Raw genomic sequence first — 208,338 nt, 5'->3', positions numbered from 1 at the left:
ACAGGGTACATTCAAGTACTCAATGAGTACAATCCAAACCAACAAAAAAAAGTTAGATTTTTCAAACTTCGATGCCAACTTCACATAGCTCAATTGGGGATACTTGGGAAATTCATACTGTCCATAATAATAAATAAAAAAAATTAAATGTATGATGGGGAATATTTTTTTTTTTTCAAGATTAATTTATTAATTTCCATAAATTTAATACTTTGGACTTATTACCGATTTCATTTGATAATTCTGCAACTGGCGAAGACACTTAGAGATATCGTAAAGTCTGATCATTACAGTTGCTTTGGCCATGCTATTTCACTCCTACGACTCGACTATTCTCTCTTTTCGTATCATCCACCGTTACCCCCTTTCTCCCTTAACTCTCTATCTTATTTGCATTTTATTGCTGTTTTATGCGCTTAACGTTGAATCGTTATGCTATAGCGGCAACTCGTAACTAGCCGGATGGTTCCTAGAATGCGGATTAATGTCCTCAACAAATGGGATGAAACGGCGAGTACATGAGGTGGTGATACGAAAATTCATATTTTATGCTGTAGATCAATTATTTTTTCTCGTTCAGACTTGAAAGCATTTACCTGAAAAATGGTACGTTGTCGAGTTTTCGAGATGCACGAATAATATTCCATCGGCGAGTGGAAAATTTATTGAAAATTGTTGAGTTTCGTAATTTTATGGGGTGATATTGAAATCCGTGAAAAGTTGGGGAGGAAATAGGAAATCTTTGGATAATCACATATATTGAATATTTTGCTATCATTTTCATGCATTTTTTCTACAGTTTTGTCATTCTTTTTGAAAATTTAGAAAAAACGCAGCAAAATGTTCGCACCACCTTGAAACTTTGGGAGTCATTAAACAATAACAACAACATAAATAATATAATAAGATATAATTGATGGAAATGTTTATTATGCTCATGAATATTTTCAAACGCGTAATTTAAGGTTTAGAGTATTGTATGTACTGACAAAAGTACGGAGCGTAATTGATGGTTACGAAAAGCTTGCGAAAAGTATAAAAACAAAACGAGCGTCGATGGATGGAGCTTTTCTATTTGAAAAAATCTGATGTACAATTTTCATCGATGACAAAGCATTCGCAATTATCGTGTCTGCTGCAACCTATCGCTTTGTAGTTTGTATTTCATTCCATCAGCGGCCATTAAAACAAACGGATGACAAAGTTTGCTTGGAGTTGGATCTATGTGCATAAATGTAAAGCATATATTTTTTTTCACCGTCAATTTTATTCTGAGAATTTGTTCCCGTCAGAGCGCTATTTTCTCTCGAACTTCAATCGTATGGGTCACTATCGCGCATGTTGTTTCGTTGATTTTTTATCTGTCCCGTTGATTTCTTTGTTTCACCTTTTGAGGGTATCGTCCAGAGAACAAATGTTTTCATCGCGTTCAATGTTTTAACGAGCAACGATCAGTTATCGATTGTTTGGGTCTGATGGCATGTGTTATGAATGGTTGACCTGGTGCAATGGTATTTGTCGGTTGGATTGATGCAAATGTATGGACTTTGACGTGGATAAATTTCTTCAAATCCACCGGGAGAAGTCTCAGCACGGGGCTGTTTTATCGTTTTTTTTTTCTTCAATTGTTTGTTAACGTCGTGTGCGTTCTTAGATATTTTTTGCTTGAATTTCTCTTCCACTTTGTGGATATTTTCATTATTGATTGCTGCACTGCCAGAAAAAGATACGGAGAGTAAAAAAAGCAAAAGAAATTTCTGCAGTAGAGACGAATGTCTTAAGCTTATACGTCACAAAAAATAATGCAAAAACGATGAGAAAATGTACGCGTTTGAAATGGAAATATTGCTAGTCATGTATACGTGTGCAAGTCAATTTATTTGGTAGAAGTACGGGGATTTGGGACAAGTGATTTTTTGGAAAAAATGGAAATCTGATGGAATTTTAGATGTATCGGTATCACGGCATCTTAATTTATGTTTGGGATTTATAAATATTTTCATTCGTTTGAGAGAAGGTACGCCATATCCAGATAATCGTGTCAAATTGAAAAGTCTCGATTTTCTACGATTTCGATTACATATGACAACGTTTAGAATGAATTATCTGTAATTATCAATAATTGTTACTTGAATTAGTAACGAATATTTGTAATTTTTCCAAACTGCTGAATACTCGCCACTATTTCTGGTTTAATTTCTGATAATAACAATGATTCATGAAACTTTATTCTTAAAAACAGGATAATTAACAAAATTCACTTGGTAAAATAAATCTGCTCTCAGTTGATCTCCTGGAGTCATCCGCATGGGAATATGAAGTTGAGTTAAAATTGAAGATCAAAGGATGCCTTTAATTACTTTACAACTCCTGTAGATGATAAAATTAGCCCGCCTGTAGGCTATGATGTGAAAATGGGGTACAAAAGGAGGAGAAATGTCAGTAAATAATACATAACTGTTAACTCGTATTACTCGCGCAGTAACTGAAAATAAAAAAAATTATCGTGTCCGTATTTTCCCACAAGTACTCAAATAAATGCATCAATTTTCCTCTCGATTGTCATCAGCCAATGGCTATAACTACATGGGAAATAATTTCTGCCAGACGAATGCGTGGACCCACTCAGTCACTCCTATAAATCACATTTTCTCCCCCACTTGGACATCCCACGGTGAATATTAAATTAATTGCGATTTCGACTCGCGATTGCCCCTGCGGAATTTATATCCACCGCGTGCCCAATGAGTTTTCTCTTACTCGTTTTTACAACCCTCTCCTCTTTCATGATAATATCGATGATTAACGAAAGCGTGAACAAAACTTGCTGACTTTAATATGGGGGCATTTACAGCAGGGCCAAGTAATTACTGCCACCCGAGGAAACAAGATGGGATGAATTGCCCTTTTTATTTCTGCGGGGAAATCATTTTGTTAATGGGTTTTAATTTATTTCCCCAATTTATAAAAAAATAGGTATTTATTCCGTTCAGATGTATGCATATATAAATCCATAATAAAGTATTATACATTATTAAAAATATCTTGAAATTTCGGTCATAAAATCATCTGAATGTTTAATTGAATGAGTTTAAATACGAGTTTAAATGAGCGAGTTTTAATTAAAAAAGGTCTCTCAATTTCACATTACAATTTTAAAGATTTAAACATTCAAGGAATTTGGTTTTTTTTTGTATTAATTTATAATTAAATTTCAAATAGATTATGAGAATCACCAGAATATTTCAGAAATTAACGGATTTATTAATCAACAATTCTATAGAAATTTCAAGTATCATTTTTCATTATTATATAATACAGATACATTGGCACACTGTTGGATTGAGGTTCTGTAAAAAAAGACATACATTTTACACTTTACAATTTATTCTTCTCTGAACAAAAGCATCGATTTATTTCGAAAGTCCAACGTAATATCTTTTTCATGGCGGAATAATTTTCAATGTTTAACATGTTTGAGGAATGAGTAGTTAAATAATCGATTGTGGGGGCGGATAGCTATCTAATAGAATAAAAATTCGAGTTTCATGAAAAAGTCGAGACGATTGGGTTAAAAATAGTCATTATTTACCACATGAACTGTTTTCTGTAAAAAACATTTTGCGGAATAGCGATTTAAATTGCTATGGGATAATTATTTAATTTGAGAACTGACCGAAGAAAGAAAGCAAATTCCTTCAATTGAGGGGTACCATTGCATTGGATTCTCAGTCTTGTTGATTGTAATTAAATTGAATACCGAAGAGTTCATGAAACTTCTCATCGGTGTTGAAAGTTCAACGAAATTATACCAATTTGTGGAAGTATATCCCTTTCGTATCTACTCTGTTCTATGATATTTCGACTAGTAACTTCGCTATTAATCAATTTTCATACATTTGGCGAATAACATAGTATCGTAGGTTGGATGGTTCTAGGCCATTTGCTAAATTGGATGCTGTGTTGAATAGACAGGAACAATACTGCTCCGCTGGTATCAGTTTTTCAATTGGTGAAACGCTGAATTTGGCTTTTATTTTTGTTTCGAATTTCCGTGTCAATATGGAGGGTAAAATAGTAAACAACAGTGGAGAGTGCTCGAAACTGAAAAATGGTTGAAATGCGCACATTTATTTCAATATCTGTGACGAGAGAAATATGTATTTCTATAGAAGAGTTATTTTCATGCTCATGGATTTATTACAATCAACGGCAAAAAAAAAATCATGCAAATGCAGTCGATAGGATCAAGTCTGCTGACAAGTTCGATTAGCTCGATTGCATGGAGAGAATTTATGGTCGGAATTTTTCGTCGGAGGCTTTCCACTAGGAAGCAATGATGCGCCGGGACGTGGTCGTTAAATAATCTTTATGAACTGCTGAAGGCGTACGATAATACCAACATACCGCGCATGATTTCAAAATACGCTATTTATCAATCAGAACTCGAGGACTAAGTAACGAAAATTTACTGAAATGCGGAATTTATATTTTTCATTGAGGGTTCACTATTGGAAAATTTCACTTGATATTAAAAAAAAAAACATTTCAATAACGAAAAAGCGGGAGAAAATATCGAGATTTTTGAATTTCCCAATCATTCAATTTTTGGAGGATTCCAGTGATTCTCACTGAAAACCTCTCAACATATTGACAAATCAGACAATAATTTTCAATTTTTCAATTTAACTTTCATGGTGAGTGAAGCAATTCAAGTTCCTATTGCAAAATGCATAATTGTTCAACATGAGAAGAAAATTTATTTCTAATCGTGAATTTCTAAGCGAAAGAGAAATTTAGTAAAGCTCTTTAATTAAAGCTTTCTTCAAATTTAGATGATGGAAAATTAAAATTCAAAATGATAGTGACTGACATTTCACGAAATTTCCAACAAGGTATTTTTTCAATATCGCCGTTGAAATGAAGAAGCTTTCCGGTGATTAATATACTTCCCTTCAGGCTATTCTTTACGTGGTTGAGGATTATTTTAAGAAAGTACTCTACAGTCATGGCATAAGATCCCTCATTACACTCTATTCTTAACGTTAATCTGACAATTAACGCACTGTAAAAAAAAATCACGACAACGGGCAATGGCACATCTATTTTAACACCAACAGGGTCTCTTTCCGGTGGCAGTAGAAAATGTCGTGAGTGGTGAGACCGTTCGTTATGTGAGGGAGGCTTTGTTATTAGCTCGTTGGTTTCGTTTCTTGTCATCTCGACGGTTGAAAGGAATAAAACGGGTAACTGGTATCGACAGCTCTTGTTACCCCGGAGTTTCACCCGAACGTAATATTCTGAAAATACTGTAATATTCTCAGCGTGTTATGTCATCGATACTAGTGTGAAAAGTACCTCTCCTTCACTTGCGTGCGAGTACATAGTTGACTCGAATATACGTTATACTTCAAATTAGTATATTCGATTTTCAATGCCGTAGATGACTTTAATGATTCAATAGTTTTTAGAATTTGGTTTTTCAATTTCAGTATTTCCTTCAATAACCCCTCGATTTGCTTATCTGTAAATTAATTATTTCACAGAATGCATTAATTAATTAGGATCCTTTTGGGCCTCAATTTTGGGTCTTATTCATAGCAGATGGAGTCGTAACCCGGGTGAAAGAAAAATTGTAGTCGGAATATTTTTTCCAAATTTTTAAAAAATATCTGGAGAACTTTTCAGAAATTTTTTTTTATGAAACAAAAAAAAAATCGGAAAACAAAACAATTTTCATTTGAGAAAGCTTTTGAAATATTTTTCAAAACATTTCCCAAAATTACAATTGTTTTGTGTCGCGATTTTTTTTCGTTTGAAAAAACAAAATTTCTGAAAAGTTTTCCAGAAATTTATTCAAAATTTGAAAACAAATATTCCGATTACAATTTTTTTTTTACCCGACAAGAAGATCAATTTCTTATCGATATTGCATTGAAAATTGAATATTGGGAACAACCAAAAAATATCAACAGATAGTCTATCATCAGTCTATATGTATTATTATTTTTCGTTAATTCAATTCAATTTTTGATTGGCGCATATTTTTTTTTTGTCTGCATTTTATGATATTGCGGCTGTTGGAGATGTCTAGTTAGGTTTTTATTTTTAATCGTGGAAATGTCATATTTTGTGTATGTTGCTGGTGCCTCGGAAGTGGTCAACGGATCGTCGGATCAATCTGGATTAATTGAGTTACGGTTGGGGGGTTTATGGTCAGCCGCAGAGATGTGTACCGTTTCCGTGAGCCAGTGTTATACTTTGTCCACCGATTTTCCGTTATCCAACCCAGTTCGCCATTATCGTTAGTGTGGTGCCAATGGTGCAACCCGTCAACGGTATGGTGCTTCATCGTTACCTATATGCATGTACGATTCATTATATTTTACGAATACATATATACCTGGTGAGTTGCGCTGAGGCAGCAATTAGCGTTATTGACGAGCGTTTATTTGAGGGATAGCTTTTGGAATTGTGATGATTGATGGAACCAATTCTCTAAGTCTTCGTCAAGGGAGCCAATGTCGTTGCGCCATGATTGTTGATATCACGTGGTATCAACAAAACGGTAGTTAGGCTTTCAATTGCCATTTAATTGACAATTTTTAAATCATAATACTACTGAATCTAGGATTTCATTTCGATTCATTTTCTGATCTTCTTTAGGGTCTTTCTTCGGGGTATGAATAAAAATATTCGGATGATTCAATTTCTTATTCAATGGGAGGAAGTTGTTGTAATTGTAATTATGATCATAACGTTTGGGATAATTTTCTTTTTTTGTCCGTGAATCCTCTGTAAAAAAAAAATATTTTTTTGGATATTTGTTTTATATTTAAAGTTTATTCAAGCTTGATGACTGATTTCTGAAACGTAATTGACAACTTTGTGGTCTTGTCGAAATTCAAAGTTAATATTACTCTTTTCTATTGTCCTCTGGACTCTTTTCCAGTCCATTCTCCCTGAGAATCCCACCCATTATGCCAAAGAAATCTCTACTCTACCAGAAAAGTATAGGGTAATAATTCTTCTACAGTTGAATAGCGATTTTTTTTTCTCACCACTCGCTGAGAATTTCTATAAAAACGCCCAAACATAATGTTAAGCTCTAATATAAACTTGAAAAGTCCTGACGCACTGTATTTTCCTCTTAACGAGCATCTCGAGTTTTTCATTAGACCAGAATACTTTTACCCTGACTCTTCAGAATCATGAGATTATTTGCACAAAGAGTAATACAAAAGTTGAAGTGAATGTGCTTTTAATTATATTGCCATTTAGCACAGCCACATCGAGCAGTTGAACTAAATATTAAGAGTACCGAGCACTTACCCCTGGAGTTTCCACCAACTATACATTAATTAATTTCTTCAATTAAATCCAAACGAGGGATCGTTGGATATTACGAGGTGGAGAAATGTAGTAGCATAGTAAACGCGCAATCTCCGGGTTACTTTCAATGTATACAACCCAGTGGCAATGTCACCAGTATAACAACGTCGTTGACGGAGCCCGACGTTCCCCAGTGGCACGTGCTGCTCTTCCTGTGGTCTTCCTCGCTCCACCAATTCTCATCCACACCCCCAGATCCTACCGGGACTCATGAGAATTCAAGCCTATCTCGCAATCATATATCCACAACGAGACTATTCTCGTCCAGAGACCGTATACATATCATTTCCGTGCGGTAATATTTAATTCTCGTGCACCTGTGCGTCGGGCAGTTATAATTACCAGACCGAATCCGCCATGTAATTATAACGGTACGATTTCCATTTCTCTCACTCAAGAATTTGCCAGAAATAATGAAAAAATTCTACTTCGGTTATTGGTTGCAGTTTGGAAAAATCCGATTACATTTTCAGTGGATTGAAAATTCAGGGAAATTATCGTCTGAATTTTCAATATTTTGAGAAATTGACAATTGAGAATTACCGGAATATTCGGGAATTTAACTGATTCGTCAGTGAGGAATTCGCGGTTGAAAATTTTCATTTTTAAAATTTACTTTTAGATCTTGAAAATTTTTAATAGAGCAAAATGATCGGGCAGTAGTAAAAGTCAACGGCTTCTCGGTGGCATATTGGGTACAACTTCAATATTCAATTATATGAGTTTGAATTCAATTTCAATGAAAAAAAAGCATCATTAAATTCTTGAAAATTCAATCTTGAATCGGATCAGAAAATTCCAAATAATTGGGTTCAAGTTCAAATTCTCCCTGAAACTTCAAAATGGAATCCACTTACATTTTTAATAGCCTGAAAAACCAGATAAATCGTGCCCTGAATTTTCAACATTTCCACATTTTTTCATATATGAGCTATACGAGTCTGAACACAGAGAATTACCAGAATTATGTCAAAAGGGTAACCGTTCCGTCAATGAAAAATTCTACAGAACTTTCACGTGACTGTGGCAGTTAAAAATTTCAAGCTTTTTATTGACTTTTCCAAGTTTGAAATATTTCAACAGCGTAAGATGGTAAAGCAGTAGTAAAAGTCAACGATTTCTCGGTGACATGTTGGGTATAAAGCTGAAGACGAAAGGTTTGCCCGGAGGGAATGAGAAATAGGAGGTTTTAAAGGTGGAGTAGAAGGAGGTGGCCAAGCCAGAAATAGGGAGGTTGTATGTAGTGGAAGTAGATCCATGTGGTAGGGGTGCTTTGTCGTAGATTAACTTGAGTTGCTCATGCCCCCTCTGACTGGTTCCTTGCCTCGGTTCTTCCTGCATCCGCAGTAGCCCAACATCCGGTACTACGGTCTGTGTCCCTTTGATTTCTCTGTGCGTGTACACTCCTTTTGTCTCGTATTCCAACCTCCTGGGGGGGTTCAACTCTTTGGCACTGGGTTCATACCTCGGTGACGGGTCCCGTCCTCTTTCATACATACGAATGTCTGAGCGGGGTCTTTGCCGGGTGAACGACTTGAGTCTGACTGACACAACTGTATGTATACTTTATGCTTGTTGAAGCGTCGACTGGGGGAAACTGTATGGATGTAGTCGGGGCTCGTCTTATTTCAATGTCTGGCAGACTGATTTTACTGCGGCCCCTATCAAAGGGTCGAGCCACATCATAGTCGCGATAGTCCACCCACTGATAAGCACAACATTCGCCAAGCTTGTCAGCTCCAATATCCACACTCACTAAAATTTTCAATAAAAATTACACTCTCAGGAATATTTCGTGGGTAAAAAAAATCAAATGGCGGTATTGTAATTTCGAAAAAATTCCGTTATAATTCTGGAAAATTTACCTCAATCCTATTTCACTCCGAAATTATGAAAAATACGCGTGAGGTTTATTCAACTCTTTTTCTTGTCCACACATTTTCATTTTCTGAACTTTTTGGAAAACATTATGAGAACTATGAAATATTGGTATTTCTCTAATAATGTATTTCGAGTGAATTTGGCGTTGCAGTCAAATTGAAAAAGGATCTGTTTCAAGTGAAAAGAAACATCTGTTATTGCAAAACTCAAAATGTTGAATGTTCAAGCAATAATTTCTCTGAATTTGTCATCCATCAAAAATTCAAACGCATATAACTTCCTTAATTTGAATGAAAAAATATTTTTCATTCCTATAAAAACTCTCAACATAAACTTATCTATTTGATTTATATAACCGATGTACTCTGGCGTATGAGTTATGAATTATTACTTCAGTTTAAATTATTCTCCCTCAAATGAGCCCATTCCAATCCAATCTCATTGTATTAATTTAATTTAATTTCCAAACTAGAATTCCGCGTGACCGTAATAGTTTTCTCTCTACATGGTAAATTCTCCATGAGAACTCTAGCTGAAAATTTCAAACAGTCAAGGTTTCATATAGAATCGGTAACTAGGATACATCATTTAATGTTCGATATGATTTCATGTTCCTTTCTGAAAGAGATAATCCATTCGAAACTACTGTCAAACCCGCTGGAACGTTCTACTGTTCGAAAGCTGCTTCAAAGTTCAGCTGAGCCAATTAGTGAGTTTGAAAGCACGAGTTGGGAATGTAAAATTCAACGAAAGGTTCTTCAGTCAACGTAAGGAATCGAGTTCGTAAGTTCCTCGTCGGTTCATCAAAGATGTTGTTTTTGTTGATGAAATTAGGGATACACCTCTTCGTCTCTTTCGCTAATCACCGATCTATCGATCCCGAATAAAAGGCAATCTTCTTCATTGACGCTTTTGTGAGAAGCTTATGACTTTTCTAATAATACAAAAAGAAAATACCTTTTTTGAAAATTCCATTATTATTATTTCTTCAAGGACTCAATCTTTAGGAGATCCCATTAGGGTTTCTTCAGAATTCTTAAAAGTTCTCGTAAGATTTGATTCAGGTTTTCACTCTATTAGGTAGATCGCACGAAGAATTGGATAGTTTTATATTCTTCAAATTGACAGCGTAAAAATTCCGAAGAATTTTCATTCTATTTGCGGAATTCAGAGGAATTTTCTCGAGAAGTCCTGAATTTCTCTGTTAAATTTTGACATTGCGTGGGAAATCGTCTGTTGGTACAGAGTCTTGGAGTGTTTTGAGAGAAATAATGCGAGCATTTAGTACGAGTATCGATCTTTAGTGATACCTCAAAGGAATATTCACCGTACCGTGAAGAAACTCGAGGTATTCACTCAAACTCGAGTGTCCTTGATCCAAGTCCATTTTAGTTGCTTCAACTGAGCCCTAATCGTATCGATGTAATTTGCCGACGATTTGGTGACGTTTTGAGATAAGCGGAGGAATTGGAAGTACTTCAGACCACCTGCAGCCATATTAGATGGAACGTTTGACAAGATTGACGGATGGACGAGCAGGAAGGGCTTTGAGTTGCGGATGTCCTTGCGATGAGGTATATCGTGAAAATTCGGAGAGCTCAGCTCATAAACTCCTGTGTAAGTAAAGTGCCATTACTTGCTGGGTTGTTGGATAAAAATTGATACGTCGTGGATCGTCACAAAAAAACAATATACTTCAGCTTTTTCAAGTATAAAATATACTTGATTGAAAGACTTCCTTTCCTTGCTGTCGGACTTTTGTTTCCAATCCCAAGAAAACGTCCAGAATTGAGAAAGCAGTTTTCTTGAATCTCGTTTTTGCACCTGGGAATCCTAGAAATGTTGAATAGTTGGTCAAGACACCGGGACAGAGCAAGCTTTGAGATGTTCTCTCTGAATATTCATTCCAAGAATTTATTGCCAAACTGAGATAGCCTTGTACCACGTTGAACATCCCCACCATCTGGGTTCTGGATCGTAATTCAACTGGACAAAGGGAAAGCTGGCCATTGACGTTAAATTCTATCCATCTCCAATGGGCCAAACAAGCGAACTTGCGTACCACCGTTGCAATGTACATGGTTTACCGTTAAATTTTCCACCCCCAAAGTCATGAACTTGGCTGTACAATGGATCTATTCTGTTCATAAACATGTATCGAAGATACTGGAGGCGTTCTAATTAGGGGATTAATCGCTCTTCACCGCCGATATACCGGGCTGTCTGTTCGCCTCCGGCTACTTCACTGATACCAGTGGTTGATTTTCATCAATTTATCTTCTCGATATTCAGCCATCATCGTCGGCACATTGTGACGGTCCAAGGAGCGGTTATGAAAGCGGAGTGGAATGACATGAGAATGAAAGGGGGGTGGGTAGGGAAAACAAGTTAATGGCATGCAAATAGCGGAGATATTACGTACCGAGCAGTGGATTTTCTTATTGGCCGGCACATTCTATGGTGCATTTAGCCGGTGCTACAGTGCAATCACCTTTTTCAATGTGCTCGGACACCTTCGTTTTACTCGTTCTCAATGGTATTCCACCAATGCCCGATTCTACTCGTGTAATATCCATGTTTATTGCCATGTACATACTGATTTCCCCCAGGGTAAAGGGCCATTCAGTTCAGCATTCAGCTCGCAAGTACATGACTCTGTGTTTTCAAATCTTCATTGGATTACCTATTTTCAAGATCAATATCTGTGGATTGCATCGACAAATCCGGAGGAACAGTTTTGCCTTCGCTGATGCGTCCAGATGAATCAGATTTTGGCTTCGCATCGATCATTTCAAATTTAGACCTTTGGAAATTGAGTTTAGACTTGTTGATCTGAGTTTTGGTATTGCGACAGCGAAAAACCTTTCGTCTTTGAGGATTTTATTATCGTATAAACCGGGGAAATTCAATTTTGGAAAAAAACCACTTTCTTTGTCGAAAAATCCTAGATGCGGCCCGGGGGCCGCAGTGACAACAACATTTTTTTTAAATACTTCTTTCCGGTTTTGAAAATCATGCTATCGTCTAAAAGATGAAAATAGGTAGAATGAAGTAAATGTGATTAAGAAATTATATATGAATCAAATCTCACATGAATTGCATATGTGAGGGAATAATCATGAACAAAATTAGCGGAAAAATCGAATTGAGTTCAATTATTTCATGTCAATTGACGGTTTTTCAACCAATAAACTTGAATATTCAGTGAACTCGAAAATATCATGAATTAATTTTCTGCTCCTGCAAATTTATTTCTGAATATTCATGTTGCGCGGAAAATTCCCTCGAAATTTTCAAATTTCCATATCACTTCCACCAAAAACTCATAAATTGCCTGGAATCCTACATAAAGCTTGGATTTTCGCAATGATTGTTCGAAATCGAATTCGCTGTTATTTCCATCGGTATTACTGACGGGATTATTTTTCGATAGTATTTGAAGAGATTTCTACCAGTGCTTCAAGATATTTTTCTTCTACTAGAAATAGTTGTGAATGAAAAAAAAAATGAAGGGTGATGCCTTGTAATCTATAAATTCATCAAATAGAAATTTTTACCGATTTTTCATTGACGAATCATTTAATTTCTTGAATATTCTGGTAATTCTCAATTCTCAGTCAGTTTCAAATTCAGGTCAATAAAAACGTACAAATATTGAAAATTCGAGCATCGAGATTCGATTAAAGCATCAATAATTATTTATTCAATAATTATTCGGCATATATCTATTATACAACTGGGACTTAGTTTTGGTAAAAAATGCAGTGTATCTGGAAAAGCCTTCGGTTGTTGTCAATTGGATTTTAAAAGTGAGTTCTCATTAATCTAAAAATTCTCAATCGTTTTAATGTCACCTGATTTCTCCCCTCTATTCGCGAACGGTCGAACCACTTCATGGGACTTTGCTGGAAGACAAACTGTTATGCATTTCCTTCGTCAGTAATTTACTTCTAGCGGATGGGAGCGAAAATAAAAGATCGTACCCGGTAAACTAATGATTACAGCACGAATTACGACGCTTGGGCTTTCTATCTCAGTCGGCAGGTGTCGTATGTCCTTTTCCCTTAACTGTACGAATTCAACGTCACGCAGCACAAGAGGAACGACATCGATTGCTCGTCCTCCATTCCATGGGATAAAGTCCATTAGAAAATTCAGATTCTATCAACTTTGATTCAACTTTCTATCCGATTATTCATTCACGTAATAATAAATCATGGGTTTTCATAATTGTCTATCGAGGCAGAATCGTCGTGAAATTGTTGGTTTTCCCCTTTATCTTAACATTTTATGCTCATTTTTTACTCCGTAAATGTCAACATTTTTAAATAGTTAATGGGTGGAGTATCCGAGAAACTTTCAGGTCTCCTGGGATCATATAAGATCACCAAACTAAAATTTATTATGAAAATTTAGAAGAATGTCTTTATCAATGACCAATTTATTTCAAATTTGAGAAATTACAGTATTTTATGAAAATCCACATATTTCAAGATAAAATTTTTTATGCATTTATTTATACCGAGAGAACTTCCTCAGCGGAAGTTTTTAATCAATTAAATAATTGATTGACTTAGTAGAATTTTTTCTCCCGGTATCTCGAAATTCCGTCTATTGACCGAAAAATTCAATGAAAATTACGAGAAGAAGGACGTAATAATAAAAATGAATAAATGCATAATTATATCAACAAAATTTCAATTTTAATTTCCCAAAAGCATACCTAAAGATTCAAAATATCTCACTATATTGAAAATATTAAAATAAAAAGGGAATGGATATCCCAGATATCCATCGAGCTTTAGTCCCTTTCGTATTACCTCCAAAAATGATGGAATATACCTTATCGCCTCTATTTATCCCTCGGTTTTCGAGTGTAGTTTCCATACTGGGAAAACTCGCCTTCTCTGCACTGAATTCCACTCCCCTGCGCCCATTATATCCAAGTGTAATTTTAGTAATGAAAGCCCCAGCGTGGCGAATACAACGAGTTACCGAAATTCTTTTATTATTTTTTTTTTCCCCAACACCGGAAAACGCAGTGGTGGAACCGCTGTTGCGCGATTATTGCAATCGTCTCGGTGTATACAGTGCCATCCATCCATTCGCCCACAGCGAGGTAAAAGGATTTTATTTTTGTAATTCAACACTGCGCATTACTGTTGATATGGATTTTTTTTTATTCCATGGGCATTGTCATTCCAAGGGGATTCGTTTCATGATTTTATTTTGTGAGGGATGGAATTTGGATTAATTCACGAGGTAGTCGTGTATTTTGCTGAGAATCGGATGAATGTATTTTTTTTTCATCTTATTGAAGGAGACTCCTCTTTTTGTTACAGGGAATTGAAGTATCAACTAGCTCTGGAGGAATTCATCGCCGATATTCTCGAATGAAGCGTAACAAAGCCTTCCTTGTTACTTTCTACACGGCTGAGCGATGTTCATAAAATGGGTACAAATGATGCGCCCCAGATACTGAGATCCATCGACCATCTTCATAGTTCATTTGTGAGATTCATCAATACAACCGCTCATGATGTTGAGGTACTCTGGATTGATTATGAGGGACTTGCTGTGCGGTATGGCATATTAAATCCTGGGGATCGACTCGATATCAACACTTTTGCTAGTCATCCCTGGATTTTTGTCGAGAAAGACACCAGAGACAGGTGAATTTTTTATCTCAATTGTAGATAACTTTGCAGAAAAGTAAATTCGCATATTCATGAATACTCGTCTAATCTATGGACGTAATTTTTTTATTGAATTTCAATCCTGAAGTGCAGGGATAATCACTGGAATTATTTTTTTATCTCCTGATCGGTAGAGAATGAGAATGGATCAATAGATTTTTTTTTCTGAAATTACAATTTTGAGAATGGAAATACTACATAAATGCAATTAAATTATCATATTGTATAAGATTTACAACGATTTCGTCTGCTTGAATATAAATTTCTCAAATTAGAAAATCCGGAGTAGCAAGTACTTGTGGATTAAAAATTCATATTCTTCCAGTGATAAAATTATAACAGTCGAAAATAATAATTAATTATTTACATTTCACATTTTATCATTCTTATAATATTCAAATATTAAATCATCTTTTCCTCCAATTCTGACTTGAAAATTCCATATTTTACATTTTATTAATATTTTAAGAATATTTTCCAATAAGCTCCCAAAGCTGTTACACCCAATTTTTGAAAAGGTGATGAAATAAGCCAAATAACTTCTGTAACTAGTTATTCGTTAGTATCAATAATGTAACTGTAATTAGGACATTCGATTATGTCAAAGGCCAAAGTGCACTGAACGTTTATTCCATTATGGAGCTATATACATTTTTCTCTTACATTTCGGCACTTTCTGCCCCCCTTTTTGGCTAATTGGCCCTATCCCACTCTATGCATGCGGCTGTAGATCCTACACTGCACCGTATTCACTCTCCTATAGAACATAGTAGTGACATGGGAAACCACAGGCAAAACCATGTCGGTACAGGCGGTTGCTCTATTAGCAACTTCCCCCACTTCCTCGCGTTCATCGGTGTCTGTTTAAAAATTCGATTCAATGGGATATCGAACCTACGACTTTCAGACCACTAGGCTTGCACCTAGCCACTGAGCTACCAAAGTCGGCCATTATGGAGATAAAATATTAATAATACAATCTATTCATTGCAGGTTCGTGGTGGATGGGAAAAACGTATTTCTCCCGCAGCCTTGGTTCGCTCGATATCTTGACATGCCCCGTCATGAACTACCACAAAGAATCGAGCGGATCGAAGTGAATATCACTCTGCCAATCTACACTCTGCGGGATCTCTCTTTACGTGTTATAAAGCGTCGTTTGCGGCACGACTATCACGCTTTTCTTCTCGAAATACCACAGAGTCTTCAATACGAATTGGCCTCGATGCTACCGCGAAAGGGCGATTTTGCCGAACCCTGACAACGAGTTTCTGTCTCCTGAATCTACTGAAAAGAGAATCAACGTATTCGGGGACACGATTTACCATAATAATACGAGGTAAGTCATTGACTTATTCATTCTTGAGTGTTTTATGTCCAAGGAATGGTAATGAGTCTCATTAGAATGGAGACATCATCATTGAATTTGCAGACAAGTCCCCATAAATCTACTATTACATCCATTCGCGGTTTAACGCTCTCGGATAAATACCTATTTCCTTGCAATAATTGCATCTTAATGATTGCATGGGGTGAAATTCACCACAAATATTTTTGGCCAATTTATGGTACGTTTCAAACGATGAATCGGTGGTTTTTGGGGTAATATTAAAGTTACTTCATCAAAGGATTCAAAGATTTTATGTCTCTCATCGAAGTTAGATCATAATCCTTGAAAGACAAAGGGAAGTTGGTAAAGTTAAAGATATTCCTCCCTTCAGTCTCAAAGCGATTGAGAATCAGCAATGGTATAGTCTGTTAATCACTGAAAGCGTTCCTTTGCTTAAACGCTCTATTCATTCACTAAAACAGTCTCTGATTCATTGAAGCTTTTGGTATTTCCAGTGATTTTCTCGGTTTCTGACATGAAATAATCTATTTCTTCCAGTAAAAAAATTTCCATGTTGATATTAATTGATCATTGATCATGATCATCTGCCTCGAGTGACTCAATAGGAATGGCGGGAATAATTTCTTTTCGCAGTATATAAAATCTTCTTTCGCAATTAGTAAAGGATAATTGGAACGTAACGAGGAGTTGCCTCATATTGCATAAACACTGTCTAGAATAAAAAAAGGGTCTGGACAAATTGAATGAATTCATAACACTCAGGCATTTAGACTGTTTGGAATTCAAACTCGTGTATCAACCCCCTGAGCCCCTTGTCCCTCAATTTACTTATGCTTGTTCTCTTCAACAAGTCACATTGAATATTTAAAACCTCCCGAGACGTTGCGTCACACCTCTGGAAGTCTCTACAATATCCACAATTGAACACCGAAATTGCGCAATTTTCATTTTCACATTTCTCACTGAGTCATGCGGCATTAAAATTTTCCCTCAACCCATGATAAATATCACAGGAATTTCTCCTTGAATGCGAAGAGCAGATCGTAGGACAGGTTTCAGGGGTAGCAACGAAAATTTTTATTTTATTTATTTTTCCGTTTCTCACACATCATCCAGAACATAAATGTCTGCAAATCAACCGGTGATTAACGGACAATTTCGATTTTATATTGACTCTTCAACAAAATGTAGTTCTCAGTGCGGACCTTTAAATTTTTCCCCATTCTTCCTGGGCCGATCATCAGAAAACTATATCACGGCAATATCTATTGATCGCAATGTGCCGACAGCTCCAAATGAACACCCCGAGACACCAAACCCATGTACTACCCCCCAATGATCGTATTTTCCGTGCTAAATTCGTTACTCCTACTAGCTTCATAAATTTTTCCCAGCTGTTTGTGTGGATTCAGTAGAACAAAAAGAAAAACACAAAAAAAAAAATCAAAAAGAAATTGAAAGACGAATGAGACAGAGACAAGTAAGTCCTCGCTTGTGGAAGCCGGTCACGTGGATTCGATCGTTCGCCGGGGAGAGTTCGAGGTGCCGGGATAGAATCGAATGAAATTCCCTTACTTTTCGTGTGCCACGACATTTTTTCCTCCTCCCCTTCTCTTTTCAACGGTGTACCCCGTTTCGGCTTTTTTTATTCTATTTTTTTTTTTCGGCTCTTCTCCTCTTTCTTTCATGTACCAGCGATTCAGCTTGCTGTCCAGTCACGGACGATCGGCATCGCGACGCGAATGAAAAGTTTTTCACCGGTGCAAACATAAAAAAATAAATAAGAGCGGTGAGATGGTTGGGGTGGCGAGGGGGGGGGGTGACTAGGGGGCGGTGGGATGGCATAGGAATGGAGGGAAAACTATACAACACTGGCAAATTTCATTCGAAACACGCGTGCGTTCCACGGCTATAGTGTCTATCTCTGCGAGTCACGTAGCAGCACCCAAAGCGCGAGAAACGCTTCTCGTCTTTTACGTTGGTTGTGTAAATACCTATGTATTTTGTATGTGTGCCGGTACGGCGAATTGCCCGGTTGAAATCAAGATACCACACGTATCCGAATTCTTGGGACGTTATATCAAACGGAATTATATTCATTTATCCGATATATTGAGGATTTTCGTGGAGTTTCGTCGCTTTTATTTATTCCGAATGGAAGTATTGTAATCATTGAAACTTGATCAATGAAAAAATATTAATATTATATATTAATTGAAATTCTATTTATTTATTGATTTTCTCGATTTTTACGTTTTTTTAAATCTTTTTTTTATGATAAGTGAAAAAAAAGTTGTGTGGAATACTTGAAGGGTGGTTTTAATCATTTGTTTTTTTAACAAGTTCGAAGATGGAAATAATAATAATTACCGGTGTAATTGAAATCTCTCGCAGGACGTTCTACTTTAATTGATTTTGATTAGAGTTTAACATGAGAGCATCGATGCTATATATTGCTGAAATATTTCACATGATTTTGGTTAATTGCCGGTTTTGAAGATGACAAACGACCATTCGGAAGTAATTGCTCATTTATTTTTGTTCGCGGGAATGTAGTTTCGGGAATTTTTTCAATTTCCACCACCTATTGCATTTGGATTTTCAATGTCGTAGGGTACTGGTACATTGAACCGAAATTTCCGGAATATCGGTACACAAAACCGGAATTTCACGATTCAATTGAGGATATTACATCCAACCAGTTATTGGGAGCTTATATAGGAGTTATATCGGAATTATATCGGCATCAATCGGAAGTATATTGATTGATCTGCTGCATATGGAGGATTTTTGAGGGGTTTTGTCGCTCTTCCAGATTTCTTCAATCTTCAGCAACCGTTGCAACTCAATTCTCAATATTGCATGTTCACTGTAAAAATTTATTGCATCGCGGTAAATCTTGTTGACATTTTTATCTAGGATTTTTCATCATAAAAAAATGAACGGATTCCATAATGAGTTGTAAAATTTTTTCATAGAGTTTCGACAGATTATCGCCAAAATTGCCTGAGGGAAAAATTCGGATAACGAATTTATCTCGGTGTTTTTTATCCCAAAGAGTCATAAAAACGTGACGAAAGTGTCTTAATTGACGGTATCATTGTGTCTTAATTGGAGACAGTGCTTCTCTAGGTGTTTTGCTCTGGAAACGACAATTTCCCTCGTATTTCAAAATATCATCCTCCAACATCAAACAAAGTCAAGTACCCGGATGGTGGAACTCGGTATAATTCTCAAGAAAATTACGGGATCATAAAGTCAATTCCTTGCGTAGGCAAATGGTGATCCATGGGAAGTTGTGCCCTCTGAAACTACCATTCAGATGGTAAAGTTTCGTAGGGTCTCCCCAATCCTCGATGTTCGTGGAGGCGTGAGAAGTGGCCTAGGTACTCCAGAGCGCGGCGATAGAATCCTGGATGCGTTTACAAGGACATTCCAGGGCTTTGTGCCGCGGGATGGCGTAACATAGGGAATCACAGAAATTGGGACCACCCGTGGTACCTCTCATATTAACGCCCTCGCGTTTCATATGGTTTGACGCGCGTGCGACAAGCCAATTGCCTCAATCAACCGTTCAACCACATCACCCTGGAAAAAAGGGAAAATCATTTTAACGAATGACTTTCAATCGTTGAAATTCAATTATTGAATTGTATGAAGCATCCTCAATCACCATTTGGGTATTTCAATGTCGTTAATGTACGATCCAAGATTCAATTACGTCTACATAATAAAAAAATTGCCAAATTTCACTTTACGAATCATCTGAATTTTCGTGTCCATGAGTTTCAACTCAATTTCAATGAAAAACGCTCGCTGAACTCGTTAATGGTTTTGAAAGTTTTATAAAATTACTTTTTTTCAATAATCAATGTTCAATGTTCAATAATCATTGATGATTGATAATTCATTTGTGAATAAAAGTATACGTTTTCATGCTCATCGTGAATATTCTACATCGAATACGATAAATTTTCCAATAGATTGAAAATTCAGGGAAATTAATTAATTGGTTAAATTTTTCATCACGTTTGTGAATTTTCAGTTCAATGTGTTTAATTTCAGAAATTAAATCATTTATCAATGAAGAACTCTTGAAAATCGCAATTTTTTTACTCGAAATTTCAAGTGTAATTTTCCACTCGTTTTAAATATAAAACTGGTTTTTCAACAATAATTGTGAGTTATCAAAATTCAGGTGAATAGTTTGGTAACATTAATAAAAATTAGTCAATCTCCAATTTCAACAAAAGAAATATTGGAAAATATTTAAAGAGATATTTCAATTTTTCGGTCGAAATGATTTTTTTTATGGGAGAGTTTTTCAGTTGATTCGAGTGGAGATTCTCTTTGAATCAAGTTGATGCTTCTGCTTGAATAAACCAGGGCTTTACGGGAATCAAGTCGATAATTCAGTTTGAAATCTACGAGAAATACTCGGACTTAAATCCACAGTTAACCCACATTTATTGAATTTTCTGGAAAAAGACCTTTAATTTGATCAGGAGCTTCAACGTTTTTTGAAGTTGATAAGAGAATATTTTTTATGGTATTGAGTAAATCGTTGGAATTTTTGAATTTCAAAATTTTTGAATTTCAAAAATTTTATTCACAATTTTCCCCCGAATTCCGGAAATTCATATCCCATTTAATATCTCCGTCATTAAAACATCTTGTCATTGAAAAATCAAATGATCCGTAATTTTTCTGTTCAAACTTGAAAAATCACAAAAAATCCTGAAAATTCGAAAAAAAAATGTAAAACTGCAATATCTCTCTAGAATACGTACGTTCTCTAGAAAATTCAATCAAGTCGCAAAATTTTCATCTGACTTCCCGTGAAACTCATAAATATCCTCGAATTCTACCCAAAACATAAATTTTCATAACCATTTTTCCCATAAATCCGACTCAGTGTCGCTCTCATGAGACATACTCTGGTATTTTCCGTACAAAAAAATCTACCAACTATAATCTATACCCGTGGAAGATGCGAGAAGAATGAATTGATCGTTTGAGGATCAAAGGCTCAATCTTCAGCCTGGCTGCCCAATAGATCATGCATGCACAATCGCGGGATAACTGTTGCGACATCGTCAAGTCCAATTTGACGTATATGTATTGGTTGATATCTAGACCTTCTTGTCTCATGTACAGAACGATCTGTTCAATGTATATGTACTGGATGCAGTGCCTGCACCTGACCGACCTGGACTATCTCGACACATCACAGACCACCGAGGGAATACTTTATCGTGCATGAATAATGTATTCTGCGGTACGATAGCCGTGGTGCTGGCGTTTAGTTGAGCCCACGAATAAATGTTATTGAGAGCAACATTGCTCTGTAACCTTCCCACCGATTTTACGACTCTGATCGTCCTCCGATCCATTGTTATGGCATTGCTACTCCACCTCAAGTGCCCACATCCAAAATATATATACTTCAATCTTCTGGAGTTTATGCTTGCAATAAATATGCTTATATCACTATGGTTATTATAACCGTATATATACATTGAGAAAAGAATTTTTCGATCAACTATTTACGCGACTGATCGTCATTCCATATTTTTTCATTGATTCGAATTCAAAATGCAAGTGCCATAACAACTGTATTCAATTCGTGATTTTGGAAATGATTCTGTTTATATTATTATACCCTCCCCTATACTTGATTCAAGTACGTTCCATTTCGCGAAAGAACTCAGAACCAAAAAAAGAACCAGAAATTCAAATTCAAATTCAGGACTCGAACTCGAATTCGACTTGAGTTCAGGATCAGTTCAGTTCGTTTAGTTGTAGATTGAAAATCATTTTTTTCTTATTCGTGGTTTTTTTTTTCGGTGGAGTAAACAAAATTAATCAGGGGCTGATAAGTGTAGTGATAGCATTGGAGTTCAAGTTCTAGAAATTATTGAAGAATCGTCAAAACTTGGGCAGTCGATTCGGCATCATGTTGCGCAGTAAATTAGTTTCTTATTGACATTTTTAGAGTCTTCTAGTACCTGACTATCTTTGCACATAAACTTGCACATAAATTTTTAACAACCCCAGCGTCACAAGAAATTCATCTCCGTTTTCAGTGAAATATCAAGTAGCGTTTTCGAATATTCACTAAAACTTGACTTTTCCAACCGATAAGTTATCGAAAATGAATAAAAATCGTGAAAATTCACTATTTTACCAAATATCTAGACTATTTAAAATTAAATCGAATTCAATGTTCAATTTTCCCAATCAGATTTAAAATTCAAGCTGCCCTTGGACAACCAATGCCCATAAAAATTCCGTGTTTTATTGAATTTTCCAGACGAGCGGAAGCTTCATACGTTTCACCCATTTGATCTCAAATTAAATGAAACTCCCCCACATGGAGAATTCAATTGCAATATTTATTGAGAATTAAACAAATTTCTGGGTGCAGATGCTCCCGATAAATTCTCTCTGGGTCAGTTCATACTGAATGCTTGAAAATTCCACGAGGAATTCCGTTTCGTAGAAGATAAACGGAGCTGAGCCTCTCTAACTAAAAATTTAGAGCCGAGAGAAGATCGTTTCTCACATAAACCCTCACGTCCATTCTCTATCTCACTTTTAATTACTAATTATCGATTGGAACGATAGTCGGAGAATACTCTAACACAGCCACTCTGCCACACCACTATCAAGACGCTTCGTATCCGCTAATTAGATTTTCCACCTCTACTCCTTGAAACTCTTCTGAAAGTCAGCAGTGTGCTTGGGTTTATACTCTCTCGTTCATTTGGACTCGACTTGACACAAGACGCTGGGCTCCGTTTAATCTTCACGCTTGTTGAGTTTTAAAAAAATTCTCGAGTAACATTTTTCATCTCGATGGAAAATAAAAACGAAAATTCGTTTCTCCTGCGCATCCGGGAAATTACTCATGAAATTTCAAGTAAAGAAACTTCAATTTTTTAATAACTACAGATTTACATTGCCTTCATTGCTCTTAATATTATTCAGAAAATCCATCAAGTGCTTGAATATTCAATTGCAGGGGATGTTGGAGTCAAATGGACACTCATTACAATCTCACACAATGGGCTATTCTCAATTTTTAATGTTTTTATGTTTAAACAAAGTTATCTTCGTTTATCTGAATCGACAAATCCAATATTTATCAATTAGTCGATTGATAAGCTGTGCTTCAACCGTTTTTTTTTCTATACTGAACTGACACATTTAAAATAAAATAAAACCTAGTCCATCACTTTTCATTAAAAACTGCGCCCTGATTACTCGAAATCCGTAAAACTCAATTAAATTGAACGTTGAATTTTTTCGTTCCTGCGTTCTAGTTTTTATATCGTGGAAAAGAATATTTCAATATTTTTATCGCAAAGATATATTCGATAGTCGAGACTTGGTGAATGTCTTTGGAATAAACGGGAAAAATAAATACGGGTCTCCGGATTTTCTACAAATGGGAATAAATTTGAAGGAAAATCATGCCTGGAAAAACAATGCCTGAACTCCGCGGAATTTCACCTCTGGTGGAGTTTCTGCACGCATTCCCATTGGAATATTGTTTTTTTTCTACTTTAAAACTCCCTGCGGCATCTCTCGAGTATCCCAGCAATATTTCCGCGAGTCTGGCCACCGCATATTTTCGCCCTTTCAATGCCCCCAGTACACCCACATGGATATAACTCGGGAAAAACTAAATCGGGAATACATTCCGGAAGTGAACATCTATTTTCCCCTCGATTGGCTGTACCACCTCGATACCGACTCTCCATTTTACACATTCCAATGCCCCCCATTTTTTATTTATATCATTCTATTTTCCGATTAATAATAATAATTTCATCGTCTCCATTATTTTTCTATATCGAATCTTTAATCGCTACTGGTGATAAATTTGCAAATATTTTAATAACACTTTTTAATTAATTACAAAACTTGTAGATAGGTTTACGTTCATCAACGCGATTGCTAATTTTTTTATTATTACTCATATCATTTTATTGTTCAAATCTGTTTACAGACGCTTTTTTCTCTCCTCGAAGAACTTTTCCCTGCAGAATCTGTGGAAAAGTTCGAATATTATTCACATTCCCCTTTTTTCAAAAGAAGATTATATATAGTTCATGCATTATTTTTCTACATGATTTTCTCCCTTAATTAATAGAGTTTTCAGGGGTTTTTTGGGAAAACTATGAATTTTTCAGTGTCGAAATGGACAGAAATAGAAAAATAAAATGTCAGGTTTCCCTGATAAATTTGTGGAGAATTCCCTAATTTAATCAATTTTCAAATAAAATTTGGAATGTCATAAATTTTCCTTCCAAAATCGCATGCAAAATTTTGGAACTCATTAATGGAAATTTTCTTCTTCTGGACAAAACCTGAAAAATACATGGAGAAATTACCGTTCAATTATAAAAAAATGTTTAATATTCAGGAAATTTTGGAAAGAAATAATGAACAGTGTATATTAGAAATGAATAATTTCTTCAGACTAGAACATCTTCAATCTAAAGTATCGCGTTAAAACCCCCGACGGCCTGGAACAAAAACTCTAGACTTGATAATTACCAGCTAAAAATATTCTCCCTCTGGGTGTTCTCGCTTCCTTTTCACCATTGAGTTTGCGCGGAAAGTGTGCATTTAAGAGGTCTCATGGAAGATAGTCCCTGTAACGTGTCATATCACGAGCAAATCTCATTACTCCCATCCGCGCTTTTCAACGGTTAATGGAAGCGACATACACGTTACACTATGTGCAAATAAATCTCTCCGAACTCAACAGAAGTGAAAAAGTTGAGGACAGTTTTCTAAGGATGGCAAACATCCATACACAGCCACCAGTAACTCCTCGACTTTCTTCATTTTCAGTCTGACCTTTGAAGAGAAATGAGAGAAGAAAATAGGAAGAAATAAGTTACGTCCTCCTGAGCCAATGCTATAAATTCAATTTATCGTTGAATCCCCGACACTTTGACTTCTGGGACAAACTCTGAGAACTCTTCGCTTGTCCTCACGGATCGTTTCTTTATGGACTTTCACATTTCATCCGCTTATCCTCGCGGATATGTCTGTAATAATTTTTTACATTATTGGAATCGACTACAGACATCGTTGTTTCCATCGTCACGATTTAATCAATCGCCACTTTTACTCCAACATCCGTTACGTAACGAACATTGATTTAGGTAGTTAAAAAAATGGTACACTGATGGAATCATTCATTCACTCTAATCGAAATTCGTTAAATAGTTATTCAACTGGCGAAGCGTAGAGTCTAGGTAAATAATTGTTGATTATTAACGAATGGTTGACTTGAAAGGTGAAAGTCGCGTCAGGCATGCATTGTTAACTCCTCGGTAATTAACATTTATGGGACCAAATAGGTTTCGCTTTATACTCATAAACATTTCTTGCAATTTCAGTTATAAAGTCGTTTGATTCATAATTGAGAGGCCAAATGATTGTCATCTGTCTTACGTGAATTCACCATAAATTAAATAAAAGTATATATTTAGTTTTAATTCCGGATTTTTTTACTCCAATGGAATCTTCACGGATTTAATTTTGCCATTGAAATGTCCGTTTAGTTTATCTCGAAGAAATTTCGTTGGCACAGAAGTATTTTTCGTGGAGTGCGCATAACTTTTTATTTTAAATGCTTGGCGAATATCTATTATCTCATCGTTTTGCGTCGGTTAATTCTGGGTTTCTAAAGTACGATAAGGATCGGGCATTGTGTGGCAAAAGGAGCGGATGTGGAACTTTGAATGCCTTCCACTCATCGGGCCTTCAAATTACCTCCGGATACTAGAAGAGTTTTGGGGAAAGTGAACTTGCGAGGTATTAGGGTGCTTTGCACTTCTAAAAAATTGAATTTCATCGCTTTACTTCTACTAATAGCGAAAAAATCCGGGAATGCCATATTTCGTGGGAAATTCAAGAGATTTTTTTCCGATTAAATCAAAAATCGATTGAATCTAAAGTCGTCATGTAAAAGACTCTCAAATTTCACGTGAAATCCCTACTAAACATTTAATATGATTTTAGCAATGAAACCTGGAAGAAGGAAAATTCTTAATTGAATTTAAAAATCAATGATTTTCTTCATTTTTTAATGAGTCAAACAGAAAAATTGGGGAATATTTGATTTTTCAATGACGAGATATCTAGTAGTGGAGTTCATTGAGATGTTAGTCGAGTTATTCTCTGAGAAAAATGGAAGAAAAGGAAATTCTCAAGTCTTTTTGAGATATTCTTCGATGATTATTCAAAAGATTGCAGAAGGAGCGGGAATGGGATCCGTAGAACCGAGTGAGAAGTAATCAGATGAAATTTCACTTTTCCAGGCCCGGTGTACATGCTTTATTTCTTTATGTCTCTCATGCTCGCAATTTATCAAAACTTTTTTCATTTTTATTTCTCCGCCACTCGTGCTCCAGTAATCAGCGCTTGGACTGGTGCCAGTCAATTCCCATTTTTTGTTGCGTCCGACTCGAGACACTTTCCCCTCTGCGATAATTCAAAAAAGTATTTAGACAACAACTGCCGAGAAAGAGTTGCCGAATTGGGAATTGCTTTGGGGGATCGTAAAAAAAAACTAAACATCAGTTGTGCAAACGAAACTGAAATTCGTTAATCCAGATTCATAATTCATTATACAAAACTGTTAATAATCTCCGACAGTAGAAAATTCGAGGCTTTTCCCAATTAACAATTCGAATTTCAACGAGGAAATGATTAAAAACTGAATTTCAATTCCGAATATCTCTGAAGGTTGATTAATAAAAATGAAAATAATGACTTATTAATATTGAATGATCGATGGGGCTTTCTTGAAATATTTTTTTCCTCCAACAGGATCAATTTCGTTTTAAAATGTAGGGAATGTTACCAATTCCCTGGGAATAAACTAATTACTCTAATTTGAGAAAGTTATTGATTCCCATGCGATCCCTCACATGCGGTTTCACTCATATCAGAAGGAATGTCATCATTAAATTCAAAATGAAACTGTGAATTCCCGTGTAATTATTCTGTTCAAATGTCTACAAACCACAAACATTCATGTAATACATCCCTGAATATTCAATTGATTCAAGACTCATGAAACAAACTTGCGAAAATTTAGAATTGTAGAATTCCCGAAATTCCATACATTTTCAGTTTCAACTAAAAAAAATCAGGATTTGATTGAATTTCGTATGGAATATCAATACTCACCACCTAGATTACATAAACAAAAATATTCCCGATTTTTTGGTAATTCCACAGAATAATTGAATTGAATAATCCACCATTTTACGAAAAGTCAGAGAATTTGAACAAATAAATAATTAAATGTTTGGTTCTGGAAATTAAGTCTAGAATCTTGAACACTTTTTACTCATTTCTATGGGGAAAATAAGCTTTGAGATAAACTCCGTGGAATGAGTCGATACTTGGAGCGTTCTCGACGGTGAAAATGACAGTCGACAAATAATTGTAACCGACTGGTAAAAATCCCTTCATGAAACGAGTAATGCCCTGTAATGAGGCTCTTTATACCAGGTTTCTGTGGTTGGTCGAGAGATTAAAGGCAAACTTGCGGATACCCGACTGATTACTTTCCGACGTTTCTTCCGTTTGGTTCCCAACATTCCTGGGTACTGCCCGTCAACGAGAGCCTTTCCAAAGTGGTAAAGGCTAACGGAAAATCCCCGGGCTTTTGCGAAAAAAAAAAGCAAAATGGAAAATGAAAAATATAAAGCACGATAAAGGGCCCTCTACTGGATGTTTGAAAAAGACGTACCAGCCGAAGTGTGTACACGACGTTTTCTCATTAACCTGAATTAGTTTACCTCCTTATTCGTGAGCGTGTGTTTTTACCTCGGTTTCGAGGGAAAGAGGGCTTTGAAGGTTTAATGGAAAACCCTGATGGTTTTCCCTCGATTAATTTGTCTATTGATTGTTAGTGCCCGGGTTTGAAATGAAACTCCTCAACTGCCGTGTCAAATTTTACGTAAAATTTCATTATGCCGCGGAGAGTTCAGGTACCGGAATAGGGGGAAAAGAGTTGAGGAAAAATTACTTAAAATACTTTGAAATTACCAATTGCATTAATGTGTTTTTGCGACATTAAGAAGATTATCATTTCAAACATATTCTTTTTCATGGGAGATTCAATCTTCATCTCAATTTTTATGCCAAACTGAATAGTCATTAAATTGAAGTTCTTGTATGCAAATAATGGAACTGAATATTGCCTTAAATTTTTCATTGATTAGAAATTCAGAGTAATTTGTAGAATTTCAGTTTGATCACTATATGAAAATTTATACAAGTGCGAAAAATTCGAGGAAATCCTTTTTTGACTTTCCAAATCATTAATTTAATGTAATTAAATGTAATTCAGTGGTGAATTCGCTATCTACTATGGGCTCATACTTCACGTAAGTTCTGAAAATTTTTGATTTACTGACAGCCTAAGAGTTGGAAATTTAATTGAAGTTCCAGCGGAACTTAACAATTAGCATGAGTTCATGCTTATGATGTACCCCTAACTTGAATCTAGTCAGAGCCCCTTGAAAATTAGCAATCCGCGGTCAATTCCTAACGGTTCCGATTCAGTTGTATTTTATTCTCGAGTGCATTTAATTTTTCATTCCGTGAATAAGCAAAACTCAGTTACCGAATTAGGTAATTGTCGGTCGATGTTCTGTGCCGATTCTCACTCGCGCCTGAAATTGAGGTTGCGGTCACTACTCGTGTCTGATGGTTTACCATGAAGAACACCTTCATCTACTTGTTTCTCGTAAAAGGAAAGTTACCCATTTGGTAATGAACAACTAGAGGCCCCCCATTACTCTGCAACAACTGCAGATTAAACTCTGTATTCCATTTGCGTCACGAAATTTCAATGAAGACCAATTCGTCCGACAGCGTTTTCCTCTCAAGAAAAATACACTTCCATTCAATGAAGTTTGAATCTTAATTATGTGCCCCTTAAAGAAAAGAGAATTGTCATTTAAATCAATTGAATTCTCCTCATCAGTCAATTATCGTGATATCCTAGTATATTGAAAGAAAAGCAATAAAGAATGACATCTCAGTATTTTGACATCTACAATAAGAGAAATACGAGAAATCCTTTCTTTGAAACTAGTTTGTAATATTTTTTGCCACTTGTTTTGCAAACCTGGCTTAACTAATCGTTCAGCAATCGTTATTTAATTGTATAAGATAATAACGAAGTGGACTGACTGCAGTTTATCTCTTCCCTCCTAAATGAATTTTAAATTTTCACACGGTATGGGCAGAAAACATTGCCCATAAAATGTAGGATTTAAAATGTAATTAACGAGGTTTCCGGTGTTGTAAATTACCATTTTGGAAACGTAAATGACGGGTTGAAGAAAAAAAAGGTATCTCACGATGTTGATTTGCAAATAAGTAATTAATTGACAGGATGCCATCCCTTCGGTTTTAATTATCGGCGAATCCTAGACTGAAGTGAATCCTGACAATGGCATATCTTTTTGCTCTGTGTTCATCAGCCTTTGTGACAATTACTATTGATAATCCGCGAGTGGAGCTCGAATTATCTTCTAAGCGGCTTACGAAGTCCATCAAAACTTGCGGAATCATTGGAATGCGAGGGATGAATCCGGGTAAATTTTCGTTGGAGAGCCGTCACCAGGTTGATCCCTGGGTGACCTCATGCCCCATTTATAAAATGAATATTTCCCAGTGTGTTGACCACTAATCACCCGGCTATTGACAGCTGTGTCCATCCAGCAATGCTGTATGCTTCCCCGTACTTGACATGACAGTATTCCAACTACAGTGTATTCACCCCATGCTGTATCGCCCCATTGCTGGGGTGCCAACATTGCGGTCAATCTCATTAGTACGTCCGTTTGGACTTCTCTGTAATGCATTTTCCGGAAAAAGATTGGATTTCAACCAGTGAAATACCGCGGATAAAAAATTTAACTGCTGTGAAAATACCAGGGGAAAAATATTCATTCATATCACATTTAGGTAAATAATTTTCCGGAAATTTAATGAAATTTAATTTAATTTGTTTACTTGTTTAAACATAAAAGTTTCTTTAATTCAATTAATCCTTTATCAAAAAAGAGATTGACAATGAATAATTATTTTCATTGCCAATGTTTTTAATTACATGGTAAATTATCAATTTCTTTTTTTTAGAGTGATTTCTGTATAAACGTAATGACAATTCAGAAATTTTTGATAAAAGGAAGAAACTCCGGAAATTCGTTGATAAACAAAAAATTATTTCTGCCACGTATATTCATGTACATTAAATAATAGGAAAAATTACTTGCACAAATATTTTTGACGGGAATCATTTTTTTCTCATAGCAACATTTCAAACTAATTTCCCTCGTTTTAGGGATTTAAATCCGATTTCAATGCGCTTTTTCTGTAATGGCAATTTTCTTCCTTCGTTTCGCGTTAGAATCAGAGAAATGCCAAATCCCGACTTTAACTGTTGGTGGAATAATTTTTATAATATAAAATATGAGCTGGGGGAGGAGTGCAAACTCTTACTCGAAATATCTATTCAGTTGAGTAAAAACGCAGAGTGATGGACGGCGGTTGTCAGTATTATAGACGGTATTGTATATATCACGTAGTACCCTTTATCAATCCATCAATTCAGACTTTGACTAATTTTCAAATATTCCTCGGTCAGAGACCGCCATCGTATTCGACTCTTTTTTTCATTTCATGCGTCACAATATTATTTTTTTAGAATGATCACCTCAAAGTCTTGCCGGTTTATTCAATCGAGCCCTTACTACTCTAGCCCTTCTCTCATTCTTGGAAACAATGGTAATTTTAAGGAGACCATCATGAAATTTCAAAGTTTGCACCAACTCACCTGAATTTTTAATTAAATAGATTCGTTTAGTGAATATTGAGTACCTAATTAAACAACATTTTTTATTAATCGATCGTTCAGAGATTTACCCTCATCTTCCATGTTTATAAAAACTTTCAGAATAATTGATCTCAAGTATTAATTTTATAAATTCTACAAGTTTTCCCTTACGAGATAATAAGATTGTTCTAAAAATTCATGAAAAGCTCACGCTTAAAAATTTTCAGGATCTCAATAGATCACCAACAAATCAATAAAAATCATGAAAAATTAGATATACCCAATTAGAAATCCGCGAAAAAATTCAATTCCCTCAAAATTAAATTAGCAATTTGATAAATTTCACGTGAAACTTCCGATTCTTTATTATTATCAATTACCAATCGACATACTCGCATAATATCCCCGTCAATGCAAAACCGCTCTATAAAATTACATCCCGTCCACTTATCCTGCATTAGTCACGGCCTTGAGATTTGCCAATTGCGACTAGTTGTACTTTCCAGTAGTTCACCGGAAAATTACTGGACCGACCTTTAAGTCCGAATGTTCGCCACTATCGGCCCGTTGGCTTTACATTGACATGCTCATTATGTATATTACATATATTATATATTATATGCACGAATTATCGATCTGGTGTTGGTGTTGACTGGGAATCTCTGGGAATAATCGAATCGAGCTCAACTCCAGAGGCTGCATCTGATTACAGCTGGGAATACCACTGCCGGCGGTGTATCTCTGGTTGCTCTGAGGTATCCAATGTGTACCAATCTATTTGGCCAGACCCCCTGGGGACCTCAAAGAATACCGTAAATCGCCGTTTTCCATTAGACAGCCACATCCTCCTCAAAGCAGTAGTTACTCGTATTTATTTGTATCTCCATAACTACTCGTGTTCGAAGATATATATATATATAGTTTTTTAATTTCCTTTCAATTGCATACCCTTTCGGGGTATAGGGGATATAGGATAGATATATATCGTTATGCGCGTCCCTCTTATCTTTTTTTTTCCATTAACTGGAAATTTAAGAATAGATATGTACATTAAATTGCAAATTGACAAGTGGAATGAATTGAGTTTTCCAGTTAAAAAATAAATTAAGGGGAATTATTTATAATTATTATAAGTCTCAAAAGTTTCAAGTTTTTACGCGAATTTTTATTTTCTCAGTGCATCGTAATTTACCCGTGATTGAGATCAATATAACAGGAGTGATGGGGTGAAGTTGATAAAAAAATCATGGAAAATGAATCAACAGTTCAAAGCGCTGTCACGATGCGCAGAAAAACTCATTTAGTCAAGGAATGAAGATGGCCCCTTTCGATGAATTGCACAGCAAGCGTCCGTCGTATTTCTCCTGTCACGACATCTGCATTAAAATTCCTCTTTTCTCTATCGAACGGCAGTACAATTACCGCAGTTATCACGCAACAAAAAAAAAAAAGAAAAAAGCAATATCGATGGTAATACCGGGAATATAAAAAATCCATGAGGCATAATAGCTATTTGTCCCTGTTGGAGTGAAAAAAATGGGGCAGATAGGGGCTGTGGTGTGATGAAACATTGTACAGTCAGCCATGTTAATTCGTCCAAGCCGGTCAAACTTTTCACCCTCTCATCCCGAGAGGGGGTGGTCAGGGGGTTGAATACTCGTTCGTTCGGGGGTTTCAACGGTAAATCGCAGCGATCCATCGCGGGGTAACGGACGTCCCGTTCATCACGGAAGGAAAACGCTCGGTGTTTCATGTGTGTATAACAGAAACAACAGTTGAGCAACAACGAGGAAGTACAGAGAGAGATGTGCATCCCGGTGGTTTGAAGCCAACTGAAATAAACAGTACCACTGGGTGCAGAGACTGATGGATTGTTCGGAGTGGATGGCCGCGGAATAAGAGAAAACCTAGTATCGTACGACGAGTCGTTTTAGGCACGCGAACTCGGTATTAACCCAGTCACTCGTTACAAATTTTTTTCAACAGTTCCCGCTCGACTTTATCTGTTTTTCTTCCTGTCGCGCGGGCTTACGCGATTTTCCTCGCGAGCTCAAAATTTCACCGAGTGATTTCAGGGAGAAAAATTTGTTGGAAATACAACCAAAAGAAAAAAAAAAGAGTTCCACTGTTCCAAAAATGCGAAGTGCTACAAGGTGCATTATTTTAGTCGATTTGATCCAATTTACTCGATTATAAAGAAATTGGCATCCGTGAGTCGATCTTTCCGGGTAAAAAAAAATTGTAATCGGAATATTTTTTCGAAATTTTCAAAAAATCTCTGGAAAACAATTTTTTTTTACTCGGGTTACTCAATTTAGTCAATTCAGTTATGAGTAACTCTCGAAACATCAATTATCATTCTCATAAAACATTCGCAAATGCATTTGAAAACGGTAACTTCATTAACGTCAGCGCTAGTTGGACAACTAGTGCAGGTCGGAATTTTTTCACGAGTCTCACACGATCCTGTTTATACATTTATCTACCTTCACACACGTTCACAAGTGTTGAAATTAAAACATTATAATTTGACCGTGGCAGTGTATCTGGCCCCACAACCACACATGTTGACACCCTTAGAAATATTTACCCAATAATTCTACCCCTACGTGCTATCATTATTATTATTCATTAAAAACATTCTACTTTTTATTTTTTACTTTGAAATTTCAAGTGGAATTTTGCAATAGTGAAAATTCGATGGAATTACTGGAGTTTATCTCTGTGATGATCAATACGAGGAAGTAGAGCAAGAATTGTGGGTAAGACATTGAGAGAGCAACTGGGATGAAGTATTGTTTGCCGTTGCGTTCTTCACATGTAGAACCCTGAGCGATAGAAAAAAGGTCGATGAGAGATGGTTTATACACACAAAACGACAGCTGAAAACTGGTGTTGTACATGTACACCTACGTCATAAGTAAAAAAGAGAGTGCTGGGTACTTCATTTCCGGAAAAAGCATGAGCGATCCATCCGCGGGGACAGCGCGCGGTCGGGCGTTAATCACGGAAGGAAAAGGGAAACGCGTCTCTCGCTACGAAATACCTCCCTTTTTACTACGACGCAGGGATGAAGGGTAAGGGGATATATTTTTTTTTTCCTCCAGTGTTATCCCGAGACAGAGATGGTTGTGCGAGTTGATGGCGGTGGAAAATTCCCCGAGCTTTATCCTGGCAGTCCTGCACAGTGTACAATGCACAACGCTCGCTTATTAAGCCCCTCTTTTAATTCTCTATTTTTGGTACTAGTCACTGTAGTTTTTTTTTCTCGTCATTCTAATTGCTCTTTTCTTGGGTAGTTCTCCACTACTCTCAGACTGACTTCCGAGCTGACTTCATCTTCTTTGTGCACTTTCTTGAATTTTCATTATAACGCTGCCAAGGATTTCTCCTTTTACCTCCGACTAATTTCTAACAATCAAAAATGAATAAACGATTTTAACGCACACGGAATTAGCGCGAGTTGAAATGCTGGTTGATTTTAATTCATTCAATTTGTCGAAATTGAAAATTGTTGACAATTCAATTGTCATTTTATTGTGAAAAATCGAGTTTTCTCATCTCGTAAGATTTTTTGATTGCTCAACGAGGTCTTATCATCAATTCATGTTGCTTACCTTTTATCCAGAACTGAATGTATTGTGAGAATTTATATTTTTCTAATCTGATTAGTCATTGTCTTCGACTGAGGAATTATTGTTTTAATTCCTTGTCCTAATTCCACGGTAAAACCCATTGTTGTCACTTCAATAAGTTCAAAGGAAAATTTTTGGTTGCTTACGAAAACTTTTCATAGGTCGAATTTTTATACAAAATTTATCTCCATTGTGTACTCTCGGTAAACAACTCCGTTAATTATCTTATATTTTCTCTTTGCCCTTCATTTTTTTTATCCACTCGCGCTTTGTACGTGAATTTTCAACCTAAATAACTTGACTCCTTCGTTTTTGCACAACCAACCTATCAAATAATGCCCGACAATTTTGAAGCTCTTGTAGTATTATATACGAGAATTATCACAGAGTAAAATTTTTCTGAAAATTTTCTCCCCCTTGTGTATTCCCAGAAAACATCTCTTGTAATTATCTTATATTCCCTCTTCGCGCTTCCCTTTCGTTCGTCCACTCGTGATTCTCAATTTTTTTCAATTAAAAAACCCAACTCCTCCATCTGTTTACAACCAGAGAGAAATATTCAATAAATATTCAAAAACTATGAAAGCCAGATTCCAATTAAAATTCCTGAGAATTCCTTATAAATCCCCGATAAGATAGATAATTTCTAACTATTGAATGCAAACAGCCGATGATTAAAAAATTCCTGCAGATTGAAAAATGAACTATAAAAATAAAAATAAAATAAAATATAATCGAAATATTAAATTCAGAAAGTCTTACGAAAAAATCAATGAAAAAATTGCATAAAGTTGTGTAAATGTAATTTCATTTAGTAATTTAATTTCACATCAATTTAGCGTCTGGAGAATTTTTAAAATAAATTATTCAGGGTGTATATTACATACGAGAATTATAACTAGCGAAGAATTTCCATGAGAAATCTCCGTCGTCCGTGTATGCCTACGAAAACAACTCTTTTAATTATCTTATATTTCCTCTTTGCCGTTTACTTTTGTCGGTCCACCCCGGATTACACGAGAATTTTTCATATCTTTTTGAGTACATCCGAGATGATTGTGCATGGTGATGCACAAAGACAAGGGACCAAGAGGGAGTGAAATAGTGAAGCTTAGTACTCCGGGTTGTGGGTGCCACAGGGGAAAGGCATGACGCTACGGCTAATCCTGTGTCAGCTTCATCACCCCACCCTCATCACCACCTCACCTCATTTTCCTCCCAGCCACCACCCTGTATTTCTCCCTTTATTCATTGTTTATGAGTTCAACGAGCTTTTATCTTTGCAAGCACGCGCCAAAACTTGGCCTCGAACCCTTACCCCCTGGATTTCACGTCGACGGTGCATCGTAAACGACCAACCCTCCGAGAGGGTGCTACGAGGGGAGGGGGTAAATGTTTGAGAACGCCAGGAGCAAGTGGGTAAAAAGTGAACGCTATAGAGATCCGGAAGTAGTGGTATCAAGAGAGCGATGTGTGTACTATAGACTTATCGGTGTAAAAAAAAGCGATAAAACTTTTCGCTTCAACTAAGTTTCAAACGCATGCCGCTGGTTCATCCTTTATTTTCTCAGGTATTTTTTTTTATTCAACTTCTTCTTGAGTCGCGGATATTACCCCTGCCAAGCCTCAGGCGCTTTTTAATTCGCGAATTTTCGTGATTCCCTCGGATTATTTTTCTATTGGTGGAATAATTAATCTCTTTTGTTTTGGGTTTTTGCAGCGATGGGGTTGGAAAAAATATGTGGGGATTATTCTTTGGGGAAATTTCGGAGTTCACGCGGAAAATGGGGACCTAATTGCTAGATGGAGGTAATTCATGTGTTACTCTGGAAATTTTGGAACACCGGAACTTTGGTCGTTGATGAAGGAATTTGGCGTTTCACGTCTTTCGGGCGTTAAAGGGGATGATTGGATGGGATTTTGGTGATAGAGAGCATTATTCTTAATTGAAGAACGAGAAATTGCGTTTTTATATAAATCCTCAGAGTTTTTACGGTAGCCAGCAGTCGATTTTTTTTTTACTGAAAATCCTCGCGGAGATATATGGGATGGGGATAATTCATGAATTTTATTTCACTCTATGAACCCATAATTCAATCGATAAATTTATTTTTCGGGGATTAGATATTTTTTTTTAATAGAAAAAAAAAGTTTTACGTCTTTGCAATCCCCTGCAAAAATTTCCTACTTAAAAAATGAAAATTTAAAAACACATGAAAAGCGACTAGAGGGTCACATTGAAAAAAAAATTTTGAAGTTGCGTACATCTTCGATACCAATAAACGTACTCGTTGTATAGCCGAACATTTATTGACATGAAGCACGGTATTTATTAACTATTATTAATTACTGAACAATTTTTTAACTGTCGGAGATTTTTTTCGGCGCGTTGCGTAATTTTTGTGTGAATTTGCAGCGAAAAATAGGCTGAGAAGAATAAATAATGAAAAATAGGAAATACTGATAGTTTGGGTAGCGGAGTAGCAGAGTGAATTTACTTAAAAAATATCTGGCATGCAGTGAGCGTGCAGACTCATTGCTTTAGTCTCTGCTATCAATTTTATTATCTGTATAAAACGTGATGCACACCCTCTGTCGAGTTGATCCAAGAGGGAAAAAAGGCAAGACCAACGAGAGGGATTCCATCAGCGAAAACGCGACGATAATCAAGTTTCTAATGCAAGAGGTGCCAATTTATATTTCTTTGATCGAAACTTCAATCGAGAATTCCGATGAATATTTATGGTCATGTGGATCCAGATACAACTGTGAGAAATTCCAATTCGCTGAGAAAAATTGTCCTCCAGTCGTAATGCGACGTAAAGTGACTGGAGTGAAGGAGAGTGATGAGAGTTGAAAACGGGTGAAATAAATTGTCTCGGCCAGTCTCTCCTTTTCTCCCGAGAATGGACCATTGATAGAACCCGTATAGAGAAGTAAAAGAGGGAAAAATAGGAGAAGAGTCTTGGGAGAGAGGGGGAACCGCCAGAAAACTCATTTTCCTCTTTTTTTCCATTTCGTTTCACACAACCTCGAATCAATTTCAAAAACGTCCTCTCGACGCACCCCGAGGTAATGTCCCATAGGATCTATACATACTCTCTGAATTTTATTACACCAGACTCGACGAGAAATGATATACGACTTGTTTCATACTTATTTAAATTTCATATTCCTACGCATTTCGGCTTCCAAACATTTTCATCCTCGTTTTATTTTTTATTTTTTATTTTTTATCTTTTATTTTTGCATTTTCATTACTTTTTTAATTATTTTTTTATCGAACATTTCAAAATTGGTCATTTGGTTATGAATTTTTTTTTTTCGTGTCAATTTCTATTTCTACCGAAACAGAAATGCCTGAAGAATAGACATCACAATTTTACAGTAAATACCACGCTATTTGTGGGAAAACTTCTGTCTCTTTCGATAATGCTCGCAGAGAATTTACAACACTCTATTCTATTTGCGCTCGCATCATATGCAAATACATTTCCACATGGAAGAGTGAGATCTGATTAGGAAAATTTCGTATGTAAACGCAACATTCTCTTAGATATTCTAGCAAACTTTCCAAGTTTTGCGCGGTCTTACCGAGTTTCTGCAAGAGAAGTCCTATTTACTCATCTCCTGCCCATAAATTCTGAATTTCAGATAAAAATGCTCAAAGATTCCAGGGATTTGTCTATCTTTCCAACGAAACAATACAGGAGTTACAGAGATGGAATGGAATATTTTTCAGGCTTCCTCTGTCACAGTCATTTTTTATGAAATAAACGTTCTTCATTTTTGCATACCGCTATGGGCAGAGAACTCCACAAAAAATTGCACCAAATCGCATGAATTATTGTGGCTATTTGGAATTCTATTGTAAATTGTTAATGCAATTGCCGTATATCCATTGACATTATTAATAATATATGACTCGTATTTTCGCTGCTTGTTTGGAAATGGTTGATATCGCTGGTCCAGCAAAATTTCGAAACACTTCGGTCATTAAAAATTCACAATCGGGCATGCACGTTAATAGGAATCTAGTGAAGACTAGGACTCCTCTCTTCGAAAAATATATCGAAATATAAAACAAAATATATGTTGTGGGTTAATGTCATTTTTTTTATTTCCATGAAATCTGAAGTCCCAATATTTCTGAATAATAATAATTCTTCAAAAATTTCTTGGATTATCGACTACTAATTTTCAGGATAATAATTGAAATTTGAGACAACACTGAAAAAAAAATTCAGAGAAAAATAAAATTTGGGCAACATAAAAACGAGAATTTTTCAACGAATTTATAATTACAATATATAATAATTGTTTAACACAGAATCGTACTGAATTTTCCAAAAACAAAAAATTCTCAAACATTTACCGGAATTTTCAATATTTTTATTAATTTTTATGAAATAATGCAGCTATATTTATATTTACAAGTCTCATTGAATTTCTAACAAGTCCAAAACCGTCAATAAAAGAATTCCGCAGGACTCCCCAACTTTAAAAACCCTAGAAATTTCCAGATGCTTTCCCCGACCTATCCCGTTACGAATTTCCTCAAGGTCAGAGCCTTGAAATTTCCCGACAATCTGGAGCAGATGTCGGGATTCCGTGAGACTCATCGGGAAGAGTGACACAATGATTCCCTGACTGATTATCCATCCAATCCGAATAATTCCCCCAATTTCATTATCCCTTTAAAAGGCGTTTCGAGCCCTGCAAATACATCGTTTTGACATTTTATCATTATTTAATGACTCCCAAAATGTCATAATTGCCCATTAATTTTCCTGCATCAGCCAAACATATCTCCTAATTAGCCTTGAATTGTCAAAAAATGTTCCCATAGTAAAAAAGAATTCCATCCATGGTTTTCATCCAGTCTTTTAATTTCTCTCCAAATGTTCTAAAAAATCTGAAATGCATTATTGCAAATAGACTAATATAATTTATATACAATGAAACATCTGCAAATTGCCCTTTAATTGTTAAAAAATGCTTGAATTCCCAAAAAAAAAGCCTGCGAGTTTTCCAAAAATTTTTAAAGAAAGATGAAAAAGGAAATGATGTGAACTCCCCAAATGCAATGAGCGTTGTAACCTGGCGAATTGAATAAATTCCTTCAATTGGGCTTTCAGTTGCAGTGTAAAGTCGAGTGTTGGATGAGCGTTAAAAGGACGTAACCAGGAGGAAACAGAAAGTGGCGACTGCGCGGGGTAAAAGCGGTCATCGCACGCATCTCGTGTAGTTGTGCAGCATCCGACTTGGATGCGCAACAACACACAGTAGGTGACGCCGACGTACCAAGGAATTGTGCGCCGAGCCAAAACTCTTAGTCTGCCGCGGCACTTCGTGGCGAGTGGTCATCCTCCCATTATTTCCCCTCCCACACCGATCAGCTGTCAAACTCCATCACGTGCACCCAAACAAGTTATTAGTTTCAAGTGACTGTGACTAATTCGAACAATTATCTTGGAATTCCACCACTCCTCCAGTGTCCAGCTCCGGTGAGTGCACGAAATTCAAAAATGTTTTTTTAATCATTCATAATTAGCCGGATTTAAATTAACAATATAATGGTAGCCTTTGCGATGGGCTGAATTTGTTCTACGCAATTCATCGCTGAATTATTTGTTCCACGGTTTTGCGGATGGACCATTGAAATTTTGTGGGAGAAGTGAATGCGATGTGGAATAAGTTGCGATTACAATGGGGCATTGCGGATGGGTGAATGTGGTCAATTTATTTGTGCAGTGGTATTTTGGAATTTTCGGGGGATATGGGTTTGGTTGGCAGAGGATTATGTTAGGAGTTTTTTTTTTTTCGGAGTGTAATATACGCCGGCATCGCGCCTCCAGTGGGTGCGTTGCGGTCTCTCTGGTTACGTCATCGTGGAGAAACGTGGTCGGCACTCACGTTTACAAGTTTCTTGAAATTTTGGGAACATGACTTCTCAGTTTTTTATTTTATTTATTACGATTAGGGTTTAGCACGGAGTATCATTGATTTAATTACTCATTTTACGGGTCTATTTTAAGTATTAAATATAATCCGGAAAGTTTTGCACTAAAAATGTCTTGATTCTACTATAAATTTAATATATTCCAGCACGTTTTTTATCTGTCAATTAAAAACGTTGCTGAAATTATTCAGTTACTTGAATACGAGAATTCAAGATGAACTCAGTGAAGTAGTCACTGAAACCTTTAATTTTCCAACTCATGAAAAGTGAACACGAACTCCAAATCAATCTTCAAAATATTGAAAATTGATGAGCTATTGTATTCTCTGAGTTTCCAACGTTTTTTTCTTTGCAAGTGTGAATTTAAAAATTGAGAACTATTTGCTCTCAGGTCATTAATTAATTCGTTGATGAAGAATTCAATATATATTTAAAGTTCATCAATTTTCCAGCACATGTGAAATTTTGAAAGGATACAGTCGAAAATCCCTGCCCTGAGCGAATCGCGATTCGAAGTGCGCGGGGAATTAATCGAACCGGTAGCCTATCGATTTATTCTATTAATACGTTATTAGAGACTAGAGGAAGAGACAGGGATGATGTTATCTGAGACACAAGTTCTGATAATTGAGATGACACGATGAGTGTTGGTTTATGGTGTAACGCAGGCCACGTGACATCGGGCTTTTCAGGACGTTGAACTGTCAGTTTATCGGGCATCGGACTCTGTCCTAATTAGGGAAATTGATTCTTCCCATTTATTTGATTTTAGTGGTTTTTATTAGACTAGGAAGCGGGGGCATCATCTGCTCGCGAGCATTTCTGAACGACGGGTTTTTTAATTATTCTCCGATTGATTGTTCCGGCAGGATGAGGTTCGGTTTACTCGCCCGTGTAATTTGCATCCTCCCTCATTTTTCTTCGTTCATCGGGATGTCCTTTTTTTAGTCTCGAGGATCGGGGGGTGACTTGATTTTTTTTTTTTTGTGATAAAAACACGTGGCGCACCGCGACCTCGATGTTGTCCAGGTCGGGAGTCGATGATCTCTTGACACTCGGGTGGGACGAGATCACTATTTTCTGGGGCATCGTTTCAACGTGACTCTGAGGTTTTACAGAGAGAAATACACTGGTGGAGAATTACATTTGCAATTTTAAAGAAAAAATTTAACATTTTTTATTGACGATTATTCTTTATTTTCGAATTGATTCGGGACTGGAAAATCGTCGGGATTTTTTAAACAAGCAATGTTTTCTCTGAATTTTATATTTCTTAGGAGATAAATTATTATTCAACGGAAAAACATAATTTTCTGGAATTTTTACAACAAATTAAAAATTAAAAGCATTTTTATTAATTAAGAGTTAACTGAATTTCATTGAAGGGAGTTCAATTAAAAAGATGTCAAGATTTTCGGAAATATTTACGATCGACTCGTCAGAAATAAATTTATCTAAACATTCACATTTAGTTTTTCTCGGAATTAATAACTTTCCTCATCAAAATAAATTGTTAATGCAAATCGCATCTAGTATGATCAAGTAAAATCCAACGTAAAGATAAAAAAGTAAAATTGTAGAATGTAAAATCAAGTAGCAGTTGAGTCTCTCCATACATCCTCGGGACTCGGAATCTTCCCCTGGGGCCGAATCCATTCAGCATAAATATTGACAACTTTAGCTCAAAGTTGCTCAACGCGTTATATTATGAATCGTCTCAACAGATAATAACGATAATCGGAGGGGGCGGAGGAGCTTGGGGATGATAGTGAAGAGGGGGGGTTATTTAAAATCCTCGGAGAATGCAGTGCACTCCTAAACAATGGTGTACCCTACATTTAACATTGCAAGGAAGACGTCTCGAGTGGATGAAAGTATAGTACACCACAATAGTTGGGTATACTTCCTAGGAGCCACCGAGAAATTTGTCGCTGGGGGAATTCCGGAATCTGCAGCATTTGCGCGTCTGTCTCCGCCATACGGTGTTCCCGCCCGAATAGCTACGAGAATTGTTTTCTCCAGGGGTGATAATACATGCGCGCATGTCACCCAAAATTGTAGAAACTGAAAAGGGAAGTGGCAACGAGGTGAGATGAGGGTGAATTTAGGAGAGAAATATTTGGAAAGGTTTGGAGTGTACCACATCAGGATGAATTCTCGTGACCAAAACCTAAAGTTACACTTTTTTACACTTCATCCCTTTCTCTTCAAGGTGATTGCCATACTCACCCTAAATCTCGTTATTACACATTCCCTCGTTGTCTAGTGAAACATTTTTTGGGGGGAGACAAAATGTGGGGTATTTCCCGAGATTTTTACGCGAAGAGAAAAATCACTTTTGAACTGTAATCGGTAAGCGAAGTGAGGTCCAATTAAAAATTGGAGCAGAATTTTTATGGGTCGTCACGTGAATTCTACGAGCAAAACGTAAATATCAGTCATCAATTTGTGCGCACAACAACTGGGTCTGTCTGACTGTCTTTTCGCCAGTCATTGAGATATTTTTCTGGTAATATTTCAATTCAATTTTTGAATTAGAATTTTTCCGAAGAATTTATAACGAAAAAAAAGTAATTTTTACTATATAATATTTGTGTAAAAATTCCTTTAAAGCTCATACGTCATAAGGATTAGAATTTACAATAAAATTAACTGTAATGCGTAGTAATCATGTAGCGCAATGGCTCAGAATATTTTTTATCCTGACATAGCTTCGAATATTTTATTATCCATGGAGAAGAACTTTCTGAATGTTGGGGAACTATTTTATTGATTCGGGAAAACTCATCCTTGATTCTAGCAACTTTTTTTCTATGTGGCTTATGGGTTGGAAAATTGAAATTCCTTCGAATATTAACATATCCTTCATTCTGAACCGTGAGAAACCATTTGAAAATTCCAAAAAAGCGGGAGTTTATTTCCATGAGAATCGCCATAAAAAAACGTAATAAACAACTGGGGAGTTGTTATTTAATTACATAATATAATATAATGATTGCCAATAAATTAACAATGCACTTCTGGATGTTTCCATGCGGAATCGAAGAACCGCAATTACTAAAAATTACGACAATATTTCGAAAATCGTGCCGAAATTTAGGATGTCCCCAGGAATAAACAAGAATCATTAACGAATACAAGTCTCCAAAATCTGAACTATTTAAATAATTAAAACCAAATGAACACCGAACAATAATGACATCTCAGACTAAATCTTTAAGTAATGGATCTTCCCCACCCTTCAATCACCAAACAATCTCCCCCAACTCCTAAATTATTGACGACATAATTCGGAAAAGTTCGTGACACCTGCTAAAAAAATCTCCCCCACACCCCCCACGTAAAAAACTATCAAAAAAAATTCACAATTGTTACGCGCAATCCCCGAAATTCTTTTTAGATCTGAATTTTTGTTTCACTGAAATATTGTCCAGTTTTTCCATCGTAAAGGGATGAATATTTTTTTTTAGCCCTCGCGTTTCCGGTGAATATTCTATTCATACCACAAGTGCACCGCGGTCATTCGTTTGAAACGCAATACCACAGAGAGAGGATCACGGGTGTACAAATGAATATTCGACTGAGCTTTGGATAGATCGTAAAGTCGAGAGGGAGACTCGTCATAGAGATGGAGCTGTGGTAAATCGGGAGGATCTGGGGGAATGAGCCAAAACTGGTCATTCCTGTTGGGGTCCGTGGATGAGAGAGGAAATTTTGCGTTGTGAGATTATCTTTGACGTGTAACATTGAAAGCTCATGCGAATAAGCGCGCAAATTCAATCCGCACATTCGAATTCGACAAGTATCGCGTTGGTTCTATGTATTGTATGGTTTCACGTGCATTTTCCCATTAAGAGGGAATGATCTGTCTCTTGGGTGGTGAGTGGGTGGGAGGAATTGTTGGAAGGGGTGAAAGTGATGGAAGGGGTGGAAGTGATGGAAGGGGTGGAAGTGGTGGAAGGGGTGGAAGTGGTGGAAGGGGTGGGAGGGCTGGAAGGGGTGGAATGGGTAGAATTGGTGGAAAGGGTGGAAGAGGTGGAAGAGGTGGAAGAGTTGGGGGGAGATGAGAGGGATGGAAAGGTTTGAGGGTTCGGATGAGGCGTTAGTTCGCGGCCCGGCTTTCGTTGTTGCGACGACGAGCTTTTGTGGCTATATATTTAGGTTTGTATATGCTCTCCGCAGCCATTTATCACACTTGCGGCCACAGCTGTGCCCCCACACCGTGTCGAGCCATTAGAGGGGACCCCAACCTCGGCTTCCGAGCACTGTCCATCCTACGGATAACCCATACTAGGTACTTTCCTCTCGCATATTTCTCACACTCTTTATTTTTCACCCACTATTATACTCTCCGGTCATTGACCACTTTTTTATTAGGTTTCGAATATCTTTTAAGCGGAATTTATGAGGGGCTCATGCGAAAATTCCACATTTTTTTCACGGTTTTGGATAATTGGTGGAATAATTTTTACGCCAATCCGGCCGTGAAAATTTGGGATATTTGGGGTGCATGTCTTGTGTGGTCATATTTAATTATGATGTGATGGAATTTAAAGGAATTCGTTCGCTAATAAAAGATAAAGTACGCGGCGACATTTTTTTTTATTGGCGAATGACCGGAAACAATGATAAATATATATATATATATAATATATATATCATTATAATATACAATGATATATATATATATTCGGGAATTCTCGGTCAATTAAGAATCTTGAATTTATATGGGATATTTTATGGTTGGATGGTTTTAACTGACTGTTAAAATAGATATAATCAGTAATCAAGTTGACATTCCGGTTTTTTCTAATTTTTCCGTAAAATTTCAATTTTTCAAATGTTCTCTGCCTTAAAGAACTGAGAATTCTGTCGTACTGCAATGATAATTATACTCATAACAGTAAGTAAACAAAAAAGCTGAAAGCTGAAATCTGATTATCTGTGACGAAAAGTAGCATTACGTACGTCTTGAACATAGACCAACAATATTCAACTGGTCAGATCGTGTGAAAGCCCCGATTTCCATAAATAGATCAGTCAACGCATTCATGCCCCACCGGAATTACTTCCCCACTACATAATCAAACAAGTCTCATTCATACCCGAGTTGATCCCATTTCCCAGGGCTGGATAATTTCCCAATGCGAATATCATTGCATATCACAAAGGTATAAACCTATAAAGTTCTTTGAGCAGGGAAAATTCGTAATCCCACCTGCGAACGAATGAATGATTGACGGGACTGGGCGATATTTTGCCACGGTCGAGTTGACGGATTCAATGGAAATCTATAGGGAGTACAAGTGCATTGGAAATCCCCTGAGACCGACGCCGGACAAATTTTCCCAACGAAATTACTCTGAAAACTTCCTCTACTCCCACGAGTGGATTTTTACCCTGAAAAAAAAAACGGGAAAGCGCCGCTGAGTGACTGATAAGCAATTTCCTTCTTCTCCGGAATGAAAATACGCTCATTGGCTATGCAAAATACATCCGTATGTTTGTGCATTCATGCATATGTACACTGTTAGAATAAAATTGAAATTTTATGGACAGCCGACTATTAATGCTCAGGGGAATGGCAGGGAATTAAATTTTGAGGGAAAACATTCAGCGCGGTGAAAAAAAGTGTTGCAAAAATGATGGAATAACTCACGCGATCGAGAGGCGAAATTCTAGTTTTGATAATTTTTATGGAAATTCGCGGAATACTATGTGCCGGAAGATAAATATTACTCTTTAATTCCGTGAATTTAGATAGACACAATTAATTCTGGTATGAATTGGAGAACTATGACGAGTGCATTCCGTCTATGAATAATTGTCGGTGGATATTTCCTGGATGGAGGCAGAGAGATAAATATTTTTTTTGTGAAGCCATAAGTGGACTGAAAAAAAAATGAAAGAAATTTGTCACTTTGTCGTTAGTAAAAATTTCAGATATTTTCAATTAAAATATCACGTGAAAATTTTCAGCGGTGTATTAACTGGCGAATTCCGGGTTGTTCTGTATTTATTGAAAACGAATAAGTGTGGCAGAAACCGGGACAATAGTAGGAACTGGGATATAGGCGGTACCATATGGATTTAGGGATTGCGCATTATTTTCATGTCGGAATAATCCCCGGACTCTTTTGTCGAAGTAAAATGGATGTAACTGGGGGATCACGCGACTTCAGCAGAAATAAACCTAAATATATTAGTAGAAAAAAAATGTATTAACCCATCTGGAAATACAACAGTGAACCAAAGAAGCTTCACCGAAGGCGATTTCCCCGAAGGCACTTGACATGTTCAACAACTTGACAGTATGAGCTTCACTCGGGCATTCTCCCTTCGGCCAGTGTATTATACCGAATACGGCTGAATTGCTTCCATCTCAAACTAGCTTTCGGCTTTCCAAGCCCATAATAACAGTAATAATAATAACAACCGGCCCAGAGGGCCGGAGGAAAATCCTCACATGGTCGAAGATTTAACAGGAAAAAATAAAACGCACAGACATTTTATTGGAATGACAATATAATATAATCATTATATCGGGTAAAAAAAATTGTAATCGGGATATTTTTTCCAAATTCTCAAAAAATTTCTAGCAAATTATAAAAAAAAATTTCCGAAACAAATTTCTAAAAAATTTTTCAAAACATTTCCAAAAAATACAAGTGTTTCGTTTCCCGATTTTTTTTGTCAAAAAAAAATTTATGAAAAGTTTTCCAGAAATTTTTTGAAAATTTGGAAAAATCATTCCGATTCAAATTTTTTTTACCCGGGATTACCTAATCCATGACAAAGCACTTATCTCGCAATTAATATTTGAAAATCATAAATTGTTCGTCAGGTTTTTATCATTAAAATTAAATTCCTGTTGAATTTTTTACTTTGAAATTTAGTGAGCAACATGACAAGTCTTTGAAATATTTGCGGTAATAATTACATTACATTAAATTTTAAGGGAAAAAATAATTTGGTATTTCCGCAGCAACTCAAGCAATTACTCTCTCAGAAAATTAATTTAACAGCAGGAGAGCATAACTGCAAAAAGATTTAATCAATCGCGAAGAAATCTCCAAATCTCTGTTAAAGCTGAGGACTTATTGCGCGAATAAAAATAGAGAAAAATCTTCACTACAATGGAATCAACAAAAAAAAATCTTCCATTTTCACCCCTGGATCATCCAAGTGCCTCAATTCCCATCCAATCGCCGCCCATAAAAACAATAATAATAACACCAACCGGCCGATAGGGTGGGAGTAAAACCCTCACATGGCAGAGGACTTAACAGAAAAAAATGAGACGCGTAGACCTTCCATGGCAACGAGAATATAATACCCATTACCCATGAAATAGGCCGTTTCATCGTTTGAAATTCGGTGTATAAGTGCGAAAGAGTCGAGGACATTTAGTCCAACGATAAAAAATAATCTCTTTGTTGTGGATGATGATGGCCATTTGGGAGAAAACACCCAACGCGCCAGCCATTTTCCTCTCTAACTTTTCCAGATGTGTACGAGAAAGAGAGTCATGATGGGTGGGGAAGGGGGATGTAAATTATTCTGATTGCACGGTAGTATAAATGCGATGAGAATTAAAGCAAGGAGTGAATGAGCGAAAGAGAATAAACAAGCTGAAAGCATGTTGCAGGGCAGAATGATGTTTAAAAAATGTTGTCGCTTTGAGTAATAAGAGCACTTACGTGTTACAGTACTCTCCATATGCATGTACGGATAGTTATGGACTTTATTCCACTTGAAATTTTCAACAGTTCGTTGGCCAAGGGGTTGGGGTAATCGTTGGTTCCTGCATACATATCCCCATAACTCCAGCAATTTGTACCTTCTCGCTCTGGATTTTCCCTTTCTCTTGTGCATTTTTTTTGCTACTCTTTCGGTGTCCGTGGGGCCTTCTGTCAGACTGATGCAAATGAGGGGGCATTGTGCACCAGAGAAATATATCGAAATCACGCGTGTCTCTTTACAATGGAGTGGAGAGGTGCGATAAAGTTTTTTTTTTTCGTCTTGGAAACGAGGGACGTGCGGGAAAAATAAAATACGTATAATCCTCTGCAGTGTGTGCTACTCTGTTTTATTGTGACATCCACTTTAGCAGCGATATAATTAACTTGAATTAAATGAGTGGGAATATTCATGAAATTTGCTCTGGTCGAATGAGTTCATTATATTTGAGATCAATCCATTTTTTTCGGTGTACATAGTAAAGGAATTATTGAGAAATATAATTATATTATACAATTACTCCGTCATGTGCATTTAAAAATTGCACTTGAGAATTCAAGGAAATAGGGCTTTTCAGATTGAAACCTAATTAATTTTTTAATGAAAGCTCGAATTTTTATGCTCATCGTGAACCTTTTACATGAAATACTATTTACATTATTAAAATAATTTCCAACATTTTTAAAGTTTTTCAGTATTTTTGATGTTGAAGAAGTTAAAGCACTCGTCAATGACGACTTATTAAAGAATTATGTTGAATTCTTTTACTTGAAAATGTCAAGTGTATTTTTAAACAGTGTAGCACAATTAAATATACTTAAGCCCTTTGCATATTTACCCCGAGGATAAATTCTCCCCTGGAGTTTATTTTATTTGAATAACAGTGCGGGAACAGGACTCATCAGATTTGACGATTTAGAAAATTGTTTTCTTTTACTGAGTAAATCTTCTTTGTCGAGATTAGTTTTTTTCCTCAGGATGATGTATGGGGATATTTAGAGGTAACTTCATTCCCCTTAGATCTTCACAGCTTGCCCTTTTTAGGCTTCTCGATCCTCGTACCTCGGCTTCCTAGGGCTTCTGCGACGAGGGTGCCGACATTTCGGTGCAGCCTTCGAAAATCAAGCGAGTTTTTTTTTTTTTCATGATTAAGGGCGGGCGTTTCCACCCCGTGTTCAAGGGTGCATAGTCGATGGACCATCATTGGGGGTGCATTTTTATTTTTGAAGGGAGACAAGTTTCGATTCAGATTATTGGCCTTTATGGGGGTTCCACAAATGTACGGAGCGAAACGAAAGGTTTCAACTCGGAGAAAAGAGAATCGATGTTTCCGGAAAAAAAATCACTTGTTTCTCGTTTTCGTCTCGACTTCAGAATGTAACGACCAGAAATTCTCGCAACAAGTGGCTTTTTCACTTATTTTCCTCATTTTTTTTTTTAACAAGGGAAAAGCTCTCGTTGCTAGTGATTTTCACAGTAGAATTTCAATTATTTTGAGGAACATCTGCTGTTGCTAGATATTGAACCAGGAAATCATGGATATGCTCCATTTTTCTCTAATATCAATTTCTAAATTACTAATAAAAACCCGAAAATTTTCAAAAACGAAAATATACTCCAATAATAATAAAACGATAAAAATTTAAAACAGCCTTGTCATGAAAAAAAAACTAGTTTTAGTGACGTCTTAGGGAACTGCTGATTGAATCATTAAGGCGGCGTGAAGTTGAGCACTTTAACCCTTCATGCATAAAAGTCCAAGTGCATTAGAGTCTATCCAGCACCTCAATGATCCTAATCAAAGAGAATTAGACAAGGGAAATCAGACAACTAAGTGTTAAATGGGTGGGGGGGAGGTATTCGAGAGTATTTGAGACAAGCTTCTACTTTTGCTTCGATAAAATCCTTTCCTCGTTCAATCGTGTTAATCCGATTATCGTTTACCCCTTTTCGTTGGCCATACGCTCATCTTTTATGGCACACATACGAATTTTCAGGGGCTCACATGTACGCGTTGTGCTAAGCCAACTATAATTTTCCCTCTGGCGTTAAATGGTTGAGAGGCTCTTGTGCACTTTGAATTTTTTTTTTTTTTTCGATTATGCCCCGAAGCGTATGTAAAGCCTCGTCGATTGAGCTTTTATTTTCGTTATCCATTGAAGGTCTTGGCGCACCATCGGGATCTAGTGCGTTCATGGTCATTGATGGATCATGTCGGTCTGAATTACAATACGCTGTACTGAAAATTGCACCGGAAGTTTCAACCGGAGAAACTTGAAATTGTCATGAATGAAGAGATAGACCATTCAGCGGAATGTTGGAGTAATATTTCAGTTGTTCTTTATTTAGACGTTGAATTTTTTATTTTTTTATTTTTTATTAAAATTTGAATTGCATTTTGGGTTCAATTTCCATGATGAGTCTTGACATTTTTTCAATTAAAATTCTTGGTCACTTATTAATACTGGAGTATTTCAGTCTGAACTGCAATATCTTGTACTGAAAACTGCATTTGAAATTTTTAATTGAAAAAGTAGGGGAAAAATAAGAAAAATTCCAGGAAATGTATTTTGAAATATTTTTAAAGTATCATTTTTAATCATTTAATTAAATCATAAAAAATGCCCTTTATTTTCGTATTGAATCTGCAGGTAATTCAATATTGACGTAACCTGTGGTATTCTATCTCGTTTCCACTGGAAACCATTTGAATTCTATCCAATTCTCTTTGTTACAATGATCAGATGAGTGGCTCTTTGAATAACTAAATGCTGCCCTTTCACTTTCCACTTCATCACACATACCAATCAATTGAAGTACTAGTTGCAAGTGACTTTTCAATATTTTCAAATTAATTTTAATTGACAAAAAATCATGAAATACCATTTGCCCTGAACAGTTGAAAATTATCTAGTAGAAATATTAAAACAATTTTTCCATAACTACAATTTTCAATATTTTTCATAATTCAGTCAAAAATTAATCATCTAACTCAACGAACATAAACCAAAATATCAATCTCATTGTTTGTTAAATATTTTATTAATAATTAAATACTGATGTAGCTTATGAACTTTAGGATTTAAATTATTTAACGGTTAACCGTAAAATAATTTAAATCCCCCGAAATATTACTATAAAATTCGATTGAATGACTTTTAAATAATGAATAACCGTCTGGGCTTTAAAAATAAAAAATCACAACTCCGATTGAACTTTTAATATTATCAACGTCAATTAATGGTACGAAAAATGTAAAAATATTTTTTCAACACCGATTTCAGTTAATAATAATGACTTTCAAAAATTTTATTTTTATCGCTACTCAACAATTCATGCACATGAACATAAGGGAATAAAACGGAATATAATTAGGTACCACTTGACGTAATTAAAATTCCCTCAAATTGGGTTTATTCCGACGATCGATAGATTGACAGACTCTCCAAATAATTAAATACCCCGACAACCACACGCATTACTCTACGTATCACTCAACATGAATAATGTTAGAATTATCGTATGTATTAATTGAATGACCAACGGCTTCACCCAATAGCACGACAACTCCATAGAACTCGATTTCGATATCGATATCTCCACCAGTCCCTAAAAATCTCCCTCTATTACCATATAATATCACTTTAGCAGATGAGCCGTGATAAAATGAGTGGGCGAAACGAACGATTCAATAATCGCCTCGCTGGTAATATAGAATTCCAATTCAAAACGAATGTAGCGAGTATAGAGGTTGATTATCCAGCGTAGAAATTTCGTTGAACTCAAACGATTAAATTACCGGTAAGCCAGCATTAAAAATGCACGTCGACAATCCTCGAATAAACAAATCGTGTCGTAAAAGAGTTGGAAAAAAAAATGAGACTGAAAGAGAGGTAGGTAGCGGAAAAGAGAAAAAAAAAATGGAGTGAATTTTCAGTGGTTTTGTCCCACACGGAGTTCTAGGGTCGGGAAAATTAACCTCCACCAGTTCGTTCGGGAATGTATTAGTTAAATGCACGTGAGTACAAATACCCTCGGTGGAAAAAACCAGTCAGGGAATGTGTGCTGTTGGAAAACCCGAGTGGTTGTGAGGACAAAGGGGGTGAGTTGGTGGGTACGTTTAACTACAACCACAACGTTTTGTATAATAAATAGATGCATTCTGAGTGCAAGGTGAGTACACACCGGCTGTGTAGATGTTGTGTGGAGGGATAAAATGAAAGACTCCGCCCTCCAGCATCCACAGAAGTCGGTACAAGCTAAATTGACAAGTGAATTATTGAGGGAACAGTACTGTGCACTTGATTCTCACTTGAAAATCTCGCCTGGAGGTCGCGTCGCGTGATAGATACCACTGGGTGAGGGGTATCCCGAGATATTTCCACCGAAGAGCCAAATAAAGCTGCCAACCGGGGTCGCGGCGTCCACTCGAAATAGGAGACAGTGTGAAAAGGAGAAACTGAAGGGGAAAAAATAAGAATGAAAGGGGATGAGGGGGTGAAAGGGTGGAATAAAAAAAAGTGGAGAGTGAGAAAGAGACACGCGTGTAGCGTTTCTGCGATCCCCACGAGCCACACGTCCGTACCTCGTAAATCTTCCAACACCCTCCACCCTCTAAGTATATTCTCATTCCATTGTCCAACCCTCTGCTCAACGGCAATCGCAACATCCAAGGGTTTGCTAACGAGAATTGCTCCTTGTCTCCGGTACGTCCGCCAAATCTTTGTTACTCGTCCGTTATTTCTTCATTTACACAATGGAGAAATTAAACGGTAATTACGCAGAAGATATCGGATTTTAGTTTTTTTTTTTTTTTCAAGACTGTAATAATCTGATGATTATTTGTTAATCGAACGTGGCTTGTTTAATTAATTCTTTGGTTAGGATTAAATCCGGTGAAAATCCATTTTTCTCATCGACTTTTACTTTTCGATTGTCGTGGGAATTTTTTTCATTCGGAGGGATTTTTTTTGGAGGGACTTTGGTCATTTGTTGAATCAATCGTTATTTTGAGACAGGATTCTGAAATGTTGTCATGTAATTATTCAATAAATAATTGCATTAAAAAAATCCTTTAAATTGCGATGCTCTGTGCTGACCGAAAAATTATACTCGCCAATAAATTTTAAAGGGACGATACAAATTTCTTTACTATACACCAACTGACAGATGAATTTTATTCACAGACTTGAAGAATTTAGTCATCTCAACTACATTTACTTGTTAGATTTTTTTCTTCCCCATACTCCCGTATGAGTAGATCTGCAAAGTGCAAAAATAAAATTTTCCTCCACTGCATTTAGATCTTCAACAGTCTCTTTATTTATGCATGACCTCCACCAGTTGAAATGGTCATACTCATGAATGAACTACCCCCTCCATTGAAATAAATTATGACGCAGATATTATGTCAGTGTTTCTGGAACTGCGGTAAATTTTATGAAAAACACTCGAAAGTTATTTGTCACACGTCCAGGGCATTCGCGCACGGTAGTTTAATGCTGGGAAAAGTAAGATAAATTGCATGTGAAACAAACCAGTTGGAGTTTATTTTTCAGTAACAGAAAATAGCGAGGGGGAAGGGGATACTGTCCGAATGGGCATCAATCAATTTCTTCGTATGAATCCATAAAACAATTTAATCCAAAAGAACAGAGGTACAGAATGAAACCAACAGCCGTCTCCCATCCCCATCCCCTTTTGCCTCTCCACCCACATTCACTATTCATTGAAGTAGAGAGGGGGGGGGGAAAAAAAATTGAATTTCGCCGTCAATTTGATGGTTACCCGAATGACACTGCACCGAGGGCCTGTCATGGTGCATTAATATCATCCCTGATAGGCCCTCTTGTTTGTTGAATCTTGTATACACGTTTCTGTCATCCCGGCCCATCGATAATGACGTTATTCCAGTCCTTCCCCCTCTGCATTCTCCATGATCCAAGACAACCTGCATAAATTCAACATCAAAGACAGACACATCACAATGGAGCCGCCAAATGACGCGGGCTCGGACCAAACTTGATGAAATTGCTCATTGGTCACGCTAGTTCAGAGAAATAAATAGAACAATTCTCCACTAAAGGGATAGAAGCTGATTCAGCTAATGACCCAATCTAGAAGAGATATAAATTTATGAGGAAAATATTTAGCAACTCCGTCGCGAAGTCATCTGAATTTTTAATTACATGATTTGAGTTGATGACATGAAAAAATCAAAAACGACCACTAAAAATATTATTTTTCTTAAAAATTCAAAAAATTAGGTTTGCTATGTTAATTAATCATTAATTTTTCAATGAATGTTTAAATTTCGATGGCTGTCGTGAGAATTCAACATCAAATACAATTGAATTTTCAATAAATTAAAAAATCAGGGAAATTGGTAGATTCGAGAAATAAAATGACACGCCAACGAAGAATTGTTGAAAGTGTCAAGTTTTTATACTCGAAATTTCAAGTGTAATTACCCAAGAGTGCAGATGATTCGACTTCGATTCGACTCGTCAATTCTTTTATCAAATGTGAAATTCATTATTCGTTAATGAATTACTGTGTTGAACGAATGGAGTTGAACGACTATGGGTCGTGTATCAACAGCTGTTTGAATTGGATACCAATGGTCTCATCATTTTCCTGGATATAGCGATCCCATTGACCCTTTCCACATGATCACGTACCACTCATACTTCACCTCTATCAACATCCTCTCTTTCAAGTGGTCAGTCGGGTGCCATATTTTAATCGAATTTATTCAAGCACTCGGTGCTTGATCCACACAGACACACCTTCACTGTGGACGCCATTACTCGTTGCTCTCCGAAAATATGGTGTTTGTTCGATATATAGGCCTTTTGTTGGATGTGAGGGTATGATTGAGAGGTGGAGTGGCGAAACACACGTGCAACGCGAACCGCACGCTCGCCATATAACAAAAGTTTACCGATACAATGCGAGTAGGGAAGGTGGTTTTAGCCAGACTCGTCTCTCCCTTTTTTTTTACTTCTATCAAATTTTTTTTTTCTCTTACTGTTCTCGGATATTTTTTTAACTCCTTTGGGTGGTCTTTTTCATTGGTTTCCTTCGTACCGACTGAGTGTGGCGGGAGTACCGGTGGATTTATGATTTTCTGAACGACCCGAGTGGGATTGTGTGCCGAGCGAATTGCGGGAATGAGTTTTGGTTCTTGTTTTTATGGGGTTTATAGTGTTTGACGTGCGCCCTAAATTCATTCTATTGCTGTTTTTCTGATGTTCCGGCGAAAAAAATTGAAATTCCGGATGGCACGGCAGGAACATCCCGAGTAAAAAAAAATTGTAATCCGAATATTTTGTCCTAATTTTCAAAAAATTTCTGGAAAACTTCAGAACTTTTTTTTTTGAAACAAAAAAAAAATCGGGATTCAAAGCAGTTGTATTTTTGGGAAATGCTTTGAAAAGTTTTTCAAAAATTTGTTTCGGAAATTTTTTTTTATAATTATACTGTTGTTTTCTTACTTTTTTGATTTTTCTGGAAATTTTTCCAGAAATTTTTTGATAATTTGGAAAAAATATTCCAATTACCAAAGGGAAAAGATTCAGTCATTGTAACTTTTTACACAAACGAGGGCAAGTCCTAAGGATACTGGAGACCAAATATTCTTAGAGTTGAAGAATTCTCGGTGAAGATAACGAATCTCCCTTTCTTTATGCAGAGACGAAAATTCTCTAGAACATTTATTCTTTATTCGGTGCTGAAACTCACAAATTTTCCTGTTTTTCTACGAAAATTTTATCCAAACGCGACTACAATTGGCTTCCCACCATTGCAAATTGCCCCCGTTCGTCTCTCTTAGTTTTATTTGGGTGAAAAAAACTCGTGTGTTGACCAATGAATTTTTCCGCTGCTGAAATTATTCTTTTTCCTATTTCAATTTTCAAGAATTTTTCCCTAGGGTCTAATAATGCTCGAGAAAGTGAATTTGTAATTTGTCTGATAGTTTAACATTTGAAAAGTCATAACAGTTTATTTACCCTTTAAATTCAAGGTGATATTTTCAATTGAGAATTATTTCTTGTGCAAAGAAAAATGCATTGAAAATGGCGCGATTATTTAGGAGCGAATGAATCGTTAAAGAGAATAGTAATAATAGTTTAATTGAGTGTATGGATTAAACTATCGCCAAAGTAACAGGCCAACTCAATTCGAGTTCATACAATTATAACAACGGTCGACTTCTCCTGTCCGGGCATTATTTCCCATCTCTCTTTTGTCCCCCTCGCCCTCATAAAGTGTCCCGCCGAGGCGGATGTAATTTTAACGAGCTTGCCAGCAACGCCCGGGATTAGAGAGGACAACTCTTCATTTTTCTTTTCTCAACCCGAGAGAGATAGATCGACGGTGAGAATTTTCGAGTAGAATTGTTGAGATGAAAAACAACAGTCGGAGATGATGAAAATACACGATGAACTTTTCTACTGGTGATTTCGCGGATACCACTGGAAAAAAAGAAAAATATACATAAATCATAAAAATGGCGACATGACTCCGACATTAAATGTTTGTCCGGCATGATTCAATTCGACATGACTCAGATCCATTCTCAATGTGATTGAACTGGATTTTTTTTTTCGAGTGTCTCTGGTGCTCCCATCCTCCCCTTTCAGCTCAAATTATTCCCCCAAAGAAGAAATTGAAGGAAAAATCGTTGAATACGGTAATAGTCTCTTGTCTCCAAGGAAAATCGTTCCCCCGGGTATTGCAAATCGCGTTCCACATGATAAATTAATTCAATCACAACTCTCACGTATCTCCACTTTGCCTCATTCAATTTTCCTTTTCGATTTGCGAGCCATCCATATGTGCAGTCAACAGGTACCTCCTGAAGACATAAATGAGTTTCGTTAGCGAGGCGAAAAAATAAGTCGAATTCCTGATAACGCCCCCCTCCCTCTACAAAGAAAAAAAAATATTTTATCGTCGAGGAACACTGGAATGGATGAAAATATAGAGCGTATAAAACTGTAAATTCATAAATTCGAAGGAATGAAAATTCAATCGTCAAGTAACAGAATAAAAATACCGAGTTTTAGTGCAGTAAAATTGTTTGAATGCCAATTAACTCTCAACGTCGGATGAATATTTACGATTGTAGAAAAAGAAAAAGTTGATGAAATACTGGATGCCATAAAGCTACGACTATGCGGCAGAAGGTAGCTGTGTACATCATCCAGCATCATAAGAAATGCACACCCCGACAGGAGCTAGTGCATAACCTATCGGTGGCGATGCCGCATAATCCAGAGAGAGGATAGGACAAAATCTTTTATACCGGACTATAAAAATTCAAAATATAACTGAAATGAAAGTGGCCAGTGGTTCAATGTATGAAGACACTCGGTGGGTAGCTATCTCAACCGTCATAAAATTAAGAGTTGCCCAGTGCAAACAGGTCGACGCTGGAGGGCCATAAAGATGGGGATCGATCTTGAGCTTCCGGGGAAATTCGCGTGTGTGTTGGTACTCTTGTCTGTATATGTACAGAAATACTGTCAGAGTGACGTCAACTGTCCTGAAAGATTTTCTGGGCTTGACGCGTCAAGGGCTCACTCCCACCGGAACATGATCTAGTTGAAACTTTAATCCACTGGGACATTCCGAGATTTTATTTCATCGCAGGGCAGTCTTTTTTTGTCTTTTTTTTTTGCCATTCTCGGTGGGGGTTAAATATCAGTGTGACTTTTTACATTTTTATTCATTTATTTATTTATTTTTTTTTTATGAAAATAGAATTAATATCTGTAGTTGAGTGGCAGGTGAATTTTAAGAGCTTTCTCGGAGATATCTCCGATACTAACAGAGATAGCGGATTTTATGTCGGTACAATTTTTGGAGAACTAATTGAGAAATATGGAAACGGTTTTTTCTAGGATTTGATAACTGAAGGGTGGATGCAGGTGTAGGGGGTGGAAACGGTTGTAGTTGGGGTTAAAATAAAGACCAGTACTGCTTAAACTTCTCTAACTAATATATTCCCCGTGGGATCACGCCTTGAATTAATTAATAATCTTTGGTTTAAAACAATGCAATGATGTATGGTATAATAATTATACTATAATTGGATCCTGAGTTTCTCGCGATTTGCTGATCGGAGCTAGAGCTAAAAGGTTAAAAAACCGACGCGGACATTTTTGAATGATTTCGTTTAAATTGAAGATGAGTGAGCTCGTATGACTTCTTAATCTGGGTTCTATTCAGATTGATATCTGAATAAATGTTATTTTTGGTTGAGTCTCTTTTTCGGATTTTCCAGTTGGTCGTTGACCCGTGGTGTCACGAATATTGTCGGAATGATCTGAATATCGACCGTGAAATCGTTAAAACGTCGCTGCGTTTCAAACAATAGGTTCTTATGGACATTTTGGGTATCTTTGTCAATTTCAGAAATATTTACGGAAAGTCACCGAAGAGTGGATTTACCTTATTTTATTACTTCACGCAGATGATTGATTATTGACTATAATGAATTCATTGGGAAATTGCGAAATGAGTAACTTTTCAGGAATGCCTCTAAAATGAAATTTCTTTCGTTATTCATCGAATCTTTCTTGAATTATTCAATTTCAACCGCCAAATTAGCGATTCCGAGTTTTCCGGTCCCTGAATAACTGTGGAAATTTATCCAGACTTTGAGCGCCATTTCGCTGTGTTCACGAAAAAAAAACTTGAATCAATTATCCATTATTAATTCAAAATAATATTAATCAATCAATGGAACTTCACTGTCCATGCACGATTGCATCCAATTAAAAAACAAACGTTCGGGTCGCCTTCGGGTTTTTGAATTTGCAAAATTTTCAGCAATGGTTCTTAGTCCGGAAAGCTTGAGGAAAATATCCAATTAATTCTGAAGGACTAGTGAATATTTCTGAATACTTCTCAGCGTGTAATGGAAGAGCTACTTTAGAGGCTGATGATTTTTCCAGGAATATCAGCCGCCGTGAATTCTCTCCCGTATGCCCCAGCTTCATCATGATCCGTCAATCCACCGAAGTAATTCTCTTCTGTTTCTGAGGGGAGCATTACCGTAACTCTAACCGACCAAGATTAATCCAAGTGCATGTGATTCTGATAATAGGACATTTTCACCCCAACAACTTAGTCTAGAATTGAGAGGGTAAAATTGGCAGGGGCTTACACCATTCCCTCGGCTTTTCTCGGGTTTTACTCAATTTCGAAAATTGCATTCACCCCGACGCTTTGTACCTGTCTCACCGTGACGCAGTTACTTGGCTTGGTAAATTTTCACGCTGCACCGGTGCACTGGGTTTCATTTGTGGGATTCATTCGTATTCTTGACGATACCACGACTTTACGATAATTCGATGTCCTCTTCACTGCCAAAAGCCTGGGGTCGGTTTGCACAGAGGGAGGGATCGAGCGGTCTGGCCCTGGGATACGTGACTTCCGGTGTACTCACCAGAATTTCTGTCTTTATCCTCAGGCTCTCGCCAGACTGTCACCTCTGTCCAAGTGCGAAATCGTGATAGATCTACCAGAGTATCGGGTAAAATGGACAGACTGGCAAAATGGACCAGTCGAAAGGGCTCATTTCACTGGAAAAATGCCTGTAGTCATCGTAATTGCCTCTGGGAAATGTAAAACAAGTTTCAAATAACGGAGGAAGAGAATATCGTAACGAGAATTCACTCCATTCGATGTGATAATTATATTTCAATTTCAGGAAAATAATCATCTCGATTCTCATTTATTTTCTGATAAAATGAAACATCAAATATTTGAAAATCAATAAATAATTATTTGTAAATTCCATTCCACGGAAATTTTATGAATCAAAAATCTTTTGGGTTCTTTTGAATTTTATCTAAAACGTGAATTTTTATAATCATTTCCCTGTAAATGATATGGGAACTGTGGGATTTTCCATGGATTCAATTATTCCCCGGAAATTGGTGGAAACCAGGAAAAACTCCACTAAACTGATTGTATTCCCTAGCAATGAGACCTGCCGAGTAATTTGGTACTGAATATTAATGTTTTTACGTATTTAAATAAATTGGCGAACGTGCAATAAAATTTGGATCATTTTTAATAAAATCAAAAAATTCAACAAAAATCCATTTTTTTTGTCGTTTATTAATTGAAATTTTAGTGAAAAAAATAAATATTCAGTGGCAAATTACGCAGCAACTCTTACTAATTGGGAACTCGAGTATTGATATACTGGAGTTTCCCTGGTTTCCACCAATTTCCGGGAAATAATTGAAGTCACATCCGGAGTTTCCACAATCGCATTCCCTCTAACGATAAAAAATAATAGAATAATAGTAATAGTACCACATGCCTGTAGAGAATTAGGTCTCAATAAATTTATAATTATCGTAAATCTTGCAGTCGACCGGTCGATTATCGGAAAAATTACTGGGTTGAAGAGGTGTGCGGAATGACGAATATTTTCCGATTTTTCCATGGATATCTCAAATTCCTTCATAGATTAATGGAGACTTAATATCTGGCCCTAAGAGCCAAGTTATAGATGCATTTCTTTTATGATGCCCTCAACGATCGACTCAGCAAATTTTGAGATGTTATAATTTAACCGATACTCCGGGCTATTCTGCAACGTTATCAATCAAATGTAATGAATAATGCCTCGCCCTCTCTCCCGACGTCACGTCATTATTCGCATGAATGATTTATGAGCTGTTCGATGGTTTTGCCGGTGCTTTCTCAAGACCTGTTATTCTCACATGTAAAGATCCGACGAAATGAGTCTCGGCGAATCCTAGGGTCCATTCTAACGCATTTCAATTTCACTCAAGACTAGTCCAGAATGTCAAGTGGAATATCCAAGAATTCGGTGTTACGATCGTTCTCCTCCAATCGCCAAACGCTTGCCAAGATCCTGAAGGGCGTGAAAGGCAGAGTCTTGGAGGGATTGGAAAAAAAAAAGCTGAAGGAGAAAATGTAGAGAAAAAAAAAATGTAGAAAGGGAGGTAGAAAAGAGCTAAACGCCCGGATATCTTGCCACTCACTGGTTTTGAGTGGTAAAACCGAGGAAGATTGCGGAAATCTTCTTTTCTCGTCTTTCCCGGAATCCTTCGTACTGAGAGCGTCTAAGGATGATGAAGAAGATGAGGAAAAAGTGCTTGCGAGAAAAAGCCCAGGTACTACGGGTTGTATTATTCAAATTTCACGAGGCCAATGATATCTGCAGCTGGCGATATGAATTTTTTATCGTATCATTCGCTGAGACAGTGTCAAGTGACGTGTGAGGATAAATTTGTCGTTCACTGGTGAAAATTTTTGACATTTCTGGCATCACTCTTGGATATTTTTACTAATCGTCAGACATTTTCTAATTTTCAGAAAAATTTAAACAAATTTGAGGAGAAAATTCAAATCTATTCATTCATTTATCCATTTTCGTTTATTAATTTCGGTTGGAATGAAACATGAGTAATTGGCACGAAATTACTTTAACAAAAATTATTTTAACAACAAAATTGAAATGCCTAAATATATTTATAGTGTTTGTAATAATTTTTTGGCTTCTGTAATTGTGCCATCTGCCCCAGTGCAATCAGCAACAATTAGATAAGAGGGAAAATAAAAAGTTGATAAAATGAAACGAGAAAGCATCGAAGTATTTTTACCGGGGCAATCTCTAATCTGCGGTTAAGGATTTCCAAGGCGAATTGTTTTGGAGCATGCGGTATTGTCCGTTACCCGCGGGAATGAGAGAAGAAATGAAAAAGAGTGGAGTGGACGAAAGTAATACGAGTCGTGTGCCAGAGTACCTCTCTTTTCAGCCAGTTACGAGTTGGATAATATCCACATTTCTCCATGGGGTATCCGCTAACTGAACACTGCAGATTTTCTCTCACTGTTGCACCAATGCAACTGAGAATCCCTTGATGCCATCTTCTTTCATCACGTTTCCACACCCAGTTTGACATTGGTTGCATCCTGGTGACTTCCTCTCTTCCTCGGATATTTTGGCTTTCACTGGGTTCTCTATATAAACGCACTTCCTGTCTCCCGCTGGTTCTGGAAACTGATTCAATTTCTGCGGAACTTGTGCCAAAATATATTCCACGGTCTGAGTACCGAGAATGGGCTGTGCAAAAAAATATCTTGAGCTTTGCCAAAAAATTAAATGGAAAGGTGACGGTTTCTCACACTCGTTGCGATAGAAACTTTTGCGAATGTAAGCGAGATAATTATTCAGGTTTTTTTACAAGGGGTTTTCATTTTCTGGGTTGCACTGTTGAAAATTTCAAAATCTTTTTTTCATATCATTGTTCTATTTAAAGATATTTAGAAATATTCAGAAATATTCAGAGATATTCAGAGATATTCAGGGATATTCAGCGCTGAAGTTTCGTGAAAATTTTCTTGAAAATTGAAAATTTTTGCAGTATTCTGCAGCGGATTTTTTTTTTGCACCAGTAGTCATAAAAATAAAAGGTAAACCGCCCGGAAAACTAATTTTAATTCCAACTGAATGCGCGAGTGAAATACGCGCTGTCGATCTCATCGTAATTAAACAAGACAGCCAAAGCAATCAAAATACGGCTGGTTTCAGGGAAAAACTGTGACAATATTTTTTCACAGTTTTTGTCGTTTTTTCCAGTTTTGTCTCTTCATGGGATTTTTCGACAGAGTGTTTTCGTTGGAATTATTTTAATGGGGTTTCTTAGACGTCCTCCTCAGAAAATTTTCATTTCAGTCCTGAAAATATGAAATTTAAAATAAAAAAAACAAGTGTTTAAACGATACTTGTGACTTTTGAAGATCTCAATTGCCAAACGTGGATCCTACACCTTAGAATGAATTTTATTTTCCGATCATAAAATTAGAATCCTCTCAAAAAGGAATATTCCAATGACACGACATTTTTATCTGAAAAATATGTAAATTACCGACAGCTGAAGCTCCGGTTTTCTCACACTTCCCCTGATTTTCAAAACTCAGTGCAAAAGCCAACGAATACATATGCAAAACCGGCTATTTTCTTTCACAAGCAGAAACATCAGACAGATTTAATGAAGCGAATCCTGCGCCCTTTCAGATGGTTCGACATTTTCTATTCCTTCTTGCATCCCTATCGTCTTACCTATTCTTTTCTCCTCGGGTGTCTCCTCCAGATCCTTGTTTCCCCATTTTCCTTTTTTTCCGTCGATCGGGGTCTCTGAACAAAGTCATTTTACGCACCGACGGTTCCCAGAATTCACCAGTGGTGGACAGTTGAAAGTTCCAAGCGAATAGGAAAAAGTCACAACCCCGAGGGACAGAGTACACAAGGGATTGGAATTATTTAGCAATGCCTCCATTTCGAATATTATATCTTCCCCATGCATTTGCTTTTCTCCCAAGAAACATCCAATTATGCAGACCCTTTTTTTAAGAAAAATAGAAAATTTTAAAATTGTATTTTTGCAGAAACAACGACAGCTGAATTTCGTTTAAAAACTTTTTATTTTAATACGACAAGACTGTATAGTAAATTGAACGTTTCGCCTGAGGAGTAAGACTCCTGGAGGAATACATTTCGCCACTCCTCTCTCTTTTCTTGCTCTATTTTTTTCTCTCCTTTTTTTTTTCTTTACCTTTACCATCCCCTTCTGCCTTTCCTCCAATGTGTACCGAGACAAAGTTCCTGCGGGTCGAGCAGAATCGTATCGGATCTGCTGCCGAAGGAGGTAGTGCTCAGACAGGAAGAGAGTTTGAGTTGGAACACCATATAACCACCACCCTGTATACACAAGAAGAATAGAACAAGGATGCGATCTTGTCTCTGAGTGTTGGCAATGCTACGGCGAGGAAAAACAACGGTGTGTACGTGTGCATGGATAAAAATGAAAATGCAAGAAGGGCTGGGTCATAAAAAAAATTGAAGGTGGAAAAAAAAAAATAATGGCATTCGTGACCGGAGAAAATACAAGATACTCTTAACTGGCTGGAAAAAAATGTCTCGAGGTCGGTTGGAATCTTTTCAACTGCACCCCAAAAAGGGAAAATTTCCTTTGAGAGTTTAGTGGACTCACTGGAGATTTTTGGCAATACGAATTTCAGGATTTCATATGAAAGATCAAGATCTCCACTTGGAGGAATTAAAGTCCGACTTTAAACGAGAGTTTTCCTGAGTGAATATTTTTTAAGGCAACTCGAGATTGTTCTTTGATATGTTCAGGGAAGAAGTCCCAAATTGGGACTTTAAAATAAAATATAATAGAGACTTGAATATATCAATTTGAGTATTTTGGTGCTCAATTTGAAATTTTTGAATTTTTAGCCAAGCCTTTTGAAAGTTGATTCCCTTGAGACTTTTTTTAAATTTATTTTTTATTTTTTCGAAGAACTCTAGGCGACACGTTCGATGGAAAAATAAGATTATTTAAAAATTCAAAAATTCAAAATTTTTAGGACTCAGGCTCAGAATTTTCTTTCTCAACAATACGAAAATTTCAGAAGTCTAGATTCGCGATGATGCCTCCCAAAATATAGTCCCACATTTTCACGAGTGCATTTAAAAAATAACCGGATAACATGTGGGTCGTTAGGCAAAGTCAATAATGTTCCATCAAAAGAGAAAGATTGCGAAAAAAAGGTGATAAAAATTCAAATAAAAAGCAATCGAAAATGCTGAATATAGTGCACTCGCAAGGGAAATCAATTCGAAATTATTGAACCACATTCGGCTCGATTTATCCCTTTTATTTATTCAATATTTCATTCACGCACATCACCAGCCATATTTTTATTACTCATGAAAAAAACCCATCCCATCGGTTTTACACTGCACACGAACCCGGTAGCTCATACCACCAGCAATATAAAGCACTGACATCCCAATGGAATACATTTCATCCTACTTTACGTTAAACCACAAGATTTTATACTTGAACATTTATTTGGAAAATTCTCGTAAAGTGTTGAATTTTAGTAGGCAGTGCAGCCGAGTCTTCCGCAAGATTGGGAAATGTGTTGAGGATGCGGTAACGAGTCTACGGTGTACAACAAAAATATCACCCTCTGGCTTTTGTACAACTCTTGTTATCCACCATTTTTTATCTCACAACAAGTCTACACCTGTATTCAATCCTAGAATCACTGGGCCATACCATCACATTGTTATTCGGTCAAGCGTGATAATTCGCATGGGAGACCCTGAAGAGACAAATTCTACAAAAGGTTCAGTACTCCTGTGTCACTTCGAGATTTTTCCGATGTCAACTTCGTCTCGGCAAATTTTTTTCTTACCAGTTCTGGAATGCATATGAACTTTTATTCAGTTCAAGGCATTCCAGTCGGTTATTACGGTTTACGGAGACTGTTATGATTCATAGACGCGAGAATTGAAAACAATGTCGTTCAGATAGTATGAAGGCAGTAATATTCAGTGTTCAGGGCGTATTTTCTTTAATATCAAGTAGTGGAAAAAACATATGTCAGCCAGTTCTCAGGAAATATATATATATTAGCTATAATGACCGATGGTAGTGGCCGTGCGGTTACCATAAACTGCTACTCGTATTTGTGGGGCTCCATTAATGCAGTAACACATAAAAATTGAAATGCGAAAATATATCAACTCGTATGAGACTCTAATACCAGTTTAGTTTTTCTTATTAAAATTTATAAACACCCTAGTATTAATTAAAGCTTGTACTCGAGTGTCTGACACTCCATAGTTAGAAAAAAAAACTGAGAGGTAAAACATACTTTTGTAGGACTAGTTTTTAAGTATGATTAAATGGATATAAGGTTGTAGAAGCAATAAAAAATATGCTGGAAAAAAAAGTGCTTGACTCGTGTGCCAATGATCGAGGTTAGATTCCAGGCGCCGGTGGTAAAAATTTTCTAGTCTCGTCAAAAGGACGGCTGCACTATTGTAGGTTTTTTCCCTCGAATGAGGTTTTTTCCCTCGAATGAGGTTTTTCCCTCCCTTTCGGTGAATGTGGTACAGGGGGTTGGGGAGTGCCACGCAAAATCGTAAAACCCTGAGACAAGAGAAAATATACGAGATGAAAAAAATATATTTATTATTTATCAGCTGTAATGTATTTTCAGCCTATGAAAAAATTGATTGAGCGTATAGTTTTTAGACTATCCTCTTATTTAACAATTTCAATTATTCTTTCAATATGCTGTTATTAATATAAATATTTTTGCGTGAAAGAGTATTGGAAATTTTATTAAATTTTATAGCGCGTGGATTTTTTTCATATTTCCGCCCAACATTTTTCAATAGCTGGTAGATTTATAATTCTGTGCTGGCCTTCATCTGATCAATGCTATTTCTCTGGTATATTTGGACAATGGGAAAATATTCCTTTTGCATTAAAAATTTTCGGGAGAAGTTCGTTGAAAACCGTCTAAAAGTGACGCTATGAAATGTAAAACGGGAGATTGATGGCAATTATTGTAAAAGCTGTTGTATTTCTGTACGAATTCTTGGGGAGTAGATTATTCCCCGTGTCGGAATATCGACCAAGAGAAACGACCCATTTGATTTAATCTAGGGAAAATCGATGGGTATTATGTCCGATATTTTTTGGATATCCCTCTTGTAGTTGCAAAATAACAAAATCCTTTGGTAAATAATTAAAATGGCCCGATGAAACGTCACACCTATCAAACGTCACACCTATCAAATTTTGATAACGTGAATGAACCAAATGTGAAAAATGAATCGATTTGGAGAGAATTCCTTACGAACTATTAATCAACAAATCGGCAAGAATGTTCCTCGAAATATTAAATAAATTGAGGTCTTCCCTAATTAGATCAGATGCGCCGATTGGTCGAAATTCTGACGGTGAAATAATCCGACAAATACCCGTCGAAATTAATCGGATATTTCCCTCAAGCTTCCGTGTAAACTTCCCTGCAAACAAACGATTGCAGGTAAATGTCTTGCGCAAGCGCTCGGGATTTTTACCCCTGCTAAACTTAGCACCCTCATTTATTTACAACGAATTACTACGAAAAATTCTTTTTTCCGAGACAGAAGTAAAACGCAATTATTCTTTTCTTGTTTCACGCTGACATGAGGCGAACGGTAATGAAAATATTCAGGAATGGCTCACGTAATATTCCAACAGCAGTATATTCCAAAATAAATTCTGTCACTCATTTCCGCTAGAAAAAAATCAAGGAGAACATTTATTTTACGTTGAAATATTCCTCGAACCTGAACTCAACAAATTGTCATTTAACCAATAATAATTATAATCATTTGAAAGAAATTTTAATTCAAATTAATGAAAAAACGATTTCTGCCAAGTTTTCAAAATTTCTTTGAATCACGAAAACGTAAAATGTTGGCATTAAAAATATCTAGATTATTTTAGAGTCAGTAAATTCCCTTGACCGAAGTAATTTTTCAGCACAGTGCAAAAACGAGTGTGATTTTTAATCGAGAAATCAGTAGGGGCGATTACAAAAATCATGTCCCATAATTCAAATGTGGAACATTATCAGAGCATTATCCCCCCGAAAATCTATGCCATATAACCCCCCCCCCCCCAGCGATATAAATTCTCCGAAACAAGGCAACCCCTCCATCAAATCCCAGACTCCATGAATCTCGGAAGAGATCCGCGGATTGTCACCGGGTAGGATAAAATGTAGATCATGTTTTTCCAAGCATCCTAGTAATCCACGCATCATCGATGATAAATTTCATGGTCGTTCGGTGAATTCCCCATATATCCATCTCCCATTCTTGTCCCGGGAGAACTTCGCACCAGGTCACCGGGTGCGAATGATAGAAATGCGCCACGCTCCCAGGATGCTCGTCTGTCCTTCTCTGATGAATGATAGCGCGAATATCGTCTGCCATCGGAGGGCACTAAAAATACATAGGGCATGAGGCTAACGTATATACCGTTGAATTGGAAAAAGGGAATGGGAATTGAGTAGAAAAGATGAGACACAAGTGGAAATGGATGACGACCAGGTTCATACATTTTTCCGGGGTTTCCTATCTCACAAAAAAAAAAAACGTTCTGAATCAAGTCGAAAAATCGATGTAAATCATGTCAGACTGAATCATCTTGGGAATCGACTTACTTCAGCTCAAATCAACAGCAGAAGTTTGACGTTGAGAGTTGCAACTCAACACTTCAGTGATATAATCATTTTTCAGGTTGATTCAGGTCAATTTTTCGACTCAATTCAATTTGATAATAAAAAAACATGATGATAGAATATTCTTGAGCACAAGAGGCATTCTGTTCTTATAAAACATCCGCTCATTTCAATTTCGATCGAAAAATTGATTTGGGGTCAGTGGAAAATTATGTTGAATCAAGTAATTATCTTGTAACTAGAGCTGGTAGACATTTGATGTGGATTATTGCATTTTTGTTTTGATGGATCCCGATGTTGTGGCTCAATTCAAATTGACTTTACGGCTTGCTTCAAGTTTTAATAGCTGTGATAGTGAATTCTGCGATATACTGGCCATTCTGTTCAATTACTTCCTCAATCTGCCTCAAAGCGATTCGAATTAAGTCCATCTATTGCTTGAAATGGTGCAGTGTGAGACAATGTAATTCAGATAATTTTTTCGATTCAATTCAAGTTAATTTCAAAACACAAAGGCCTCAAAATCCTCAAATCACACGGAAAAATAAATTCAAGTCAAATCACTATCGATTCCTTGATTCAGACGAATGGACCCTTTTTCCCACCTCACCCAAAATTCAGATTAACAAATTGCCACTGCAATTCCCATTTCCACTTAATTAAATACGCAAAAAGTCTAGAATGATGAATCTTTTGAAATGTAAAGCACGAAAATGGTCGATTGTCAGGATGAAATAACCATTTAGCAACAATGACAAACACTTGGCATCTCACTGTGAATTAATCACTCTCGTCCATTCACCGTCTCCCATTGAATGAGCCTAACAGATAATGAAGGACTCTTGTTGCAACAGGATTATCTCATTAACTCCATAAGTCATTTTCAAAGGGTATTACATCGAGATAATGAAATACTCGACTGAGTCTCATTCATTGCCGGTTGAAAGTAGGAAAGCCATCTCGTGTAAAATATAAGGATTTAGTTTTCTTTGAGGCTGAAGCACTCGGGTTGACGTTGAAATGAAAGGAGAGGGGTCTCGTAATGTTCAGTTATTCGGATTCGACGGTACGAAGCGTCGAATCAAACGCCAGAGGAGTCCGCTAATTGGACGCTCGAACGATCTATAGTATGTATAAAGCTGCATATACAATGACGAGGTGGATGTGAACGACTGACGGGGAAACACATAGCAAATGAACAAAAGGGGCTTTCAAAAACTTGTTCCTTTTGCCACCCTCTCCGCACCTCTCCCTCTCACTCCCCCTATTCATTCGGGGCATTAATGCTACGTTCTATATATCGGGTATATTTCGTCATGTGCTACCAACCTATACACTTCTACCATCCCTGCCTATTGCTGCAGGAAATTGAAATGTACCTCACCGCCACAAGAAAACACCCAAAACATCCCTCCTCTTTCCCCTCATGCCACCTCCTCCCTTCCCCATAACTGACATTGAACGTTCGTTAGCCAGTAATCTGTTTTAGTTTTTTGATCCGTTTTTCGGTGTTATTCTCATGGTTATGGAATATGGAATATTTCACGGTGCCCGAGGGAAAGGCGAGGGGCCAATCTGCTGGCAGTAGTACGGATCAGTTTTCTGTCAGACTAGAATTTTTCAGGTTTTAGTTTCAATTTTTTTTTTTTTTTCTTTTTTCAACAATGTTCGGTATTTTGCAGGATTTTCAACGCAAGTTTTTTTTTTTTGGCCGCATTGCGGTTGCACATCTCGGGAATTTTGAATTGACGCGAAAAGGGAAATGCTGGTTATTCTGAAAAAATATATTTTTTTTGCTGCTTTCTGATTGGAGTTTAGAGAATATGATAGTTCTAGTAAAATTATGAGATTATTTCAATATTATCTGAATTTTTAAATAAATTTTAACGAAATCAACACCTAATTCAATTTAATTCCTATAATAAAATTTTAACCTTAACATTAGTATTGTTCATTCATAAAATGTAAAAATGGTAAAATTCGGAAATACCTGAAAATCACAAGTTCCCTCTCTCCTCTTGAGTGAAAGCATCCATTTAATTGACCCTACAATAAAATCCCTTGTCGATCCGCTATTGTGTTCCTCTAAATTGCTCATCAGTAATTTATTATTTTCGGTTGAGGCCTGCCACGACCACGGGAATCCATTAGAATTTATAAAAATGGCGAAAATTGGAGTGAAAGATAGGCAGTTCGACAAGTCGCTTCTATAAATTTCACGTTTAACGAACTCTGGCACATCAGATTCACCCTCCAATTTCCACGTACCTTTCTTCATTTCTCCTTCTCTATTGGACGTCGACCCTTTTCTTCTAGCACCCATCATTCCAGGGGATCCCTGCTGATCAGGCCCCTTGTTTCTCCTCCCCAATGTCTCTCATCCCTTTCTAGATAAGCCATTACCGATTCAGCGTTTTGCTTGCTCGAGAAAATCGTCGCGTGTGTATACACGCCTCATACAAATGTATGAATCTATATTGCCTTACTCGCTCCTCTCGCATTTGCACATTAGCCCTTTTACCTATGTATCTATCAAAATGATGAATATGTACTCGTCAGACCCTCAATTCTCCTCACTAACTATTACGAGTCGCCGTTGTCTGTCGGACTTTTTCCCCCCTTTTTTTTTCATTCAACTCCATTTTCTCAACTTTTTCCTCGTGAATTACTGGCGCTCAACCGAACATTTCCAATAATCGCGTGGTTCGTTACTGATCTTCAAACCTCTCGACGCTCACTGCAATCAAAACTCTCGAAAAATCGTTAACTCAGCGACAACGAACTTGCGGGGAGTTTCTTTTTAATTATCAATTTAGCATTTGTCACTATTTTCAGGTTTGAACAAATCGAAGATTGCGGGGAAATTATTTTTGGTGATTGAAATAGACTTGTACATTGCGCAACGTTTTTCAGAAAATCTGGATAGGAAAGTGACGGTTATTTTAAAAAGGTATATTTACTAATAACCATAATCATAATAATGAAATTATATATATAATATATTGAATTTTTTTGCGAAATATATGTGCGGGTAATTAAATATATATTTCCCAGGTCAATCATTCCCTGTACGATTTATTCGCCAAGGAACTCATTTACGCAGAAGCTTTTTAAGCCAAATGAATTCTCCTAGATTACTCCGGAAATCTCTTTGTAAGTCAAACACCTTCAACGCTAAGAGGTTATCAATTTATGAGAGGTGAGGAAATATTAAACCTAATACTCGGTCGCTTGATGCAACTCGAATGAATTGATGTAAGATGCTAAGAATTAGAGAAAAATTTCAGTGGAATATCTTGAAATTTATTTTCCATTCATTACCTGTCACACTCCTAATAAAATATGGAGAGATTGTGGCTTCAAGATCCAGTTGTCTTTCGGTTAATAATAGAGTCTTCGAAAATTATTGAAATTTTGCGCGTGATTCTCGCGTTAATCGGAAATTCCGCTTAATTTATTATGACGAAGATAAAATTGTTTATTTCGAGAATTGGAGAAACGCTCGATGTTTAAGAAGTTTGTAGGAAAAGTGCAGTTGAAGAATAAATTTCCTCTGTTATTATCAATAAATTTTTATGGGCATCCTTCCGTAATTTTTCTATCGACTTTCATTCTTTTTTATGCGAGAAATCATGCACTCCTTCCACGTTTTATGGCGTCATTCTTACATTATTTCTGGGGTACTTCTTATGAACAATCTTCTCTTTATATGAATCGATCCGAATCTGTTTAATTACCCAGACAAAAGTGTCAACGAATATCGAACGCTCGAGGACGTCGAACCGCAGAGATATCCATGAAATAAATAATTCTTTTTTTCCACTTCATTCCATTTCCGTCTCCGTTTTAAAAATTATTTGTATCATTCGAAATAATCTTTTTGTGCTGTGCATGTGACAGTTGTTTATTGTTATACCGCAGAAAACCGAACATTTGCCCCTGGCAAACATACCCCTCATGTACACGGGAGAAAATAATAAAAATTACGTATCTTTTCAGTAATTCCGGAGCGAAAAGTCATTGAGGAAAATTTTACGGAACTATTAAAGAATCTGAGAGGAATTTGTAATTTTTACTGAATATTCCTCTCCCTGTACTCTTCTTCAAATGTCAATATATGGAACTTACTCGCAAATTTTTGTACCGTTGTACTTTCACCGAAATGATTGTATTTTTTTTCTCCAAAAAAATAATTCAGTAATTCAATCTTTGAATTTTTATCGTAAAAATGTCGAGAGTGCTTGAACAATTGCGATTTAGCGAGAACTCGTAATAATAATTATCATATAATTATAATTATCATTATCACCACGAATTATTAATAACTGACTTGAATGAAGACTCGTAACTTAACAATCGAGATTGTATTTTCTTTTTTTTTCAAAAAATCGGGTTCAGTACTCTCGTATATATTTTTTTTTTTGCAAAAGAGTATAAACTACCTGAGCAATTATGGTTTAGTGTGAACTTGTTGTTGATAAAAATTACCCCGAAAAGCTGCTGAAGCATGGGCGAAGGTGCATGATCCCCGTAGTTACATCCGTATATGCACACATAACTCCGTGGAAGTAACAATTTTCACGACAGGCGAGGTTACGTAATACCCGTAATATACCTGACAATTTTCCTGGTTTTATCGTCCGTGCGAAATCTACATTTGCACAGGTTGGCTTTCCACTGTTCCTTTGGCCCCACACCAGGTTCTACCACCCCAACTGCCTTTCTACTGGCTCTCAACTCGTAGACTTTGACTGTGAGTATATGTCCCTCTCTGCTTTAGCATGAAATTCCATTACAACATCGTGAAATTGTCGTCGTCACGTTTCCCATATTCTCACTGCTTATAGCAGGCATACGCGCATATTCATAAAAATATACCCAACATTCCAGAGCTTTAGATACACACCTGTATATTCCAACACTTCTCCTAACCCCTGCTCATTTCCAGAAAAAAACCGCCCAACACAAATCGATTAATCGACGAGCGAATTCGATTTTTTAAATTTTTTCCACCCATTTCTGCATTTTCCGCTCTTGGTATTGCTAAAATAATATATAATATTAATAAACAAGTAGTGATAATTGTACCGATAAATGAAGATGTTGATTGATAGAATATAGATTAGAACGATTACATTTCAATAACATGTGGTATTTTTAACGAATTATTTATAAAGTTCTGAGGATTCCGCGTGAGAGCCATAATTTACGGATCTTTGACTTTTTATTTTAATCCATTCAAGTGAAATAAATAATTCTTTAATTGCAGTCGGCGATACCAGAGATATTTGATAATTTTTTCGTGTGTATTTTATTCCACAATTACGTTTTATGAAGTAAAATTTTCTTCGGATTTTTCAGATAATTTTTATCAAACTTTTCTCCGTGTTTTCGTCGTCGTCAAAAAAACGCAATCCGCCCTTCCAATATCTGCGGCACATTCGAATTCGGTCGACGTGATGAAAGAATGATGGCTGACGCCGTCGTCGCTATAGAAGAAACAGGAATATAAGAAGAAAATACAGATAGGTATATATATATCTATATAGATCTGTGAAAAGTTGGAAACGGCCGAAAATAGAGAAAGCCCCGCGCGAGAGCTTCGACAAAAGTTTTTGCCGTCACGGCCCTTCCGGCTGCCGAATTCGGGACGCGATAAGCGAGTTTTTGCCTAGATACAGCAAAAACACACAAAAAAAGACAATGGCAAAAGAAGAAATGAGAAAATGAGAGTGAATGGTGGGAAGAAAAGTAGTTCAGAGTATCGGAAAGTTTGACGGCATGAAGAATCGCTGGGATTCGAGGATGTATTGAAGACGCTCCATTCTTGTGGACAATTGCCCCATAATTTGTAACTTTTTCATTGAAAACTTTTAACTTACCTATCGGCTTCTCCACCACAGTTGACAAATCAGCCCGAAAATATCGCTTTTCAACGGTTACACGTCATTTAATCCTGGAAAATTTATCCCAAACTTTTTACCAGGAATGAATGAACAATTTTTTTAAATAATCTCATCAGGAACGGAATAAACTGGCCGAGCAAAATTAATTCAATTTCACCAATAAATATTAGTTTTTGAAATTCAATTTCAGCTGATACCTTATCGGTTGCATCATTCAAAACCTTTCCAACTACAAGATTAGAAATCGTTTCAATACTTGGTTGGAAATATGACAGTAATTGATTATGAGGATGACATTAAATCGACCATTCACCGGAAGGCCAACTTAATTAAATTACCTGGGAGTTCCTCAATTCGCGGAATAAAAGTCATGATAAAAATTCGTGCTTGGGGTGAATTTGTGAAAACTGTGAAATTGAGAAGAAAATTGAGTGGCACTCAATAACCGAATTGAATTCTAGAATATAAATGATGAAAATCATATACCTTCATAAGGAAAGGGGAGCGGAATGTGCTGTACATCTAGCCAAGAATAAATAATTGCCTATTCCATGTCTTGAAGGGATGAATTAATTAAATATCAGATATTGAAAGAGAAAAAAAAATTGTTATGGGCCTAACTTTTGAGGAAATACTGCTATTTTCTAATGACTCGATTTCCATTAGAATGATCATCAGAATGAGTGAATGGGAACTCGGTAAAATACAAAAGGCGAAAGGAGAATATCCAAAGCAGTAGATTGAATTCAGCTGAACTTTGGAACGAATCCGATCGGGTTTTCTCCTCTGGCTTTTGCCTCTAGTCGCTGACGTTCAATTAAAATTCCCGAAGGAAGGAGTATAAGCCCGGGCAATCCTGAGATAGGTTTGCTGCCACCCATTCAGGGAGACTTTTCGAACACTCGTCTGTGAAATTTTTTCACCCATTTTTTTTTTGTTCGCCGTCTTTTGCTGAAGCTTTACTGGAGTAGATGTTAGACTCGGAGGGAAAAGGAGTGAAAATATAAGAGAGAATCTCAGCAAGTTTGGGGAAAAGAGGGAGGAAAGGATTAAAAAGTTGCGGATCCAGGGACAGACGACTGAGTACATCAAGGATCACCGGAAGCCATTCTCCGCCCTTCGTCAGACTTGGGCCGTTTATCACTCGTGTCTTATTTGAATATGCAAGAGCGCCTCTCCACATTTCATCTCATGAAGTATTTCACTTTGTTGAGTTTTGAGAACATTCGAGGATATCTCACCGAGTACCACTACCGAGTTTAAGAGAGTATTATTTCGGTTTTAAATAGCTCGGGGCACTCAAAACAGTTCGGATACCGGAATTTCCGCAATTATTATAGTATGATCACGCTAACTTTCCTCGTGAATCCGTGCTGAATTGCATGGATAGAAATTTTAACGAGTAATTTATACGAATATGAGGAAAATTGTCGATTCGCTGTATTTGGACAGCAATTGTCCGTATGTTTTGCTCTATAACAACTTCGTTATTTTGCGTCGCGCTATTGACAACGCTCGCTATATTTCCTCTGTTAAAATTGAAGCGGAAAGTTCCTTTGTTTTATAAATAGAATGAGAACTGCATTTCAACTCTTCATATTGCCAATTTTATTTCAATTTGAAAACTGAGAAGCATTATTAAATTACGGAACAGTTCGGTAACCATCGTTTTTAGCATTTTTTACAAAATACTTTTTTTTGTCATTTTACTAGACTCGTGGAAAATTACACTCGAAAGTGCAGATGAAAAAATCTCAAATATTTAGCTACGACAAAGGGATATGGAATTTCTGGGGAATCTTCATTCACGAAACAGTTTATTTTTTGCTCCGGTAATTCTCTATTTTTGAATTTAAGCAATAATTTCCCTTAACTTCTCATCTCTTGAATATTTTAAGGGAAATTTGACTGCATCTTCATAAATGGGATATTTAAATAATTATTCACATCTCATTGCTTTACTTTATATTACACATTTGCATTAATTCAGTGGGTATTTTAAATTGAAATGAAGATTCAAACTCAAATAAATGGGAATTGAGATGACTCTGTCATTGAAATTTTAATAAATTTCCTTATTTTGAGTCTACCTTCACCACGAAGGAAAAATAGCTTCTGACAATTCCACTGATTGCTGCCAATTAAATTGCCAATTAAATTGACGTGCCTGAAGGAATTTCCATCCGTGCTAAAAAATTTCGTTTCACTATCTCGAAACTTCAAGATCTATCTTTTTTCCTCGTGTAATATTTACCTCATGATTGCCCACATGTCATGAATAATTTGCGAATCCCATAGCTCGTAAAAATTAAACGTCAAGTCGGATTTTTCGCCGGGCAAAGTTATGCACCCGATGTCATTTCCTCGACAACATTCACCCCCTGACGGCTACTTGGCTCCACCAGAGGTACATCCCCCAGCAAAACAAATGTACAGCGACGAGACACATTCACCTCAATATGTTTCTGACAATGTGTATGCTTAAGCAGTCAGAAGTTTTCGCGGTTAGTTATCGAACAGTTTGCGCCATGTGACTGTTTGCGACACATTGATCATACGATCTCAAGTGAAGTTTGACTGACGCTTGAAAAGCCGAGATTGAAAAACTTATTCGTAAAAAAAAAAAAAAAATGAAGAATACTGAAAGTTCAGTAGAGAAAAGTTCTCCATCTGATATATCAAATTGTGGATTGCTTACTCTGGAGAAGCAAGGAGAGCATATCTGCGTAGAACAACAAGCCAAAGAGAGTCAATCGAGGAGAAGGTAAACTTGCATGAAAGTCACGCCCAACGATGCTTTATCCCCCTCAATCTACCCCCCTCCCTCCCCCTTTTCTCTAATGCTGGAAGCATATGTACTTAGTTTATGTATGGAGCTTGTCCTGCGCCGGATTTGGATCGAGACAGCTGTCTCGCAGATCGAACCACCGTCACATCAGAAGTCTCCTCCAGGGCTTACGCGCCAGACTCCTCCAACTTTTATCCCGTGATTTTCTGTCTCGTTATTCCTCTATTTTTCCTTTTTACTATATTTTTTTTTCTTTTTATCTTTTTTTTTAGAGTACCCACTGGCGATCACTCTGTCGATCGCATCGAAAATGCCCCAGGGATGGCTCTCATTGCTCCATTAGAAGCTGTACACTAATGCATTCCGATGAACATCTTCTCCTATCGCTTGCTCTGTTATTCTCTTTATTTTTATCTCATACTTCAGGAACTTGCGTGCATTATTGAAGAGGCTGGCTCTCACATCGACCCATTTCCAATTTCGATGCTCCTGAATTTTTCAACGAATAATAATTTAGGAGAGATAGCCAACCAGGTTGTCAAGTTCTCAGGAGTTTGGAGGCTTCGGATATTTGGATAATCATAAGTTTTTTTTTTTTATTTTTAACGTTTGGGGGAGTGGAGTTTTCCATTTCCGGTGATGTCGTTTAAACAGTTGCATGCAGATAAAATGTACGTGCAGGCTGATCTGTTATTTTCGGCGTTTCATTCGGGCTTTATATGTATCTGCTGGGACTTTCTGCCAGCCCTTTGAAACACAACACAAGCTCGGAGATAAGGCGTGGAATTGGCAGGTGACACGACTTTCCAACGGCCTCTCGACGTGAATAGATAAACAGTAACTGCGAATTCCCCTTAGATATGCTGGCATTGCTACGTTTCATGTGCAAATGTTGGAGGGAGAGAACTGCGAAATTCAACAACACCCAGGCAAAAAATTCGCTACGTTTGCATGATGGTACTTAGTTCTCCAGGATCTTTTTTCAAATCGTCAGAAAGAAATTAAATGATTGACGGTAATTTAAGTCATCTCAATTTGCAGTAATGTGGGTTTAAATTCAGTTTCAATTTAAACTTTTCACCTCATGCTTCATTTGCCCGGAAAATTCAGGAGAATTCGGTTTTAAATGACAGCTTGAAGTCTTCGACTTATCGCGAAAATTGAATATCAAATTTAATTTGATTTTCAAGAAATTTCCGGCTGATCGACTGTTCATTCTTGAGTCATTTCCAATATTCCAATATTTCCAATATTTCAAATCAGTAAAAGCAGCAATTTCGTGAGTATGATCTGAGTATGAATTGAATTTTAACTAAAAACACTCGCCAAAATTTTCATTTACCCTGAAAATTCCAAAAAATTGTGTTATCATGTTGAATAATAAGTGATTTTCAAATGAGCTTGAAATTTCATCTTGATCGTTCAGCCAACATCAAATAAAACATAATCTTCCATAAATTGGAAATTAATAGAAATTATTACTTAACCATTGTTCCCATTTTTCGGCGCCGCATCGACCTGAAAATATTGAATTACCCCAATATTGAGGAGATTGAATGATTCGTCATTGAACTTCAGGCTTCTCAGTAAAAATTGTCAAATATAATTTTCCACCGAAATATTTTCAACAAAAATAGTTCAATAACTTTTTAATAATAATAGGATGAAGGAATAGATGCACAGAGTATCCTGAAAGCTTCGAGAGCAAGTGTAATCCTTTGATCCATTGACACTTGAAGCATTTCTCTCCGGACTGTGGACCATCAGAAGACAGTAAAGTTGAGGGGTTAATTGGGTTAGTTGACTCTGGGTCCATCCTCTCGGCGACCTCGTTTCACGTGCATTAACGCTAGTACGGTAATACGTACGGCGATCCTCTTCTTATCCCTCCGGTTAGCCATTCTCCATTCCAACCCCCTCCAATCCACTTTGATATACGGTAACCCAAGAAGAGCACATCTCCCCTCAGTTTATATCGCCGTGGCGAGGTCTCATCCAGGTATACGGAGGTCACGTTCGACGAAACTGCAGCCAAGTAACATTTACTATGCACTATGATGCTAGGATATGTATGTGAAGAAGGGAACCAAGATGGCACACACGACGGATAAGCATCCACCTATCCACAAGGTTTGTGTGTGCATGTTACACATTGCCCTCCTCTCCAACCAACTTCACCAACCTTTAGCGATCATAGGAATTTCCAGATTTTCCAACCCCTCCTGCTCTCACAAAATTAATTACATTTACCCAACTCACAAAGTCTTGACTCTGATTTTCATTTCCTCACTCCCATTAACCACTTTCTCCCTCCATCCACCAATTATCAAATAATCTCTTGTTCTCACTCTCTCATGAATACTCCAGTCTCACTTAAGGATACACTTGAGTTTATTTCAGTCTTGAATATATCTTGTATTAATTCCCCAACTGGGCACCAAACGCTACCCACCCATTCAAAGATATCAATCCCAGAAGGATTAACTTGTTTCTGTATCCTGTAATTTAATACGAGAAAACTTTTCTCGTTTACGAAAATCCTCATACTATATCCCCGGCTCAACTCCATGGTCCCTGATTCGCCGCGTCTTAATTACAAAATTCGACTTATCTCAGTGACGGAGTCGAGAGTTGGAGGTACTTTCGCAAATTTAAGTTTAAGAATTGATAACAAATTTGATTTGTTGGGTCAATTAATGAGATTATTGCGGTATTACTTGGGTCCGGAGGGAGATTGGAGGTGGCAGTCATTTCCGGGAATCACTGCCAATCTTTGATGATAATGGAAATTAGAATTTATGGTGGCAATTAGGTGAATGGACGGTCGCCATTCCAAGAGGTGAAGCAGGACTCCATCGTGTTTGGTTAATTATTAATCTGGTCTGGCGGCAGATTCACCATCGAGTCGAATATTTATACTCCAGGGTATGTAATGCGCAACGAAGAAGACTGATCTCTCTTCTTCGTGAGATATTCATCGGTTAAATACTTCAGAAGAAGCTGCATTCACGTAAGTGAAAGAATAATTGGTGTCGAGTAGTTTTCATTTGATGCATGATAGGATAGATTATAAATTTTTTGTCGCAACTCCATTTAGATGTCTTTCCTTCCTCGACAGGTCGCTCATGCAGATTAAATGTGTGTCAGAAAGTTTGAGTCATGCTAACTTGGAGAGCATTGACTTGACTTAAACATTATTCTACGTGATTCCAGGAGTTTATACAAACTGATGACTTGATGTAAAATCACTTGATCATCTTGATGTAAAATCACACAGAGAGCAAAAGTTTCTGTCCATTACAACAAAACATATCGCTAATAGAAAAAAAGTTTCAAGCTCCAGATATAAGTTTTGTAAACTGAAAAAAGTTCTCTTGAAAGATCCCACTACCTTTTTCTGCCGTCCGATTCAATTCAAGTGGCGAAAAGCTTTCACGATTGTACCCAACTGCTGGGCCTCGAGTTTCAAGATAAGCATAATGAAAAAAAAGTGGTAATATTTAACCAGAAGCTAATCCAACCTAAAACCATAATCCAGTTGGAAATTTACATTCAATACGACGACTGAATGTAATTTGCACATCAAAGTACAGCCCTGGGAGAGGTAAACTCCGTAACAAAGTGTCAACTGGTCCATCAACGTGAACTCAGTGTCAATTAATCCGCCGATTGATTCGGGGGCGTATCCCCAACTACAGTTCAACCACCGGCTCCAACATGCTTGTACTGTATAGTCTGCAAACTTGGTTAGATATCCCTCCTCTTACAACACACGAGTTGAGTGATTTTAGTTTATACTCAGGGAGCTGGGCTGGCCCAATGTCGGTTAAGGAATCATTAAGCCAACCATACACACCTCTACGTATAATGTGGTACACAGTGGTTGGGATTTGCCAGTAAAGTTTGATTCCACTTATAGCAAAACCCCCACCTCTCACCCCCTCCTTCACCAATTTCCGCAATTCTCATTTCGCTCATCTCTCAATCGACATTTGTGGGATCGATCATCCTAAAGTTTTAACCGCATACCGACGAGATTTACCCAACTCCTTGCCGCATGCATAAGTCCCTTTGTGGCTTTCTCATTCCATGTTAACCGTTTCAACACACCTATATAAACTATGCACCTTCGTCGTTTGCATTTTCTTCGATTTGGTGGAGTGAATCGATGATCGAACTAATGCAGAAGCGCATCTCGTTGCGAATAGTACGAGCGTTTGTTCTCGGGTCGGGGTAATATATCAACGAAATGCCATGACCTGACAGGTTATTTTAATCTTGGAAAATGTCAGGAGATGACATCTCGAGTGGGTCGCTAATTCTGGTGGGAATCATTTATCTCATGTCTAATTGTATCTGATGGTAGTCAGGGAGTTTTATCTCAGATCTCCGGTATTTAAGTATTGCGTTAATTTTTTATTTGATTTTTTACTTGATATGATTTCTACTCGCCAATCCTAGTTGTTTAAATTCAAGTTTCGCCATTTTCTAGTTGATGAACGATTTCAATCAATCCCAGAATTTCCGTCATTTAGAAATTTGTCCTTCAGTGTAATTTCCCGGCATATGGGAACATTCTTATCATCATTTACAAATTCCCAAAATTTCGTGATTGTGCAATAATTTTCCTCCATTGTTTGTAATCTTTTCAAAAAATCATAAAAATTTAGAACGAACATAAAAATAATTGCACACTGAAAAAACTTGATGCTTCATGAAATGATGACAAAATTTAGTGAGAAAACTAAAAAATGATAAATTTTTGATAAAAGGAGGTAGAACATGCTCAATCCACAGCGGGCATTTTTTCATAATTCATCACGGTTTCCATCAAAAGTTACGATGAAGTATAAATCACACGAAGTATGATTCCCCCAGAAAAGCATCCTTCAGAAGTCCTCATGTTCTTCAAGTTTCTACTATTCCACCCTGAACTGTGGCGGTTATTATGGTCATGTCTGGGGCGTTCACCACGGAGTACCTCACCACGCGATTTGGCATAATGTATCGCTCCTTAAAACCGTAAAATACATTATTCATTGGTGCCGTCCGCTTTTTCCCGTTGCGGCTACGTCGTTTTCGACGTTAACTCTGTATGCGCTTCTCCTCCATCTCCAGTTACTTTCAACCAGAGACTGTCGTAACCCACTAGCAGTTACTCTACATTTATGCATTACCACGAGACCCTTAACATTCTCCCCGACGTTTTCACCGTCATTACCAAAATGCACGGAAGCTGAAGAGTAAAGAGAGAGAGAGAGAGAGAGAAAGAGAGAAAGAGTGAGAGGAGAGAAAAAAAGGTAAGGAGAACGGACGGGCAAATTAAAGTCCCTTTTAGTTTCATCCACTGTAAGCCGAATCGATTGGATCTTTAACCATCTGCTACGGTTTAATACCCCTCTACCTTCTAGTTTTATCTGGAATTTATGGAGGCAAGATGCCAAAAGCCACTGGAGGAACTCGATTCGCATTGGCGCGCACACCTAGAATTGTCGACTAGAAAAATGGGAAGAATGGGGAAAACTGGAACAACCATCGTTTTTCGTTCACTTTCCCGCACTGGGATAAAGATGTTATCGTCAGAAACTACTACCGCGAAGCTAAACGGCCTTCGATATCGTGACCCCTACTTGCGCCCGATTAAATCGATAGCCATTGCTTTTTTTTTTATCCTTTTTACAGCCTTTCCGTTGTAGCAGTCCGGCCCCCTCACTTTTCTCCTATTTCCGGATGTGCAGTGTACCACTTCGATTGCTCACGACGTTCTCTCATTTTATTTATTTATTTATTTTTTTTTTTACTTTCTTCTCTGTGCTCTGAGGACTCTCCAGGGGCTCCTCCAAGATTAGATTACAGATCAACTTGTGAGTTGTTACTCGTACCATTTTATCGAGTGGATCGACTTTTATTTGGGACTTCAGGCCGAAAAGAACAATCATATTGTCGGGGGTATTCAGGTGTACCTGAAAAAAAATGAATACTCGAAGGAAAGATATTTTGAATTAATAGCTGGTAGAATGAATATGAAATAAATATTTTTAGTTGACTTAAAACGGTGGTAACGATAATTTAAAGTTGAAAAAACGAGTTGTAAGATTTCTCAGCTAGCCACTAGATATTATATTCCTAGAAATATTATTATGATGAAAAATTTTCAACGAAGCTTAAACTCACGTCTACTATCAGGGAACAATTTTTCAATGTTTTTATTTATTTGGATATGTGCTCTCCTTCTCGTCATTCCGATTACGCATTTGGTTTCTTACAAGCGTTGAAGAATAGAGGTTAAATAAATAAAGATGTGGAATAATTTTTGGTAGCATTAAAACAACAATATGCAATGTTTTGCATTGCAATGATATTTCGATATGAAATTGAATAAATACATTGGGAGTGAATACACAGTGGACTTCATTGTATCAGCATGCAATCCAATTTCCAAAGTTATTTTTTATCGAATGGGGTCGGTGATAATTACAGTTCAATAGGCAAAAGTCAAATATTCATTCGGTCCCCTATACCAAATGGGAATATCGGGTGGAACGCGCGCGCAAATCCAGAACTAAAAGATATGTATGTATATATATATGTATATATATGTATATATATATCCGTGTCGCATGCGATATCGCAATTATGAAGCTGGTGAATAAATTATCTTGCATCACGTATACCCTCGTGTTTCACTCTCCCAGTTATTCTGTATCTTTCCACTGTTGTCCCCCTCAACCCCCCAGGACCTACATGCGGGTGAAAATCCACCCTCTAACCGCGGAATATTAGTTCATAGAGATATACCCACGTGACTCCATTTTCCAAGTCCATTATTTTTTTTTTCTATTCTCTAATTGAAAAAAATCCATTGGGGATGCCTTTGTGATCCTGCACACACGAGTTTCATCAGTTTACAATCATAGTCCCCTGGAGGATAACTGAATTAGCCATTTCGGTTTATATTAACGAAACTGTTCGCTTCGGAAATTTACGACTTCAAAAGTTCTGATAATTATATTGCCAATGGATTTTAATGGAAAATTACTGGAATACACGATATTTGGGGCTTGGTTGGAGAATTTTCGATTTTAATTTAATTTAATGGGAAAACGGATCGTTCAACATTTTTTCGGTCATTTAAAAATTTTTCGATGAATTTTCAGCCTTTGAGTAAATGATTCATTAATTCAGCCGAACAAGGATTAACACAACGTGTTAATTATGTATTAATTAGTGATTCTGTAGAAAATGTTATTGAATTTTCGGTGAGGGAAAAATCATGAAATTTCAGTTTTTTTCATCCAAAGGAAAAGCTACTTTTCACCAATTCACATGATTTGGATAAAAATCCCGGAGGGATGAGCGAATATTAATTTATCTTATGAATATTCATTACTGAGTAATTAAAAATTCAAGGACATAAAAAATGTTCATACCATACGGAAAATATGATTTCACAGACTCTGACGTTATCATTTATTCATTCAATTGGTGAGTAATTTTAAAGTTCTTATTCATTATTTTTTTTAACTAATTGAAATTATTTTTTTAACTTTCTCTTTTATGCCCCTAGTTAAGTATTCGCCAGACAATCGAAAACCCCAATTACCATTAATTTAATAAACCGGATGTATAAAGCTTCCAGTAAATTACGCCGCTAATGAAGCAATGAGACAAATAAAATAACAATCAATAATCCAAAGATAAAACATTTCCCGGGAAAGCACTTTTCATTAATTATTCTCCATTTTTCCGCTTAAATTTCTATAAAAATTGGAGAACACAAAAAATTTCCAAAAATGTAAAATTTAATTTTGGAAGAAAATTAAACAAAAATTGGAGATTCCACGAAATATCGTTGACGGTTCCATGAAAAATTCTCGGTTTCATCGAATTTTCCAGTTGAATGACAACTTTTAGAAACGGTGTGACCTAAAATTGAATGAAACCCCAGAGCATTGTGAATTGAATAGCAATTGTTGGTGAAATTTGGCGAGATTTCTAACAATGTCCATTGTCAAAAAGTAAAATTCTGGTACTTGAGTATTTGAATGTTTCCATTTAGTGGGAGAGAAAGAGGGAGTAGATTGACACGGGTTATCGCGCAGCGCTTCCATCCGGAAACGTACGATAAATCGTGGATGGTGGATGGTACGGAGCGAGGGAGGTAGACAAGAAAAATATCTGGACAATACCCAGGGAAAGTTGGATTTTCCAGAAGGGGATGGAAAATTGGAGTTACCATTTCGTTAACATGCCATTCCCTCGGTGGAAAATGCCGTGAAAAAGAGAAGCACTTGGACAATTTCTACGGCAGCAAATACCCGATGATTTGTTCGTCGTCTCGTGTTTACACTCCACCGGGATGATTCGATCGAATGGTTTTAAACGCCCTGTGAGCATAACTCACCGGCTGAATTGCAATCCACTATCGTTACACTGGACCCCAGTGGTGTGTTCGACAAATTGATGCGTACCGAGGGCGTTAACACTCATAAAGACGAGCTTCCATTTGTTTATCACATCGAGAACAAGGCATCGCCTAATTTCCACACTCCCACTGCCACAAAAATTCAATAAATATTACGTTAATTACAAAAATTACGTAAAAATTCATTTTCCTACTGAAAACCCCGAATACTGGGGAGTTCAATTAAACAATTGGAATTGCAACAGAAATTATGCGAATCGTCATCCATTGATCACAGAATTTCACTGGTTTTTCAAGAACAATGCAATCAACAATCAACAATCCGATTTTATACGCAGACACAGAAAGCACGTTTTCTTTAATTTTTACTATTTCAATCCTCTAACAATTACTATTGTCCTGTCTGTATAATCCTTCACGCGTTTTAACAATGCTGGAGTAACACAGAATAACGCTAAAATTTCGAGGGATTACGCCGTCGAAAGTTAAGGATGAATAAATACCGGTTGTATTGTTTTTGAAAAATTAATAGAAAGCAAATTGTATATTGCACCTAACCACGGCTAATGTAACCCAGATGGTGCCGACAAAGTCGGAATGAGAAATGAGATGTTTGATTTGTGTTGTGGTATTATTTTGTTTGTTTTGCTATCGTCGGGTAGGGAAGGGAAAACGCGAAATCCCATATGCACGTGAAAATAAATATATACACAGAAAGCAAATAAATTCCCATAAATACATTTCAGAATTTCCATTTTTCTATAATTTTTTTCCATTTTCTTTAAATATTGTAATATTGTATAATAATAAAAAATTGAAACTTTTCATTTAATTTCCAGTCGAATCTTAAATTTCACGTTTATTTTCGCTTCAAAGTTATTCTTCACACTGTTGGAAATTTCTTGAAATTTGAGACACCAAGGCATCAAAATTTTCAATCGATGAAAAATTCCGGGAAATTATTACTCGAAAATAGAGAATTACCAGAATTTTATAAATTTTTGTCATTCAGTCAATTATTATTTTTTTTTCAGAAGAGCGGATTGTTCTAAACCTGTTAAACAGTGAAAGCAATCAACAATAAAAAAACTGCATGAAAATTCGGCAGCAGTTCCATTTGTATCATTTAATCCGTGGATTTTCAGCGATAAACATAAAGAATTAATGAGACTCGCAGACAACGGCATATTGACCGAGTTGAAAAAACAGCTCTGGTTGGTGCTGACAAGTGACATTATGAATACTTCAAAAGAGAAAACGACTGGTCACAAAAACGTGGAAATTATAGAGACATTATTAAATAGTCATGACTGTTTATAGAGGAGTGGATTGCCAACGCAATTTAGCGAGAGTATTAAGCCGAAATGCACCCCTAAAACAGTCAGATAACGAATTCATAATGTTCGTCTGTGTATGAATTCCAAATTGCCATTGCATATTGCAAATTTTTGGGTGATAATGAAGAGGTGGAGTGTGAGAGGCGGTTAAATGAGGATTACATTGTTGTATTCAATGACACGTGACAATGTATGATGAGGATGTGGGATTAATCACCCCGTCCCATTATAACGTAATGTCTCGAAAAATAACAATTTAATCCGATTACCATCGGAATGATGATGTGAGCTTGAAATATGGGAAATTTGCAATATTTCCTCCATCATAAATGAATGAATTTTATTCGTTCTATCCGTCTGGTCTGATCCAATTAATGGTCTCCTCGTATTATCCTCGTATTATGTTGGAGGGATTATTATATTTTAATATTTTCGTTCTTAACATTCAATAATAGATTTATCGATGAAGTTTTATCACATATGCTGTAACGATTGGAAGAGTCGAGTGAATCTCTTTGGAGATTTAACCTAACGGGTGATAATAATTCAACAATTTCTTCTAAACTCTGCGTTATTTTCTTATATAATTTCTTTCTTTCTGTCATATCTTCAAATTAAATAATATTAAATAACAGAATACGAAACAGTCGAGTAATAATATTCAACGAAAAATTATTGACTATTTCAATATAACATAAATAATTAAAACGTGAAATGTAAATGATTTCTTATGATTTAGATATAAAATACGGTTCTGGTGTTCACGCTCACTAAAATCGGGGAATTCCCTTATTATCCTGAAAAACCAGGACTGTCCATGAGTTCTCAGGTTAAGTGGTAGTATTTTCACGAATTTTTGGAAAGAGGGATAATTTTCTGGTATCAATGAAGGGGGAATATGAAGGGAACTGTAAAATATTTGATTTCTAACCACACGAGGCGCGATAAATATTGTTGTGAAGCCCTGTAGGAAGGCGTCAGTGGTGTTCTGAACTGGGAAACATGACAGCAATAGAAACTATAGACTCCAGAATCATCTCCCAGGGGTCGAGGGGTATGGGATGTAGCTAAATTTGAATGGGATACACGGGAGCGCGTCCGAAACGGAACCGGACACGCGACGCTGGTGCATTCTCCCTGGGGCCACCCCCTTGCCACAAGTACAAAGGAGTACACACGCCATTGAATTGTATTTCGCATAGCTGGACCACCCACTTCAACTTGCTTTTGATGTATGAACACATGTGATACTCGTGTTGGTGAATGTTAGCACCAGGCAGAGGCCCAGACCACACTCTAGCCTTGTGGCAAACTTCGCCCAGGAGTTTCCCCTTGTGCAACGCCTAACAGACCATTGTTCCGATTATTATTCTCCGTTTGAGCTTCGACAATTGGCTTTCGTCATGGTGTTCACTTTGCTCACTGCTCGTTATCATTTTCCACTGAATATCAACACTAAACGTTTATATTACCAGGTCTTAACTTGGAAGGAATCGTCAGGACTTAATTGAAAGCAGTGAGCAGGAGCACTTGGTCCCCATAAATCATTTTTTTTGTAGCGGAGATACCTTTGTGTTTATATTTATTTTGATATCGGTTCATTTTGTACCAACTCAATACATTGTTTTTATTTCGATTTAGCAACAGAATTCCATACCGATGACGTATATCGCACTGTCCTTGTCGCGGGACATCTTCAAAATAATCCGCGATAATTCGGACACCTTCGACTCAATGAATATTATTACCCGTGCCGCGGGAGCTGCGCTCAGCTGCTATGAATATATCTATCTCATTTCTATACGCTAAGTCGAGTGATCTAATATTATTAATTTCTCTCAGCGTACACCGAATTCCAAAAAAAAATAAATATTTATGCGAGTAATTATAGGTGACATATATGTGACGTTAAAATTCAAAATGGACATTGATAAATAAAAATAGTTAATTACGAGATTCAAACTCGTAAAATATGGGATTGAAAATGCGAATGAATTTTTATGCAAATTTGAATAGAAATATTCATTAAAAAAAAAATGTAGAATAAATAAAAAAATGCTCGAAATGTAGAAAATATTTGCCGGAAGTTTCTCTCAAACATTTTTAGAGGCAATGGATTGAACGCGCGAGATATAAAAATCAGTTATTAAATTCCATGAAATCCATTTCGCAAAACCTGTAGTAGAAGGCCATTATTATACCGGTGCATGCGGTTATTTAAACAAAGATATCCAAAAAAAAACAGGCGAGTGTATTCTCAAACAATAGTCCGGGAGGCTTCAAATTCCTCTGATTGGGATATTTCCAGCATTCATTAAATTTCATCTCGCACTCATCAGTTTTCCCAATATATTCCGCTCGTACGTTCATCCCGCATCGCTAAATATTTCTCCAGTTACATCCAATTTGCAAAACGCCAGATAAAACAACGGTATACAAAAAAACTCTTTTTTTCTCCGATAAAAATCACCCGTACACGCTCTCAAAAAAATTCTAAACGAGCACTTCCGCCCCTTTTATTTCATTACCCAATAGTGCATGACACGTGAGAATTACACTTGATAGAAAAATATCACGGATTTTAAATTTTCAGTTGACTAAATTATATTTTGTGTTTAGGTTGCCGAATAATTTTTTCTCACCGCAGAAAAATGCTTGCAGCTAAAACAGAATTCCTCGAGAATTATTCAAATTTTCCTGAATCCGATGTAGAAATCCGAAACAATTATTCTCTCTTCCTTGACACCGAGCACAATTGTGTCTGCCAATTAAATTCACTAGTGCCCAACCAACTGCTTGAGACAAGAATTTAAACGTGAATTTCATCCCGAGATTTCCCTTAATTAGTTATGTCTCAAGAATATTAATTCGCCACAAATAATTGTTCCCCGTATCCCAGAAAAAAATCCCCAAAACAAGTAAAAACCGGAGAAATCCTCTTACCCGCGACCATTAGATTCTCGAACCACGGAGTTTCCACAAAAAAACAGATTTTCCCTTGAACCGGGTATTCTTTATTCTCTGCATAGCCCCCCACCCCCCTCCCCCCACCAGATCCGTGGACCCTACCAGGCCAATAATCCCTCATCACCTGGAGAATAGCAGCGGTGAATTATTTCGACTCATTAGAAATTTTAATGAAAGTGCAGAAAAAAAAAAAATAAAGAAATAACAGGTTTCGATTAAATTTTTTTTCAGTCTTAACTTTTTTGCCTCATACCGAGCAACATTGCTGGTACAATAGCAGTGAAAAAAGCAAAGGGAAACCGGGAAGAGTGAGGGGGTGAGAAAGAGAGGAACAGGAAAAAAGGGAAAAGAGGATGGAGAGGTGGGGAGAAAAGGAGGGATGAGGAGAGGTTGGGGGGAGAAAAGCCGGAAAGTAAAAAAGAGGGTCCGGAAGCTCTTGGAAGCGGCGCTAATTAAGCGCCACCTTAAAGAATAGGTGCCTCACTGGCACAAGCATGCAGGAGGATAGAGGGAGAAAAGGCGAGCTCGTGCCAACGCGATTAACCATTCTTAGTACAGGGGAATGAGTTAAAAGGGGCTACCGTGGCTCCCTATGGAGAATCTAGGGGGGCTGAGGGTGTTGGGGCTTAGAGGAGTGCGTTGGAGGACCCTGGTGAACACTGTGAAGGGATGATGAGAGGGGTTAACCCCCGGTTCACCCCTCACCACCCGTCCACCTATTTATGCTCGGCATACATCCCGCATCTACTTGCTGCACAGAGTTATGTACCTAGTCCTCTTTAGCCTTGCTGAACATGGAGTTGGGGGGGGGGCTTAAATGCTCCCGGCGCGTTCTTTGACGATCATCTTGCTGAACACGCTCGTTTTTTGGCCGCGATAGCACAGATTACGGCTCTGGGGATACCGCCGGCATTCCACCGGTTGAGGTTTATAAGAATGGATTCTTTCGGGCTTGGGAACGTCAATATGCGGGGGATTTTAGGGGATGTCTTGCGGAGCTTTTCATTGCGGGATTCTCCGCTTTTCTCAATATTGAAAGGTGTCAGGAAATTTTCCGCCGAGAGTGATGGGCATTTTTTTGGCTTTTCCTTTTTAAATGAATCATGATGTGACTCGGCTTCGTACGTACCGCTAATCGGGACAACCGTCAATATATCTTTCAATGCACACATGCAATCAGTCCGTAATTTCGACGAAATTCTACTTTCTGCCCTTGTAGTATAATATACTATTGATGAATATATTACAATATACATGGAAAATATCTTAGAAAATTGGGAAAACAATTTTAATCCGAAAAAGTTATATATATATGTATAACACTGAGATATATATATATATATGAATATTGATATTTATTTTGAATTTGTTTAAACATTGATTAATGTTTAAAAATGAGAATGGGATTTTTAATAGGTGTCCGTTTTACCCCAGCATCTTCTACGAACTTGAGCAACATGAAAAAATTTCATTATTTAGTATTGCGGAATTGAATTTTGCAAATATTAATATTTTTGGATGTAATAGCAGAGATTACAGCTCTTGGATACTGGCGGCATTCTATCGGTTGAGGTTTTTAAGAAGAGATCATTCTTTCGGGCTTGGGAACGGCAATATGCGGCGGATTTTAGGGGATGTCTTGGAAAGCTTTTCATTGTGGGATTCCGCGGTTTTCTGGATATTGAAAGGTGCCATGGAATTTTCCCCGGTGAGTAATGGAAACTTTCAACGGGCGATAGGGTCTCTGGTATCTCAGAGGTTTCTAATTAAATATCTTTTTTTTTTATTCATTATTTTATGAAATTGAGACCTGAAGAAATTGAAGACATGAGAAAGATTCTCTTACCCTCCGGTCGGACTACCTTACCCTTGACTCGTTGGATTATTCCGAGAAGAAAAATTACTTTTGCCAAGTTAATTCACTAACTACAAGTAAATCCCCACATTTCAAATGTAAATATTTGTATACATGTAGTTGGAGCAAGTAGAGCAATTCCGTTGGAAAAATTATTTTTCTCCGTGTGAAAATTCCATGAGAAAAAATTATAAAAACATCATATTCATTCGGAATTATTTTAATTGAATTATGCATAATATTGACATTATTTCAAATATTTATTCCATACAACTAAACCCAGCCTATATAAGATATCTAAATCTATAAAATATTTAGTCCCAATTTAAGTACTTGTTCTATAACAAACCAAAACGATAATTGAATGGCAGAAAATAAAAAACTCTATATGGGATTAATTTTCCTGAATTATTCTCTAGCTTAAATGACACCGAATAATCTACTCTTGCAAAGTAAGCCCCTCCATTATTCCCCGTGATCCCAATTTTTCCAGAGTCACACGAAAATTTCTAATCACCTACAGAAATTATGTCCAACTTTCATAACTCCGCTCCCAAGCAAAACTAATCCCCAACTTTTTCCCAACTCCTGTTGCCAGATCGAACAAAGGGGTTCTGTACTCGAAGGTATAATTAATCCCGGATCTCTCCATATGCGAAACTCAGAGATACAACTAAAGAGGCTCAACCATAGTCCAAGCGAGAGCCAATCAACCAAAACATTCATACATCCAAAAGTCCGTAATTACTCAGGTCACCAAGGGTCATCGTACCATTTCCATTATCCCAAGAACTTTAGTCCCACCTAAAAACTTTCTCCCCAAATGCAAGGGTAGTTTTCCCGCAGCGAGGAAGTGGCCATTTTTTACCTACGTTTAACCCTAACCTTAACTCTAAAAAGCTTCCTCATTCCACCGAGAGACTGGTGTTAGGTCGACACTTCTGGAAACTCGATTACAGGAATTTTTCCTTAATTTGCAACGAACCACGAGCCATGGAGGTGGGAGGGTGAGAGGGTACCTAGCCTCCGTACGTTTTCCGCTAAAAGAAACGGCTTACAAAGTTTAAGTCTTCCTCGTTGGTTAAAGAATGGTGAAGGGAATGGGGAGACATGGGGTGGACTCCAGGGGATGAGGTACAGCCTCACTATCGTCCAAAACCTTTTCATCCCTTCTACCAGCTATATATACGTCTTCCAGGAAGTTTTCCCTGGGAGGGAACGAGGGTTTGGGAAATGCCGAGGTATTTCCTATCCGCTTTCACCCGTTTCATGTACTCCAGTGCACACACTCTGTACAAGTACACAGCGATGGTGTCTTGAATGTTGTAAAACTTTTTGGCGGGGATGCATGGGACTGTAATACGTGGAGATCACGGGGCATCGTCCAGGAAATGTTAAATGCCTCGTAAATGTGTGGGTCATATCCTCCGATTGGTAATTGGAGAAGTACGAGACGTTGTAACTGCCAATGATCTGTTCGACATCATTTTATCCGTTTTTCTTTTACTGCCAACTCACGGAAATCGTCAGCGCGGAACAATGACAACAATTTTCGATTTGATTTTTGTATTCTTACAATGGAGTTCTCCCATTGAAAAATTTATACAAAACCGCGATATTTTGTAATTGGATTATTATTATTATTTGTTTTATCATTTTTCGTTACATAAATTTTGGTGCGCGAAAAGGGATAAAAATTTTTAAATTATTAAAATTAAACATGAACAAAATTCCGTTGCCCGACTACAATTAGTCTCTAGCCATTGTTTCGAGGATCTTCTCCCTATCTGTCCTCGGAATTTTCCGCAAAAATTTTCATCCCCGCACTCGAGAAAATTTGATGAAAAAGAAAAATTATAATAATGAGTCATCAGCGGAGTTATCCGCACAAAAGTTAAACGATATCATGAAAATGTGATAGGAGTGTTGGCCTAATGTAGGGTCTATCCGCCGTTTTCTACTTTTTTAATTAAACTTGGTATGCAGTTTGTTTAAATAACTCTGTCATCTCGTCTAATTGCAGATTTCAATAACAGAGTAAATCCGAGTAGCTGGTGGCAGTGTGTTGTCCAAGGAGGACACAATGCCGTCGTTTGCGGGAATGTTGGTGCTGTTTACGACAGGACTCGGGGTCCTTATGCCAGTCGTTAGTGGTGAGCTCTACACAGCTCTAGCTGACATGGAAGAGCTACTTGAGACCGAGTCGGTCCTCATTGACACACTTCATGGTTACATTAAAGCCCAGAACCAGAGATTGGAAACATTAAGGAGGTAATTACTGTTTTACCTTCATTTCACTATCTTCTTAATCCCCGAGTGAATCAATTGAACAAAAAATAGTCAACGCCTCGAACAAATTAATCTCACCATCAGACTCCATTCATTACATCAATGGTAATCATCAATAAATGGAACCAATCAATCATAACGTTGTAAATCATGTTAATGAATGAAAATCCACCGAACCGGCCGCTCACCTCGAAATACAGAAAAGAATAATCACCAATATTTGAATAAATCCCGTTTCTACCGTACGCTGAAACAAATTCCAACGTTTGACGCAACATCCAATCGGACAGTACATTTCAATACTCCCAGGGGATCCCCCGGCTCGTGAAAACATCGGTAAATAATGGATTGCTCTCCAATATTTTTGATAGCCTCGGGATATTGATATGTCATTAATATATCCAATTTTGCAGTGTTTCTAAATATCTCACTCTTTGAATAACGTCTTATCAATCACTCTACACGGTTATAAATTTCTTCATATTTCAGTCGCGAATTCGCAAATTCATCTGATTTATTGCGCCATTGTGCGAGTTTGCATGGACTTTTAATTCAAAATGGCCACTGGATTTATCGTTTATCCTGAAAATATGGGAAATTGATTTTTTCGTGTTAAATGTTTAATTGTTAAATTACTGGAATATTCAAAAAATTCATCGATTCGTCAATAAAAAATTCTGCAGGCATTTCATGTCACTTGCTCTTTGTTCAATTTCCATTTTTTTTATTTGGAATTTCGAGTGTATTTTTCCAACAGTGTAGAACATGGGGAGAATTGAATAATAAAAATTACATGAGCATAGGACAGTATACTATGGCATTTTTACCTTTACTTCTATTATATACTATCGATTTTTCAATGAAAGCTTGAACTTGTCAGACTCATCGCGAGAACTGAACATCAAATCCTATTAATTAATGAATATCAATTATTCTTCATTTTCAACAGATTAAAAATTTTAGAAATTAACCAATTCTTAATGAATAGTTCCAGAATATCACTCCAGTATATTTAACTGTAAAAAATTCAAGTCCTTCCACTTGAGTGTTTGAAAATATCATAAATCGGCTTCAGCTCCAATATATTCGCTGAAAACCATCAAAGAAAATCGGCTTATCCCATTTTCCGCCTTCCTCAAGCGGAATTAATTACCGAACACGAACAAATGAAAATAAAAAAAAGCGATAATAAAGCGACAGTGCCAGCCCCGAGCGTCATTTTGACTGCAAAGTATTGAAAAAGATTGAATGAAAGGGCCTGAATGGAGGGTAAAAGTTTGGTTGGTGCATTGATTCGATCGTTAGAGGATATTCTCATAGCTATCGGAAAGAGAGTATGGTTTGGAAGGACATGGTGGAGCTGTGTAAGCTGAGAAGAGTTTGGGTGAAAGTCTGAAATAGACGGCCATTGAAAGTTACCGAATAGGCGATCGGATGGGGTTCGGATAGGGTTCGGTGGCAAAACCTCCTGGAGGTTGTGTGTGCACTTGGTGCAAAGCTGTATTGCCTGGAATTCAACTTGGAACTTCCGGCAAAGGGTTTGGGCGACACCCCCGTGCTACGACATTTAATGCATAATAGGGGAAGTCCTTTCGATTGCTTGGTATGCTGCGATGAAATTCGTGTAGTCCCGGTTTGCTTCCTCCATCCACAGAATATACCCACCGTTTTCCTTCTGCAAAGGGTGAAGGGACCGATTATATTGCCAGTGGCGAAACCATGTAGAAAACGAGGCACGTAGTTTCCACTGGAACGTAATAATCGAGAGGCCCAACTTATCCCTTTCCGCGGTATAGCTCTGTATGATGCGTCTATTCATCGCCAGGAGCTGAGATAATTGCGGCCATTTGATTGTACTATTTTGCATCGCGATATGGCCATCGGGGGTTTTCGACGATCCCGAGGGCTCCAGCTTTCTATCCACGCTGAAAATATACCATCAAGATTTAACGCCAATGGGACAGACCAATTTGCTGTTACGGAATTCATACTGAAATTTCAAGTTAACTCATACAGGATAAAGATCGGAGGGGATTTTAGGGTAATGACTAACCACTCATTATTATATTCTTGAAACTCAATTTAATTCGTTTAATTTAATCTTTTTAAAATTCCTACCATTAAAAATCTCATCCGAAAATACCGCAAAATTTGTCCCACTAAACCCTAATAACGACGATAAAAGAACTGGAGTTAAAAAAAGATCAGAACGTAACCCCCAACAGCCCGACAATGATGGCGTAAAATAATTTTCCGACTGAATGCAAATTTTTAATTAAAAAATATAACGACACGGAGAATTTGCTCATTATCCCACTAGTCATTACGGATCTCTCCGCTTTAACTCATCGAAGCACCAGCAATTATAACTTCGGCCTCTCCAAGTAAAAAAAAAAATGAATTAGTGGAAACTTTACTGACTGCAATGCTCGCAGAATTCTCCGGCCATTTATCCTCATGAGCCCCCCATAAAATCACCAAACAATGCATAAATATCCATCTTCTAATTCCACCGAGCACTTTCACCAAAGCCGTATAAGTAATAGACCCCTAGTTCCTCGATTGCCGGAAAAATATGTTTTCCATGTAATGTAGATGTGGTGGGATTTCTCCGACATGCAGTGAATTTTTTTATCTCCCCAAGTGCAATTGAATGCGCTCACCAGATTTATCGACGAATTCCTAAACTATTGAAAATCCACCCCTATAAAAATGGAATTTTTAACTCCCCTTCGGTTTCCTCTGCGGTGTAATTGTAAAACTCGGCAGGAAGTCCTCCCATTGATTTATCGTGTTCACCCGTAGTTTCGTTGCAAACCAAGAAAAAAGGATTGAATAATTTTGTAAGTCTAGAAAAATCTGAATGCGTGAAGTTAAATCGCACTGGAATATATTGTAGCTTTGAATTCCATTTCTCTGAGAATCCCCGTCTCCTCTCACTCCTCTTCTGTACACCTGGTAGTTCTAGTATATACGTGTGTTTAGAACCGTAAGAGATGTAAAGTACATTTGCATTCTGAATGTATGCGGTCTCAAGAGCTCATTTTTTAAAAAAACAGCTCCTTCAACATCTCATCCTTTGCATTTTCAGGAGTAAAAATAATGTCGTATCTGCATTGCATTAGAGTATCCGCGTTCTATATATTCATTTTCTGTTTTAAGTATATGAGACTACCTTTTTACTTTCTTGTATCAACCGTACTTCACAGTCTCAAAGTTTGAGCTATTAAATTTCAGCAATTAGAAGCAAAGAGAGGTCAATCGAGTTTTACAGTTTTGTTCAATATTAATCGATCTGAAAAACTATTTATTTTAAGTGCAAAAAAATGATGGCATCTTTTATAGTAAATGGAATCGATAATGAATCGATAATCAATACAATCTTTTTATTTATCACGTTTAAACCCTCGAAAACATTTTCCTATCCCATACGTCCTTCTGTTACTAATCAATGATCCCCCAGTTGTTCCCTCAACTCTCAATATTCCATGCTTCCAGCCCTGAAAACCCACGAGTTCAGCAAAAACCCATAGCACCCCCCGAACACCGAAAAATAAAAGTACCATTGAAAATTCATCGAGCTCGTTTTTTCCCACTGGAGTGAAAAAAAAGCCCGAAGAGCCATTACTTTCGAATAAAAATTCGATAATTGTTCAGTGTACGGAAAGCCATAGAGACCTCGGTGCAACGAGAAAAAAAAACCCCAATGTTACGTACGAGAGTAAAAAAAAAAAGTACTGTGCGATGGGGTTATAATGAAGGATAATGACTCGATGAACGAGCTGTACAACCCATTGAAGCGTCAATTACTGGATACGTGTGTCTCTGACAATGTGGCCGAAAGCGCGTGACTAATTAGGAGACGTGCTCATATATTGCTCCTCCCCTAGTTCCCCATGCAATTTTCGAAATATGGAGGGGGAAGAGGTAGTTGAATTTGTAATTTATCGGCGGTCCATGTACCAGAGGACAAAACGAGAGAAAAGGCGGTGGGTTGTTACGGGGTGAGAGGGGAATCCCGATAGTCGTCACGTATTTGTGTTTACCCAGGTGCAGTCCGGCGTATCTTTGTGGACGCAGGCAGCGTCAGCTAGGTACCACACACATGAAACCTCGCTGGTGTACCACTTGCCCAGGGTAACAACCCAGGGGGTGGAGGGAGGGTGATCCTATTGGATACCAGATCGTGGCATCAGCTTATCTGCTGGTGACGTAGGCTCTACCACCTCTATCTATCATTCACCATGTATATCCCCTGCACGCTTCACGTTGATACAATTAAACCCGTTGGGTTTGCATCATTGGGAATCAGGGGATTTTATGATTTAATCGGGCTCAGTCCTACTGGATCATTGTTTGAAAGATAGCCAATCGAATCCTCGGAATGGCTTCATTCGGGTTTTATGGTGCGCAAGTGAAAAAAAAGCCATGGTACTTCAGAGGGATTCTTTGATTTTCCCTTCTCGGGGGAGTGCTGGACTCGAGGGGTGAGAAATCATTCCCGAAGGTTTGAGTAAAACGAAAAATTTTCTTGGACTCTCGGGAAGTTTGAACATTAGTTACTGAATTACTGTTATTTTTAATTGAACGATAATTCAGGAATTTTACTAGTTGGTCTATGACACTGATTTAGGATTTATGGAGGAAGCGAAAGTTTTCTCCACATCGGATTTTTTCATCAACCAACGATTGATTATCGTAATAAAACTGCCAGAGAAGTAGAATATAAAAATGAAGGATTGTTTTTTTTTACGAGAGCACCAGAGACCTGATCTTTGCAAGGGCCAAAATATTTTTTATGATACAAGCGCTAAAAAGAGCACTTTCTTGCGCGGAGAATTCTTTTTTCACGGGTATTATGAAATTTTGTACGATAAATGTTTCAAGAAAGTATGCAACTACCCCCACCTCGCGCTTGCTGTGACCGTAAATTAAATTTTTTCATAGCAAATTCCAAAACGAGAGAAATGATTTAGTTTTCAGTTTATTTTGCGCGGAATTCAATCCCTATCCAACGATACAATGGATTCTTTACATCTTGGAGCCCGGAGGTAGTAGAATGGGGCAACCGAAAGATACGCGAAAAGAGATATTAAGGAAAGGTGCGCTTATAACGTCATTCAACTGTATCATAGTGTATTTCTTTCCTCTATTTTGCATTGATCAACCATTCAAAGAAACGGGCACTCAAAATCTAAATTGGATATTCCGCGTAATTTGATATTGAACATGCCAGTTTTCATTGGGAATTGAATTCAAATCTAAAAATGTGACAATTCATTGGACTTTTACTATCATTCAAAATTTCTCAAGTCTCTTCACTCCCCCTCCCCCCAAACCCTAACTTTCCCCTTAAAATGAGAAAAAATTCCCTAGAACATCAACACGCGCTCTATCCCGAAAATACTTGACCAATTTTCTCGAGGTGTCCGGTGTAATTTTCCTTGTCTAAAAACTCGAGGAAAACTATAAAAAAAGGACGCCCCGAAGCGTTTCCACTCTCTATCCTTCGCCACGAGTGCAAACACGAAGCGTTATTGGAAGCTCGACAGAAAAAAAAATCACGAGTGGAAAGGCAAACGAGTCGGGTCTGGCCGGTAAACCACACGTTGCTTACCACTCTATCCCGCATATTGAACACCCACCAGGCATTGTTGTTTTTATCCGAAAACCCTCCCTGTATCCTGCCCTTCTTTTTTTTAACATTTCATTCGCCTGCAAATTCACCGGAGCGATTCGTTACGCCGACGAGGGATGGGTGGATGAAAAAAATTGACCAAAAACCCAGGTGCTAATGTTTCAGACATATAGATATTTCATCGAATAGATGTGACATTTACATTACTCCATTCTCTCATACATCCTAATCAACTACACATTTTTTTCTCATTTTTTCATATTTTTCTCTTCAGTACATATATAAAAATTACACCGACTTGTGTCAAGTCGATTTTGTATCCTCGAGATGTCAGGGATGGGGAAAAAACACCAGAGAACTGAGTAAATTAATTTCCCACTGGGATCCCCCACAATCCTGCTCACAATATACTCTGCAACACAATTATTCATAAAACCCCGGAAGCAACACAATCTTGATCACAAAACTATTCAATAGGTGTATTTGTTCAGAAATTCTTCCAACATTAATTCAGTATCAAAAAGATAAAGAGTAGTAAGTCGACATGTCTCCTAGTTGAATTCTCGTGTTATATCTCTGAACCCAAGCGAAAAATTGGAATTGTTCTCAGGGCCTTCCTTGCAGTTCGCAAAGAGAGCTGTTAAACTGATAGTACGAAAATTTCTGTATTTCTTTTAGATTCAAAAATACTTCCAAAAAAACTCACGAAGACTATTTAGCCGAATGGAAATGTTACTGTTTATTCCCTCGATACTGAATTCATCCCCTCGAAATAACTCAGTAAAATGATAAACTGCTCAGTCAGCTCGTTGCGCCTGTCTGGGTACAAACTCCCTGGCCAGTGGATTCAGTGGCATTCCAAGTGGCATCGGCGGTGCCATACTACGTGTCACGTGTTGTGTCAAAAGCTGGTGGGGTATTCCCCTTACCGTGGCCGTTTGAAAATACTTTCCCCACAACGACCGACACGATCCAGTTGTCAGAAGTGCCACTGGATCACCAACAACAGCCACAAGTGCTTTAGCACGTGTTATAGCTGTATTCAGGAGTCTTGGATTTGTCAGAAATCCGTAATCACTTACACTACTCTCAGCTGAATATCTGCAGCAATTTCGCGTTCTCACTGTACTGATAAATACCGCTGTGAATTGTTTTCCCTGAACGTTCAATACACGTTCCACTGATATTGAGAATAACTTTCGTTTACGCAGCTCATTGCGAATGCGTGCCACTTGCTCGGAGTAATGAGCCAATACGCCAATTGAGTCTTCACCGAATGGGCCCCACTCATCTACTGGCCAACAGGACTTCAGGGAAGCTATTCTTTTAGCCAGCTCAACTGCTTCCTCGTCATTGTAAAAGCCTGTAGAGAATTGGCCCTGGAAAATAAAAGAAAACAATACGTTACATTCAAAATATTGAGTTCTCCTAGCCTTCTTCTTCAAAACAACTCTAGTCTAATCTCCATCCCCTCTCCTACATTTGTGTTTAAAATTTGAATCTAACTTCATAAAGGTTCGAACGCGACTTGGACATCCATGAGCAAATTTTATTTGAGAATAAACAAGATAATTAATAAAAAAGTATAATGCATTTCTCACCTGTACTTCAATCCCCTGCACAGCATAAAACAACAAAGGCTTCAAATTAGGATGATTAGGCAGTAACGGGCCGCTGGGTTCAATTTCATTGCCGTAAAAAAGATTCGACGTTAGTCTGACGATATCAGCATGTGATCGATAATTCTGGCAGAGGCTAACTCTGCACGGATGATTTGGCGAGTACAAATTGTGAAGTCTTTCGAGTAAACTCGTACCAAGACCCCGCTCTTTAGCCAAATCGCTGTAAACTTCCGGTGCAAGTTGCATCTGATCACCAGAGAGAATAATTCGAGTTCTCTGACCGACCAGGGCCAAGGGTGTTAGTGCTTCGCACTCGAGGGCCTGAGCTGCTTCATCGATGACAATATGAGTGGGTTGAACGTCTAGAGCTGTTAAGCAACCAGAAGTTGCTAAAGTTGTAACAATTAATCCACAGGAGTCGAGATCCTCCTTTGTGGGATCACGAAAGTAGCCATTGGGATCAACTAGGCAGTATTTACGAACAGTGGAATGAACCTGCAATGAAAGTAAGTGGAGATTAGATCGTATGAATTGTCCTGGTTGATGGATCATGAGTGTTGCTTACTGTTGTTCTCAATCGTCTCTTGTAGTATATTCTCATTGGCTTCAGCCTTTCCTCCTTTGTGGTCGTGTACCACTCGTCAAAAAACTCTTTGACGTAAAGATCAGCTGCACTATTGCTCTGGGTGCAGAGCAATACTTTATTCATGGGATTCTGGAGGAGAAGTATCAACAGTGCTTGGGCAATGGTGAATGTTTTGCCTGTTCCGTATGGACCGAGCAATAATATCGGTGGTAAATATATTTCAATCGGTGCTATCATCAATTTAACGGCCTCTCTCTGTCTATCGTTCAATCTATTATCCAGCAGTTCACACCATTTAGCCCCATTTTTGTTAGACTCAAGGACGGATGGTAAACACATTGGTAATTCATAATGTGATTCTGGAAAAACAAGTCTCGTGTCTGGCAGACAATCGACAGCTCTGTGCCACTCGCAGAATGGCAGTCTGTTAAGAACAAACTGCACATACATCTTCACAGTTGTGTCGGGTTTTAAATTTAAACGTTCGACACACGATTTCGAGAGTCTAGCGTATATCATGTAATTACATTTGTCCTCAACATGGGCCTCATGGACATACGTTGCTTCTGGATTTATCGGATTATCCGGTGAATTGAATAGCTTCATAAGAATAGTATTGCATCCACGCAACAGTAGACGACCACTCTTCATATCCTCCGAGACCCCACGACCTAAAGGCAACTACTCCATCCCAAAAAAAAAAAGCAAAACCTGAGGTACAATCGTTGATTACGCAGCATGAATTTTCCAATTCCTCAGGAATTGGCTAATTCGCAATTTTTAAAGTTGCAACAACGGTATATATCCCCCCCTCTCCCCCCAATCCAAGTATAGATTGTGAGAAAAAAATACTTTCCAAAAATGTTTACTTGACATGAGAAAATATTCTCTAATATCACGTTGTTTGCATTAAAACCAGAATTCTCTCCTTAGAACTTTGATTACGTAACATCTCGCACAAAGACCACAATAATCAATTGAAATGTAGACGTAACGTAAACTATACGAATTTATGGAAAGACTTTAACAAGGAAAAATGCTCTTGGGTCCGGACGTAACACCAGAGATGGTAAAATTTTTGTAATAACTTTTTTATAGTTGTCAATTATCTCTAGAAAAAAAGTCATGACAACTTGTTTTTACTCTCTCGCTCAGATTGAATTTTCTTGATGAAAATAAATGAGTACCAGTGAATGAAGAGAAAAAAAAGTATATAAACAATGTGAATGCAGACCTGGGCGAAAAGTTCTCCAAGTGGTGCGTATTTTGCGGTAGTCGATCCATCAGTATCAGACGACAAAATATAACAGGAGGACAGCTGTATCTGCACAATAGTATTATACCTAGCGACTTGCTCATGCCTTGCTAATTCCTCAACGGATATCAACTCGTGCATTCTACCCCGATAATTAGTACGCGTCAAAGAGTCCTCAGTGAGGGTGGCATGTGAGAGTATAAAGACATCCTCCCCAGGATATGGATACGCCTTAGCGAGATTCTTCTCCCATGGATCAGGTGCGGGTACAAAAGGTGAATCAAACCGATGATAATCGTTGTTTCTGGACGACCACACGTGAGCAGTTTGATTGATAAAATACTTGGTAGCATCTGTCAAACGCGGTAGATCACCAACCGGCACGATATCAGCGCATATTTTTCGCCGAACAACAGGATAACCATCGAAACCAAAAAGCACATTTTGACGATAAGTTCCATGTCCATTCGCGGCAAATGCCACTTCGACGGTGTAACATGTGATTCGATCGATTTGAATTGAGTGATCGGGCACAGGATCATGCCATTCTTGGCTGTGAGTATAACCGGCTCTTATACCCTCGCGAAGTACATATCTGATGCCAAAGCATTCGCGATGTGCGTCCAATGACAGAACAATATTTTTCAATGGACGTCCTATACAACGTACCTCGAAGATCCATGTCCATGTACAGTGGCTTCTCTGGGCACCAATACGTAGATTCAAATCTGTGTTTACATCGATGGTTACGTTGGTTGGGACCATGTCGGTTATTACCGATTGGGGATCCCGCGAACGCATCCAATCCCGTACAACTCGTCGGAGATAATCACCCGGGTGAAATACCGATATTTGATTTTCCTCGCAGGCCTCCTCTGGGTGCTCTGGCTCAGCGTCGGTGTTAACCAGACGTACGTCGGCCATTGCGACAATCGCAAAAGCGTTCACGCCTATTCGAATGCCGACTAGCACTTCACTGACACTCGATTATTTCCCGATGTATGCGATACCTCAGGCACCACTATACCGGCTTTAAACGTTTCTTCATTATGCTGATTTGAGGTTAGGAGTTTAATAAACACGCAACTTGCTGGCTGGTGACACTTTTCCGGGTAGTATTTTTCCGACGCGAGGAATGGCCTCTGGAGGAGATGGAAGTGGATCCGTTTGCCCCACGCCACACTAGCCATTCCTCGGGCTCGGCATCTCGGGCGTCGGCGCACCTCACCATCGCCTCTGCGCAAGCGCCCACATCTACAGCTGCTGGCATCTGACAGCCATCGCATCTCTCCCTCATTTCTTTTTTATCGCCCGGTGGCAAATCCTTTTTTCACAAGCTACACTAGCTACAACGTACCTTCCGAGGGCTGCCCTTTGCCCGGGATTCCCCAACAAAAAACGGGCAACACCAACTCGCAGAAACTTCTGTAATTTACGTGAGAGTAAGGGTGCGGAAAAATGGAGCCAAAAAATTGCGAGGTTTTTGTGGGGAGAGAAAAATTCAGCGACAATTATGCGCAGAGAAATATTCAATAATTATGGAATTTGAGTTCAGATATGATTAAGAAAGTTTAAGTCGTGATATCGCGATTTTTCGAATCGGAAATTTTGCTGTTTACGTTTCGGAATGTTCACGTAATTTCGTACATTCCCCAGTTTTCAAAAATATTTAAGGAAATTCAATGGTTTTGTAAAAAAAAATTGAAGATAATTTCCCAATTTACTCGATTTTCCAATTGTTCAACCTCCGTCAATTTTTATTACGTAAAATTTTCAATTTTCGTATTGATCCTTATGAATTCTCGCAAAAATCAGATGAAAAATAAAAAATTAATGAGACAAGATGGAAATTGGAAAAAAATCCCGGAATTATTCACTGAAGAATTACAATGACGAAATTGGTTGAGTCATTAACATGAAAATTTGGGTTGACAGTAATGAAGTAACAGAATTAATTGAATGCAGAGAAGGTACATGTCAGAGGAATGGTGAAGACCTCTGACAGTTTGTGAGTCCTGCCAGAACATATTTTCCCCTCGGTATTTCAGAGAACAAAAACGAGAAACGAGGAGAGATAATCGTAGAGTGGTTCTATCTCGACGAATAACGTGCATTTCGGTAGGAAATCGGATATTGCTAGCACTGGGGAATAGAGAACAATGAGAACGGAGCAGTGGTGTTGAGTATCCTCTCATTTATGGTGGGCCATAGCCACCAGCATCCCCTTCACCGATAAGACTCCTGGGGACGTTAAGAAAAGGCATTTGATAAGACCGCCACCCCTGAAAAATCGAATAATCAACGGATTTTTCACCCAGTCATGTACTTTAAGTAATTGAATTATTGAACTTGTTCAATCTGATCCATTGAAACGATGAACGTTTCGAGGGTTCACTAGGTGGGGGGTACTATCTTAATTAGAACCACTGCATTCTCTATTGAACTTGGGTTATTATCTATCTTCATTCCACTCTGTCGACCACCAAATCTCGTCTCACAATCCGTAGGTATCCCCCTCGTTTATTTTTCTCAACATTTTTTTCTTCCCGTAAATCCTTTCAGGAAGGGATTCACTCCGTTTTTTGTATGAAATCCTTGGGAGAATCGGAGCTAAATGTACACAAACCGTTTCCAAGGGAATCCCAACCATTCTGCGGGATATATTTCTTTTTATTTCTCATGTTATTCGACGTATCCAATATATTTCAACGATGCGTTTTCCGGAGTGGATGGAAGAGTCTTCATTTATTAAATTCAATTTCTCATTGTATTTGTTTATTTTATGATGGAAAGGGCAAGAAAGAGGATGCAGTGGAATTTTATTCTGACAATCGAGGTAATTGATTAGAATTTAATGAACGTCTGCCAGTTCCGGCGAGTGCTTCGTTCATTTTTTATTCAAGTTGAATTTCGAATGGGGAAGGGTCAAGTGTATTGCCTCATCATAACGCTAGATTCATTATTAAAATTATGATTTTTATAAAAGAACCACGGGAACACGGAAATCACCCCAAGCCCCCCCCGTCAAAACACCCCCCTTCCACCCAAAGCCCCCCGCCATCATATTCACTGCAATTGGAAATCTCCAAATTTTATCAAATTTTCAAAATGATAACACTAACAATTATTACTCATTACAATAGTTACTAGCAATTGGAAAAACCAATGCGAAGTGATATATACGACTGAAATTGGAAAAATGAGTCTTGAAGGATTGCAGTATCCACCACCCGGATGATTGCACGGAATTAATCGGTTTAAATTAATGAGAACTGTTTATTCCTCAGAAATGTCGAAGATTATGCTCGAGAGCACGAGGAGGCCTCTCGCAACATCCAGCAGTACTTGTCTAACCCAATAAATGCATATTTGCTGGTGAAACGATTAACCACTGACTGGAAACGGGTGGAAGAACTGATCACTGAGGATGTTGGCAAAGCATTTGTGTCAAACATCACCAGTTCGCGGAATAATCTCAAATTTCCTACTGATGAAGATCTCAACGGAGCTGCTGTAGCACTCATGAGACTCCAGGATACCTACAAACTTGATACATCCCATGTAGCCCGGGGAGTACTCAATGGAGTGCAGTATAGCACAGGTTTGAGTGGTCAGTACACACTTATTAAACATTTTCGATACCCTTTTAGCCGAAATTCACCTCTTTTCATCTTTCTGGTTAATTATCAATGGGATTGACATAACAAAAGGTTTTCGCGTTCTATCATTATTTAATGATTGATGACACGATATACTTTTTCACGTCAACCCCATCGTAAGTTTTCTGGAAAATCTATAGAAAATCCGTAACTAATTTTTGCTGATATTTTACTGTAAAAAAATTAGTGCAATATTTTTGAGCAATAATAATTGATATTATATTATAACCAGTAAATAAATTAATAAATATTATTGAATTAATTATATAATACATATCAAATAACCACAATTTCATCATCCCCCTCAATCATCATCATCATCTAGAATAAATTCGCGAAAAATACCCCGAAGAGCCAAGTGTACTCATCTTCCTCCACAGCTTCACAACTCAACTAAAAATAAAACAAATTCACAGATTCAAATCCCTTCTCGCAGCTCTGCTGACATAAAATTCCGTTTTTATTCACCAAAACAATATTTACATATATCGCGGTTGAAAATACTCAGAGCATGATGTATCATTTTTTTCCCCCAAGGCAGTATCCACCCTATATATAAAATCCTCTGCTATCCAAAATCCCGTCGAGATTCAACACATAGTGCTACACTATATTAGCACCCACGCATATTCTCCCCATAAAGCAAAGTAAAAATGAAAAAAAAAGCTAGAAAAAATGCACAGAAGAGGATAAAAAATCGCGCTACAAGAGTATTTTTTTTTCTAGCCCCTTTTTTTCTATTCCATATTTTTTTAGACTTTGTCTTTTTTTCCTGGGGGATAATAAAAGGGTGAGCTGACGGGTATACCGTCCAGGGGAATGGAGAACGCAAAGTTAATTAACGAACAAAACCGACTTTCTCATTCGTAGGAAGGGATTCTGGTCGCACGGGGATGCAGGGAGATGATTTATGGTAGTTTATTTCAGAATAAATGCGGGGAATATCTGTTTTGTGTTACGTCAGTCGTTTTCTCGTGTTGATGGCCTCAGGATATTTGTTTTATACTGCTCAATCCGCTTATGACTGTCAAACGCGAGACGCGCGAATGCACCGTTTATCTTCTTCACCTGTCGCTGTGAATATTTAATTCATGGTGCATACTGAAATCAAAGAGAAATCATATATCCTCTAATCACTTCAGGCGATCATTAAATTCATCCCGTTAAAACTGCTGCTTCATTTTATCTCTTATCATTGGTTTAGTAAAATTTCAAATGAAATTTATTCATATTGCAAAATTCATAACTGTCAACTTTCCATTTTTTATTCCCAAGTGTTTTTATTCATTATTTATGGATTATTAATTTGTGAACTAAATTTAGAACTTGGAATCGTAATTAATTATTTTATAATCAGAATACCACGAGGAATCGATTTCATGTGAAAGAAATTATGATTTATTTAATGAGGGCTTAACAAATTGAATTTGTCTGGCATTAATTCCTGATACCCCTTAATACTGGTTTCAATTTTAATTACTCAATCATCAGAAGATTAAATTCGTTGGTTCATTCTATGGTTACTTGAATATTCAATTCTGTTGACAAATTTAATCCATAATACGCATCCCGTTCTCAATGAATATCTGTAAATCCCCGGAAAGTATCGCAATTTCGATAATAAATTTTTTTGAAGAGCTAATTCAGTTTTATAAAAACGGTAATTGTACAAATTGTGCAATCTGCCTGAAATGTCAAGAAATTCACTGAAAACTAGCTAATAATTTGAAAAGCTATTGAAAACGGTGAAGCACCTAATTCTAATATCTCTGAGCTTAAAAAGGGCTAGGGTAATTCAGATAACGAAATTTCACAGATATTAATTAAAAACTCATTAATATGAAGATAAACGTGAACGATTCAATTGCTTGTCAAATAACCAACGAATTGATGGAATTTTCTTCAGCTGGAGACTGCTTCGAGCTCGGTCGCCAGTCCTACAACAACGGCGACTACTACCACACAGTGCTGTGGATGCAGGAAGCCATGAATCGTCTCCAAGACGAGCAGAATAGAACCACCACAAGCAAACCTGATGTTCTCGAGTACCTGGCATATTCCACTTACATGCAAGGTTCGTAAAAAAAACTTTCGCTTACACTTTTTTTCCCTTATTTTTGAGGGATTTTAATCTCAGGATATTCCCCGGATTTTCGATCTGCGTCTCGACTGGGGAGGGATTTGCCGGCTCACACCGGATCCCATGAAATCCTCCTGGGAGATAGAAAAGAGGAGAGTCTTTTCTTTGGTTGAGAAAATACCTTGTAAACTCTCCTAGAAGTGCGCTCTCACTTCAACCACTTCTTCGAGATACATTATAAATTGTTGCTTCCATTTTTCAATAGTTCAGTCTTAGAGTTTTCCTCCCTCGACGTTTTTCTGCACACGAAATATTTATTGACTCCATACACAATGGGAAAGTTTATTCTTGTTTTGGTTTTCCCTTAGCCTGGGGCAACTTGTCGGGAACTTTAACTTCGTAATTCAATTTGTTTGTTTATTCAGCCACATGGGGGTCTAGAAGCTGTCCAACAGTGGGTTTGCTTATCATTCGGTAAATAGTGGGTACTTGTGATTTCAGGTAACGTTGCACGTGCCTTGAGCATGACGAATGAGCTTCTTGAGTTGGTGCCGAGTCATCAGAGGGCCTTGGGCAATCGGGCGTATTATCAGGAAGAAATACTCAAGAGCCAGGGTCAGAGGAAACTCGGCGAGGACGGCAAGAACGATATGCCGGTCACTAGCCAGGTAATTGCCTCTCGGTTTCATTAGGGGTTCACGTTATAACGAGTGCTCATGGGGTCCTACCGGGTTCATTGAATTTATTGATTATTAACAAATCTCATGATTCTGAGGCTGCTTAGATCGTTCCGCAGAATAGCCTTCCAGGCTAGCTGAATTTTACAATAAAAATTCCTTTTCTCGTTTTATTTTATTCATCTTGAAAAATTAACGTAAGAAAATATTTTTAGAGAAAAGAAATTGCCTTTCCCGATTTCATTCTTCAGGAGTAATTTTGTTAGTAATTTTTACGAGATGATTATTTTTTAACGAAATTTTTATGTTTATTCTTCATTTTGAATAGTTGAAAAATATTTTTGAGCACTGGCGCGAAACCGTGAACTGTCTGAGTGTGGGGGAAAATTCGTAGAACAATTAACAAAGTGGGTAATAAAAAACGGTTTTTGTAAAAAGCAGCACACATTCATTATTGATAATTGAATTTGTACAGTTTACTATTGTGGAAAAGAAAATGAAAGCCCTGGAGGATATGACAGAGCGTGAGAGGTACGAGATGTTGTGCCGAGAGGAGGTACCTCTTTCCCCCCAGATACAAAAACAATTAAAGTGTCGATATACCGATCGTGGAATTCCATTCCTGAAGATTGCACCATTCAAAGAGGAAGAGGCCTACCTCGATCCTCGTATCGTCATCTACCACGACGTTATTTACGACGATGAGATCGAAACCATCAAGCGAATGGCTCAACCAAGAGTGGGTACACTATAATTATTAAACAAATAAACTGACAATATTACGATTTCTTAGTCATCGCCATTTTACATATATTTTCCATACATTTCCTCCCCCAGAATTATTTCAAAAACTGATTGCGCAATTTTTTCACTTTTCATTTTCATTTTGTCGATTTGTACAAAAGAACTAATTTTTCTGTCAAAAGCTACAAATCCATTTCATGCGAATTTTTCACTGGCAAAAATCTCACGTTCTTTCACCTAAAAATGGAAAAGTCAAAAAATAATTAGTAACTGTGTATAGGAAAAATTGACCGATAGCAAGTTATTTTCTTTTGTGTACCAACCCGGCCGAAATAGGAATAAAACGAAATTTATTTTATATACAATCAGAATACATGCCATGTGTTTTCACTGGCGAAGGTCCAGGGGATATAGCTCCCTGAGGGTAGAATCAAATGTGAAAAAACTTTATGTGACAGAATAAACCAATTTTCAATGAATCAATATTGAAAGTAATATAAAAAATTTCAATAATTGAAAAGAACTAGTGGAGTTCATCTCCTCATCAAGATAAATCGTGGTGTCAAAGAAATCGTTATTTTATCACGCAAAATGATAATTAGTGGTTGAAGACTAATTAAACCCGTGAAATTGATATTATCCTAGTTCAAACGTGCTACAGTGCAGAATTACAAGACCGGCGAACTGGAAATAGCCAACTATCGAATAAGTAAAAGTGCTTGGCTGCAGGAGTACGAACACAAGCACGTGCAAGCAGTGAGTAGAAGGGTGGAGCATATGACCAGTATGACTGTGGACACAGCCGAGGACCTTCAGGTGGTCAATTATGGCATCGGAGGTCATTACGAGCCCCACTTTGACTTTGCCAGGGTGAGCAATTTCTTGAATTATCGATTGCCACCTACCAATCATGGCTTCATCAAATTACTTATTTCATTCCCTGTTTTTTCTTCACGTTTTCTTCACAGAGGGAGGAGACTAATGCATTTAAGAGCCTAGGCACTGGTAATCGTATTGCCACGGTTCTCTATTACGTGAGTATCAATTTTGATATTAAACCGTTAAATTGTTATTCTGCTCTAGGAAATTCTCGAGTTATTCTTCATTAAGGCTTGGTTTTATAATCTTTCCAACGTTCGCCCAATTTTTTTTCCATTTTTTTTTTATTCAATTCATATTTAAAATTTAAAATTATGACTTTAAAGCGAATAAAGGGAAGGACAATGGACAGATTGAAGAGGTGAATGTATAGTAATAATTCACATGGAACTAATTATCTCGCAGACTTTTCGCTGACAAAACAATCTTAACGACTCGGCTGTTAATGTTCAGATTATGCAATTATTCATTGTAGTTACAGAAAAATAACAGAGCTGTTTATATTTTGAGCAATTCAGTGTATATGTGCGTAATATTTTAATATTCACTTTTTAATTCCAGATGAGTGACGTCGAGCAAGGGGGTGGAACAGTTTTCACATCAATAAACATATCACTATGGCCGAAAAAGGGAGCTGCTGCGTTCTGGTATAATTTGAAACCCAATGGCGAGGGTGATTACAGGAGCAGACATGCAGCATGTCCAGTACTCACTGGATCCAAATGGGGTAAACAGATGTCCTCAATTATTCCCATATCATAGTCTAAAAAAATTTAATAGTTGATGACGCAATAAACTGCTCTTTCTCTTCTCAGACATATTAATCCATCGATTTGAATGGATGGAGTGGATTATAAAACGGGAAAAAGAAATTGTGATGAATAAAATACAGTAGACTCCCGTTATAGTCACGTGCATGGAACTGTAGAGCAATCGAAATCGGAGAATTCGATTGCAACTAGCCCTATCATGCGCTCGGTTCGATCGTAAACTTAATTTTTTTCATAGCAAATTCGATTCGGAGAGAAATTTATTTTTCGGCTTTATTTTCCTCGGAATTCGATTCCTCGCCGGACGAAACAATGGATTGTTTACATCTTGGAGCCCGGAGGTAGTATTGTGGTGATAAAACGAGAGCGACTGTAACGGGATTCTACTATATCGATAATTCTCATGATAAGAGAAAAGTGGAAATTCTTTGAGCATGTGCTGTGTAAAAAAATCCCGTGTGATTTCTTCTGTTATTAAGAATGGAATTATGATTTCAGTGGCGAACAAGTGGCTGCATGAGCGTGGACAAGAATTCTTAAGGCCTTGCACCCTAGAAAATCAACCCCCCGACGTCGACCTCGGTAGATACTGAGATATCGAATCAATCGCATTGCCAGTTCTCAGAAGATGTGCGATTATCGAGGATTACCAATACAGGGCTGAAAAAAGTAACGAACTGGAGTGAATCATTAAAACAAAGTCATTGAAGGTTTATAACTTCTTTTACCACTGAGGAATGCGTGCTCCTGGCTCATATTGTAATAGTATATCGTCGAAATATCGACCTCGTTCATGTCACATTTTCCAAGTTAATTCACCAGTTAAATATGACTCTATTTGAAGAGGTGAATTCGTGACAGGAGTTTTGACTCAACTCAATGAGGGAAAATATCATTTTGTACTATAAAATATTATTGTAATGATTCTTATTAGAAATTTTCGACGACGAGTGATGGGCTTCGATAATTGTTAAGATTTGAATGAATAAATCATCATATTGTGATCAATATAAACGTAATACGAAGTGAGAGATGGAAAACCACGAATAGATCAAGTACTTCATATAGCTAGAAATAAAACAATTAAATACTGAATTTCGTAGCAATTAATGTACCGATTCATAGGCGAAAGCTTATTTTTATCAATGATTTTAATCACTTTCATTCCTTTTTTTAATCAAGATAATTCTCTGAGTATTAAAAAAATCTGATTTCCATGTGACCCGTTTTGCAATTCTCTCAGAAGGGTGATCAAAGATTTTGGGTTAAAGGGAATTGGATATCACTCGAACTCTCCGCCGTGGAAATATTTCACTCCACTTTCCCTTTTATGGTTGGATAAATAACATTAACTGAACTTAATTACACGAGAATTGTCTATAGCTTCCCAAAGATGTACTAAGTGACTACAGAATCTTTTTACAATTTTATTTGTGAAAATTAAATGATCTTGAAATAATTTTTTGTTGTTTTTAATTTAATTGAGCTTGTCCAATTTATTTGATTGAATTCTTCATGAATGAGTCTTTCTAATCGTGGAGATCGACGGATGGATTCGTTTGTTCAAAATTCGCCGGAAATTTGTAAAATGTCAATTCAATTATTTTATTAAAATTAGTAAACATTAGGCAAATGCAGGTGAATATATTCTCAAATTTGAAAATTCATTCATTCATTTATTTAAAAATTATGGTAATTTTCTATCGAACATTTAAGTTTGGCATTCAAAGTTCTTTCGACTTTCGAATGCAATTTCGAAATTATACTTTTGTGTTCCCGTCAAGTACAATTTATAATAACTAATGAGTAAAGATTTCCAATAAGTGACAGGTCCACAGGAATGGTCAGGCATTTCATAACTGAAAATAAACAATTCAACGATAAATTCAATGAAAACTGCATTTCAATTTCTGTACTCCATGAAAGTGAATAAAAATCGTGAAAATTTTAACAATCTCGAAATAGTAATCTAGTGATAACTATATAGAATTCATCTCGTCTCGTCTCCCTGTTGCTCAAACATCCGTAATTTGTGTTCTGTAGAATTTGCAATGAGACGTGAGTGCGGATGCAATGAAAAAATCTTGACGGATCTTCTTTATGACAGATGAAATTTCCACCTAGAATGCGCAGTGTTTGAGATTAATTGATATTTAGCAATATTTTGCGTATTTTGCGTTATTGAGCCTTTAGAAGAATTTTCCAGGTAGAATCGAATATCAAAAATAAACAATTATGTATAGAAGTTCATTTAGATATCACTGAATATTCATAAACTTTTCCATTTTTTATCATACACAATGTGATTATTCAATTTAATCATTTTTCACAATATTGTGTACTATACGATAAAATTGGAGCTATCGGGTTTTACCACTTCAATATTGAGTTAATTCTCGAGTACAACATGACTAAGAACAGTTGCTAAACTGCAGTACATCAGTCTCATGTGTTGCCATTGATCCACATTGACCGAACATGCATTACGTTTGTAGCTAATACATGACCACACCTGCTTGGAAGCCTCTCTGCTGAAGACCACCTTCCATTGATCGTTCCTTTACGAATATTCGGGTACCGATCCTTCCTGGTAGCATACGATGGCGAGCACTAATGCTTACATGAAAGCGACTGCATAATGAGGAGCGGTCAAAGGTATATGGTGTGCATGGTTTCTCCCCTACCTTACAATTTCAATGCATAATATTCCACATATGACTGAAAAAATTACCTGTTATGGTATCCACTGGAGAATGATTTTTCGAGTTGAAAGATTTTTCGAGGTGAACAATATTGCAATCTCAAACGTCCATGGCAACCAGCTGAAGCTTGAATCTCCAAGATTTATCGAATCAGTTCATTAGGAAGAACTGAAAGCATTCAGTTATGTTTCCTCTTGTTTGTTAAAAAAATAAAACACGGAATCAGCGCTTTTCCTAATTATCTAATGCAAGCAAAGGAAAATCGTTGAAGAATCGCCTGGCTGCTGGGGCTTACGTGCAGCTACGAAAAACTCGACTAAAAGGTGACGGACTCGGTTATAGGTCAAGCCTGTACTGGGTACCTTGAGAGTGTTATTGAGCGATGTCGACGAATACTCTGACAACCTATCTTTCAGGGTGACTCCACCCTCGAGTCGCCTCCCACTCACGCCGTAAAATCTTGTTTTATACAGAGATTATCGAGAGCCTGGGGTGAAGATACGATGAAATGTCAGGAAAAAGCGGATCTTCATCAGATCATAATCTCTTGGTTAGACTTATGGACTTAAGCTTTTAGAACGTTATTTGTATCTCGCAAGCACAGGCACCGACGGAAAAAAGGAACTTGTAAATTTTTTAGTTTTTTTTTATTTTCAGAATATTCACACCAAAAGCTATTGAGTAATATGTATTTTTTTTAATATTTCATTTATACATTTTTTTTATTATATTTTTTTTAATATTCCATTTTATGCATTTTTTTTTCATTATTTTTGCCGAGTAAATCGATTTAGGATGAGTAATTGTTTTCTCAGTCTATTCTTTACAGGTAGCAAAACACAGAATATTAGTAAATTATTTTTTAGAATAAATTATCCTGGGATAATTATGCAAGTCCAAAAATTTAATGCTGATCTTCATATAATTCCATCAGAATTATTGACCCAAGAAACTCATATGCAGCAACTCCACGGGAATTCACCAGCGAAACTATGAAACCTCATAAAGTTGGTTTTAAAGTTTTTGTAAAATATTGATTCATCTAAAAAATGTATATATATATTTTACGAGGAAACATGAAACGAACTTTTTCGTCGGCACTTCGATGGACTACAAAAAAGTCCCTGATCATTTCCGCTTTAAATTGGGAATTTTCGATCTAAATTGATAAAAAAAAACAAGAACAATCTAAATGCCATAAATTTTCAACTACAAATACTGTCCAGAGGCAACGAGATGAACTCCCATCGCGAATATATTCACAAACAAGCCCCAACCCAAGCGCAAAACAATGGCTCGCCCCAATTCCCAATCAGCAAGCAACAGGCTGGTCACCAGAAACGTTCGCAGGTTATCGCTGAATTTCGGAATGGATCTCCTACACTTGCCATTAACCCTTCCTACCCTATTCTATCGATTTCAACTCCCATCCACCCCCCAATCCAACCCCGCCCCCTCCTCCCCGCAAAATCAATATCCCACTGGCAAAAAAATACAATTAAATCAGTTGAATGCACCCGCGTTATTAATAGCGCACTTGAAAAATTGGCACAGAAGGATAAAATCTTCACACACTTCACATCATATTTTTATTTTTTTATTTAAACACATTCATTGTTCAATGTTGGATACATGTGGTTGGGGGTGTTGGAAGATGCAGAGGGATACGTTAGATCGCGCCAATTATATTGCACATGAATAATTTAACTCGAGCGAGATTATCTGAACCAAGAGTTACGTGGGTGAAACACAGGATAATTATCCCCTGAATTTTTTTAATGGTCTATTTATTTCGGGAATTTATCGCTCCTCGAGCCCCCGAGAAAGGCGAATATTACCCCAAAAGCCATTCATTCCACGAGAAAATATCCTGGAGACGAATGACATTTTCATATTACGAAAAATATAATTTTCAACACCAGATCATCAGATTTGGAGAACACCCCTTCCTCAGTCCACTCAATTCCTCTAAATGGTTTATATGAGATAAGCTTCAACATCTAATCACGGAATATGCCACAGATCCAAGCTACCCTCACCCAGTTCGTTAAATATATGCATTGTACATTGTTTATTTATTTTTTTATCATTTTCATCCTGACGTTTTCCTACAAAAATACATTTATAGAGACAGGAGGCATATTACACTTCAGGATCGTCATTCAATGAAGAGAATTCCCCGGACAAAAGTCGCATTGAGTAATTAAACTCAGTAAGAAATGAGTTGAGTGGATTGGATTAATTTTTTTTTTACTTGAAAGTTCATTTGTGATATGAGCTGAATCCCATGGGAAATTAATTGAATTCATCGAGCTGTAATAATGCGCTTGAGGATTTTTATTCTGTCTCCTTTATTCTCGGGTATTCATGAAATTCTCTTCACACAGGGATATGTTATATTCACTATTCAATGAGAGTTGAAGCATTTCCATGGAAATACCCTTTTGGACGATTCAATCTCGAGGTAAAATCGACACTGGCAATCTGACTTCAGCTATCCCGACTTAAATTGTTTCATTTCCTTGGGATATGGGTTTATATCAGGAAGACCAGTGCAATTGACAGTTTGCTATCATCAATGTTCCAGTTAATGTCTCTGGTTTTGTCACTCGAGTATTTTAAAATAAATATTGACACTAAATTCGCCAAATACTCAGAACTGTTCGTAATTTCGTAGATTGTATATTTTTTAAATTATCATTTTGTAATTATAAAAAATGCTGCAAATTAATCACTTGGTAATTGACTCAATGCACTTTCTGGGTTCTCAGAAAAAATGCGAAACATTACAGAAATAATTGCAACATTGACGATAGCATTACACTTAGAAAAATTTGTTACATAAATTTGTTTGATTTTCATTCATTTCCCAATGTAAATAAATAAAAAAAAACAGTGCTATTAAAAGTTCTAGAGCAATGATATTTATCAATGAAACTGAAAAAACGTGCAACCCTGAAAAATCAATTATTTAGAGCATCACGAGAGTAACGATAATAATTAATATGATGAAAATTGAACGACTAAATACTTCTCCCAAGTAGGTACAGCAGAATCCCATTATAGTCGCATCGGTCACGAATTTAATTCCGAGCAGAATACAGTCGAAAAATAAATCATTTATATCGTATTCGAATTTATTATGCAAAAGTTCATTTTACGATTAAAGCGAGTCACCACGTGATAGGGGTACACTGAAAATAGTACATTTCGTAACGAGTGCGAAAAGAAAATTTTTCTCTCAGTGCAATTCATTTCCCCACAGCCATGGACGCGACTATAACAGGAATCTATTGTATATGAAAGGGACAATTTTTTTCAGTGTTAGTGATCATGGGAACGCGTGCCAAAATAGCCGAGGAAAATGATAAAATGGGTGAATCCAAAGGGAAATGTTTTTTTCATTTCTTTTAAAGCCAGCATTTTCTTTTATTGGCGCTTTTACCGCTTGGCATCACTTCCTGGGGGTAGACAATTGTCTTTGTTTGTGTACATATCATCCGTGTACATGTAAATGTCTCCATTCAGGTGGGATGTGCATGGAACCCCTCAACCGGCGAGGAGTTTCTATCGACAAAGTTTCACAGTGGGAAAAGAGGTATTACCAGGTGGCCCCGAATGGAATACGACAATAGGATGCGTTTCAATACGACGTATATGGGGGGAGATATATTGAATATTTTCATGGGGTAAGTAGGCTGTCTCCGGACACCCAGGAGACCAGGTCATACCTAAGAAATCCGCTCGTTATTTCGAGTTGGAAGAATCTCTTTAATTGGGAGTCAAATCCCCCTCAAGAGTCTACACTATTAAACAATTTCTTTTAGAATTCCAATGGAACAACCCTCGATATTCAAATTGGAATTTTTCTTACTCATAATTTTATTAAAAAATGAGAAATTATGAAATTATGTCCGAGTCTGTCTGACGGAAGGAAGAGAAAATCGTAAAGAATTCTGGTGATTATTATTTTTTATTCCCAAGTTATTGGAAGTCAGATCGAATTTAATGTTCGATTTTCATGACGATAATTAAAACTCAGGTTTTACTCGGAATATTAATTAATTAAATTAATTAATAAAGGTGATTCTCTAGGATTCGAAAATATTGACAACCGAATGGAAATGGAAAGAACGTGATATTTTTCAAACAATTCCACAAAAAATTCTAAAAGCCACTCCGGACGATTGAATACTAAAAATTGCAAGAGCAGAACTCAACCGGAAAGATTAAAACCGATCACCAATGGTTATCATTGACAAACGAAAAGAAAGGATCTCAAAACCAAAAAGGGTAGGTCCCCGGGTTTTTAAAAGATTCACTAGCGAATGGAAACAGAACGAAACCACCGGATGAATATTGAAAAAGCTGAGAGGCCGTAGCCATTGGGATTGGATTATAGCCTCAGGACATTTTCTCCTCCTTCGAGTCAACCATCTCGAAGAGACGGTATTTTCCTCAACCGAGGAGAAAAAAAAATAATGGGGCCACATGCACGATAACAAGACACCCCTGGAAAAATATTCAATGTAGCCCTCCATGCGCTCTTCCTAGAGATTACGCCTGCTTCACTCGATTTACAGATAAATATCGTGATATATTCATATAACTTTCTTTAAACTTTTTAATAATACAACGAGTACACACCGTCCTACTAACTCTGTTAAACCCCAGCTTAAACATCACGTTAATCTCCTTAATTCGACATCCAAGAAAGTGATTATGTATTTTTCCATCTTCTCGGGGTAATGCATCAATGAAATGAATTTCCTCATATATCGAATTGCTTCTATCCCGTCACGAGCGGTCATTTACGTGGGCTTTGAATTTTTCGAGGAAAATAGAGGGGACCAACTCGCCTGATTGTGAATCAAACCGTCAAATGCGTCTTTTAGATCTCGTAGTTGCGAAATTTGTTGACAACCTCGCTGGACGCCTGCGAATCCCAATTGACATCACGACGTGCACCATAATGGATGTTGGCACCACCTTCTGAGGCACGTCGGTGTGCATTCGCCGATGGCTGTCCTCTCACGTGACCTGGAGATCCACCTGGACCACTTGCATCTGGTAGCATCCTGTCCTTGGTCTTTGGGGTGCTCCAGTGCATCGACTGTTAACAAATTATCATTTTTTTCTCAACTCAGTGCAATTCGCGGAGAGTCAAGTCAAGTAAGTATTTTTAGTTACTCGGCGAAAGTAATTTTTTCATTTCTCAGATTTCGATCGATTCTGGCGAATCGATCCCTTCATTTTTTATAATCACTCCTTTCGATCTTTTTGCAACGAAGTATGGACTTTTTACATTTTTTTTTCTAAAGCTATGTGAATTTTCAAGAAAAAAAATAATGGGAAAATGGTGGGAAATTTCAATAGAAGGCACACTTCGATAGTAATGCCCTGCTTATTGATATGTATTGATATGTATTGATATGTATTGAATAGTAACCTGATGTACATGCTCATTCATGCTGACCCACTGCTTGTAACTTATAGCAACCCCACTGCGTCGCCATTTATCGTAGTTACTCCTCTTCTCCGGGTCACAGAGTATCTCCTTAGCGTTCTGTGATTAAAATAAACCCAGTCATAAAGATCAATTCCCTGAAATTAACGACTATCCCCGAGCCTCGTCATTACATAAAAACTCATTACCTTGAGCTGCTGAAATTTGGCCTCTGCCTCCTTGTTACCCTCGTTCTTGTCCGGATGGTACTGGAGCGCCAACGTTTTGTACTCAGCCGTTATTTGCTCAACCTTGAGGACAATCCAATCGCATTAATAGCAATTAACGCTCGTTACTTGAAATCCGCAAAGGCACTGTTTGAAAATTACTCTTTCACTTTGAAAATTTCAAAATTTTCAGTGACAAACATTTCAATTTTTAACAACGATCCATTTACAATATTCATCTCCGAGTTCCGCCCAAAAAGCTGGTGATGTCTTGGATTTTCAAAGACCTTTGCATTTACCGAGACATGAACGAAAATTATTAAAAATCGGCACAATGTCATTATTTTTCGTAATCCTTGATTTTCGAATTTTTTCGAAATTCAATAAAATTTTGATGTATCAATTATCAGTGTCCATGAAGAACGCAATTTTCGATTTCATCTTAAATTGAATTTATTAGAGAAAAAAGGATTTAGAACGAATAGAAAATAAAATCCTGAGATATTTCTCAAAACTTTACTCATTAACTAAATTAATTTATAACTCCATGCTTCCTCGCTGTTGACTAATAGTTACGAGGTAAAGAATTCAAATGTAACCGCCTTTCTCAAAACGACCCGTATCCATAAAATTCCTTTTCAATTATAATTACCACTGAATGAAAAATAGAAACAATGACAATTAAATTATTGGAACAAATAATCATAAAATTTGAGAAACGTTAGAATACGATCAGCAGATCCTTGCCCCGAATTCCCTTGAAAATTCAAGAGATGGAAAACCACTGACATACCCATGCAATAATTCGTGTAAATTACAAAAGTACCCAACAGCGAGGCCTTGGGACTTGTGTTGACGTCAAAAATCGTCATATCAAAACGAAATAAAAAAACGAAATAAAAAAACGAAAAAAAACAGCTACTCACACTGGAGGACTCGTCGCACCCCAGGAGGGCATAAAAGTCCTCATCGCCGCTCCGCTTATAGTTAATAGCATCCTCAACACTCATTTTAGTTGTAAACCTCGAGATAAAAAAATATCAAGAGCAGTAATTTGTAAATTGAACTGCAATTGAGTACTGGTATTTTTGTATTGACCACTTGTTGGCTCCTCCAAGTTGAAAATTGTCAAAATTATTTCAGTTAATTACGTTGATAATCACGATTGTTTTTCACCTGTTGCCGGAGCGCACGTATAAGTCGGTAGTGTTGACGGGAATGATGACAAAAAGCCGCTCCGAGGCCCGGAAAGTCCCTATTCCCCGGGAAATCCGTGGTCCCGCGCTCGCGCACTCCTGGTCAGTCGTTAAATCCTGTAGTTGCGCAGTACCAAGTCTTCATACACATTCACTACGTCATGAGAGTAATGAAGGGGAGGCTGCGATGGTTTTTTTCCACTATTGTCTTGGAGATTTTCACCGAATATTTTACTTCTGGTATGTGGAGATTACTGATGACACGTGACTTTCACTTGCGGTCGTGGAGACCTTGGGACCTGGAGAACTCGGTCACTTGTTATCGTCGGGATACTTTTTAGAAATAATAAAACATACTGTAGATGGGAGAGTGGAGCGGGAGGACCTGGTGGGGGAGAATTGTGGAATCGACGGGCAATTGGCCGTGGAAGGTCGATGCAACCGACGGTCGCAGGCTATTGAAACGGTAATTGGAATGCTCTCGTGTTCCATTCGGTGGGGCAATTTTCCGGGGATTCTTCGGGTATCTAAGGTCAGGAGGGTCAGGGGATCAGGAGCCGCAGGGCTTTTTCCAAAGTAGGGCTCAATGGTTTCGGGTAATTTTTAAATACCGCGGGTCCTGATGCGACATCTCCCGGTGATGGCCATCACTGTAGCATTTGGCGGGGAGTCGATAAATTATCGATTTTTTTTTTGATAATCCAGGGTGGGGTGATTTTATTGGTCAGTCCAATGTAGAAGGGCTGGGGAGGTTCTTGAAGGATAGAATTGAAGGAATTTTTTTATGGAAAATTGTGAAGAACACGTTTTTTTATTTTCAGGGAAAGTCAATTAATTTTCTTCGTTTTTTTTTAGTGATTATTGCCAGTAATATTACCGGTAATTATAATAAAAGAAGGTAATATTTCATGTTTTGAGAATATTTGGATTTTCGAAACTCAAAAAATGTTTTATTTGAATTTTTTTCATTCATTTAAAAAATCTTGTTGAATACAATGATTAAAAAATAAATAAAAAATAAAAACAGTTATTCATGTTTTTTCAAAAATAATATTTTACGCGTATTAAATAAATAATTCACCGAAATCAAACAGAAAAATTTCTTATTTTAATTTTAAATAATTCTAAATGGATGAATTTTTATTGAGTTGGAGGAAAAACGTGATTCCATTTGGTTTCATTAATTTGTATTTGTATTGTATTGATGAGATGATTAGGGTTGTCCTTGAGCGGATTAATTGTTGGCTGGGACTGCGGGTTAATTAGCATTCAATAGTATTGAGGACAGGGACTTCTCCCTTTTGTATTGGGGTGGACGGTTTCACGATCGATTCAATCCCTTTTTGCCCCAGGGAAGAATAGAATCAATTAATTCAATGATTTCACTGAGAAATGAGATCGCTCCAGAAAATCTCTACTCCGAAACCTCTCGATTTAACGACCTATTTCATTAAAATAATTGAGCTGTCACTAAATTCAAGCAAAAAATCCTTAAAAAAATCAAGCGAGTCATATTAATAGTTTAATTCATAACAAAACGAATTTATTTCAAGAAGGTAAGATTGTTAGTACAATCGAGGGACTCTGTCTCATGGAATTCAGGATTAAATTTTAAAAAATTACTTAATGCGCGACTCTTGAAGAAATTTTTTCAATTTTTTCCTAGGGGAGAAAAAATCATGTTATTTTTTAGTTTCATTGATCTTTCAATTTTTAAATTTTTTTCACAAGGAATGTATTTTCATATGATATTTTTCTTTGTGGATTTTTGAAAAATCAGCAGAAAATGACATTCCTGATGGGATGCAGTTTTGGTGGGCGCCAAGGCGAAGGTTTGTTGTGCGGCTCGCCCTCATTGCAAACACATGTCTGAGACACGTGTTTGACAGACACCAGGGGACAATGCATTTGGGTCCGACTGCTCCTCAGAAATCTTCAACCGATGAGCATGTGATCCTCAGCTCTGGTCATCCTCAAACTTTGTTGATTCTGGAAATTCCTTCAGTGAACAATTCTGCTAATGTTTGCGGAGTTCACTGCGAGTCTACATAAATTCCTGTGAATTCCAAACTAGATCTATTTCAAAGTGATTCGACAGTGTCAACTGCTACTACATTAATTTAAATAAAAATATACATCAATTATATTCTAATATAATTCAGATATAACAATATTCGGCTATATCTCGATTGAAAATTTAAGTCAGATAAAAATATAGTAATAATACTAATATAGAATTTCGTCGAAACGTGATATTTCATTTATAATTTTTGGATTATGTATATTGGGATGTGATAAAATTCGTGATTAGTGCGTAGTTTTGCTAGTAGAGTCAGTGAATTTGGGTAGATGGTTAGATGGTTAGATGGGAATGGCGTGGGTGAATGGGTGGGCACACGGTGAGGGGCTACGGCGTGAGTTTATTCTGAGTTCCCCTCTCTCCTCAGCTCGTTAGCTCAACCAAGAGGGAGAGCCAAGAAGAAGAACAAGTAGAGGTACCAAAAGAAAGACCTAAACAGGAGGAAAAGAGAAACACGCTCACATGCTGGGGCTCTCTCCCTTTCGGCTTCCTTTCCTTCTTCCGTCTGTCAGTTTACTCAGTGTTGTTCAGTGTGCGCCGACGTGTGTGCCGCTACTGCACTGTGCAAATAAATTACATACTAACTAAATAAAATTGTCCCATCTCTAGTCGTATTGTCACTGCACAGCTCATAGTTACGAGTTATTTCGTGTCGAGAATGTGTTCTGCGCACTAGTTCCTTAGGAATATCACCAAGGAAATGCCAGGGGTCACAACGGGGTGTGCAAACGACAGGTGAGTTTCTGTTTTATAAGGGCTTTTTGTGAAATTGGACTATTTTACAACCGCCCTCGTCATTTTTGCGATAAGTCCCAATGAATCTTCCAGGACCTCACGGATTTTTCTGCCGAGTACTCACGAAAATTACACGGGAATTACATGGGGAAAACTACATAGCCATTTTTTCAGGTGAATTTTTAGGGGTTTATTATCGGAGGGTGTTTGGACTCTGGTTTCGGGGTTTTAGAGAAGACAGAGAAAATTCAGGAAAATTTTTTTCATAGTGCGCACGCTGTTTCAGTCCAATTCACCCGCCAAATTTACCATTTTTGGTCTAGGGAATCATTTGAAATGAGAATTTTTCATTTAAAACATGGAATGCGTATTTAAATGGATTTTTTACAAATTATATTCAGTTATAATTGCCCTTGAATTCCCAGTATTTGGGAGCTAATTGAAAATAAAATTACATCGTTCATGGAACTTATAATTCATATCGAAAATTCAATAAAATTCATGGTTTTCGTGGTGAATGGTTATTGACACCTCAATGCTGACTATAATTATGAATTATTCGTTTTGAAAAATTACAGATTTCTTTGAATTTCCATCAGCATGAGAATCGTAGAAACGAGAATTCTATAAAATCTTGTAAAAATGGGAAAATGGATGGCATAGGTAAATAGATGTAAAAAATGGGAAATTTAATGAGCGTTTTTAATTGAAATTAAAATTAAATCCTCATAATTAGAAATCCAGATAAGCGTGACGGGCAATCTCAATAAATTTCTGGGAGTGAAAAATTTTTTCATGGGATTTTATTCGATAGATTTATCATTCCAATGCATGACTGCCTTTTACAGATATATTTTTTCACGAGGATATTATAGCGCACGCATACACGGGAAAAAATACTTGAACCAAGTATATACGGTATTCTTAAAATAAATATTATATACTTGATCCTAGTATACTCAATTTTTGATGAATATCGATGACACATTGAGGTAATATTCAATATTAAAATAAAAATTATGAATAAACTCGGATTAAGTATAAAATATACTTGATCGCAAGTACAATTTTTTTTTGCTCGCGTGTACATCTATAGACTTGAAATAAGAAAAAAACCTATATGAAAGAAAATGAATAATTATAATGAGGGATTTTATTAGAATAAAATTGATTAGTGTTGAAACTCGGACTTTAATGTGAATTTGTATTGGAGGAACGTGAGAGCGCAAGGCCTCTCGCACTCTGAGTATTAATAGCCCAAAACTGACAGCCGAACGTAACCAGACGCTTTACCAATGCAAGAGGGTTCTGGCAAGAAAATGGGAGAAAAAAAAAAATGTTAAACACAAAATGTGAGTTTTGAATAAACATTGGGAATGAGCTGTGAGACTTTATCTCGTGTTTGCTGGGGAGCGAGTGGAGACAATAGTGACAACTGGGGGGAAATTTTCAATTGTTATCGCATTTGTCGGTGCCAGGAGGAGCCAAGGCTTCTTCTCTTCGTTTAATGGATCAACTCGTTGTACTCATATCTAATCGTTTGGATTATTGCGCAAGAGGAATCCGGCAGTTGAAGGAAAAATTCTGGGGAATTTGACGAGATTCGCGTGGGGCCATCAGGAGCAGGTCTTATGTGTCAATTGATCATTGAATTGGATAACTCAATTGGGTAAAATGAGTTAGGGGATTACACAATTTTCAACTGCTTCGGTTAATTACGTCAACTTCGGGGGAGGAGGCGACACGATTTGTTAGACTCGCACTTGCCATATTTTTATTTCAAACATTTTCCAAGTTTCAATTTTTTATTTCAATCTCTTTTGGTCGTGATAATTACCTTTTTATGATAACTTTTTAGTGTATTGTTTACTCATAATAATTTCTCCAACTTTTACTATTACTGTAATTACTGTAACAGGGTGTACTTTAAGTGACGTTTTTTTCGTGGCCAGTTATTCGCAAATATCTCACAACTAAAGCAAGATAATTATATTTTCATGAATACCTTTTGATAGCGCTCATCTTTCTTTATACAAAATATATTTACAAATATATCATTATCTTCTCCCGATTTCGAGATATCATCTACAGACTGATCTCGGAAGAGACCTCTCCTTGTGAAGAATAATTCTAATGAGCCTGCACTATTAAAAATTCCTTGAAATTTCACTTTAAAGTCCCCAGTACTATCGATTATACAAGTTTGAATTTAATTACAATTCAAAATATTCATTAAATCATTTCACGTTTAATTTGTAAAATTTGATATTCATAAAAATGATTTATTTTGAAATTCATACTGAAATTTTTATGTCATTGTAAAAATTCAACGTTCATAATTAAATATTTAGGACATTGATTAGTAATGACATTAATTTATCAGTGACCATGAAGGATTAATTAAGATGCCATGATATTTTGTCGTTGTTCGAAGTTTTCAATTTTTCTAGGTGAAATTTCAAGTGTAATTATTCAACAGGATAGCTTGATATCGGTTTAGGTTCAAGTATCGCAAGGAAGTCACGGGGGCATAACGCGTGCGCATAAAAAGTCATAATAAGGGCACGCGTTGCACCGGAAGTTGGCGTGGTGCACTTGTAGGTGGGAGTGCAGGTGTACCTTTCATACACAATTCACTTCAACGAGTTCTGCACCGGTGGGACCCTCCAGTCACTTCACCTCCGGATGTCAGGAAATTTCCTCCTCTCCACCCCGGTCTCTTCCCCAGCGGACATTTTCGTCCCTCAGCATCCGTTCGAGGGGACGGCACGATTGCTCGCACGTGCTCAATATTTTCAACAACACATGGAAAATTTGAGGAAAAATCCCGGGGACACATCTGGTTTTACCTTTCTTGACAGATGATGTATACATTTTTTTCAATTTCTTTAAGGCACTATCCTGATTTTTTATGGACTTTTAATGTCAACGTCCATGAGCTCGTTTTCAGAACAGTTGGGCTAACACCAGGTGGACGATTTTTTTCTTAATTAAGGAATTCTGATTAGTGGGTTATTCTTGGAAAGGAGAAGGACGTGGAACGAGATATTTTAAAATTTTCAGGCATTTGTATGATTATTTTTTAGTTGAAATTCTGATACAAATTGTGGAATCCTCTGAAAAAAACCCAGAAGAGTTCAATTTTATCGTCAGTAAAATCTCAAAGAAGAAACCAGAATTCCATAAAAATCAGTCATTTATAGAAAATTGAAATAATAATCGTAATAATTATAACGTCTAGAATTTTTTCATTCATTCCAATATTAAATTTTCAATAATATATTTTTCTTCAATTCAACATATTGAAAAATATTTTTTTTTCCGTATGAAAAATATATGCCACATTTTTTTTAACACATGCATTACAGAGGATATGGGACCCAATTTCCGGCAGGGTCCCAAAATATTGGCCCACCCCTATTATAAATCTTACTAAAGAAGAAATTAAAAATCGATCTGGCATTTCACCTAATAAACATTACAGATTCGATTATTTATATTTTTTTTATACATAAATTGGGAAATACCCGGAGCCCGTGTTCCATTAAAAAAAAAGCATTTTTCTATGCGGAAATCTGTACCGCGGATTAATTGGATTTCCCTAAATGGGGAATCGCAATCCCTAAAAATAATTTGCATTCATGAGAGCGATTAAATTCTGCACGAGGTGAGGTGAAGAGAGACAGAATGTTTAGATACAAAAATAGCGGTTGGCGGTTCTCTGTCCTTTCATCGGCCAGCACAAACTCACATTCTTTAACGCACCCGACAATTCGAGGAACACTAGGTGCAACGCTTCAAATTTACATGTTTCTTCATTTGAAGGGGAAGAGTTAACCTTCGTGTCTTTTTACGTACACTATTAAAAATTCCTTGAAATTTCAGTGACAGTCATCTAAATTCTCCATTCTACGAGTTTCAATTCAATCTCAATTAAAAGCTGTCCATAAATTTATCATTTATCTTGAAAATTTCAGAAAATTGGAGTTTTAATGTTAAATAATAATATATCTTTCGACTTTCACTAATTCGAGTTATTGCATCCACCGAGAAATTATAAGTGCGCTGAATATTCAAAGAAATCATCTGATTTTTTAGTTAAAAAATCCAGATAAACTTTATGTAAATTTCAAAAAAGCAATGACATGTTTAAAATTTAATACAACTAAAAATATTATGAATGATATCCAAATTCTGGGGATTTAAATGAATTGAACAAAAATATTCAAAATTTCTCTACATTGGTGATTGTAATTGGAGAAAATAGTGAATAGTGAAGAGGTCAATCCCAAAAATGAATGGATAAATGAAAACAGAGAAAACAGTGAATGCTGCCAAACGTGAATGGACTAGATCAAATCTAGATGTGCATGCCAGAGCCCCTGCGACACTCTCTTGAGTCCAGCTAAATTTAATATCAAGATTCTATTTCCAGATATGAATGAAAGATCCGATGAATCGCCTAGCCAGATAACCCTTTGCCAATTCCACTAGTTATTGAGACATTCCCGGATAGAATTCGTCACGTTGTACGACTTGTGAAACACCCTCTGAACAATTGAACGAAAAAAAAGTATTTACCCTCGCAAAGAGTCAGTGGCCGTTCAATAATTTATTGTTGTAACAAACTACACATCAGTTGCACAGAGAAAAATATTGAGCCATTAATTGCAATCGAGGTAATGGAGAATTACGATCGGAAAACGGAATGCGGATGCGTCATAAATTCAGATTCATATATTGACGCATAAGTTTCTTTTTTTTATATACCTGATGGATTTGATTTTGATTTTATGTTCTACTTTATTTTTATTGAGCAATTTCATTTAAAATTTAAGTGCACTGTTTAAAATTTTTTTATCAATAAAACTTATAAATTTATGCAGAAATTGAGATAAAATTCAACTTCAGAAAAAAACTGACATTTCTTCAATTTTCCCTGAGTTTCCCCGATTTCCAAAATTTTCACAGAAAAATTGAATTGTAAAATCAATATGTAATTATTTTCCGGACCATTTGAACACAAAAAAATTGGAAATATTTGTGAAGTACAAGCCGAAATAATGAATTATTCTCTGATGAAAGTGCTTGTGAAAGAAATTTGAAATTACTGAAAATTTCTAGGATTCTATTGAAAGAGACATGAAATTATTGTCGAATTTTCATTTTATTGATGCCGGTCTTTTTTTTTGTTGCAGGAGGGATCATCTTTGAGCTGCTAACATCATAATGGCACTCGGTAAGTTGAGATTCCCCAGCGGTTCAAATTCTCACCCACGTATTTCTGATTGGATAAAAAAACTTTGATATAAATGCCGATCACGCTCAGGCCGATAAAAAGAGAGGAGTGTGAGGACCCGTCCCATCTTCATCGATTGGCTACTGTGTACACTACCTGTTGAATCTCTTCTTGAATTTTTCCATGTTCTCCGTTATGCATTCGGCATATATCTATTTTCATTTGATAAAATGAGAACGTTTCTCGATCCCTCTGAGAATCCATTCCTTCGATTTATGGAAATTACAATACTCTTTTTACTCAAGTAGGTGATCATTCGGAGGACAGAGTAGTTAAGTGGAAAAACATTGAAATTCCACGGACAATTCCCTAGGAATTTTTAGGAGTGACGTTGAATTCGATTTAGAATTCAAGGAGAAACGAATCGTGAAATTTACAATTTCAATGAGAATCCAATGAAATTACTAATTTTTTTATTGCAGGAACAAAATTCCTTGACTTTGCTGAATTTCAAATAAAAAAATGTGCATTCAATATCGAGTTATAATTATTTTTAATCAATTCGAAATTCCAGCACTTGCACTTGCATTTGTTCATTAAATAATTGAGTAAAAACTTCATTTTCAAACATTTATAATAAAATTTCCCAATAAATCCTGAAGATTATTACCAAAAAATTTCTATAATTTTGACAAAAAATTTTTCACACATGATATATTATGAAAAATCCTTGGAATCCGGGTGAATAAATTTTTTATGAATTTTTCAATAATTCAAACTCGAAGAGATCGGAGCCCCCGAAAATCTGTCATCAAATTTCATCGGGTGTCGTCACCCGGGTGGTGCCTATGCGTTCCCCATCCCCAAAGCCAAGAATTAGAAAGGGGGACACCGGGGGGATGGGAAATGCAGCGTCCGGTGTCATCCCCACCTCTTCATCTCATCCCGTATTCCCCGCAGCATTACATACCCCCATAACTACAACAGACTATCCAAGACCCTTCGATGAAGCCCATCACTAGTCCACGTTGGCCCTCCGGTGACTTCAGTCCACCCGCACCCACAAAAATACCCCCTGCACTCTTTGAAATTTCATTTCATTTCAATTTACCCCAATCCAAGATCATTCCCGACATTCCCCATATCCATCTTCTAATTAATCGATCATTCAATCACCAAAAATAATTTAAATTCAATCAAATCATGATAATTGATTTTTTCATCCTTCATTATAAAAATGTGATAAACCCTGCAGACTCTTGATTGTGTGGATCTTCAACAACAATTTTTTAATAGTGCAATTATTTACAAAATCCCGATATCCTCGATTGCCGATTCCGTAATTTTTATGGGAAATGACGATGACAAGTGAGAAGTGACGAGAGCGTTCGATGTTCACAGACAATCCGTCCTATTTTTCGCTGTCGGGAGGTTCGCTGCCATCATCGGGTGCCCCAGGTAATTCCGGGGTGTCCAGCAGCCGAGGTTTCGCTGCCTTTTTCCGGAAGCGTCAGAATAAAATGGGCTCAGTGTCATCGGCATCGGTGATGTCAAATTCCACTGGCAGTACAATGACACATCACGAGAGCAACAGGAGTATCGAATCGGTGGATGAGTCCCAGCCGATGTTGTCCCGATCAATGAACTCCAGCAGTCAACGGAGAAGTTTTCGAAATTTATCGAGGTCGATGAGTGCACACACGGATAATGAAACCCTACAGATACTAAAAGGTGAACCGAGGCCAACAGATATCGCCCCGCCATCACCACATCTGCCACACAGATCGCATTCCCATTCGGATCATGACAGGAGGCGGCCCCATCGGCGGAGAATTCTCAAATCGGCGAGCGAATTGTTGTCAAATGACATGGTTTTCTATGGACTTCCTGGTGACACCTCCAGGGGCCAGGATGAGGAGGGTGAGGTATTCCTCGGGATCGATGATGCCAGGTACTACAATTTATCTGCCACTCTGCCAGCTCCTGGCTCCTCCGGAATTCGCAGACACTCTATTGGCACCTTTCTCGAGGAGGAGGGCATCCCCAAGAGGGCCATCATCCAGACCGAGGGGTTCATCAAGGAACCTGAGGGCTTTGCACCACCTATTCCTACTGATCAGGTCGACGGCAGACAGCCCACCAGAGCCAGAAGATGCAGGAAACATAAAAGCTTCAAAGAAGGTCAGTGCAATCATTCAATTATTCGTTTACTTTAAGCAACATTCTTTCATGATTGGTGGAATTTGTAGGGGACAGCGACTGCAAGGTAATTGTCTAAAACATTTACAATTTATTTTTCGGTAAAATGACTGGAAAATTTATCTCATGCGACGGAAATTTTTCTATCGCTGATGACTAATCGAAAAAGTATTTTTTCATTTATAATTTTTTTATTTATTCTTGCTGTATTAATAGAAAAATAGACCAGTTGTTCTTACGTTTTTTTTTTTTTCAAATTTAGTGAAGTCCATTATTTATTCATAAATATTAAATAGATTATATATCGAAATATATTCGAGGAAGTAACTGCTGATCAAATCCTTGTTGAGATAAAAATGGTATGTAATATATGCCCATAAATTACGTCGAATGCCACGATAATTAACAATAAACGGGAATTTTTAAATAGTAAATGAAAAATATGTACAGTGGTTCGAATACGGTTTGTTCTGTCATAGTAGAATTTTTTGAAGAATGGAGGGAGAAGTTGTATCTGTACAATGCTCGATTATGTTGGCACATTGGATTCAATGATGGACCCTCATGAGTGGCTAAACCCCTCACTAAACTAATCCCCGGGTATTACCAAGTGGCACACGTCCCAGAGGCACTTATTGTGACCCACTACTGTCCCATGTTATTTCACTCTTCCAATTTTCCCACGAATCCAAAATCACCAGCATCACCCGCAGTGATTTACTAATTTTTTACGAAAGAACAAGATAAGATTGAGTGAATAGACGATCCCCCATAAATTCTTGAAGGAAAAATGTCGCTTTTTCCCTCTCCAGAAATATTTTTGAACATTTACCACCGGTTTTGTTTGTTAACCTCCGAATAATGACAGAATATTTTCCGACATTTATTTCGCACTGAAAGAACAGAAACTTTCAATTTTCAAAAATATATATATATTTATATCGCCGATTTATGAATTTTAAATTGAGAAAGAAAATATTCGTTCCGGGGTTATTTAAATCGAAACGTTATGGAGAATTGGGCAATATTATGTGTTATAAAAATGAAAATTTTTTTATGGGGTACGCAGTTAAAATTGTTGAAATATCCTTAAGATTTTACTAGCCCCACCAGAAATAGTAGCAGGTTCCTATCCCCATAAACCAGTTGCACGTGCTCCCCATGGGTTTATAAACCTTGACGCTTCCGGTCTCACTCCTTTCTCCGATTCCCTCTCTCATTTCAACTCACAACTGCAACTGAAGTAGTCCCCAGCTCCTCAGAGGGAAGTCGAAACGTGTGCCATAGCTCACATCGTGCCACGTGTTTTTCACGTATACACATCCACAAGAGTTTCGTCCCGCTGCTCCAAGCAGACGAGGCAATACATCCGGCTGAATGTTGAAGAAAAATCGTGAATTGAATTTTCGAGAATTTTGTTTACACCTCGGACTCCCATGGGCCGACGAGAGGTGTATGATGCGGATGGTTTCTGTCACACCTAGGAATTTGGATGTACAATATTTCATACCTTCTAAGAAGTACTGCTCTCCGTCAAAGATAATTGTCCAGGATTAGTCCCCGAAGATTTAAAATTCATCAAACTGACATATTGACAATATTAAATTAAACTTGCACTAACGAGAGAAGTTTTTCTACTTTGAGACGTTGGAAAATGTATCAGGCATCAACAATGAGAATGAGCATTGACAATCAGCTGAAGTTTGGATCTCCAAGATTTATCACGTGAATTATATAAAAGAGAACCGAAAGATCGACGACAATTATTATTTTTTTACGTCTTGCGTATGGAGTTGATACGCGAGTGCATATTGGTGAAATGTCAGATGTACTTTAGATTCAATGGATCAAACTGTTACGAAATCAACGTACATCCTTAGATGGCGCGTACACTGGATTACCATGATACTTCCGGTAGATAATCGGATCGCTGGTAAAACTCTCATACGTGATCCGAGTTTTGAATTTACTCTTCCTTCTTCCGCACAGTTATGGATAGGAGGGAATTTAATATTCTCGGAATGATACTGCGGTGTTGATGATTTTGTCTCTAGTTGATAGTGAGAACTGTTCACGAAGAGAAATTCATCGTGCCATTATAATACACTCAGGGAAAAACTTTTTGTTATAAAAAACTCACCACACCCGATAATTGTTTTCTTCTTTCTAAAAACGCCCTAATTCAGTTTTTCTGTCATTTTACTGCGTTCCGTTTTTATCATTTATTTTTTGCTCACCCCATTTTGTGGTCTACATGGCATTGAGAAATCGAGAAAACGTTGAAAATTTAAACAATAATTTCCCTCAATTATAATTCGGAACTTAGTAACTGTTTTTAATTTAAATTGAACTCTCCTAAAATGAAATCATATAATTAAAAAAATTTCTTACGCCTTTTCCTCAGCCTAAGAAATTACCAAATAATGCGTGAGGAATAATTAAATCATTTTTTCGATCCGTAAAAATCTTAGACGTGAAATAAGTGTTTGAAATTTTTAATTGAGCGACAATTCCCCTCCTCTGAGAACAACGGTAAAAAAAACTGTCTAATCCTTTCCGATGTTCAATGCACTTCCGGTGCGGACCCTCTCCCATCGATAACGGAAGTCACATACCCAGAATCTCTAATCCTTCATTACCCTAAACATATTTTATCACGGAATGTCAAACAGCCAGTGGAATTTAAATCGACTTCTGTCAATTCTCCACATCCGCGCACGAACGATGCAGCAGTCAAATAGTGAGAATTCAAGTAAAAGTATTGCTCAATAACTCTGGCTGCTTCCTCCTTGTTGATTCCAGAGTGGAATTTAGAATTCATTATTGAGGACTATTGTGAAGATGCACAACGAGCTGTGATGGCTCAATCCACGATGTCCGGCGATTGGTTGATTCGTATCAAGAACCGGAAGTCGACTCTCCATTGGATACACGTTCATTCAATTTTCGAGCTAACACTTGAACAAATTCTACATTTTACCGAGAAATCAATACACCACAAAACTTTCATTCCTTCCTACGATACAACATAAAAATTGAAGATTTTTCAGCGTTAAAAATGGGAATTTAGTATCCTATCTTAATTTTTGATTAATCTTGATATCGAAAATTCAAACAATAATTTACCTGAATTATTTATTGAGGAGTTAATTCTATGTTTAATTTTCACGATCGGCATGAACATTCAGCCTTTCGTAGAAAAACACATTATTGGCTGAATTGAAAAGTCTAATTGACGTGAATTAAATTCAATGTTTCAAATGAAAAAACAAAGTGCGCAAGAAAAATCTCATAATTTTAAATATTCATTTAATCAATTAATTAATTATATACATAGTAGTGACAAAAATTATTAATTGGCCTTCTCTCCATTTTATTCACAGATGTAGAAAAAATTTAGCGGAGAAATTTTTTTTCGCTGTATTGAATTCTCCAAATGATTCTCGTTCCCATGCGATATGTAAACCACAAAAATGATTCTTTTTATACCCTCCAATGCTGGAATCTCATAAAGCCTAAGTTTTGACGAGATATTTTGTCTCCAAACCGTCCACTTATCCCTTTTCCAAAGATATTAAGAATATACGACCCCCATGAATCACAAGATATCCGACATTTTTTTTTTGCGACATCTTCACGAACTATTTCTGCTCTCCTCCACGACTTTTTACTTCTGTACTTCACTAATGGCTCTCCACGGGTATTAACACATTTTTTCCTCTCGCATTTTAGGAGAAAACTTCTCGCAAGACTGTCAGGAGATTTTGTTCCACCCCAGTCATCATTTGCATCTCTAATTGTCGGGGCATTGTGGTGCAGCCATCATGGCCACGTGCATAATCAAGCTTTTCTCCTTTTGCCCATTGTTCCCACTGGTTTTTCATTATAATCCCAGTTTTACACATCTTAGAGCACAACTTTGTGGGTAAACCTCTCGCCCACGGCATGATTATCCTCAGAATATACATATTTCTGAAAAATACAGCTGTCAAGTTGTTGTCATGGGGAGATCTTCCTCAAACTTATGATAACTAGATAAACCCAAGGAGATAAGACACTTGATAATTAGTAAATAATTATCTGTCATTCTTATGGCATTTATTGAGAAATTATAGTTATAGTTCAAAAATAATTCTATGGAATAGTATTTCTTGTTGTTTTAATTGACTGATTTTAAGATCGATTATCTAATGACTCAATTAAGAAAGCAGTGAGCCACTCAATTGATTAATCATTGGCAATTAGCCGAGTTTTTAATAGTTGAATCATGAGTTATTGTCATTTGCAATTCATAATTCAAGTGAGAGAATTTCGATGTCAGTAAATCCCTCGGCGAAATACACCCGCTGTAACGACGTAAGACGTTCCAAAAAGTTGGATCACGACGGATTTTAATGCTCACCACCCAACTGGATTATATGTGACTTTTTATTGCGACTCATTTAGCACTGTTGAGTGAAATATATTTATAGAATATCCAGATATGAATCACTCGGCGTATTGTGATGTATAACAAAACTAAGTTTCCGTTGGATGTGGATTGACGTGTGGGACGTCGACAAATTTGACGAAAGGAATTCAAGATGTCGTGATATTGTAGTCATTCCACTGAAATGTAGACCGTCTATTGAGAATTTATTGAATTTCCCGTGGCCACAGCGGAAATTAGCATTTACGGATGAATTCCTATTTTATTTTTATTATGTTTCATTTCAATTTCGAATAGATCAATCGGTTCCAAATACTTGGAAAAGTGGTAATTAATTATTGAGAATTTTTTTTATTCTAGTGCTAATTTTTATTTAAACTTCCACCAATAACTGGTAAACAATGAGTAAGTAAAAATGTTGAATATTCATTTATGAATTCAATTATAGGAGTTTGAATTAAATTCCAATCAAGAATTCAAATTTTTCACCACGAAATTTTCCAGTGCTACATTTTTCGTTTAGCTTAATAATTCCGGAGAATTGGGGTTTCGATGTTAAATAATAATTGTAATTTTTCCATTAAAAAAAAAATTGTCAAGCTACCAAGATTGTTATGACTGAAACACTTTGAAGTTCCCCTCATAAATTCTTTTAATTCCTTAATTGACCAAGACCAATTTCAGCGTTAAGAGGGCAAACCACATTAAACGAAATTTTTATGTTTTTTCTCGTGAAATCATTGAAGGAAGAGAATGATCCGAATCCAAATTGCGACATTATTTCATTTATATCTAGTCATCAGCGAACTACATCCCAGAATCTTGCATGTATTTTTCCTTAATAAATTCGTTTAAAGCGAAAAACATTTTTTTTTTCATAATTCATATTTTGCACATGTTTGTGAATTAATTACCCAAACCTCCGACAAAATACTGAAAAACGAAAAATTGAGACGCGCTGGAAATAAAAACTGTCAAACGACAGTGATTGTTTCGTTTTGTTTGGCTGTAAGACCTCGAACCTTCCCCCCATAAATCCCTCTAATTCCCTAATTGAACGTGACCAATTTCAGCGTTAAGCCGAAAGCAGCCTGAGTCCACGACTGAAGAATTGACCTTTGGACTCGACAAGTTATAAACAAAAGAGTCCCTTGAGGGGACCGGAGCCTGACCCAGTCAATGGCCCCATTGTCCCCCGGAACCCGCGAAACTCCGGTTGGTCCGCGGGGGCGGCAAAAAATTCGCGGATGATTTACTACATTTTTTTCAAAGGCAATATTTCGGCTACACTCTAAATTTGTCTCCAGATTCTCCGAAAATTCCGGGATAAATATCAATCATGCTGTGATTTCACCGAAACTTCAGAATATCTTATCATAAAAAAAATCAGAATTTTGTAGAATAATTACACATCGCATATTGTATTATGCGTGTCCATTTATACATCTCCCTTATATTAAAATAAAACCTATTAAATCCGGTATAAGATTTATACTCCTCTTCTGCTCGTCCCATTTGAAGAGCTCAATTAATTATCTTCTACAATAATACCTATTCACTACTGCTAATGAAGCAATTAATTGAAAGTAACTAGAATTATGCCCGGAATACTCTTGAAAAAATTGAAAAATTAGTTTTGCACCGATCGCCAGAATTAAACGGAGAAAATTATTTTTCTACAGTTATTCTATATAATTATTTGGCGACTTATTTAATTCCTTGCACCAACTAATTTTTTTCTGCCCACATCGCGCCTGCAGATCGAAAGATGTGCAGTCCATGAAACGTAATTTTTTGGTTTACCGGAAGAGCATCATATTTACCGAGGATTGCGATAAGACTCATTATCTCCGTAGATAGCCCTATACCACGGAATCCCCCATTTTCTCCCACTGTAGATTAGCCCGATGACCTTTTCTAATCTAGTAGCGAGCGACTGGACAGCCGATTCAAAAGTTTCGAGCGGCGCAGTTCGCGACAGCGCATGCAGCACAGATGCGCACGCATCTATCCGGCGTGTTTCCTCTCAGATTATTTGTTGGTGCCTCTTTTTCAATTCATTCCGCGTGCGACTGCTATCGCGTGGGCGAGTGAATCCATCCCCGGAGGATCTTCGGCGCCTCTTGAATTCATTATCCGAAGGACTTTCATCCTTCCAACGTAATTACATTTTACAATTGCAAAAGTATCGACTTCGTTTTACTGTGCGCGTTAAAAATTCAGTTTTTCGTGACTCGTGAACCGCCCGATATTACGAATTATTCTATTCAAAATCGTAATGTGTGATGATATCGCTGGATGCGGTTGTTTGTGCGGTGGATTTTAATTGCCTCATTTCGGTTCAATTGGGAAGATGCAAGGCAGTTCATTGGAGTTCGTAGAAACACGAGATATTGAGTTGAAACATACTCGTTAGTTGGAGCATCATTGCTACTTTTTCGTCAGTGGTTTTATTAGTCACGCCTGCAGGATGAGGATGAAAGAAGAGAGTCGATATGCCGAACGCAGTATGGCGTATTTTGGTAATTACTTGATTATTCATCATTTATCGAGCTGCGTTCACGCGAATTTTTCAATGGTCGGTGCAAAAATCGAATTTTTGGAGAAAAGAAATTCTCCAAATTTTTTTATTTACTGTGACATCATCCGATGCACTTCAATAATGAATCACACAATTTTTTTTTTGCAGTATCACAAAATAGTTGGACAACGACATTTTTGAAAAATCGATGTAATTAATTAATACGAATTCGTTTGATGTATTTATTCTCTAAATGAGTCGGTTTTTATTGAGGATTCAAATGGACTTGTGGGGAATCGTCTCGCTGAGTTAAATTCTGGAAAATTTTCTCCTGTGATTTATGTACTCGAGAAATACTTTCAGAGGGAAAAGCAATAGTAATTGTCTCTGGTAATGGCTGCAGCGGTTGGTAGATGAGGAATAAAATTCGCGATGAAAATTAATGAAATTTGTGTTCGAGAATTCGGAAAATTCTTCTGGTGACATGCGCGATCACTATCGGAATCATGCTGCTGACATGCGCAATCGGTTCACGCTATCCATCGGGTCTATTACGAAATTCATGTTTTAATTCTAACATAAAATTTTTAGGATTATCCGAGTGATTTTTATTTAATTTTCCATTTCTTCAGGTTTCCACGTCCGATACGTCAAATTTCTTCTAAAATATTTAGAAAATATTTTTGACAAACACTAATAGTTTACAATACATTACCTTTTTTTTCTTAAGTATACCTTTTACACTGATGGCTTCACACGTTGTATTTAATGACTTAAATAAATGCGAAAGATAATACGTCCGCCAACGTGTGTTAAAAGACAATACTGATTAATATTTATCAATTATTAACACGGAGCAGTCAATCGGGTGCGCTGGGAAAGGCGAAAAGTCGAGTCTCCATGAAATGTTGATAATTTTGACGTCAATGCATTGTCGATTTTATAATTCATGGGACGCGTCGATGTATCGTTTATAGGCATCACCCAATTCGCAGTAGCCAGTCGGAGGTTCAAACAATGGGTGGACAGTCCCTCATTGGGGATCTGGGGGGTCTTCCCATTTGATGAGCCGATGGAGAACCAGTCGAGGGCCTCAGGCTGAAGAAGTTCCACTGACAGAGCGTTTCCGAGATCACAAACGAAATTCACCAAAAAAATCAGCGGCCAAGTGATAAAGCGAGATATCTCAAACATTACCAATCTGTTTAACATCGATTTATCGAAAAACCCGTGACTTTATGAGGAAATATCAGAAGACCTTTTTTGTCGAAAATTTAATCATCTACAAAAAAGTCTCCTAACGTTTCCACTACAAATCAGTCGTTCTCGAAATAAATCGATAATTGGGAACAAGGCGTGAAGATATCTCACTTTACGACTTTGGTACTGAACTCTAGTGCTATTCATAAATTTCTGGGGATTTATGTGAAAATTTGATATCGAACACAGGGGAATATTTATATGTTGAAACTATTCGAAATATATCCTGAATTGGTTCGAATTATTGAAAAAAATATACAAAATCCGTAGCGAAGAGGTATAAGAAGATTATTCAACTTAGCACTTTGGTTTTTGGGAAATTTCTCCGAAACAAACAGAGATAATGAAATGTTTATCAGACCTTTTTCTGTAGATCTAACTGAGAGCTACAGATAAAGTCTTAACAAAAATTCCGTTATCTGCATTGATTTCGCAGATATTTTCTAAAAACTGACCAGAGAGCCATTCTCTGCCGCTTCGCCGCTGAAATATGTTTCCTGTATATATTTCATACACAATAATTATTATCCATAAAAATATCTCTTGTGATCACTGAAATTTTCAGACAAATCCAAAAAACATTTCGGTTTTTTATTGGATTTTATCCGTATTGAAAAAAAGTCGGACGAATCAGGCATTTCCACGTGATTAAGCAGGGGATTTTCCGGAGTTTATTAATGGAGTCTAATAATTTTTTATCTAAAAAATTAAATTACTATTGTGCATCCCCGCAATCTCGGAGACGACCGCAGTTCTTGGATTTATCCGGTGCACTGACATGTGAGTGACGTGATTTTTCCGTTCCACGAAAGAAACCCGGTTTTATCTGTATTTTCTCCCGGTAATTCAAATGATTCATCGGATCTCTCATTCAACGAAGAAAGTACAGAGTGTAAAAAAAACCCCATAGAACAAACTTTCAGTCACATAGCTGGAGTGATATCGGCACCGGGAGTGTCTCCTTTTTTTCCCTACTTGAAAAGTGACAACGGTGCTTTTGTTGAAAAGCAAAGGCTATCGATATCTCGGGCCCCTGTTGAATGTGCCAGACGAGATACGAATGTTTCACTGGATAAATGGAGTTACTCAGAGGAAAAGTGGGGATCAGTGAACGTTAGAAATTCCCCAAAATACGATTGCGCTCTTTTCAAACCCATACTGACACCCTGGGGCATTCGGAATGGGTAAATAAACGGTCATGGGGATTTCTATAACTGGAGTACGTGTCTGCTTTTCGAGGGTGTTAATCTCAAGGGGCATGTAACGGCCATTTCAATGACGAAATTATTTCCAAATGGAATCCATCTCCTAAATCAGCAGCCAACACCAAAGGGTAACAAATTAATTTAGCTAACAGGGAAGTGTACGAAGAATATTTAATATTTTTGAATACGAGAGAAATACGAATATTTTTGTAAGAACCTTTTTTGTAGTTTTCATTCCACTTTGCACATGAGATCTTACGTAAGATTCCGTTATTTCTCCCCGATTCGGAGATATTTGGCGAAAACTTACCTGTTAGGTGAATTACCTGTTCGTTGCTCAATTCGTTGGCTTGGAAAAAATTATGGTCTTTATTACAATATTGATTTAGCCATTGTTTCCTTGGCTGTGTCAAACCTTCCTGCCATCATGTTTGATTATTTAAATGAGTTTTCTCTGCCAGAACTCGTTTCAATAATGAGTTAAATGACCTACGTGTTTGCTTCTGAGGGTGTGGCATGTCCGTCTGGGGACTAAAGCCTCGTTTTAATCCGCCCTTCACGATGAATGGACAGACCTAGAAAAATGGTAATTGATCCCCTCGGAATATGAAAAAAATTTCACGAGAGAGAAAACAGAAATTAGTTAATTATTGCTTGAATTTATTTAGAAAATGAGTTTATTGTTTACTGGTTTGTTGATAGGAAAGATTTTGAAAGATAATATTTTTCATGCTATGGTGTTCAGTGCATTATTTATATTTATAAAATAAGATTCCTGCCTCCAAATAATTTCTAATCCCAATTAAGCTCTAATTATAATCATTACACCCATGGATATCTAATGAGGCATTCTTGGAAACAAGACGGCGGCAGAAATATGATATTAAGAGAGTGAATATTTCCCTCGAGTAAATGAACACTTTGTATTTATAATTTTTCGTCGCAGTGTAGAAAATGGAAATTACCTATCCATGAATGCAACGAGGAATTCAGGAATTCATGACTAAACAATAAATTCCAATTTCCATTAGAATTACTCTGGAATTCGTTGCCTCATTACGATAGCGTCACACACTGAAGACTCCTGATTAATAGTTTGATTAGATTAGGAGTTTTTAGGCGTAATTCTTTCTCAGTGCAAAATATGGAAATTGTGTTCACAGGTTCACGAATGCGAACAGGAATTGGTGCTCATAACGAGGCAACAAATGCCAATTTGATGGAGGACAGGGACGATGTGGTTTTCGTTTCCAGTAAAGACAGTGAAGCTTCAACGCTCTGGGTCAACTACCTCACAGCCTGCTTTGAACAGATCAGCAGACAGCAGGGGCGGCCGCCTTTCAAGTCAGTTTCATGTTACAAAATTTCTGGTATTACAACCATCTACCCTCCTCCATGCCTGTCGTGTTTTTATTATTCTCTCGCACCAAATGGTTTTTGTATTCGTCAAAAGTCCACCCTCTCTCTGATTGATTTCATCAGTTCATTTAGCTCTTTAGTACTCTTCATTTAGTACTATGCATTTGCTAATTAATATTCTCATCTGATTTTCTAATAATTCGATCATTTATAATGTTGGGTAAAAATCACCATCCGTCCCAAAATTTTAAAGAGTTATCATTTTTTAGAGTAATTTTTTAAATAAATTTCTTTTTGTGTGTAACTATTTTTTTATAAATCCGGTTCAACATTTGCGTAATATTTTGCCGGCAGTAAAAAAAATTGCGTTACCCTCGCTAACAGTTCCTGAAATAGCATTTATTTGTTAGATCGACTGTCAATACCGATCTCACCAAGTTTTTTCGTTACAATTAGGGTGAGACATGTAACCGTGGAAGACGCGGTATCAGTAACCCAGACTATGCAAGATCGCATAGCAAAATCGCGGCTGCAGATAATAGTTGTGTGTCCAGTGCTCCTGGATAGAGCGACAACGAAACCTGAACAGGCATCGGCCCTAGCTCGACAATTGTCCCCAGAACGAGTCCTGGCGATGATGTTGGGTGTCCACGACGGACAGCTCACTGAGAATCAAAAAAGTGCACTGATCACATATCCCCAGTGGCGAAAATTCTTCGTGAAGGATCAGGACGAGACATTCGTGGGGGAATTTTTGGGGGCGGCTGTGGCTATTCTAGGATCGAGTCCTCCAGCAACCCTGAAGAACGATAAGACAACGTTCTCTGTTCACCCCAAGAAGGTGAAAATCGGACAGAATCGCGTTCTCGTCATCATGAACGAACCCCTCAGGGACGAGGACACCGTCAGTGTCATCATTGACAGGTGTGGAGAGGGCATCGACTTGACTCAAGTCAAACGCAGGAATCCGTACACTCTGCAATTGGCGGTACCTGACAGGTGCCTTCAGGTTTCCATGCTCATAGGTGTCAGGGTCATTGTCAATGGGGTGCCCCAGGGGGTGAGACAGGTCAAGTGCGAGAGTCGGTTGAGGGAACTCGATCAAATACTTCGGGCTCATGACAATCCCCTCGAGTTCATGTGCCAGGTGAGTCAATTCTCTACAGTTAAAAAAAAAATTTCATCTTAACATTATTTTACTGACATTTTATGGATTTTTTATAATTCTTTTCGGTGTTCTCCTTTAAAGCGCGGAATAATCCAAATTTTATTCTTCATTTTGAACTTTTAGGAGAGATTTATAAAATGATTAAAAAATTCTAACTTTTAATTCTATTCCAATTTATGTAAACTATTGTCTCTGTCCCTCACAAATTATTTATACATAATCAATTTGCTCCTCATGTTGAGGAAAGTTATAATAAATTGACCAGAATATTCAATATTTTAAAGTATTCAAATTTTGATTTGGTTATTGAAAATCAGGCGGCAAATCAAAAGGCAGAATTTATAATGTCGTCTGTGGCGAACTGTAAAAGGTAGTTGAATCCTCTTTGATTGAATTTTTTTTCTACCGTGAAAGCTGATGCTGGTCTCCATTCATCGAAGGAAATTACGCTTCATGCTCTATTAATTGTGAAGAGCGTAATTGAATTTCTGCTCCATCCATCTCTCAATTGAAATTCTTCAATAACAATTGTGAGATCGTTGAGAATTCAAATTGGCTCGATGCGTTATTTTATTTCGAATGAAAACAGTGAAGTCGAAAAATTGTGAACAAGGTATTCGTTGTTTATTCTTTAGACATTTGGATTCAATCCTGGAGATCGTGATCAGTTGGATAATTGGATGGTCCATGCCTTCCAAAGGAATTTACCGCCACGTTTTGATCTTTTGGCTACACCCAACGGAGCAACGCCTTTACAGCGAAATGCAACGAGTGAGTTTAATTAAATTTCCTCGTTATTAATAATTCATTTCCTGATAGCAATCGATTCGCGAAAACAAGAATCCTACGAAATTCAATGTACAGGAAAAATCTCTTCTTATTTATAATCAAATAAATTAAATAGAGTAAAGGACAATAAATCGAGGGAACAGCTTTTCTCAACTATTGATTTATCTCAAAAAATATCGATTCAACATAAAATCGTGAAAATACATTTTTGTAGGTGATTATATTTAGAACATAAAAAATCTTTTCATATTTCTTCCTACAAGGAGTGGTTTTAGAGTAATCTGCAATTAACAAAACTTCCGATTTTAATGATTTCGATTCTTCTAGTGTTCCAATTTGGCTATTCCTTTAAACAAGAAAATGAAATAAAAATTAAAGAATTTTGAAATTTTATACATTACACCATCTGCATTGCACTCTCTCCTTATCAGAAATAAATAATTAATCCGCAGGCCCTGAGGAGTACCCCACTCTCCTCCACTTCGCAGCTCGTTTCGGATTGGAGAAATTAGCTTGGCAATTATTGGAGTGTCCCGGTGGTGAGATCGCTTGTGATCTCAAGAATGTTGCCGAGCTAACTCCAGCCGATGTTGCTGAGCAAGCGGGTCATAATAAGCTGGCACAGCAACTCCGTGGCTACATGGTAAATATCACATATCCCCTGCAATTCGCGAACTCCTCGTCACCAACTAATATTGATTTTCCCTTTGATCAGCAAATGAATGAATTCACGAACATGTACAGCTACCTAAAGGTCATCAGCGAAAACGCAGGATCCGGAGCAAGTGAGTGAAAAATCTCCATTTTGCTACCAAAATTTATAAATAACATTATGTTTATTGAAAAATTCCACTACCTGAACAAATTAAAAATAAAAAAAAAATATTTCTGGAAATATAATTAGAAATGATAATTTTTTTATTATTAACAATAATAATCATGATAATAATAGTAACAATAATAATTATTATTACACTGAATATTAGGGAGTATTAGCTTATCAATTACTCATCCATGATTGATCATTTTTTTCAATACATTGATGGAAAAATTGCTATAAACCTCGTACTTCTTCCTTTAGATAACGAAAGTGCCTCCCCACTGACCCACTTGAACTGCTTAGACACAGAACATGATAAGGAAGACTACTGTCGTCCTCGACCATTGAGTGAGGCATACCTGGTGCCCCCGGCTGCTCGCCCGGTCACAACAGCCCCCCAACTACTACCCCTCAACACGATCTCCCACACACCCACTGAGATGAATTATTCAATTGTCCCACCGCCTACACCAGTCCTAGGAGTACCTCCCACCAATCTCAGTAATTCGGACGTCAATGGATTGAATCTACCCCTCCAAGGATACCTCAAGATGTACCCAGCCAGTAAGAATCAATTGCACCCACATTACTTCCAGGATAAATTATAGTCTTCAAAATTTGTTGTCCAATTTTTCAATTTTCATACTCCCGATATATTTATTATTTCAATTTCCTTACAATTTCACTCCTGAATTTGCCTCCGCTTTTGAGCTCAAAGAGAATTTCTCCAGACGTTTCTTTTCTCCTTCGAAGCGTCAAAAAATAAAAGTGGATATTTGAAAGGTCCAAAGGTATCTCCGTCGTTGCCAGCACCAGTGACGGCACCCCTGCTAGCACTGAGATCTCCCAACCACCCACAGCAATCAAAAAAAGACCTGAAGGAGGATACTCCAGGCTCTCGAACCGGAAGTTTACATCGCTCCACTTCAAACCACGGCGTCAAGTCCCGTGAGCCGTCGGGGCCCCAAGACGAGCTGCTGGAGATCATCAACGACTTCAAAAATAATGTATTTACCATCTCCGAAGTTGAGAGACTCGTGGAAAACTGGAGAAATCGCAACGACGTGCAGCAGAGCTTCAAGGATAAACAGCGGCAGTTGGCGGCAATGAGGGACGAGTATGATCGGATCCAAAAGAAATTGAAAGACGAGATGAAGGCCCCAACGCCTTTCGACAAGATTAAAAAATTCTTCTCAAAGGGGAAGAAAGAGTCCAAAGAGAGCAATCATGCAGATGACGATGGGGCGTCTACTTCGAGTAAAAATGAGAAAAGCAGTGAAACTGGGGCTGAGAGAAGACCAATCAGTAGTTTGAGTCTTCACAGTGTCTCCAGTATGTATTAATTATCATACAATTAACCGTTTCATCAATTTTTTCACAATTAATTTGTTTAGTCATTGAATTTCATTTCTTTCTCTCAATGATATAATGAAATAATAAACCGATCGTGTGACAGTAGTCGCAATCGTGTTAAGTTGCCCTACTGCTGGATTTATCAAGAAGTTGAGTTCGTTTATGGAATTTATTATTTCAATTCTCAAGGTTCCTCATCATCTGGACGAATGAGCATCATCAGCGGGTGTTCTGGAACGAGTTTAGGGGACTCTGGAACGCATTCGGACACTGAGGACCGCAGGGTGAGTGTGTGATAAAATTTTTCTACCTACAGTACCTTAGTACTACCTGAGGATTTCTATGGATTGAATTCATCATTTTAATTGTAACAATCATAAGCATTTTTAATTGTAAAATTCTTTGATTAATTGAAGGGATTGTCAGTTCTTAGATATTCACAATTTATTTATTAATTACTGATAATCTTTCAGCTTCGCAATTCTCGGGAAGATAAAGGTGGTATAATGACGTACGAAGTTCCCCCAGCCCCGAAACCCTTCACCGGGAGATACTCACCCATGCGTTACACTCCATCGCCGCGATCATCCGGTGTACACCCTGAAACCGAGAGCAGAAAGCCACATCCACAGAATGGAAGCTCCAGTGATGAGTATTACATTGCATTTCCGGTATCAGGACTTCCAGTTCATTGTGAGTTTTTTTTTCAGTCCTTCTTTTTAATCCATATTACGCCAATTACATTCAAATTGCATCAATCTCTCAATTACAGCATTTAATCCTGATGGCACCCCCATAGAGCCAAAAACCCCATGTTCCCCCTGCGACGCTCCACTGTTCCAGATCTCGAACAACATCCCCGAGGAAGACAATCATTCCGATGCCCCCGAAAAGACTGAAATCAAAGAAATCAATTCACTTCCTCAAGCTCCTCCACCCCCGCCCTCCTCACCGCCCACCCACCTCTCCTTGGACTACATCAATATTGTCCCAGCGAATATTCCCTCGAGTGTCCTCCAGACACCGGTCAATGAGAGTCTGCAGGAGAACAATGAGAGAATTGAGGTATCCTTGAACGTAACAAAAATCTTGAATGAGGAACCGGTCAAGGCTCTCGATGGCGAGACGAAGATTATCAACGAGACAACGAAGGAGGAGGTCCCAGTGATCTTTACACAATCAGATCACGTCCGGCGTGATGGGGAGCCCAAACTCCCGGAATACATGAATATTTCACCTGGTGGAGATCAGGAGCCTAGGGTTATTGGAACTATACCGAAAAAACCCACTGCACCACCTGTGCCTCCCAGAGGTGAGAATTATTATTGTCCGTGAACGCCCTGGATTTTTTATGTGCAGATATTTTAAATCCATGGGAAAATCCACTAGAAGAAACATATATTACATAACTAAATAAAAAAATTGAAAAATTTAATATCGGAGATGTGGATGACTTGTTCTTCAGTCAAGTTGCCCGGGAATTTAAGGGAGATAATAAAATTTTTTACAAGGCATCATTTGTACAGGGGAATGAGGGGTTTAAAAAAGTTTTCACAAAAGTTTTGCTACCTACTTTAGATTCAGAGATTTGGTACCATTCAGTGGAATGGCTAGAGAGTTTCAAGGGAAATGTAATCGAATGTATTCCAAATTCTAGGACTTGGTGAGATTCTTAAAATTTTATTTTTAATAACGGAATATTTGATATTTCCCGCAAAGTTAAATTTTAAAACTCATGAGGATCGGGCATTCGAGTCGATTGGTTTCTGATAATCTAATTTCGTACTTATTTAAGACGTCAATTAATTAAATCTTTCTACGGTGGATTGCATTTGATGTTGATAAATTTTTTGTCGTTTTTCCAGCCCAGGTGCGAAAATAAAAACGTGAAGAGCAACAGAAAAAAAACGAAATCTCAATATACCAAATATATAAAGCAACGAATAACCCAAATGAATTGTTTTACGACGAATTATTGTAAAATACGTGTATTTTTAATGAATTAATCGAATTGTTTATACGTCCAGCAAAATCGATGTAAAATTGAATATTTTTGTGAAGGTGTCTTGTGTTATCGTAAGAGACAGAAAAATTCTGCATTCATCCTGAGCATGCTCTCTTAACGAGTATTCTATTTGTACTAATCATGGAATAAGTTGTAACGAATAGAGAAATAAATTTTTTATGAATTCTGATGCTCATCTTCTTTTCTTTTTACATTGTGCAAGAAGAAGCCGCGTAACTGAATTTTCATTCTGTAAAAATAAAGTTATAAATCTGAGTTTTATCAAGTGCCCATCGAAGTGGAGAGATCCACTCAATTTATAATTCATTTAATTTATAGTTATTATTCGGAAGTTACGGACCTTGACCGGCATTGAGTAAAACGTGAAGGTTTCCATGGTTAAAAACCCATAAAAAATAAAGCTCCACGAAAAAATGAATGAAAAATCTTTGAATTGCTGGTGGAAATATCCTATATATCTCAGGCCGATTGGATACTTCTTAAAATAATTTGAAATTCATTACATAATTATTTTCTGAATTTTTTATACTTCTAATCAGAATTACAAATAAAATATAAATCAATCTTCCACTGATTTTTTATTTTATTCAACTTAATTCTCCCTACAAATGAAGAATTTATTCATTGATTAATGGGAGATCGACGCATAATTTTTATTAATGAATAAACTCCGGAATTCATAGTAAATAAAATAATCGAGAAATTGACGATTTTTTCGGTAATTATTCAGTAGTCTTCATTGACAAGAAAAAAAATCGTTATTTTCATTGACGAATTTGTTGAAGAATAGATTATATTTTTATGAAAATTAACAGATTCTTCAATAAAAAGAGATTCAGGTTGAGGTAGAAGGATTTGTTCTGGGAATAAGCAATCGTTTATTTATTGCTGGGTAACCATTCGTCATGGAGGATCCGTGATTATTTACATATGTAAATGAGTATTTTCATCTTCGAGATTCCTCGGACTTTAGAGTCTAGCAAGCATGAGTGAATAGAACGTGGAAAACTAAACTAAACTAATCCCACAGAAAACCGAACTTCCCACAGTATCGCGATAAAATTCGGCTAATTAATATGTCAATTAGCTGAGAACTGCGGTTTTCTGCTTCCCTTTTCGTTCCGACTGAATATCACGACTAATTACAATTAATCGACAATTGGAGGGGACATCTGGGTATAAGAGGAGTGACGACGATGAATCTAGCATGTGACACGCGCAAGTTGCTCTGAAAGGTCGTCAATACGAAATAATGAAGAGAATAATTGGAATAATTGGAATCGCGGTGGTGATTGTGGGAATTGTGGGCGCACAGAATCCGAAATTGTCTGGACAGAAACCGGGAGCTTGTCCACCGGAACAGCCCGTGAATATTTGCGGAAGATCCTGTCATTCTGATGCCCATTGCGAAAAAGAGGGGAAATGCTGTCCTACCACTTGTGGCGGAAATATTTGCACTGCTCCAGTAACACAAGGACCCCCTCCGATCGGTAAGAATCATTTTTTGCACAGACTATTCAATATTTTTGTCTGAATTTTTAAGCCGGAGTATTCGATTTCTTTTTCAAATTGTCATCTGCTACCTTTACTTTTCTACTTTCCGCCATATATTTCTGCCATTAAAGAAATTTAGAAAATTTTTTTTTCTAGTTTAACTTCTTATAATTAGGAATTTTTATAATTGCTAATTCAATTTTTTCATTGTTTTCTTCTTCGAATGAGAATACTGACTACTTGATTTTTTATTAGCGTAATTTTTCTGGGCTAAAAAAAATGCTAAAAAATCGGGGAAACTGGAAATAAGTTCAAAATAGAATTTGAAGATTTTATTTTCTAAATCACAAGTAAACTATCCGAACTTCCAATATTTTTCTAACAGTGCTGTAGCGTGTTGATAATAAATCGGTTATCAGTCAGTTGCACGCTCTAATAAAAAAATAACCCGATAGCACAGTACGGTACCCGACAATTGATAACTGGCATGACCCAAACAATAAAAAATATACTAAGCTCGGAATTTACTTAAGTTCGTGCTTAAGTTATCACGTAATTTAAATTTCCTCCAATAGGGACAAGGAAAAATGATGACGAGATTAATAAATTAAATTTTAGTGAAACCAGGATCATGTCCTGAGACGCCAACAGGCCGGTGGATCTGCACTCCTACCTGTACTACCGATGGCGATTGTCGTGCTGCAAAAAAATGCTGCAGGAATCGATGTGGAGTCCTTGCCTGCCAGAAACCGGATGCAGAGATTACGGAACCTGTTGACATGGCTTATCAACCGGAACCGAAAATCCCTGATGACGGCAACTCCGGTGATTTTAACCCGAACAATCCATTCTTGTTCAGCAGTAACTAATAATGTGTTCAAATAACAAATAAAGTGAGATAATTAGCCAATTTTAGGAGACTCTCATTATCATGGAGCGCAATTTAGCGGCAAAATCATGGAATTCTTGTGAAAATTTATCGATTTCACACAGGAATTTAATAAGTTGCAGAGTTTCAAGGTTTTTCATATAAAAACGATAATTACATAAAAACATATCGAATTAGAATTATTTCATTTTATATTTACTGCGGAAGTTGGGGAAATTTTAGGGAGCTAATGAGATCATGAAGATTTCCAAGAAGCGCAGCAGAAATTATAGGCAAGTATTTTCAACAGTGAATGCCATAACTGTGATTCAGATTTTGTAAATGCTGATTCTAAAAATAAAAATCCTTACTGATCGTCGTACGTTGTGCATAATTGATGGATTGGTGACTTTTTATGATTTAAATATGGAATGAACCGAAGACGTTTTGTCAGTTGTAATTGACAATCTCGTTATCGGTTTTATGGTGCACCTCGTAATTACTGTTGTTCATTACCCGTGTTTTACGAACTGTTGCGCAATATAATATTATACTATATATAAATATATACAATATAACATTAAAATGTTCGAAATTGAGTTCCGCCACTTTACGCCCTTTTTTCACCCGAATTTTTTCTCCTGAAAATTCAATATCTTGAAGGAAAAGTTATTATGCATTGAATGATTCATCTCAGGGGAATGTTTCCTGTTGATGCAGATAAGATAATCGGTGGAACTGACCTCCAAAGAAAATTTTTAACACTGGTCAAGTGCAATGAGTACTGCAACGCGTGACTCATATGGATACACCAACACCCAGAAAAAAATAATACACCTGCTACATGTTTTTTTTAAAGATTATGACGCATTTATTCCCGCGTATTGCGTGTGGTTCGAGATTATATTTTTAATAGGAAGAAGAAATAGTATTGCATTTAGGTTTTAATACTATATTGTGGCGTGCCAAGGCTGCAACTGTGACCTCTCTTCATTTTCCTTGTGCGGAGAATCTGAAAATATTCAGAAGAAACATACTTGGGGTATTCTCGGGTGAGAGAATCCGTGTCAAATACAAAAGAGACTCCGGAGACTCAACATCTTGTGGGACACTGACATGGGCGGTAACTATTTTCCTCCACGTTTTAATTTTTAATTTTTTATTATGTGCAGCGTTTACAAGTTTTTGTATTTTCAGGGAAAATTCTGTTACTCGTTTGCATTGTGATGGCTGTTGGGGTCATCCAAGCTCAATTGTCACGTACGTTGATATTTTAATTACTCCTCTCTTTTATATTAATTAATTATTAATTTGTAAAATTCAGTTTGGAATCTTTCGCGGCCATAAATATTATTATAGTTAGCATTGGGATGGATAACGCGTTCAGTTACAGCGTTTTACTGACGTTTTCGCAAATGCCAAGAGGATAGTCAGGATAATCATTTTTCCGAATGGATTTTTTTAATGAAACTTTTCAAGAATATTCACTTGGTATGTTCAGATAAAGGAGGCAACTGTCCCTTGAGGAATACAGTATCCCGCTGCCAACCAAATTGTGTAAGCGACCACCAGTGCCCATCCAATGAGAAATGTTGTTCCAACAAATGTGGGTCTATGTCCTGTGCTGGACCTAGTGCGGTAAACACGGGCTCTGACGGCGGCTACAAAAACTCTGGTCGAGGTAATTTCTTAACGGTATTTCAACACCATCCACTGCACTTTACCTACCGCACACGGAAAATTGTTGTGATAAAAAATGCAATGAGTCCTCAAAAAATTCTTAACTTAGACTTAAAAATTACTTAGAAGCCAATACGCTATCGGATTACTAATTAATATTCAATTTGACTATAACTTTTCTCCCTGTGGCCCGTTGTTTTTTAGATACTGGAGTTTTTTGCGGTGGTATCAAGTGCAGTCCCTACGAGAAATGCGAGATGGATAGGACAACAAAACGTGAGAGATGCGTTCGTACATGAGGCACAGATAATTTGACCATTTTTCCGTTTATCAATCGTCAATCGAATAGCCATTATATAATCAATACCTGGTCTGTTATATTTTGCATGGAAAATAAACTAGGAATATTTTAAACTTTTCTCGTCATTTCCTTATACGATACCCAACACTCGCTATAATTATAAAAATTATGATGGAAAATCGGAAAATTAAATAATTCTGCAAGTGATTCTCTAAGACGAAAAAACGTAAAAAAATACTCTCAAAAATTCGTTCTGCTTTTTAATCGTTATTTTCACTTGTTCTCACGGTATTTTTGGCGCCTCTTGAACGTCACCTAAAATATTTGGTTATTATGAATATTATGGAATTAAAGCCGAGACTTTCACGAGAAGACACACCAGATGTTCTATCACTTAAAGAAATGTTCGAAGGTATTCTCATTTTTTCCACGTTTAAAGATCATTTCCCCTAGATTTTTCGTATTTGAACGATTCTTAATGAAGAATGAATGACGAAGGGGAACAACAAGAATTGTATTGAACTGGGGATAATGATGATTTAATTAATGAAAATATTAATGATTTTTTGCACGAACCGACGCTTGATTGTGGTAATAAAATCCTCAGAGTCGAGGAAAATATAAAAATGAAATTGTCGTGCGTTTGTGATAATCCATTCAGTGTAATTCATTTTTCCGTTCTGAGAGTTCTACTAGTATTTACGCCATGAATATATGTATAATCTACCATTGATTAATGAAAATTTTGATAGACGGAAAAAATTTCCTTCCATTGATTGATTTATTCCTGAATTCCACCGAATTAAAGATTTCAAGGAAATACCTCAAATCGCCCCTTGTTCTTCATTCAATCCACTGTGACCCCAAAATTTTCCCTCCAGCTTATTGTCATTTGGACCCCGTTTCTGACGCAATGGGTGTCAAACATCTGCCCTTCTCCCAACTGAGTATCTGGCTTGAATCAGCAAAAATAATCGACATGAATCGAGTGACGAAGACCGATGCTTATGTTTGTTTTTTCAAATTCGAGAAGCGTGCAATAAATTACGAGGAATTCCTTTTATACCTTGAGGATTTGGCGAAGGAAAGGCACGTGGACCTCAAGGAGATGAAGCAGAAGTTGAAATCTTGTGGAAAACCAAAAGGGAAGGATCACTTGCCAAAACGCGAAACTTCCAACAAAATTTGAATCAAAATTCTATGGTGTATTGAATCACTAGTTTTGATTTCAGAAATCTTTACATAAATTTAATACGGCATTCTCAATTTCAACATTGTTTATATACACTGGACTCTGTGAACTCCCGAACAATCCTTCATCGAATCCATGCAGAATGAAATGTACACGCGTCTTTTACACATGAAACTCAAAAACTTCTTTATAACTAACCCTTTCCTGTAAAACTAATACCATAAATGAAACTAACTAAATAACAATCAGTAAAATATTCTTTGAACAAAAATGAAGAGACGTGGATTATCAATGAATAAATTTAATAAAATACTCCTACAAATATCTCAGAAACACAAAAAATAATCTTTTCCATTTTCCATGTTTTCACTGATTTTTTTTCCTTTGCATTTTTACCTTTGGTTGTGCGTATCCAGTTTTAATTTGAAGCACGAGGTCTCCCGGATTTTTCTGTGTTTCTGAGAGTATCAAAAATATAATTGGAAATCATTCCTTTCGCCTTTTAATCCAGAATCCCATGCCAATGAAATTCCCTCAAATTTTCCTATTTTTCTTCTACATGATCTAGTCGGTAATTTTGACAGTTTCTTCGCGCCACGTTCAGAAGATTTTTCCACGGACTATGAATTTACTAAGTTATTTCTTCAAGCAGGTAAACTCTTTCTACATAATCGAGCTCGATGCATTCCTGTGAATCCACCTGAAGCCATCGCGCACGTTCTGGAGACTAACTCTGGCCAAAAAGCTGGCGATTAGTTGATACTCTGGCATTGTACGTCTCCCACAGGATCGGGTGGATAAATTTCTCTTGTAGCTCTTAAAATTTGGTTTCTTTTGCTCGGTCTCTGGAGCCTCGTCCGGCCAGATTAAGTTTATGTCACGACCCTCACAGAGAACTTTAGTTGTAAGGCAGAGCAACCATTGAATTATCTATTGACAATAATTAAGAAATTCACTGAAATCGATTTCACATGGGGATAAAATCAAGGAAATTTTAGCACCGAAAAAATTATAATTGATCGACTATAACAATTTCTAAATTTTCTCAAATAATTCTAAATATGGATCTGACACTCACCTCGTTGCTCAATGGCAAATTGCTATATTTATGAAGCCAGGAACTCGGGGCCCACAAGTACAATTGCATAATCGTTGCTGCCATCTCAACACTGATGCGCTGAAAACCGATCATAAGAAATAAATACTCTGTTATGTTACGCCTTTTGAATCTGAAAAATTTTAGCTACATCAAATATTCCCAATAATAACTTAAATGATGGATTTTTCCTACGTATAGACCTACCTTGTGAATATTCCTACTGAGCATGGCCTTAATTAGTTCCCTGATAACACCAGGAACGTCTTCCCCTATTTCAGGCAGTTGTTCATCTCCATAATCAAAATTATTAAGCACAGCCTTCTGTCCTTGTCCCCCGTAAAACGGATTTTTCTCTCCAAACAATTCATAAGCAATGGTTCCCACAGTCCAGAGATCAGCCTTAGTGTAATTAATGCTGGTGAAGGGTCCAGGCTCAGCAGTGATGACCTCAGGTGCCATCAGTGCAGAGTTGCCACCCCTGTCGACGTCGTGAGAGTTATACGGAAGGTACAATCCATGATTTTTGTCAGCCAGGCAGCAGCCAAAATCAGTAATAACGAGCGAAGGGCAGTTGGCCTCTTCAGAGGTGTCCAGCAGGATATTGTCTGTCTTGAGATCCCTGTGGGCTATCCCATGGGCATTCATATGGGCAACCGCCTCCAGAAGTTGAGCCAATAGTAGAATCGACTCCCGGATGTTCATCTCATTTTGTTCCCTCTTGGTGGTCAGGTATTGCTTCAGGGTCACGTCGTATCGTTTCATCAACAAGAAGAGACTCATGTTCCTGCCAGAGCCCTCGGGATTCAAACGAGCTGGAAGAGCATCTGGGTACATTCTTCTGGACCCTGGGAGCAGTGGAACTCGATCAGCAAAAACGTAGTACATGGCGACGATGTTGGGGTGAGACGGTAATGTTCTCTTGTTTTTTGCCATCCTCTGCTCCCAGACAGCAACCTCGTCGTTGACGTGGTACCTGCACGGTTGGCAACTCATATTATAACGTGAAAGAAATAGGACAAGTGCAGAATAAATCCAGAATAAATTTTGATTGAATTAATTTAACGCCTTGACTTTTGAACGTAAAAATAAAAAAATATCTTTGGATACCTGCGAGCTGGCACTGTCTCCCTGTACATGGCTCGAAGAATTGTGAGTGCGTTAGATTCTGCATCATAATTGAACATCATCTTCAGGGCGTAGGGAAAGAGCGATGGGTTCGTCGATATCCTATCGATCGTGGGCTCGTCTGGCGAGGTCTCTAGGGTGTCTTCTTTGAATTTCGCCGCATAGACCACTGCTGAACACCCTTTGGCGATCGCTGGACCGATGACGAAATTCTTCAGGCTTGGGGACTCCTCGGTCTGCGAGGTTGATTCGTAGTTTCGGTCGTTCTGGGGCTTCGTCCATTGGAGCTTCGATACTGCCTCCTGAAGATGCATTTCAAGACATTTAAATGGAAATTCCTCCATAAAAAGATGACAATATGAAATTGCAAGGAAGGAGTACTAATTTCCTGTTTATTACTTAAAAAGAACGATTGAATCTCTGTAAAATTTACGTAAAGTCAGAATTTAACTAGAAATAACTCTCTATTCGAATCATCAGCATTTTCTGCCATTGAATTCATAAAATTCTAATCACCCTGATTTCCCAGCACACGCCCTCGAGTTCATCGTCTTTCGTCAAGATACCGGTGCCAGAGGCTAGTGATACCCCAACGAGTGCGAAAAAAGGAGCTGAATCGCCGTAAAGCAGACGACGAGCGGCTCGTCTCCTTAGATCCGCTGCGAGACTGTTAGTGACTCTCTTTAAGATATTATCGACAAACAGCCGACGAGCTTGAGCTCCAAGGTACCCAAGGTGTGTGCTGGATGCTGCAACAGTGCTGCTGCCACCCTGAGGCAGCGGACCCAGGGATTTACCTACGCGGTAATCAGAAATTTCTCGTCAATCCATCGAACTACACTGAGCAAAATATTATTTCTTCCAATTAAATAGGCTATTACCAAACAAGCTTGAGATAATAATTTACGAAAAGATTGGCATGAGAATCGAACGAGACGAGAGTTGGAAATCTTTTGAGTAATTTATGACATGAGATATATCAAAAAGCTACAAATAAAATGCGATTCTCCGGTAAAATTGTAGTAAAATCAAAGACTTTGATTGTCTCAATGTTTCTCAGGGAGAAATATTTTTTTCCCACAAAGTTCTCCCTCGTTTTCGAGAATTCGATGATCTCTCGAGACTAATAATTGCACTCAGATTTGAGGCTAATAAGCGTAGACATACTCACCTACTTGCACAACGTGTATCTTGTCGAATTGACCTCTCGTACAGGTTGAATAGTGCTCGTTATTACGAAGCGAGCGGAGGATAATTTTACCATTTTGGACAATCCGCTGGGCGACTGTCCTAATAGACATCTCTGTGGAATCTTGAGCGGCGAGTGCCCAACGGGCAAGCCCAATTTCCCAAAACAGTCCCTTAATCACGATTTATGGTATTTTTTCCCCCCGTAGAAAGACAGGTACAATTTCACATAGTGCAACACCCACAACTGCGCATCTCACGTCTATTCGTTGCAGCTGGTTTTTTACCCCCGCTGACCCCGTGACAATTTTCCTACGTCAAATCAATCGCGGAGGTTATATTTATTCGCGAATCCTACATTATCGACGATTTTGGTGAGTCACTGTAGTTCATACTCCGCCGGTACAGAGTTTAAAAAAATCAGGGGCTCCCTACGTGATCAGTAAACTTTTGCAAAAATTCGCATGACTATGGAAATTGGTGAGTCAATGAATAATGATGAAATCTAAAATTCCATCCATTTACAACATCCGATTGAAAATTCAGGCGAATAATTTCCTTTTTTAATTACTCCATCCCGTAGTCCTTTCATTCCAGAAATCCAATAGTTAATCCTGAATCCAGAGTAATTAGGCCTGAAAGGATACTGCGGGGCTTATTCTTGAAGCGCGGTAAGTGCATGAATTGAATTGCACAGAGCAAAAGTGCACTCTAATAATTGTTGTGGTATGTTTCCTAAAAGGTTACTCTCGTTTTACGAGTATTTTCAGCGAATAAAGTGATATTCGGTAGAACTGCCAAGAGCACACATGATTAAATAAACAGCATGGCAAATACAGACGGGGAATCGCTGAATATTCAAAAATATGAAAGGCAGTTTACTTTTTTAGATTTTTCACGATGAAAAACCGAAATAGTTTTCGATCAAGCCAAGCCGAACTGCAATGTGGCATTATCATTATGGAATGGCACTCATACTAGAATTATATTTCACTTTGAGATTTCTCTCGTGGAACGACGTGTGATTGGCATTTCGTGTACGCGCATATCCGTGAGGATGAAAGGATTTCAATAATTTTTTACCCATTCTCAAATCACGCGCATTTCAATCCATTAAACCATTAATTCCTGTGGGATTTAGATTTGATGAGAGGGTTGATCCGCCCCTTCAATATTGAAGATAAAACAGCAAACCCATAAAGGATATTGGAAATATTTCCCTAAATCACTTGGAGCCAAAGCAGAAACATTTTCAATTCTTCAATTAGTGAAAAGATTCTCATAAAAATTAATCGAACGATAAAAGTGTTGCCTAGAAACGGGGTGAGACGATCATTTGAAGTTCTCCGGAAGAACAATGGGATTGTGTATCGGTTTCTTCGTTTCAATCTAGTCTCATGTTGAATCCGATTCTATTTGTCTGGTCTCGATAACGCGTCGGTCTCGTGTACAACTTCAACGAGGATTAATCGATTTTTCGTGGGAGGGAAAGTGCTTTCTTCTCTGTGCCATTATTTATTAAACATTAATTCTCCCATGTGAACTCTCATGATAACCCTCGTATGTAGTTGAAACCGTTATGAGGGCTTCTATCAATATAGATACGAGCGTTTCGAATAATGAGAAATAAAATTCATTTATTGAAGATGCATCTCCGTTGGTTATCTCAATTCCCCTCCATGGATACACCTTCCATGTTGGATCTGAAAGTAGAGATTATTCAAATCTCCGGAGAGAATCCCTATCTATTTTTGCAGAAGTTTCAGAATTGATAAACTTAATTCAATATCAATTTTTCATCTTATGAGATCAATTCCCCGCGGTACGTATTTTCAATGAGTTCAAATCCTTGTGCCACCAAAAGCACTTGCAATAAAGATGACAACATTAATCATCACTACAAGTTGTTTATTTAATTGTGAATAGTTATATCCAGTCAGCTGTAATAAGCATCCAATTGCATGTCGTGCAATAGCCGATAAAAATGCAGTCAAAATTACGGAATTTACATGATGGAATGGAAATTTAATCGGTATAGTAATTTTTCGCGGAAAGTTCAGATATAAGTGAGAGAATTCCAAAAATCCATAACAGTTCCGTAAAATATTCCTTAACCATATTTCGCTCTCAGGATTACGGGAAAGGTACGTGATTTTTATTGAATATTCGTCTGACCACCCCTCATACCCGTATTTCTCCATAACTTTCTTGATTGTATCACTCCTTCATAGACGTGAGCTATAAAATTTTACGACAGGCCAACAAATACGAGCGATTTTATCGCCGAAGAAAAGATGGATTTTGAATTACAAAGACAAAACTTATTTATATCTTTCAAGTTGCGCTTTGAATTGCTGTCGCCACTTCGGAAACTATTCCCATAATTCTCCATAATTCCCTGATCATGTACACAAATGGCGGAGAGCACTGAAAACTGCGTTGAAATTTAATTTTCCATTATGCCTACATGAAAGCAATTTCTCCAACTTTTTCCGGGAGCGAAAATGACTTTTCCACGCAAAGTTTTCCACCCCTCATTACCTTTTAAACCTTTAAAAAATAAAAAAATGAAGTGAAATGAGAAAACAACGAAAATGATAAATGCCACTGGAGTTCTGTAAATCCTGCAGATGGAAATGAAAGGCACAATTTGTGATACTTTGGAGTATTATTTATTATCATTCGCGTGCAGAATTTTGAGCACTCCTCGGAGCTGAATAATGGTTCCCCTTTGACTTTATTCGGCTTCTGGGAGTTGATACTTGTTTCAGAATACTTTCGATCCATTTATGGTCCCTTTCGTTTATCTCTGTCGTCGTGTTTTCCACTTTGGCTTCTCCTATCGCTCTAGTATCACAGAACATTATTGTTTCTCGAGTCAATTGCATTTCTACTCGGTACTTTTTTGTTTGAGGACTCGAAAATTGAAAATGCTCGAAAATATCGAAAGGGAAACAGTAATAATAATTAGAGGAAAATAGTAATAAAAATTTACTCAAATTGTTGAGTTGTCAAGGAAGATGTAAGAAAAATTGGAAAATTCGATATATTATTGAAGAGCATATCAATTCTCCAATTTTTCTCCATTTTCGGTTTGTACTAAAAATAATGGAGTTGTCGATATTTGAATTACACATTTTCACAAAGAAAATAAAAAAAACTGTTCAACTTTCACAAAAAAACAATTCTCTGAGGATTAATACGTAATAAAAAAAACTAAATTATCATTCCGATAATTCTAACGCGAAATAAATAAATGTAGAAGTATTTAATTTCTTTTTCATAGAAACGAGACAATGAGAGAATTGACCCATTAATTCGCTGACGTAATCCCATCGAAAAAGGCACTATTTCCAAATCCTCAAAGAGTACTGAAATCCTGAAATTACACCGCGCGATAATTCGCGGGGTGCCACTTCCATTGAAATTCAAAACCCGTTAAAAGCGCGATTTCTCACCTATTACGTTTCTCACATTTCGCTACCAATTTCTTCAATGCCAGTATTTCCTTCTGCGCTGCCTTCACTTCAGCATCACGCTCCTCGTTAATTCAACAGTTCCCGTCATTATCTGACATTAATAGGAAGATTAAATGCTTCTGGCGTTAAAATTACCTCAATAACTCCAGCGAGAGTCTCTAGATCATTGCCACGGTTCTCGGCGAGTTGATTAATAGCAATTACTTCTTGCGCAAATCTCGTCAATTGTGCACAGTAGCTCTGCTCTCTTTCCACCATTCCTTCCCATGCTTTTTCCCTCACTGCCAGACCATCACGCAATTCCTCCATATCTCCCATCAAGTTGCTCAATTCGGCTCTGTATATCATTTTCATTTCCATAAATAACGTGAAATTTCATGGAAATATTTACGCGCAAAAATATTTTTTATTAATTTTATTATTAATTTATTTAATTGCGGGAGGAGTGTCTTTGGACGTAAGGGTAATAGCTGAATTTTTAATAATTCAAAATGTAATCAAGTTTCCTGGGTTTCTTTCTCAGTTGAGATAACCTTTGAATCTATTGTGAGGTCGGGTTTTTCATTATGGTATAGAGAAGTTGTAGAGACTCACTTGGTAACGAAAACAATGGGATTGACCGAGTCGCCTTTCTGAATTTTATTCGCGCAAAAATCGCACAGAGAAGGAAACTCCAAGGGTTTCTCCGATGATCTGAGATCGGAGTTTAGGAATTCATCTCTCTGCTCCTAGAAATTTCTAGTCTTCTAGTTTTCTATTTTAATAAGGCATGTGTCTGAAGATAAATAGTAGAAAGCAATTAAATAGTAATGAAACTCCCCTCACCTCAATATTTTTTGATGATTCAGTTTTTAACGAGAGTCTGTCTTCCATCGCAATCAAGCGCTCTTCTAGTTCTTTTGTCCTGGATTGTTCTTGGTGGATCCTATCAAAGACTTTCATTAACGAAATCAAATTAGTGGTGGATAGAATGGTAGGATGAGGTAATTACGCATGACAATCAGCTGTCAGGGGATATCCGCATGATATATCGAGATTTTAACTGAGGCAATTGGCGATTTTTGTAGGAAGAAGTATTTCGACAGGATTTGCGATTCCCTGATTCAATTATCAATTACTTGTATTAATTGAAAATTCTGGGAAAAAATCGCCCGCTGAAATACTCCCCCGGAGGGAGTTTCCCCTAGTGAATTATTTTGAAAAAAAATAATCATTTCTTCATATTATATCACCAATATTTTGCTATTATAAATACAACATGATTTTAACACAAGATTTTAACATCCCGAGTGAAAAAATCAAATTCTGAAATCACGGTTGAAGCATACATAGCAAAAATTCACGTATAAATTTTTTTTTTTTGCAGATTATCGGTCGAATTGCTGTACGAAAATATAACGTTTTTATGTTTTGTTATTATTTAATTGCTCATGCAGTTTTGTGGTAGTGCGATCATTTTCATGAATTTTCTAGACTTCGTGAGTCATTCAATAATTTTTTTAATTAGAAATTCATGAATACTTCTCTCATTACTTATTATTGCACCCACGAAAAATTCACCAAAATTCAAATTTCAAAATTTTATTCATATTTGTTTTTTCGGCGAATGCCTCATGTATTTATTATTAAATCATCCTATATTTCATATGTACCATTTTTTTCTAGAATATATGTGGGTATATAGAATTAATATATATTTGGCAAAAATGCCGTTTTCGGTGTGGAAAACTGATGAAAAATCCAGACACTAATGAAAAACTAACTTACTGGGTCTTCAAGTACACATTCTCATTGAAAAGAGCAGCGGTGCGCGCCCTCATAACTTTAATCTTGTCCTCCTGCAGAATCCTGATAAACTCCGGGTCTTGAGGAGCATTCGTGGGTAGCAGAGACGTCGTGGACGAGAACTTTTCACTTCCCCCTGAATTGTTTTTCATATAATTCTATTAAGAAAGTCTCGAAAAACATTTCGCCGAGAAATTGAAACGGATATCTTCCAACGATTCTGCGAAACTTTTCGAGTTACATGTAATAAAAGGGAGAGAGTTACAGTGAAGGCATTACCGACACCTGTCACCAACTTTCACACTTTTCTCCATTATTTCCCTATTTTTCAGCCTAATTGACATAATGTTTCTACTTCGTCGAAGTAATCACTAGGAAAATTAAACGTATGGATTAACCTGTTGAATAGCTGTCAATTCGAGGACTTGTTGTACTCGACGTTTTTACTAAGTGTCTTGACATTTTTTCAATATTCCAGTGACTTCATCGAATTGAAAAACCTGTTGTGATGGGGCTGCAGCAATCGTTTGATAAAATGGACTGAAAAAATCTGCCGAATGCCCCGGGGGTGTTTCGGGAATAATTCCACTTTATTGATTTGTCCTCCTGGTACACATGTTTTTGTTTTGAGATTAGGACCCTCTCGAAGTAGTTAACAGAGTTTTGGCTTTCGAACAAAAGCTTTGAATCTGCAACTGAATTCCGCTTTTCAATTTTCCGATTAAATTGCACGAGAAAATTGATAAAAAAAAAATTCAGTGCTATCTAAATTAAATTCTCTAAAATACTGATATTTTATCGAACATTTTATTTTTAGTTTTATATAATGGAAAGGATAATTTGTCATCAAGTGTAAAAAATTAATTAATTCATCCACATCGAGTAAGAATTCAGGTTTTTATTTTTCAATAAACAATCGGAATGTTCAATTTTATATGAGATATTTATCAAATCTTGATTTCTCAATGTTTTTCCGCTGAGAAATTAAAACCATCATTGAATTGCGAAAATTGTAATGCGGGATTTTATCGTGTTTTCTACGATGCTTTGCGATTTTCAATCATTTTTTAATAAAACCTGTAAACTATAAGAATTGTCAAGGTGATTTTTTTATTATTTAAATGATTATTTGTCTCAAAGGGTAAGAGAATCCTTTCGTCTTCATTTACTTTGATTTAGAATTCCGAGGAGGTATTAATAAAAAGATTAAAAGAAGACTTGGGAGATAGTTTCACTTGGTTTATTCACAATTTTATGAATACATGAAATTTTGAACGTCATAGATACACATTACGTTAAGGAATACATAAATATATTCTAAGTGAATTCCATCTCAATGATTTTTCTCCAGGAATTAAATTTACTCCATTCACAGGACATTTAGGATTCCTAAAATCCGGGCTTGTTATTTCCACAGTATAGATTAAATAAAAATCCTATTATTTCATATTAAAGTCGACTATCACCAGAATTCTATATAAATATCATATGAAGAATGATTGACAGGTCTTTTAAGTCAACGTTATTACAATATTTATATATGTACACAGATAAATACTTGAGCGCATCGTTTTCCGTGGATTTCATGAGAGTTACGACTACACAAGTAGTTTCGTAAGTCATGAAACAGATAAATACTGATAGAATTGCATAGCAATGATTCATGTCATATTCTTTCGTCTATGAGGAAGTGCCGCAATGGAACTCTGGAAATACTCCAAATAAGTTGAGGAATGGGAGCATGTGTGTCAGAATTCAAATTATTAGAAAAATTTATAGCAATTTTTTTTCCTCAATTACACTAGGTTCGTTTGGAATGGCCGCATCCTCACAGAATAATAAAATGCGAGGCTTTCATCTCCTTGTGGAAGCGGTTAAACGAAACGTCGATACTTTTAATTCTCCAATTACATCGTCGTTACGTTAATCTGAAAATTCTGTAATTAATCCGGCTTAAATCCTCTTTGTTTTGAAGCTATTTAAACTAGTGGAGGAATTGTAGAATATTTTTTTTTGTACAGAATAGCTCGAGGAAACGTTCGTCAAGAAAATTTCTTCATCGTTTCGGAGTCTGATTGCATCAATATATCTCTCCAGTATTGTATTATTAAAATTTTTGCCTAAATGAACAGAGAAAAAAGATTTCTTGATTTCAGAAGAAGTCACTTAATTCTTGGATCCATGAGATCTGACAAATAAATCGCATGGAAGAATACTTCGTTTCGTGAATTCTCTTCATTATTCACCTCACCCCTTCTTTGAATATTCATTAAAATTTATAAAAATTGTTTATTCTCTTCAGATCACTTTCCATACACTTCTTCCTGTTTTCTGCAAAAGATCTTCTACACAAGTTCAAATTCCTGGAATTAATTGATTTCTCCTGAGTAAGAAATGTTTATTATTCTCTGTATTGATTAATAATGACAATGGCTCTGATATTTACACGCGAATAAATTTGTTATATTCAATCTAACTCACTGTAAGTCGTTAAGCTGTCAGTTTTTCACAAAACAAGTGGTGGATTCTTCAGCTTTGATTCAAAAACTTCTGCTGTTCATCCACATCAAACCAGAGACACCATCACGTGTTTTCTTGATGTCGAGTGGATCATAGCAATGTGGTTGCTACGCCTCGATGACTGCGCTGTCAATGATGTTGTAATTGTTGTCCTCGTGCTGTGGTGATTATGACTGGTGCCAAAGCAGTGATGTGTACGTGAAGGGCACCATCCAGAAATCCAGGAAATCGCCTGCATGTTCCTACCCGATGACGCGGTCAGTGTGGAAATGAAAATGTTATTTTAAATAATTTTGTTACTGTTATTTTTAATTCTTCACTGAAATTTGCAATGAACTTGTTATTGTTAGTACCCATTGAATTAAAGAAAAACAAGATTGAATAACGATCAATCGTGTAAATACTTGATCGACGCGTTTTTCCCAGTGTAAAAAGAGGAATTATTCATATAATGGCAATCGAGACGCGTCCTGAGAATAATCGAAAGAAAAAACAGCAACTAGAAATCTAAATATCGTCTTTTCAATGCTAGCTCCAGACGTTTGTATTTTAAGAAAATATGAAAGTGATCGATTTTTCCCGGTGATCGCTCTAAATTTTATTCAAGAATAATATTACAAATTACGAAATATTACGATATATTTATATTACTTTTTTAAATACTACAAACAAAAGGGATATAAATTGTTTACTGGCAAAATATTATTGGCCGGAATTATTTTTAAATAATTTCCGAGTAATTCTCAGGAATTACTGAACAAGCTCATCCGTTTTTCGCTCAACTTGATAATGCTATTCTAGAAATTGGAGTCCTGAACGCATTTATCACCATGAAATTTCAATGAAACGCGGGGAAAGTAATAATGCGCAATCACTGCTGCCATGTCAGAGTTTCCAAGTGATTGAGGACCTTTCCCTTCATGAATTGAGAGTTCACTCGAAGCCTTGAACCGGCTACATTAAACGGAAAATGACAGAACAATTTATCAAATGCCCTGGCGTCATTTTCTACAAAGAATGTTCATACGATACAATCCGTTGATGATACTAGAAATAGAGGAATGAAATCAACAAAGGAAGAATGAAGAAAATGATGGAGATCAAAAGAAGAAACAAGAATGTTATAACATGCATACTTTACTCGACGTCTTATATTCTTCTGAAAAATGTGATTCTCCACGATGAAATATCCCCGTAATAAATCATTCAACCGTTTGTTTGCCTTTTTTCAGTCGATTTTTTTTCAGATATTGAAACCACATTCTGGGAAATTATGTCATTATGTTTTGTTTCATGTGGGAGGCATAAACGAAGTCCAAAGGAAACTTAATTGCATGCAGACAATTCGAAATTTAGTCAATGTGTGAGCTTCGTACCCGCACCACCACATCAATCACAACCATTTCCGGCTCATCAAAGAGATCCACGCAATTATCAGTCAGTGGAAGAGGGGGCACATCAAAAGCTCATTTTAGAATTTTCTGCTGTATTTGATGCGTGGCTACGGCAAGTCTAAACGAATATTTATGGATATCTTCATTTAACGGAACGGCAATTCATTTCGAGAGGCTACCCACTTCCTGATTGAGTGATTTTACATCAAACTCATGTGGCTTTGAATTATTGAAAAAATAATTTATTTCGCCCACTTTGAATAGCACCTCACATGATCCGGTGACTGCAAATGAACTTAACCATTTTTGATTAAATAAACCCTCAGCAACAATGAGAATAAAATTTATCGATATTTGGTAATTGCTTAGTCTATTTTCTCTCAAAGAATTTTCACTGTGAAATGATTCCAAAAATGCCGCGAGATCTATAATTTTTTAATAACTTTTTTGCGAAAGTTTTTGACCTTTTTGTCCATTATTATTGGTGAATTGTTGGTAAAATTTAAATAGTGATCACCGTGTGATGCAATGAGTTGAGGAGTGACTAGTTTCTCGATGATTCTATCATGAGGATCTTACCGTATAGTTTTGCAGAATGATGTGCTGAAGAAACAATAGATGATGGGATTTGCTGCTGAGTTGAGTGGAGTTAAACTCTGGATGAAGGTTGCTATGGCGATGTTGGCCTGGGTGCGCGGTATGTGGCCGTATACTTGGAGTAAATCGAAAATAATGTAGGGACTCCAGCAAAGTACGAACACTGCAAGAAAGGAGAGGTTGATGGCATTAGAATGACCGCAGTGTTGGTTTTGGCATTGATCGAGAGTTCAAACCGATAGCACAATAAAAAAACGAGACAAATCTCAGTACAATAATAATGACACGAGAATAATTTTCATTCCATGAATTATTTATTGATTTCGGAAGCTGTTGATTTAATGACAAAATATCCGACGACTTTTTTTGTCGAGGTTTTAATCGCCTACAAAAATGATCGGTAATAATTCTGCTTGAAATCAACAGCAGGGAAATTGATAATAGCGGTAAAATGTCCAGTACGAGAGTTCAGAGGCGTCATATTTATCTGATATTTTTACGGATCCTCATAATTCGAGAATATGATAAATAATGTGGGGCAATATTCGTGCAATTATTAAAATGCAACGAATTCTCGGTGCATCCATGTGCGATTTAAATTTCTAGCAATTGCACTAAAAATCTTTATAAATTTGAGGGCGAATAACAAGAAATCTTACTAAAACAGTAGTGGAATTTTTCTAGAGAGTTTTTCGTCGTGTAGTTATATTTCTCTACAGGGGTGGTTCGCGTTGATTCAATCTTATGGTACTACGATCCATTACGAAATTGATTACACTGCACGAAAAGCTTTTACCGAATTGTCTCCAGTCGGATGATCACATAATAGCAACGATCGCATCGGATATTTAAAGAATTCTCTTATCAAAAGGTTTAATCGCAAATTAACCCGTCTTTTTAGTCATTATTTCTCGCAATTTCTGTTTTGTTTTATTTCAATTTGACGTGGGAATGTGCATCGATTGATCAACTCGGCCGTACAGATTAAATAGAAATGTATCCACGTACATATTAAACACATACGTCCACTCGTTACCTTTGCATTGTCAATGAAAATAATGCGATATTTAACCACTGGGATGCGAATTAATGAATGACGACTGATGAATAAATAGCGCATTTGCTTATTATGCGGAATTCGAAACAATTGGAAATATAAATAAAGGAATATTTGTAAAACTCTGTTCAAACCGAATCAAGTGAAGTCTAAAATTGTTTAAACATAAAGATTGATAATTGGATGAAACAATATATTAGGCAATGCAGACATTGTGCTTGAGGAATATTGAAATATTTTTGGGATTTTCCATGAAATTAATGCACTCGCCCTAGATTACCCCAGAAACAGAAATCCAATATTCCCATATTTTTTTTGTTTCAAAAAAAAAAATTCTGAAAAGTTTGCCAGAAATTTTTTGAAAATTTGGAAAAAATATTCCGATTACAATTTTTTTTTACGCAGGGACGTCGTAATGTTTGACGAAAAATTCAGACAGGGATTACAGGAGGTTGCGCCCCGGAATTGCGGTAGAGATAAATAATTTGTATAATTGATTATTTTTCTCCGTGCATTTCGTGAGAGAATTGAACATGAGGACTCACCGAAAACGATGACAAACGTCATTTTAACAGTCTTGATTTTAGCTCTCGGTATGAGCCCTCTGGAAGATGCTCTCCTATCTCTCATGGGCCCTTGTCTCAGTACACTACTTTGAGACCATATTGTCGCCACAATGACAGTGTAGCATCCACCAATGATTATCGTTGGAACTACGAATAATGTGAAACTGACTAGGGTCATGTAAACACGCCACTTAAGCGGTGAACTCAGCTCAATCCAGCACTGCTTCTTACCCTGGAAAACGTAATAACGGAAATTCTCACTTATGTACCAAGTCGTTGTCAAAGTGTGTTGTACCTCTACCACCGTTTCCTCGTAGAGGAAGATAATTGGAATGCTAAAAGCCGCGGACAATCCCCAAGCAGCTGCCACCAGGGCTCTCGCTCTCCACCCTAAGACAGAATCAAAATCAATATTCTACGACATGTCAATGTCTTGAAGATGTTTGGAATAATACTCATTTTATAATATAGAAATCTCTATTTACGAGAGAAAATAATTACTGTTGGAGAATTACACTTGAAATTTCTGGTCAGAAAAGTGGAAATCTTTAGCAATGATAAAGAGTTTGAAGAGATGAATAGAATTTCTATAGAATTTTTTACATTTCCGACGAAATTTTTCAATTAAAAAATTTTTTTCTTTCGATGTAAATAAATCCTGTATTGTGCGATGTCATATATATTAGATGGGATGAGAGTTAAGGTGATGAGATATCATGGACATTATGTTGGAGTACTCACAGCTGCCAGAGAAATTCATTGGTCTTGTGATTGCATCATATCTGTCAATTGATAACGCTACAAGTACGTAGGTTGAGCTGTACGTGACTAGGACTTGACAGAATCTTATGAGCTTGCAGGCTATATTTCCGGCATACCAAGTGACTGTTGAACGCCACACGATATCTGTCAATACAGAGATCAACCCAACCAGCAGATCTAAGAAAGACAAAGTCCTCGATTTAATTTCCGTTTTGAAAGAAGGCATTTTTCCGATACGATTATCCATCATTCAGACACACTCTTTCTTTCAGAACTCACTGGATCGAAAGTCCAGGTTGTCATGGTGATTTAAGTCTAGCTTGAATAGAGAACGAATTATTTCTGTTGAATAATTCTAAAGGAACATGAAATGCATTTCATCTCAGAGAATTTATGCACATCTGGAATGACTCGAGTGAAAGGAGTCAAACAAAAATCTTTGTAACATCACGGAAATAAAATAAGTAATTCACCCAAATCGATTGACTATTTTTGCGTCGTTTATGAACGATTTGATATATCAATAATCCCCACAGACAAACAAATTACCAGCGAACGCCAACTGTTTGATGAAAAAGTCCATTCGTGATTTCCGGCGTTTTCCCAAAAGCAGACCTGCCAGTACTGCTGTATTACCTGCCACAATTACAGCGAATAGCAGCCACAGTACTGTAAACTGTTCCGTCTGTAACACCAAGTTCTCAAATTAATGACAGTGCATTCACTGTAATTTTTCTGTAATAATATATAATAACAATGAAAGATGGCTGTACAGATGCCCCGAAAAAAGTAATTACTTTTGCTGAGTAAATTTGCTTGGTACAAATTAATTACTCACGAGAATTACTTAACAGGAGAAGTTAAATGATTTTTCAAGCGATTTTTTATTTTCAGTGTAGAAAAAAAAATAGCAGTTTCATTGCTCCAGTAGTTTTTATCCGTGAGATTTTTTATCATAGCAATAACAATGATGAATTATTATAATGAATTTGTCTCACAGGGGCTATCATGATATTAATGTGTTATTTGTTTGTAGGGGTTAGTTTATTTACTGGAGTTAATAAATAAATTCAGGAGGTCACCGACGCTGTAAATTTTCAACAGCCCTCGCATTATTCAGACGATAATAGAATTCTATTTTCCCTTTAGAACCCTTGGAGTGAGAAGTCTAGCCCATTCCGTTTACCCTATATAGATATAAATCATGGAGTCTAGTTTATGATTATCCACAGGTAATTGTTATCCAGATGGTTCACTGGTTTTCTTATCTCTCATAACACACACCTGCTGATAGGAAACATAAAGAATGAGCATCGTAATGTTACAGGTGGAAAATGGCATGTCAGTATGATATTAATCCACAAAAGAGCGAACAATTTTTGATTGAGAACTTCTGCTGCCATTTTTGAATTTCGTATTTGAAAATTCAGAATTTTGTAGAAAAATTAATAATAAATACAGTAATTATCAATTTCATTAATCTGGAAAAATGAATAGAAAATAAGAAAATATGTTTTTAAATTTGCAGTCCTTTCGGGATTCAAAAGGCAATGGCAATTCAAATAAATTGAGTTATTCTCATTCACGCATTTTTACCGATCCCACACTTCTAATCGAGTTTGACGATTTTTTTCGATAATGAGTCATTGAAAATCTTTTCTCTAGTGTGCGGATCATACCGATTACAGCCATGATACCTGTCCATGATATTCCCTCCAATTATTGGCGCTTGATGTTGGCCTTTTTCCAACGAATCGACGCCTAAATTTGCAGTTCAATATTGCAATCCATATGTCACCCTGAATTTAACCAAAAATTTCTGAATTGCTGATCCACAAAAAAGGTTTTATGGTAATTTAAAAAATGAATTTTTCCTTTGCGGAGAAAAATGTGGAATTTTTCTCCGCACGGGAAAAAATTCACTTTATATCTTAATCTTTATTGAGCGATGTATATTGAGTAAGTAATAAGTAATATCAAGTTGCCATGTAACACGGCTACTCTAATGGAAATTTTCTATTAGATGAAAGGATTTTATCCAATTTATATTTAAACTCTACTGTTATGCCATCAATTGAATAATTTATTAAACCAGTTCTTCATACAAGGCTAACGATATAATTGTAATTTGCGATTTGGAATTAACCGAACCCCTGATGGAAAAAGTTGTACAAAATCAGTTGATCGAGTTACACCTGGGGTTAAATCATCGCCTGAATAAATAACATATGGATCTAATAAAGACTTTGAACTGGATATTACATGCTATCATGTTGCATCATAAATTTTGTTGCTAAAATCACGACGAAATGGGTTACAATGAAAACTCAATTAAGACAACTTCCGGGTTCGATGGCGGCCGGATAATAACTAGGTATGAGCAGAGGAGCGGAAAAAGTTTATGAAAAACCGTTCGATAATTTATTCTGAAATTGGCGAATCGTTCTTTATTCATTACGTATTCATTACGGTTCAATTAAATTCATTTTACGATGAATATTATTGAATTGGAGTGTAAGTCTCGCCGGATAGGGAATATTTTTGGATATTCCTGGAACACATACATTGGGAATCACATTAATATTTTTTTAATCACATTGATCACCGTAATCTATCAATTAATGCAATTACTCGTTGGTGAAAATGTCCTTTGACATTGAATGCGTAATTTCATTTATCATTTAATGAAATTATTTTTGCTAAAAATCTCATTTGACGCGCAATTTGTCATCAAGCTACTTAATAGTAATGTTAACTAATTCGTGCAATTCTCTTCATCCATCAATTAATTCAATGATGATATCGAGGCGCTGTGCTATAAAATAAATATTCAATATGTTCTTCACTTATGCCTTTTTATTCTTCAATGGAAATAAATACGTTTGAGTTCACTTAATAAAATGTAATGTATTTCAATAAAATACGATAATAAAATATTCCATAATATAATATATTGATATTCTCAGTTTCATGCAAAGCTGGTCAAATAATTTTTACTCCGAAGAGCGGTGACATTTTTAGTTACACCTACATGTTTTTGAAAGAGCAATTATTTCCTATGAGAATTAAATTGAACAAGTATCTCTAATTAATCAAAAAAAAGGATGAGAGCAACAAAAATGTTTCTAAGAAAAAATCGTTATCGATTTCGATATTTTCGCATCGATTTTAGGCTTCTCAAATATTGTACATTATGAAGTTCAAAATAAATTTCAACTTCGATGGTGAATTTTTTTTATGCGTTATTATTGTATAAAATTCATTGCTTACGGAGAAACGGTGGAGAGTCCGAAGGGTTTAGCCTGAGGTGAATAAAAAAGAGAATTGAGGGTGAAAAGTGCTAGAAAAAAGGTTTCCTCGTAATTTAAATCTCTCGCGTGCCTTTGACACACTCATTTAAAAAATACCATCTGGTTCGTACGACGTGTTCCAGTAAAGGGCTGAAGGAAACCGTCACCGAGATTTAACCCAGCATTAATTTTGTATCGTCCGTTCCTAGATTAACACTGTAACAAAAGAAATTAATGAAGAATTGTACCAGCTGCACGTCAAACTAACATTTTCACCAGAGATTCACTTTTCGATGAGACAGTTAATGTTTTTAATGTCCAAAAATTTTGCGAACACTGTGCAAATACTCTCATAAATCTTATTAATGTCAAATATATTTCCTTGTGGTTAGTAAATATTCCTGGATAAAGAAAATTTTTTTCTCGATGCAAAGATATATTTGTTTTTCATTCCAATGATTTGGTGTTGCTTTACTGTGGCTATGTCCACCTTTTCAAACTTTGTTTTTTGTTCTATTTTTCTTGTTTATGAAAGTCGCGTGATTTTTGAACTTGGAAAACAATAAAAACTGAAATCTTTTCTGGTGAATGAATGAAGCGGCTGTCAGGCACGTATAGAAGATCCTTTTATACATTACAGAAGGTGCAGAGAGCAGAAGCCGGATAAAGCACCAAGTTATTACGCAGATCTGGTCATAACTTTTTATATCTACAGACTTAATGTATTTCTTTGATGTTTTTATGAGTTAATTATCTACATAGTTCGAATGCTTTCAGAGAAAGTCAAGTCGAGCAAATCTAACATTTTTGCAAAGTAATATATTTACATTATAATATTTTAAGGGGTAAATTGAATGAAACATAAAGCGGTCCCCTCTACAGATGGTTAATTCTATGATTCGCGGGAGAATGGAGAATATCTCATGCATTGAATCGACCACTTTATTGCATCCGGTTATTGTTAGCTATAGTCTCCTCTAATAAAACCTGAGTTTCACTTTTTCAGAACAGCAATAAACTCAATTTTCCGTCTGTGATACATGTGTGCTCCCACGGGAAGCCGAATCCCCTAATTCAGTCCCACTCGCGAGGATATATTCAAGCATATGAAATTTTTTCGATCTATTCAGAAGTAATTACCCGAGGGCCTCAAAATAATTCGGTATTTCCCTCAAATTTCGCTGGTTAAAATCACAATCACACATTTTCAATGTTTATTATTACTATTATCTTGAAATATTATATAAACAATATAAATATAAATATAATATTATTTTGTAATTCGACGTAAAACCGACACGAGATATTTAAAAAAACGATTAGACAACTTTGAACTAAAAAAAATTGAAAATTAAAATTTTAAGAAATTTCGATCAGAGTTCTCATTTCATGATCTGAAAAGGACATTCAACAGTAGTAATTGCTACAGCACCAATTTGAATAAAAAGATATCCACATTACCCTATAATTAATCATTTCTGCAGATGAAGGGTTATTCAAGAAAATTCAGATCACGCCACTAGCGCAGTAAAACTATGGTGTCTTGATCTCGTTATGAGAAGATTACCAAGATTACAGGTCGTTACCAGTATATTCCGAGGTAACAAGATAACCAGGATTCACTTGGTTCGGAGTGAAGATTAAACCGAGATCGGTGTCGTCGTGAATATATCCCAGCTGCAGCCCCCGAGATTGTAAAAACTGAAATGCGAAGGTGAAACAGAAAATCTAGTTAGAAAATCTAGATTTTTGTTGACAGTAACTTTCTTGAGTCTCGGGCTATTGCTCTTCTCTTTCTATAATCGCTCTTTATTCTCGGCAAATCCTCCGCTAAAAGCTTCGCACGAGAATAGGTTTATATACACTTGATGGGTGTTAAACGAACCGTGGCGGAATCATTTATGCTAATGCACAGAGAACTGCCATCACTCTGGCTCATGTTTGAAACTGCTGAGTGAAAGAGGGACAGTCATTGTTCCGCCCCCACGGAGAAAAGACATTTCTTATTGCTACAAAGGAAAATCCTTTAATTCCGCGGACTTCCAATTCAGCCGACTCTGAGAAAAAAAATACATCTGATAAATCAATTTACTTGGCACAAATAATAGTAATAATAATAGTAGAGTACATTACGATGTGCAAGAGAAAAGACGTAATTTTTTACCCGGTGTAACACCCGTCAGGAAGTAATTCTTTTTTACGTATCGTATAAACTTCTACGATGCCTGTGAAAACTCATCCCCTATTTTTATATGTATGAAATTTGTACACAAGCATTCGTACATGGAGGGAAATATCCAGTAAAATTACGGAATCCTCTGGGAAATTCTGTAATAAAAAGAGAGTAATGGAGAAGGAACAGAATTTCTATTAAATATTTCTATAAGAATTTATTCGGCAAACGTAATTGCTTTTTTTATTCGTTATATCTTTTTAGCCGTAATTGAATAATGAGTGACCGCCAGACGGGTTTGATGCAATTTTAAATTACGCGGTTCAAAAGAGATTTCTTCATCTTAAAAATTAAATAAAACTCAAGATTCTGGTCATCTGGTAGTCATCTGATTTTTCAGTGAAAAAAATGGCGATTAATTTCATATCGAGTTTGAGTTGTAAAAAATTTTAAACTTTTTTAATTGCTAACTTTCTTCAGCCGTAAGCAATTTTTATTCAACTTTTCTGTCTGTGTAGTCAAGTGTTATGTGAACTTGATAGTTTTCACCCAAATCAAGTGAAAACTCTTTCGTTTAAGGACAAAGATAGGACCACGAGAGAATTAAAAGGCACAGGAGCATTTTTTCTCTGTTCTTTGTACTAATTTCATTGAAATTTTTTCTTCTATTGCACTTGATGGATCGATTAGACTGGCATCCCTTAGGAACTTTCCGGCCGTTTTTCCTGTTTCCTTGAGACGAAGAGAGAAAAGAAAAGTACGATAGTTTTTCGTTTTGTGTCCCTGACAAAAATTCATTCGTCATCGGGGGATCAGGAAGTTTTCAGAGACATTAGAACGAGTCCGGAAGGTCTTTCCTTTGTGCATGACCTGATCGTTTTTAACCCCTCGAGAACGGGATCGATAGTGCACCAAGAGAAATAATTAATAAAAAATGAATAAAATAAATCTTATAGAATGAATCTTCCATCAGCTGTATCCGAATTCCAGGTGAAAAATTCCCCTCAACAATTTAAAAGATCCAAAAAAAAACTCCAAAACACAAAAACCAAAATGTTTTAGTCTTTTCCTATTGAATGCCTAATGAATTGGATTTTTTCTTGTAAGATTGACTCATTTGTTAATTAATTCCAAAAATTATACTTTTTTGCGTCCTGCATGAAAATTGAAAGATACGAGAAAAATTCAAATAAATGTGTTCAAACCAAATCAATTTGTTACCAGCAGCTTATCCTTATAATCATGCTTAAACAAATATTTAATTGAACATACATTAATTAATATTAAAATGCACCCACACCGATGATTCATTGATTTTTAGCAAGCACCGGCTTTGATATTTATAGTAATAAAATGAATATAAAAAATATTCACCTCTCCCACGGGGGTGAAACTAAAAATGAATCAGGGCAAATCAATAAATAAATTGCAAAGTACTGAGAAAATAACAAAAGCTGGAACTAATTAATTTTATCCCAGCAAAATAACCTCCACAAATTGAGACCTAACAATTTAAATGAAAATGCCAGAATACTTTAGAGTGGATTGAGTATATGATAGCGGAAAAAGATGTAAAATTATCATAGAGATGACTGATCTTGAACAAAATGCGACGATTTTATTAATTTTTTACACGGACAACTATTCCACTGGCAAGAATCACTCTCATCAACAATTTTTTCAAACACATTATTCTGGAGGTAATTGTATAATACATTAACATTTCATATTCAATTTGAGTGAAGAATTTTGCGGAGAAAAGTCAAGAGAAATGAAAAAATAAATGGTAGGAGATGAGACGAGCCTAGGTTATCCAGCAGTCCTACTCCTTTCAAGAATTTCCTGCACGTTTTAATGAGCAAGTAAAATTCAATAGCACAAAAAAAGTGAATAGATTTCCCCATGAGCCTTCAAATCAGTGCCCTTGCGGTATTGATCTCGATGTTTATCTGCGATTAATAATATGATAATTTTCCAACAATGCGTCGAAAAAATACCTTTAAATATCTGCACAATTATTGCATTTGAAGATTTTATATTAAATAAAATTAACAACCAAGCACTGTTAAATAATTACTCAAAATTTATATGATTATAAATTATTCGTCTGTCGGGATTCCCGCCAATAGAAACGAGGCACTTTTTGTGGAATTGCTAAGTAACGATTTTATTTTGTGAACAATTAAAATTGCCGGGTGAAGCGTTACAATTATCAAACTCTGATAACGTGAATGAAACAAATGTGAAAAATGAATCGATTTGGGGAGAATTCCTTGCAAACTATTGATCAATAAATCGGCAATGATGTTCGTCAGAATAAATACTCAAAGTAAATAAATGGAATCGTTCTCCGATTCGATCCGATGCGCCATTTCGATCGGTCGAAATTCCGACGGGGAAATGATCCGACAAATACCCCTGGAACTTCAAAAATAATCGGATATTTCCCTCATGAGGTATCCTCCTGCGTATCTCACTATTTTTTTACTCATCCTCAAAACGAGATTACATCTAAAGAGACTCGCCCCCCCATGTAAGATGCAGTATTTATTTAACGCTATTATTAGTAGCTACTTCTCATTTTTCTTTTCCGCATATATCTCATTCCTAAGATTTACGGCCTTGTGCTGAGAAAGGGGGGTGGTTAAATTTATTCTCTGCAATTACTCAAACACGTCAGAGTTTCATTCAATCCCGACTTTTTTTCGATTTTTTGGACTGTAATTATTCATTGTGTTTTTTCAATTGTCATATGTTTTTAACTATGCCATTTATTTAACTATAAATTTGGGGAAGTATATATGTATATTCAATAGGGAACTTGCCGAAAATTAAATTTACATATGCTTGAATCTATGAGCGAAAGACTTTATGTCGGTAGCATTCACTCGCTTTTGTGCCAGCGTGGGTGAAAGTTAATTTATATATTTAAGAAATTCATTAGAGTCAATCAATGTTCCACTTGTGCATCATCATGACCTGTGGATTCTAATTTCCTACATTAATTGTTCATCAGCTGAATGACGGGTTATTTCAGCTTTCAAACGGCCAGTATAAAATAATTCATCTTCATTTACAATTGCGTCAATTGCGGAAATGACATTTGAATGGCTCCAGCATTTATTAATTAATGGTTAAAATAATTTATATGATCCACTGAGAATGAAATTTAGTGAGACTTAATTTCTCGTTCAACCCAATAAATTTCAAAATTGGTTTGATGATTTTTCGTCAGGAACTGAGCAATTTTGCAGAATTAAACAAAAAAAATCAACAGCTTCATAAAAATCATTGGGCGTTGGTGAATTCTTCGTTCTAGAGGCACAATAGGATAAATTTTCAGATTCCGTGAAATATTCGGGAAGTTTTATTAAATATTTCCCTCCCTGTTCTAGTTTGTCTCCTGCTGTGAATGCGAATTGTTTTGCCTTTGAGACCACTCCACAGAATTATCAGCAAGAGTAATTACTCTTCTGCCCTCGGATTCGTTTTTATTTTACATCTGAGGGGAAAACTTATCCCCTCGTTGGTATTTTCCACCTGGTGAATTACCCGCGTCGAATATTATCGGATGTACTTACCTGATATGGTCACTGGAACGTGGGAGCAAAGGCGTGATAGAAAGACCGAAGTGTGTGGAAAACGATAATGTCGTGTGTTAAAACTGAATATCTAAGCATATGAACATGAACGAATTGTTCAGCACAATGTTCACTGCACGGAAAAATATTCCTAGTGCACATAAAAAAGTGGAAATGTAAATAACATCAGAGAAATTTTCTATAAGCGTAAATTACGCTCGCAATCGACATAAATTAGGATTACATGAGTTTAATTTATAACAATTATGAACGGCATTTATGACGGAGAGAAATTTACGTTGTGAATAATTATTCACGTAAATTAACATTGTTTTAATTTGGAATAATAATTACGTGTTTATACAATAATTGAACAGAATTTTTAATTTATTATCCTATTTTTCATTAAATTTTACATTTTTGATGACTAATTCACTGAATCAAATTCATTATTAATTCGTTGATAAGTCAATAATTTTTATTGGGATTGCAATTTTTTGAGGAGAACAATAACAACATATTCGATTCTTGTCAATGACGAGACTTTCGAAAATTGGCGGAATTTAATGTTTAAAATTAGGATGACAATGTCTAAACTGGGGGAAAATTAATTGATAGGAAAATTGGAGAATAGTCCAAGCAGATATACCCACTGTCCATGATATTACCATGGGAATATGGCTCCATGTTCAATTTCCATGCAAGCTTTACCGAAGCATGATGATTAATTAGACCCAATGGGGGTTGTAGCACTTCCCAGAATTACGTCTAATTATTATCTCCAATAATGAATTCCTTGGTTTTCACTACATTTACGTTACCATGAGCTAGTTGAATCCATTACGCTTTGCCGATTTCGTTACATACTCCAATATTCACCTTCTCTCGTTACAAATCGTTGACTGTGTGGGTGTTCTAGTTTATGTCTACATGGCAAAATTCTCGTCCGGAGTTTCTGACGCACATATGCGTCAAAAAGAAGTCCGCAAATTAAATTAATATAATTTAAATAAATTGAATATTATTAAAAATACCATCTTGATGTTAGAGAATAAAAACATGATAATTATAATGCCGGATAAATTAGCTTATCGAAAACAATAATGGAAGATTTTTAATCCATTCTCTTCGAAAAAAAATAAAATAATAAAAACATTTTTTTCAGAAAAGAATAGATCCCCTTTTCTGGAAAATTAAATTTCCCCTCAATCCACAACTATCTCTACTATCAAATGAAGATGTTCGAAATTCTCACATATTTATCTTTCTGTAAGTATCGGAGATAGAAATGAATGATAACCTCCTGTCGATGATCAGTGAGAGGAAATCCGCGGAGAGTCCTGGAGAACGCGTAAATCCTATACATGAGGGCGGAAACCCTCGAAAACGGAAAACCCGTACTTTCGCCAACTTCTGGTGAATTTATATCGTAACATACATCAGCCAGGATAGTCAAGTAGATATTCTGGGGCCACGCGGTTCATCTGGACAATTTAAAAACGTCTGCATATAGGAACCAGAAGCCACAGTACCGGCGAGCTGAAAGCAGAGATGAAACTAGCAGTCATCACATGACGAGCAAGATATTTGCGACTTATGAAACGCTTCGTATCAAAGGGCATCGAACAATGCCTGGAGCTTTTACATAAATCTCTTCAAATTCGACAGTGAACTGTTTGGACGTTATATTAGGTAGAACGAGATATTTATTGCCATGGAAATACTGGAAAAAAATCTCTGCTGACATTTCTATAATCTATAATAATGATCACATTAATTCGGAAACGATAAGTCAATAAAATTCCTATCTTTTCAACAGTACATGACTCGGCAAGTGAAATGATGAATTACGAAGAGTTTCCTCTGAAGTACTGGGAAAATTTATCAACCCTTTCTACTCAACTCCTCTAGCCTTCAAGGATAATTAATTATAGAAGTTTCTCAGTGAGTCAGAATAGCCATGTTCCTTGAGATCGTATAAATGTGAAACGTAAAATGAGCGGCTTTTTTAAATGAAAAACTTGCGGTAAAACGTCAGACCTAGATCCACAGACAGAAAATTCCGCCTTCTTCAGAGATACAAATTTAAAAATACAACGAATGTTTAAATAAAGAAGAAAGTTTTTGACAAAGTGGATATCAGTATTTAAAAAACCGGTCTCCATTAATCTAACATAAAATTCCCATCAATTTCCGTCTGTAAATTGGACTTTTAAGTTATCGTTAAATTTATCTTCTCTTTAAATAATAACTCCAACATATTGCAGACCACAAAAACTAACAGGTCTATGACAACAGCGTCGGGAGAACCCTTGACTGGAGAAGTTACTCCAGAGGCTCTTCCTGGTTTTATTGCTTTTTCATGTACCTCTTTTTTATGAGGGTCCACCCTTCTCCCTATTCAACTGGGATTTAATAGATCACTGGTATATACCTTGGATGAATTCTCTTCGTCGATACGCTAAGAATATTCAGTCTGAGTTTCTCCTCTTTATCTCCTGCCGCCTAAACTCATAGGATTATCCTGATAAAATATAGAGTTTATCCAGACCCCCAGGATTTCTCCAGACCCCAATCATGAGTTCAACTCCAATTCACGCAACGACAAAAACTACAAGAATTTAGGATTTTGTTTAATCCATTCTAGAATCTGACAGTAACAACTGGTAACCGGATAAAAGGTAGAGAAAATAAATGTTTGATCATACTCTATAGTTATTATTTCTTAATCACCTTTTTCCCCTCATTTTATCGGGTGTCATGGTTCATTCCTATAAAAATTGTTCAAAAACGATTTCTTCTAATTATTATAAAATATTTTTTTGAGGGTTGTCTCGTTTTAGTAGAAATCTTTTTTATAGGTACGTCTTCATACAAGAAGTGTTGAACCAGTTAATGAGACATAGCCTCTCAGTTTATGGAAAAGATTACAGAGATACTGGCGTATTGGAAGTTATTGAAGAAATCTTCATGGTTTTATTTCATAATAAAGAATATGATTCTTGTTTGTCTGGGTAGTGTGCCCATAAAAATTGCGACTAGCCACAAAGAAAGAATAAGTTTCTTTATCTTATAAGGAGCATTACTAGATTCATGAAGATTGTTTTCTTGACATTAAAAAAATATTTGTATATCTCTAGGTATTTAAAAAGCCTGTCGTAATTAATTTGACGGATGAATTCCCGACAGAAGTTGCGTCTTTACATTTACATAGAGATTCGTAATTGCTTGTCGAAGAGAACAATTTCCCAATCTTCTCAGCGACTCAGATTGATTGAAAATTAGAGCAAAGTTGGTCAACTCAATCTACGGTCTGTGACCTCGAGCAGAGACTTGAGGAAACTCCTGACGATGAAGAGGTAGACTATCGCAGGACCTCCATCAAACATACAATGAGAAATTAGGCTGTCTCTGCGGATAAAGAAGCATCACTAATCAGTAAAGTTTTACTCAAATACTTTATCTTTTTATTTATTTCAATAAAACGTCAATTTCAAAATAATCCAGAACCCAATAATTGTGTTATTAGGTGGTAAATTAATTTAATTTCGCGGAAACAATCGTTGGAGTTGGACAGCGATCAGCATGATTTCTTCATTGAACCATCGATTTGAGTAAAACATTTAAGGAAACATTATGATGAACAGCTTCACTGGGAACTAGTTCAGCTGGTGCAAAAACTGACAACTGAAGCAGCGAGACCACTAGAAACCACAACACAGTATTTTCGTAATGTATAGCAGCATGAGTTGGTGACAGGTGTCATAAAAAAGGGAATGTCGAGAAAAAATAAAAAGTGGATCGATCTTCACACACTTACGGCGACTCCTCCGGGAGCTATAAATCGCGAACCAGATTCCACAGGGTGGTTGTTATAGCTGTCTTGGCTTATCTTCGATTTCTCAATACTCACCTCGACATGTGTCGAGTCAATGACTTGGAAACTCAACGAAAAAAAAAGACTTACATTGACATATTGATCAGCTTCTCCTGAAAATTCTTTAGATTAACGTCATCTCTCGAAACTCCAATCTCTTCCTTTGAAGAGATCATCCAGGAGGCCAATCTCAATCGGAAATTCAAATACCATCGAGAAACGCAAACTTCCAATTGGAAAAATCAAATGAGATTCGATTTTTTTTTTATTTCACAGCAAAAATAAGTTTTCAATTCCACTTTCTCGAAGTCAAAGCACGTGAGTAATTTTTGTGGCTTACATCTACGATTTTCGCAAGACTAGAAATATATATTTAGGACGTTTTTTCTTTCTGTCGTTTACCACATGTTCATGGTAAATTGGTCGGTGTTTAATATTTAAGAAAGTTAGGTTGTTTTCGACGTTAAAAAGTTTATTGAGTTTACTTTTCACTCCAGAAATAGGAAAATTTGGATTGTTACTCATTCCAATAGACGCTCGTTAATTTCACTAGTATGGAACAAAACGGTAGAACTACATTTTAGTAATAATTATTTCATACCGTTCCTTTCTATTATGAATTTATCGTTATATTTTTTTTTCATGTATGTACTGGGTTGTTATATCTAGGATACGAGAAAGTATAAAATGAACAATTTTGGGGGTATTTGTGGGGTATTCTCGAGCTGATGGAGGAATAAAAAGTGAAGGGGAAAATTGGAGACGATTTCAGCGGTAACAACTGCCAAACGGTGACGAACTTGAGGATAAATTGCGGATAATGACACGCTCCGACTGTCTATCCTTGTTCTTTTCACTGCTGTCGTTACCGAGAAGAATTGAGAAAGAGAAGAACAGAAAATTGGCGAGTCTGAAAGTAGGAGTGTCATCGTCAAGATTGGAGTAGCCAGACAGAAAATGAAAGACGCCGGTTGAGATAAACCCTTGTGGATGAGTATTCTTACAACTGCCAATTCATCCTTGCTGTTCTTGCAGCTCGCAATATATTTCGTTTCATTTGTTCTCAAATCCTTTTGCCAGTTCATTCCACCTCCGGGGGACTTTATCCGGTGGCGTGTAGAAAAGTTTGAGAAAAAATTGGAAAGTTGTAGCCGAGAGGCCTGAAATTTCAGGCCCATTACCTACAAAATTAGCAATTTTTTGAATTATGGGGGTAAATAAGCACATTTGTTAATTTTCAGAAGTCATTTTAATTTTTAAATATCTCTAACTTGACTCGTTTTGACAGACAGAAGGCACTTCACAGAATAAATATCGACAAGAGACTAAAGAGGTATTACAAGTCAGACTTTGTTGCCCCGGAGAGGGCAATATATTTTCTACCCCCGGAAATATTTGCCTTTTCCTATTTCTGGTTACCAGAATTCTTTTCGGAAATATTCAAATATTATAAACACTAAGGAAGGATCGTGGGTATTTCCATTTTTTTTTTGCAACCAAGGAAAATCCCGAAGGAGTCTGGCTATAAATTATCCTCATTTAAATGTAAATAAGAAAATCAAACTTGGAAAGAGTGAATTTTGAACCCGGGGAAATCTCCAAAAATCAACATTTGCGAACAATGGGGAGATATTTATTGATTTATTCTCATTTCTCTGTTTTAAACATTAATCTTCTTATCCCAAAAGTGCACAATTAGAGTACACCATACAAATATTTTCCCAAATCTTCAGAACCGCCTTCTTGCACCCATTACTAACAGATCTTGCTGCGAAGATCCTCTTATTATACATAAGACCGTTTTTGTTCAAATGATATTCTCTTTCAGCCATTGCCAGAGTGAAAATAGAATCCCAAGTGAAAATGGAGATGAAAATCGAACGCGAAACATGAATACAATGTTTCTAGTTGATTTACTCTTTACGAGTGCAATTGGCGCCCCCTCCACCTCTACAATCCATCTCTTTTATCTTCTTCGTTAGCTTCTGACCATTATTCCAATTCACTAGGTTTGCTAATAAAATTTCAATTGCAACTGCAATTTCCTTCCTCGATGTCTCTGATTATCTGCAAACAGTGATGAACTCTGTATACTCTCAAATTGGTTATGATTTTTAGATAGATACGATCATTCAAGTGAAAGATATTTTCTAAATTGAAGGAAATATGTCATATCATTATATCTACAGAAAATGAATAGAAAAATTCAGTTGTGGTCTGTATTATAATAGAATTATTGAACAAATGTGAAATTAGTCAGTTACGCTGGAGAATTACTGGCACATTGCTAACATGCAGACGATAGAGGTTTTTTCCATACTTCAATATCGATTCAAATAAGCTTTCCAGGAATTCGATTCAGTACATTGGATTGCAACAGTTCTACGAGGAGTGCTGAGAATATAGAGTGTCAATAGTCTAGTTATGTCACGTAGATAGAACATCGTACCGAATGTCATCAGTATATGCATATTTTCGTCATCCATTCAATTTCCACAAAATAATGCATGCAATATACCGTAGTATTTCAATTCACAGGAGACGTCACTGGCAAATGAATATTGTCCCGCCAATATTAAATTATCCTCTGGGGATCTTAAGAATTTCGCAAGCCCTGAACTCAATTAACGCGCAATATTACTGTTTTGAGTGTTACCAGCTTTCGTAAAGAATTTTTGGAAAATTTACCAAAGTTTAGGTTCTTTCCGTTTCCAGTAAATCCAGTGGAGGTGAATATGAACTTTTCATTGCTTTTATATTTTTATTGTCTTTCATTTTATGCAGGGAACAAAATATAAAACGGTGTTTTGCTCACTGAGTCAGTTCAAAGAGATTAAGAAAACCACAACTGAAAACAATTATTTGTGTAAAGTATCCAACAAAAGCAAATAGCAACAAAAATAAATATGTTATCTCTTTAGAGTGTAGTTACCGTCACAATATTCATTAGGCAGAAAATAACGATTGTGGTTAGTAGTACCAGATATGATTGTCCGACCAACAAAGGATGTCACTACTTGCTGTGTGTGTTCTTCCTTTGAGAGACTGTCAACCGAATGATTAGATACACGTGGGTAGTTTATTCATGAGGTGAACTCCTCTTTGAACCGACTGGAGAAGTGCTAATTTATGGGTTTGTTGTGTAAGTGCACTTGCTTGCCGATTATATATGGAATGAGATGTTTATAATGAACTCAAAGAAATTGCTTGACCTACCGGGTAAAACAAAAATTGTAATCGGAATATTTTTTCTTAATTTCGTAAAACAAAAAAACAAACAAAACAATTTCATTTTTGTGAAAGATTTTGAAAAATTTTTCAAAAATTTAAATAGGAAATTTTTTTATAATTTAGATAGCGTATTTCTTGAGAATATTGAAAAATCAAAAAAGTAAGACAACAACAGTATAATTAAAAGAAAAAATTATATTTTTATTAAAACATTTCCCAAAAATAAAATTATTTTGGTTCTCGATTTTTTTTTCAAAAGAAAAATTTTCCGGAATTTGGAAAAAATATTCCGATTACAATTTTTTTTTACTCGGGCTGTAACACTGAGTACCTCTGAGTGGCAAGTGGAGTTTTCCCGATTCACTATATATAAAATTTCCACATATTCAAAATTCCCGAGAAAAGTAAAAGAAAGCACCCCACCTCTCTATCTGTAAAAAAAATAGAATTTCATTTTTTCCGAAAGGGAAACGGATTTTTCTAAAAAATTCTCTAAAACTTTTTTGAAGTCAATTTCGGGCGGCTGTGGTGTGCATTCAATGAAAAAAAAGCATAGGAAAGGAGATAATCCCAATTTCCCAATTTTTTCCATCTCAGGTACTACAATAGTTCCATACACTATGCCACCCTAGACTCAAATTGAACGCAGAGGATTCGAGGGAATCGACCAACTCGTAACATTATACAGCGAAGCGATTGCCTCATTGATGTGAGCGATATAATGAGGCTAAAGCGATCATCCAATTTGGTTGCCTGAGGTTGCATCCTCTAACCATTAAGTTGCTATTGACAAGGCCCTTGTAACAACGTACAGATCCATCATTATGCTTCAATCACTGAATTTTGTAATTTACTCAGCGAAATTGCCTCAATTTGGAGATCACATTCACCTGTCCATCGAACATTCTCACTTCTTAACGTGTTCCTTGCATATGTTAACGGCTCATTCTGTATTTTCTCACATTCATAAAACGAGTTCATCGTTGACTTTCGAGGAGATTACAAAGTAAGCCTCATTTACGATAATTTGGATATGGGATGCGAACTGCTGCTATGTCATTTATATTTTCTAGTGATTGGTCTGAAGCACGTGTTGAGATAATGTGTCGACTCCTTTGACACGTGTCGTCCGAGGGTACATAAAACTACTGATGACGTCAACTTACTCTGAATAAACGGAAAGAATCAAATAAATCTGTCCGTTATCCCAAATGACTTGGCAGTAATTATGAAACTTGTCGGAAGTAATAATAAAAAAATTTAAACACTTTAGTCTTGTTTCCCAAGAATCTTTAAGAGATCTCAACCCTAGAGATCATATCCTCTCCTCAAATTTTGTTGTATATACTGGGTTATGTAATATTTTGCACAAAGAACACGATTCTTGAGATTAATCTTCTATACGCTCGACATGATAATGAAAGTATTCATGGTACAGCCGAAACGAAACTTTCTCAGTTGGAGATGATGAGTAATCAGATCGGAGAAGTACTCTACGATCAATTTATTTCTGGGTATAATGCAAACTTCATGAATTTTTGGGAGGACTCATGCTGATATTTAAAAATTCTCTTATCCCAACAGAATCTCTTTTTTTTAAAAAGAATCTCTTCCTTTTTCTGAATCAGTTAATTCTTCGACGTAATTCTGGTAATTATCTATTTTCTGTACTAACATTTTTTAATTGAAATTCGATTCAAACTGATATAATTTCTACGATCAAAAAACCTATATTCGCAAAAATTTCTAGAAAATGATAAAAAAAAATTCCCATTCACATTTTTGATAAATTTTTCAACACATTTCCCAAAAATACAATTGTTTTGTTTCCCAATTTTTTTTTGGTTTCAAAAAGAAAAAATTCTGAAAAGTTTTCCAGAAATTTTTGTGAAAATTTGAAAAAAATATTCCGATTACAATTTTTTTTTACCCGAGGGAAATAAAGCTTACTCTAGATAAATTCAATCAATCAATCAATGAAGAATCTTGTGGTGTCTAGTTACACTGGCATCCGTTGGGAGCCCTTCAGTTAATTTAGCCTCGATCATTACTGGACTGACAGAGGGACAACCGGAGAATAGCCTGAAGACATACTCGAGGGTTTCCCACATGGTGGAATATTGATATGACAATTACAGTGATTGAAGTACGTCGGCTAAAATCGTCGTCAATTACCACCATCGTTATAATTACACCGTACCAGCGTATACCAGTAAATTTGCAGCGAGGTCTGATCTTCAAGGGCGTCATTCCGGGATATAACAATGCTCTTTGAAAATTGACGAGCATTCAACTGGATCCAATTGATGAGAAACCTCATATATTTATAGAAATAATAATCATCAGGCCACGGTCGCTCCGGATTTATTTGATCTACTGTCAATGACTTCCGGGACAACAAACTATCGAGGAGAATGAACCCATTCGTATAATTTTCGCTGGGATCGCAAAACTCATAGTTTTTATAGCCTGGAGGCTATATTTTTAATGACATGGTGATCGCTGAATGCTCTTTACAACCCGTTTCATCGATTACTGTGATGAAATGCACATCATGCACGGAGAGGAAAAATAAAAATATTCAGCGAAAACTATAAAGAGTATGAAAGTATTTTCAAAGTTGAAGGAATTTTTATTGATGAATATTTAATCAGCAAATGATATTAATGATTTTTTTTATTAATTGAAATAAAATTCGATGAGATATTCGCAAATATGTCTCACTATCTAAATTGGGATTCTGCTACGCGGTGAGAAATAAAATCATAGAAATAAAAAAAAACTTTTTTAAGAATTTCAAAACTCATCTGGAAAATAAATTCTATAATTCTTGGACTGGACACGAGGATTTCCCGATGTCTCGGAAAATTTTTTCACAAAATTAGACAATTGACGTTATCGTGACTCCCTGTCACAAGAATTGGCCACATTTGAAGAAAGTTTTGTAATGGAAACGAACTTACTCTCTGAAAATTTATTTATAGTCTCAATCCATCGAGATATCCATCACAGAAAACTGGGAATACCTGAAATATTGTTTGAAAACTGAACTTTCCCGCACGTCGCTAAAAAAATAGCACTCCAGCTGTTTCGTGATGGAAGTGAAAATATATGTCATCCAATCTAGAAGATTGAAAGAATCGACTTTGAAATATTGCAGATGGATTCCCAGTGAATTTCTCATGACGCATAAGCCATTAACCAGAGTCAATAAATTTGTTGGCAAACTTGTGGATGAGTTGATTGATCCTGCGCGAATATCCCATTGCTTCAAACTGAATCGAGGATAACCAGACTTCGAGAACTTTTCATATTTCTCAGGAAAGTTTGTTTAATCAGGAAGTAAACTAATCGGCTGTACCTTACTTAATAACCACGAGCTTTCAGTGCGATACATTTCCCAAGACTTGGATCTCATCATAAATTCAGGAAGCGATTCACCTCATCTCTGAAATCTTTTTTCATACCCCAATAATCCTATCCCTTTCCACGCTGTCTTCACAAGGATGGGAAATTGAATCAATAGAACTTAATCTGCGGAGAAATTTACGACTACTGATCCAAGGAAATTTCCAAGCTCTCACAATAGGTTGCCGTCGACGTACTGAACCTTTTGGTAATATTTAAAAAGATCAGAGGACTTCCTTTTTTAATCTCCTCAGCAGATTAATTTTTCCCACATGTTTTGAAATCATGAAATTTTGCATTGGAGTGCACTGACATAAAAAAAAATTGTTTACCTATTAATTTCGCTATGGATATGAAATTGAATAGAGCTTTTGTACAGCAATTTTTTTTATTCAATTTCCGACCAAGTTTAATTGACCTGAATGAATTTTGCTGTCAGCGAGAAAATTTTGTGGCATAATAAATTTTTTAACAATAGGAAGACGGGAATAATTGGTGCGGATGTCCATTGGAATAAAATCTAAAAATGTTTTAAAAAGCTCAGTTTTAAAAAATGAAATTCCACGAAATTCAAGTCGAACCACAAAGTTCAGCCAAAAACTTTTAAAAGCCTCGGCAATTCTCTATAAGTGAAATTGTTTATTAATTTTTTCTCTCTCGAAATTCCGAAAACTCAGATTATTGGAAGTGCGCCAGGTAGGCCGATTATCATCCTCCAAAAATATGCGGTTCGCGAGAAAAATGCCGGCGCAATTTCTCATTGAAATGGTCATTCCCTGATCTTCCCCCCAGCACTAAATGACTCGTCAACAATTAATGAATATTCATAACGAGGGAACCTCATTCGCAATCACTGAATTCTTTACACGCGGTAATGAATATGTTCGACGTACAATTTTTCTACTCTTTAACTTGAGGCGACACGCTGACGTGATAGAGAGTTATAACCCACATTTTACTCCCGATCCGTCACAAAACAATTACATATGAAAATTTTTTAATTGTCAACATTTTAATTTCCCTCACTTCCCCATATAATTTCATTTCCCCAAGAAATTATTTCCCTCACAACATTTAGGGCATCTCTAATCAATACAATCAATATAATCAAAATAATAATATAATGTTATATATTTAAATGCTTTTTTTTACTAAAAAAAATGAATTGACAATTGAAAAAATATGTATACCAATATATTATAATTATAAAAAAAAAACTTATTTTCAAATGTCGCCGCGGTTGAACTAGTGCACCCACTTCACATCAATTCACTTCAATACCTCAATTATCATCATCAATTACTACATTATAATTATTTGGTGAGTCGCCTGAAGAAGTGGGAGAAATTCCATTTGAATGGTTATACTGACGTTTTGCAAAGATTATGCAGTAAGATATAAAAAATGAACTCACCTCATAAAAGTAGAATGGATCGATGTCAGTGGTATTGACCTCCGCCAATGATCGATTCGACGCATTCATCGAATCATTGATGAGATCAATGTATTGATTTTGTAACTGGGTAAAGTTCCCATCAGTATCATTAACGAGTACATCCTCGAAGAAAGACATATCGTTCCCCTCCGTCTGGAGCTTCTGCACTGGTATCACTAATTATCCTCACCCGGTTTCCCCCGGGTACCACTGATCACTCCCCATTACCCCTAATCTTCTTTCTGTAATCACTCTTTCATTCGCGAGCTCTCACTGTTTTTATTAGCACTTTATCTGCCCTATCTGGCCCATCAATCATCCGGACATGCATCATTTCCATTTATTCGCACTTTTCAATCCATGACAATTCTAAAAATTCAATAACACTGAATGGTGTTTTATAGCAGAAAAAAATATTCGAGAGGATGACAAGTGTCCACGAATATCTTGGAAAGTTTATGGACGTAAAATATTAGCATTGAATGTTTTCCCTTTCTATTGAATTATCTGGTGGGGACATTTATATTGGCGAGACAAGAGGAAAAAACTTCCGTTCAATTGGAAGATGCGGACGAATCAAATTTTGGTTCTTCAAGGTATCTCTGAGATGAAACCCGGAACAGCGATATATCTATGTCAGTCAGAAATCAACACCAATTGTCGGTGAAGGGTGATGCAACTAATTTTATGAAAGTGCCAGTTGCCGCTTCCCTCAGCATTTCAATGAAAATCAACAATGCGTTTTCTAATGCAAATGAACAAGTAGATAACCGCTAAACATTTATCTTGCATTTTGTTATTGAAATTTCCATATCCATCGGATTCGTATTATACGAAAGGAAATTCAGTGAAAATGCTGGTGCATTGAAATAAAATTTGCTGATAGCTTCTTGTCATTATACTGGAACAAATTGATTGTAAAAAATATATTTGTTTATTTGTAATAAACTTTGGTTTTTTTAAACCATACTTTCACCTTCCGATTGAATGCACACTCCAATAATTATGAACATTGAAGTATTCATGGAAATGTTTCCGTCAAAAAAATATGAAATTTCGAAAAAATTAATAATTAATAAAGAAGTTCATCGAAGGCATTACGCATAATAATCAATTCTCATGGAACATGATCGCCATGATTAAAATCTAATTAGGGTGATCCGGAAATTATTCGAATGATAAATGAATTTTATTGCAAATAGTTCTAGCAAATTTTTCGGTACGAAAATTGAATTAAAAAACTCATACCAAAAAAGGGAATCCGTCAAATTTGAAGAGTCCGCGAAAATCGAATGGGTGGGTACTTATACCTAAGTGTATGGCTCGTATATCACGTCGAGTTTATCTGCCCTTGACGCTTACCGATATCATTTCTTAAACCAATGACCTAAATCTAGTCCTCGGATAATTCAGCTTCATCGTTGGCATTGCCACCCAAAAAATTTAACAACGCAATGGTATTATTTCCAGAGAAAAGTTGACGTATTCTTCGAAAATTAAATTCTTCTTTCTTTCTTTCGATGCTCACAATAACAATTGATAATCCACCGAATTATGTAAAATAAATAAAAAATAAATTTCAGGTTAACAAAGATCTAAAAAATTATTAGATCAGTCTTTTGAAAATTTGACAATCCGCCTTCATGCGAGATTTTTGAAAATCGTCTAAGATACCAACAAATATTAATTCAAAGTTTATTTAAATCCCTATTTGCGTTATTTATATATTTATAATTACTATTCAATATTTATCCATTATATATTTTCGTATAGTCATTGAATTTCAATTTCCTCAATTTCCCTCATTAAAATAGTCTGATTAAGTCTCAGAATACAGTTTGCTTAGTGTCGGTTTGAATTTTGATATTGGGCCTTCACTCTCCGCTCCTTAGTTTAACCCGGAACCTATTGGCAAGTTTCGAATTCATTGATTGAAGCATTGACCCAATTGAAGTTCCAGTCAATCGCCGGCGATGCCATTTCACCTATTGCCCTGCGCGACAAGGGCGCATTGTTCAATAGATCGGTATCAGAGTAACCGAGAAATTCATTACTCAGTAACGCGAAGAGGACCTCATTCCAAACTATATTAGCACTTCTATTTCACAAACACTTTGACTAACAATCCCAGAGAGGACTTGTTCGACAAGATTCCCATACCACTTCTTATCGCTGAAAACCCCCTCAACCAGAATTTAATCGCAGTTCAGTGAACGTTTCAACCAAGACAGGAGAATTACTTTGCAACGGTGAATACGTAATTTACAGTGTGCTATTTAAAACGGTTAGAAATTTCTCAAATTTCTAATTATATTTAAATTCAACTGCTTAATTAAAAAACTCATAACATTTTGTATCATCGTTCTATTTTGTTAAAGTATTATATAATGTAATAATAATTTTTTCAAAGAAATTAAATATCATGGTGTAATATACATGATATATTATATGTACTATATCTATATATAAGATGAGAATAAATAAATAACAGAGATATACATTAAATATTGAATTTAAATTCAATAAAAAATTGAAAACTATGGAAATGTTTTTTTCTCATAGTATGAGATTTTACTCGATCCACTACAAATTATTATCCGTTGAATATACAACTTTTAAAAATCGAGGGTGAAGAGAAGAATCGAAATTTCAAAGGTAGTGCCTCAAAGATTAACGCAGAAATTCTGAAAAGCTGAAATCACGTAACAGGAGCTATAGTACGGCAGAGGGTGCCCGCCAATATTTTCCTCTCGTCGTAAATCATGCAGACAGCAGAGGGAAAAGATCAAAACGTAATAAAGAGAATATACGGGAAAAACATCATACGATTTTTGATATAAAATTGTGCATGATGTGATAGGGGTACGTGGGAGAAAGCACCTGCGTCATTACATGCTGTTAATTAACGGGACAAATGGAGAATATGAAGGATAACGTTAAAACCAACCCTATGAATCAAATGGGGACGAAATGAACTTCAGACATGGTAGAGCAAAAATTACTTTATTCAATGGAGGATGTAATGAAGTTTATGATTCATTATTTTGGCGTAAAATAGGACCTGCAGGAGAGTGATTTTGGTTCACAGGAAAACCCCAAAAAAAACCTAACACCGAAATACTTGAGGGCATGATTAAATTCCTCAAAGTTCGAGACCAGTCCGTCATGGAATGTTAGAAATTTTTAATTGAAATTTCCCTGACATTTCTCGGAAATTTCTGTCCTCTCACTTAGAATATCCAGCAATTAAATGTTTCCCTTGAATTTCAGACGATTTTGGTTAAAAATAGGAAATAGTAGGTTTCAGTCATTAATTCTATGAAAGGTAATTAATGTAGTAAAGGGAATTCAGATAAAAACGATTTGAACGAATTCCGAAATTTCTATGGGAATGTTCATTTGGAAATTGTTTGAACTTGTTAAATTTTTACCGCGCTTACTCATGATAAATTCATGTATTTCCTGGAACTCTATCTGGAACTGGATTTTTATAACCATTTTTTTCTGAATCGAATTTGATATCATCTCATGAGAATTACTCTTCCATTTTCCATGAAATTTCAATAAATTTCTGACAGTGTTATTAGTGTCATCTACATGGTGCTCTCGTAAAAACTCCCTAGAGAATTTCTCGGTATGACGTGAAGCCACGTGCGCAATGAAAGTTCTATTAATCTTATTCTATTTATCTCCTATCAGTTATTACGGAAATAAATGATCGCTGCAATTGGCGCGAGTAATTGAGTTTTCATCTGGAGGAAACAAGTTTATTAGATCGTTGATACCAAGACCAGTCGTTCGGAGAAATACGAGAAACTTGTATTCTGTTGAAGTTAAGTTTAATTATCAACTCATGCGCAAATGAGCAACACGTGTAATAGTAATCTATGGTTCTCACTGCATATGCCCCAGAGGAATGCCAGCTTCATCTTATAATTATATCAATTTACCTTTCCACATCGGTGAGGATAAAATACATCAGAGCATGACGCAAAGTGTACGGAGAGAAATTTCCTTGAACAAACAGAGGAAAGAGTATATTTTTGGGGCGTTGGGATGGGATTTTTTACTCGTGTGGAAATGACGGAAATTACTATTTCGCTGAATGAAGCGGAAAATTTTCCAGTTTTAGGACTGGCGTCAGTTTTTCCGTCTTTGAATTTAAATATTTCTAAACAAATTCTCTCAAACTCATCAGAAAAATTGCATATAAAATTCGACTGAGTTTCCAATTTATCAAGAATTCCAGAGAATAATTACCTAAATTTTCCCAATTTCTATGAATTTTCGCGCATAATTAGAAATTCATTAAATATTGAAACAAGTGTTCTCAATTTCTATTAATGGAAATAATGAAAATGGAAATAAATGTCATGTGAATTTGGCATTGGAAAAAATGTCAACTTATCAACATGAAATTCAAGGGTAATTTTCCAAGAGTGTAGTTCAGGGTTAGAATGGAGTTGTTATATTTAACGAAAATGCCTGTCCCCGGAATTACCTCATTTATTTGTTCAGTTATCTTTTTGCGGTTATCGGTAATGGCTTTTAGCTCGGAAGAATCGTAGGGAGAGCTCGAAGCATTTAGCCAGTGGTCATTTGTCATTTTCAATCCACTGCTTTGAGGGAGCAATAGGGAATAGAATAAAGGGCCGTGGAACTTTAATACGATTGCGATTGAACTTGCACAGAATACCTGGGAAACAAACAAAAAAAAATCCTCACTTTGTCATCTCATGAAGTGCAAAAGTGATGCTTCGAAGTTCTTATTATCGCTTGTACTTGACAGAATTATTGGAGTCAGTGCAGAATGCCAGTTGTTTTTTGCAATAAATTCCTACGGGTCATAATGACTACATCAAGAGATGAAAACACAGGAGCGGAAAGAGAGAAATTGATTAAATATTTGCAATTGCAGTTGAAATACTGAAGATTATTTTCATCGCGTGCTTCTCATTTCTTTCTGATAGTGCAAACCTCATAATTCTGTTTTAATTATCGAACAATTGAATTCCCGGTAATATATCATAATTTTATTTTTCCGAAAAATTTTGCAAATAACTAAATGACAAAAATAATATTTTATATTAATCCGCTTGTTGAATAATTCAGTAAAGATAAATGTGGAGAATCGAAACTTTGGGTTTGATCACTTCACCGTTGAACTTCGATTGTTCACCGCAGAAAATTGCAAAGTCCGTCAAGCCTTTGATAGGAATAAAAATATTTCTGACAAACAGACTCATAAACAGGAATAATTCCGTTTTTAATTGGAGCAATTTCCCCACTCCCAATGTCGAGACAAGTTATGGGTTTGTTGACGGATACATACTTGTGCCTCGAGTATAAATGAGAATTGCTGTTGAGAATTCATAAAAAGTGTCGTGTCCTCTGTTTGATTATGTTATTTACGAATTTTTTATGTGAACCGATCCCATTCCTCAGGGAGTTTTCAACATGTTCATCTCGATAGTCTGGAGGATTTTCAGCCACTAGTTTCAACTACCTCAGCTACTACATCCACGAGTGTTGACTCTCGGTCCGATATTTATCGGATTTATCTCATTCCCTTCTTGTCACTATCAGCTGTCACCTCTTGCCCTTGACACTGAAACTTTCCCTTCACAGAATATTTTTTTTATCCAGAAAAATATTAATATTCCTCTCCTGTTTGTTACCGCTCATTTATTCGAATAATATTGGTTGTAGATTGTTTGTTTAAAACCCGCTGAGTTGTTTATTATCCGTGAATTATTTCCTAGGAAAATAGTTGTCAGTTCTCCTCACTAAATCATCTGAAAAATTATTGCAATATTTATATTTCTGTTTATTAAATTTTTCACATAAAATGCGTCCAGTGGTTCATTCGCGGTCTATTTTTTTAAGAAGAAATTCGTCCGTTCCCGTCATAAAATATTCGTGGAAATTCTGAGCAATATTAATATTTCGCTTTTTGTTTTTTTTTTAATCTCAATAAAAGCATCCAGTTTCTTATTCGTCGCCAGTACCGCCTGGGAAAATAATTGTCATTCACAAATTTTTATTCATCCAGAATAATATTCATATTTCACATCTCTCAGATTTTTATAGCAAGCCGATATACCGAACAGTTTACGATCTGTCAATATTAATAAAAAAATTAAAAAAAAAAATATTAACATTTCTCCTCCCCGATTGTCTTAATTCCAATTAAGGTGCGCCGAACTGTCCATTATCTCTCGATTTCCTCTGAAAATCTAATCGGCATTCAATCTCACAAATATTTTTTCCAATTCTAAAGACATATTAATATTAATAATACATCGCGGTCTGATTATTTTTTCACCCCGAGTAATCTGCGCAGAATTGTTGACTGTTTCTTGATTCCCTTAGAGAATACAGTAGACATTCACCCTCACAAAATTTTATATTAAAAAAAAATGTCAATATTTCTTCGTGATTTGGTTTTGAAGTCCGAATGAAGGACTGATTCTCTGTTAATATTTTGGAGAAATATTTCAGGGATGACAGAGGGACGCGGAGATATGGCACTTGTGACGCGCGAACCGCGACTGAGGTGAACGCGCCAGTCAGTTGCCCACAGCACGCGGTGATTCTCTCTATATCGCATCGACAAGTGGTAGGGGATCGGGTTTAGGGACATTTTCGCACATGCCTCCTAACTTCCCCTCCAGAGAGAGGAATGTATCCCTTTTTAAAAATCACGATTAAAGCGTTAAAAATCAAATGAGTTCTGAATTCAAATCAACCGTCTCAGACGATTTAATCAATGGGGAATAAACATGACAGACTTTCGAGATATCGATACTCTTGATGTTAAACCTTTTTATAATAAAACAAGAATCCGGAGGTAAACAAGTGTTTTTTGCAGCATCTACTAACTTATGTGAATGATTTGTTGAAATAAGCAGTACATACAAATATTTTATGTATATACATAAAAATATTTTTAAAAATTGGTAATTAAAACTTTTGTCAATAATAATTATAAATATAAAATAAATATATGGGGTATTCTGAGTGGACTTAACAAGATCAAATTTTTATTCAATATCTATTTCCCTGCTCATGAGATATATTGAAAAAATCAATTTTCTCTTTGTGGGTAGTGAAAGAAGCCATTGTAATTATCATTTAATGTTCCATCATAATGCAATATACCAAAATGATCTTTTCCGTCTTACATCTGTCGTACCCTTTTTCATTCACCCATTCATCGGTATAGAGAGCTTTTTCATTGCGAGCATAACAGAAATGCTCAAACCGAGGGGAAGAATGCTTCTTCTTTATGATGGGTTTTTGCTGTGAATCTCAAAGAGAAAATTTGGATAAAAAAAACCACTGAACATCATGAAGACTGCAGACAAAGAAAGAAGAGTATGTTGCACCGGAGGGACTCGAGCATTGGCGGAAGAGAATGTCTTTCACCGGTGATGTATAAAGTGCGAAGGGACAGTGAAGAAAATTCAATAAAGTTTTCTCTTCCCGGCTTTCTCCTCAGCTTTGCAATAACAAACTAATTACGACATTTTTCTCCTGAAGTAATAGATTTTGTCCATACGAAGGATCACGTTCTCGCCATTACCCTCAGTTACCTCGACAAAATGAAAAGTTCACGAGCTTCAAAGCGAAGGAAATGATACAAAATGGAGGCCAATGCGAATGCCTTCGAATTAAATTCTCAAATACTGTACCTCGTAGTCCCACCTATTCTCGGGAATTTGATTTTCTATCTTCCCAAGAAGTGGATAAATCCCAAAATTTTTACCCCAAGAGCACGTCATCCTGAAATTTCCAATTCATTGATAATTTTCAATATTTATATAATCATACCTATAACTGAGAATTGTTATTATTTGTCTGGATAATTTCGCTCTCATTTAAATATAGAGATATTCCTCAAGAACCTGAACTAAATGGCGAGTCAATTTCTGATCCTTCATTTTTTCTCTGCTGAATTATGTCTCGGTTCAGTACATGTCATAGAGCGACTACGAAGGCCATTTGATGTTGAATATATCATGTAATATTCTTGTAAATTCGAAAGTTCATAATTCATCGTCGCATAAAACTCTTGTCTCCAATTTCAACGAGAATTCCTCGTACAAAGTGATAAGTATTCCTGTCGTATTTAATGTGCAATCGTGAATTCATGGTTTGTTTATGACAAAGATTTGAAACGATCTGCGAAGCTCGTCGTGGATAAACCCTCGTTAATCTGCAGCTTAGCATTCTGTACTATTCAGTACTAATCGTTGTAAACTTCGGGGAGAATGCTCTTGAACTGGTTTCGAACTATTTTTGAAGTTCCCTTTTTTCGCTTGTGCTGAATTTTCTGAATTTGCGGGAGTTCAATCATTTCCTTAGATAATGAACGATTCGAAATTTTGAAACTTATAACTAGGAGAGACATCCTGTATTTTCTTGGAACAACTTAAAATTCGGAGTGCAGAACGGAAGCTCAACTTCACGTTTAGTTCAAGAAGTTTGATTTACTACGTGGAAACAAGCAATAGATGTTTCATGGCATTACGATAATTTTTTTTAGAGAAACAACATTTGTCTGATTTATATAGCTTGAAGGAGAAAATTAATGCGATTATTTTAGAAGTGTTCAGGAAGACTAGATACAATTAAACAAGCGAATTGAGATTAATTTATTATACCAAAAATAATTGATTAAGTTATTGATTATGTCATCTCAATACAAAAAATTAATTATTGATAAATGTGTCCTTTTTCAAACTTAATTTAACCAGAAATTTGAATTAAAAATTACATTGTGTCAAAAATTGTAATTTTTCGTTCAACGTTTATATTTTTTTTTATCCAATTAAAAAAATCCTTCTATTAAAAAAAATCTTGAATTATCATTAATCCATATTTAAGAAACTTGAGGATAAATTTCACCAAATATTTCCGTCAAAAGTCAAGTGTAAAAATTCTACGTATTGTTCTCAAAATGAGAAACCAGAAGAGTTTGCACCGATTTTATTATTATGGGCCGTCGAAAGAGACATCCAATTAATTTTTGTTGTTGAACATCTGCATAGCATCAGGATTCCACCACTTTCCATGATAAGTGGGAAAATATATTTCTATGCACACGAGCAAAAATGAAAACTCAATTTTCGAGGCGACTCCAAGGGTTTTCCAATGGGAAATAGAGATATGTTTATTTTAATGAGATTAACTACGCATTTGAAAATTTGTTCCGGACAAAGTTTAATTTAAAATTTATCTGAATGAGTAGGAAATTGAGTTTGAGTTGTCCCGAGGTTTGATACTTAGTATGCTAATGTGGTTCATAAAGTTTCATATGTACACAAGCTGCATTAAGCCCGTTATACCAGTGTGCAGGTAGCGTAAATGACGATAACCGAAGTCTTCCTAAAACTCTCATCCGGAAGGTGAGTGCCCGTAAGCTTCAAAGCGGTACTCTGTACCAAGACCATATTGGTACATTCAACTGCGGAGATTACTTCACGCACGTGTGGATAGTGGCCCGATGTAACCACAGGACAGTTGTAAAGGACGACCACCGAATACCTAAATTTTCACGTGAAAGCTCAGTTGAAAGAAGATAAAACCGCTCAACTCGCGAGTCAACCCATTCATTAGCATTATTATCTAAATTATTAAACATATATCACCATTCGTTGGAAGATGTTTAAGTAAAAAATATTACGTTTTTGTGTTATATTTTTTTTTTAATTCTCTGAATTAAATTTGAATATTAAATTCTATCGAATTTCGAGTAGATTGAGGATTCAAAAAAGAAATTCCATGATTTTTCACTGTTTAGACTGGTTTTAATTGCGATCTGAAAATGGAAATGTATTTAGTTGCAATTTTAAGAGTAATTTTTAATTGGCCGAGTAATTAATTTTTCGCGCAGCTAGAAGCGATGTTTTATCGTCAGGATAAATTGCTTGATTCTCGGAAAAAGTGTTAATTAATATTCATAAACCTGACACCCTGCAAATAACTGCCAATAAACGACATTTTCATTTATTTTAGATATCTTTTGCGGAAACGTAGAAGAAAATACCTGGAAAGTCGAATAAATTAAACAATTTATTATTTTTTGTTAATTAAGGATTAGCCCCTGTCGATAAGACGAAAATTCCCGTACATTTTGACCAGATATTATCGACAATCGATTTTAAAATCTACAGGAACCTTTCAGATCAACTGTCCCGGGGGTTACCGCTGCAAATGACAAACAATAATGATGTTACACTAAAAAACATTACAATAAAAATAACAGTGCAAAAATTACCGAGCGGAATAGAGCGCAGACCGCGCGGTCATTCCCATAATTATAAAATTTCCATACTGGATGATATTACTGAGACTAAGATAAACAGAATAATTGGTATATTTATTGTTCGGTGTATTATTCTCTAAATTGTTTCCACCTCTCTACTCACTCTATTTATCGTTCTCCGAGAGGATCAGAATAAATTATTCCTATAATAATGAAAAACATAACTATTTCTTCAGTAAATACATCTGTTGAATTTTCCATTCAGGAGCCAATGAATTGCTGCAATATTTTTCTAAGGGCATATGGATTGTCTGGTGGTGCCTGGAAATATATAATTATGTAAATCAATCGATTTGATTCCACAGAAAATTGAAAAACGAGTAGAACAAGTGTATTTTTTTCAAGCTCAATTTTTCGCAATTATCTCGGAATTAATCAAAGGTAGCAATATTTTTATTATTTGTTAAAAAAATCAGTATTTTCATTCAATTACAAAATATTTAGTGGAACTGACTTTGAAAATAAACACTTATTATAATCCATAATTGGTTTGTGAGGATTACCCAATGCCCAGCGCGGAAGACCCAGTAGAGACTGAAATTGCGATAATGTTTTTGATATCCTTCGATCATATTATCGACAACCAAAGTAGTTCTGTTAGCATTGCTCCATCCACTGTCCTGCTCAAATATTTGATCAAACAACGAGACCATTGATGCAATTGGAACGGAGAAGTCCAGCTGACCGCTGTATACAATGACTTTCAGATTTGTTTGATTCAAAAGTTTCCCGACTAATTAAAATAAAAAGTCATCAGAATGTTTCTTAATCAATGACGATTCCCTTTGCAAATTACTGTACTGATAATTACCGTAATTGATTGCAGGTTTCATATAAGCCTGCAGAAGAGCTTCAAACACATGATCCATTTGCGCTCCAAAGTCAGCGGTAACATTCAGCACAGGTCTTACGTTCTTATTCATGAAGGCGTTAGTTTCTAAGATTCGCTTGTTGAAGAGCCAATCAGGGCTGTGTTTTTGGAGGATATTGGTGTAATCAAAAGGCTCGGTATACTCCCACAATTTTGTCAACACATCACCACATTTATCCACCGCCTCTGTCCACCTTTCTTGCTCTATGGGTTTTTTTATCTGATCAACCACCTCTTGGACTGCATCTTTCTGCTTAGCATCGATAAACCCCTGAAAATATTATTACTTACAATGTCTAATATAACGTATCATCAGGGCTCCGAAAAAAAAATCCAAGACCCTATTTAGGTGAGAGAAGTATATATATTTCTCAATTGAATCGCTCTAGAAAGATCTCACGTTGATTACGCTCTTAAATTAACAGTCCCGATAATTATCAATATTAACGAATTCATCGAATTTTTTTAGAAGAAAATCCGATATTTAAAACGAATTAATCAACTGGTGAAGTGCATTCAAAATCATACGTATTATTCGTCGATAATCATCTTCAAAATTATTCTTTTTTTTTATCTTTCTTTACCAGATGAAATGCATATGATGGAACAGCCTCTAACGTATCCAATGATGATATTGCTGGACTACCGAGTCCGACGCCCCGGAGGTTGTGCTCGAAATTTTGGCTCCCCTGATACTGAAAATAATGGTAATTAATCGGTATCATCATTAAGAAAATTAAATTTTAGAAGAACCATGGAATTTACCAATTCCCACGCAACACGGATTGCTATTTTGCCTCCGTAAGACTGGCCCACAAGGTATGTTGGGACTTTTTTAAATGTCGGGAATGTCTCCAGGAAGTGCTTGAGAACACTGATGACATCTTCAGCGACTGCACGATCGCTGGTACTGTACACTTTATCGGAATCAGCATGACTGAAACCTGAGCCTATTGGTGCATCGACAAAAAGAATGTTGTAGTCATTGACCCATGTTGTGTTGCGAGGGTTTCCATTCATATCGAATGGACCGATTTCGAGGAAATTTCCAATTCCAGAAGCACCAAAACCAGGTCCTCCCTGCAGCCATATTATTAATGGTCTACTGTAAACATCAAAATTCGGTGGTTTTGACGGAGGATTGACATAGTACAACCACCAGAAGGCGTGAGCACCAGGACGAATTTCTATTGTTCCCCATTCCTGGTCAGTTCCACCGTATCCTGGTTTAGCTTGCACTTGAGCCAGTGCTGAAAATTACACACGGACTCAAATCCTTTTGATTCCGAAGGGAAGCATTGTAATCGTAAGCTCATCCAAAAAACAAACTATCAGATTCGCTCATACAGCAATGTTCGAAAAATATAATTACTTTACGCTGTGTCAAATTCTCAGCAGGCAAAATAATAACTGAGAGCATCACTTACCACAAAATAGAAAGCAGCTAATTAATGTTGAAACTCGCGTCATGTCTAATTGATAGCACCACGAGATAATTCCATCGCCGTATTTCTGTGCTTTTATACGATCTCAAAATGCTCGCCGAATGTTTGAACATTTGGTCTAGGGTATAGATATCCTTCTTCTCATTATTTATTCAATCATTTTTTTAATCACTTTGTATTTAAAGACGAATAGACTGCGATACATTACGTGGGAAATTCTTTGAGTTTATTAATGTATTCATGAGCCCAGATTATAACCATGAATTATCATCTCGTGTTCTTTCAAGTGGTATGATTAAATATGGTTCTCCTTCTTTCGATACCACCACGTTCAAATACGAGAAGTTCGCGGTCTGCAAGCTAAAAGTCTAAAAGCACCTGAAATTTAACGGGAGTTTCCGGTAATATTTGATTGAACAGCCACAAGATCGGAAGAAATTATAATAATCCGATGAATTTCATAAACAACTATAATAAATTTTTACAGCGAGTATCCTAGATTTAATTTCTATTATATCTCCCAGTTTTTTATTTTTCCCTTCCTACATGCCACTCAACGAAATTCTCCATTCGCGTTATTATCACTTACCCACTCCGTAATTATCTTATCAGTTCAAAATTAAATATTTGATTATTACCATCTATAAAATAACTCATTACTTGAAATTCGCAAATTCAAATGCAAGACAAACTCGCGGAATATCAGAACACTTGTTCCTGGCCAATTTACATTTTTTGCTTATCGCAGAATTATTTTTCTATAATTTCGTTTTCTGATATCTATTGATTCCACATCATGAAATCTTTTATCGTTCATCAATCTATTTGCACAATAATTAACATCAATAAAAATCAATATCGTTATCGAAAAGATATAAAACGAGCTGCAAGCAGTTGCGCATACAATCGGGTTGTAATCGAATTCTGCTCCACAGTAAAATCATGATGAAACCTATAATACTTTTATTTTTATTAAATAATTTTGTGAATGGATTGTTTGGGGAAATATCAGATCTATTAGTCGAAACTGCTTTAGGAAGTGTTCAGGGCTTCTCCAAGATCAGTAGTTATGGACGCGCATACAGGGCATTTGAAGGAATTCCTTACGCTAAACCGCCAGTGGGAAACTTAAGATTCGAGGTAAAAATAATTTTTTATTGTCAGATCCAGGGAATCATTAATCATTTCGAAGTGGCATGAAGGATTGCAAGACTTGCGAACCTTTATCCTTCCTCTCCTCACTCTTTACCCCATCCCATGACTCTATTTTTTAAATAATTTTTCTGTTAGGCGTATCCTTTTCGTATTAACCATGTTTAACGTAATTTCTCGTATTTAACGCACCGGTGTTTAATTACGTTGTCTTAAAAAAAACTCTGATTTTGTCAGATTGAAAATATTGATTACCTTATACCACAATCTCGATGCATTATTAATTGGATCTGTCTAAATTTTGAATAATCCACATTTGATCCTTCAATAAACAGCCAAAATTTTCTATTAGAGTTTAAAATGAAAATTATAATGCCTTCATATATATAATAGCCTCCGAACGACAATGGCCCCTGGGAAGATACACTCCTGGCAACGAGTCCTAAAAGTGGATGTGTCGCATATACGCATGAACTAGGAAATCCATCTGGAAGAATCACAGGAGAAGAAGATTGTCTGTACTTGAACATCTACACTCCCTTTAACCAAACGAAGAAGGAATCCAAACTTCCAGTACTTTTTTGGATTCACGGTGGGGCTTTCCAATTTGGACAAGGATCCCATGAGGGTCCATTGTACATCATGAATCGAGATTTAGTCTTTGTCACCATTAATTATCGTTTAAACATTTTAGGTAATGTTTCCTCGCATTGAATGTGATATTGTGACATCAATGAATGCTCTTGATTACTTACTTCCAGGATTCATGAGCACTGGCGATGGAGTTGTTCCAGGGAATATGGGGCTGAAAGATCAAAGTCTTGCACTGCGGTGGGTACATGAGAATATCGAGTCCTTCGGTGGTGATCCCAATCGAATTACTATCGGTGGAGTAAGTGCTGGCGGAGCTAGCACTCATTACCACTATTTGAGCCCGATGAGTCGTGGTCTGTTCCAAGGTATAGCTTCAATTTTTTATTTCCAAGTGATCAATCGAAATGTGTATTTTTCATCCATTTATCTATGCATTAACTTACAGTGGACAATTCATAAACGTCTGGATAATTACTTTGATCGATAGATTTATATTCTGCATTGTCATCATCTTGATTTTGATAAAATCATTAATACATAAATTCATTTACCACTCCGCTTCACATTTCCTTTGTTGCTTTTCGGGAATCTTTGAGTCGATCAGTCTTATTGGTCAACAGGTGGAATTTCCGTCAGTGGGACTGCTCTTGATTGTTGGACGCAAACTGAAAATAGTCCTGAGAAAGCAAAAAAAGTGGGATCTCTGCAGGGATGTCCAACAAATAGCACCAAGGAGATGGTGGAGTGCCTGAAATCTCGACCTGCTAGGAGCATAGTTCAACTAGTCGCACAATTTCAAGTAAACATTTACCATGACATGAAGAAGACTATTGCAATAGTCAATAGAAGTCCCATAAAGTTCTTTAAAAAATTCCAATTCTTTTATTTTTTTGTTTATTTACTTATTTTTTTTTCTTTTTTTATTCCTCCAGCCATGGTGGTTCAATCCATTCACTCCTTTCGGGCCAGTGGTGGAAGAAAACTCACCATCAGCATTCATCAGCCGTTCGCCAATCGAGATAATTACCAGTGGAGATGCTGCCGATCTTCCCTGGATCACAAGTGTCACATCCGAAGAAGGACTGTACCCTATCGTGGAATTTATCGAAGGGAAATTCATGGCAGAGTTGGATGAAAAATGGGAAGAACTCGCACCGCATTTACTTGACTTCAATTACACGATTCCCCAGTCACAACATGCACGGATAGCGGTTAAAATTAGAAAACATTATTTAGGCAATCGGAAAATCCAGAAAGATACTGCGAAATCCCTGATTCATATGGTTGGAGATCGATTATTCTCGGTCGATGCGGCAAAAGCTGCAAAGTTAATGGCAAAAATCAATCGGAGTCCAGTTTGGTTTTACTATTATAATTATCGAGCTTCGATCAGTTTGACCGACGTCTTCAATGTGACTGGAAATTACGGCAAGTATAAATAGATGAAAGATTCATAAAAATATTGTTTCCAATCGTCAGGTTCAATTCAATATTAAGTCGTCGATTAAAAAAAGAGCGATAAAAATCTAAACTACTGTACGAATAATTCCATTTTGAAATACAACGGAAATAAGGAGATTCATTCGGGGGGTAATGAATGGGCTAATTCTTTCGAAAAAATTTGGGACAATAATATTATTATTTTTTTTAAGGTGTCAGTCATAGTGACGATGCGTTCACATTCATAGACTCAGGATTACCAGTTATCACTGATCAACCGACGTTGAATATGCAGAAGATTTTTCTTGATATTATAGAATCTTTCCTGCAGAAAGGGTATTATTTCAAAGAATTAATCAGACTTTACCTGAATTCTGAATTCTAAAATTTTTTAATTATTTTCAGGTCACCTCCAAATAACATCCGCTGGCCTGAGGTAGCTGCATCGATGGAGTACTTGAATTATCTCCACATTGCAGGGCCTGAGAAATTAAATGCGACATGCAGTTCCGATTTCGCCGAAGAAAAATTCTGGTCCTGTATAAATTTCGATGAAAATAAACCCACAGTGTAGAACACTATCCACAGGAGTTATTATTATTAAATTTTGGAAAAAGTATCAGGGGAGCATGACAATTCAGAAGGTATTCACTGAAATAAAAAATTCGGAATTTTCGAAAAAGTATCAGGGGAGCATGAGTATCGAGGAGGTATTCACTGAAATTTGAAAATTCGAAATTTTCGAAAGAGTATCAGGGGAGAATGATAATCGAGGAGGTATTCACTGAAATTGAAAAATTCAAAATTTTCGAAAAAATATCAAGGGAAAATGAGGATCGAAGAGGTATTCACCGAAATTGAAAAATTCGAAATTTTCGAAAAAGTATCAGGGGAGCATGAAAATCGAGAAGGTATTCATTGAAATTGAAAAATTCGAAATTTTCGAAAAAGTATCAGGCGAGCATGAAAATCGAGGAGGTATTCACTGAAATTGAAAAATTAAAAATTTTCAAAAAAGTAACAGGGGAGCATGTAAAACGAGGAGGTATTCACTGAAATTGAAAAATTTTTAATTTTCAAAAAATAAAATACACCCAATCGGTTGATCCCTCTGACAGCGGGACTACTACTGAGGCACTTACCGAGTCGGCTGACGGGCAGACACCCCACCATTGGGTGCGCCCCCCACTTTCTCTTGGGGTGAGGACTACAGTGCCGGTTGGGTCCCTCAAACCCCCACTGAGCGGCTCAGTTCTGGCCAGTTTTTAGTCAATCCTCCAAAGAGGATTGACTAAAGTAGAGGCTCGGTTCTGGGGGTTTGAGTGACTCCAGCGGCATCGTAGTACTGTACCCCAAGAGAGGCAGGGCGCCACACGCAATGGGTGTGTCTAAGGTATGATACAGGGAGGTGTTGCCAAGCCAAAAACAGGGGACAAGTTCTCTCAGGCGGCACGAAACAGCGCGGCGGTCACTATCACCTTCCCCTCATCTCCATGTCATCCCCACTCTGCAGCTGTTCGGCACTGGTGGGA

At 36.6% G+C, this 208,338-nt stretch overlaps 12 protein-coding genes and 1 long non-coding RNA gene across 34 annotated transcripts; 6 read left to right on the top strand and 7 right to left on the bottom strand.

Moving 5' to 3' along the window:
* The first annotated feature begins 16,224 nt into the window (after window positions 1–16,224).
* PH4alphaEFB (prolyl 4-hydroxylase subunit alpha-1) lies at window positions 16,225–113,577 on the top strand. Of its 3 annotated transcripts, XM_011308535.1 has the most exons (11): window positions 16,225–16,308; window positions 39,981–40,349; window positions 93,943–94,190; window positions 106,597–106,919; window positions 108,875–109,042; window positions 109,550–109,716; window positions 110,201–110,464; window positions 111,115–111,339; window positions 111,438–111,503; window positions 111,910–112,075; window positions 112,617–113,577. In XM_011308535.1, the coding sequence occupies exons 3-11, from the start codon at window positions 94,003–94,005 to the stop codon at window positions 112,709–112,711; spliced, it is 1,662 nt and encodes a 553-aa protein (XP_011306837.1). In that variant the 5' UTR covers window positions 16,225–16,308; window positions 39,981–40,349; window positions 93,943–94,002; the 3' UTR covers window positions 112,712–113,577. The 3 variants fall into 3 exon arrangements, with proteins under 3 accessions (XP_011306837.1, XP_011306846.1, XP_011306856.1); XM_011308544.1 differs by lacking the exon at window positions 39,981–40,349 and having other exon boundaries at window positions 16,238–16,308; XM_011308554.1 differs by lacking the exons at window positions 16,225–16,308; window positions 39,981–40,349 and adding an exon at window positions 91,754–91,772.
* Window positions 100,519–104,503, bottom strand: Helz (Helicase with zinc finger). The gene is made up of 4 exons (XM_011308522.1): window positions 103,289–104,503; window positions 102,034–102,735; window positions 101,448–101,963; window positions 100,519–101,225 (listed from the first exon to the last, which is right to left on the bottom strand). Exons 1-4 carry the CDS (start codon window positions 104,231–104,233, stop codon window positions 100,644–100,646), a joined length of 2,745 nt encoding a protein of 914 aa, XP_011306824.1. The 5' UTR covers window positions 104,234–104,503; the 3' UTR covers window positions 100,519–100,643.
* A 3,485-nt stretch (window positions 113,578–117,062) lies between the features above and the next one.
* On the bottom strand, window positions 117,063–122,052 carry jdp (DnaJ domain-containing protein). Its single transcript, XM_011308508.1, has 4 exons — window positions 121,420–122,052; window positions 120,476–120,577; window positions 120,270–120,386; window positions 117,063–119,933 (listed from the first exon to the last, which is right to left on the bottom strand). Exons 1-4 carry the CDS (start codon window positions 121,501–121,503, stop codon window positions 119,712–119,714), a joined length of 525 nt encoding a protein of 174 aa, XP_011306810.1. The 5' UTR covers window positions 121,504–122,052; the 3' UTR covers window positions 117,063–119,711.
* A 2,257-nt stretch (window positions 122,053–124,309) lies between these two features.
* stumps (DBB domain-containing protein stumps) lies at window positions 124,310–149,041 on the top strand. 10 transcript variants are annotated; one of them, XM_011308361.1, is made up of 14 exons: window positions 124,310–124,504; window positions 129,703–129,743; window positions 131,145–131,924; window positions 142,521–142,701; window positions 143,173–143,863; window positions 144,520–144,655; window positions 145,126–145,316; window positions 145,389–145,458; window positions 145,755–146,057; window positions 146,277–146,825; window positions 147,036–147,130; window positions 147,320–147,539; window positions 147,619–148,158; window positions 148,717–149,041. In XM_011308361.1, the coding sequence occupies exons 2-14, from the start codon at window positions 129,734–129,736 to the stop codon at window positions 148,734–148,736; spliced, it is 3,786 nt and encodes a 1,261-aa protein (XP_011306663.1). In that variant the 5' UTR covers window positions 124,310–124,504; window positions 129,703–129,733; the 3' UTR covers window positions 148,737–149,041. The 10 variants fall into 10 exon arrangements, with proteins under 10 accessions (XP_011306663.1, XP_011306679.1, XP_011306671.1 ...); XM_011308377.1 differs by having other exon boundaries at window positions 148,712–149,041; XM_011308369.1 differs by lacking the exon at window positions 124,310–124,504 and adding an exon at window positions 129,165–129,183.
* A 1,017-nt stretch (window positions 149,042–150,058) lies between these two features.
* LOC105268682 (waprin-Phi1-like) lies at window positions 150,059–151,628 on the top strand. The gene is made up of 2 exons (XM_011308452.1): window positions 150,059–150,362; window positions 150,985–151,628. Exons 1-2 carry the CDS (start codon window positions 150,125–150,127, stop codon window positions 151,233–151,235), a joined length of 489 nt encoding a protein of 162 aa, XP_011306754.1. The 5' UTR covers window positions 150,059–150,124; the 3' UTR covers window positions 151,236–151,628.
* A 483-nt stretch (window positions 151,629–152,111) lies between these two features.
* LOC105268690 (waprin-Thr1) lies at window positions 152,112–153,328 on the top strand. Its single transcript, XM_011308464.1, has 4 exons — window positions 152,112–152,357; window positions 152,432–152,494; window positions 152,736–152,915; window positions 153,119–153,328. Exons 1-4 carry the CDS (start codon window positions 152,351–152,353, stop codon window positions 153,211–153,213), a joined length of 345 nt encoding a protein of 114 aa, XP_011306766.1. The 5' UTR covers window positions 152,112–152,350; the 3' UTR covers window positions 153,214–153,328.
* LOC105268699 (uncharacterized) lies at window positions 152,873–154,371 on the bottom strand. Its single transcript, XR_892359.1, has 3 exons — window positions 154,282–154,371; window positions 154,039–154,170; window positions 152,873–152,958 (listed from the first exon to the last, which is right to left on the bottom strand). It is a non-coding gene; the product is annotated as an uncharacterized lncRNA (long non-coding RNA).
* Window positions 153,417–154,428, top strand: LOC105268704 (TPPP family protein CG45057-like). Its single transcript, XM_011308483.1, has 2 exons — window positions 153,417–153,627; window positions 154,097–154,428. The coding sequence occupies exons 1-2, from the start codon at window positions 153,549–153,551 to the stop codon at window positions 154,402–154,404; spliced, it is 387 nt and encodes a 128-aa protein (XP_011306785.1). The 5' UTR covers window positions 153,417–153,548; the 3' UTR covers window positions 154,405–154,428.
* Window positions 154,415–158,125, bottom strand: Pink1 (PTEN-induced putative kinase 1). Its single transcript, XM_011308496.1, has 6 exons — window positions 157,803–158,125; window positions 157,148–157,428; window positions 156,614–156,933; window positions 155,711–156,479; window positions 155,486–155,584; window positions 154,415–155,337 (listed from the first exon to the last, which is right to left on the bottom strand). Exons 1-6 carry the CDS (start codon window positions 157,930–157,932, stop codon window positions 155,071–155,073), a joined length of 1,866 nt encoding a protein of 621 aa, XP_011306798.1. The 5' UTR covers window positions 157,933–158,125; the 3' UTR covers window positions 154,415–155,070.
* Window positions 158,126–160,497: 2,372 nt separating this feature from the next.
* On the bottom strand, window positions 160,498–163,664 carry LOC105270684 (uncharacterized). The gene is made up of 7 exons (XM_011311787.1): window positions 163,482–163,664; window positions 163,066–163,219; window positions 162,124–162,223; window positions 161,893–162,026; window positions 161,434–161,635; window positions 161,278–161,360; window positions 160,498–160,666 (listed from the first exon to the last, which is right to left on the bottom strand). Exons 1-7 carry the CDS (start codon window positions 163,543–163,545, stop codon window positions 160,498–160,500), a joined length of 906 nt encoding a protein of 301 aa, XP_011310089.1. The 5' UTR covers window positions 163,546–163,664.
* Window positions 163,665–164,365: 701 nt separating this feature from the next.
* On the bottom strand, window positions 164,366–197,495 carry LOC105268610 (cardioacceleratory peptide receptor). 6 transcript variants are annotated; one of them, XR_892352.1, is made up of 9 exons: window positions 196,307–197,379; window positions 190,954–191,343; window positions 170,529–170,664; window positions 169,959–170,156; window positions 169,513–169,607; window positions 169,197–169,449; window positions 167,577–167,757; window positions 165,565–165,845; window positions 164,366–165,446 (listed from the first exon to the last, which is right to left on the bottom strand). XR_892352.1 is itself a non-coding variant. In XM_011308317.1 (9 exons), the coding sequence occupies exons 3-9, from the start codon at window positions 191,110–191,112 to the stop codon at window positions 165,650–165,652; spliced, it is 1,218 nt and encodes a 405-aa protein (XP_011306619.1). In that variant the 5' UTR covers window positions 191,113–191,343; window positions 196,307–196,769; window positions 197,134–197,379; the 3' UTR covers window positions 164,366–165,649. The 6 variants fall into 6 exon arrangements, 5 of the variants coding, with proteins under 5 accessions (XP_011306619.1, XP_011306611.1, XP_011306641.1 ...); XM_011308317.1 differs by having other exon boundaries at window positions 164,366–165,845; window positions 196,307–196,769; window positions 197,134–197,379; XM_011308309.1 differs by having other exon boundaries at window positions 164,366–165,845.
* A 3,538-nt stretch (window positions 197,496–201,033) lies between these two features.
* On the bottom strand, window positions 201,034–205,583 carry LOC105268570 (retinoid-inducible serine carboxypeptidase-like). 6 transcript variants are annotated; one of them, XM_011308272.1, is made up of 10 exons: window positions 205,028–205,132; window positions 203,829–203,998; window positions 203,603–203,738; window positions 202,941–203,425; window positions 202,760–202,870; window positions 202,116–202,446; window positions 201,808–202,037; window positions 201,408–201,565; window positions 201,257–201,331; window positions 201,034–201,186 (listed from the first exon to the last, which is right to left on the bottom strand). In XM_011308272.1, the coding sequence occupies exons 3-8, from the start codon at window positions 203,643–203,645 to the stop codon at window positions 201,506–201,508; spliced, it is 1,260 nt and encodes a 419-aa protein (XP_011306574.1). In that variant the 5' UTR covers window positions 203,646–203,738; window positions 203,829–203,998; window positions 205,028–205,132; the 3' UTR covers window positions 201,034–201,186; window positions 201,257–201,331; window positions 201,408–201,505. The 6 variants fall into 6 exon arrangements, with proteins under 6 accessions (XP_011306574.1, XP_011306559.1, XP_011306543.1 ...); XM_011308257.1 differs by lacking the exon at window positions 205,028–205,132 and adding an exon at window positions 205,528–205,583 and having other exon boundaries at window positions 203,603–203,998; XM_011308241.1 differs by having other exon boundaries at window positions 203,603–203,998.
* On the top strand, window positions 204,514–207,387 carry LOC105268604 (venom carboxylesterase-6). Its single transcript, XM_011308298.1, has 7 exons — window positions 204,514–204,760; window positions 205,166–205,466; window positions 205,534–205,731; window positions 205,987–206,165; window positions 206,299–206,794; window positions 207,019–207,142; window positions 207,212–207,387. Exons 1-7 carry the CDS (start codon window positions 204,563–204,565, stop codon window positions 207,378–207,380), a joined length of 1,665 nt encoding a protein of 554 aa, XP_011306600.1. The 5' UTR covers window positions 204,514–204,562; the 3' UTR covers window positions 207,381–207,387.
* The last annotated feature ends 951 nt before the right edge of the window (window positions 207,388–208,338 follow it).

This window comes from Fopius arisanus, unplaced genomic scaffold, assembly GCF_000806365.1.
Source record: "Fopius arisanus strain USDA-PBARC FA_bdor unplaced genomic scaffold, ASM80636v1 scaffold00003, whole genome shotgun sequence".
In the NCBI taxonomy this organism is placed as follows: Eukaryota; Metazoa; Arthropoda; class Insecta; order Hymenoptera; family Braconidae; genus Fopius; species Fopius arisanus.
The sequence above is the reverse complement of the archived record's forward strand: the minus strand, read 5'-3'. Positions and strand labels throughout refer to the sequence as shown.

What these genes read in the sequence shown, in the direction of transcription:
- PH4alphaEFB (XM_011308535.1), top strand. Translation starts at nt 94,003, where the DNA reads ATGCCGTCGTTTGCGGGAATGTTGGTGCTGTTTACGACAGGACTCGGG. An exon ending in AGATTGGAAACATTAAGGAG is followed by an intron (nt 94,191 to 106,596) that starts GTAATTACTGTT and finishes TTTATTCCTCAG; the next exon opens with AAATGTCGAAGATTATGCTC. An exon ending in AGCGAATGGCTCAACCAAGA is followed by an intron (nt 110,465 to 111,114) that starts GTGGGTACACTA and finishes ATATTATCCTAG; the next exon opens with TTCAAACGTGCTACAGTGCA.
- Helz (XM_011308522.1), bottom strand. Translation starts at nt 104,233, where the DNA reads ATGGCCGACGTACGTCTGGTTAACACCGACGCTGAGCCAGAGCACCCA. An exon ending in AGAGACGATTGAGAACAACA is followed by an intron (nt 101,964 to 102,033) that starts GTAAGCAACACT and finishes CTTTCATTGCAG; the next exon opens with GTTCATTCCACTGTTCGTAA. An exon ending in TGCAGGGGATTGAAGTACAG is followed by an intron (nt 101,226 to 101,447) that starts GTGAGAAATGCA and finishes TTTATTTTCCAG; the next exon opens with GGCCAATTCTCTACAGGCTT.
- jdp (XM_011308508.1), bottom strand. Translation starts at nt 121,503, where the DNA reads ATGAGTGTTGAGGATGCTATTAACTATAAGCGGAGCGGCGATGAGGAC. An exon ending in GGTGCGACGAGTCCTCCAGT is followed by an intron (nt 120,578 to 121,419) that starts GTGAGTAGCTGT and finishes ATTGTCCTCAAG; the next exon opens with GTTGAGCAAATAACGGCTGA. An exon ending in CCAAATTTCAGCAGCTCAAG is followed by an intron (nt 120,387 to 120,475) that starts GTAATGAGTTTT and finishes TTTTAATCACAG; the next exon opens with AACGCTAAGGAGATACTCTG.
- stumps (XM_011308361.1), top strand. An exon ending in CAGGGGCGGCCGCCTTTCAA is followed by an intron (nt 142,702 to 143,172) that starts GTCAGTTTCATG and finishes CGTTACAATTAG; the next exon opens with GGTGAGACATGTAACCGTGG. An exon ending in ACCACCTGTGCCTCCCAGAG is followed by an intron (nt 148,159 to 148,716) that starts GTGAGAATTATT and finishes TTTCCAGCCCAG; the next exon opens with GTGCGAAAATAAAAACGTGA.
- LOC105268682 (XM_011308452.1), top strand. Translation starts at nt 150,125, where the DNA reads ATGAAGAGAATAATTGGAATAATTGGAATCGCGGTGGTGATTGTGGGA. An exon ending in ACAAGGACCCCCTCCGATCG is followed by an intron (nt 150,363 to 150,984) that starts GTAAGAATCATT and finishes ATTAAATTTTAG; the next exon opens with TGAAACCAGGATCATGTCCT.
- LOC105268690 (XM_011308464.1), top strand. An exon ending in CATCCAAGCTCAATTGTCAC is followed by an intron (nt 152,495 to 152,735) that starts GTACGTTGATAT and finishes TGGTATGTTCAG; the next exon opens with ATAAAGGAGGCAACTGTCCC. An exon ending in CTACAAAAACTCTGGTCGAG is followed by an intron (nt 152,916 to 153,118) that starts GTAATTTCTTAA and finishes GTTGTTTTTTAG; the next exon opens with ATACTGGAGTTTTTTGCGGT.
- LOC105268704 (XM_011308483.1), top strand. Translation starts at nt 153,549, where the DNA reads ATGAATATTATGGAATTAAAGCCGAGACTTTCACGAGAAGACACACCA. An exon ending in ACTTAAAGAAATGTTCGAAG is followed by an intron (nt 153,628 to 154,096) that starts GTATTCTCATTT and finishes TTTTCCCTCCAG; the next exon opens with CTTATTGTCATTTGGACCCC.
- Pink1 (XM_011308496.1), bottom strand. Translation starts at nt 157,932, where the DNA reads ATGTCTATTAGGACAGTCGCCCAGCGGATTGTCCAAAATGGTAAAATT. An exon ending in GAGACAGTGCCAGCTCGCAG is followed by an intron (nt 156,480 to 156,613) that starts GTATCCAAAGAT and finishes CCAACCGTGCAG; the next exon opens with GTACCACGTCAACGACGAGG. An exon ending in TCAGTAGGAATATTCACAAG is followed by an intron (nt 155,585 to 155,710) that starts GTAGGTCTATAC and finishes ATCGGTTTTCAG; the next exon opens with CGCATCAGTGTTGAGATGGC.
- LOC105270684 (XM_011311787.1), bottom strand. Translation starts at nt 163,545, where the DNA reads ATGTCAAGACACTTAGTAAAAACGTCGAGTACAACAAGTCCTCGAATT. An exon ending in CCCATTGTTTTCGTTACCAA is followed by an intron (nt 161,636 to 161,892) that starts GTGAGTCTCTAC and finishes AATGATATACAG; the next exon opens with AGCCGAATTGAGCAACTTGA. An exon ending in CTCTCGCTGGAGTTATTGAG is followed by an intron (nt 161,361 to 161,433) that starts GTAATTTTAACG and finishes TGAATTAACGAG; the next exon opens with GAGCGTGATGCTGAAGTGAA.
- LOC105268610 (XM_011308309.1), bottom strand. Translation starts at nt 191,112, where the DNA reads ATGTCTTTCTTCGAGGATGTACTCGTTAATGATACTGATGGGAACTTT. An exon ending in AATGAATTTCTCTGGCAGCT is followed by an intron (nt 169,608 to 169,958) that starts GTGAGTACTCCA and finishes ATTCTGTCTTAG; the next exon opens with GGTGGAGAGCGAGAGCCCTG. An exon ending in GACGTTTGTCATCGTTTTCG is followed by an intron (nt 167,758 to 169,196) that starts GTGAGTCCTCAT and finishes CCTTTCTTGCAG; the next exon opens with TGTTCGTACTTTGCTGGAGT.
- LOC105268570 (XM_011308257.1), bottom strand. Translation starts at nt 203,645, where the DNA reads ATGACGCGAGTTTCAACATTAATTAGCTGCTTTCTATTTTGTG. An exon ending in TAGCTGCTTTCTATTTTGTG is followed by an intron (nt 203,426 to 203,602) that starts GTAAGTGATGCT and finishes TGTAATTTTCAG; the next exon opens with CACTGGCTCAAGTGCAAGCT. An exon ending in GAAACCTGCAATCAATTACG is followed by an intron (nt 202,038 to 202,115) that starts GTAATTATCAGT and finishes TATTTTAATTAG; the next exon opens with TCGGGAAACTTTTGAATCAA.
- LOC105268604 (XM_011308298.1), top strand. Translation starts at nt 204,563, where the DNA reads ATGATGAAACCTATAATACTTTTATTTTTATTAAATAATTTTGTGAAT. An exon ending in TTATCGTTTAAACATTTTAG is followed by an intron (nt 205,467 to 205,533) that starts GTAATGTTTCCT and finishes ACTTACTTCCAG; the next exon opens with GATTCATGAGCACTGGCGAT. An exon ending in AACTAGTCGCACAATTTCAA is followed by an intron (nt 206,166 to 206,298) that starts GTAAACATTTAC and finishes TTATTCCTCCAG; the next exon opens with CCATGGTGGTTCAATCCATT.